At 41.9% G+C, this 269,646-nt stretch overlaps 9 protein-coding genes, 1 non-coding gene and 2 pseudogenes across 36 annotated transcripts in view; 6 read left to right on the top strand and 6 right to left on the bottom strand.

The window, feature by feature from the left end:
• AMBRA1 (autophagy and beclin 1 regulator 1) overlaps positions 1 to 32,459 on the bottom strand; it is a 175,838-nt gene extending 143,379 nt beyond the window's left edge. For 3 of the 10 annotated variants that reach the window (XM_027072772.2, XM_027072774.2, XM_027072776.2), the window contains exons 1-4: positions 32,239 to 32,456; positions 1,119 to 1,372; positions 662 to 720; positions 1 to 162 (exon numbers count right to left, since the gene is read on the bottom strand). The exon at positions 1 to 162 is cut by the window's left edge and continues 22 nt beyond it. In XM_027072772.2, the coding sequence (XP_026928573.1) occupies positions 1 to 162; positions 662 to 720; positions 1,119 to 1,253 (356 nt within the window). In that variant the 5' untranslated portion in view covers positions 1,254 to 1,372; positions 32,239 to 32,456. Of the gene's footprint in view, positions 163 to 661; positions 721 to 1,118; positions 1,373 to 8,413; positions 8,482 to 32,019; positions 32,214 to 32,238 lie in introns of those variants that run through there. The other 7 variants (XM_027072777.2, XM_053203238.1, XM_027072778.2 and 4 more) reach the window with 5 other exon arrangements.
• LOC106978036 (cell division control protein 42 homolog) lies at positions 12,500 to 13,802 on the top strand (annotated as a pseudogene).
• On the top strand, positions 31,766 to 32,546 carry LOC113603347 (sterile alpha motif domain-containing protein 1-like). The gene is made up of 2 exons (XM_027072668.1): positions 31,766 to 31,837; positions 31,980 to 32,546. The coding sequence occupies exons 1-2, from the start codon at positions 31,766 to 31,768 to the stop codon at positions 32,544 to 32,546; spliced, it is 639 nt and encodes a 212-aa protein (XP_026928469.1).
• A 5,520-nt stretch (positions 32,547 to 38,066) lies between these two features.
• On the bottom strand, positions 38,067 to 48,222 carry HARBI1 (harbinger transposase derived 1). Of its 3 annotated transcripts, none has more exons than XM_015075680.3 (3): positions 48,162 to 48,222; positions 46,265 to 47,095; positions 38,067 to 39,818 (listed from the first exon to the last, which is right to left on the bottom strand). In XM_015075680.3, the coding sequence occupies exons 2-3, from the start codon at positions 46,932 to 46,934 to the stop codon at positions 39,439 to 39,441; spliced, it is 1,050 nt and encodes a 349-aa protein (XP_014931166.1). In that variant the 5' UTR covers positions 46,935 to 47,095; positions 48,162 to 48,222; the 3' UTR covers positions 38,067 to 39,438. The 3 variants fall into 3 exon arrangements, with proteins under 3 accessions (XP_014931166.1, XP_014931165.1, XP_053059220.1); XM_015075679.3 differs by having other exon boundaries at positions 48,058 to 48,180; XM_053203245.1 differs by lacking the exon at positions 48,162 to 48,222 and adding an exon at positions 47,213 to 48,031.
• A 235-nt stretch (positions 48,223 to 48,457) lies between these two features.
• ATG13 (autophagy related 13) lies at positions 48,458 to 101,791 on the top strand. Of its 10 annotated transcripts, XM_015075674.3 has the most exons (19): positions 48,463 to 48,813; positions 49,204 to 49,319; positions 75,771 to 75,852; positions 76,818 to 76,898; positions 77,333 to 77,452; positions 80,275 to 80,321; positions 81,475 to 81,615; positions 86,778 to 86,818; positions 87,581 to 87,677; positions 88,022 to 88,120; positions 88,908 to 89,001; positions 92,540 to 92,638; positions 93,611 to 93,721; positions 94,134 to 94,270; positions 95,561 to 95,675; positions 96,231 to 96,308; positions 96,516 to 96,632; positions 97,191 to 97,319; positions 99,398 to 101,791. In XM_015075674.3, the coding sequence occupies exons 3-19, from the start codon at positions 75,784 to 75,786 to the stop codon at positions 99,473 to 99,475; spliced, it is 1,653 nt and encodes a 550-aa protein (XP_014931160.1). In that variant the 5' UTR covers positions 48,463 to 48,813; positions 49,204 to 49,319; positions 75,771 to 75,783; the 3' UTR covers positions 99,476 to 101,791. The 10 variants fall into 10 exon arrangements, with proteins under 10 accessions (XP_014931161.1, XP_053059216.1, XP_014931163.1 ...); XM_015075675.3 differs by lacking the exon at positions 49,204 to 49,319 and having other exon boundaries at positions 48,458 to 48,600; XM_015075677.3 differs by lacking the exon at positions 49,204 to 49,319 and having other exon boundaries at positions 48,461 to 48,813; positions 96,558 to 96,632.
• Positions 101,792 to 104,191: 2,400 nt separating this feature from the next.
• On the bottom strand, positions 104,192 to 124,502 carry ARHGAP1 (Rho GTPase activating protein 1). 4 transcript variants are annotated; one of them, XM_053203243.1, is made up of 15 exons: positions 124,347 to 124,434; positions 124,079 to 124,120; positions 120,630 to 120,799; positions 120,307 to 120,402; positions 118,884 to 118,913; positions 113,071 to 113,158; positions 108,919 to 109,050; positions 108,222 to 108,308; positions 107,921 to 108,019; positions 107,447 to 107,554; positions 107,286 to 107,362; positions 106,996 to 107,073; positions 106,389 to 106,517; positions 106,105 to 106,208; positions 104,192 to 105,964 (listed from the first exon to the last, which is right to left on the bottom strand). In XM_053203243.1, the coding sequence occupies exons 3-15, from the start codon at positions 120,760 to 120,762 to the stop codon at positions 105,776 to 105,778; spliced, it is 1,350 nt and encodes a 449-aa protein (XP_053059218.1). In that variant the 5' UTR covers positions 120,763 to 120,799; positions 124,079 to 124,120; positions 124,347 to 124,434; the 3' UTR covers positions 104,192 to 105,775. The 4 variants fall into 4 exon arrangements, with proteins under 4 accessions (XP_053059218.1, XP_053059217.1, XP_053059219.1 ...); XM_053203242.1 differs by lacking the exon at positions 124,079 to 124,120 and having other exon boundaries at positions 124,347 to 124,502; XM_053203244.1 differs by lacking the exon at positions 118,884 to 118,913 and having other exon boundaries at positions 124,347 to 124,431.
• A 66-nt stretch (positions 124,503 to 124,568) lies between these two features.
• ZNF408 (zinc finger protein 408) lies at positions 124,569 to 133,945 on the top strand. 2 transcript variants are annotated; one of them, XR_008290360.1, is made up of 6 exons: positions 124,569 to 124,903; positions 125,204 to 125,481; positions 126,127 to 126,188; positions 126,435 to 126,670; positions 127,513 to 132,101; positions 133,812 to 133,945. XR_008290360.1 is itself a non-coding variant. In XM_015075670.3 (5 exons), exons 1-5 carry the CDS (start codon positions 124,855 to 124,857, stop codon positions 129,039 to 129,041), a joined length of 2,154 nt encoding a protein of 717 aa, XP_014931156.2. In that variant the 5' UTR covers positions 124,569 to 124,854; the 3' UTR covers positions 129,042 to 133,535. The 2 variants fall into 2 exon arrangements, 1 of the variants encoding a protein (XP_014931156.2); XM_015075670.3 differs by lacking the exon at positions 133,812 to 133,945 and having other exon boundaries at positions 127,513 to 133,535.
• A 1,457-nt stretch (positions 133,946 to 135,402) lies between these two features.
• On the top strand, positions 135,403 to 136,297 carry LOC113603363 (28S ribosomal protein S21, mitochondrial-like; annotated as a pseudogene).
• Positions 136,298 to 139,039: 2,742 nt separating this feature from the next.
• Positions 139,040 to 155,524, top strand: F2 (coagulation factor II, thrombin). The gene is made up of 14 exons (XM_027072768.2): positions 139,040 to 139,198; positions 139,572 to 139,735; positions 140,447 to 140,471; positions 140,721 to 140,771; positions 142,198 to 142,303; positions 142,413 to 142,549; positions 143,928 to 144,242; positions 144,564 to 144,689; positions 144,770 to 144,896; positions 145,550 to 145,717; positions 146,244 to 146,417; positions 146,638 to 146,819; positions 155,054 to 155,124; positions 155,266 to 155,524. The coding sequence occupies exons 1-14, from the start codon at positions 139,120 to 139,122 to the stop codon at positions 155,407 to 155,409; spliced, it is 1,869 nt and encodes a 622-aa protein (XP_026928569.1). The 5' UTR covers positions 139,040 to 139,119; the 3' UTR covers positions 155,410 to 155,524.
• Positions 155,525 to 158,201: 2,677 nt separating this feature from the next.
• Positions 158,202 to 268,773, bottom strand: CKAP5 (cytoskeleton associated protein 5). Of its 3 annotated transcripts, none has more exons than XM_015075665.3 (44): positions 268,663 to 268,773; positions 227,903 to 227,996; positions 227,216 to 227,409; positions 225,588 to 225,794; positions 220,303 to 220,474; positions 219,535 to 219,667; positions 219,202 to 219,302; positions 217,324 to 217,437; positions 210,221 to 210,325; positions 207,639 to 207,728; positions 207,364 to 207,528; positions 206,670 to 206,798; positions 205,932 to 206,114; positions 203,103 to 203,216; positions 202,702 to 202,812; positions 201,640 to 201,732; positions 198,766 to 198,951; positions 197,746 to 197,840; positions 195,237 to 195,294; positions 195,022 to 195,147; positions 194,265 to 194,404; positions 193,904 to 194,078; positions 193,013 to 193,126; positions 191,845 to 191,973; positions 187,525 to 187,719; positions 187,012 to 187,147; positions 185,617 to 185,705; positions 183,039 to 183,164; positions 181,635 to 181,784; positions 181,156 to 181,359; positions 180,809 to 180,944; positions 180,173 to 180,366; positions 178,848 to 179,020; positions 177,485 to 177,658; positions 177,142 to 177,262; positions 165,404 to 165,583; positions 164,735 to 164,922; positions 163,906 to 163,981; positions 163,008 to 163,196; positions 162,782 to 162,919; positions 162,205 to 162,288; positions 161,950 to 162,109; positions 159,018 to 159,169; positions 158,202 to 158,914 (listed from the first exon to the last, which is right to left on the bottom strand). In XM_015075665.3, exons 2-44 carry the CDS (start codon positions 227,957 to 227,959, stop codon positions 158,669 to 158,671), a joined length of 6,102 nt encoding a protein of 2,033 aa, XP_014931151.1. In that variant the 5' UTR covers positions 227,960 to 227,996; positions 268,663 to 268,773; the 3' UTR covers positions 158,202 to 158,668. The 3 variants fall into 3 exon arrangements, with proteins under 3 accessions (XP_014931151.1, XP_053059209.1, XP_053059210.1); XM_053203234.1 differs by lacking the exon at positions 268,663 to 268,773 and adding an exon at positions 243,557 to 244,289; XM_053203235.1 differs by lacking the exon at positions 268,663 to 268,773 and adding an exon at positions 243,298 to 243,447.
• Positions 173,364 to 174,453, bottom strand: LOC113603362 (10 kDa heat shock protein, mitochondrial-like). The gene has a single exon (XM_053203236.1). The coding sequence runs from the start codon at positions 174,403 to 174,405 to the stop codon at positions 174,160 to 174,162; it is 246 nt and encodes an 81-aa protein (XP_053059211.1). The 5' UTR covers positions 174,406 to 174,453; the 3' UTR covers positions 173,364 to 174,159.
• LOC113603536 (small nucleolar RNA SNORD67) lies at positions 180,571 to 180,682 on the bottom strand. The gene has a single exon (XR_003425131.1). It is a non-coding gene; the product is annotated as a small nucleolar RNA SNORD67 (small nucleolar RNA).
• Positions 268,774 to 269,646: the final 873 nt, after the last annotated feature.

Below are 269,646 nucleotides of genomic sequence, written 5' to 3'. Positions count from 1 at the left end.
TCCCCATCCAGGCAGCCAGAAGCAATAAGGCCTGAGATGGTGGGATGAAAAGTGACACACCACGGAGTGCGGCGGTGTCCAATCAGAGAATGAACACACTTGCCAGTCTTCACCTCCGTAATATAGATGTTATGGTTCACGTGGGTGGAGGCCAACAGAGTCCTAGAGAATTGAAGAGTAGGACGTGAATGTGAAGCACACAGGAGGGTAACCAACCTTCTCAGTTCTGGACAATTGGCTTTGGAATATTCTCCACCCTAGCGTGAAAAAACTACACCTCAGGCATTACAAACAACCGAAATATTCTGATCTTTGAAAGCTCTGGCTTCTCCACACATCCCCTTCAGAGAATATTTTTTTCCAGGTAGGAAAATGATCACTCCATCAGTGGCCTATATCACACAGGCAAAGGATTGTAATTGAGAAACTTCCCAAGTTTTGATCCTCAATGTCTGTTGTTTCCTTTGCTTATTCCTATTATTTCTATGGATAGCACAGCTCATCTACCTTCTTTCCCCTTCTGATACACTGGCAAAGCTCTATTCAAGCAATGTTTCAAAGAACCCTTAGGGCTGTAACTTGGAAGACCAAGCTAGACCAAATATACATAAAGCAATGCTATCACAAGTCTTAGGTTAAGTTATAGGTAAGTACTAGGTACCTGTCTGGGCTGAAGGCCAGTAAGAATGTAGAGCGTGGACTATCAGGCAGTTCTACTCTCTGAAAAACAAACCAAAAAAAAAAAAAAAAAATTAAAACACATTATTTATAAACTATGACCCACTCTATCTCAAAAGCACATGAACCACAGTAGATCAGTATTCAGTATAAGCTGAAACACTGGAAACAGTGATCAAAGTCACAAATTGAAAGAGAAATCCAAATTACCTTTAAGAAAAATGTCTAGTTCTAAAGACAAAAGATATTTCTAGCCCATGAATTCTTCCAAATTTATTTTTAAAACTCTGTAGGTTAGATCTATCAATTCTCTCATACAAAATAAATGGTATCCCAACTCTACATAATTAGCCCATTCTAAAACCCCACTCTACTGTCCTAAAAATCTTACCCCATTCTACCCCTAAAAATCTTATGTCAAAAATATCCATTGTTCCCACCTTGCCTTCCCATTTCATCCACCGGGTTTTATCTTCCACCAGCTCCTGCAGAAGCCGCTGAGCTCCAAAGGCCCGAGTGCCCCGTTCTCGCCCCCAGAGTATCCGGACAGCATTCTTCTCTGGAACAACCTTCATGGCGTTCAGTAGCCACTGTCACACCAGGCACAGGAAGTGAAGGAGCAAGCAATAGCTCCGCAAGCTGATGCAGCTAAATTGAGGCCATTCAGGTCCTTGTAAGTTGTCTTCATGGAAATCTAAAGGATGGACATTAAATTAAAGAATATCTATTCTGCAATCAGAGAAGCTTCCCACTGAAAACATGATTCTAGCTCAAAGAGGAAAGTTTTGTGTTTTAATTTAATGACACTTTCTCAGGAAAAGACCCCTCTCCCAGAACTTTTTTTCCAAAAATATTTCATCCTTAAATTCCTTTCATATCATCAATAGATCAGCCTTATATCTAAAGAATAAGCCATTCTCTAAAGCAGTTACTCTGTTATTATTTTATCAGATAAGAACTTTTGTTACACATAAAAATAAATAAGGTCTAAAACCCTGTCAAAAACAAAAAACAAAACACAGCACCTGCCCTCCCCTTCTGGGCCACACTGCCTCCTTAGTCACCAGCTTCTTCCCCCCCCCCCGCCTTATCACTTGGGCAGCCTCCAAACCAAAGAACAGGTAACCAATTCTAAAAGGCTATTTATTACTTGAGGGCTGGTTCTTATGCAGCAGCCTCAACTCATCTCCTCCCTAAAAGCATGTGCATAAGGACTACTTTGGGGGTATCTTTCTCACTCTCCTTTTCTCTTTTCCACAAAAGTTCCAGAGTAGTACAGAGAGGAGGAAACAGAAGAAAAAAATTTCAGTCCCTTTTTCTCATCCACCACAAGCCATAAGGGCATAAAACTATCACCACCAAAAAAAAAAAAAAAAAAAAAAAAGGTCAACTAGCAGCAAAATATATATACACATGCGCAACAAAGAATTGTGGCTCCTCTATACAATGGAATATGCAGTCCAATAAAATGGCATTTCAGAAGAATACATGTAAAATGTTATTCACTGTAGCACTGTTTCTTCAAATGTTATGGAACATTTCAAATGTGCAGAAAAGTTGAAAAAACAGTACAATAAACACAGTATTCACCAGTTAAAACTCAAGAACTGTTAACATTTGGTCACATTTGCTTTATCTGTCTCTATGGACACACTATATATGTGTTGTTTTATTTTTTTCTGCACCATTTCATCAGGCATCAATATGCTTTAACCCTAACTACCTTACTGTGCATCTGCAGGGAATAAGGACGTTTGACTTCATAACCACAATACCATTAGGTACACTGATTATCACCTAATACTCAGTCCTCATTCAAATGTCCCCAACTGTTTAAAAATGTCTTTAATAGTTGCCTTAAAAAAAAAAAAGAAATCCAATCAAAACTCAAGCAATTAGTTTGGATGTTATATCTCCTTAGTTTCTTTTATTCTAGAATGGCCTCCAAATTTTGCTTTGGTTGGTTTTACCTTTACTTATTCACAAGCTTTTTAAAATCCCAGGACAGGTACCTGGAGACTGTCTTACATCCTAGTTTTGTCTGATTGTTTCTTCACAGTGCCATTTAGCTTACCTCTCTATCCCTCACATTTACTATAAATAGAAGGTTAGATCTAAAACACTGATTAGATTTAGGTGAAGTATTTTTGGCTCCTGCTTCACAGGTGATAGTATCTATGTATCACCCTCCCAAGCCCCACCCCCTGCTACAATGAAGCCTATCAGGTGGCACATATCCTCAGACTGTCTGAGTTGGTGGGACTTGGAAAATTATGTGATCATTTGGCAAAATATGACCACTTGGTTGAGTTTGTAACTGCCAGAGCTCTCTTTATAAAGGTACATCCCTCCCCTTTATAATCAGCCATCTGTGGTTAATATTTGGCCTCAACTGAATATCCTGTTCCTTCTCAACTTTTTGCTTAATGATTTAGCAGTCACTAATGATTCCTTCTTGAATTATTTCCTTTAGGAGCTGAAAAAAATGTAGATTCTCAAATTCCATCATTATTTCTACATTTACTAGCTGGCATTGCTTTGGAAAGAACTTTTCCTTAATAACTGAAGCACAGCAAATCCTTTTTATTTTCCCCTTTAATTACTACTTCTGTCTTATTGTTTGTAACAGCAAAAAACTGGGGACAACTAAAGTGTCGATGTAAAAAGGGGACTGGATGACTAATCTACAGTAAGGAAGATTCTCTGGGTACTGATAACAAGAAATCTCCAAAATAAAATATTGCTAATAGGGGTGAAAAAGCAAAGTACAAAACAATATGCATAGCAATGCAACTTTTTGAATAAGAGAAGAAATTAATGGCCACTCGTTAGGGACTAAAGGGAAAGAATGAATGGAGATAAATATGGAAATAAGACTTCTCAAATGTTTTCATTTTGTGTCACTTTTATTTTTGAAATGCATTACCTATTCAAAAAATTTTTAAGTGTATTTATTTATTTTTGAGAGACAGAGAGAAAGAGAGAGAGACAGAGCAGGGGAGGGGCAGAGAGAGAATCCCAAGTAGGCTCTGAGCTGTCAGAGCCCAATGAGGAGCTTGAACTCACAAACTGCGAAATCATGACCTAAACTGAAATCAAGAGTCGGACACTTAACCAACTGACTGAGCCACCCAGGTGCCTCAAAAATCTATTTTTAAAATTCTTTTTCTTAATGTTTATTTATTTTGAGAGAGAGAGAGAGAAAAGAGAGCTCGTGAGCAGGGGAGGGGCAGAGGGAAAAGGGAAGAGAGAATCCCAAGCAAGATCCACACTGTCAGCTCGACCTCACAAACCATGAGATCATGGCCTGAGCCAAAATCAAGAATCAGACACTCAACCAACTGTGCCACCCAGGGGCCTCCAAAATTTATTTTTAAAATATTTAATGACATGAAAAAATACAGTGAAAAAAGCAGAATAGAAAATTACACATATAGTATGATCCCTATTTTGTTAAAAAAAAAAAAAGATCTTGGAGAACAGTGATACAAAAGAAATATATAAAAAAAATACTAACCAGGGCACCTGGGGAGCTCAGTCAGTTGAGCATCTGACTTCAGCTCAGGTCTCACAGCTCAGTTCATGGGTTTAAGCCCCACATCGGGCTTGCTGCTGTCAACACAGAGCCCACTTTGGATCCTCTGTCCCCCTCTCTCTCTGCCCCTCCCCTGTTCATGCACTATCTCTCCTTCTCAAAAATAAATAAACATTAAAAAAAAAAAAAATACTAGGGCGCCTAGGTGGCTCAGTTGGTTAAGCACCCAACTTCCACTCAGGTCGCGATCTCACAGTTGGTGGGTTCGATCCCCGCATCAGGCTCTGTGCTGACAGCCTGGAGCCTGCGTCGGATTCTGTGTCTCCCTCTCTCTGCCCTCCCCTCCTCACACTCTCTCTTTCTCTCTCTCTCTCTCAAAAATAAATAAACATTAAAAAAAAAACAACTAACCATGCTTGTCTTTAGGTGGTGGGACTATAAGTGACTTAGTAACTAGAAGAGGTAATGTTCTCTTCAGTTTTTAAATTTAAAAAGTAATAAATGCTTATTGTAAAAATGAAACAACAATGGGCTTTTTACATTTCACAAATGGCTGCAATATGAAAAGTATACAACTAGACGTATCCAAACACAGACAGAAGGGAAAATATTTATAGCCTGTGCTGAAAGGAGTTTTCTCCCTGGCATATTAAAATGTAAAAAGCCAGAAAGACTCTACAGAAAGACACAACTCCAAGTTCCTAGATGGATACAGCAGAGTTCCCTAAGGAGTGATGAAGGAACAAACTCTAGCTTATATCCTCACGGGACAGCTCTCATCCCTCATTAGTGCACGATATAAATATGTACACACTGAACATGTCAACATTCTGCAGGCCAACCTCCTGAATAAACTAAGGATGAAGTAACTGGAAGAAAATAATCTACCTGGTGACCCTAACAACTCACGGTTTAGTACCAAAAGTCTGGAAGTTAAACCGCCACACAGCTGAATAATTATTAACCAGGAAGGTGCCAGAAATACAGTTCCCATTAGTTCATCTTAATCCTTTACTGAGTCTAATTTTTTTTTTTTTTTTGAGCCTATAATTCTTTTACCTAATACAGAGAAGTTCAGAAGGAATGAATTTTGGGGCACCTGGGTGGTTCAGCTGGTTAAGCATCCAACTTCTGCTCAGGTCCTGATCTCACCATTCATGAGTTTGAGCCCTGCATCAGGCTCTACAATGACAGCTCAGAGCCGAGGGCCTTCTTCGGATTCTGTGTCTCCCTCTCTCTCTGCCTCTCCCCTGCTGGCTCTCTCTCTCTCTCTCTCTCCCTCTCAAAAATAAACATTAAAAAAAAATTTTTAATGAGTTTTGAGGGGCCCTTGTCTTAAGAGTGTGACATAAAACTACTTTCACAGAAATACATTTAAACCATTTATAATCTTGAGGCACCTGTGTGGCTCAGTCAGTTAAGCATCTGACTCTTGATTTCAGCTCAGGTCATGATCTTGCGGGTTAGTGAGATCGAGCCCTGCATTGGGCCCTGCACTGACAGCATGAAGCCTCCTTGGGATTCTCTCTCTCCTTCTTTCTCTCTCTGTCCCTCCCCAACGCACACGCAAACGTTCTCTCTCTCAGAATAAATACACTTTAAAAATTAGATAAGTAAACCATTTACAATCTTATAATGTGGTAAAAATAGCAGCAGTCCAATTCATACCAAAAAAATCTGACCTTCTGAACCTGTGTGACTCAAGAGGAAGAAAATATAGGTCACAAGCATCGTATGATTCAGAAAACTGTGATATGACCTGAAGTTCCTACAGGAATCGGAAGAGGAAAGAGCTACTACAAATACCAGTTATCAAGAAAACTAAAAACTCAAGTCTGAGCTTACCAAAGAGCTTATCTATCAATTCCCAAGGACCCAGACACACTAAAAGTTCAAACAAGAGAAAGCTGGACTGATGCCAGAAGTCAAAGGGCCTGAAACAATTGCACGGTCCCTCTTTTGTCTGAAGAAAAATATTTGCTCTGTTTCTTGAAAAGGATAAGAGACTTCCACTCCTTACAGCTACCTGAGAAGAGACTTTACTTTGTTCTCTATAAGGAACAAAAGGAGCTAAATCAGACTGAAGCCAGACAGGCCCTGTTGCTGAGGAGGAAGTGCCAGTCAAGTGTGTTTTTCATTCCTCTTTTTAAAAAGGAGGAAGAAACAAGTTTCCCAATCTGTCCCTTAAAGCAGGCTGAGACAAAGGGTGCCAAGAATAGTCTTTGTGATGCCATTACACAGTCCCCAGAATCAATTCTCCGTCCCCCAAAGCCTTATGCAAGGAGAACCAGAAGGACACACAGAAATGTGTACAAACCCCACCCCCCATGACATGACTGATCACTCAAAAAAGATGGGAAGATAACCCACCTTTAAAGACTTTCTCTTCTTAAATCTAGGACATAATTGCATTTAACAACTACTGACAAAAATCACCTATAGAGTATGCCACAACCCAGTGGGAACTAAAAGTTAGATTTAAAGGTTCCCCTAGCAATTTGACTAATGCCAGAAACTTTACTCCACCTTCTCCCTAGAGGACTTCAGGTAAGTTACTTAACCTCCCTGAGACTCAGTTTCCTTCTTTGTAAAACAGGAATGGCAATATTTGCTTCATCAGGTTGTGGTGAGGCTCCAACACAGAAAGACTGGTGGAGTGTCAAAACTGTTGCTGTTACTGCTGCCACTAGTACTGAATACTCCTCAGGGTTCACCGTGGTCTCCTTCGCCAAACAATACAGCCAACTAAAACCCCAGAGACCCAAGATGCCACCATTCCCAAGAGTAGCAGATTTTTCTAAGAAATACTTCAAAGGCTATTACCAAACAACAAAGTAAAAAGTACTCAGGAAAATAAAGGATATTTGTGTGGCAAAAATAATTAAATGAGATATGAGCTACCTCTACAAAAGTCAAGTCAATTAAAAAACAACCAGGGATACCTGGGTGGCTAAGTCAATTGAGTGTCTCTCGATTTCGGCTTGGGTCATGATTCCAGAATTGCGGGATCCAGCCCTGTGTTGGGCTCTGTGCTGAGTGTGCAGCCTGCTTAAGATTCTCTCTCTCTTTCCCTCTGCCCCTCTCTCCCACTTGTTCTCTCCTTCTCCCTCTCTCTCTCTCTCTCTTACACACAAACACACACTCACTCTCTCTAATAAAAATAAAAATAAGAACAGAACTAACTCAGAACTGTATCTGCAACCTGGCTAAAAATTCAGACCCAAAATCCTACCTTCCAACAGCATTCCAGGAGTGTGAATCAGAAAACTAACAGACCTCAAAGGGGCTGTTAAAATGAGTCCAATCACCTCATTTCTTGAGTATCTGCATCTCTCTCCACTGCACTAAGTAGGCAGTCTAGGAGTCCAATCAACTGTGTAATACCAACACACATTCCATAACACAGAGGATCCATCCCAAGGTTAATTCTCTCAAGAAAAAAAAAAGTTCTTTAAATACTAAATCTAGGACTACTTGCATAAGTAAAGCTCTCCCAACAACTGGAAAATTAGCAACAGAATGTCAGGCCTTTAATTAGAGGCCTAAAAGTGGCCGAGTACTCTTTAGAAACTCCACGTAGGTGGAAATATACAGTTTTCTACAATTGGCAGCTTTGTTTTCATTAATAGGACTTTTTACAAGACATTTTAGGATACTTCAAATGACACACTATAGGATCCAAATCCAAAATCCAAAATGTGAGTGCCACAGCCAGCAACCAGACTAGAATACTTCCACACAGCCCTGCCTGACTCCTAGACTAGACTGAGCTTAGAGGTGGGCAAGAAAGTTCAGGGAGAGCATCACCAATCTAGAACAGGTAGACACAGGTAACACATTCTGAAGGCAAGCACACCTGGAAGCAGAAAAACTTCATCTATTACCTGAATTGTGTAGTACTATGTATGGACTTCTAAAAGATATCCTAGGGGCAGGGCACCTGGGGTAGCTCAGTCAGTTAAGATCCAACTCTTAATTTCGGCTCAGGTCGTGATCAAGCCCTGAGCAGGGCTCCACACTGAGTGTGGAGCCAACCAGGGATTCTCTCTCTCCCTCTCTCTCTGCCTCTCCCCAGCTTGCATACATATATTGCATGCCTGCTCTCTCAAAATTAATAAACATTAAAACAAAATAAATAAAATACATGAAATAAAATAAAATAGAATAGAATAAAATAGAATAAAGATATCTTAGGGGTACCTGGATAGCTCAGTCAGTTTAAGCATCCGACTCTTGATCTTGGCTCAGGTCTTGATCTCAGGGTCATGGAGCATACTTAAAAATAAATAAATACATAAAATGCATAAATACTAAAAAATAAAAGATACCCTAGAATATGCCAAAGTGATAAATGTGGTTAAATCCAGATAGAGAAATTTTAAGTAATTTTTTAATCCATAATTTCTAAATAAGAGCTGGCCTGGTATAGCGGTATATGGGCCCTGCAATCAGACTGGCCAACTGAATCCCAGCTCTGTCATTTTCTTGGCAAAAGAAGGTTTCTTGAAACAGTTACTGAACCAGCCTATACTTCAGTTTCCTCGTCTATAAAATGTGACCACTGAGAGTAGGTATAATAATAGGGTTACCATGAAGATTAAAAGATTTACCAAATGAAAAGTGCTCACTATTCTAGAATGCCAATGCTTGTACTAGAATGATAATTTCATTCCATAATGAAGAATTAAAATTAAAATAGCAGTAAGAGGGGCACCTGGGTGGCTCAGTCAGTTAAGCGTCCGAGTCTTGATTTTGGCTCAGGTGATGATCTCAGAGTTTGTGAGCTCGAGCCCTGCATAAGGCTCTGTGCTGACAGTGCAGAGCCTGCTTGGGGTTCTGTCTCCCTCTCTCTCTGCCCCTCCCCTGCTTGCTCTCTATCTCTCTCAAAATAAATAAAAGCAAATGTTAAAATAGCAGTAAGAAAAAATTTTTAAATCAGATAAATGAAATTTAATACAAATTCTCTTAGGCAAAATGAAACTGTCCACTGTAGCAGTCTCCAAACCATTTCATATAAAAGATCTGAGTACTGACATCTTTAAAAAAATAAAGCTACAAGGTAATGGTTAAAATAACAATACCCAACACTCTCAGAGTGCTTTTCATGTCCCAGGAACTGTTCTTCGCACTTTACATAAACTAATTTATGATCCTCACAGCCACCCCATCAGGTTCATGAGGTCCCAAGGGAACAAGTCACACTGTCAGTGGTGGATTCAGGATTCAAACCCAAGCAGTCTGGCTCCAGAGTATAAATACTTAATTACTACAGAAAACTCCATAGTGCCTGAGATAGAACTTCCTAGTCAGTCTCTCTTCTAGTCATTTACTAGCCTCTCATGTATTAGCCCCTCAATAATTGTTTTACTGCCTTACAAAATCAATTGGAAATCTGTTTGCTTAATATTTGTAATGTTCATTTCCTCAAAGGAGAAGAAATTAAAGAATGACAGCAAGGAAAATGAAAAAATTCTCACCCCTTCCTTTACATCAATATATGGTTTTTGAGAGAAAAAAGGACTCTAAAGTCTTTGACGAGAAATGACTCTGAATTTGATAAAATACCATATGAGACTATATCATGAAATTCAGCCACTCTGTATTTACCCTACACAACTACCAACTCCATCAAAGTAAAAAAAATTACTTATCAACAGGAAATAGAGATAGATGCCACAGCAAATTTACTTCTGTCTGGCTGCTAGGCCAGAACATACATCTTGAAAACATTAATCAACAGAAGATATGATTCTGCATACTCAGTCAAACCTGTGTATACTCTTTTGTCAAACATGAACTATAACATAAACACATCTGAGAAAAGAAGGGGACTCTTACATGTATGGTGTCATGCCAACCGTTTCTCATCCATGTGGCGGGCAAAGTACTAGTGACCTCCTTGCACTGCCAGAGTTAATTCCAAATCAAGATTCTCTATAACCAACTTAGTTTACCAGCCTGTGCTAGACTCTCTCCAAAGACAGCTGCCATCAAATCCTTCCTACTCTACTCCCATGCTGCCCCACCCATCAAGGGATAACATATTTCTCACCGCCCTCCCCCCCCACCGAATATGGGGCTGAACTTGTGACTTGTTTTGACCACAGAATACGGCTGAAGGGCTGTGTCAGTTCCAGGGCTGGCAGCTTCATATTTGAAAGACAGCATATTCAGAACAAAGTACAGAGGCAGTGGACATTCTGAGAGCAGGGAAGGGAATATGGGATATTATATTTTGGGGGCTTGAAAGTGCCAGATAAAAAGGTGATGTGATTTAATGGGTAAAGATATGACAAAGAATAAGAAGTTTCAATGATGGACTCTTACCACTGAGCTGTTATATAATCTTTTACAAATCACACTGGTGCTGAATTTCATTTTTCTCCAGGTACAAACTGATAGTAATAACACCCTTTTTGTAACTTAAAGGAATCATGTCCTTGGAGTACATTAGAAGAAATGGGTTACAAAAAATTGAAGGCAGAGTTACTACTTTTGGAAGTACAAGCCAAGTTAAGAACTAACAATAAGGACAGTGCACAATAAACAGGAGTTCGTACAAAGAAGTCTGGCACCTTCAGTTATGAGACAGTGCAAAGGAAACTGCAGGAGCCATGAAGCAGAATCAGAGAATACCTTTAATTAATCACCTGACAGATTAGAAGCAAATAATTTGAGAGAATCAAAACCAATGCAATCAAAATTAGACACATTCTTCCTAAGAACCAAAAGCCCAGAGATAAAACGCTAATAGAACCTACACCCCTACTGCAGATATGCACAACATCTATGTTCTGAATTACAAAACTCTTCAATACAATTGTCTCCACCTAGAAAGCCAGGCTAAGACATGATAATGAATTGAGCACCCGGTACAAAGATTGTCAGCCCAAATTTACCAAGAGATAAGCAAGCAATACGACCTCTTTTGTTCTCTTATCCACCATCACCCCCAATGTTTTTTTATATTTATCAACTCAGAATAAGGCACACTTCTACATGGTGTATCACAAATAGGCTAACAGCTTTACAAAATGTTTTGAAGGTACAAAACTAAATAAATTCTAATTACTGTTTTTATAATAAAGACGAGGAAAAAGCACTAGCTTTTCTGCTGCAGAGTTTGCTTACTAGGGCTTCCTAAAGTAAAAATAACATGACCTAATGTCTGAAACACAGCAGAGTTTGTACTCAAAAACAAAGTGTGATCAAAACTGGAAACAGAAAGCCGTAAGTTCCAAATCTGAGACTGACAGTTTTCCTTATTGTCACTTACCTCAGAAGGATAACGAAAAAAGGAATGAAGTGTTATCTGCAAACTATTCTGGGGAAACCGGACTAGGAATACAAGAATCCCTGGAAACTCAAGGAAGAGCAAGGAGGAAACCACTGAACCAACAAGAAAGTGAAGCTCAATTTTTGAGTCCCAAGCTATCAACAGAATCAAGAAGCCAGGAACGTTAGCCTTAAATGCACAAAAATGGCGAGAGACTTTCTATTAGTAAGCAAAGAAAAAAGAGTAGCTTTTGATGAAAGAAATTTCAGAGGCAAAAACAGCTTAACCCCAGAACTGGGAACTGACCCCAACTGCCTCAGGCAAACAGACCTAATGACTTTGGCAACAACATCCCTTTCATCCACCCACAATATTAGGAGGCTGAAGTAAAGCTGATTTCAAATCATGAAGGATCACATCTTTCTGTTTTCTGCACAGTCTTTGGGAAAAAGAAGTGTAACTCTCCTCCCACAGTAACACATTGCCCCCAGGATTCCTGGAAACCCCTAGAGCCATAGCAACAGTATTGTTAAAAGCTTGGAGAACATTAACCAAGAATCCTCATGGAACCCCAGGACAGATGAGATTACTGAGATTATTGAGATGAGATTATTTAAGAAAAATAAAACCTGGAAGAGGTTACGAAATGCATCTAGCTTTGCAAGAGGCATCAGTAGCCAAAGCAGGATTTGAATTCAGGCTTTTTCTTCAGATAGTATCAGAACTTGACTCCCAGTCCTTGGCTCGGCAGATACTGTGTTCAGTGTTCTCCAATGTTAGAGTCAGCCCAGGTCAGGTTCTTGGCTGACCAGAATAGGGAAAGAAAAAATCTCCCTCAAGGCTTCAGGAAAAGAAGTGAAATTAGTAAATGTAGAGCTCTTATGCTAAAAGGTCCAGATGCTCCTCCATCTTGCCAATCACATTTCTCAGCCAATCAAAATAAATCACTGGATTTAAGAACCTGGATTCCATTTCCCCAACTTTCTGCGAATAAAAAAACACTTAAAGAAGGGGAGGAGAAGGGGACACCTTGCTGGCTAAGTCGGTTAAGCGACTGACTCTCAGTTTCGGCTCACGTCATGATCTCACGGTTTCATAAATTCACTGCAGTGCAGAGCCTGCTTGGGATTCAATCTCTCTCTCTCACTCTCTCTCTCTCTTTCCCCCCTCCTACGCTCACTCACAATAAATAAACTTTAAAGATTTTTTAAAAAGGAAGGGGAGGAGAAGGATGCAAAAGCAATGATAGCCAAGAAATGTTTATTGAACATTTACTATGTACTCAGCACTATTCTAGGCACTGAGAATACTTTACTGAACATCCTTGCCCTCAAGACGCTTATGTCATTATGTAATTAAAAATTGGGGCACCTGGGTGGCTCAGTCAGTTGGGTGTCCGACTTTGGTTCAGGTCATGATCTCGTAGTTTGTGGGTTCGGGCCCCGCGTCGGGCTCTGTGCTGACAGCTCAGAGCCTGGAGCCTGTTTCGGACTCTGTGTCTCCCTCTCTTTCTGACCCTCCCCCAATCATGCTCTCTCTGCCTCAAAAATAAATGAACGTTAAAAAAAAAATTAAAAAAAAAAATTGAGGAGTGCTGCCAACACCCCAGCAGAGAAGCTGAGGTCATCAATGAATCTGAAATATTTAAAGTGGATACAAAACTGTCTCAGCAATGCAGACAATTAAGGGTGTTGTTGTGGGCGATGGTGCCGCTGGTAAAACATGCCTCCTGATATCCTACACAACAAACAAATTTCCACTGGAGTAAGTACCGACTGTTTTTGACAGCTATGCAGTCACAGTTATGATTGGTGGAGAGCCATATACCCTTGGACTTTTTGATACCACAGGGCAAGAGGATCATGACAGGTTACGACCACTGAGTTATCCACAAACAGATGTATTTCCAGTCTGTTTTCCAGTGGTCTCTCCATCCTCATTTGAAAATGTGAAGGAGAACTGGGTGCCTCAGATAACTCACCACTGTCCAAAGACTCCTTGCTTCCTTGTTGGGACCCAAATTAATCTCCGCGATGACCCAAGATTGAGAAACTTGCCGAGAACAAACAGAAGCCTGTCACTCCAGAGACTGCTGAAAAGCTGGCTCGCGACCTGAAGGCGGTCAAGTATGTGGAGTGTTCTGCACTCACACAAAAAGGCGTGAAGAATGTATCTGACGAAGCAATATTGGCTGCCCTGGAGCCTCCAGAACCAAAGAAGACCCACAGGTGTGTGATGCTATGGACGTCTCCAGACCCTTTTCTGCACAGCTGGTGTCAGCATCGTACTAAAAGCAATGTTAAATCAAACTAAAGATTAAAAATTAAAATTCGTTTTTGCAAAAAAAAATAAGCAAATAGAGGATACTTTGGTGGCGCCTGGGTGGCTCAGTCGGTTAAGCATCCGGCTTCGGTTCAGGTCATGATCTCACGGTTCGTGAGTTCGAGCCCCGCATTGGGACCCATGCCGACAGCTCTGAGCCTGGAGCCTGTTTCGGTTTCTCTCTCTCTCTCTCTCTCTCTCTCTCTCTCTCTCTCTCTCTCTCTGTCTCTTTCAGCTCTGAGCCTGGAGCCTGTTTTGGTTTCTGTCTCTCTCTCTCTCTCTCTCTCTCTCTCTCTATGCCCCTCCCTGGCTCGCACTATCTCTCTCTCAGAAGTAAATAAATGTTTAAAAAAAAAAAAAATTGAGGATATTTTCAATTACTCAGTACGCTAGGAAGAAAATAAGGATGGGGCGCCTGGGTGGCTCAGTATGTTGAGCTGCAACTTCAGGTGAGTTCGAGCCCTACATCAGGCTCATTGCTGTCAGCGCAGAGCCCACTTCGGATCTTCTGTCCCCCTTTCTTTCTGCCCCTCCCCTGCTTGCGCGCTCTCTTTCTCTCTCAAAAATAAACATTAAAAAAATATGGAAAGGAATGTTTTTGGGGGGGCAGATCAAAGGGAGGAAATCAGTAGCTGAGCATCATTTCCCATTTTTCTGAGTGAGACTGCGAAAATGAGTCAGGAGAAATTTTTTAATATTTTCATGTAACTTAATACTGTAATAAATACAATCCAACATTACTTCCTATTGTTAATTACACATAAGACTAAATTTAAGTAACATTTAAATCATCCTTTACTTCAAAAGTAAACAGTGATCTTAAAGCCTTGTAAGTACACAGCATTAAAATCCGAATATTTATCCAATTATCGCCAATTGATAAACAAAAGTGGCAGAACATAACGTATATTTAAAGCAATACTTTTATCTAACATTCATTGAACATTTGCTACACACCTGGCAGTGCTAAGCACTCTTTCATATCATCTCATTTATTTCTCACAATGACACTACGAAGATAGGTACTATCATTATCCCCATTTCATTTTGCAAATCACAAAACTGAGGCTTGAGGAGTTAAAACGATTGGCCCATGTGGAGGAGAGATTCAAAATCCAAGTAAGTTGCCAAAGTGCATGCTCTGACCACTATACACACTGCTTTTATAGAATCGGCATTAAACCTAAGATCCAGAAAAATTCCTTTTTGTGTCCTCACATCTAGCAGGTCATAATTATAAAGTTGATTCAGAAGAGAGAATGAATAAATTCAAATGAATCTGAGTCAGAACACAGTGACTCATGCTATGTACCCTGACATCCATGCCTCAACCTACCTATCCATAAAAGGGACTACTCTCACCACAGCTAACCATTACTTGCCTCCTGGAGGGTTGTATTAGTTAATATTTGTAATTTTATTTATTTTTTTTAAATGTTTATTTATTTTTTGAGAGAGAGCACAAGTGGGAGAAGGGCAGAGAGAGAGGGAGACATAGAATCTGAAGCAGGCTCCAGGCTCTGAGCTGTCAGCACAGAGCCCAAAAAGGGGCTGGAACTCAGGAACCTCAATATTGTCACCCAAGCCGAATTCGGACGCTTAACAAAGCCACCCAGGCACCCCAATTTCTCCCTTTTCTCTTAATTTAAAGAAGACATACCATAAAACCCAGCAACCACACTCTCAGGCATTTATCCCAGAGAAATGCAAAACTTACACAAAAACTTGTACACAAATGTTCACAGCAGCTCTATTCCTAATAGCCAGGAACTGGAGAAAAATTCAGATGTTCTTCAATGGACAAATGATTAAACAAACTGTGTAACACTCAAAACATGAACTACTACTCAGCAGTTAAAAAGAAAGGAACTATATTGACTGATTCAGGCAACCAAGTTGAATCTCCGGGGAATTAGGCTGCGTGGAAAGGCCAATCTAAAAGGTTACATATGCTCAGGTCATGATGTCATGATCTGTGGGTTTGAGCCCCACTTCGGACTCTGTGCTGGCACCATGGAACCTGCTTGGGATTCTCTCTCCCTGTCCCTACCCTACTCATGCTCATGTTCTCTCTCTCAAAAATAAATAAACTTACAAAAAAAAAAACTTTTTATAACTAACTAAATAGCTACATATGGGGGCACCTGGTTGGCTCAGTCAGTAGGGCATACAATTACATCCTTTTTAAATTGTAGTTGACCTATGTACATAGAATTCTTGAAATAACAAAGACCAAATTAGTCGGGGCGGGAGGGGATGGGGATTACAGATAGGGCAAAGGAAGTAGGAGATGGACCGCCTTCTCCTATGGGTATTTTCCCTTGATTCTCTGCACAAAGCTTTACTGCAACTTTACCCATTGCACTTGCCTGATGATTTATGATTTGGGGATGGGTGTGGCTATAAAAGGGCATCAAGGGAGATCCTTGTAGTGATGGAAATGTTCTGTATCTTGTTTCAATGGAAATATCCTGGTTTTGTAAGATGTTAAAATCAGGAGAAACTGGGTAAAGAGTATGATCTCTCTCTCTCACATTATTTCTTAAAACTGCATGTAAATCTACAATTATCTCAAAATAAAAAGTTTAACTTAAAGAAAAAAAGGTAACATATGCTCCTCAGTAACAAGTGAAAATTAGTCTGATCAATCTCCCTCCCAAACCCTCCCATTTCCACCCTCCTGAGATAACTATGCAAACTCACTGCTTAGACAAACATGTAGGCATCTTATTAGATGTTTTGTGCATCAAAATGAGATTATATATACTACATATTACCCTGCAACCTACCTACTTCACCTATTATCACTGTACCATAAAGAGCTTAAAAAATCTTTTAAGTGCCAAGCAGGATGGCAGGTATAGAATATTTTCTAACTGGTACAAATCTGACAATGTTTATCATGTTAATATACAGTAGCTAAGACAGCATCATTTAGTGAGTGAAAAAGAGAGTACAGTACAATACAGAAGCAGTATTGTAAAGAGATCCACACAAATGCAAGGTCTTCAGCAGCTATTTTAGGATCCCAAATGCCTCCTCCATGGAACTATCCTCGGGGGCCCACAGAGCAAGAAATGCTAAAAGATTTCTTTTCAGCAGAAAACTGCTAGCGGGGATAATTCTCCCACATACTCAAGGCAAACCAAACAAACTTCTCTGAAAATATATTACTCCTTCAAGCAGAAGTGCAAAATGTACAGTTGATAATTTTTAAAACATCCATTTTTGTAATAGCTACTACCACTTCTATTGAGTGCTAATGTTTTATATATTCTATCTCTAAAGCTCCCTCCTACCCCAGTCCCATTTTACAGACAAAAACCTGGCTCAGTGTGAAATTGCTCACCCGTAGTCAAACAGTGAGTACACGGTAAAGTTGGTGTCCAAAGCTATAAAACTTGTGCTTTTCCTACTTTATCCAGTTTTTCTATATTACCACATACCAACAGAAGAGAGTCAATAAATTGAACACTGTTATTTAGTGTAGTTAGGCAGAAGCCATTTTCCACATGTCTGATTTTGATCCAATTTTTTCCCCCATTTAGTATATTTTGGGGACAGTATACTATGTAGCACTATTGTAACAGGGACAGAAAGGTAAACAAAACCTCAAAGAGCTCTCAGTCTGATGGGGAGCCTGCAACTGTTGTATACGGTAACTATATAGCTGCTATACTGAAATGTGGCAAGTACTACCCACAAGGAAGTACAAAGTGCTATGTGTTTGAAGAATCCAGCTATCCACCCAAAAGCAAATGATAATCTCTCACATTAGCTTCCTTACAATTAATTGCTCTTCATTTCAATTCTGCTCTGATATGCAACATCCTTCCATATAAAACACTGCCTTGGTCACATTCAATAAGTACAAATGAAGGCCTGCCAACTCAGGTCGGCATAAAGCTCCTTCTCAAAAAGTAATGATGCAATTTTTTAAAATTTTGGCAATGAAAATGAAGTATCTTTAATCTTTCTGGTCAAACAATGGATGTACGGAATTTAAAGTGACGAAGACATCATTTTGAACATAAGATCTTACAAAGTTAAATTCACCTGTCCATCATTACAAGATTCACTAAGGGTAGCTCTAAGACAAAAGCCCAGGTTTCTCAAGTCATTGTATGGGGTTCCTTTTCACTACTGCTTCTTTCTTTTAAGTTCAATGAAAATGAACTTAATGAAGTTCAGGTTTTCTCCTTTCATCAACAATTAGATGCATCCATGAATAAGTAATCATGCACAGTTCAAAAACTATCAAAAACAAACATGCTGAACACCATAATGAGGTACATATAGAGGTAAAGGACTGCCTATCCTTGGTATGGAAGAAGTTTTTCAGGTATTGGGGGGGGGATGTCAATAGATTCTTAAAAAATTAAAAAAGCCATCAACAACATCATCATCATCTCAGCAACAGCTAGTATTTTAGGGGTATCCACTATGAGCCAGGCAACTTGAAGGTGAAGGTTCTTTCTGATCCTTACAGCCACTCTTGAAAGAGGTGTTTGCACACACTAGGTTTATAGAAATATTCCCAAACTCCACAGCCACCCCAGGGGCTAATTCCAACTCCAGAGTATCTGCTCTTTTCCCACTACCCCACACTCCCTAGGACAGAATAATTGCACTGCATATGTGGCTGGGACATCAAGTCACTAAAAATTTTGACATAATTTCCCGACTGGCAGTTATGTAATTTAGCCACTTTTCAATCTTCACGTTTTTTTAACTAATTTTCTTTCGTGATTCCTCAGTGGCCTTCCAGGTTGCTTTCTTTTCTTTAAGAAGTAGAACCCTTTTTCCAGATGAAATCTTATGTGAAAACACTAACATATAAAAGAGATCAAAGTGAGCTGCTCTGGTTTAAGCAGAGTGGGAGAATCAAACTCTTCCTGACTCTCACGCCACCCCATAGGCACCTCCAAAGAACACACTTAACTCTGGGCACCTGGCTGGCTCAGTTAGTACAGCATGCAACCCTTAGTCTCAGGGTCATAAGACCACAATGGGCATGGAAAGGAAGGAAGGGAGGGAGGGAGGAAGGGAGGGAGGAAGAGAAGTGATAGTATAAAAAAGAAAAGAATAACATTAACTTAAAGACTCTAACTTCTCTATCTCAGGTTTGCCATTCACCATCTGTATAACCTTTGGCAAGAAAATGTTTCACTTTTCCTGTCCTTTATTTCTTTTAAATTTTTTTGAATGTTTATTTATTTTTGAGAGAGAGAGAGAGAGAGAGAGAGACAGAGCATGAGCAGGGGAGGAGCTGAGGGGAGGGGGACACAGAATCCAAAGCAGGCTCCAGGCTCCGAGCTGTCAGCACAGAGCCCGACGCGGGACTCGAACCCACGGACCGTGAGATCATGACCTGAGCCGAAGTCGGACGCTCAACCGACTGAGCCACCCAGGCGCCCCTCCTGTCCTTTAAAATAGAGATACTACCATCCATTTTATAGAGCTTCATTGAGTTGTTATGAATATTACGTGGAGGAACAAATATAAAATTCCCAGTACATGTTAAGTATTCAAAAGTTGGCTCCCCTCTCTTTTATCCTGCAGAGGTAACAGTTGTTGCCAATTCAAGAAAGCTCAATAAGTATATTTGATGATATCTGTAGTAGCAGAGAAGTGAACAAGTAAATGCTCCCACAGCTCAACTGAAAGAGACATAATAAATCCTCCATTAAAGCAACCTACCAATGATAATACCCCCTCCCAGCTTAGCTTCCCAATGACCCATGAACCTCAAAAGGTGTTTTTTACTAATAAACACTTATTATGAGATTCTTTAATGTACACCCTAAAGTGTCAGGTGAATGTGTTAATGTTCTCAGTAATTTAACTTTGGCATTTCCTGAGCTGAGCATTTAAACTGGCAATTTTGGGGCGCCTAGGTGGCTCAGGCAGTCAAGCATCCGACTTCAGCTCAGGTCATAATCTCACGACTCGTGAGTTCGAGCCACACCTCGGGTTCTGTGCTGACAGCTCAAAGCCTGGAGACTGCTTTGGATTCTGTGTCTCCCTCTCTCTCTCTCTGCCCTTCCCCCACTCAAGCTCTGTCTCTCAAAAAGTAAATAAACATTAAAAAAATAATAGTAAATAAACTGGCAATTTAATACTACATTTAATGAGTATTTTTATATTTATGTTCTACAGCATGAACCAATGTTCATTCATTTGCCCATCTTCTGGGCTTCTATTTTTCCAAGCACTACAAAACAAAAATACATCTGTCATGTGCACCTTCCTTAAGCAATTTTAATCTGGCCCTTCTAAACAGTCATTAAGAATCTATTACCTTAGTCTGTTATTGATAATGTGTTCCTATTTCTACATGTGTAACAGGAGACCAAAACAATTTTTACAGGAAAAGATTCTCAGTCCTAATCTAAACCCAGCCAACAACTCTCAAATCACACACACTATGGAAGCTGCATATGTTGGCTTTGATTCCTATGGTTTAGGAAGAATCACAACAATAATACATCACATAGCCATGAAAAGACTCCTTTACGATAAAGAACACATCCCTGAGCGTTGAACATGGGAGCCAAGAAGATTCAGAATGCTAATCTTCCATTTTACTAGGAGACCTTCAGCAATTTACCTAGTCTCCACTGATTATTTCTTCATAAAGAAAATGAAAATATACTCATTACAATGCCAGAGATACTGTTTTGATTAACTACCTGGGGTTTGGTTACCAGGGACCTCAGAAGTCATCTTTCTCATCTCCTTCATTTCTTAACAAGCCCATGCTTGAGTCATCCTACAAAGACAGTTACTGAGTCTTTGAAGAACGTATTTCACAACCTTCCTCAGTAATATCCCAGTATCTTGTTGTCAGGAAGTTCTTTCTAATTTGTAATCTATATCCCTTCTGCTGCAATTAAAACACATTCCCTCTTGTCTTCTGTGGGAAAAGAACATCTGCTTAATACCACCTGAACAATATCCCTTCAAGAGATTATAAAATATAGGAAGCCCATTTTAAACAGCTTCATGTAAATGCAACATGGCTTTAAATGGGTCATCTTAGACAAAGAACATGATTAAGAGTCTTAAATTCCCAGTTCCATCACTGACTTGCTCTGAAGATGATAGGAAGTTAAAACCAAGCAGATGCTGTACCTCAATTACCCCATCAGTAAAATGCAAATGATAAAACCAGTATGTTGGGAGAACTCAGTTCCTCAAAAAACTAAATATAAAGGCAAGAGATTCTCAATCCCAATCTAAGCCCAGCCAACAACTCTCAAATCACTCACTCTGAGGAAGCTGCAGATGTTGGCTTGATCTCTATGGGTTAGGAAGAATCATGACAATAATACATTACCAGATAGCCTTACAATTAATTACACGCCTAGGTAGATACCCAAAACAACTGAAAACAAGGACACGTACATGCATGTTTACAGCAGCGTTATTCAGGATTTCCAAAAAGTGGGAGCAGTCCAAATGTTCTTCAATGGGTAAAGGAACAAATTATGATATATACAATATATATACAATACAATACAATACAATACAATACAATATATACAATAGGTTACATATTGTTATGATTCCTCTTTTATAAGAAATTCAGAATATATCAACCTATAGATACAGAATGCAGACTGCTGATTTCCAGGGGCTGGTGGAAGGAGGGAAATGAAGAGAAACTGTTTTACTTTGGAGTAATCGAAATGTTTTGGAACTAAATAGAGGGTGGTGGTTGCAAAACATTATGAATGTATTAAACACCACTGAACTGTTCACTTTAAAATGGTTAATTCTGGGGCACCTGGCTGGCTCAGTCAGCAGACCATGTGACTCTTGATCTCAGAGTTGTACATTCAAACCCCACATTGGGTTTGCAGAATTACTTAAAAATAAAATTTTTTAAAAACTTTTTTTAATGTTTATTTTTGAGAGAAAGAGACAGAGCATGAGTGGGGGAGGGGCAGAGAGAGGGGAAGACACAGATTCTGAAACAGGCTCCACGCTCCGAGCTGTCAGCACAGAGCCCGACATGGGGCTTTAACTCTGGACCAGTGAGATCATGACCTGAGCCAAAGTCCCAAGCTTAACAGACTGAGCCACCCAGGAACTCCTAAAAATAAAATCTTTTAAGGGACGCCTGGCTGGCCCAGTCAGTATAGCTTGCAACTCTTGATCTCAGGGTCATAAATTCAAGCCCCACATTGGGCATGGAGCCTACTTAAAAAAAAAAAAAAAAGTAAATAAATAGCACCTGGGTGGCTCAGTTGGTTAAGTGTCCATTTTTTTTTTTTTAAGTTTATTTTGAGAGAGACAGAGACAGAGAGTAAGTGAGGGGCAGAGATAAAGGGAAACAGAGAATCCCAAGCAGGCTCCGCACCATCAGCACAGAACCCGATGAGGGGCTTGAACTCACCAACCACAAGATCAGGACCTGAGCTGAAACCAAGAGCTGGACGCTTCACCAACTGAGCCACCTAGGCACCTCTAAGCGTGGGACTCTTAATTTTGGTTCAGGTCTTGATCTCACGGTTCATGAGTTCCAGCCCCACATCAGGCTCTACACTGATAGTGCGGCGCCTGCTTGGGATCCTCTCTCTCTGCCCCTCCCCTGCTCATGCTCTCTCTCAAAATAAATAAATAAAAACTTTAAAAAATAAATAAATAAACAAGGGGTGCCTGGGTGGCTCAGTGGTTAGGCATCTGACTTCTGCTCAGGTCACGACCTAGTGGTTTGTGAGTTCAAGTCCCACATTGGGCTCTGTGCTGACAGCTCAGAGCCTGGAGCCTGCTTCAGATTCTGTGTCTCCTTCTCTCCCTCTGCCCCTTCCCTGCTTGTGCTCTGTCTCTCTCTCTCAAAAATAAAAAAAATATTAAGAAAAAAATTTTAATTAATTAATGGTTAATTTTGCATTGTATGAATTTCACCTGAATAAAAAAAAAGGGGGAGGGGAAGGCTAGAAGAACTAGTGGGGACAATATCCATAAAATGCTTAGCCCTTCCCAGAGAAGTCATCATATAAAATTCTAGGTAGACTGGTAGCCAAAACGTTTAATATTATCTCATTATGGCCTATTAGACTCTAAGCAAAGAATATGTAAATGGGAAACAAAACAGAAACCAAAATAAAGTCTAGAGTCATATTTATACGTACTCTATATGGCAGTAAGAACCAATAAATAAGTGACTGAATAAAGAGATAAAGTAGGGGCGCCTGGGTGGCTCAGTTGGTTAAGCGGCCGACTTCAGCTCAGGTCATGATCTCACAGTCTGGGAGTTCAAGCCCCATGTCTGGCTCTGTGCTGACAGCTCAGAGCCTGGAGCCTGCTTCAGATTCTGTGTCTCCCTCTCTCTCTCTGCCCCTCCCCTGCTCATGCTCTGTCTCTCTCTGTCTCAAAAATAAACACATTTAAAAAAAAATTTTTTTAAGATAAAGTAAATAACCAAGCACATGAGCAAATTGACTATAGCAACAATGACCACAGGAAAGCAATATGAAAAAATAAAAGTAAGGAATAAATTTTAAAAGCCAAAATACAAAGACACATTAAGTAGGGAATTGAAAAGAGAAGCTAATGACAGCAAAACTAAAAAGTACATAAACCCTTAAATTCCACGGCCACATATACAAATCATGAGAATCACTACTCTTTCCATTCTGCAGTTACCCTCATTCCTTGACCTCTTCTCCACCCCCCCACCCCCCGGCTTTTTTTAAACCTCTTTCTCCTTTAATCCAACCTCCTGGCAAGACACCAAGGCTAGGCCACCAAGAAGAAAATAAAAAGGTATCATTCCTATCTTCATGGACCTTATTATATTACTTCTTCTTAAAGTATTACTTCTTCTGGGAAGACAGACATGCTAATTACCCAAATATACAGACCATCTCCACTTCCTCCCGTCTCACTTTTTAAATCCACTTCAGTGGATTTCTGAGGTTTCCTCAAATTCTTTGGATCTTGACTGGGAACACTCTCCTGCTAGTCTATACACACATTCTCTCTAGGTAATCTTACCATGTTCCTTGACTGTAAATACCACCTCTCTACCAAGAGCATCAGATTTACTGCCAGCACCCCTGCCAGCAGCACTCAAAGGCTCCTTGCGGGATGTCTCCACATGTTTTTAACAGAAAGCTCACACTCAGCAGGGCTTAAGTTGAGGTCTTCCTCCTGCTCCCCAACTCGAGTCAAAATCTGCTCCTCCTCAAATGTTTCCATCTCAGAAATGGCAACTTCATCTATCCAGATGCTCATGCCAGAAATCTGAGAATCATACTTGACTTTTCCCTCCTCCCACATATTCAATCCATCATTAAGTCTTGCCTGTCCTAATTCTAAAATATCTATTGGAAAAAAAAATGTATCTATTCAATTTTTCTACTTCCTCCCATCTCCATTGCCTACAGCCTAGTCCAAGCCATGATATGGTCATCTTTTGCCTGGACCACAAAAAGACATCTTTAACTATCATACTTCCCCCACTTCTCTTTCAAATTTTCCAAATTCCAAAATTTTTCCCACAAATTTCCAAAAGTTTCCACAATGTAGCTGGAGCAACCTTTTAAAATCATATATTAGGGTCACAACACTCATACTTAAAACCTTCCAACACTTCCAGTTATATTTAGGAAAAAAGTCCAAAATCCTTAACACAACCCTGCCTACGTCTCTATCCTCTTCCTGTGCCCCGCTCCTTCCTCCCCCACTGCTCACTGTACTCCAGCCACACCAATCTTCTTCCAGCTTCTCAAACTGTGCCACGTTCCTTCCTACCCCAAGGCTTTCATACATGCTATTCCCTTTGCCTTTCCCTTTCAGCCTTCTAATCTCTGCTTAAATATCACATCTTCAGGAAACTTTTCCCAAGGCTCCAATATAATTCAGGGTCCCCTACTATAATCTCTTTTTTACTTCTCCATCATAGGACTTGATACACTTTGCAATTACACATTTATTAGTGTATTTTTTGTTTACCATCTCTCTCCCCTATGGACAACAATCTCTAGAAGAGCATGGACAGAGTCTATTTTTGTCACTCTAGTCTTAGTACAGTGGTAGTAGTTTAGAGAGTTTAGAATTGTTTAAAGTAGTTTAGAATCAGTATAATTTAGGGATTAAGAGCAGGAGACTATGGAGCCAGACTGCTTGGATTCAAATCCTGGTGCTGCCACTAACTAGGCTCTAAGACCCTGGGCAAACTGCTTAACCTCTCTCTGTGCCACAATTTCCACATCTACGAAATGAGGAAAACAAAAGTACCTACACCACAAAACTGTAAGAATGAAAAGAATTAATGACACAAAGCACTTGGTACAGTACCTGGCACAAAGCACTTCAATAAGCACGGTTCTGATCAGCTCTTATTATGGTATTCATAACACCTACCACAGTGGTAGACAACATTTACTGAATGAATGGATGGGTTAATTAATTAAAAAAAAACAAGACTCCACTATCTTCATTAAATAGGTTTTTTAAATGACAGCACAGGAATTTTACACAGACTTCAGAGAGGAAAACAAAAACGGATAGTTAAGGTAAAGACTGAAGTACCCACAATTTATGATGGCATAAAGGGACAAGAGGAATAAAAAACTAACTCTACTGCATTTCTGTACCACTATATGAAATACAAGTTCACTCTTCCAGAAGTTTACCCAAGTTGATTTGGTAACTTTGACTTTTCCCTAAATATCATTCTCTTCCATGCCTTTAGACAACTTCTTCCAAATCGTTCAAGTACTAATCACAGTTCAAATACATGGTAAAATTCAGATGCTAAAATTTTCTACCTGTTTGGCAAAGAAATGTTTTTCTGTTCCTAAAATAGCTCTGGCCTGTTTTACCATACATATTACAGAATCCTCAAAATTCCGTCATGTCTCTTCTACTTGGAATTCTTTCAGACACTGCTGCTTTCTAGGTTTCTCTCTCCCAGTAAAGACATACCCTCTCACTTTAACTTGAAACACACTGAGGAAAAGGAGAAACAAATACACTGCTTGAACTTCCTGTTTGCTGTTTAAGTTTTCTCAGAAGACACTGAACTTCAATCTAAGCATCACTACTGTTTGTTGTCCTTTTGGGGAACATACAATCTTTAAGGTGTTATAATAATAATATTGAAAACAATAACAGGTGGCACATATAGCACTATCTGCTGTTCTAAATGCTTTACATATATTCTCTCATTCATTTCTCACAATCGTATGGTATTCTACACATGAAGAAAGGCACAGAGACGTTAAGTATTTACGTTAAGTTGCAGTTAGTAAATAGTGGTCCTGAGATTTGGACTCAGACTGCCTGGCTCCAAGAATCAGTGCCACTAGGCTGTTATTCAAGAGTCTGGGAAGACATATTTTTCTATCCTGTTTTCACTGGTCAGCTAGGGTGAAATACTCCAAATCTCTCCCCAAGTCAAACAGGCATATTAATCCTCTGCAACCCAGCAAAATTTCAAATGTTTCATTATATCATAAGCATGTACACCTAAAACAAAACAATGTTAACTCATGGGAAACTACACGTTCTATCCTGGGAAGCAGAAATAAACAAATGATGAAATAATGAAATGTGAAATTTGCCTCAGTTAATTCGACAGACAGACATATGATTCCAATAAGCAGCAGTAAAAAAATGCTACAAAACACTTTTAATATCTTGAAAGAAAGGTACTAAACAAGATTATAAGTACATATTATCATATACACATACTCAGCAGCAGCAGCCTACATTTTCCCTCTCTCAATTTCACTATAATCCTTCTAAAGCTTTCCCCTTATATAAGGCTAAGTACTTCAGCTTAGTCTCTGCTACAAATAAATCTGAAGTCATGTATCCAGTGTTTAAATTCACTGAACTCAAATTCCAAAGAATAATTATTTTAGAAAAAATTAACAAATGAAAACTACTTAAATTCAGGTCACATTAGAAGTAAAAATTAAACTCATTAGCCAAGCATGCTGGACATTTCTAAGTCATAGTGATCCTTTATTATGCCAAATCCAGTGTCACCATACACTAACAAATATTACATACAGCAATTTTATCTTTTTTTTTTAATTTATTTTGAGAGAGAGAGAGAGAGAGAGGCATGAGAGCATGCATGTGGAGGAAGGGCAAAAAGAGAGGGAGAGAGAGAGAATCCCAAGCAGGCTCTGCACTGTCAGTGCAGCCCGGTGAAGGGCTCGAACTCACAAAGTGTGAGATCGTGACCTGAGCTGAAATCAAACACTTAATAGACTGAGCCACTCAGGCACCCCACATGTAGCAATTTTAAATGAAGACTTCCACTGTGATGGCAGAAAGAGAACCTTAATTTACTGAATCATGATATGTTGTGATTGCAACTTTTTAATGGGATTAAAGATGCCATGACTGAAGACTCCACTCTCCCCATGAACACCCAGCGCCCTCCTCACTTCTTCATCTTGCTGTCAGCTCTTGTTTCTTTCAGAGCACAGCCTAAATTTCAATATCCATCAGATTCCTGGTCAACTCTGCTCCCCACTGGAATAAACTCCATTAAGAGTAAGAATATTCATGTCTACTTTTGTATACCACCATCTAATGAGCATTCAATAAATATTTGCTAGATGAACAAAAGTCTGAAAAGGAAAGGGTTGAAACACAGAGTCACAATCAAGAAATAGTTCCAGGGCACCTGGGTGGCTCAGGCAGTTAAGCATCAACTCTTGATTTCGGTTTAGGGCATGATCTCACAGTTCATGAGATAGAGCCCCATGTGGGGCTCTGTGCTGACAGTGCAGAAACTGGAATTCTCTCTCTCCCTCTCTCTCTGCCCCTCCCCTGCTCTCACATATGCATGCATGCACTCAACAGTTCTTGCGCGCACACAGTCTCTCTCAAAATAAATATACTTAAAAAAAAAAAAAGAATAGGAGAGACTGGACGGCTCCATTGGTTAAGCATCAGAATCTTGATTTCAGCTCAGGTCATGATCTCATGGTTCGGGAGATCAAGCCCCACATGGGGCTCTGTGCGGACAGCATGGAGCCTGCTTGGGATTCTCTCTCCTCTCCTCTCCTCTCCCCCCTCTCTCTCTCTCTCTCTCTCTCTCTTTCTCTCTGCCCCTCCCCCACTCACATGGCTGCTCTCTGTCTCTCAAAATAAATAAACAAACTTGGAGTACCTGGGTGGCTCAGTTGGTTGAGCATCCGACTCTTGATTTGGGCTCTGGTCATGATCTCATGGTTTGTAAGATCAAACCTCCTTTGTGCTCTGCACTGATGGTGTGGAGCCTGCTTGGGGTTTTCTCTCTCTCCCTCTCTCTCTGCCTCTCCCCCATGCTCTCTCCCTCTCTCTCAAGGTAAATAAACAAACAAACTTAAAAAAAAAAAAAGAAGAAGAAGAAGAAGAAGAAGAGGGGCACCCGGGTGGCTCAGTTGGTTAAGCATCCAACTCTTGATCTCAGCTCAGGTCATGATATCATGGTTCGTGAGTTTAAGCCCTGCATCGGGCTCTGTGCCGAAGCCCTGAAGCCTGCTTAGGATTCTGTTTCCCTCTCTTTCTGTCCCTCCCCTGTTTGCTCTCTATCACTCTCAAAATAAATTTAAAAAAGAAAAAAAGAAAAGAAATAGTTCCAAAAGGTCTGATAGGGATACATGTACCTTAGGAAACAACACAGCACAAGAACAATAGTCAATAAGGAAAGGAAAAAGTTTAGGTGGAGAAGTGGAAATTATCAACCCTAAGAAAAGACAGAGAACAAAATGGAAAAGATACTACATTAATCTATAGACACACAGGCAGGACTAACTGGAAGACAGGGGGTAAATATTCTCAGCCTCACCCCATCTACACATACAGCACTTAAAACTTCTCTTTCACTGGCACTTCCAGGCATTCACTCCTTTCCACACACATATTAGTTAAGCTCCTCCAATGCTGGTTTAATGTTTGTCACCTCTATCCTCCATGACTGTCAGGCATAATGTTGCCTTGAAAGAAACAAGTTGTCCCAAGAACTTAGATGACTGCTCACCATTGCTGTAAGATAGCATAGCAGTTAATATCTAAAGAGCACTTTATCGTTTTAAAGCAGTTTCACATACTTTTTTCTCAATAGAAATATTATGATAAAAGTATTATCTTTCCCATTCTCTAAACACAGGTTCATAAAAGTATTCAAAGCCTTGTTTTTAAATCCCAACTCTGCTACATTCTTGCTGTGTGATCTTGGTCAAATTACGTACTCTGAGTTCAGTATCCACTGGGAAAATAATATCTACCTTAAAGGACTGTTGTATTAAATGAGATAATGCCTGTGAAGAACATGACATAGTAAATGCCCAGTAAAGGGGAGCAACCTTCCCTACAGTCTCCTTAAATAATTTGTAAAGGATTTCTCAGCTATGAAGTATATAAGCCTAGGACTTAAATCCAGGTCTCCTGATTCCTTAATCTGTTTTCTTCACACTACATCATTTTGGCAGACTGCCACATACTACTGGGCACATAAATACATTCTGACAATAACTGATCACAAAATTTTTATCTATCAGTAACTAATTTTAGCTTTGCAAAAAGGGGGAAAGATAGATCTAATTAACTTTGGGGTGGGGGGAGAAGGGGCTTGAAAATATAAAATATAAATCACCCCCAAGCCACAGGACAAGTTGTACCATAGTACTTCTGTACAAACAGAAATTATGACAAGAAACAGAAAGTTCTCTCTGGGTTTATGAGGAACAATTGGAGAAGGAAACAAGAATGACTATGATTAAAGGAACTTAAGGAGTTTTGGGGGCCGGGGGGGGGGGGGTGTTTATTTTGTTCTGTTTGTTGGTTTGGGGGTTTTTTTGGTAAACCAAACCACTGGGCAAAAAGATCTGCATCCCATTCCAAAATAACTCTATCAAGGCTGAGATGTATCTTTAAAAAAAGAGACTTCAGTGTGCTAACAACAAAACTTTTTCTCAAACTGCTTTCAGAGCAGGATAAATGGGAATAGTGAGATACATTGTCAACATTCATGAAGATCCTTGAAGATCATAAATGTATGGACTCAGTATTAATAAGAAGCAGAAAGAAGCATGATCAAAAGAACAAAAGTCTGGCTTGCTTAGCTGGAAGAGCATGCGATTCTTGATCTCAGGACTGTGAGTTCAAGCCCCACACTGGATGTGGAGCTTACTTACAAAAAAAAGAAAAAGAAAAAGAATAAAGTTTCATAAGCTTCCTAACGTGTATTGAAGATAATTTGAAAATTATACAATATAAAACCAAATTATTACAGTTAATAAAAATAACCAGTAGTTTTCAAGTGATACATATAATTAATCTTTTCCAAGGTAGAATATAACTCCTTCCAGGACAAGCTATAGAAGATATTCAAAGAAGTTCACATCTTTAATAATCCTCAAGAACTTTCTCACGAAAAGAGAAGATAGAACAATTAAGTCACATTCTGAACTCATAAATTTCTGAAAGGAAATGCCAGAAGAGAGCCTGATCTGACACTGACAGAACAGCGCAAGATTTAACCAAGAAAGGTAAATTGTGGAGTGAATTTCTATCACAAAGCAGGGTAGAAGCCAATAAGCTCTATCCCTATAACCTCACCACCAGCACCACAACCAAATTTCTTGTCTTCCTCAATTCAACTTAAACCTCTGCTAATTATTTCCTATAGAAACGTAACAAAATGTTGCTAACATTTTTTGTGACACTCCTAGCAAACTCCATCTTTATTTAGCATTCGTTAGGAGTCACTGAGATACTACATTAACTACAAATTCTATGCAGAATCAATTCCCAGGAGATAACGTCACTTCCTTCACTAAATGCTGATATACGTTCTCTTCTACCATAAAAACTTTTTCAGAGAGCACACATTCTTAGCCTAACTTCCCAATCTAGGTTTTCCAGTCTGGTGGCTCTTCTTTAATCCCTTTCTGGAAGTTCTGAGGTCCTGGTAACTAGGAAATCATTGATGACCAAGGACCCCACGCTTAGATATTGCTGACCTCAAAATCAAAAACATTAGAGGAACAATAACCTTTCCACAACTCATATTAGAATTCTAAAATTGTTAAAAACAAAACAAAACAAAACACATACTTGTATAGTTTCCACCCAAGGACTAGAAATTTAATCTGTTCTCTCTTTAAAACCACTGTCCTACTGATTTTACATACTATGGAAATACTTATTCAACCTAAAGCCTGAATATTTTTTTTCAACAAAGAAGCTACACAAATTAGGATCGTGACACTGAATCCAATGAAAATAAAATGAGTAAGAACGCTTAGTCCCCAAAGTTTCTAAGTTGAGAGAGAAAGGAAAACATAATGGAGATGCCAGAATTTTAACTTTAAATTTAAATATTTCAATATTTGAATGAATCCTACACAATGGCTGTTTAGTATACGCACAACTAAACCACTAATCGAATATGATAAAATTGTTCTGGAAACGACTCCTTGGGTTTCCTTTGGATTCTTCCTAGAAAGCAAACTCTTCAGGACAAATACCTGATTTGAAAATCTTCACCAATCCTCCAACCTTGGACATTAACCACTTAACAACATAGTTGGAAGATTTCCATTGAGAACAAGCTGGGGGGGGGGGGGGGGAGAAATAAGTATCAACCAGAAAGCAAACTGGTCAGCAAACAAAATTTTCTATCCAAGAAACAGAATTGCCATTGCTTTTCTCACTAAAATGATACAGACTTTGACAAACAAAACCAGCATGGTCCCTTTACTTCTGAAGTCACCAGTGACAGAATCTGTATTCCCAGGTAGGAGAGATCACAAACGACAAATCGCTGTGTACATAAAGTGACTGGTAAATAGAGAGGGAGGGGGGAAAAAAAACCCGAACCTGCAAATGACCAAAAAACGACTCATAGTACGTTTAAAGACCTATTTGGGACGTGGGGAAAAGTCAAGTCCCAGAACCCTGCCTCAGTTTCCCTATCCCCAAAACGCAAGAACATGACACTTCGCTCAGAGCAGCCAGGGGGCCGTGTTCCACTTGTTTCCACCTACTCGAGGGTCCCTTCCAAGGTCGGACTCCGAGGAGGTCCCCAGCGCAATTGAGTCATGACACCCGGGGCCTTGGGGGCGGGGAGGCGGGAGGGGAGACCGAGGAGGGGCAAGCGCGCAAAGCTCTATCCGTTCCTGGAAGGCGATTTCCCCCCACACTGAGGGTGCCAACACCCGCCCTAGACCCAACATCCCCTCCCTACCTAACCGCGTAAAGCAGCCCCAGCATCTCTCCCTCCTTCCGGCCTCTCCCTCCGCGCCCTGCCGCCTCTCCGACCGCGCCCCCGAACGCAGCCGGGTAGCTCCTCCTCCGGCCGTGTCTCCGCGGCCAAGCCGCCCGCCCACCCGCCGGCGCCAAGGTCTTCTCAACCCGCCAGCGGAAGGATGCCGGGCCGGGCCTCCCAGGCTCCTCCCGGGCCTACCTGCAAGGCGGGCGGAGGCTCCGTCTGCAGCCCAGCGACGGGACCCAACCACCGACAAGAAGAAGAGGCAGGAAGGAAGCAAGGGGTCCGCTCTACCGACCAGCGGAAGAAAGCAGCCTGAGCGCGGGGCCTCGCGGATAAGTCAGCCTTCGACCCGGCGCCGCCACCGCTCAGGAGACATCAAGCAAGAAGACGGCGCAAAAGATCACCGAATACACGAACGGCCCAGACATCATAGGATGAGCGCCCAGCCAATCGTTCAAGGAGATGCAGTCGAGCGCCGAAAAACTGCTCCGCTCCAACCCTAGGTCCGACTCCTGGCCAAGGCATGAATAAACAAACCCAGATCACAAGCGGCGGAGTAAAGTAGCCGGTGCTTCTGCCATTTTCTGTGTTGCTTGCCAGCGAAGTTGTTTAGAGCACCGGAGTTTTTCTTGAGTGTTGGAGATCAAGGCATAGCACAATGACACTTACCAGTTCAGCAACTAAGTTATGGACTCCCAACATTATCCCAACTGAGCAAGCGTGACTCTTAGTTCCCTCACGGACAGTGAGGTACATAAAAATAAACATACATATACATGACAGAGGCACAGAGAGACAATGAGAGAGAATCCAGACTGAGAAACAAAGTGAGTCAACGCTGTTAAAGTTCCACTTTAGGTCCCATAAAACACAGCAAAGAGAAGTTGGAAAAATTCAGGGGTTTGTAGGCTGAACTTAAGGCAGGAAAAAAAAATACACGTATGCTTTTTAAAATTTTCTTTCAAAGGCCTGGAGCTACGGGTGTGCTTCTTACGTGATGATCAAAATTTTCCTTGGGTTCAGAACCTGCAAAAGTTTAAATTTTCATCATCACAGCAATAGTCCCTTTCTGAAGTCTTGTAGTAGACAAATTAATATTCTCAGCACAAGTGTGAATTAATATGTACATCCTAGGTACAATTCAATAAATCACATAGATCACTCCAAATATGGATTACCAAGTGTGAGCAATTATACAGCTACCGTAAGTCCCCCCTAAGGGGAGAGTAAAGGCGTAAAAAAGAAATGATAGTCCAAGCCCTTAAAGAGCTTATAATCTAATCAAAGTGAAAGGTCACATCCTTACAACATTACCTTTATTTATAATTTATTATAATTTTTAAAAATCTCCTTTAAGTCCATGACAATGTTCAAGGGACAACTCATATATATAATGCAGGATAGAATCAGCATCCATAATATGAGGATGAAACACTGGGCTTTTGTTGTCTACTACTGTTTTAGGGGACTTAAAAATAAGGAAACATAGCAACATTTATGAAAGTCTTAAAAAAGAAAGAATTTAATAATCCACTTCCAAAACACAAAGTTTTGGGGTGCCTAGGTGGCTCAGTTGGTTGAGCATCTGACTCTTGATTTGGGTTCAGGTCATGACCTCGTGGTTTGTGGGTTCAAGCCCCTCATCAGGCTCTGTGCTGATAGTGTAGAGTTTGTGTGGGATTGTCTCTCTCCCTCTCTTTCTACCCCTCCCCCACTCTCTCTCTCTCTCAAAATTAATAAACTTAAAAAAAAAACCACCAAGTTTTAATTTGTTCATGCTCCCATGCAGTCCTAAGAAATAGCCTGCATAATGTTTTAAAGTTTAAGCAGAGATACAAGTGTTATTGTTTCCCATTGTATCATTTCCCTATTAAGTCTTTAAGAGTTGTTATTTTTAACAATTGCACAATATTCCATTGAGAGGATATACTGACCTTGCTCCCCATTGTTGGATGTATATGTTGCCTCCAAACATTTTCTGTGTAATAGGCATTGCTGCTCTTGGAAAGAGATAATTGTAACCTTTTTATTTACAATTAGGACCTATTGCACTTAAACAAAAAGAGTGAAGAAGCAAAGTAGAAGTGTATTTCTCCATCATGTAAAAGAAACCCAGAGATACACAGCCTAGGGTAAGGTGTGCCTATTTGGTATCAGGAACCAGGCTTCCATCTTGTTCCTTTGACATCTTCAATAAGTGGCTTTTATCCCAGGTCCAAGGCAGCTGTTCAAATTCTAGCCATCATGTCTACATTCCAACTAGCAGGAAGCTGAAAGAGGAAAGGCATGTCTCCTGCCATAAGGACATATCTTGAAAATAGCGCAGGACATTTCCACTTATATTCCACTGGCCAGAATTTAGTCACATAGCCACACCTAATTGGGAATTAGTCTTTATCCTGGGCAGTTCTCAAAGTCAAGAGCAAAAGGATACTAAGTGTCAACTAAATAAGCAGTCTCTGCCACATTCCTGAAGCCAGATGAGGAGCAACAAATAGACTTTCCTTTGCTGTCATCCAGGACTGAGATTCTATTCCCAGAATACATGTTTTAGAGAAGCTTCCTTCTTAGAAAGGCTTGTGGGGCATAAGCATCTAAAGCTATAGCCCTCATTCAAATTTGACCCAAATAACAACATTATTTTGAAACCTTGATTTCAGTGAGAAAAACTAAAGAAACTAATTTCAAGGCTACAAGAAGTTTTCAGTCTTCAAAAATGGGAGACTTTTATTTTGGGAAAAACACCTGAAGGGTATGCAAATATAAATCTAAAACCATCACCTGAAAATGGAGCTATTTTATAAGTTGAGGCTAAACTGCTCTGTGAAACCATGAGAAAGATGATTTATTCTGCAGGCAGAGTTGCATCTCTATAGATAAATTTCTCTAGAGAACTGTTTCTTTTCAAGGGTGGATTTAGGATTCAGTGTGACGGTAAACTACTGCTGGCTCTTATGGAAAAGCCAAGTTGGACAGAAGAGTAGATCACAAGAGATCAGGAGTTGAAATTCTCAAACCTATAGGAATGTCCTTACATTGAGGGAGACTTAAACCAAGTGGGCAGAGTAAAGATCATACTGGGATATATCACTGATACTTACATATCAGTGTTAAGACTTAATAATTCATTATTATGTTGATTATTGCTTATTGTATTATGGCTTGTATTGGCTTGTATTATGGCTATGTATTGTATTATGGCTCTCCTGGGGGAGCCACCCCCTTGAAGGTAAGATAATGCTTCTCCTGAAGTAGGGTGACCATCTGTCCCAATGAGCTGAGGATTAGGGGGTTTCCCAGTACAGGGAACTTTCAATGCTAACACTGCAATGGCTCTGGGCAAACCAGGACAGTTGGTTACCCTAAGAATGGACATAGCCACTGTCAACCACTTGTAAGGATTGTAAATCCATGTCAATCACATGTAAGGAACTTGTAAAGACTAAGCCAGGAAAAGAGGATTGGCACTTGTAGACATGGAGGATTTGCCTGGGATGAAGGGTGAAAGGAGGGAAAAGGAGAGAAGGGAAGGAAACTTCCTTGTATTGGCTCTGGGCTCTAAAAAACATCTACTACACTCTGCATAATAGAAATCAGGCCTGAGCCTAGGATGAAAGAACCCTGTAGCAGTACCATGAGTCATATTAGGAATTCCAGGAAGAGGAATTGGGACTCGAGCAGCCAAATGACAAGCCAGTTGTAGTTGCAATTCTGTTCTGTTCTTTTGTAGCCTGGTCTTATGGCACTCTGGGGTAATGTACACACTTTGGGCTGGGTGGTAAAGGTAGAAGCAGGGTAATGATATAGGAGCAGCCCAGTGAAGGAGAGAGATCCCAGAACAGCGGGTAAGTCATTCACAGAATTATAGGAGATGTTTCCTTCTTCGGAATTATTTATATAGGATAAGCTTTCAGTGGCACAGTTTATCAATAGATTGAATCATATGAACATGTTAAGACTCTAGAATGACAAATCAGCCCTTTCATAAACATGTTTATGATATATATGTAAGGGTTAAAGTCTCAACAGAATGATAGATCCTTACTGTTTTGTTGAACACACATAGAGATTGCTTTCAATTGGTCTGTTTTTCTTTTCTTTTCTTTTTTTTTTTTTAAATGTTTTCATGTTTATTATTTAGAGAGAGAGAGTGTGCAACTGCGCGAGTTGGGGAGGGGCAGAGAGAGAGGGAGAGCAAGAACCCCAAGCAGGCTCCAGGCTCCATGCTGTTAGCGTGGAGTCTGACGTGGGGCTTGATCCTACAAACAGTGAGATCATGACCTGAGCCAAAATCAATATTTAGATGCTTACCCGACTGAGGCACCCAGGAGCCCCTGGATCTTTTTTCTTTTGAAATGTACTAGCTTCTGATTTCGAGGTTTATTTTCCTTGCTCCTTTCTAGTATCAGAGATCTCATCACTCTCATTTGATTATCACAAAGGGGGTTTAAAGTGTAGTCATGAAAACAATAAAAACTCCTGTGAATTTTATGTGTTAGGGAACTGGAGTGTTCCCAGCATTCAGCTAGTATTTTCTCTTCCTTCTTGCATTGACATTCTCATGATCAACCAACTCTCACTTAACTCTGTTATCTTATTCTCACAATTTCGTAAAATCTGGGTGGGATCTACAGAGCAATATGGGCCCTGAAGACATGTTATGCGTACACACAATGATTAAGTATCCTTGATTTCTTTCTTTCTTTTTTTTTTTTTCCTAACTTGCCTTCCATTGTCAGGGACAGCAACGGCTAAGCTCAGTCTGAGAGCTGTTTTATCATTTCAGGTTGGGATACAATCACAGTGTGTGTTATCTGTCTAGCTTCTATTTTACCCCTCCCGCTTCTTATATGTCTTTACTATATGACCCCGTTAGTCTCAACTTAGATTAACTTGCTAGATATCCTTTACAGTCCAAGGGTCAGGAAAGGAGACCCATCTCTGTTCAGTTCATTTTAAACTAAGAATGTTTGTGGTCTCTCTTGTGTAGAATTTGAAATTGGCAAACCAGTGATGACCCACTATTGTGGTTTTATCTTAATATATCCTGGGACTTTGCTGTCTTGAAACATCTAAGGGCAAATCTGGAAAACTTCTGGGCTGACCAGATGGCATCATCTACAGGAAGATGAAGCTTACATAAGACAGGCATAATCCTTGACTCTTTCCCAAAACTGTACCAGGAAGATACTAAAAATCCACAGTAAGGACCTCAAGAGAAGACTTCTCAGGCACTTATGAAAAGTCCCTATGGGCAAACCCTTGGCAATCGAAATACAGACCCTGATCCCAACCCTAGATCATTTTAGGGAAATTGTAACCAAGGACTGAAAAAATCCTGGCCTGTAAAAATTCAGGTTGAAAGGAGATTAAAGAAATAGATTTGAACAGTTACTCTGTGGAATTATTAGGAAATAAAATGCTCCCAGGGAAAAACACTGCTAGCCAATATTCAGTCACTTCAGCACTTAGAAATTATCTTTGGTGTGCAAGTAATAGACTTAAAATTACTTTTGAAATCTCTCCAAGACTGTCCCTCCCACTCAGGCTTCATGTTACCATCTAGTGAGTTAAGTTGTGAAAAGCCCCAAGTTTCCTTTAATGTAGTTTTTCGGGCTAAAATGCCAGACACTTTCTAAGTTCACATTCCACTTTGGCACTTATGATATGTGGATGTCAAGTAACCCTTTCCTTATGCAATATGCACAACAGAACCAAAACTCTGTAGGGAAAAATACCCATCTCAGGACGCTTGGAAAGACCACAAGAATTAAAATATTGCCTCATGAAGGGGACAAAGCAAGCCTGGTCACAGGTTAGCTTTTACAAAGGAAGAATATGTAACAGGACACCTCTACAGAAAGAGTAGAACTAACATTCTCAGGCACCTCTTTGCGGTCCATTGTCATCTCGATGACATCATTGTACACATCAAGCTCAACCTCCTGCCACATGGACCCACTCTTTATAGAGTAGAATGATGATGGGAAATAGCATTTGGAGTAGAAATAAACAGCAGATAATAATCCATAATTGTTTTTAATCTTGGGGATGAGTCACCCTCAGTTTATTTCCAAATTTCTTCTGTCATCAGCTGTTCATTTCTTTACTTTGAAAATCACCAGATTAACACTGCCAAAGGCAGGTAGGAAATGATCCAAGAGGACAATTCTGAGGTATCACATGGTGAGTTGATGAGACACCAGGAACAAGACAATCCTCAGGAAAGTCTCTTTTTTGTCCCAGCAGAGGCACCAATGTGTGAACCTAATTCACACTTTCTTTATTCCAATTAGGTTGTTTTTATATCAGTGTAATTTTAGAATAAGACTTGGTGGGGATTATTCATTTCCTGGGAAATTCTGTCCATGATTTTGCAAGATATCCAAATAGGTCTAATGCCAAAATTCATTTCACACCAAGAAACTATGTTCTTTTTACTTCACTTTCTTACTACTTTCATGTATCTTTTTATTCTCAAAGTCTTCTTTCTGTACAATGAATTTCAGAGCAGAATGGCCAAACGGATATTCTAACATCATGAACATAAGAAATGTGATCTATTTAGATGTGAGCTGTCAAAACCTGGGTGAATCTCCTCTGTCCATCTATCTACCAGGGTCTTTAGATCTGTAAAGTGTAAACTTGCTATTTTATCTATATTTTACTTGTCTTCTTTGAGCTGATTGGGTTCTTAAACCCATTTATCCTCTAACTCCTCCTCTGGGTTGGAAAGAGGAGATTGGAATCCAGATGTTCTCCCTAGAAACCAACTGCAAGTCACAGTCCAACTACTACAGAAAGATGGAGGTCTCAGACTGTCCCCAGCATCCTCCTAAAAACACAAGGCTGCAAACTCAGATTAGCAGCCACTCACTTATGTCCGAAAACCATTCCCGAACTCACATTTACTCTTTACACTTGTCTCAGATGATGTCTATATAGGCAGCAAAGTAGAAAGTTCCACCTAATAATCCCACCTAATAATTCAGGACAAACACATATAGTTTTCATTTGAAATCTCCACATAATTTAAGAAACAGACAAAAAATATCTGGCTGAGCACCGTTTTCCCCTTTGCTTTGATTTTGTGGGCACAATCATAAATGTCTACTACTAGTGACTTTTCAAATGAGTGGGGCTCAATCTGGAGTTCACTGGATAGCAGGGAACTATTTATTGTCTTGTTTTTGGTTTAGCTAATATATTTGCAAACGTTATCAAGATATCCTGGCATAGCCACAACTCTTCTAAAACACACAGATTAAATGTCGATTTGTGACAAGTGTCCACATACTCATTCATGCTAGATGAGGGGACTCTGTATGGGGCGGTGAGGGAGAAAGTTTGTCCCAACTCCTCCTGGAAAAGTTTCCCTCGCCCCCAGATTTCACATTAGCTAAAATGAGTGAGCATCAGCTCCTGACGTATTCGGTCAGCCTCTAGGTCCAGGGACTCCATGTGCTCATACTCTTCCTCAGGGGGCTGTTCCATGGGTCCTGTCATTGGAGAGGACCAAACATCCATCCCATGCTCCAGGGAGATGTTGTGGAGGACACAACAAGCCAAGATAATGTGGCTGGACTTTTCTGGTGAGTACTGCAGTGCCCCTTTGGATCCATCCAGGCAGCGGAATCGGGAACAGAGGGTTCGGAAGGTCTTCTCAATCACACTGTGAGTAGCAGAATGGGCCATATTATAGCGATATTCCGCTGGAGTTTCAGGAATGTGAAGGGGGGTCATGAGCCAAGTACGGAGAAAGAAGGAATTATCACCTGTGGGGAAGGTCCAAAGAAATAGTAAGTCATTCTAATTGGAATACAAACAGAAAGGAAAATCTAGGAACAAATATAGAGAATGGATGCAACAGACTCTGGAGCCACCATGCCCCAGAAAAACCAAGAGGGAAATGTTGTGGTAAAAAGAAGGCATGCTAGGATCACGAGCAGTAAGACATGGGTCTTGGCTGGAAATATCCTTGGTTTAAACCAACACAGAAAAAGGCTGACAGCTTTAAAAACAAACAACCAACCAAACAGCCAAGTCTGAAAAAAATGTGGGAAGAAGGTGAAGGCACTGAAGGAAATAAAATCCCTGACTTTCTAAACTCAGAGATCTTGTTCTTTAATAAAAGGTTAGGGGGCACCTGGGTGGCTCAGTTGGTTGAAGGTCCGACTTCAGCTCAGGTCATGATCTCGCGGTTCGTGAGTTTGAGCCCCGCGTCAGGCTCTGTGCTGACAGCTCAGAACCTGGAGCCTGCTTCAGATTCTGTGTCTCCCTCTCTCTCTGCCCCTCCCCTGCTCATTCTCTGTCTCTGTCTCTCTTGAAAACAAACATTAAAAAATAATTTTGAAAAAGGTTAGTAAAAACTATCATACAGCAAGCAAACCTTCAAAATCTCCAAAGAAAAAAGTACAAGAGAGAAAGAGAGAGTTCTTCCAGGAAAGCTCCAAACACTTGTGAGGAAAATTTCTAACCTTACCATTACAGTGTCAGGTCTGAAAGCACTACCTACGGATTTCAGAGTGCATATCTCATGGACAATAATCATTCATCCTCCCAGTGCTAAGAACAATAAGATCAAAGTCCCAGCACCTGTGGCAGAGATCAGACCTCAGGTGTTCCTAGATATTACATTCGCTAGAACCGTGCTTTGTAACAGAAACTGGTAGAATTTCACATAAATACAATGATACAAATAGTAACAGCAATAAGGAAATCAGATCATAAGTCAGTTAAAATAATATATGCAAGGCATTTTCCTAAGGTGACTTGCTTATCAAATGATCTCAGGCAATGCTAAGAACAAAATACAATACAAGGCTGGGATGCAATGTCCTGTTACAACAGTACAATGTTTCTATAATGCTTAATTGTCCTGACTCACTACAGCCGGCCTGGGGGATGAAATGTCTCACACAGAGGTACAACCCCTTAGAAATCTGAGACAACTTGAGAGTACCAACTTGCACAATAGCTGTGTTCCTGACCCACTATTAGTTTTGGTATGTAGTCATGGACGGTTCAGAGAGTCGGGGCACTGTCCCAAAACATACACAATTCCTTTCTCTCAGAAGCTTACCTTTTAAAGAACTGGATTAACTTTATTTAAAAAAAATTTTTTAGGGGCACCTGGGTGGCTCAGCCAGTTAAGCATCCGACTCTTGATTTCAGCTCATGGTTCATGAGAGAAAGGAGTTGTGTATGTTTTGGAAGAGTGCCCTGACTCTCTGAACCGTCCGTAACTACATACCAAAACTGATAGTGGGTCAGGAACACAGCTATTGTGCAAGTTGGTACTTCTCTGCATTTGTTTATATTGTATCTGCACTCTCAGTGTGGATTGGGATTCTCTTTCTCTCCCTCTCTCTCTGCCCCTCTCCTGCTTGAGCTCTCTCTCAAAATAAATAAACTTTTAAAAATTTATTTCTTTTATTATTTTTTAAAATATTTTATTTTATTTTTTAATGTTTATTTACTTTTGAGAGAGAGAGAGACAGAGCGAGAGCAGGGGAGGGGCAGAGAGAGAGGGAGACACAGAATCTGAAGCAGGCTCCAGGCTCTGAGCTGTCAGTACAGAGCCTGAAACGGGGCTCAAACCCACCAACCATGAGATCATGACCTGAGCTGAAGTCGGACACTCAACCAACTGAGGCACCCAGGCACCCCTAAAGATTTTATTTTTAAGTAATCTCTACATCTAATATGAAGCTCGAACCCACAACCCCAAGATCAAGAGTTGCACACTCTACCAACTGAGCCAGACAGGTGCCCCACCCCACCAAATTTTTTTTTAATGTTTTTACTTACACATAATTGACATACAACATTGTATTATTTGTAGGTGTACCGGATTAGCTTTAAATATTTAAGAAGCCTCATAACATTTTCAAATTTTACATTCAGTTGACTTCCCCCTTAAGTACAAACTATCTTAGTTGAGCTCCACCTACTAAATACTGAATTTAAGAAACTGATGCTGAAAATAATAATGAAAATAGTATCAGTGACTCATTGAATACCTACTATGTAGCAGGCACCGTGCTGGGCACTTCAAAAGTATTATTCCTTATTATCCAATCCCAACTCTGCCAGGTAAGATATTACTGAACTCATTTTATAAATGAGAAGATCAAAATATATGTCAGCCATCCTCTGATATGCCAGGCAAAGGAAAGAGAAGGAGCTAGTCACTAAACACTAATGTCAGACTCAGAGTCAGGAAAACAATGGTGTAATGCTGTAAAAGAGAGTAAGATAAACATTAAGATGAATGCCAAAGCACAGAGATACTAAATGGTATTTGTTATACATTTCTCTAAGAAATAGTATGAGCATTAGATGTGGAGACATAAAAAACAAGCTACTTAATGCAGACCTTTCATAAAATGCTCCATCGTTATTAACTGGTTATAATCCAAGCACCACTGAAAACCAGACACTCAGGAGGGGATTAGGATCAGAATTGTTAAACAGATTACAATTGCTTACATGATCAGTCATCCACAAGACATTCTGGCAGATCTTACCCAAAGCTGCTTAACAATACTAGGCCAAGAGCTGAAGAAATAAGAACTCAGGCTGAATCGTTTGCAGTACATTTAGAGAAGAGGAATTAGGTAGTGCAGTTCTGAAGGGAGACATGAGAAGGACATGAAGGGATGACACCCATGGTGAAAATATGCTAAACACACACACACACACACACACACACACACACACACACACACACACACACAGGATCTCCCATACACCCCTTTGATGAAAACACTATTCTGAATTTTGTCATTTTTCCCCCATTTGTTTATATTGTATCTAAGCAATATAATATTGCTCTTGGTTTTAAATTTTTATAAAAATGATTTCATACTAAAAAAAAAACATAAAACAAATTAAAAACAACAACAAAAGGAATCTGGTTAATTCTACATTTGGCAAACAGAACTATTCCACAAATCTGATGGCGTTAAGATACAATCAACCTTTTTTTAATATATATATATATATATATATATATATATATATATATATACACACATTTATTTTGAGAGAGAGAGAGCATGAGCAGGGGAGGGGCGAAAAGAGAGAAGAGAGAAGATCCCAAGCAGGCTCCATGCTATCAGTGCAGAACCCGACATGGGGCTTGAATTCATGAACCATGAGATCATGACCTGAGCCAAAACCATGAGTTAGATGCTTAACTGACTGAACCACCCAGGTGCCCCTACAATCAGCCATCTTCTCTTTTTTAACATCTTGCCATTCTTCTAATCCTGCCAATCTTCCCCTAAATTATTACCCCATATTATCCCCACAACTTTTAGATACCAGTGTTTTCTAAATTTATCTATTTGTATGAATCATTTGAGGGATCTATTAAAAAGGAGATCTAGAGGCTTTCTTTGAAGATTCTCACTCCCAAAGTTTGATGTGGCCCCATGATGTGTATTTTTAATATATTCTCCGGATAACTCTTGATTTGGAAAATTTGTGAAATACTGTACTAGTTCAGGGCTCTTCAAACTAGTTTTCTTGTTAGAGTTCATGGAGGCTTTGCAAGGGGTATGTGCTAGAATTGCTAGTATTAAGGGAATCAATTTCCACATGGGTATATTTTTCTCATCCCTAGTGCTTACGTAGCATGTAGCCGGTACCAAAACCGGCTTAATAAACATTTTTTCAATGTTGTTGCCATATCCATCTCTCCCACTTTCACTCTTCCTGTAAAGAAGGGAATCAGAAAAGTAAATAAAAGTTTGTCAGAGTTGGGATGCCTGGATGGTTCATTCATGACGGCATGTGACTGTTGATCTCCGGGTCATGAGATCAAACCCTGTGGGCGTAGAGCCTACTAAAAAAAAAAAAAAAAAAAAGGCAGTTTTTCCTTATTTCCAACTATGTCCTGTAAACACCTCAAAAAACTAAAGCCATATTTCCAACTGAATCTGGGGTCCCAAGGTGTGAAGGAAAAGGGAGTAAGTAATTCCTACATGACCTTGAGGTCCTTAGCAAAGGGAGTATTTGCTGAATAGAGTTAATTCTTCACGTGACCTAGTTTTAAAAGTTAACCACAAGTGGCTTAGATACTCTGCCTTAATTTCCTCATCCACAAAAATGTTGGTAATATTAGTATTTAACTCCTTAAGAGTTTTTATAAGGATTAAGTGAGATAATCTAATGCAAAGTGCTTACAACATTGCCTGACAAATTCTAAGTGCTCAGTATGTTTTAGCTGGCTTTATAGTAGAGGTACCAAAGTGATTTCATAAGAAATGAGCTTGGAACCAAGAAGTCTCACAGCTGCAGAAGTAACTAGATGAGATACTTGCAAAACAGACTTTCTTTCATGTCTTGGTGTGACTTGTTTGAAAAAAAACTTTGAAAGTTCAAAAAAGGCACAAGGTGGGATTAAGATAAAGGTCTGGTAGAGTAAAGAGAAGGTGGTAACTGGGGGCGCCTGGGTGGCGCAGTCGGTTAAGTGTCCGACTTCAGCCAGGTCACGATCTCGCGGTCCGTGAGTTCGAGCCCCGCGTCAGGCTCTGGGCTGACGGCTCAGAGCCTGGAGCCTGTTTCCGATTCTGTGTCTCCCTCTCTCTCTGCCCCTCCCCCGTTCATGCTCTGTCTCTCTCCGTCCCAAAAATAAATAAATGTTGAAAAGAAGGTGGTAACTGAAGATGGTGTGTAGAAGCAAGAACTCAAGAAAATCAGAGTTCCAAGACGTTGCATGTGGTACCCCAGCAGCTCTAAACCAATCAGCGTGACAGCAGTCTCTTCCCACTTGGAACATGGGAGAAATAAAAGGATATCAAAGAGAAATAATTCCTGAGTGCCTATTTCATGTTGAACACTGTTATAAGTACATGCAGTGCAGATATGATCAGTGGTTTTGAAAGAGAGGTCTTCCAATCATTCAGGTTTCTTTTTGTCTCTTACGTAGTATGTTGTATAGAAGATAACCTTTGTCCTATTGCTCATATAAGAGTAGTGCTTTAAAACAAACAAAGAGAACTAAGCTGCCAAGCTCAAGGGTATTATCGCTATTACCCAACCATATTCCTCCCAGCTGTGCAGTCACCTCAGTGTGCACTGCTCAGTTTTGAATGGGTTCGTGTCCTACTTACACCGTTAAGTCAGGCTTCCCAATAGCATTTGGGCAGATCTGTGAAGTCAGTTCCCATAAGAACTGTGTAAGTGCACTGCTATCATTTTCATAGAGACACTACAGTGTCTTATAATACACAAATATCTTTTATTTGTACAATACTTTATAGTGAACTCTCGCATATATCACTTGATCTTAACAAGAGGTATTACTACTGTTGGCATTATTTTTAACATTTTACACATGATAAGAATTCAGGCTCAGTTGTATGGGTGTACTGTATTTAACCAGATCTGTACTGATTAAATATTTTGGCTGTATTTAAGGGGAATGTTTTTGTAGGGTTGTTGTTGCTTTTTTTTCCAACTATAAAACACTGCTGCAATGTTATTTTACTTCACATCACCGCTACTCATATTTATTTATTGAATACACTTTCTTTGTGCTTATTTTATTTTTGAGAGCGAGAGAGAGAAAGAGACAGAATGAACAGGGGAGGGGCAGAGGGAGAGGAGAACAGAGAATCTAAAGCAGACTCTGCACTGACAGCAGAGAGCTGGATGCCGGGCTTGAACTCACGAACTTTGAGATCATGACTTGACCTAAAGTCAACTGCTTAACTGACTGACATACCCAGACATCCCAACTACTGTTCTTATCTATGAAGAAATGCCTCAAGATAAATCCTTAGAAGTGAAGATCTGGGTCAAATGCTATGTTTTAAAATGACGTTTCATGAATGTCTTTTTAAGTGTTGATTAAAAAAAAAAATTAAGGCTCAGAGAGTTCTCACCTGAGGTCTTTTTTTTTTTTTTTCAAGAGAGAGTCCAAGCCCGGGAGAGGAGCAGAGGAAGAGAGAGAATAAGAGAGAATCCCAAGCAGACTCCATGCTCAGCATGGAGTCCAACACTGGGTTTGACACCACGATCCTGGGATCATGACTCAAGCCAAAATCAAGAGTCAGATACTAAACTGATTGAGCCACCCAGGTGCCCCTGACGTCTCATTAAAAAAAGGACAGGACCGAGACTCAGGTCTATAGACTCTCAAATTTCATTCTGCTCTGCTACATAATTTTTCTATAGCTACAAAATGAAGCATTCACACTTGCAGACTTACCAAGCAGCCAGCTATCTTTGTGCATTCCAGCTTCAAACTGACTACTGAGGGAGGATTGCTGCAGCACAGCATAGTCCTGTAGGCTACCTGGCCAGTTGGTCTCCACAGTCATTAATGCCCCTCTGATGTCACACACCATCAGGCAGTTTAAAGAATGCAGACCTTTGCGGTTCACATAGGAGAGATCTTCAGCATTTGGTGCCTTGATTGCCACATGGATACAGTCAACCACCCCTATCACCCCTGGCATCCCTGCCAACCCGTAGAATTCATCCTTCACAGCCTGCATGGAGGCTTCATCAGCTGGAAAGCGAATGAACTGTGTGGCTCTTTCCACAAGTGCTTCAGTGACATTGGCAACACATCGACTCATAGATGCCTGACTGATTCCAATAGCGTCTCCCATCCGAGTCTGGAAGGAACCTGAAGTATAGAAGCCCAGTGCTGCAAGGATTTGTGTCTCTGGGCTAATAGCCCTGGATCTCTGAGTAGGTCTAGAAAGACTCGCCCCTAAGAGTTCCACCAAGTAATAAATGAACTGTCGAGGAAACCCATACATGGACATCAAATATTCATCGGTCACATCATCCAGCTTAAAGCGGTCCAATGTCCGGTGACCTCGGCCATACAACAAGAGATCACAGTCAAGCACTGTTATTGGTATAGCCATGGTACAGGCAAATGTGATCTCTCCTTCCCTTTGCTACTTTTCCTGAATTCCTCCCAGTGAAGATGTTGGTGCAAGAAGCTATTTAAAGAAGTGTCAGCATTCAGCAGCTAAATGGTTCAGCATCCATCAGTTAAATGGTTCTGGCATTTGTAATCTTCTCTCTGTAAAGGTTAGAAGAAAAAAGCATTAGAAACCGACCAAAGGCATCAAAGTGATTCAAAGGCTACAACAGTTCCTTTTCTCAGATTTCCATTCTGTCCAAGCAAAAGGTGCTACACCTGTAACTGGGTTTTTCTCCACTAGCTCATGGCTGCCCAATAGGCTCACTTTGGTTTGAAAGATAATAGGAGTTGTTTCCTATGTAGCAGAGCAGCTCCCTCACTGCTATCTATTGAAAGTCAGCCCTCAATACAAGGGTTTGTAAGAAAGAAAAAAAAGAAAGAAAAAAGAAAAATATAGATAGATCATGGAAGTTGATTTTGGTGGCTCACTTAATGCCTGGCATTTAAACTGGTTAAAGCAAAAGCTTAATGTTGTGGGGCACCTGGCTGGCTTAGTCTGTACAGCCTGCAATGCTTGATCTTCTGGTTTTAAGTTCCAGCTCCAGGTAGAGTGTAGAAATTACTTAAAAATAAGATCTTAAAAAAAAAAAAAATAATGGAGGCGACAGCATAAGTTATCCTTAAGGTAAAAGAGGTCTGCTCCTAACCACACAGGTCACGAACTAGCTGATATAAGTCATAACTATTCAGGGCAGGAATTGGTTCCAGCGGGTTTCATTATCCAAGCCCTCTGGTTCCACCTGTTAAGTACAAGATGGACGTGAGGTGTGCTCAAACCAGTCTAACAAGAGAGGAGGGGCAAAAAACTACCCACAGCCCAGCCTGGTGGACGCAGGTCATATGCTTTAACAACAGGCTTTCCCTTCTCCCCACTAAATCCAAATCTTGAGGCTGAGGACCAGAAAGTAGGGAAGACCACACAGATTGGAAGGTAGGCTCAAAAAGAAGATCCTGGAATAGCTAGAGCTGGGAGGCGACACTGCCGCTTTTAAAAGGCACCTCAGAAACTTAGAAGTCTGATTACGTTGGCCACTCAAAGTCAGCCAAGGCCCATCACCCACCTCTCCGCGACTGCCAGGTTACCAGCATTCCCCACCCACCCACCCAGCCCCGTCCTGCCCTCCTCCGGAACCGGCGGTCTGGCACTAGCCGCCACGGCGCTCACCATAGGCACCGCCCCCCTTGCGTCAGCGTCCTCCCTACGCCACATCTCAACTGCCGTTGCCACCACTACGTGCGGAAAGCCGGCGCACATTCCACCCCCGGCCCAAAAGTTCTCGCCCTTTCAAGGACCCCCCTCTTTACGCCTTATTTCCTTCAGAGACACGTGGGAAAATTGGTGAGAAAGATTTATATGAAAATATAATCAATTTTTTTTGGAATTCGAAGGAAAGAGATGAAATAGGGCGTCCATACCGTAGCGAAAGTGCGGATGAGGTTAGGCAGCTGTATTTCACCCATAGCCCTCTTGCTCCCCCCGCCTTCATCCGACCGGATGAAAACAAACACTGACGATGGCGGCGCCGGGAGGGGACCGGCTGCTGGGCTTAAGGCAGGAGTGATCGCTTGAGCTGTGAGGGCACTCTTGAAGAACGCCGGTCAATGTGAATGCGACAACTCGCGCAATTCTGGGAGTGAAACACCCGGGGTCCACGAGCCACGAGCCTCCTGAGGCGTGTGGTATCTTATCTGCGACCCCTGCTGTCACTGCAGCTCCGGAGCGCCGAGCCCTCAGCCAGGAGGCGCAACTGGCCGGCCCCAGGCCCCGGCCTCCGTAATGAGAGCCTCGAGCCATTCTCTGTGTCGCAGCTTTGCAGGTACTAACTTTAGTGGGAATACCCCCAGATCACTCAGCGCCCCCGGGTGGGAGGCTATGGATCTGCGGCCTTTCCGGTACCTCCTTGTGAAGAAGCAGCTGGGTAGCCGCAGTACAGTCACCAGAGCTTTATTTGGGAAGTAGAGTTGGTGTAGGCCCTGTTGGCTCTTGATGGCTCCTAGTTTTAACAGAAATCCCCAAAGCTTTCGTCTCTACTTTCTCCGCTCTTTGGGTTGTGTTGTAAGGCTTTTTGAGGTAATTGTGGAACCGTAACTCCGGGGTTGGTACCAGTTCGAAGGAGGCAGGTTTCCATTCAATCAAGATTTGTTGAAAGAAAAAAGAAAAAAAAAAAAAGGATTTGCTGAGTGCCAAATATGTACTCCGCGTGTAGGTGAGGGTGACTGTTGACTAGTGAAAAAAGGGACCTAAAGTTCACGACTATCTTCTTACTGTCGTTGGAACGACCTGTGGAAACCTGCGAACCATTCTCATTTAATAAATCTCTGGGTAAGTGGCTAAGCACCTTTTTTGGGTTCATCACTAACTTGTCTACGTTTTCACTTTCCAAGTCAGTTTCCAGTTTGCCTTGTCAATTGAGCGTAGTATTTCACTTTTAGTATCTTCCCCTTAGAGAGAGAAAGCTGGATCATTATACCTAGTTTAAAACTAATCTCCTAAGATAGAATTTATTGAACAGTTTCAGTGGGAAATGTGCAATAATAGGAAAGAACAGACCCTTCCTTTACACTAAATTAATCTGGATTTTTGTGTGTTTCATGAATGTTAGTCCTTTTTATGTGTGGATATTGCAGCTTCAACTAAATTACAATTTTTTTTTTTTGTTTTCAACTCCATTTTTCAGCTAAGCAGATGCCTTATGAATGGTTGTGTAATGGAATCCTGAATTAATATTGTTTAATTTTCATTTTTTAAGTTGTTTTTTTTTTGTTTTTTTGTTTTTTTTTTAGAGAGAGCACAAGCGGGGAAGAGGGAGAGAGAAAGAGAGAGAATCTTAAGTAGGCTCAATGCTGAGCATGGAGCCAGAGTCAGGACTTCATCCCAGGACCCTGGGATGATGACCTGAGCCGAAATTGAGTCTAATGCTCAACTGACTGAGCCCCCCAGGGGCCCCCTGAGTTAATATTTTTAGGGGCACCTGGGTGGCTCAGTCGGTTGAGCATCTGACTTTGGCTCAGGTCATGGTCTCACAGTTTGTGGGTTCAAGCCCCGCATTGGGCTCTGTGCTGACAGCTCAGAGCCTGGAGCCTGCTTAAGATTCTGTGTCTCCGTTTCTCTCTGCCCACCCCTGCTCATGCTCTGCCTGTCTCGCTCTCTCAAAAATAAATAAATATTAAATTTTTTTTTAATGCATAGTGGATGATGAGTAAGTGTTGAAGCAAGTGTCAAATATACTGGTCTGTATAATAAGATGAATGTAGTTAATTCATGCACTCTTTTCAAATTGTATCCCTTTGGATATAAAGTTAAGGGTATGGCAACTTTTGAGATTCACATTACCTAAAAATTGGCAAACCACTGGGTTTTAAACTATTGTACTTAAATTTAACAATTCTTTTTGCGTATTTGTATTTTTTTTCTCAAGAGTGGTTATTAAAATTGAAGCAAAAACTTCAGATCTTCAGCTAGTCAACAGTCTATTATAGTGTTTTACTTAAGGACTAAGAATCAGCTGGACACAGTGGAGCTATGCATTATATGCATAATGGAATTATACTGTATGGATGTGGAGGCAAGAAATGTTTTGTTCTGTTTTTTCCATTGTCTTTCCTGCTCCCATCCACTCTGCATTAGCTTATTAGCTTATGACCTCCATGACTCAGAGTAGGGTGCCAAGAGTCTAAATGCAAAAAGAAGACATTAACTTTTGAGCTTTCAGAGTCCCAAGTCCTACTGTATGAGTAGATAAAGATAATTTTGACTACTCAAAAAAAGTACCCACTGTAGAATTTATTGCACCCACTTGATAAAGTACATCCCCAATACTCTGCATTTATATTTTGCTCAAGTGGGAGTGAAAGGTATTTGTTTTGGAATATTTGTCTGGAGAGAAGTTATTTAACCTTGGCAATACCTGAAAACCCCTGAAACTTCACTTTTAAATATTTCTTTTCTTTTTCTTTTAAAACTTTTTAAATGTTTTTTGAGAGAGAGAGATACAGAGCACAAGCAGGGGAGGGGCAGAGAGAGAGGGAGACACAGAATCTGAAGCAGACTCCAGGTTCTGAGCCATCAGCACAGAGCCGGACGCGGGGCTCAAACCCACGAACCATGAGATCATGACCTGAGCTGAAGTCGGACACGTAACCAACTGCGCCACCCAGGCGCCCCAAATATTTCTTTTCTTTTTAAAACTTTATTATAGAAGAGATGAATAATTGCATTCATAACACTGGTTGGAGAGCTGCTTAGATTAGAGGATGAAGAGTACACCTAAAAAATTCCTCATTGTTATGACCTTTTATTATTTAACGTAGTTTTTTGTTTTTATTTTTTAATGCAGTAAATGTGTAGAGACTCACTAAGAAATGCAACCTGTTAAGCTAATGAATGAGCTCATATTCCTTAAGACTTTTTTCGCTTGTATGCTGACTTGAGAGTCTTCAAATATGTATACATTACTAAAAATTCTTTTTTTTTTTTCTTCTAAAAATTCTTGAACAAAGGTTATCTGGGTTTTATGTGTGGATTACTTGGAAGTAATTCAACACCAATTTGGGGTGTTGAACTGAGTATGACACCATTTTTTCAAGCATGGGTTCAATAGAGGAAAGGGTGTATGAGTTGCTCATCTTTGCTTCCTCTTAGTCAAATTGTGGACACCAGTAAAAACTGCAGGTTGTCCCTGATAGGATAAGGGCAGTGCAGCCAGGAAGAAATGCAAAGGAGGCTATATAGTGCTCTCTGCGCAAGGAGCATCAACAAACTTTTCTTTGAGTTTGGGTTTTAAATTTAAAAGAATTTTAAATCCTTACAGAAATGTAAAATTGGTTTTAAATCTTTAAAATAGATTTTAAATCATTAAACAGGTTTAAAATTAATTTTAAATAATCAGTTGTTTTTAACTGTAGAGTAAACTGTGGGCCAGTTTATTTAAAAAAAATCTTCTAGGGGCGCCTGGGTGGCGCAGTCGGTTAAGCGTCCGACTTCAGCCAGGTCACGATCTCGCGGTCCGTGAGTTCGAGCCCCGCGTCGGGCTCTGGGCTGATGGCTCGGAGCCTGGAGCCTGTTTCCGATTCTGTGTCTCCCTTTCTCTCTGCCCCTCCCCCGTTCATGCTCTGTCTCTCTCTGTCCCAAAAATAAATAAACGTTAAAAAAATCTTCTAAATGCCAGTGTAGGTGTTACAGGAAATTTGTTTGGCCCTAGTGGTGTCACCTATATGTCCTTGGTTACAAGAGAAGGGGACCAATACTTAGAAAAATAGTTCCGTTAACAACACACAGTTGACTATCAGTCAGTAGTAGCTTCTTAGTAAAATAAAGGTAAATAAAGAATTTATAGAAGTGTTAACTTAATATTGTTACTTTGGAAAATGGCTGTTTTCACTTTTGACTTTCGATTCATACAAATGTGAAAAATACAGAGTTAAAAGTCATTTTATGTTCTCTCTAATATTGAGGTTTGTTTGTTCCCTGCCCCCTCCAATTTCTTCTGTATTGCCCACAACTATTAGGTCATTAGGAGAGAGATTATACGGAGAAATACTTATTGAGATTTAGTTGTCCTATTTTAAATATAAGTTTAAGGGTGTTTTTACTCCTGAATCTATTTCTGTTGGAATTTGCAAGAAACCAGATATTTGGCCTTATTTATTCTGTGGTATAAATAATTAATCAAGCATGGCTTTTATCATTATTCCCACCTTTCTTTTCTTTTGGTTTATTTTACTTTTGGTTTCTTAAATTGAATACTTAAATTTAATCTTTTTAATTATACAGTTACTTAATGCTCTACATTTTCTTCTGAATTCTCCTTTTGCTGTATCTCTTTTTTGTCATCAGATATTTTCCATTTTGTTAATTTCTAGGTAATTGTAACGTTGGTTTTTATTTAAGTGTTTATTTGTACATGATTTAATTTATACATGATTAACTTCTTATTGTATATTTCTTTTTTTTTAATGTTTATTTATTTTTGAGAGAGAGAGCACAAGCAGGGGAGGGGTAGAGAGAGAGGGAAACATAGAATCTGAAGCAGGCTCCAGGCTCTGAGCTGTCAGCACAGAGCCCAATACAGGGCTTGAACCCACGAACTGAGAGATCATAACCTGAGCTGAACTCAAATGTTTAACCAACTGAGCCACCCAGGCGCCCCATGTATATTTCTAGTTTTATTGGATTATGGGCAAAAACATCTTGGAAAATTTATTTTGTCAGTCAAAAGCATGATTAATTTATCATGTTCCTTGAACCTGAGAGAATGTGAATGGTTAAGTTAGATAACAAGAGCTTTATTGAGGGTCTCATATGTAGCAAGTACTCTTTATAGGAACTATCTCATTTAATCCTCAACCCTGTGAGGTAGGTATCACTTATTGACATTTTATAAGAAAGAAATATAAGGTACAGAAGGATTGAGTGACTTGCCCTGTATACCAGTACATACATATAGACTTGGTTTTATTATTCGGTTGTTCTACATTTTTGTTTATATCTACTTGAGCTGTCAAAAGTTGAATATTCAGGTACAGTTTTGGTTTTATCAAGCTCTCCTACTATCTCTAAGAACTTTTGCTTTATGTATTTTATTACTATATTGCTTATGTATAAAGGTTTATGGCTGGGGGCGCCTGGGTGGCTCAGTTGGTTGGGCGGCCGACTTCGGCTCAGAGCCTGGAGCCTGTTTCAGAGTCTGTGTTTCCCTCTCTCTCTGACCCTCCCCCGTTCATGCTCTGTCTCTCTCTGTCTCAAAAATAAATAAACATTAAAAAAAAATTTTTTTTAAGGTTTATGGCTGTTATATTTTCAGAGAGTATTTTGTCATTACTCAATATCCCTTTTAATCTTATTTCATCACTTTTGGCCCAGAATCCTGTTATAAATATTATTACTTCTCCTTTCTTTTACTTTTCTTTCTTTCGTCTTCCTCTTTTTTTTTTCTTTTTGTTTAAGCAGAGTATATTTCTGTTTTTTATTTCCAAACTTTCTTTGTAACTCTTTTAGGTAGGAAGACTGTTTCAGTTGTTTAAACCTTTCTGTTCTGTTCATCATTTGTCTGCAAAGAACTTTCTAAATGGAAAAGAGGATCTCTACAATTTAATAATAACTCTAATGCCTGGAAAGTGGGAAGATTACTCTTTTGTTCTGTTTGTACTTGTACTTATCTATTCTTTATTGTTCTTGATTTGCCATCTTGAGCTTTTAAGTCTGAATCCAAAATATTAAAAAACTCCATGTTAAAAACTGGGAAACAGGGGTGACTGGGTGGCTCAGTCAGTTAAGCATCAGGTCATGATCTCACGGTTCATGAGTTCGAGCTTTTGGTAAGTCCAGCTTCTCTCTCTCCCTTTCTGCCCCTAATGGGATTCTTTCTGTCTCCCTCTCTCTCTCTGCCCCTTGCTCACTTGTGCCCCCCCTCTCAAAAACAAGAACAACAACTGGAAAACAGATTATTTTTTTAGTTAATTTTTCCCAATTTTAAGGACGAAAGATATCATCTGGAGTCATATTTATATAATCTCTTGCCAAATTATTCAGTTATTTCTTTGAAATTATTTGCCCTTTTTTTTCTTTTATTGCCTGTATCACCTTAAATCCGATGTTATCACCAACCCCTGTCTGGATTGCTGAAGTAGCTTCCTAGCTGGTCTCATTGCTTTTTGTCCCTTTACTTTATCCCCCACGACTCTGTATTTAGATTAATGTCCCTAAATCTTTATCCAAAGAAAAATCTGCACTGACTTCCTACTAATCTTTTAGAGTCTCTTTTTGCTCATTTTCGTCATTCCCCAATAATCTGGCCAGACCATACCTACCCACTTTATTTTTCCTTACCCCTTTACATGAAAATTCTCAGGGATGCATTTCCTAATTTTGCTTCTTCCCCTTATTCTTTCCCCTCTCCCTCTGGGCCTCCAATTACACATATGTTAGACCTTTCTCTGTGTTCTCAATGTCTCAGATAACCTCATGTCGCATTATGTACCTATTGTCATGGTATGATTAAAAAACACTTTAAATAGTGCCCTTTCACTTTCAAAAATATCCCAAAAGTATATGGTCATTCTGGGCCTGTCATATACTTTTCTTTATTTTCCATCCTTTTGCCTCTCTGTAGTTCATTCCTGATATTTTCTTTTGGCTTATATTCATGTTCACTATTTTTGTCTTCTTCTGGTCTCATCTGTTAGACCCAACCATTGAGTTCTTTTGCTTTGTTTTTTTCAATATTTTATTTTATTTTGTATTAAAATTTTTTTTTTTTTAATTTTAGAGAAAGAGTGTAAGCAGGGGAGAGGGGCAGAGAGAGAGGGAGAGAGAGAGAGAATCTTAAGGAAACTCCACGCTCAATGTGGAGGCCTATGTAGGGCTTGATCCCACAACACTAGGATCATGACCTGAGACAAAATCAAGTCAGGAGGCTCATCCGACTGAGCCACCCAAGTGCCCCTCAAAGATTTTATTTAATTATTTAATTAATTTATTTATTTTAATGTTTTATTTATTTTTGAGACAGAGACACAGAGTATGGGGGGGGTGCAGAGAGGGAGACACAGAATCTGAAGCAGGCTCCAGGCTCTGAGCTGTCAGCACAGAGCCGGATGCGGGGCTCAAACTCACCAACCATGAGATCATGACCTGAGCCGAAGTCAGATGCTTAACCGACTGAGTCACCCCACCAGATTTTATTTTTAAGTAATTTCTACATCCAACCTCAAACTTACAACCTCGAGATCAAAGGTTGTATGCTCTACCAATTGAGCCAGCCAGGTGCCCAAAGACTCAACCACTGAGTCCTTTTTTTAAAAAAAAGAATTTATTGTCAAGTTAGCTAACATATAGTGCATAGTTTACTCTGGGCTTCAGGAGTAGATTCCCGTGATTCATCGCTTACATGCAACACCCAGTAAGTACTCTTCCCAAAAAGTGCCCTCCTCAATGCCCATCACCCATTTTCCCTGCTCCCCACCCCACCCCATCTCCCCACTCCCATTAACCCTCAGTTCTCTGTATTTAAGAGTCTCTGAACGTCACTTAAGAGTCTGTTTGTTCTCTGTATTTAAGAGTCTCTTAAGATCTCTCTCTCTCTCTGCCCCTTTACTGCTCACATTGTGTCTCTGTCTCTCAAAAATAAATAAACATTGAAAAAAATAAGAAAAAAAAAGCATCTCTTAATGGTTTGACTCTTTCTCTGTAACTTATTTCTTCCTTCCCTTCCCCCATGGTCTTCTGTTAAATTTCTCAAATTCCACATAGGAGTGAAAACATATGGTATGTCTTTCTCTGACTGACTTATTTCACTTAGCATAATACACTCCAGTTCCATCCATGTTGTTGCAAATGGCAAGATTTCATTCTTTTTCATCAGTGAGTAGTATTCCAGTGTGTGTGTGTGTGTGTGTGTGTGTGTGTGTGTACACACCACATCTTCATTCATCCTTGATGGACATTTGGGCTCTTTCTATAATTTGGCTATTGTCATAGCACTGCTATAAACATAAGGGTACAGGTGCCCCTGCAAATCAGCACTCCTGTATCCTGTGGATAAATTCCTAGTAACCACTGAGTCCTTAATTTAGTGGGGGCTTTTTCTTTTGTTTTTTAGTTCTAGAATTTCTACTTGGCTCTTTTTTGCAGTATTTCTTTGTCAAAATCCTCAACTTTGTGCTTTATTTAATTGAACATATTAAGCATGGTAATATTTAAGTCTCTGTCTTGATAACTTTGTTAATGTATTTTTAGTGTATTTCTAATGTTGTATCTGTTAGATTTTGGTCATGTGGGTTTATCTCCATGAATGCCCAGTTTATTTTAATATGTGCCAGATATTATATATGAAAAATTGTAGAGACAATTTGTGGGCTAGGGTGACATTATTTTCTTCCAGGGAGAAATTAAATGCGGTTCTGGCAAAGGCTAAGGGCAGACCTTATCCCACATTATTGGAGATAGTGATGTTTAAATTTTTTCACAATAGAAACTTAAAAAATTAGCTTTAAGTCACACAATTTTACATTTAATTGTTTTCTGAGAGAAAAAAATGTCCACTGTTTTTGTAAATTAAAAAAAAAATTAAAACATAGCCAAGCTATGGAGAGAACTCAAATGTCTATTGACTGATGAATGGATAAAGATATGATACACACATACACACACACACACACACACACACACACACACACACCCTGGAATATTACTCAGTCATCAGAAAGAATGAAATCTTGCCATTTGCAACAGTGTGGATGGAGCTACAGTGTATTATGCTAAGTGAAATAAGTCAGTCAGAGAAGGACAAATACCATATGATTTCACTCACGTGGAATTTAACAAACAAAAGAGATGAACGAAAAGGAGGGGGGAAAGTGAGGGAAGTAAACCATGAGAGACTTTTTTCTTTAAGATTTAAAATTTTTTTTTTTAATTTATTTTGAGAGAAAGAGCAAGGGAGCATGTGAGTGTGGGAGGGGAAGACAGAGAGAGGGAGGGAGAGAATCCCAAGCAGGCTCCATGCTGTCAGCGCAGAGCCCGATGTGGGGCTCGATCCCACGAACTGTGAGATCATGACCTGAGCCGAAATCAAGAGTTGGATGCTTAACCAACTGAGCCACCCAAGTGCCCCACCATGAGAGACTCTTAAAGATAGAGAAAAAACTAAGGGGTTAATGGAGAGAGGTGGGTGGGAGATGGGCTAGAAGGATGATGAGGACTAAGGAGGGCATTTGTTAGGATGAACACTGGGTATGTATGTAAGTGAGAAATCACTGAATCTACTCCTGAAATTAATATTGCACTGTATGTCAAGTAACTAGAATTTAAGTAAAAATTTGAAAAAAATAAAGCTCTAGGTCCAAGAAAAAAGAAATTAATACAGCAATAATAAATTTATCTGGGATATATATTATGGGTAAAAATGGAAAGGAGGAACAGATATGGACTGTGAAGAACAAGGAAATACTTGGAGAAAAAGGAAAAGAAGACCTATACGTAATACGTGTTATCTCTGTCCCTTTTGTGCTCGTTCTGTGTGCTGATCCTAAAATTAAACCTATTAAGGGTACCTGAGTGGCTCAGTTGGTTAAGTGTCTGACTTCGGCTCAGATCATGATCTCACAGTTCGAGCTCTGTGTTGGGCTCTTTGCTGTCAGCACGGAGCCCGCTTCTGATCCTCTCCCCCCGCCCCCATCTGTCCCTCCCTTGCTGTCTCTCTCAAAAATAAAGTTAAATTAAAAAAAAATTCAACCTGTTACCTAATGTGAAATGGTATGGCTGCTTTGGAAGACAGTTTGGCAGTTTCTCAAAAAGTTAAATGTTGAATTACCATATGACCCAGTAATTCCCTTTGTAGGTATATATAGAGAATTGAGAACATATGTTAACACAAAAACTTGTACATGAATGTTCTTAGCAGTATTATTTATAATAGCTAAAAAGTAGAGACAGCTCAAATGTTCATCAACTGATGAATCAGCAAACCAAATGTGGTGTAACCATGGAATATTATTCAGTCATTAAAAGGAATGAAATACTGAGACCTTCTACAACATAGATTGAACCTTGAAAACATTATGCTAAGGTGAAAGAAACAAGTCACAAAAGGCCACATATTGTATAATTTCCTTGATATGAAATGTCCAGGATAAGCACGTCCGTAACTACAAAGCACATTAGCGCTCCCTGTCAGCGACTGGGAAGAGGAGGGAGAAGTAGAGAGTGAGTGATAACGGCTACGGGATTTCGTTTTAGTGTCATGAAAATGTGATAGTTGTGCGTCCTTGTGAATATAGTAAAAAGCACTGATTTGTACACTTCAAAATGGTGAATTTTATGGTACATGCAGTACATCTCAATTTTTAAGAAAAACCTTATGAAATAATTTTTTTAACCCACCCAATCGCCTTTCTCAACATCCTAAATCACCCCTGCTTCTCCAGTTCAAAAGCTCCAGGTCTGTGTCCCCGTCCTTCAAAGCTACTCTCCATTCCCAATACTGTACACTCTGTAGTTTTCCAAAACTACGTTTCCTTGCACCTTATACCCAGATCTTTACAACTGTGGTTCTTTCATACCCACACAGACTCCTGATGATTTGGGCCTTAGCGTTCTGTAGCTCCCATAAGCTTTCTCTTTTATGTGTTTACCAAATTCACAAGTAAATGTATTTTCTTTCAACTTGCACACTCTCCTCTTTCAGATATGTAGTTTCTTATATCGTCTTGTTCTTTTGCATTCTTGATGTTTTATTTCCATGTGCAGACTGTAAATTTTTATTTTTTTAATAATTTTTAAAAAGGTGTTTTGTTTTGTTTTGTTTTTTTGTAATCTCTACTCCCAACATGGGGCTTGAACTCACAGCCCCAAGATTAAGAGTCACATACTCTTCCGACTGAGCCAGCTAGGTGCTCCAGTCTTTAAAATTTTTAATTATGAATTCACCTACTAAAAGTTGGGAGGGAGTGTTGTGGCCTGGCAGCAGGCTCTTGATAATCCAAGGTTGTGAAAGCTTCTCCCAGGCTTGCTTCTGCCTGTTCCTAGGGGTTACAATGGTTCTAAACCAGTTTTTAGATGAATTTCTTGGCTTTTTGTTTCCTTACTATGCATGTATAATGCTGGATCTTACGTCCATGTAATTTACTGGCTTATGCTTTTGAAGTTTTGAGAGTGACTTTCCTACCTCTGAGCCTTGCTATGATAGATGACAAACCTCTTTATTGCTTTTTTAGGGTTCTTCTGGCCTCTGTGATCAACGAGCACTTGGCTGTGCAGTTTTGTGCAGGGTACTGGGTTTCTACCTGCCTGTAACATTGAGGTCCTGTCTTCCATGCCCATGCATGTTCCAATACACTCATTAGAAGAACCTGACCTTGCTGCTCATAGGCCTCAGCTCCCTGACATCAGTTTTTCCCCTTACATCTATTGTGTTGACTTACCCTTTTCTGGAACCTGGGATTTCTCAATCTTTCTTATTCAGTTGTATGTCAAAACCTTTATATTGTCATATTTTATCTGCATTTTTATGCGTAGCAGGAGGGAGGACTAACAACATCATTTCAAGCCGCCTTGTTGGATGTTCGCCTGAGAGATTTTAAACTGACATCTATCATGACACAGTGCATTAAACTCTTTGCCTACTTTACTCCAAGGCAAAGATATTCTGTGACAGAATCTTGGAAGTACAGCTAGAGCAGTCTTTCAGATGTTTGAAAAATTGTGTTTGAAATAGGCCCACAAGGAGATAGACCTAATTTTAGAAAATTTTATACTGGGCAAAAGCTAGTTAAATTCTCTGCCCTGTTATAGACCATTTGATGAGAATGGATTTTATTTGTTAATTAAAAAATTTTTTTGAAAACTATCTGATTAATAGAAAAATTATAAGAATTTTGCAGTGAATTCTCATATACTTTTCACATACATTCACGCATTGTTCACTCTTTGCCACATTGCTTTACTTATCATACAGTATATATCTATGTGTCATAAACTGTATGATATAATAGTATATGACACCTTCCTTTTTTTTTTTTTTTTGGCTGGGCCCTGAGAAAAGTTACTTGTATTTCTGAAGAACAAGAGGATTGACCAAAGTGTAATTGTATCAAAGCCAGGAAATTTAACATTGATGCAGTACTGTTACCTAGTATATGGTCAGTATTCACATGTTACCAATTGTTTCAATATTGTTTGTTTATTTATTTATTTATTTATTTGATTTTTAAGGAATCTCTACACTCAAGCTCTACATTTGAACTTAAAATCCTGAGATCAAGAGTGACATGCTCTACCGAGTAAGCCAACCAGGTGCCTCTAATAGAAACTTTTTTAAAAGTCCATAATTGGGGCGCCTGGGTGGCTCAGTTGGTTAAGTGCTGACTTTGCTCAGGTCATGATCTCATGGGTTCATGAGTTCAAGCCCCACATCAGGCTCTGTGCTGACAGCTCAGAGCCTGGGACCTGCTTCGGATTCTGTGTGTGTGTGTCTCTCTCTCTGCTCCTCCCTGGCTCATGCTGCCTCTCTCTGTCTCTCAAAAATAATAAACATTTAAAAAATTAAAAATAAAAAAGTCCATAATCAAACATTGCATTTAGTTGTTAAACCTCTTTAATTGCCTTTAGTCTGAAACAGTTCTTGAGCCTTTTTTTTTATTTTTGTCTTTCATAAGATTGACATTTTTGAAGCTACAAGCCCATTATTTTATAAAATGCCTAAGCTCATCTGATTGCTTCTTCATGCTTACATTCAGGTTACATAGTTTTAGCAGGAAAGCCACCTAGGTAATATGTCCTTCATACTACATCACATCAAGAAAAATGTAATGTCAATTTTTCAATTGTTGGTATGTTTCTTTGATCACTTTGTTAAGATTCTGACTGCCAGACTTCTCTGTAACTAACAAGTAATCTGTGGGAAGATTGTGTAAATATTCCATTTGCCAGCAAACTTTCACCCAGTGATTTTTATCATCCACTAGTGATATTTTGGGTCACTTATTCTATAATAGGTGCAAATGGTGATTTTTGTAATTTTGTTATTTATTATACACTTATTACCTGACAATCTACTGTGAAGAAGTATTTAATCTTTACCCATTTCTTATACATCTGCCTTTGAAACCTTTGTTGAGGAAAATGTGAAAATACTTGCTGTAGAAAAAATGACTGGCAAGAAAAGATTGTCTTTGATCTTTCACTGTTAGCTGGAAAAGTAAATATAAAATTGTGAGTTTTAATTTTAGTGCTCCCCAGACCTACATATTCTTGCATGTAAACATGAGTTTAATTTTTAAACATTCTATTATGTTTTTAAGTTTATTTATTTTGAGAGAGGGAGAGCAGGGGAGGAGGAGAGAGAGAATTCCAGGCAGACTCCACACTGTTAACACGGAGCCCGATGCAGGGCTAGAACTCATGAACCCTGAGATCATGATCTGAGCCGAAATCAAGAGTTGGAGGCTCGGGGCGCCTGGGTGGCTCAGTCGGTTAAGCGGCCGACTTCGGCTCAGGTCATGATCTCACAGTCCGTGAGTTTAAGCCCCGCGTCGGGCTCTGTGCTGATGGCTCAGAGCCTGGAGCCTGTTTCGGATTCTGTGTCTCCCTCTCTCTGACCCTCCCCTGTTCATGCTCTGTCTCTCCCTATAAAAATGTTAAAAAAAAAAATTCTTTTTTAAAAATAAAAAGAGTTGGAGGCTTAACTGACTGAGTTACTCAGGTGCCCCGAGATAATTTTTTTTTTTTTTTTAGTATTTATTTATTTGTGAGAGAGATAGTGTGAGTGGTGTTGGGGCACAGAAGGATGGAGACACAGAATCCAAAGCAGGCTCCAGGCTCTGAGCTGTCAGCACAGAGCCTGACATGGGCGGGGCTTGAACTCATGAACCATGAGATAATGACTGAGCTGGAGTTGGATGGTTCACCAACTGAGCCACCCAGATGCCCCCCGAGAGAGAGAATCTTAAGCAGGCTCCATGCTCAGCACAAAGCTCAATGTGGGGCTCCATTCCAGGACCCTGAAATCGACCTGAGCCAAAATCAAGTCAGTTGCTCAAACCAACTGAGCCACCCAGGTGCCCCAGTAATTTATTTTTTTAATTATAGACAAAATATACTATTATCTCTCTCTCTTTTTTAGTTTATTTGAGAGAGAGCACATGCACGTGTTCATGATCGGGGAGAGGCAGAGAGAGAGATGGAGAGAGAATCCCAAGCAGGCTCTGCACTGTCAGTGTGGAGCCCCATGTGGGGCTCAAACTCATGAACCTCGAGATCATGACTTGAACCGAAATCAGGAGTCGGATATTTGACTGAACCACCCCGGGCCATCCCCCCCCCCCCCCCACCATTACTCTTTAGTAGTTTTTAAGGTTAGGGTGCCTGGGTGGCTCAGTCAGTTAAGCATCTGACTTTGGCTCAGGTCATGATCTCGCAGTTTGTGAGTTTGAGTCCCGCAATCAGGCTTGTTGCTGTCAGTACTGAGCCCGCCTCAGATCCTTTGTCCCCCTTTCTCTCTGCCCCTCCCCTGCTCATGCTCTCTCTCTCAAAAATGAATAAACATTTAAAAAATAGTTTTTGAGGTTACTATTTTGTAATTTATATGAATAGAAATAAGCATTATATAAATATGAAAGCAATATTGTTAGTATGTGAGGAGTCATTACTCAAAACAACTGAATTTGGTTAATAATAGTCATCCTTAAAATAAATCAAGGAAGTGTTAACTGTTCAATATTAGATTAGTTCCATATATAAATTGCTTTTCAAAAAAAAGAACTAAAGTTATCAGAATTAGAAGACAAGACACAGACTAGAATAAAATATTTGCAAAAGACACATCTGATGAAAGACTTATTCAAAATACACAAAGAATTTTTAAATCTCAACAATAAGAAAACAACCCTATTAAAAAAATGGACCAAAGACCTTAAGAGACCTCTCATCAAAGATACACAAATGGCAAAGAATTATATGAGAAGATATTTAGCATTGTATGTCATTCGTGAAATGAGATATACATACAAGGTTACCATATAGATTTATTACAGTATTACTGACTGTATTTCCTATGCTGTACTTTTCATCCCTGTGATTTATTTTATAACTGGAAGTTTGTATCTCTTAATTTCTTTTACCTGTTTCACCCATTCCCCTACCCAAAATTAAACATACGCTTACCATATAAAGAATTGAAAACTTGTCCCCAGCAGGACAAGGGTTCTTAGAAGCTTCTCTGGGGAAAATTCAGTGTCCTCAGAGGGCCAAACCTCTATATACTGACACTTGAGGTTTCTTTCAATTGAAAATATTGGGGGGGGGCAGCTTGTTCCTGATGACCCTCTGTGAGCCCCACCAGTTAACCAACCTCACTCATATACCTGAGTTTCTGCTGTCTTTTTGGTGCTTCATGTTCAAGTGTGAATGGGACAGCCAAGGGATCACCAGTCATTAGATGAAAGCCTCCAACATGGCTGCCAGTGTTTTTCAAGCTAAGTGAAGAAGGGGGCTTCGGAGATGGGAGTGGGAGTGCCTCATATGGATCTGATCCTTGAAGTCCAGCATGCTTTTTTTTTTTTAATTTTTTAATGTTTATTTAGTTTTGAGAGGGAGACAGAGACAGAGTGTGAACAGGGGAGAGGCAGAGAGAGAGGGAGACACAGAATCTGAAGAAGGCTCCAGGTTCTGAGCTGTCAGCACAGAGCCAGATGTGGGGCTTGAACTCACGGACCACGAGATCATGACCTGAGCCGAAGTCAGATGCTTAACTGACTGAGCTACTCAGGCGCCCTGAGCATGCTTTTTTTTTTTTTTTTAATGTTTATTTTTGAGAGAGGCCGAGGGGCAGAGAGAATCAGGCTCTGCACTGTCAGCACAGAGCTTTGTTGAGGGCTCGAACTCACAAACCATGAGATCATGACTCAAGTCGAAAGCAAGAATCAAACGCCTAGCTAAATGAGCCACCCAATCACCCTGAAGTCCAGCATGTTTTCTGATTCATGGTTTCAAAACAATTAATGTCCGGTCCTGTAAAATTAGAGAGGAAGGGCAGTTCTGCCCTGAGTGGGGTTATGAAAGGAGTGTAGGGCTCAGAGTAGGGTCTGACTGCTTCTTCTGTGGGCTCTTAAGATAATCCTCCTGTTTTCAGCCCCATCTGCCATTCTACGTTGAGAGAGTTCTGGTACCTCTCATTCCTTAACCTTTCTTGGGTTCTTTGGTTCAGATGAACTTGCTTTGTTTTGGATTTGCCCTGTGGCTGGCTTGGAATATCAGCTCTGCACTCCTCACTCATGTGTTTCTTCTGCTTTCCATCTTCCAGAACTGTGATGCTGTCATCTCCATGCCTGATATCTCCATGCCACATCTTCTGTGTGTATGCTTTTTAAGCACCCCCCTCCCCCATTCTTTGTTGTTTTGTTTTAGGAGTGAGCAGAAGTAAACATAAGCATGGAAACCTTTATACTTAACCAGTCTGCTTACTTTTTTCCCCAGTGTTTTGTTGATAGCTTTCATTTGTTATTTCCTATAAAAGGAAACATTTATTTACAACCTTTGTAGTTCTGTGTTTTTAACTAGAGATTGGGAAAATAGTTGAGATAAATGTTTATCTGCCTATTTAAGTAGAACAGTTTTTTTTTTAATTAAAATTAGCATTTGTTTGAAAGTAAAAGATCTAGAGAACCTGCCTATCGGATTAAGTGTGCTTTTCCCTTAGTTGATTATATATTTTGCACTGGAGCAGTGATAAAGAATCTTCTGTCTAGTATTTGGAGGTTGATGATTACCTACATCCATTACATAACAATGGGAGAATTAATTTAATGGCATATTTTCTTTTGTTGCTGTTGTGTTGAAATACGAGTAATATAAAATTTACCACCTTAACCATTTTTAAGTGTACAGTTCAGTGGTATTAAATAAATACTTGCACATTGTTATGTAGCCATCCCCACCGTCCAGCCCCATATCTCTTCATCTTGTAAAACTGAAACTCTATACTTGTTAAACACTAACTTCCTGTTCTCTCCTCCTCTCCAGCTCCTGACAACCACTATTACACTTTCTGACCATGATTTTGACCACTCTAAGTGCCTCATAAAAGTGCTATCCTACAGCATTTGTCCTTTTGTGACTGGCTTATTTCACTTAATGTCCTCAAAGTTCATCCATGTTGTAGCATGTGTCAGAATTTCCTTCCTTTTTTTTTTTAACGTTTATTTATTTTTGAGAGAGAGAGAGAGAGAGAAAATACAAGAGGGGGAGGGGCAGAGAGAGAGGGAGACACAGAATCTGAAGCAGGCTCCAGGCTCTAAGCTGTCGTCACAGAGCCCGATGCAGGGCTTGAACCCATGGACTGTGAGATCATGACCTGAACCGAAGTTGGACACTCAACCAACTGAGCCACCCAGGCACCCCAGAATTTCCTTCCTTTTTAAGGCTGAATAATATTCCATGGCATATATACACCACACATTCTGATTTATTATATTTTTGGTACTTGTTTAAAAACAATTTATTATGGTATAAGTCTCTACCTGTTCTAAACACTTTGGGAACCTCAAAGACTTATTTGTTGTTATGAATTTCTATTAATGAAAATGATGTGCAGAGACTGTTGCTAAATTGAAATTGCTATTCAAGGCCCGGTAAATAATTTTTTGTTATTTCTTAAATGTTTTAAATCTTGAACAAAGGCCTTAACTGAGGTTATTTCTCAGGAAGGCAAAGCTGTAAGTGGTGAGTCTGGGGAAAATAGGTGTTGATTAAGCTTGATGGGAAGCAGTAATTGTTGGAGGATTATGATGTGTAAATATATTTTTGACCTAGTTAAGTCATTTTGTAAAAGGTGACACTTGATAAATTTAATCAAATTTATGTTGGTGGGAACCACATAGAATTTTTTGTAAATATCCGAAATTATATACAGTAATTAGGTTATGTCCCTAGGGCGAAAAATTTAATAAAGAGGTAAGGAGCTCTAATTAACTTACATATTCAGCATATTATCAGGAAAGGGATAAGAAATTTAAAAGTCTGCAGCAGAGTTTGCAATGTAATTGAGAGATGAGAATGCTAATTGGTAAAATGGCCTTGACTTGAACTAAGTGATAACATAAAAGCCCTACTTTGCCTCAGTCCTCTAGCAGCTGATGTACTGCCTTAAAACCCACCCTATCAGAGGGCCTCCACCCTTAATGTATTTTGGCAGTTATAACTGTTGGTGACAATAACTAACTTGAGCCATGGTTGGCAGTGTCTTAAAAGAAAGTCGAATACATACATTGTCAAGTGAGAAGGTTCTCTTGGTTCTTGGTGGTCGAATTCCAACTTGCTTGTCCCTGAGGGAGAGAAAGATACATGGACCTCATACTGGGATGATACCAGTTAGCCATCCAACATGATTTTAATTTCGCAAAATTGTCTCCTTTTAGGAGAGGCAGTATGTTGATATCTTGATGCTTCTCTTTCCATCTACTTAGCAATTTTATTTTTCAAATAATTGGATTTGTGGTATATAAGCAGTCTCTTGTAACTGAAGTTGTTCTCAAAACTTCGACTGAACTAACAAAATTAGTTTTCTGAGCATGTACATACAAGGACTAGACATTGGTTCTGGATCACCATTTATTTGGTAGTTTTAGCGACCGAGGTCTTTCCTAAATGTGCCAGTAAGCCTCTGATCACCGTTTCAAAATCACTTCACCTGTTTTTCCTGCTGACTTTGCTTGGGGAATCTTGAAGGTCAGACTGAGGAGTTTGTCAAAATTTCTGGAGCATAGGAGCAATATAATGACATCATGCTTAGACTAGTCTTTTAGCAGTTTGCCTGAGGTTTACAGTGTAACCTAGAACATGTTGGGGAGGAAAAGTTTTCCTATACACTCTTACATTTAGTACTTGGGGGCCTGCAACTTAAACTGACACAAGACTAATTAGCAACCATAGGGGTGCTCAGCGATGAATAACCCAGATGGCTAGAATTTGGGACTTATATACCTAACTGAATAAGAGAAAGGTGCCTAGGAGAAGAGGCTTTTATGGGAAGAGCAAAAAAGGTTTTTTCGAAAAAACAAATGAGTTTTTAGGAGAAGAAATGGGTGATAAGAAAGTTTGTGATGATGTTTGTTTAGGTAGGTGCAAATGGTCTTTCCCTTTTCTTCATGACCATGAAACTTCCCCCAGAGAGAGGATTTATGGTAGGTCTACTCCTGATCTCTCTCTTGGGAATAGATGCCAACCTGAAATGGGAATTTATGGCTGTCCTCATTTCTCAGAAGTTTCTGCTTTTAGTCAGATAAGGGAAGCCCGAGAAGGTTTCTTTCTACATCTGTTGAATCTCAAATGTCTTCAGCTAAAAATAAACTTTTTGCCAAAGTGGTTTATTTTGGGATGGCATATCCTGATCCTCTTCAAATGGAGAGTAACTAACCAAGTGAGTCTCTTCCAGATAAAAAATGAGACCTGGATTAAGGTGGTATCTTTGGAAATGAAAGAGTAGCAAATATAAAGGAGTTTGCAGAAACAAGAGCTTGAAGGATTTAGTAACTGGCTAGTATTAGTAAAGGGCAGAAAAAAGGACAGAATTCAATTGTAGGTCTCTTTTTAATGTTTGTTCCAAATTTCCCCTTTGTATTCCTTGGAACACTCAAGGAATTTTGCAAAAAGTAAGACGTAAGGTAGACTTTGTGTTACATTCCTGTTGTAGCCTGTGAACTAACTGTGTGATAGACAAGGCCTGAGGGAACAACAAACTCTGATGCCTGTGAGATAGATAACTTTTTCCCCAGTCGAGATCTCACCCTTTTGGCTCAGTAACTAACTCTAGCTACATAATCCTTTTAGTGTTACAGTGGTACAAAAAGTCTCAAGAGTCATTGTGCTATTATGTTTGCATTGGTTGAAGTTCTGGTGGTGGGAACACAGTTCCCCACTTCAGTATAAAATAAGGGCAGTGCAATCCTCCAGGACTATTCTTATCTCAGATCTGTTGCTGGGTTGCTTCAGGGCTGTAAGCAGTTTAGCCCTTTAAAAGTTTTTTGGTTTTGTTTTTTTTAATTTTTACCATAACATTTGTTTGTGTTATTTTTAACCACAATTAGGAAGGTCTGAAGGTGGGTGGTATGTTTTAAATGCTGTCAGACATACAAATGGTAGTCTCCAAAAGGTAAGTCCCTTATAATTTGCATCACTTTAGGCTTTAACCTGTCCTTGTTCCCAGTGGACTCTCCTGTGGCTTCTGAGTCCGGGGATTGTTTCTTCTCAGGTATTTTATTTCTCCTTCATTGGTTTCTTCCCCCCACCCCACATAAATTTGCTCAGATAGCCCTGTGCTACAGAGAAAATCCTTTCAACAACACCTTGAGGTCTTTTTCTGTACAACTTCTCAGAAGCCAGTTGAATCACCACCACTCTAAGAACCAATCCTCTCAAAGGTTATTAGCAACATGCCACCAAGTCCAGTGCCCTTTTTCTCACCTCAAGAATAAAGGAAATCAGAATGTGTCACTCCAAAATATGTCTCTTCGATATAAAAATTATTTTGACAGATCAAAATTAAGGCAATTAAGCAGCAAATGGAGGAGAACCTTTCTTTACCTTCTGCTTTTCTGCCTAAAGGTGAGATATAAATTCTTTTCCTGGAGGCAGACTCTTATCAGCTCAGAGAAGGTACCAGTGGAATCTGCCAACACCCCTTACTCCATTAGTTTCCTCCCATATATTTATACCTTCCTACAGTTTGCCACCCTTGGAAGAACTGCTTTCCTTTGTCCCATCATTTCTCTAGAAATTTACCATTCTTTGTTGAAGATCCTATATAAGCAACAGTTCTAAGCCACCATATTGAATTATCTTTCTCTTGAGGTTTCTCTTGTGAGATGTGCACTGCAGGTGTTGATAAATTGTTTTTTTCCTCTTATTAATCTGTCTTTTTGTTAAAGAGGCCCAGCTGAAAACCTACGATGGGTAGAGGTAAAGTTTTGCCTCTTTTATATTATTTGGCCATCGCTTCAATTTTGAAACTTATTTCCTCTCGATTTCAGTAATAACAGCTCAGAAGTCTTTTTGCCTCCTATTTCTCCGATTAGTTCTTGCATTTCTCTTTATGGTTCTTTTGTGCCAATATTTTCTGGTGGCCTTTGTTTTTTTGGGTTTTTTTTTTTTTCTGTTATCTTCCATGGTAATTTTATGTACTGCTATAGTTTTTAAACTATTCCTTCTTTTTGGAGAATGTCTACTTCTTCTACTTCTCCCTTCCTACTTTAACCTCAGTCTTAGTCTTTTCATAAGTTACAAATTGGGCATTTTCAGATAGATCTTCTGGTGTTACTAATTCAATCTATTATATAGTCTGAGCTGATTGGCTAAGACTAAAAATAATGATCCTCAACCCCAAACTTATACTACAAGAAAAATTAATTTATGATGGATCATGAATCTAAACATGAAATGTAAACAATAACATTTTTAGAAGAAAATGTAGAAGATTTTCATGAGTTTGAGATCAGCAAAATTTTTCAACAGAGCACAAAGGAGTGCTGAAAAGAGTTGAGAAATTGGACTTAAAAAGTTTAAGAACCTCTTTTAATCACTTTCAAAGACTCCATAAGAGGATACCACTCAGCAATAAAAAGGGATAAGCTATGAACGTGGAACACAACATGGGTAAACCTCCAAATAATTATGCTAAGTGAAAGAAGCCAAAGAGTACATGCTGTGTGATCTAATTTGTATAAAACTCTAGAAAACACAGATAGGGGTCTATAGTGATAGAAAGCGTGGCAGCGATTGCCTAGGGATGGGGCATTGAGGAGGGGCCGGAAGGAGGCATTACAAAGGAATATGAGGAAAACTTAGGGATAGAGATGTTCACTATTTTGTGGCAGTGGTTTTACAGTTACAAATATATGTCAAAACTTACCATGTCTTACACTTCCAGATATTGTTTATTGCCAGTTATACCTCAGTAAGGCTGCTTTTAATGTAGAAATAAAGAAACGCCACAGATTAAGAACAGGTGAAGGCCATTTAATCAGAGCTTGTCATGGCAGGGGAGTTAGCCACCATCACTTGCACTGGCAGAGACTCACAGGCAGGTAGACCAGTGGAAAAAAGTGGAAAAAAGACAAAGCTTCAGGTATGTCCTGGTTTGGGGTTATTGGCATAGGAACACTGTAGGCAGCCTAACCACAAGTTGGGGCTTGGTTAGGGATGTGGTCGGTTAGGGATGCATATTTGGCCTTCCTAAGTTGGAAGCAGGGACAGAAATTGGGGAAGCTGTCAGTTATTAACCAGGTATCGACTGGGGCTTTTTACAGGGGTTATTCTTCGGCTTCCTGGACTACTTGCTAGAGATAGTCTGCCTTCCTTGACTGGTTACTGTAGGTAGTAGGTTGGCTTCTTGCACTAGGTGGCGGAGATATCAGTTTGGCTTCCTTCCTGGGCTGGTTTCTGCAGGTTGTCAGTCAGAGCTCTGTTTTTATATATGTAGTCTGGCCTTTGTCTGTTAGCATATTCAGATTCTCATGAAAAAGATGTCATAAGAAAGGCAAACCACAAACTGGGAGGAGATATTTACAGTATATATTCAACAAAGTATTTATATCTACTATATATATTTTAGAAACTTCTACAATTCAGTAAGAAAAAGATAACCTAATTTTTTAAATAGGCAAAAGGCTTGAACTAGTACTTCATTAAAGAGGATTTCCAAATGGCTAGTAAACATGAAAAGGTGCTAGTAGGGAAAATTCAGTGGTCATTTAATCACTAATCATTAATCATTTAATACAGATTAAATGAGATACTACCACACCCTTACCAGGATGGCTAAAATTAAAGAATTAGTAGTACCAAGTATTATAGTAGTATAGATGTGGAGCAGCTGGAACTCTCATACACTGCTGGTGAGAGTGTACCTTGGTACAGATTCTAGAAAACTGTCGGTGTCTGTTTAAGTTTATGGGGGTGCCTGGGTGGCTCAGTCGGTTGAATGACTTCAACTCAGGTAATCATCTCCAGTTCATGGGTTTGAGCCCCGCCTCAGGCCTGTTGCATTGTTGCATGCTGTTGCATGCAGGGCCTGCTTTATGCAGGCCTCTGTCCCCCACTCTCTCTGCCCCTCCCCGCTTGCGTTCTCTTTCTCTCTCTCTCTCTCTCTCTCTCTCTCAAAGGTAAACATTTAAAAAAACACTAAATAGGGGCGCCTGGGTAGCTCAGTCGGTTAAGCGTCCGACTTCAGCTCAGGTCATGATCTTGCGGTCTGTGAGTTCAAGCCCCGCGTCGGGCTCTGTGCTGACAGCTCAGAGCCTGGAGCCTGTTTCCGATTCTGTGTCTCCCTCTCTCTCTGACCCTCCCCCATTCATGCTCTGTCTCTCTCTGTCTCAAAAATAAATGTTAAAAAAAAAAATTAAAAAAAACACCAAACACTAAATATGTATACTCTGTGACCCAACATTAACACTCCTGGGTTTCTATCTGATGGCAGTGAGTGTTTACATCCACCAAAAGACTTGTGTAAAAATCTTGCTAAAAACAGGAAGCAACCCAAATGTTTATCAGCCTGGAATTTATAGTTTATGGTATATTCAAGAAGTGGAATGCAACATAGCAGTGAAAAAAGAATAAAGTGCTACATACAACATTATAAACGAATCTCACAGGCATGATTTGAATAAAGGAAGCTACCCACAAAAGAGTTAATATTGTTTGATTCCATTTATATAAATGGAACAATTTGTCAAAATAGATAAGACTGATCTATGATGATAGAGGTAAGCATAATGGTCCCTTTTTGGTGAGTTTATTGACTGAGAGGACACAAAGGAGCCCTCTGGAGTATTGGAAATGTTCTATAACTTGATCTGACTTGTGGTTATATGCATGTATATATACAAAATTATGTATTATGTGTTGAAATAGAAATGAAAACAAAATGTTTTTTGAGCTGTATACCCAAGATTTGTGCATTTCACTACATGTAAGTTATACCTCATCTTTATTTTTATATTTTTTTGTAATTTCAAGTTTTTATTTAAATTCCAGTTAGTTCACATAGAATGTAATATAGCTTCAGGAGTAGAATTTAGTGATTCATCACTTACATGTAACTTCCAGTGCTCATCACTACAAACGCCCTCCTTAATCCCCGTCACCCATTTAACCCATCTCCCCACCCAGCTCCCACCATCAACCCTAAGTTTGTTCTCCATAGTTAAGAGTCTGTTTTATGGCTTGCCTCTTTCTTTTCGTCCCTATGTTCATCTGTTTCATTTCTTAAATTCCACATATTAGTGAAATCATATGATGTTTGTCTTTCTCTGATTTATTTCACTTAACATAAAACACTGTAGCTCCATCCATGTCGCTGCAAATGTCAAGATTCAGTCTTTTTTATGTCTGAGTAATATTCCACTGTATGTATATACCACATCTTCTTTATCCATTCATCAGTCGATGGACATCCATAGTTTGGCTATTGTTGATAATGCAACTATAAATATGGGGATTCATGTATCCCTTTGAATCAGTATTTTTGTGTCCTTTGGGTAAATACCCAGTAGTGCAATTGCTGGATCATAGGGTAATTCTATTTTTAACTTTTGAGGAACCTCTATACTGTTTTCCAGAGTGTCTACACCAGTTTGCATTCCCACCAACAGCGTAAGAGGTTTTCCCCTTCTCTGCATTCTCACCAACATCTCTTATTTCCTGTTGTTAATTTTAGTCAGTCTGACAGGTGTGAGGTGGTATCTTGTCATGGTTTTGATTTGTATTTCCCTGATAAGTGAGGTTGGGCATTTTCTTTTTTTTTTTCTTTTTTTTCTTTTTTTTAACGTTTATTTATTTTTGAGACAGGGAGAGAGAGCATGAACAGGGGAGGGTCAGAGAGAGGGAGACACAGAATCCGAAACAGGCTCCAGGCTCTGAGCGGTCAGCACAGAGCCCGACGCAGGGCTCGAACTCACGGACCGAGAGATCATGACCTGAGCCGAAGTCGGCCGCTTAACTGACTGAGCTACCCAGGTGCCCCAAGGTTGGGCATTTTCTCATGTGTCTGTTAACCACCTGCATGTCTTCTTTGGAAAAATGTCTATTCATGTCTTCTGCCCATTTCTTCACTGGATTATTTGTTTTTGGGGTGTTGAATTTGATAAGTTGTTTATAGATTTTGAATACTAACCCTTTGTCAGATATATCATTTGCAAATATCTTCTCCCATTCCGAAGGTTCCCTTTTAGTTTTGTTGAGTGTTTCCTTTGCTGTGTAGAAGCTTTTTATCTTGATGAAGTCCCAGTAGTTCATGTTTGCTTTTGTTTCCCTTGCCTTTACTGATGTGTCTAGTGAGAAATTGCTCTGGCCAGAGTCCAAGAGGTTACTTCCTGTATTCTCCTCTAGGATTTTGATAGTTTCCTGTCTCACATGTAAGTCTTTCATCCATTTTGAATTTAATTTTGTGTACAGTATTATACCTCAATTTAAAATTTTTCCTGTTTCACCTTTCTTCTTTTGTTTATATTTTTCCTTGAAACTAGCTCTCCTGCTGGCTTCCTTGCTTATTGTTAACTGAAACCAGTTAAATTTTTTGTAGTCAGTCCTTAAATCCTGCCAGCTCTTCCTTTAAAGTATCTCCATCCATACTATTTGAAACCATGTCTGTAGTAGAGTTTTAGCCATGACCACAAGCCTTCATTATTACCAGGGAATTAACGGTTTCCCTGCTTTTCATACTCAAACCTTTTCTACAATATGCCAGCAAAGCTATCTTTCTAAAGCACCATTCAGAGGATGCTAGCACCCTCACTATGTTAATTCCTTCCCTCATAAGTCTTGAGGAGGCTACCATTTCTGGTGTACTAGGTGCACATCAGGCTCTAGCATTGCATTCAGGATTCTCATGATCTGGCCCCAGCCAGCCATACTGCTTCCCTATCCATACACAATTCTTTGGAAAACTGGAATACTTAATCGTTCCAAATCCATTTTGTTCTCTGTCGCTGATAGTCTTCGTTCAAGTTCTTCTCTCCCTAAATGCTTTTTTCCTCATCCCAGCCCCATCTCAAACAATTTCAGCCTGAGGGGGCTATGGTGTGCCCCATGAAATCCAAGAACCCCATGAAATTATATCCAAACATTTCTATATATGTGCATTTTTATGGAGAAAGGCTTGTTTTCAGATTATCAGAAGGGGTCCATAAACCCCCAAAAGTTCAACTGATTTAGTGGCCCTTTGAAGGAATATAAATGATCTCATTTTGTTTTAACAAAGTTTTTATCTCGTTAAAATTTAGTCCTCTGGGCGTCTGGGTGACTCAGTGGGTTAAGTGTACAACTCTTGATTTCAGCTTAGGTCATGATCTCTCAGTTCATAAGATCAAGCCCCTCGTCAGGCTCTGTGCTGACAGTATGGAGCCTGCTTGGGGTTCTCTCTCTCCCTCTCTCTCCCTCTCTTTCTCAGCACCCCCCCAAAATAAACATTAAAAAAAAAATTTTTTTTAATGTTTATTATTGAGAGACCAAGAGAGACAGAGCACACGCGTGGAGGGGCAGAGAGTGGAGGAGACATAGAATCTGAAGCAGCTCCAGGCTCTGAGCTGTCAGCACAGAGCCCGACGCGGGGCTCAAACCGACAAACCACAGAGCATGACCTGAGCCGAAGTCAGATGCCAACTGACTGAGCCACCCAGGAGCCCCAAACATTTTTTTAATATTAAAAAAAAAAAGGCAAAAAAAAACAGTCTTCATGGGGCATCTGGGTGGCTCAGTCAGTTGAACATCTGACTCTTGATTTCAGCCCAGCTCATGATCCCAGGGTCATGGGATTGAGGTCCGTGTTGGATTCCACACTGAGCATGGAACCTGCTTAAAATTCTCTCTCTCCCTTCCTTTTTCCCTCCCTCCCTCTCTCTCTTTTTCTCTCTTCCCCTCCCCGCCCCTCTCCCCTCCTCTCCTTCTCTAAAAATTAAAAATATATTTAATAAATTAAATAAACATCTTCAGTATGCTGGGTACTAGAACTTTTTTTAATCAATAAGTTATATTTCAAGCTTAAAGTTTCAGATGCAGGTAAAATGGCTTGTCTTATTCATTGTGTAGGTCTCTAGATTTATTTCTTTGTGTGGAATTTATTTTCCTCACAAGATAGTATCTTAATACTTTTTACTTTGGTATCTTAGGGGTAGATTTTTTTTCCCCCTCCCACATGATTGTTTGCACAGCTAGACAATACCATCTCTGTATGCTTTGAATTTAAAAGATATTAGTCACATTTTTCAACACTTTTTTTTTCTGTTTTAGATTCCTATAGGCAATGGAAACTGATCTCAATTCCCAGGACAGAAAGGACCTGGACAAGTTTATTAAATTTTTTGCCCTCAAGGTAATATGTCTATTCTCTTGAGCTCAGAACTGTTAGAAATAACTTCCGTGCTTCTCCCTTTTTGGAAATATAGAATAACAGCTTGCAGCTTGCCCATTTTAAGGGATACTTCTGTCTGTTGTAAACCAAACTGTGAAGTTTGGGGGCGGTACTGGGGGTGTAACTAAAAAGTAACTTCCAATTTTCCACAGCTACTTGTTCAAAAAAAATTTTTTTTTGTAAGGCTGTTTGCAGAAATGTCAAACTATTATGCCAGGTTATTGGCACAGTATGTTCCCTTGGGTTGGGAACAAAGACTGTGGACTGGAATGGACATTATTTTGGGCATCTTTCCCAAACCGTCAACTAACTCTGAAATGTCTAACTTCCATTTATTATTTCCTTCTGGATAAATGAGGAATTAAAACTGAATTTTGAATGCTTTAGAAGTTATATTTTCCTAAATCTAAAAATCATTTCCACCTTTATCGCTTCTTCTCACGATTACCATGTAAAAAAACAATCCATGCTGTAGATTCTGGTTGTAAAATTAGTTGGGAGACTTTTGCCATATGGGCCAAATGATATGAATAATTGTGGAATCCTTGGTTTAAATCTACTATGATTACATAAGTGTACGGCAGTGAATATTTAAACCTATGGTTGGACTTGTTTCTTTATGAAAGTCAGAGACACCATGTGCAAATTTCCTTCTGCCATGTGAGAATATTATAGATCCCAAGCCTTGAACTAAAATTCCTCTAGTTGGTTGACGTTATGCCCTCAAGAATATTTGCAGTATTAGTTTTGTATAGTGTTTTTTCTATCTGTCCTTGAATTTTAAAATCCTACCCTTTTCCTACAGTATAGTTATGGTCATTGGCATCTTTTTAACCCTGCATTCAGAGGATGTGAACCCTGATTGTGAGCCAAATCGATTTAAGACTCTTTATCTTTGATTTGGTTGTTTGTTTGCTTTTTTTCAGACTGTCCAAGTGATTGTCCAGGCTCGACTTGGTGAGAAGATTTGTACTCGTTCATCTTCATCCCCGACGGGTTCAGACTGGGTAAAATTCCCGTTTTTTGTTAAGGGATATACTATGGTGTCTGTTACAAGGAATCCTAATGCAGTAGGAATGAATACTATCTATAGTATTACTAAATCATAACATTAAAACAGTAATTCCATTTGATCCATTCACTAGGTCAGATGTTAGTCCTAGGTTTGTTTGGTTCTCGGCTTTCTGCTGCAGTAGGTGAAAAGCTTAGACTTCAGAGAACAAAAATATCTTGTTAACTAATCTTTGTAATAAGTCATTAGCTCTCTCAACCTGAGTTTTAGGGCTTTGATGTAGGATGTCTCTTCTTGGCAAGAGAGAAATGAATGAATGGCTTCAATCACTCAAAGCAATGCATGCATTACCCAACATAACCATCTTACTGCTTTATGTTTCCATAATGTTTTTTGTGAGTGTTTCACACAGTCTCTTTTGTTTTCTAGTTCAATTTAGCAATCAAAGATATCCCAGAGGTTACACATGAAGCAAAAAAGGCCCTGGCAGGACAGCTGCCTGCCGTTGGGAGATCGATGTGTGTGGAGATCTCACTCAAGACTTCTGAGGTAAGGTTATGACCAGGGTGGTGTTTTCACTTGGCACCAGAGGTCTTCACATTCCAGTTTCAACTCAGCCTCATTCCTGCCCCTTCTCTCTCTGAACTTAGCATTCTCTGAGGAGGTCATGCTTTTTTTACTTATTCTCCCAAACACTTGGAGTAGGCTCTTTGTCCTTCATATATATCCTCTATAGATGAAATGTTTTTACTTATCCTTTAAGACTCACATGCTCTTGAAAATCCCCCCAATTCTTGGGGGAGAGATAACTACTTTTTTTAGACTTCCTATGTGTTTTATTTACATTGATCCTAAAGTATAACTTGATGTATTGTGATTTTTCTAGTTTTTTTTTCCTGGTGTGTTGTGATTTTACCTTATTTCACACCAGGATCAAGGCAGATATTGTTACTAGTATGTTTATTCATCTATTTCCACTATAAGATTGTGAAGCTGCATGGTATAATAAAAGGCAATTGGAGTTTAGAGCTACACAGACACAAGTTCAGATCCTAGCTGAGTGACTTTGGCCAAATTACTTAACTCCATCCCCACCAACACCACCAAACTAACATGACACTTCATAGTCTTACAAGACTATGTTATTTTATTTATTTATTTATTTATTTATTTATTTATTTATTTATTTATTTATATTTTGAGAGAGAGAGCGTATGTGCATGTGCATGGGGTAGGGGCAGAGAGAAAGGGAGAGAGAGGATCCCAAGCAGGCTCCATGCTATCAGTGCAGAGTCCAATGAGGGCTCGACCCCACTAACTGTTAGATCATGACTTGAGGCGAAATCAAGAGCAGATGCCTAACCGACTGAGCTACCCAGGTGCCCCTATTTTCTCACTTAATATTTATTTATAAAGTGCCTAACATAAAGTAGGTGATCATTACATGTTCCTGTTCATACTTTACAAACACTTTTATTCTTGAGGTCAGTGGTTATACCACATCTTATTTATCTTTGTAGTTCTTCAAATTGTTTTTTTTTAATGTTTATTTATTTATTTTTAAGAGAGACAGACAGAATGTGAGTGGGGGAGGGGCAGAGAGTGAGGGAGACACAGAACCTGAAGCAGGCTCTAGGCTCCAAGCTGTCAGCACAAAGCCTGATGTGGGGCCTGAACCCATGAACCGTGAGATCATGATCTGAGCTGAAGTCGGACACTTAACTGACTGAGCCACCCAGGTACCCCTTAAATTCTTTTTGAAATGAAGCAGGATGTAACTAAATCATCTCTTACGTATGCCTAGCACAGTGCCTGGGATGGCCCATAGTAGCCTCTCCATGAATTTTGTTGAATGAATGATGTTAATACTTATTCCATGGAAACTTTAGCACCCCACAAAAACAAAACTTCCTATTCTTCGTTGAATTGCCAGTTTGTACTATGAATTATTTTCCTTAGTGATCCATAGTGAGTCCTAAAGGAATCTCTAGAAGAATTATTTTCCTTTCCCGGGTACAATCTGAGTATAAAATGTTCTGATCATCCTAGACAAACTGCATCAACTTGTTTTGGATACTTCCGACTAGTTAGCCATCCCTTGATTTTGGGGAGCAGGGGAATTCAAAATTTATCGTGTCATTTAAAAATGACAGTATGATGAAAAGGATATATTAAGGGTACATATTTCAGTTTGATCTAGAACAAGTTCGCTATTCCACAAACTAACCTAAGCTTACTCCCAAACCTAAAAGAATAGCTCTCTTCCAGTTGATTGGTAATAAGGTTACTTGTCTTCAAAAGTGTGTGACTATTCTTCTCACTGAGTGGCACACAAGAGTGTTACAGGGTTGAGGGATTCTGGCTTTAGTCTGTTTTTCTTTCCCACCCACTAGGCTAAGTCTGTTCAGAGTACCAGAGAAAGACTGAACAGTTTGGCTGAAGACATTACACAGCTAAAAAGATTTTTAAGCAAGCAGCTTGTTAAGGTATTCCTTAACTGTGGGTGTCACCTAAAAATATCCCCTGTAGAATTGGAGGGAAAGGCTGTCTCCATCATTTGAAGTATTGGCCTTTCTGAAGAGCAATTTGGATATACATAACAAAAGTCTTAGAAGCATAAATACTCTTGGGGCACCTGGGTGGCTTAGTTGGTTGAGTGTCCAACTCTTGATTTTGGCTTGTATCATGATCTCACAGTTCAGGGATCAAACCCTGCATCAGGCTGTACACTGGTAACAAGAAGCCTACTTGGGATTCTCTCTCTCTTTCTCTCTGCTCCTCCCCTGCTCACCCTCCCTCTCTCAAAATAAGTAAACATTAAAAACAAAAAAAAGAATACTCTTTAACAGCGCTAATTCTGAAAATTTGCCTTAAGAAACTAATACAGGGTGAGGACAAAGTTTTAGTCTCAAGGATATTTATCACAGTTTTGTCTGTAATAGTAAAAAATTAGAAATAACTTATATGTCCACGTACAGGGGGACTGATTTGATAAAATGATGGTCATATGGTGGAATACTATGCAGCCATTAAAAATGGTGTGGAACTTTTAATTATAGGGACATTTCATGTTACATTTATTAATAAAAATAGCATATATAGTATAATCTCACATTATTTTTTTAAGTTTATTTGTTTAAGTAATTTCTACACCCAAGATCAAGAGCTACATGCTCTTCCAACTGAGCCAGCCAGGAGCCCCTCACATCATTTATTAAAGTAGCTGATTAGATTATAAATTGATTTTTTTTTTTTTGCTTTATTTATATTTTCCACATTTTTATAGTGACTGTATAGTGCTTTGTAATAAGAGTAAATAATTTAAAAAAAACAAATAAAACTGAAATATCTTTCAATTGTCCCATCCACAGGGTGATTCCATGGAGCTAGAAATTTGGTGTCTTGAAATGAATGAAAAGTAAGTACTCTGTTTTAGGGTCCGTGGTTGCGGTAGCTGAGAATAAAACAGATGACATCATGTGAAAAGCAGGGCTTTGTTATCAGTTGTGGAGGGTGTTCTTCCCACTTAACAAAGCCAATAGCTCTTTGCTACAGTTTGCCTCATGCTTGGCTTCCAGCCCAGGCACAGAGATGACCTTCAGAGGGAGGTCAGTCCAGCCAGACTCAGACACCACAGGGAAAGGAGCAGAGCAAAGGCTCAAAAAGATTTGTTGTTTTCCCAGAGTACAGCTAGTTCTCTGATTAAATCCCTTGCGAACTCTTGTAACATGACTGCTCTGTTTTGTCTTTTTTTCTGTGTGGCAGATTTCCCTTCCCTACTCCTTTTTTACACCCTGTGTTGGTCATGGATTGGAAATGCCTGTTATTTTCCTTTTCCATTTTCTTCTTTCAAGGAAGATCAGCTTGCTTCCTGCCTGAAGCTTTAGTTTTCTAGAACAGTATATAGGAAAATTGAGGAAATAGCAACACATCAAAAGAAAAATCTTAATAAGTATGTGGGGTGTGGGCATTATTTTTCTTTCTTAAATAGAAAGCAGTTGACAGGTTATAGTCCAAAATTTCAATACCAAACACACTTTTCTCCAGATTCCTATTAGATGTATAGAGGTAGATAGCTCATAAGATAGCATATTGAAATTGTTTGTACCTTCAATAGTATAATTGCAGTGTTGAATTACTTTTTTTAAGTCTGTAGCTTTATTTCTTAGATAACTGCTTCAAATCGAGAAAGAAATACAGTAGGTGCCTTTTGAGGTCTATCTGCCTAGTTCTAGAGTATGAGAAAGTAAAAACTTTTGCTTACATCAATAATCTGTTGATAAACTGATAGAACTCTAATTGCACTTTTAGTTCAGAACATATTTTAATGATAAATTTCATCTTACACAGTTCCCATGCTTAATTTGCAATTGTCTTTGTTGACTGTAATCTTCTGTGAAAGGTGTATTTGGACTGCAAAGCAGGTTATATTCTGTCAGAATTTATAAATAATACTAGCAGGTTAATCTCAGTCACTAGACAGAACATAACTAACACCTCTGTGTCTGTGCATTTCTTGGTTTTATGTTAGTTGAATAGGTGAATGCTGATAGTGTCTGTGTGTTTCTCAGGTGTGATAAAGAGATTAAAGTTTCCTACACGGTGTACAACAGACTGTCACTGCTGCTGAAGTCCCTCCTTGCCATAACTAGGGTCACACCGGCTTACAGACTCTCCAGAAAACAGGGGCATGAATATGTCATATTGTACAGGTAAACAACGTAGCTGCTCACTTTCTCGATTCACTCATTAGCTTTGTCACTTTGCATATTGTCTGACCAGCATATGGGTATTCTGTGATTAATTTTGAATAGGTGGTTTCTTGGATAGTTGATGCTGTAGCTTTACTATGATTATCTATCCCTCCTCTTTTGTGAAGCTCCGTTTTCTGAAGCTACCAGGTTCTTGGCCCTTTTGTCTGTGCACAGTCATGAGTCCCGTGGAGTAGATTTTGCGGTTCTACTGATGCACATCTCAAAGCTGAAAAAGGAGCTTAAGACTTTAAAACAGGCTATCCTGGGAAGATTCCACAGCCTTCTACATTTCGGAATTAAATTAAATTTTGTCTAACAGCCTGCCAATTCAATTTGGTTTTTTTCAATTTGTTTTTAATTAGTTGTCTGTGGATATAAAGAACTCATCAATAGTTCTGAGAGTATTTCCCTTGGTAGTTCACCTCAACACATATTTATTGAGTGCCTTTTTAATGCAAGCATTGTGCTAGGCCCAAGGAAGAACTATACAGATGCCCTGCCCTATAGGTGTTTCTAATCTAATGGGGAAACAACTTTTCAATAAAAAGCAAGATTGGAAAACTACATAGCAGTATCAGGAAAAAAGTACTAGGAGAACACAAGGAGGGAAAGTTTGTTCCAGGTGGGAGAAACCAGACAGGCTTCCTGGAGAAAGTGGCATTCAAGCTAGACCTTGAAGCAGAGAGAATTGCAGCTGGTAGAACTGAGAGAGAATGATCATTCCAGGTAAGGAGTGCAAAAGATAGCAAGGCATAGAAGTGGGGGATGGGATCTGAGCTGTGCTCAGGTTGTCAGATGGACCTGAGTGGTGGTAAACGGATAAGTAGGAAAGTGTGAGAGCAGAGCATGGAAAGCCAGGAGTTCCCAAATCACCCAAGATTCTTTTGGCATATTAGTAATGAGCCATTTGTAAGCCTTTGGCTTATATGTATAGAGCTGATTGTGAGGAGAAATTAGTATAGCAGGATGGAAGGACTAAGGATTAGAGACTTAACTAGTTACGTTGAAACAATTTACTACCTGAGAATAGTTATCAAGTCATTCTGTAATTTTCTTAGCAGTAATCTAGCAATCTTACATCTAGCAATCTAGCATCTTAAAGATGTTAATGTTTTAACATCTTTAAAATATTTTTGTTGTCTTCTCTGTAGTCTTCCCAAGTTTCAGGTTGAGTATTCCATTTGAAAATTACTGGACTTTTAGTCAAATATAACAGATCACTTTCTAACTCTTACGATAAGCCCTCTTCACTTTGGTTCTTTTGTAAGTAGCCATACTACACTACCAGTTACCAGCTTAGTTAACTAGGACTCCTAGTCCTTTTCATTACCAGTGTTTAAAGTCTTCCTTTAGTCTGTGTCTCTGCAGTAATACAGTATTTATTGCTTACAGTTTATCATTTATGAGTGCGTTTGGATACTGATAACTATAGTTTAAACCATAGAGAAATGGGTGGTCTCAGATGTAGAATTGTCTATTTTTTTCTCCCTTTTTATACTGTTTTTAACAGGGTAGGGGCACCTGGGTGGCTCAGTCAGTTAAGTGTCCAATTTCAGCTCAGGTCATGATCTCACTGTCCATGAGTTTGAGCTCCGCATCAGGCTCTGCTGACAGCTCAGAGCCTGGAGTTGCTTCAGATTCTGTGTCTCCCTCTCTCTCTGCCCCTCCTCTGCTCGTGCTCTGTCTCTCTCTCAAAAATAAATAAACATAAAAAGAATTAAAAAAAAAAACACAGGGTGACAGTATAGTCTTATATCATTAAAGAATAATAGCCTTCTCTTTATTTTAAGCTATATTATCATTTTTTCCCTGGCCCTACAGATTTGATCATGTCAGTGTAGAATTACATCATTATAAGAATTCATTCTGAATTTGTTGTTCATCAAGACTGAATTAAAATAAATTATTGTCTACTATCTGTTTAAAAAAAATTTTTGCTCAGCATCTGAATGGTATAAAGAATATAGCCAAGGGGCATCTGGGTGGCTCAGTCAGTTAAGCATCTGACTGGTGATATCAGCTCAGGTTGTGATCTTGAGGTTGTGAGATTGAGCCCCACCCCACGTCAGGCTCTGTGCTGTGCTGAGTGTGGAGTGGAACCTGCTTGTGATTCTCTCTTCCCCGTGCGTGTGTGTATGTGTGTGTGCGTGTGTGTACACGCATGTGTGTGTACATGCGTGCTCTCTCTCTCTCAAAAATAAATAAACATTAAAAAATAATAGGGGGGGCGCCTGGGTGGCTCAGTCGGTTGAATGTCCCGACTTCAGCTCAGGTCACAATCTCACAGTTCGTGGGTTTGAGCCCCGCGTTGGGCTCTGGGCTGACAGCTCAGAGCCTGGAGCCTGCTTCAGATTCTGTGTCTCTCTCTCTCTCTGCTCCTCCCCTACTCATGCTCTGTCTCTCTCTGCCTCTCAAAAATAAAGAAACATAATAAAAAAAAAAATTAAAAAAAAAGAAAGAAAAAAATAATAGGGGCGGTGGCTCAGTTGGTGCCTCTCTGCCCTCCCCCCAATAAATAAACATTAAAAAATATATAGTCAAGAAAAAGGTTAGATAATTAGGTTACTTAGAACACTGTACCCAATATTCAGATGGGTATTGAGGTGTTTTGGGGGTGTGTGTGTGTATGTGTGTGTGTGGTTTTTTTTAGGGTTTGTTTTGTCTTGTTTTCTTTTGTTTTGTTTTGTTTTTGAGAGAGCCAGAACACAGGCAGGGAGGGGCTAAGGGAGAGGGAGAGAAAGAATTCCAAGCAGCCTCCATGCCCAGCGGGGGAGCTGACATAGGGCGTGACCCCACAACAGTGAGCTCGTGACCTGAGCCAAAATCAAGAATCAGATGCTTAACTGACTGAACCACCCAGGTGACCCCAAATGGGTACTGAATATTTTTTTATTAGAAGGTTACTAGCAAAATATGTTTGCAGCATTCCATTGACATCATTCCTGTATTACTTAATGGCAGGAATCAGCAAACTGTGGGCAGCAGACCATCTGTTTGTTTTTATAGATAAAGTTATTTTATTATTTTTTTTAAGTTTTTTTTTTTTTAATCTCTACAAAAGACTCAATATGGGGCTCGAACTCATGACCCCAAGATTCACCTGAGCCAGCCAGGTACTGCAAAATAAAAGTTATTTTAGAACCCAGCCACCCCTTTCATTTGTGTATTATCAGTGGCTACTTTTGCAGGACAACAGCAAAGCTGAGTAGTCTGCTTCAGACTATATGGCCCACAAGCCTAAAATATATGATCCTTTTAACGAAAGTTTGCTGACCCCTGTTTTATGGTATCTGTCACTTTGGTGCATGTATTGCAGTATTTATATACATTTCTTTTCTCCCATTCCAGATTATAATTTGTGAGCCCTAGGCTTCAGATTTATCCTGAATCTCATCCCTACGTTCTCCTTATCTCATGCCTAACACCTAACCATAGGGCTTTATACATTGTTAGAGCTTAGCGTTTAATTGAACAAACTGCCATGTCTGTGTTTAATTGTTAACATTACTTGAAAAATATAATGTTATGTAGTATAGTTTGTAATGTTTTATAGCTCAGACTTTTAGCTAATATAGATAGGCCTTCCCAGGGCAATTCAAAGAAAGGTTCTGCTGTGCTTCTATCTTTATATTTTCAGAATAGTCTTATGTAATTATTCTACAGTGGAAAAGATTTCCTAATTTTTTTAAGTTTATTTATTTTTGAGAGAGAGAGAGATTGTGTGAGCTGGGGAAGGGCAGAGTGAAAGGAAGACAGAAGATCTGAAGCACTGACAATACAGAGCCCAGTGCGAGGCCTGGACTACCAACCATGAGATCACGGCCTGAGCTGAAATCAAGGGTCGGACACTTAACCGACTGAGGCACCCAGGCACCCCATGGTGTTCTAGTGTGTTCACTTTGGAATGACTTGTGACAAGCATGGAGAACTCCCATTAATTGAAGACCACTCTTGAAAATCTGGTACCTTCTATTGCATATTTGAAAGTTGCTAAGAAAGGAGATCTTCAGTGTTCTCATCACAAGGAAAAAAGCTTCTGTCTGTATGGTGATGGATATTAACTAGACTTACTGTGATAATTTGTAATGTAACTAAATATTTAATCATTATATTTACATCTGATACTAATATAATTTTGTATGTTGAACATACCTAAAAAAAAAAAAAAAAAAGTCTAGTACTTTCTAATAGTAGTTCCAGATCTATTTGCCAACCTTATTTCTATAGTATTTATTTCCCAGTAGTTATACTTTAAAAATACATGGCAGGAAGGGAGCCTGGGTGGCTCAGTTGGTTAAGCATCCGACTTCAGCTCAGGTCATGATCTCACATCTGTGAGTGAGATCTCGGCTCATGCTCTGTCACTCTCTCAAAAATAAAATAAACACTTTAAAATTAAAAAAAAATTTTTTTTTAATCTTTATTTATTTTTGAGAGAGAGACAGCGTGTGAGCAGGGGAGGAGCAGAGAGAGAGGGAGACACAGAATACAAAGCAGGCTCCAGGCTCTGAGCGCTTAGCTCAGAGCCTGATGCGGGGCTCGAACTCACGAACGGTGAGATCATGACCCTAGTGGAAGTCAGACACTCAACCGACTGAGCCACCCAGGCGCCCCAACACTTTAAAATTTTTTAAAAAGTACATTGCAGGAACAGGAAGAAGAAACTGAAATTGCAGACTCAATTTATTATTTTCCTCATTTCTTTTTTTTAAATATTTATTTATTTTTGAGAGAGAGACAGAGCACAAGCAGGAGAGGGGGCAGAGAGAGACGGAGACAGAGAATCTGAAGAAGGATCCAAGCTCTGAGCTGTCAGCACAGAGCCCAACACAGGGCTTGAACCCACGAGCGGAGCTGTGAGATCATGACCTGAGCTGAAGTCAAATGCTTAACTGACTGAGACACCCAGGCGCCCCTATTTTTCTCATTTCTTAACCAGTTCTTTCCGTTTACATTCCTATGCCTGCAGCTTTATTGAAACAGTAATATTATTGCTCCATTAAGAGAGGTGTTCGTGAAAATAAGAAAAGGAGGGTTTGTTCTGTTTGTTTTGTTTCTAGGTGTTCGGGCTATAGAGGCCCTTAGAATAAAGAATCATTTCCTTTTCTTTCTTTCCTAAGGATATATTTTGGGGAAGTTCAGCTGAATGGTTTAGGAGAAGGTATGTATCAAGGGTGAAAAACACTTGTAGTGTTCAGAGCCCTCCTGACTTCAGAGATGGGTTTGGATGCTGCCTGTAATAATACGTAGCTTGTGATTTTAGTATGTGTGATATGAGTAAGGAAAAAACATGTAAGTAGTCCAAAGAGTTGTCAGGGAATGAATGAATGATTTTCCCCCAAGTTCTAGTAACTCAGTATTCTTTCTTACTCTTTATGCTATTGTCTGTTTTCCTAATTTTCTATAAGCATGTTAAATGTTTCTGATGAGCATAAGCAATTTTGAAAAACTGGGAATGAAACCAAGAAAACCAGAAAGCTTTGTTGGAAGTATTGCCTGCAAGTCCCCACCTCTTTTCTGTACTTAGTTCTGGATGGGAACATGAATAGAAGTGCAGTTACTTCTGCACCTACGTAAACTAAGGTGTTTGTGTGACAAACCCTGAGGGCCCTTTACTGTCTCACTGGGCACATGACATATTTGGGCCAGGTTGGTTAGGATTTGCTCAAACTTCAGGACAAACAGTTGTTTTGTCTCTTTGAAGGTAGGTTTATCTGTTAATAGAATGCTGTTTTCCCTTCCAATATTAGGTCAACAAATCAAAAGAAAAAAATATATATGAGAAATTGAGGCAGCTGCACTCATGATACTAAGTAGATAATGCCAGAGATTGTATGATAGGCTGAATGATTCAGGGAAAGACAAACTGGGGACAGTGTCAGTATTCTCTGGCGAAAAGCTAATTATTTCTTTCTTCTCCTAGGTTTCCAGACAGTGCGTGTTGGGACAGTAGGCACCCCTGTGGGCACCATCACTCTTTCTTGTGCTTACAGAATTAACTTGGCATTTATGTCTACCAGGTGAGGAAAGAGCCTTGGAACCCAAAGGAGTCTTCCAAAGATGTTAAAGATATTAAAGCTTGTTTTTCCCCCAAACTCCATGGCTAAGCCTACAGTTCAGCTTTGCCATTGCTAAAATCAGTCCCCTTCTGAAGAATAAAATCAAGAGAGAGCCCAGGTTCCAGATTGGAGAATCTGAGCGTGTCAGAGCCACTAATGTAGAGTTGTGGTTTATATTTAGGGATACAATAGGTAAGGCTCTGATGGTTCCTACCTATAGTTATAAGGTGAGGGGTCCTCTGAAAACTTCAGGGGGGCTGGCAAGGCATTCTAACAAATATTGTGATCTCCTTATTGCATTACAGGCAATTTGAGAGGACCCCACCTATCATGGGGATTATCATTGATCACTTTGTGGACCGTCCGTATCCCAGCTCCTCACCTATGCACCCCTGCAATTACAGGTGAGGAATGTGAAAGGTACTTTCCCAAACTGCAGCTAGGGAGAAGTATTCATCTTGCAGGTACATAGCGCACCTTCATCAGCATTCATTAGTGGGCAGAGGCAGCGATGGAAACCCCGCATGGAGAGAAATGGAGCGGTTAGCTTCCCTTCTTGCTGCTACCTGTAAGGCACATCAAGACTTGGAATATACAGACTATCTCAGAAAAATTCTTGGACATTTTGGATTTTGATGGCAGTGATTTGACTTTCAATTTGATTTTCCTTAGAGACTACAAAAGTGGCAGTAATTAACAGAATATCCTTCACAAATTAAATGGTTTCCTGGTCATCATTGGCACCGTTCAGTTATACATTAGAATCAAATTCTTCAGGCCTACATCCCAGAAAACAGAATTCTATAGAGGTTGAACAGTTGTGTATCAGGAAGGATACTGCCTTTATGTGAAGGACTCTTGAAGTTGGATAAGTTTGTCTTTTGAGTCTAGACTTTTGTTTCACTGCATCTCTGTTGCTAACAATTCTTTGGCCCCACACTGGTCAGGCTTAAGAAAATACTCTCAAATGATATGTCAGGTAAGGTGTTTGGGTTAAAAATAAAAAGCTTGGTCAACCTCTAAATATTTGAAATTATCAAGGACTCAACATTATGGTCTCTCTTGCCAGAGTGAGCTCCGCCTGAAACAGTTCTTGTCACTATTGCATCCATATCTAACCTCCCTTTGTATCCTTTCCGCAATCAACTGCCATCACAATAAAATTCATGATTTATTTCCCCCCTGTCATAGAACTGCTGGTGAGGACACTGGAGGAACATATCCTTCTGTGGAAGATTCTCAAGAAGTGTGTACCACCTCTTTCTCCACCTCCCCTCCTTCCCAGGTAGGGGGAAACAGGTTCGGGGGTAGCTGTAGTTGGTACATATATGGGCCTTATGAAATGGTGTCAGAATTTAGATACAGTCTCTTTTGGTGGTGGTGGTGATTGTTTCTAGAGGATTACTTTGCGAGGTGAGGGAGAGCCTTCTTATCCAGCAGGTAAGATTTTAGTGTTTCTAATCTATAACCATTCTTAACCCGCAAGATAACACGTAACCTTTACTTTCCTGGAGACATCTTAAAATTCCTTAGAAAATTAGTCACAGGATTCCAAATGCACGCCAATACCAGAGAGATATTCTACCCTACACTTGTTAATTTGGTAGCCAGTTCACTTTTGAAGTGGTAAATATGGTTCCTAATAATGGAAAGAGCACAGAAAAAGCCAATAATTATTTAGCATAAAATGCCAGTAAGAAGCCATCAGGTCAGTTTTTGCAACAGTTGACACAAATTTCTGGCTATCTGCATTCTTTATCTGTACATTTGTGGTGTTGTTGTTAAATGTTTATTTTTTTGAGAGAAAGAGCATGAGCATGGTGGAGGGGCAGAGAGAGAGGAAGAAAGAGAATCCCAAGCAGGGTTTTCTTCCATGTCAGTGCAGAGCCCAGTGTGGGGCCTGATCTCACGAACCGTGAAATCATGACTTGAGCCGAGATCAAGAGTCGGACACTTAACAGACTGAGCCACCCAGGTGCCCCCTCTGTGAACATTTTTAACCATTAACTTTTCCACTTGAGTCAAACCCAGTTTCAGTGAAACACAGGCTCCAGTGTTCCCAGCTTCCCAAGTGGACATGCCTGTGTGGCCTTATCGTATAATGTATGTGATACAAGTCTGCTTCAGCCAAGAAGTTGTTTGTTGCCCGATGACTGAACTTCAGGGTGTGTTTCTTCCCTTCCACCCCGACTCATCCGTCTCCCACCTCATGGCTTTGCAACTAGCTGGTCTGCCTGCTCTTCGTCTCTGTCGCTCCTCTCCTCTCTGACTCTCATGTTAGACACTTACTTCTAGACCTAATTCAGTTCTCTGTTCCTCTGAATTAGTCCCAGATTATTTTTTAATTTTACACTTTATTGATTGATATTTTCAGGGGTTTTTTTGTTTGTTTGTTTTTTTAGAGAGAGAGCACACAAGTGGGGGAGAGGTACAGAGGGAGGGAAAGAAAATGTCAAGCAGACTCCATGCTGAGCATGGAGTGCTCATGCATGGCTTGATCCCACAACCGTGAGATCATGACCTGAGCTGAAATCAAGAGTTGGACACTCAACTGACTAAGCCACCCAGGCACCTCTGCCTTTCACCATTTTATTTGGGAAGCCCAACAAATTAATTCACTACCCATACATAAATTTTTATTTTCTGTGGGTTTTTTTGGAAACCATTCTTTTTTTAATGTGTATTTATTTTTGAGAGAGAGAGAAAGCGAGCATGTGAGCCAGGGAGGGGCAGAGAGAGGGAGACAGAGGATTCAAAGTAGGCTCCGTGCTGACAGCACATAGCCTGATGTGAAGCTTGAACTCAGAAACCGTGAGATAGTGACCTGAACTGAAGTCAGATGCTTAACTGACTGAGCCACTCAGGGACCCCCTGTGTTTTTTAATTAAAATATTTAGAAGCACTAGGTGTGGAACCTGCTTAAGATTCTGTCCCTCCCCCTGCCCCTCCTCTGCTCGCCCTCTCTCTCTCTCTCTCAAAAAAAAAAAAAAAAGAAAGAAAATATTTAAATTTATTTCATTCTAAGTTTTTAGGAGATACTGGATTAAAATTATGGTTCTGATCTGTTTCAAAAGCAGAAGTTAGACACAAAAGCTAGATTAATGCCTTTTGTAAAGGAAATTATGAAATCCATGGGTCACTACTATTTCTGCTGTTCCAATTTAGAGCTAAGGAGGTTCTTGTAAAGCTGCCTAGACAGTTAAGTTTGGGGGGGTGAGAACTGTTACTCCCTTCCCCCTCCCCCATAAATGTATGTAGGCATGAGTGTCACCTTTGCTCTGGGAGAGGGTAGCTTCTGGAACACTTACTGACATAGAGCAATACAGACCACAAAAGAGGGGAAGGCCCACTAGAGCACATTAATGGAAGTAGATTATTTTTTAGATAATCAAAATGTGAATATGTCAAGTTTGGTGTTCATTGAAGTTTTATTGTACAAGTGATAAATTCATAAACAGTAAATGAAATTGTGACTTGGGAGATAAGATGGTGAGGTTGGGTCTTAACAAATCAGTTTGTCTTTCTTGGATACAGTGGAAATTTGACCCGACCCCAAAAGTAAGGGGAAGTTAAGTAGTTCCTGATCTCGTGTTTGCACGGTTGGTTGACCTACGTAAGAGGAGCCTATCTTTCTCATGGTATCAGTTGCCTGTTGTGTCTTGTCACAGTTTGAAAGTAGATCATGCCAAGTTCTTATCAACACTGAGCATCCCATGGGTGAGCCCTGTCACTACCTTCTGAGTACCTCTAGTCAAGGCTGGTACGGTTTGGTGCAGCAGTATTCATTTTGAACCTTAATGGTAGAACAGAGAGAGAAAATCCTTTGCCAGCAGGTCTCATTCCTGTAAGTGTTGAAATGGTTTCTTCCTTGATTTAGCCTAGGGAATTGCGTCATTGTTCAACAACTTCTAGCTTTTCGCTAGAGTCCAGTAAATGCATGTTAATGTGGTGTTTGTTTTCCCCACAAAATAAGGACCATTGTGTCATGTGGGCACAGAGTTGAGTCAAGAAATAGTTGTGACCCTGAACCTGCTACTGTGATTTCAGGTCCAACCTCCAGTTCTAAGCACTGACTAGCTAATTGGTAAGACATGGAACAGCAAGACCCGAAATAATCATAATTAGCTTTGAAATCTAAGAGTTTTGAAAGTGCTCCAGCTTTTACTGCATCAAGTTGTCCTTCACCATCTGGGGCTGTAAAACACACACACACACACACACACACACACACACACACACACACGCCTACACCTGTACACACCCCTTTATCCTGTCTGGGATGGTATAGTAAAGTATGCAGGTGGGTTCCTGAGCATCTTCAAGTTCCAGCCAACAAATGTCAGTTGTTTCAACCTGCCCCTGCAGATTCTGGGTCCCCAGCAAAAGGCCTTCAGTCTAGCATTGTAACCTCAACATCTTCATTCATCCTCAGCACGCCTTGCACCTGCTCTTGGGCCCTTCCTGCTGGAGACCACTCTAACACCCTTCCACCTGCTTTTGACTAAGGACACACTAATGCTTGATGCAGGTTTCCCTGTTTTGCCAAGTCAAACCAGCTTGACTCAACTTTGTTTTCCACCTGCCCATCAAGGAGACAAGCATGCAGTGGAGCCCCTTGGGACAAATGTCTCTTCTTCAGACCCTTCCAGGCTGCCCTTTTAGGAAGGCATCCATGCAGCTTTCTCCCCACTTCATTCCTGACTTCCAGTGTGCATTTCAGCCCCTGTTGCTGCCGCCCCTTCTGGAGTTTTTTTCACTTCTTTCTCAAGTCCCTTTTCTTTTTTCTTTTTGTTTCTCCTGTCTCTGTGTGTATCTGTGCACAGTGTGTGTTTACTGTCACAAAGGCACATTTTCAGACCCCTACTCCTGTGGTGACGGACACTCTGAGGGTCCCCATGGCAGGACTGGCCTTTTCCCATCAAGTGAGTCCATACTGGGAGAAGGGGATATAATCAGATGGCATCTTTTTATTTGAAAAAATTTTTAATGTGTATTTATTTTTGACAGAGAGAGTGAGCGCGAGCGGGGGAGGGACAGAGAGAGAGAGGGAGACACAGAATCTGAAGCAGGCTCCAGGCTCTGAGCTGTCAGCACAGAGCCTGACACAGGGCCTGAACTCACAAATCATGAGAGCATGACCTGAGCCAACGTCGGATGCTTAACCGACTGAGCCACCCAGGTGCCTCGGCATCTTTTTATTTAAAAATTATAAATAAAGTACAGGGTATAGTTATGTAAAAGTCCCCAAGTGTTCTGGGGGTTATTTGAGGCTTGGTAATTGATTCTTAACAGGACGCAGCCATAGCACAGCAGCCCAAAATAGGATTTCTCATTTGCCCATCCTCTGCCATTGATGTAAAAAATACATGGAGTTATTTATATCTTATTTCCAAATAAACAATCCAAGAGTGTCATTCTTTCTTTTTCAATATAAATAGGAACCCTCCCATTCCGAGGGGTGATAGAGGGTGTGATTAGAGAAGATGCCTTCTGTTTCAAAGGGACCTCAAGGACAAAGGAGAAAATAGAATGACCTGGGAGAAACCAATGACTGGCTGCAGGTTCTGCCTGGGCTCATATTCCACAATCTGCTGGGCCGGAAACCTACTAAACAGCTGAGTCCCTGGGAAAAGGGAGCAGGGAACTCATTTGAGGCCTTTGAAAGGCTGCAGGCCTGGGAATCTCAATCCCACTGCAAACAAGTCTGTTTTCTTAGCTAAAAAGTGATGGCCTGGTCTATCTTTAACCCTTATGTCAGGCCCCCTGCACTGTGAGGATGTGGGCTGGGATCTATTCCTTACTTCTCCACGATCTTCATCATTAGTCATACTCTAGGATTGCCTCGTTTTTCCTCCTCCTTTCCCCTGCCCCTCTTTGTTTTTTCTCTTGCTTAGCTCTCAAGCTCTCGCCTTTCCTATCAGCCTGCTGCCCTGGGCGTTGGATCAGCTGACCTGGCTTACCCAGTAGTGTTTGCTGCTGGCTTAAACGCCACACACCCTCACCAGGTATTTTTCAAGATGGGGAAGACCCTGGGGGTTCCTGTGCTACCTCCCCTGCCCTGAGGCAGTTGAGGGGCCTCTTGAGACCCCAGTGTTATTCTAAGTGCTCTGAAGCAAAGCTCGTCTGTAACTTTAGAGGACCAGAGGTGACTCCGAGATGAAGGGCCTCCGAGAGTTCCAAAAGGAAAGAAGGGCTTCTAGTGTTTTCTCCCTCTCTTTCCTTTCCTCTGTACTCCTTACCATGCATGTCTCCCCTTAGCGGAGTCCCAGAGAGGACACAGATCCAAGGTTTCCCGCCCACTTGGTGGCAGCATTGGTGGTGGAAAAGCTCAAAAGCAGTTACCATGATGCTAGGACTGGATCCCCTTCTGCCTGACACTGCCATTATTCGCTGTATTTTTCCATTTCCCCCCCAAAGCTCATGGTTCCTGGGAAGGAAGGTGGGGTACCCCTCGCTCCCAACCAGCCTGCACACGGTGCTCAGGCCGACCAGGAGAGATTGGCGACCTACACCCCTTCTGATGGGGCCCGCTGTGCTGCCACACCTTCCAGCAGGTGGGTTCATGTGTTGATTGCTCAGGTCAGCAGGGGCCCATCCCCCCAACACACGTGCTTATCCGTTGTCAGTAAAGAGTAGCTTTCACCATTGCCTCGGGCTTGACATTTATGCCCCAAATGTGGAACTCTTAAAGTTCTCAACATATTGCAGCTGGTATGTAAGGAAGCTGCCCTGGGTTTGCTGTTACAGCCAACAACAGGGGCCTAGTTCTTAGCACCTTCATCCACTGAAGGGACCTTTCAGATATGTTTTTTATTTTACCCCAAGATTTATTCCCTTGGGGTCCACCTTCAGTGTTTCCTGAGGACCAGAGCAGGGTGTTTGCTATAATCCTGACGTTTGGGGCCATACTGTATCTATGGTGGTAGTTAGGATTGATTTTTTTTTTTTTTTCTGTCTGCTATGTTAGTATCTCCTGGAGATTCTTTAGAAATAACTGCTTTCCTCATTAAAATTTTCTTAAAATGTTTGTCTTTTCTGATCACAGAAGTGATTAATTCTATAGATTTCAAATTAAGGAGACATTGGTTAGGTAGAACATGAAAGTTTTCATAATCCCACTCTGCACAAATCACCACTGTTCCTGCTCTTTCAAAGATGAGAGGATCTCAGAGGGTTAAGTAATTTGCCAAAGAGCACTTAGCTCACAAAATGGCTGGGCACAAGCTGAGCTCCTTGTTCCTACACTCCGAGCTCTCCCGTGGGAAGATGAGGCTGTCCTGCCCTGCCCTCCCTTGACCACAAGGCCCCAGAGATGATGATGTGGATTGCCCCACTGCATCCTAAATGAACTTTGGGATAATAGAAAAAAAATTTTGTTCATTCCCACAGTGGAGCAGTGGGAGGGAAATTATTTGAGAAGATATTTTTGTGCCACCATCAGGAAAAATACTTTCATTCCTGGTTTCCCAAACTTCCATCCTTTTATCCCTCCCCCCCGTCAGATAATCAAAGGAAGATCCTGGTAGTCATTTTACACTCTAGTTTTCTGAGCCTTGACTCCTGGGGCATGTCTGGGATAGCTAGAGATAGAGGAACCTATCTCTGTAAGGTGAGGGGTTCTTAATGTTGGTCATCAAAGCTCAGGCCTTTCCTCAGTGCTGGTCTTCCTTGCTGGCTGGTGTCCAAGAGTCCGCTTAGACTGCACAGTTCTCCTCCCCACCTTGAGCTCCTTGCCATTTCCCATGTTGGTGGGCCAGTGGCCAGTCCTATGCTGGACGGTGGGTTTATGGGGAGCCAAGTAGGCTCTGCTGTGCCAGAGTAACAACACTATCTTTCTTCTCCAGCGAGGATACTGAAACTGTATCAAACAGCAGTGAGGGCCGGGCTTCCCCCCATGATGTCTTGGAAACCATCTTTGTCCGAAAAGTGGGGGCTTTTGTCAACAAGCCCATCAACCAGGTGATTTTTCTGACACTGCCACCTGTGAGAATGTCTGAGCTCTTACGGGCAGGGCTCTTAACCTGGGGTCTGTGTGACCCCTAAAATTGTGTGTGTGTGTGTGTGTGAATTTTTTGTGAAGAGGGTTAATAACCTGTGACACCCCTCCAGGAGAAGTTCAGAGCTGTTGTTCTGTGATCTTTTAAGCCTCCCAAAGGAGAAGGAGACTAGGCACCATTTGGTACAGACACATTGCACTGAAGTGTCAGTGCCTCAGCCTTACTCAAAATAGGAAGTTCCACCCCAGCTCTGCCAGTGCACAACCGTTGGTTGTTACTGAGTCACTGTGGGTCAGGCTTTCAAAGTTGCTTCCCGGGGTCTTGGGGAATCCTACCCCTGTTTGTGCTGTGGGTGTATGGTGGGAGGCGGAGGAGATTTGGGGTTCTCCGAAAGGAACCTGAGATCAGCATGGTCAGCGTGGGTGTGCTAATCTACTGAATGTGCAGGCTTCTGGCTGCCTCTGAGGAAGCCTGTAGGCTGGGGCAGGGATGGGCAGTAACGCTTCTGTCTCTTCAGGTGACCCTGACCAGTTTGGACATACCCTTTGCCATGTTTGCTCCCAAGAATTTGGAGTTGGAGGATGCCGATCCCATGGTGAGTCCCCCTTTGATGGTAAGATGGTGTTGTGCTTATCATCTTCCTGGGTGAGTTACTGTTCCTCCACAGACCATCAGCCAGCCATGCTCTTGGTCTTAACACATTTTCAGCCATTGTTGGGTCTCTTACAAAACCCTTGATTATTAACAACAACTTGCACCTGTGCATGGAACCAGCCCCTACCTCCACCTTATTCTGAAACAGGTGAATCCTCCAGATTCCCCAGAGACTGAATCTCCTCTCCAGGGCAGCCTGCACTCTGATGGCTCCAGTGGGGGTAGCAGTGGCAATACCCACGATGACTTTGTTATGATCGACTTCGTAAGTTACCATCACCTTTCTTGACCTTTGCTGCCATAGGGTAGATAAACCTAGAAGCATCCAGGGCCCTTGGACAGGACATCCTTCACAGGGATCAGATGGCCTGGTATAGACAGTGGGGATGGGACAGGTGGGCACTTGGCTGTGCAGTTCATATGGGGAAGCTGCCCTCATATCCTGCTTGGGGACACATTTGAAGGTCCATGAACAAGAAGGCATTTTGTGCCATGTTATTGGTTGAAATTCAACTCTAAATGGGGATTTGCCAGGCGTATCCCTGTAGGTCCTATTCCTGCCTGATTAGATGGCCTTTTGCTAAGGAAAGGAATTTAAGGGAAGGGGACATAAACCTTCCCAGGGGGGAGGGGTGTTATCACCAGAGGTAGGTTTCAGCTGCCCAGAAGAGAAGGGTATAACGATTCCTCTTCCAAAGATGAGCCTGGAGGAACCGTTTCTTTGATGATTACTGGAAGGGAAGAGGGTCATTCATAGCTTCTCTCCCCTGAGTTTCCTTTGTGATCTAAGACAAGCTAAACTGAGTCTGTCTTGTTTTCGAAGAAACCGGCTTTTTCTAAAGATGACATTCTTCCGATGGATTTGGGGACCTTCTATCGTGAATTTCAAAATCCCCCTCAGCTGAGCAGCCTCTCCATAGATATCGGGGCACAGTCCATGGCTGAGGACTTGGTATGAAAACTCCTTCCCCTGCCGTACCTCATCCTCTGACCTCCTCTCCTCTTTTGATGGCCATTCCTGCTCCAAAAGCCTAGAAGTTTCTTCGTGTTACTCCCCCCACTCCCACACCTCCCATCCTCTATGTAACAGGAAAGAGACACTTTAGATCATTATGTTCTGTTGATCACACTCGAGATTTGCATTGTGTCTGGCAGTCATTATGTTGAACTTGTTTGCGCTGACTTCCTTCTCTTCTGTGCATGCGCAGCATTACTTACACATGCCTGCCTTTCGGTGCCTGATGTCTTCTGCTTGCTGCTGCCACTAAGCCATGCGGCTCCAGTAGCTCTTGCATTTGGCTGTTCAGCTTGTCAGGCAGAAGAAACGCAAGGTCCTGAGTATTGGTGAACTCCTTCCTGACTCAGCTAGTGGTTCTTGTGTTTAGCCAGATGTCCTGATACTGGCTGTAATTACCACATCTCTGCTTTGTGTATTTCCTGTGTCCGAAGGGCAGAGGCATGCCTCGGTGCCCTATGCCACTGTTGCCAGTGGACTAGGGAGACCCCTGGCCCCTGATGCCTCCACCGAGCCTGACTCCACTGAGTCACTGGGATGTCGCTGGAGGCTCTTAGTCTTGTTGCAAGAAAAGAATTCAAAGATGGACCAGACACAGTGGTTGAGCAGTGTAAGTGAAGAATTTATTGGAGGACACTCTCCAGATGTGAGAATGAGCGAGTTCAAAGGAGAGCTGTGCACTCCAGGGTTTGGGTCTCTAGCTTTTTTTTTTTTTTTTTTTTTTTTTTTTTAAAGTAGGCTTCAGGCCCAGTGCAGAGCCCAACACAGAGCTTGAACTCATTCCCTGGAGATCAAGACCTGAGCTGAGATCAAGAGTCAGATGTTTAACCACCTGAGCCACCCAGGCACCCCTGAGTCTCTAATCTTACAGCTGTTAACCAGGGATGGAATATTTATTACTTGGAAAGAGGATGTCTTTGGGAGCAGGGTTTCATACCTTTTCTCCCTTGGCCAGGGACTCTGGCCTTCTTTGTATTTGGCCTGTCTGGTTTGACCTGGCTTCTTGTGACTGTTTTTGGAATGCTGCCAGCCAGGATAGGCCTCTGACTCTCCCTCTAGCTGTCTCTCACTCTCCCTTTGCTGGTCTCCAGGTTTCCTGTTAAAACCTAACTAGCCGCTTACTGTAATGCCACAAGATGTCAGGGTCCCTCTGCCTGAGGTGGGAATGTGTTGTGTTGACAGCAGCAAGCCCGACGAGGGTCTCAAACTCACGAACCGTGAGAGCGTGACCTGAGCCAAAGTTAGACGCTTAACCAACTGAGCCACCCAGGCGCTCCTAATGTTAAGCTTTTAACCGCACCTCATGCCTGCCAGGAAATCTCCTGTCTGTGATGATTCCGATCTTCAGATGCAAATTCATCAGTGGAGACAGAGCACCTGATTAGGGTCAAATTTTTATTAATACTTGATACTGGAGGGCAGTTAAACTTAACTCCTCAGGTTCTGTTTTCTTCTCCTGTTACTGTTTTCTCTCAACTCTCTAACTCACCCCTTCCTCAACTGATGTAAAGATACAGATTCATAGGCCTCACCACAGACCTGCTGAGTCAGAATCTCTTGGGAGCCTGATTGGGACTACCTTGTTCATGTGCCCCCAGAGGATTCTGGTGCCCAGCTCAGGCCACGAAGAAACCTCTTGTAAGCTTCAATCTGTAGCATGCTGAGCCTACTGTTTTATTCTGGTATTAGTCTAATCTGTCTGTGCCAAAGATACTTCGCGTCTATTTCTCTGTGTCATCCTGTTGTTGGCATGGTCCTTTTCTAGCTCATTTAGTGTGTGGCCTGCTTGCATTCTCTAGACTGTTCTGCTAAAGCCCCTGACCCCCCACAAACCCTGCTGGACACAAGCCCTCTGTCCAGTGCCTGCCCCACTGTCCTGCATCTCCTGCTCTACCAGCCAGCACTGCTGAGCCGAGCTCTGTGCTGCACCCCTGTCTTCAGCTCAGGTGCCTGGGCTAGCTGCCTCTTCAAGACCCTACCTGAGTAAGCAGCTCTTCTCTCCCCTCCCGGTACAGGACTCACTACCAGAGAAGCTGGCTGTGCACGAGAAGAATGTCCGAGAATTTGATGCCTTTGTAGAAACTCTGCAGTAAAAGTTGGTGTCCTCAAGTACCAGCAGCATCCCCTTTTTGTGGTCCCAGGAGCCAGAGCCTCCCTCTCATCAGCTGCTCCCATCCCTCATCTTGCTCCAGGTGGAGGAAAGGCTGGTTTCCCCCATGGGGACCCAGAAGTCTCTGTTCTTGCACCTCCTGGAGACTCCATGGCGGCAGTCAAGCCCAGTGATAGCATTTGAGAGGACTCACCCCCTGGTCTTGAAGATTGGAAGATGCTTTTTAACAAAAGGGCCCTCGGGGTTGTCTGCTTACACCGCCCATCAGCAACTGCTTCACAAAGGCTGTCATCCCGTTCTTCCTGCCCACCCCTTGCCCTGGGTCCACCCTGCAGCTGGCCCCTTGTCCACCTGCCATTACTGTCAACCACTTGACATTCCAACTGGTGGCCCAGAGCCTGGTGTGGAGGCAGAAAGAAGAAGGAGACAGTACCGGGAGGAAGAAGGAAGGCCTCCTTCAGGCTCTTTTTTTCTTTTCTTTTTTTTTTTTTTTTTTTTTTCGTCCTTTTTGGTTTGGTGTCTTCTCTCCCTCTCTCCGCCCCTGTGCCTATACTTTTGGCAATATGACAGGCCTCCTGCCCAAGGTGGCGAGAACTCCAAAGTCAGCCATTCCCACCCTTGAGGGTTGTGCTAGCCCATCCCTCAGCAGAGGGTCGAGCAGCCCTGGTGGCTGCCTGTGCAGCTCCTCAGCTCCATGGAAACAAGAATCTTGCGTCTCCAGGATTCTGTCATTGGGAGTTACAGCAAAAGTTTTTTCTCTCCTTTTCCCCCCTGTTGCTGCTCCTTGGTTAAAAAACATGGTAAATATTTATTACTTTCAGAGAAATCAGATATTTTATAGAGAAAATATGTTTGAGGTTAGGATGTTTTCACTTGGGGAAGGTGGAGGGCCTCTTCCTGGAGTAGGGCCTCCTCCTGTGGAGGTTCCTCAGGTTCTGGGTTGCTGCTGTGAGGGTCTTACTTCCTATTTACACAAGGTGGGATCCAAGAATAGGACTGGCTGGGGGCGACAGAACCTCCCAGAATTGCTGCACTTGAACTGACGACAGGCTTTACCTTTGACTCCTACATATGCCTGGTGAGGGTCTTGAATCTCTCCCAGCTTCTGCAGAGTAACTGACTCCATTCTGGCAGCCCAGGAAATCTTGGGTGCTAAATGTGTACAACTCTGTGTGTACAACTCGCCAGAGTTGTACCATGCACATACAGTGCATTGTATGTGCCCCGCTGTGGCCACGGGAAGGCTGGAGGGGCCCCTCCTTCTGGGGGCACTTGTTCCTGTTTCTCAGGGCTGGGTTATGGGCCTTTTCCTCCTTCCTCCTGGGCCTGGCCACCACCTTTCTTTAATCCCAGGGTCTGCACAGCTCCCTGAGGTTTCCTGGCTGGATTGGTTCCTTGTTGAGAAACCAAAGCTAGGCATATGATTGACTTAACCTTTTAGGTATCGTTACTTGAGTAAGTCAAGTGCCTAGCCTCACCCACCTACCATCTGTCCTTCTCCCAGCCTAACTGGCAGTCCTGGCCAAGGAAAACAAGGCCCACCCCTTTCCTCCTGGCCCACCTGGGCTATTCATTGGCAGCAGCTGTTCTGCAATGGAGCAGGTGGTCCTTAACTGCTTGTTAGTAAATGCATGTGACACTGGTCCCACCTACAAGACTGAGCTCTGAGGGCTGGAGTGGGCTCTGATGCCGTCTCAGGCAGTTGGAGCCCTTCTGCCCCTGTTGCATGCATTCTGCTGCCACAAAGAAATGTTCCCAGCAGTGGTGTACAAATGGCCCTCCTATCTGGGCCAGTGTGCACCCATGGCCTGCTAAACCAATCCAGACTTACTCCCAAGGCCCCAGTGCTGAGAAGGGTGAAGCCCTGGTAAGCTATCGATTGCCCATGCCCTCAGCCCCATCCTGCCACAATGTCTCAGCCACTGTCCTCCTCCTGAGGCTGAGCACTGAACGGCCTGTTAGCTGTTTTCCTCTTTGGCTCCTAATTGTTGGCCTTTGCAGGCAGCAGCCTTTCCTTTAGGACCCCCATCAGTGAAAGGCCAGGGAAGCTGAGACCTGAGCTGAGCCTGGGAGGAGCAGAGCAACTGTCAAGGCTGGCCCTTGCCCCTCAGCCCCATACAGTGACAGGGATGAGCCCTAGACTGACTCCTGCAGCACCCCCTGGGACAGGGCTGGGACCCGTCACTCATCTCCAGGTGACAGAGTCCCTCCCCCGCCTCCATCCCACCTTGTTTGGAAATATTGAGCTATACTTTAAAATGTATTCAAGAAATTTCCAATAAATTTTTTCTGTACTTTACAGCCTCCTGTCATACAAGTTTTGTAAAAAGATAACCCACCCCATCCCACTTCTGTGAGGATCCTGGTCCCTGACGGGCCCCCTCCATGGAAGTGGGGGAAGAGCAATAGATATGAAGTGCAGAGTGGCTTTGGAGTCAGGCAGGCTGTTTTGTCTTGGGGCTTGGCCACCAAGCAGCTGTGCAACCTTGGGGCCAATCAGGAAACTGCTTGGAGTCTCATTTTCCTTGGCTGTACTGTTCCCATTTTGAGGGCTTATCTGTGAATAGTCAGTGAGGTAACGTGCATGAAGTTGACATGCATATGAAGTGTGGCCATGGCATCATCATCAGCTCTTTCTTGCCCCCTACACAGCCCAGCCCAGCCCAGCACTCAGCCTGGAGGCTCAGAGTGAGAAACAGCTGGCAGGTCTCCGCCATGTTTCCAGTGGAAGCAGACAGGGAATGTGGGGCTTCCCAAGCTGCCCGGTATCTGTTTGCTGATCTAGGAGGAGTTGTGGCTGAGCAAACCAGACAGGGGAAGGGGTTGAATGAAATATAGGGAAGTCAAGGGCCCGTCAAGTTTGTTGAGCTGCTCTGATCTGACAGCTTGAGCGAGGCCCTGTTGTGGTCTCTAAGGAGCCATGACAAGTAGAAGAACCCCGCGGACATTATTCCTGCCTGGCCCCCTGTGTGCTTCTGTAGCACACATCTCAGCCCTGGTAAAGCTGGCTTCTGCCTCCTAACTTGTGACTGCACTGGGGGATGGGAGCGAGAGGTAGAGCCAGTATCGCAGAGGCAGAAATGGTTCTAGAAGCAAGGGACTAACTGCCTGACAGACCTAGGCAACTGTTGTGTGGGTTGCCTCCCTACACCCTTCAGGCTGAAGCCAGGGCAGTAAATGGTTAGAAAATTCTAAATTTAGCGCAAACCTATGGCTGAAAAGAATGAGGCTGCCCACTGCCATCGTTATGGGCCCTCGGAGCCCTAGCTTGTTAGTTAACTGCACATGATACTCGCCATGATGATACCTGACTGTGCAGCCAGTTGGGACAGTCACCGAACCCACATCAGAAATGGTGAAAAGGCTGTCCCTAGTGTCTTTACCTTCAGTTGGGATCCCCCCCAAAAGCAAACTAAAAGCGTTCAGTTGCCCCATGTCTCATGATGGTGTCCTACCCCTTTAAAGCATCTCCCTACACCCTGCCCCCAGAGACCTGCTGTTGCCAAGGCAGCAGTAAACTGGCTTTTGCGTCACTCAGAGGCCCTGCCAGGAGCCCAGCCCAAGTGAACAACTCTCTTGGTCTCTGGCTCCCCTCTCATAGTTTCCCTAGGATACTGTCCCTCTGTTCCAAACAGTCACCCAGCATAGAGCTGAACAGAGCCAGTGAGAGGGGCTGCCAGTGCCTTCCGTTGGACTAACTGGGTGAGGGCCAGTTGTGCAATGGGACTAGCTTCCTGCAGCTCGGTGCCTGTGTTTTTAACCAGCATCTTAACACCACAGCTTGATCCTGCAGTTCTGCCCTGGCTCCCCCAGCCAGAGCAGGCAACGAGGAGAAAAAAGAACAGGCTCAGCTGAGGCCACCATAACCTGATTGCAATCAACAGGCAGGCAGCAGACAGGTGGAACTTGACCTTGACCATCATGCCAAGTGAAATTCTGATCTGCCCTCCAAGTGACAAACCATTATCTTTAACTTGCGGTAAAATACACATAACTTAAATTTTACCATCTTAATCTTTAAAAGCACAGCAAAATCTGCTCAGGAGAGGAAGGGAAAACTGGGTATTTCCTAGCCTCTATAGGATTGGGTGGCAGGTGGAAAGAGCCAAGTCTTTCAGGCCAACAGGAGGGCCAAGAGAAGCAAATGGTCACATGAGGTTTCCAATCCCAGCTGCTCCACAAAATTGGGACCATCTCATTCCTTTGTGAAATGACGGTCATTCTGATCACCACTGAGCACTCACTGTTACATCCTGTGTGCATCATTTCTGATCCTTAGAGAAATAAGGAGACAGTCTCACGTGGGCTGATTATATGGCTGTTACCATTTGGAGCTGGTGGGAGGGGTGATGGGACTAGGACTCAAGACCAGGTCTGATTCTAAAGCCCACACTGCTTTCACCACGGTCCCCTCCATTCTGGGGACAGAAGAGGCCTTGGTCATAGGATACAGCACTTGGTGGCCAGTTGGAATGGTGCACACTTACAACATGGAGTGTGACCATTCACACGTCCAAGCCTGGAAGATGTCAGAAAGCTGGCTTCACACCCACTCCCCAAGGAACAAGACAAGGAAGGAAGGGGTCAGATGGACTGGGGAGGTGACTTCCTGAGGCCCCACCTGCTCATCTTCCACAACCACACCACACTTCCCACCCCTTTCTGAGACTCCAGGCCTACTTCCTAACATTCAGGTGGGTAGTTTTCCATCTCCTTTTTTATTGAAATACAAAAAGTGCAAAGGTGAAATACATGATTGGTGCCAAGGAAGTCATTAAGTGAATGTGAACACTTGATTCACAGTACTCCCGCCTCCCCCCCTTTTCCCCGCAGGTACAGACCAGTGGGACAGGGGACAGGAGAAAGACCAAAGAGATCCACGAGGCTCCCCAGTAAATGGGGCTGTGAGCAACACCTGATATACACAGGAGGGCAGAAAGCGGAAGCCCTGGCTTGGGCTAGAGATGCAGGGACTGTCAGGGAACCAGCAGCCACTCCAGGCCCTGGGAGTCCTGACATGCTAGCATCATGAGGAGAGAGCCCAGCGAGGTCGGGGCTCAGGCTGCACCCCCCTCACAGATGGGGCTGGGCTGGTCAATAAGGCCCCCCACCCCAGTACAGGCTCTGGCCAAGGCTGTGGGGGCAGGGCCACTGTGCATCTAGTATCCTGCTGCCAGGGGACAAGGCTGCAGGAAGTGGGGTCCCCAGGGTTCACCAGGAAGGAGTATCATTCTAAGGGACACAGTTGGAATGAGAAGTACCAATCATTGGGGTCCATATTTTCTGAAAGATGACAGGGCCCTGGGGCTTATAGTCCCTGGGGGAGGTTGCTAGAACTCCCCTGGCAGGGACTGATCTAATTGGCAAAGTCTCTGCTCAGCCCCTCCGGGAGTCCCTACCCACAGATCCTGAGGCACTGAGTCACTTCTGGCCAGAGCAGGGACCAGTGTGACTCCACAACAGACCTGTCCACAAGAGCCCTATACTGAGGATCTGTCCAAGTAGGTAGAGAGAAGAGGCAAGGCATGGGGCAGGGGGGATGAGACTGCTTGTCCCTGGCCCAACCAGACCGCCAAGAGGCTTTGGGGCGGGAATGGGGTGTATATTTCAAATGGATGCTGGGACTCAGCCCTGTCATCCAAGCTGCCAGAACAGGGGGCTAGAACACCCTGGGGGCAGTATCACTTCAGAAAGCCCGACCCAGGATGTGAGGACGAGAAGGAGGCAGAAATAGGAAGCAGACCCCAGCCTTGCCCGTCCTTAGCTGTGTAAAAACACAAGGCTGAACCATTAGAGGAGAGGACAGGAGCAGGTGCTGGCACACAAGGCCTTCACCCAGGGAGATGCCTCAGCAGGCAGGCCCAAGCCAGCATGGCCTCTTATTCCCCAGCAGCCAGGAAAGGGAGGATCAGCCCCAGCTACCAGCCCAGCCGGCAGTGATTGAGGCATCTGCAATTGCCAGGAAAAGAGAGGCAGGAGAAAGTGGGTAAGCAGTTTCTGGGGCCAGTCTTTTTCATACTAGAAGAGCCAAAGGCCGCCAGATCTGCAGAGCCTGGCAAGGAGCCAGGGGTTCAAGGAGGCAGTGAGAAGTATAAGGCGAAGAAAAATGTCTCGTGGTTACAGCGAGGTCTCCAGGGCTGGCCAGGTGGGCTGGACAGAAGGGGAGGAAGAGCTGCCCAACTGGCTGGCTCCAGCTTCCAGCTCCCAGGGCCTCATGGCCCCTTTCCTGGGCAGGAGCCCCAGACTCATAAGGCTGAAGCTGGGAAGGGTGGTGGGGCAGGGCTCAGAGCCCTCCCGAGTCAGGGCTGGGGAACAATTCCCCTTGGTGATCCAGAAGGAACTTGGTGAACGTGTTGATGGGATTAATGGCCTTGAGGGTGATGGCAGCATCCTTGGCCCACAGCAGGTTAGGGCCGAAGACAACAGCCAGGTTAGTGTTGGTCATCTTATTCTGGTCACAGTGGGCAGAAATCTGTGGAGGGAATCAGGGGGCTGCAGCAGGAAGCCAGAGAGCCTGCCTCCCATTCCCAAGAGCTGCAAGGGTGGCAGCTCTCCCCCCCAGCCCCCCTGCCCTCCTCCAGGTGAACAGCAGAAGCTGAGGCCGGGTCTCACCTGCACCAGGAAGGCAGTGAGGAAACGAAGCACCTGGTAATTCTCCTCAGGCAGTGTCCGGAGCACCTGCAGCGTTGCCCCCACTCTCTGGCTCTCATCAATGTCTACAAGGAATTGGGGCCTAGGTCACAGTGGCCCGGGGCTGGGCCGACATGAGGCCAGAAGGGAGACCCCAACCAGACTTTCCTTGGAGGACAGGCCAAATCTACCTGCTCTGAGTGCAGCCCTGACCCCAACCCAGCAGAATAAGCACAGAACTAGGGAGGGAAGACAGGGGCACTCACTGAGGAAGCCCACAACGTGGGGGTAAAGGTCAAAGGTGAGCAAGGGCTCAGGAAGCTCCCGGAGGAAGGTCTTGAGGATGACCGCCGGCAGGTGCAAATCATTGTACTGGTCAAAGTCCACAGGCAGCCCTGGGGGGTGGGGATGGAGAAGGAGCTGGGCCCAGCACGGAGGCCGGCGGCCTATCCAGACGGCCGATCCAGAGGCCGAGCAGACCCCATTGCCTGATCACCCTCAGCCACTGCACAACACCCTCCTCCTACAGAGCCCTTTCACACAGGCCTTCCCCTCCTCCTCTGTGATGAGGGGACCGGGTTGAATGGGGCCCCCCCAGCACACATGACACATGACAGTTCTTCTTCATCTCTGAATCTAAACCCAGGACCCGGAAGCCTGACCGATGAGGCAGCAGGCCTGGGACAGCCAGGCAGGAGTGGGACCCATGTAATCATACCAAACGCCACAGAAACCTCTGACAGGAACAGAACGGAGGGCCCTTGCTTCCCAGGCAGCAGAAGGCAAAGAAGTGCCCTAACAGTGACACCCGTGCCCCATCTCCCCCCCTCCTCCCCTCCCACTGCGGGCCCAGGCACACCCCAGAGCACTCACCCATGTTGTACTTCTGCTGTACTTCCCGCACAACTTGAGTGTTGGCTGATCTCCGGAAAATCCCCTCAGTAGTGAGAGCTGGGAAACAGTGGGGCCTGGTGAGTCTCAGCTCTGGGGCAGTGTGCAGACTCTTCAACCTGTTCTGTCTTGGGGTTCCATTGAGGGTCAGTGTGGGTGCTGATGCTCCCCAAGGGGAGCTGGGAGACTGGGCTGAGGAGGGACCTACAGTTTCGGCTGCAGGGGAAGAAGCAGGTCCTGGAGGTCCTGCGGCCAGTGGCCTTGGCACTCACCGTGAGCCTGCAGGTAGGCAACAGTCTCCCGGAGCACAAGCGGAATGGGCTCCTGCTCTGGGTTCTTCTCCTGGAGGCTGTGGGGACAAGAGCAGTGAGCTGGGTCTGTAAGCCCTTTCCGGTCCCCACGTGCCAGGCCTGCCCACCTTTTGCATACTCACTGCTGCAACGAGACCCCAAACTGCTGGTTGGGCAAAGGGGGCCGTGGTGGCATGGGCTTGGGGGCTGTCGCAGGGCTCTTCTGTGTGGATTTGAGGAAGTCATCATACCTGGGAGAGCAGAGGGGAGGGTCAGGCCCTCGACTTGGCTTTGTCGTCACGTTGGCAACCCTGTGTGTTGGGTACTTCCTGTGCTATTGTACGTGGGTCACTTCATTCAGTCCTTATAGGAGCCCTGCTCTACACATGACAGAGTGGAGACTGAAGAGAATCAGTCACAGAGTTTTTTAAGTGACAGGAATGGGATCTGACCTCACACTCTCTGACCCCATATGCTGTCTCTTACTCATTACCTTCACTTCCTCTGCTTCCTGGGGTTCTCAAGGCTTCCTCTGCCCTTGGCTGGCATGTCCTACCCCACAAACATGACACACAGGCACACCCGTGCCCGGCGGGCACACACGGCCCAGGCCTTACTTGAGCACTTGGCGAGGGATCCCCAGTTGCTCCAGCTTCACATGCTCGCTCAGCTCACTCAGGTAATTCACATAGAAGATCTTCTGCCCAAACTTGAAACTGCCGGCAAAATAACGGGCATGGGTCAGTGGGGGAGGGCCCATTTTGGCAGGCCCCCACCATCCCCTCGGCAGCCCCTCCAAGGTCAAAGGCCAAGCCCAAAAATGGTCTGTCTCCAGGATTCTTGGCCTCCTCAGGTATGTGCTTCAGAGCTGAGAGGGAAGTGTGGGGAAGTCACTGTTCTCCCCCATCAGCTGCTCACCTAATGATGGGCTTAAAGAGGATGAGCAGGGTCTTGATGAACATGGTGGGGTGCACGATGTACAGAGCCTTAATGTTCTTCTTGTACCTGCAGAGACAGAACAGGAAGTCAGCAGTGGGCGTGGTGGAAGAGGCACACAGCTAGGTTCTTCGTGCACATTTTCTGATTTGAGTACTCATGGAAAACCTGAGAGGTAAGTGCCACTGTTGTCCCATTTTACAGATTAGGAAATGGAGACTCAGAGAGGTTAAGTAACAGGGAAGGGCAGGGTGAATAAGTAGAGAAACTGGGGGTTAAACCCAGGACGTTCCAACTTCAGATTCTTTGCTTTTACCCAATGCTGACAGCTCAGAGCCTGGAGCCTGCTTCAGATTCGGTCTCTCTCTGCCCCTCCCCCATTTGTACTCTGTCTCTCTCAAAAATAAACAAACATTAAAAAAATTAAAAGAAAATATTTAGCTTTTAGCGTCTGCCAAGCACATTATCTCCTGCTTTCCTCATAACAATTGGGGCTGGGATTATCCCCTCTTTACAAGTGAGGGCAGGGAGACGCAGAGAGGTCAAGCACTTATCCGAAGTCACACAGCTTGCGGTGGAGCCTGGAGATGAACTGGATATAAGCTCCTGAGCAAGCAGAGGGCAGCCCAGAACCTGGCAGAGCTGTTAGCTCCAGACCTGTCCCCAGGCCCCAACCCACTTGCGGTCAAACTCTCGGTAGGCATCCCGGAGCCAGCTAAGGGAGGGCTTGTTGTCGCTGGTCAGGCCATGGTGCAGGTACAGCAGTGTGTAGTCGCTCTCCACATACTGGTCCAGGGTGTGCTTCAGGTACCTACAAGAGCAAAGCCCATTCAGGCCCATCCTCGACACAGGCGGGGCCCCCTGAGACAGGACTCAGCACCCCAGGAGTCTTCTGCTTGTATCATACACCTCCCCACGAGCCCCTCTCCTGCACTGCCTATTCTGGCTGCATAATCAGTCACCGTGTTGTCGTGGAGGAGATTCAGGCTAGTGGTTGGGCTGCACGGAGGAAGAAGAATGGTAGTAACAGCCCAGGCCAGAAATCAGGAGATCGGGACTGTAACTGAGCCCTCTCACATACCCGCAGTAAAAATGGCAGTAACATTCTCTGCAGGACTGCCCTGAGTCAATAACAATGACGACAGTCACCATTCATCAGCATTTAGCTTTTAGGGGTGCCTGGGTGGCTCGGTCAGTTAAGCGTCCAACTTCGCCTCAGGTCATGATCTCACCACTCAAGAGTTTGAACCCTGCGTCAGGCTCTGTGCTGACAACTCAGAGCGTGGAGCCTGCTTCAGATTCTGTCTGTCTGTCTCTGCCTCTGTCTCTGTCTCTGTCTCTCTCTCTCAAAAATAAACATTAAAAAAATAAAAATATATATATATTTAGCTTTTAGTGTCTGCCAAGCACTTTGTATACAATATCTCCTGCCTTCCTCATAATAATTGGGGCTGAGATTATCTCCTCCTTACAAGTGAGGGCAGTGAAGCTCAGAGAGGTCAAGCACTTATCTAAAGTCACACAGCTTGTGGTGGAGCCTGGAGATGAGCTAACTCCAATGTTTGGTCCTGTTGACTGAAGGGCAGCTTATATACTCAACTTCCCATCATAGTCTATAAAGCACTGTGCCCATGAGAGGGGATTGGGGTGACTAGAGGGTCCCCTCCCCTGCTCTAGTCACTGGGCTTTTCTTGGACCAAAGAGCCACATCTCAAGTTCCCCATGCTCACAACATAGTACCTATCACCCCACACAAGCACATACATGCAGAGGTGTTGAGCACCTAAAGTGGTTAAGTACAAAGGGGACAGATAAGAACTCTAGAATGGGAAAGGAGTCCAGGGAAAGTTCTTTCTGGTTGGCCAACCATGCTCAGACCCCAGCAGAACACCACTCCAGGCTGAGAGGCTGGGCCTACAGGAAGGCTAAGGACTTCTGGGGGGTGGGGGGGAGGGAGGAATGGTGCCGGGGGAGGTATTCAAGGATTTGAGTAAGTGCTCAGATACAGCCTGACCTAACCCAGACACAGTGCCCTATATCATGGCCCAGGGTGCTGGTCTGGCCCACACAGGCAGGCATGTGAAGTGTCTAATGCCGGATTATTACTGTGATTCCAATCCTTATTGCTACATGGTAATTACCCCTTATACACATTGAGCACTTTGCAGTCTGCAAAGAGCTGTCACATATAAAGATGCCATTCTGTAACTATAAAATAGAAAAATTGTGGTGAAAATACAGTCATTCTTTGATGAATGTTATGGCCTTTTTGGAGGGCAGTAAAGTGATGTGTATCAGAAGCTGAAAGATGTTCATACTCTTTGATCCTATAGAAATATACCCAGGAATTTATGCTAAAGAAACAATCAGAAATGAACAGAAGCATTTTTGTAGAAGGCTGTTCATTGCATGTGGCCTGCTTTACAATGGAAAAAAATTTGAGCAGCAAGCTAACTGTCCAAAAACAGGGAACTGGTTAAATAAAATACAGGATATCTATAAATAGAAAACCTTACAAGATGTTTCTGCAGACAGAACCTATCTGTGAAGTTAGGTGTCAGAAGAGCAGTCTCCCATTGGGGTAGTGACTAGAAGAGCAAAGGGAGGTCTGTGGGTGTGGATGACATGGTGTATTCCATTAAAAAAAAAAACTTTTTTTTAATGTTTATTTCTTTTTGAGAGAGATAGGGCATGAGTGGGGGGGTGGGGGGGGAGCAGAGAGAGAGAGAGAGAGAGACACAGAATCCGAAGCAGGCTCCAGGCTCTGAGCTGTCAGCACAGAGCCCGACACGGCACTTGAACTCACGAACCGCGAGATCATGACCTGAGCCGAAGTTGGACACTTAACCAACTAAGCCACCCAGGCGCCCCTGGTGTATTCCATTTTTGGAAATTCTTTATTTTTTAATGTTTATTTATTTTTTAAGAGAGAGAGAGAGCAGGGGAGGGGCAGAGAGAGAGGGAGACACAGAATCTGAAGCAGGCTCCAGGCTCTGAGCTGTCAGCACAGAACCTGATGCGGAGCTTGAACTCACAAACCGCGAGATCATGACCTGAGCCAAAGTTAGATGCTTAACTGACTGAGCCACCCAGGTACCCCTGTGTATTCCATTTTTGAAAATTTATCAAGTAGTATACATAATGTGTTCACTTTTCTCTGCACACATATGCCAATAACATGTTTTTAAAGGATATCTTTGAAGAATGTTTAATGCTCAGAAGATGTTATATAAGATACAGAGGGGACTATACAAACACCTGTATATATTATAGAAAAAAATAAGAAGTGAATACACTAAAATATTGACACTAGTTTTCTCTCTGGGTGGTAGGTTTATGGGAGATTTTATTTATCATTGTATTTTTTCTTTATAGCTACTTACGTTTTCTAAATTCTTGAAATCTGTAATACTTTACAATGATATACAATGACATTTCACGTATATTACCTTTACCTAATGCCCACAACAACCCTATGAGGTGGGCACAATTCTTATTTTTATAGGGTTCAGAAAAGAGCTGCCCCCAAGCACACAGCTAGTAAGGAGTACAGCTGAATCCAAGCTTCGGACATTTTCTATTTCAACCTCCCAGATCTGGCTGGACAGCTGGGAAAGGACAAGGCTGAGATAATGTGATTGATCCCCACTGAAAGTGCTGCCGTGCAGGCTGCATGGGGGCAGGGAGACCCCTTTGGGAAGGGGTGGAGGACAGACAGGATGGATGCAGGGGGCTTCCAGAAATCAGAGGAAGCCTCCTGAGTGGTGGAGCCTCACTCAGCAAGCTTTCTCCTGAAAACTGGGTGCTTTCCCATCTCCTTCCTCTGATTTCCTCCCACTCAGACTATTATCTGGCCAGGAGTCTGTCACCTGCCAAATCAGACGGGCTGTGTTAAACCAGAGGGTAGGGGTGTGACTCAGCTACCCTCAGGCTGAGCTCCCTGGCCTGCTCCTGGCTAAGCCATGTGATGGGCCTGAACAAGGCTCGGCCTGCCTGGCCGAGGGGCGGCAGGAGAAGGGTTCAGGAAGCCAGAGAGGAAACTCACACAAGGCCGGAGAGACTCAGGCCTGGCTCACCAGGACTGCAGATGCTGCACTCAGGCCCTTTCCCATTCTGCAGCCGCACCCTTGGCCTGCCCCAACCCCTCACCACCCCCTACATGCACAGAACCATTCAGGATCCCAAAGAACTGGTATCAGTTTCAGGGAGTCCTTTAGTAGAGATCAGAAGTGCAAGATGGTAAATGGACACACACTAAGGCACCTCAGAAGACCGTTCTGGCCCGGCATCCACGGAGGTCCTGCGCCCAGGACCACATGCCCGGGTCCCCATGGGTCCACATGCCCGGGGCCCAGTGGTGGCTCAGCAGTGAACACTTACCAGGTTTCTAGACCAATCAGAGCTATTACATATATTTGGCTAACAGAATCCAGAGAGGTACAGAAGCCACTGGCACCAAATCTGACACAAAATTCACTGATTATTCATCTAAATGATGAACAACTGCAACCACATCAGAAGCACCACATCATAATAATCAGTCCTCCTGTGTGGATAGTATTTAACTTTTCCAAGCACATCCGCGTGCAGTATCTCCCACAAGGACGGAGGGCTTGATTATGAAAAGAGGCTTGAAGAGATGAAGACACCCTTCTAAGGCTGCAGTTTCCCAGACTAGAAACCAGGTCTGACTCCTAGCGCAGTGCTCTCCCCAAAATGTAAAATAGCTCCCACGGGAGAAGAGGAGAGGCACTGAGGGCAGTGACGGTAAGGAGAACGGCATCAGCCGATACTGGGTGTAGGTCCCTCCACCTTGCCCAGGGGTACTCACCCCAGGAGCTTGCTGTGGTCCAGCTGGTGGCTCGGGGGCATTCGGCAGGCACTAAACACGATGATCTTCCGCCCATACTTGTCGTCTCCTAGGTGTGGAGAAAGATGGAGCACAGTGGGTGGCAGATCAGCCGAGAGAGGCGGGCTGAGGAACTGAAAGGTGCCGGGCCTGGAGACCTGTACCGCATAGTGCAGGGGCCAGAGGGGCTAACGCAGACATACCTCTGGGCAGCTGTCTGCACTCAAGGGTGTGTCACTGAAGAAAGAGGGACGGGTTGCTCGCAGGGCTACTGAGCTGGGGTCTAAAAAAATAACAGCTTTTTAAAAAGTCACACCTGGTGGAAACACCCAAATGCCCATCAACGCATGAACGCATGAAGAAAATGTGGTATATCCATGCAGTGGATATGTCGTTTGGCCATAAAAAGGAACGAAGTACTGATCCATGCTACATTATGAATGAACCTTGAGAACACGATGCTAAGTGAAAGAAGTCAGATGCAAATGCCTCCATATTGTACGACTCCACTTATCTGAGTTATCTAGAATAGGGAAATCCGGGGCGCCTAGGTGGCTCAGTCAATTAAGTGTCCAACTTCGGCTCAGGTTCATGATTCTCACAGCTTGTGGGTTTGAGCCCCGTGTCAGGCTCTGTGCCGACAGCTCAGAGCCTGAAGCCTGCTTTAGATTCTGTGTCTCCCTCTCTGCCCCTCCCCCATTCACACTCTGCGTCTCTCTTTCAAAAATAAATAAAAGGTTAAAAAAAAGATGTTATGCATCCCAATGTTTATAGCAGCACTATCAACAATAGCCAAAGTATGGAAAGAGCCCAAATGTCCATGTCATACTCTCCATAATCCATCGATGGATGGATGAATGGATAAAGAAGACGTAGTATATACATACAATGGAGTATTACTCGGCAATCAAAAAGAATGAAATCTTGCCATTTGCAACTAACTATGTGGATGGAACTAGAGGGTATTATGCTAAGCAAAATTAGTCAATCACAGAAAGATAAATATCAAATGACTTCACTCATATGAGGACTTTAAGACACAGAACAGATGAACATAAGGGAAAGGAAGCAAAAATAATATAAAAACAGGGAGGAGACAAAACATAAGAGACTCTTAAATACAGAGAACAGAGGGTTACTGGAGGGGTTGTGGGAGGGGGGATGGGCTAAATGGGTAAGGGGCATTAAGGAATCTATTCGTGAAATCATTGTTGCACTATATGCTAATTTGGATGTAAATTTAAAAAAAATAAAATAAAAATAAAGTGAGAAAAAAAAGATGTTAGAATAAGTAAATCCACATAAACAAAGCAAACTGGTGGTTGCCAGTTGCTGGGAAGAGGGGAGATTAGGGATTGGCTCTTTATGGTTATAGGATTTAGAATGGGTATGGATGAAATTGTGGGACTAGACAGAGGTGGTGGTTGTACAACATTGTGAATGTGCTCAGCACCACCAACTGTAGGGGCGCCTGAGTGGCTCAGTTGGTTAAGCAACGGACTCTTGATATTGGCTCAGGTCATGATCTTGAGGTTCGTGGGATCAAGTCCCGTGTCAGGCTCTGCACTGATAGCACACAGCCTGCTTGGGATTCTCTCTCTGCCCCTCCCCTGCTCACACTCTCTCAAAATAAGTAAATAAATAAGCATTAAAAAAAAAAACCAATTACATACTTTAAAATGGTTAATTTTGTTATTTAAATGTCACCTTAACTTAAAAAAACTGAAAGTCATGCCCATCAAAGCAACTGCTATCTAGCAAGTTATCTTAAAAGCTGATGCTTATTCCAGAAGTGCCCTCTCTGAGCAGCGTATTTGGAAGACTTCTTGAAACTACCTTCTGAGCAAGTCCAAGGCCACTGAGGAAATGGGTGTGATTACTTAATGGTCCAGTCTCATCTTTGACCACTATCACATTTTCTGATTTTATTACTAGAATTATTAACCACACTTGGCTCTGACTCCTAGACATTCCTAAAAATCATACCCCTTCTCATTAAGGATATTATTTTTTTAACTATTTATTTATTCGGGGGAGAGTGCAAGCAGGGGAGGGACAGAGAGAGAGGAACAGAGGATTTGAAGTGGGCTCTGTGCTGACAGGCTGACAACAGTGAGCCTGATGTGGGGCTCAAACTTACAAACCACGAGATCATGACTTGAGCTGAAGTCAGACGCTTAACCAACTGAGCCACCCACGTGTCCCTCTCATTAAGGATATTCTAAAGAACATGGAGTTCAGAGGAGTTTGAAATGCTTTGCAAGAATGCTCATTTGGCAGTAATCACTGGGGTGTTTGCCCCAAACCGGTCACTATTTGATGGTCTAATCTGGCTTTGTCAAGAAGCTGGGCAGCTTTTGGGGCCTGGGTGGCTTAGTCAGTTGAGCATCCGACTTCAGCTCAGGTCATGATCTTGCAGTTCGTGAGTCCAAGCCCCACGCCAGGCTGTGTGCTGACAGCTCAGAGCCTGGAGCCTGCTTCAGATTCTGTGTCTCTCTCTCTGCCCCTTCCCTGCTCATGCTCTGTTTGTCTCTCTCTCTCTAAGACAAATAAACACTAAAAGAAGCAGCAGCAGAAGGGCAGCTTTTGACACATCTCCTACTGCCCTCCAAGGTGAGATGCTCTTGCAGGGTCAGCACAGCACTCACCCCAAACAAAGCTCAATGAGGACAAGGCCTGGTCCTCACTGCCCCATGTCCCAGGGACCTTCCCTACATCTTTTCCTTCACAACCCTGCAGAGACACCAAACCACAACTGCCTAATCCCCATTGCTTCAGGGGCAAATGAGAAGACTACTTACACAACCCATGAAACACATTGCATCTGTCCTCCACCTACCTCTGAGGATTAAGGAACCCTCCCCCCCCTGCCCCCCGGCCCCATGCCTTGCTGACTGCCCTTCTCCATATTTAGTAAGCCATGATCTTGATGCTTCTTCTCAGTCAGTGACCTAACCCAGGAGTCAGTGCTTTTCCGAAGTGGTTGCCAAGGCTCTGACCCTTTTCTCCAGGGCTGGGGCAAGACTCAGAGGGGCTGAAGGAGGCTTCTGGAATGTGGGCAGCATGGCCCCAGGCCCTGCTGGCTGCATGGCTTGGTGCTTTGGCCTAATTTAGCACCTCACTCCCAGCTGTCTGACTACCATATCCAACTTCTAGATCAGCCCCTTCTTTGGAATGACTCACAGGATTCTCCAGGCTCACACACTTTCAACACAGACATGCTTGCAACTCAGTCCACATCAGGCAGCTTTGGGACACTGCTGTTTCTTTTGCCAGACAGAACTTCCTTGAGACAGTTCCGCTCCCCTCCTCCAGGCTAACTCCTTGGAATCCTTAAGACTCATTCCAGAAGACTTTGTCCTCTCCTCCTTCCCCGAGACAGGTTAGCTGTTCCTCTGCCGTGATACTTTGACTCTTCTGTATAATTGTTTATGTGCTTGTCTCCTCTACTGGCTTGTGAGCAGGAGCCATGGCTCATCCATCTTTGAAACTCCAGTGCTGGTCCAGAGCCCAGCATGTGGCAGATATTCAAGAAACGTTGGAAGCCTGCATAAAGTCATAGGTCAGCATTACGTGGTATGCATGGTTCTATTTTGGAATTTGTTCATGATGATATCTAGGTTACGAGATTGCTTTAGACGGTTTCCTGGACAGAGTTTCTCCAAACTTACAAGCAGAGAGCCCTCTGCAAGCCTGTCTGAGGAGAAGGTGCAGCCTCATCTCACCCAGCAACAGGTCTATTTTGCAAGACCACCTGCTGTCATACCCTAGCCCAGATCCCGAGGTACTGGGTTCCCTGCAGTCCAGTGGGGGCTGGCTCTCAGGCCTGTTCCAATCCCTTCCATAGACTGACAGAAGAAGCAAGAGCAAAGTGGTAGGGCAGGGACAAAGGATCAGCCTGGCTGATCCAGCCTCATCTACAATCTGGAACCTCTGCCATGAGCATGTGAGGGGAGGGACATCTGCCTATTCCCCTCTAAGCAGAGGAAAGGCCTGGAATGTAGAGGAAAATGCAAGGAGGAGCATGGAGGTTCCAAAAGATTCTTTTCATCCTCCACCACCATCCCCCACCCCCCCACTGACGGATGCAGCCCTCATTGGTTGGCAAACATAGGGACTTTGGCGGGAGAGGGACAGGACTTCTGAGCTCACAGGGCTCTGGAATTTAAAGAGATAGTAACTGGTTAAGCAAACAATTGAGGTGAGGGGCCAGGGGCCTGTGGCTCCATCATGGCTGGCCTTGTCAACACCTTGTAAATGGGAAACTTTGGGTTCTCAACGACGGCTCCACCAATGGGCATCTACCAAGGCCAAGATGGGATATGAAAAATATTACAAACACATGCACATGTTCCCTAGGAGAAGAGGTCCACATCACTCATATTCTTAAAGAGGGCTCTGGCCAGTTCTAAGAGCGACTTCACTGGACTGTGTGCTCCTAGAAGGAGGTGATGTGTGTTTTTCCTCACTGAATCCTCAGTGCTGACTACAGGGCTTGTTCCAGAGTAGGTGTTCTACAAATGCATGTTGAATGAAGTCAGAATGGGGATGGGGCAAAAGGGGGATCGGTGAGGGGCTGCAAGGCAAGACTCTCAGACAAGCAAGAATGAGATGTGGGTGACCCCAGGGTCTAGCCCCTGTCCTCCCTTCCCTGGGGTTAAGTCCCATTGCTCAAGCCCTTGGGTGGCTTGGCATTTGCCAGCAGAGAGGGCAACTGCCGCTACAAGAACTTTACTCCTGCTCTCAGAAGAGAACAGACTTCTGCCCTGGAGACTGCAGGGGGAGAAGGAGTCTGGTGTCTCCAGGGCACTGGGGGTGAGGACTCAATGAGAAGACACAGAGACTGGAAAGCACCAGGAAAAGAGGAGCGGCCTGAGAAGGGAGACTCTGCATTCCCCAGATCCCGATCAGGAACGTGCCCAGGCTATCAATCAGCAACAGTGCAGTCCTCTAGCAGGCATTCTGGGAACCGCCAGACCAGCTACCACCCACACGCAACCTGCAGAGCAGGCCAAGGAGATGGGAGGTGGGGGCTGGGGCACTGTGCTGGGGCCGGCTCACAGGTTTGTTAAACTGTTAAATGATGAGGATACTGTAGCCAGTTGACATCATGTTGGTGCTTGAAATCTGCTGTGGTCGAAATTGCAAATGCTACAAATAAATAATAGCCTTCCCCTCCACCCCCACCCCGCCTTCCCAGAGAGCCAACTGATAAACGTTTATCAGCACACCACTGGAAAGAACCACTTGGACGGAGTCAAATTTGACTGTGGAGAATGACAGCTACTACCAGCTCGGAGAACACAGGCTGCAGAGGAGATGGGGACATAATCCATCCTCCGTTCCAACACAGGCTCTTTCTCCAGTTTCTAATGCCAGGAAACTGGCCTCCCAGGACATCATCGTGGTCTCATCAAATGACTCCTGCTCTGGTGGTACCAATCCAAATTCTTCTCAGCAGTTAGAGAGGCACACCCTTGGGGGCACCCCCACCAGAGGGGCCTTGAGCCAGCCCTAAGGCCAGGCCATTGCTCACAGCCAGCCTCCTGCCCCCAGGGACGTGGGCCCTCCCTCCCCAGAAGCCCCTTTCCCTTTGGGCTCCGGATGTATCCCCACATGGCACCACCCTATCAAACCTCCTGTAAACCTTTTGCTATTTCCGGCTCCCAGGTACCGCCAGCTCCCAGCTCCCTGAAGTGGGGCTGCAATTAAGCTGGCCCCCCCTGGCTTCCACCAAGAGCCCTTCTTGATCCACAGCCCAGAGGCCAAGCACAGAGAGCCAGGAACACACCTACCTGGCTGGGCCCCCTCAGGCTCATCACACCCTGGGGAAACAGAAACATGTTGCAGCTCTGTTTTGTAGTGGGAAAGGGGGTCACCAGGTGCCAGGGTGAGGGTGGGAATGGGGGTGGCCCCCCCCCCCCCCGCTCTGTTTTGTGTCTTGGCCACATAGGCCAGGAGGATAGAGACTATGTCACACCACATTAGATACTCCTGATGCCCCAATCAGGTCCATTTCTGGAAGCGAGGAGAGAAAGTTCTGAACCTTTGGGTGACTCTCTTGTGCCCAGGTAAGGACCCGGCCAGGTAAGAACTCTCAGCCTTGCTTCTGCATGGATGAAAGAAGTCATAGCCAAGGCTTCCAACCCAGGCTTGGGTACCAGGCAGGCACCAGGAACACAAATGCCATGGAAACGCCTCTGACATTAGGGGCAACTCTTTTAACTGCCCCATCCCTCTCTGAGCCCAGCATTCAGAGATATGGACCTCCCTATGGCTTCCCTACGGCCAGATGCCTCTAGGGCCCCCTTAAGCCAGCACCACTGGGCTCCAGAGCCATGTGCTGCCTGGCTTCCTTTGCCCACCCCAATGCCTCAGAGCAGAGCCATGCTGCCATGCTAGCTTACAGTTGCCTGTCCTTACCAGTGAGGACGGCCGTTAGGGGAAAGACAAAGAATCCTATCACTCTAATTTCCTCTTCTCATAGTACAACCTTACAGGCAGAAATCAGGTCACCAGCATCCTTGCGACCTCCCCTACTCTGGGTCCGGCGTTAAGAACAGGAAAGTGGGAGCTCACTAAGGCTGAGACCCAAGGCGGGGCTCATACCCACTCTCACGAAGGTAGCACATCTTCCTGGGACCTGATGCTCCAGGGGGTCATGGGCTCCCTAACTTCTGGAAGGACACTCTGCCATTCCAGACTTCGCTGGAGGTAGGGCTTCCCCAACAGGAACTGGCACCTCCCTGGTTCCCCAGTAACTGATGGGATGGAAAGGCTGACATCAGGACAAAGGGAAGGGAGATCAACTGCTGCTCATTCAGGGCCAACTATGTTTCGGCTCCAGGCTAGACCCTGATAGACAGTCACTACTGTAATCCTCTCAGCGACCCTTTGAGGAGGACATGAGTTCACAGAGCAGAGCTGGAAATCAAACCGGGGCTTTCTGACTTCAAAGTCTCCTAAGCCACACCGCCTCCCACATGCCATTGGCCAATAGAGACAACCGGGTCACAGGTCAGGATGTGCTTGCAGGTGAACAGGCCAAGTGGCCATCACAATCAAGTGTGTGAGTTTAAAGAATGGTACGTGTGCTCAGGAGCCCCGGGGTCAGGGGTCAGACCACAGAGTGGGCACCCACCGGTCCCCCAGTCCCTACCCCCTGAGAGGCCGGGGGTGAGACCAGGAGGAAAACGGTGCACTGCTGGCTGTACTCACCTGCCACCTCCACAATCTGGTGCCGGGCGATGTCGTAGTAAGGGTCATCCCACTTCAGGTGTGTCACGGGTTCCGGGGAGCTGCTTTTGGAGTCATCTGAGGAACACGGCAAAGGCAGAGGGTAATCTGGGGGACTGGAAGTGTTCTCCCCAAGACTTGTGTTCTTTGACCCTCCCCATCTCCACCATAGGATTTGTGCTACCGGTCCCACCCTGGAGCTGGTCTCCCTGCCCTCCTCCTGCACTCCTGGGGTCTTCCTCCGACAGGAAGGGAGTCTCCCCTTCTAAGGCATGTATGGCTGCCTGAGATCCGGCAGCACCCACCTGACTTGGGGAAGTCGGGCATCTCGTCTGAGGGCCAGTTCTTCTCATCAATGGAGGCTAGCTTCAGCTGGTTCAGAGCCTGGCTGGTGTCATCCAAGGTCAGGTCATCCTGCAACTCTGAAAGCGGGTCCATGACCAAGCCTGTCCCTCACAGCTTCGCTCCACAGAACCTGAAGAGAAACCGGGGGTGGGGTTAGCAAGTCAGGGGCACCCTCTTTTCCCCTGTGACTTCTACAGCGAGCCCTCCTGATCTCACTCTTTCCTCCCGCAGTGTCCCCTGTTCCTGTTCCTCAACACTTCGCATCCTTGCCAAGAGCTCCATGTAGCCCTGGGTTCTCCACAGGCATGATGCCAGAAAAGGCAGCTGGGGCAGAGGATGGTGCAGCTCAGGGCGTGCCCTCAGGTCCTCCAGTTGGATAAGGGATGAGCCGTGCCAGGGCCCATGCTGCCCACTGCCTATCTGGTTCAGCAATGCAGTCCCAGCTGCAGAGAGTAGAAGTCTATACCCCGTCCTCAGGGGTCATAGAGCACAGAAGCTTCCTAGGTGCCAGCAGTTAGAGGGTAGAGATGTTGCAAGCATCTACGGAGTACAGGGATATTCCACATGAAAAGTTATTTGTGGCCTTGTTAATTCCATCCCTCACTTTTGTCCTGGGAACAGGAGGTGGCCAGAGACCACAGGGTCCCAGAAAAAAGTCAATGGTCAAGGTGCCCAGCTGGGTTTGCCCCAGGACAGAAACAAGAAATGGGATGGAATCTGCCTGCCAGTCAGAGTGGGCAATCTTCAGGCTCTTGGGGGCTCCCAGGCCCACTCTAAACTGCAGGGAGCTCTGAATGCCAGTTTCAAGGTGGGAAAGGTCAACAGACAGCGCCAAGCATTGGAGAGCACAGATGGGAAAGTGGGAATCCCATGGCATTCAGAGTGTTAAGCTACAGGAGTCAAAAAACAGACCAGCAGTCACAGCAGACTGAGAGGGAGAAGAGCCAGCTCGGAAACTGGGCTTGCCCAGGTCTAGGTCTGGCAGCAAGGATGTGGCCCCATGAAGCCTGAGAGCAGTACCTTCTGCCCTCGGCCCTAAACGGAGGCCAATCCCCTTCCGTCCCAAACTCACCCTGTGGGTCAGGGAGGGGATTGAATCCACTCAGTCCAACCCCAGAGAAGAGGCTGCTCTTAAGCACACTACATTCCTAGAGCCCAAAAATGACATATATAGTCAGAGAATCAGCAGGGCAGATACAGTCCAGACAAGAACAGGCACAGGGAGGGAGAAGAGGGGGGAACTGCTAGCTAGGATCCAGACCCCAAACACCTCTGGGCTCTGAGGCAACATGACAACCTCCTGCACACATCACGTCACAGCCGAGGACTCTGGCTGGTAAACCCCGGCTCCCTGTGCCTAGCAACAACTGCCCTGTTGCCAGGGCAACCACACTGATTCAGTGGCAAAAGCTGTTCCAAGCTCCTGAGTCAAAGCCAAGCAGCCAAATAGCCAAACAGCCATAAAACAAAAACCAAAATCCAGAAAGTCTTTCTCCTCCTTTCCTCTGGCCTCTTCTCTGCGACACTTATTCACTACTGCTGATTACCACCAAAATAGAAATCCCTCCCATGAGCACAGAGAAAGATGACCCTCTCTTATCTGGGAATGCACTTCTCTCAGTGAGTGCTGCTGTGCCCCACACCCCTGCTCTCCCATTGCCCTTCAAGCCTCCACTGCAGGCAACTCTAAGTCTTGAGGAATCCACTCCTGATTTATCAACAAACTCCTCCCATTCAACCAGATGGCTGTGAGGATTCCCCGAAAGGGGACTCCACTGGGTAACAGGGACAGAACTCAGCACACAGTAACCCCTGTTAGGCCTGAGTCTTCTCTTCATGCCTTCTCTTCTGTCACTGACCAGGCACCAAGCGCTCCATTAGCCCTGCCCACAGCTATCCCAGAGAAGTCTTTCTGCACAACAGTGGATCTTAACTCAAAAAAAAAAAAAAAAAAAAAAAAGGCATGGGATGAGGGATATGGAGAACTGGATTATAGTCCTGCTGGAGCCAATGAGTTGCAAAGATGCTGGGCAAGTCTTTTCCTAACTAGACTTACATCTCCTTATCTATAAAAGCACAGACTCCTTCCAGAAACATAATTCTCCAGTATTCTAAAATACTCACACTGAAATGAACAGGGTTAGAAGGAACAGCTGCGAGCTGAAGTATGTGTGAGGGAAGGAGAGGGACACCTTCTAAAAGGGAGTTGAACTTGAACTCCACCTCTTTTCCAGTAACTGCTCCTCTGTTTTGTCTGTTCTTCCAAAACTGACCCCTCCCCCACCCCATAGCCTCCTTTTCCAGCATAACTAATCACAGTTGTTTCCACCTCCCAGCCAGACTGGCCACCAACTCACAGCTGCTTTCCCCTGTGAACCCTGAAGTTTAGCTCCCACTCAGTGGGAGGGTGAGGGAAGCTGGCTCAGGGAAATTCTAATATAAAGGGGTGGCCATGAAGTATCCTGGCTGCCTAAGACTCCAGTCACCTACAAGCCCTGTTCCACTCTGTGCAAAATACTCCTTACTCTGAGATTAGTATTTCTCTTCTCCACAGGTAATATCTACTTTTACAAAGATCTTTGAGAATCATTTTAGGCAGAGGTTTTCACCTCTGGACTTCTCTGAAATTCTGACAAAATCTGTGGACTTTTTCCCTAAGAAAAATCAGCACATGCATGAAATCTTCTATGCAATTTTAAGGCCCTCTGAGAATCTAAGAATCCCTGACCTATTCAGCACACAGATGCTGTCATTTGTTGAATGACTGAATGAGTGAATTCGTCTCCTAAATGGAGAAGGGAACCAATATTTGTTGAGAGCCTATATAGTGCTATAAAGTAGACAAATTACCTTTTAACTTCACAACAGCACCATGAGGTTTGCATTACCAGGCCCATTTTACTGCTCGAGGAAAGTCAGGGCCAGAAAAGATAAGCAAACTGTTTAGGCAGGTCATACAGCTGAGTCAAGATTTTAATCTATATCTGTATAAAGTGGTCTCTTGATGCAGGTCAGTCCCTCAACACTTCTTTAAATGACTGTCATTCGTGTGATTCTGAAGGTTCAGAGAGGTGCCATGAAAAAACAAAGTAAAGCCTCTCCCCTAATCTTCACGAAGAACTGAGATAACTTGAAATCGTATTCTCTGGCATTGGGACCGCCCTCCTAGTTGGGGCTCCAAAATTGCGAAAATGCAAATCCCATGATACAACAGCGAGACTTTCGACTACAAATGCATTTGTACAGAGCTTCGTGGTTTACAAAACCCGTAATAGGTGTAATTATCCCATTTCAGAGATTAAGAAATAGAGATGAAAGCGTGGCCTAATTAGTGGCAGGCTGGAATACTTCCCCCAAATTTCTTGCTCTTAGCGCTTCGCCAGTTCGGACCAAAGAGACTTCCCCTTACCGTGGGCTTGCTCGATGACAGGGATCTGACCTAGACTCTGCCCTGGGAAGTGCAGGAGGAAAGCAGCAAAGAAGACAAGTCACCTCGGTGCAGACCCAGGAGGGGGCTGAAACCCGCTGTGGGAAAGCCAGGCCCCATACCACTCCTGCTCCCTTCCTAGGATCCGCTCGAATCATCCCCCTCCTGACCCTATGCCTTAAAGTGACCTGTCTAGTCCCTCCCTTTTCCCCCCCACCACCCAGGAAGACCCCCGCGCTCCGCAGCTCACCGTGGTCGGGCACTGCTCCCTGTGCCACGCCTGTCAAAGCTCGGCAAACATCCGGCTCCGCGGTAGAACGGGAACCGCCCCCTCCGGGGCTCCTCACTCCCCAACCACTTCCGCCACACCTCCAACCCACTTCCGGCTCGCTGCCAGGTCCAAACATGGCTTTCCAGGATCCCCTCCCACTTTCCTGCACGTGCTGGCTTAAATGCCCGCCTGGGAGAGGGACAGCATAAGTGTCCGACCCGTCCCTCCCAAAAGGAGGTGATTGGAACAATTAGTTCCGCTTTCCCTGGAGCTCGAATCCCTAGTGGTCCGCTGGAATCCTTGTGGTTCTTATTGTTGTCAGACGGAGTTTTGCCTCGCCGGTATTCCCCAACTCCCGGTTCTGTGCACCAATGAGTCAGACTCTTCGGATTCTCTCCCGACAGGAAATTTGGAAGCCCATGGTTGTTTCCGGGAGGAGCGGAGAAGAAGACGCTCACTTCCGGCGGAAGGAGGCTTTTCTGGAGGGATGGAGGAGGCAGAGGAGCTGCTCTCCGGGGGCGAGAGACTGCAGTGCGGTTAGTGACCTGCGGCGTCTCTGACCCTCGGCCCCGTCCTTAGATGGACCTGCTGTTCCCTGGTCAACTCTCTACCCCCAGGCCCTTTTCCTCCCTAGCCTGGAATCCTCCGGTGCCCTCAGATGTCTCTGGGGGGTTAAGAGTCCTCGAATACCCTCAAACCTCCTAGGGGCTCCGTTAGAGCTCTAACATCCCTCAGACTACCGAGGCCTAGCTGGACCTGCGGTTTCCCCCCGTATCTGTCCCCACCCTCATGACCCTTTGGACTGGCTCCCTTACTGCCTTCCCATTTCCCTGCAGCCCCCGACCCGCGCCTGGGCCCGGAATTAGGATGGATCCCTTCTGGACAAGGCTTTGCTCGAGGCCTCAAAGATTTCCCGCCCGGGCCGACCCGGGCCTTCCTCGCTCTAAAGAGCCTTCCCCGGGGCTTGGCCCTTGGCCCTTCACTCGCCGAGGAACCGTGTTTAGGGGTCTGGTGTGTCGGGGAGCCCCTGCAGCCGGGACTGCTCTGGGGGCCTCTGGAAGAGGAGTCTGTCTCCAAGCAGAAGGAGGAAGGAGTGAAACTACGGCTGGAGGAGGTATTGAAAGATAGGACGTGTCTCCGTGACAGATCCTGCAAGAGGTTCAGCCATTTGTAAACAGCTCTTCAGTTTGTTAGAAGAAGCAGGGCATTTCAAGAGATAGGAGATGGTTATGCCCCTTCTTTCCAGGACTGCCTCTTCCCCTCACTTGCAGTAGTTAAGGAATCAAGGTGCAAAAAGTGCCGAAAGCTGGATAAAATGGCATGCCTCATTTAACTCATTTGTAAAAGTAAAAAATAGCTGTTTCCTTTTTTCCCCCCAACTTTCCAGGGTTATTTGGAGCAATAGATGAAATAGTGTGGGTAAAGGGTTTCATTGCATAGTAAGTCTTAAAAAGTAAAGAAAAGTTGATGTACCTCTTACAACTTTTTATTGTTTGGCACACTCACTGGAAGGCAGTAATGTATTCAACTTGTGATATTCCACGTATTGGGAGGGAGGTGAGGGGAGAGTCTTTTGGTCTTTACTGAATGAAAAATCAGACAACACAGTCCTGTAGAGGAAGAATCAGAGACCGTTAACCTTCCAGGGGCTTCGTATTAGATCTGTCTCAGGAGAGGTTACATCCCCCCCCCCCCACCCCCGCCCCGGATTCTGGTTCCCCAAACACATGGGAGAAGGACTCTTATTGGTTTATTTCAGGACGTGTCACTAGGCCCATGGGGAGACGTGTGTGCTTGTGAGCAGAGTTCAGGCTGGATCAGGTAAGTTACAGGAGAGTACGTAGTGAAGATGGTCCTTTGAGGCTTTCTGTTATGGCATGAGTTGGAACCAGAAGCCCACTGTAATTCCCCACCCAGCAATTTTTCTTTTTTTTTTTTTTTTTTTTTTTTGCAGTGAGTGTTCCAAAGGCATGGGGTCTTTTAGGACTCAGACTGCCCAGGAGCTGGGGCTTTAGGGAGGGTCACTTGAAGAGGGTCTCCTGAGCTAGCTCTTCCTCTGCTTTGCAGTCTGGTGCAGCAGGGCAGGCTGGAAGGTGAGGGAAACGTAGCCCTGGTGCGGATCAACGAGAAGCTCCATCTGCAGGTGTACCGGGTTGTGCTGCCAGGCTTTGAGTTGCTGCTGTGGCCCCAGCCTCCCTCTGATGGCCTGAGCCCCACCCAGCCCAGGCTAGAAGAAGAGGCAGCCATGGCTGTGGTGACCGAAGTGGACTCCCCTGGGGAGGATGCAGCAGAACCTTGGACAGGTATGTGTCAGATACAACGCTGGCTTCCGAAATTATCGCCAAATCAACCTTGATATGACAAGGCAAAGCTGTGGCTCAGGGAGGTAAAGGAGAGCATCACAGAGTTTTTAATAGTTTCTCTGAGATGGAAGGGCAAAGCCTGGATATTTATTGAAATTTTGAAGTCTGGTAGATCTTTCAGTGTAGATGGGACAGGGCTTGATCAGATTGAATAAGGATCGTGACATAATGGCTTAGGACTTGTAGATACAAGGCTAGAATTTTCAGTAAAAGGCTCAGAGAGTCTTGGGGTGTGACCTATCATTTGATGCTTTTATCGCAGCGTGATTGGGTCTTTTCCTTAGAATGAATAGTATTGATATTTGCAACTTTTATCTTCCTGAGTACGTTTTCTGGAATAGTAAGGTCATGTCGATGAAGACAGCAAGCTCTATATAAGGTTTCCAATTTCTCATGTTTCTTCTATCTGGGGTGGGTGTAGAGGTTCCTTTATTTTCAGATGAACTAAGGCGAGGAGGTGGTGGCCTAATTCGTCCTAAGTGTGCATCTCCAGAGGGAAAATAGGAGCCCCTAGGAGAGCCTTGTTCTAGGACTATCCAGAGGTTTGGGGCACTGGGGTTTCCAAGAGTGCTTCCCCAGGAGGCACTTAAGACTGAACATGAAGATAAACAGAGCACATGGTTCATGTTCCAGGGAAGAGAGTGGTGTCATTGCTCCTGCTGAAGTTCAGGTTCAGGGGCTGAGTACGAGGAGACACATATTCTTAGAATTTCCTAGTGACACCACTGCCACCCCCTGCTACAGTTTCTACTAACCCCAGCGCCCCCACTCTTGCCTTGCAGATCCCGGTCACCAGTCACCCCCCAGCATCCAGGCAGAGAATATGGTAAGCCCCGGACCTAAGCCTCAAACCCAGGATCAACTTCCTGAGGAGAGCCAACCACTTGGCCTGCTCCCTCGGGGTGGCAGCATGGATGAGGAGGATCCACCCCAGACACAGATGTCACCTGAACCTCAGAGCAGCTCCACTACCCAGCAGGGCCCAGAGAGTAGTGAGGCCAGTTCCTCGTCTTCTGCCAGGGCCACCCACCTGCATGCTTACCTGGTCAAGAAGTTATGTGGCCCCAGTGAGCAGTGCCCACCCAGAGCAAAGACCTCGGAGTTCAGGGCCCAGCAGGCTGGGGAGCAGCAACAGGCCGGCCTCCCTGCATGCTTGCGGAGCCCTCCTGGCCCAGGAGGAAGCCCCCCAAAACAGAGACGACGATACCGGTGTGGGGAGTGTGGCAAAGCCTTCCTGCAGCTGTGCCACCTGAAGAAGCATGCGTTCGTGCACACAGGCCACAAACCCTTCCTTTGCACTGAGTGTGGCAAGAGCTATAGCTCAGAGGAGAGCTTCAAAGCCCATATGCTGGGCCACCGCGGAGTGCGACCCTTTCCTTGCCCACAATGCGACAAGGCCTACGGCACCCGGCGAGACCTCAAAGAGCACCAGGTGGTACATTCAGGTGCCAGGCCCTTTGCCTGTGACCAGTGTGGCAAGGCCTTTGCCCGCCGGCCCTCCCTGCGACTGCATCGCAAGACCCACCAGGTGCCGGCGGCCCCTGCCCCGTGCCCGTGCCCTGTGTGTGGGCGCCCCCTGGCCAACCAGGGCTCTCTGCGCAACCACATGCGACTCCACACAGGAGAAAAGCCCTTCCTGTGCCCACACTGTGGCAGGGCGTTCCGCCAGCGGGGCACCCTGCGTGGTCACTTGCGGCTGCACACGGGGGAGCGTCCTTACCGCTGCCCGCACTGTGCCGATGCCTTTCCGCAGCTGCCTGAGCTGCGGCGCCATCTTATCTCTCACACCGGGGAGGCCTACTTGTGCCCTGTGTGTGGGAAGGCCCTCCGAGACCCACATACACTGCGTGCTCATGAGCGTCTGCACTCAGGGGAGAGGCCCTTCCCGTGCCCCCAGTGTGGCCGTGCTTACACACTGGCCACCAAGCTGAGGCGCCACCTCAAGTCCCACCTGGCCGACAAGCCCTATCGCTGTCCCACCTGTGGCATGGGCTACACCCTCCCCCAGAGCCTCAAGCGACACCAGCTCAGTCACCAGCCTGGGGCACCCTCCAGCCCACCCAGTGTGCCACCTGCTGCTTCCGAGCCCACCGTGGTACTGGTGCAGACTGAGCCAGAACTGCTAGATACATGCAGCGAACAGGACGTCTCCCCAGCCCGGGACGTCTTCGAGGTCACCATTTCTGGGAGCCAGGAGAAGTGCTTTGTGGTGCCTGAGGAGCCAGGCCCCGCCTCCAGCCTGGTGCTCATTCATAAGGACATGGGCTTTAGTGCCTGGGCAGAAGTGGTGGAGGTGGAGACGGGCACCTGACCCCCTCACCTCCTTCAGCAGAGTTTTACATAAAGCTAGTGTTTTCTGGCTGCCGGGCGCCTGCGTCTTTCTCTTTGGGTTGCCTGACGGAGTCTAGTCTATTCTGAGAAGCAGGTCGGGGATTTCCCTTCCTGTTTATGGACCACCACATTGTTTCCCAAGACCGTAAGGTAAACCTGTTCTAGATTTAAGAGCTTTTTACTGCCTTCCGGTAGAGCATGTTCTACCTCCTTCACCAGGAACTGCTCAGGGTGCTTGTTCTTTAAACACAACCGGAGTGACCCCACCCAGTGAGGTAGTCAGGGAGCTGGCAGCAGGACTGCCCTGCCCGGGTGCTTAGTGCTGGCATCATCGCTCCCCCCCCCCGAGCTCCCTGAGGGACAGGCACTTTCATCTAGAACTAGACGGAATGATTAGAGGGTTAAAATGCCAGAGGCTGAGTTCAGCTCATAGTTCCCTCTAACTCAGGCTGTAGGTGGTTTTGGCAGACTTTTTCACCATCTAGGGGCTGTGAAGTTGGTTTTCTTTCTGTGCTGATAGACACCAGACTCACTGGAGGCAGCTAGGGCCAGATCTGAACCCTTCTGTGGGCTTGGGCCACCCAAGAAAGAGTCTGCTCACAGACTCACATCCTGATGTGCACAGACCATAAACCAGCACCCTGGGTGCCGGGATACAGCTGTGAGCAAGACTGAGGCGATGCCTTTTACAGATGGGCATCGGGGACAGTGTCCGCAAGGAATAATAATGATTAAATAAACACTCCACCCTGATTGTGGGCCAGTTCTTCGAGTTTATATGATCCTCGTGGCAACCCTGTGCGGTCGGTAGTGGTAGCATTCTGGTCTTACAAGTGAGGAAACAGCTTTAAGTGTCCTACTCAAGGTGGCACGGCTGCTAGGCTGCAGAGCTGAGACTCGGACCCTCCTGGCCCAGTGCTGGAGTAAGGCTGTTAACCCTGGCACTGCTGTGATCTGGTGGATGGGAGGGTGCGAGAGAGAGTGGGGGTGCGGGGAGCTGTGTGTGAAAAAGCCCTGGAGTGAGAGTCCGGTGACGTCAACAACAGACCATCGTGGCTGCAGCAGAGAGGGAAGGGGGCAGGGCCAGGTCACGCAGGCCTTGCTTTAGGAGTTGGGACTTTTTATTCTCAAAACATTGAGAAGCTCTTGGAAGGGTTTTGAGGAGGGGAATGACGTGACTAGATTTATGTTTAAAGAGACCGCTGGAGGAACGGATCAGCTGGCAAGGTGTGGTTGTAGGGAAATCAGGAGGCAGCTGAGGTGGCGGGGAATGGGGTGGTAGCAGTAGAAATTCAGAGAGATGGAATTATTTATCTGACACATACGCGTGCACTTTATGTATACTAGTTAGGGATGTAGTGTAGAAAGAGCCTGCTCTCAGGGTTACATCCTGAGGAGCACAGCAGACAACAAATACATCCCACATGATAGTAAATGCAGTGAAAAAAAGTCACGCGGGAGGAGAGGTTAAAATGGGGAATGTGATTTTACAGAGGGTAGTCAGGGAAGGCTTCTAATAACACGAACAGGAGCAGAAACCTGAACTGCGGAGAGGCGAGAGCGAGCTTGATGTGTGTAGAAGGAGCTGGGTTCCAGGCAGAGGGAACAGTACTGGCAAGGCCCAGTGGGTTCAAGCAAGAGCAAGGAGGAGCAGAGTGGCCAAGGCAGAGGATGGAAAGGGGTGAGGGCAGGCTGGGGACTGTAGGCCGTGGTGAGGACTTTGGGCAGATACATTGCCAGAGAGGGAGAAGGGACAGAATTCATGAACTGAGGGGAGAAGCCAGAGCTGACGCCCCGTTTCTGAGTTAGTATGTTGAGTGGCCCTGGGATGGGAACGAGACAGGATTTTGGTTGGGGAGGCACCAAGTCTAAAGCGCCCGCAGTAGAGCTCACAAACCAGCTGCCAGAAGTCGGCAGAGTCGGGGGACGAAAGTCTTCCGTAGAGGGAATCACAGCAGACTAGTGACAAGGTGGGCATGGAAGCTGTGGGAGTAGCGGGAGCAGAGGGGAGAGGCACCGCCCTCCAGGTTCACTTGCAGGAGAAAGGCTCTGCAGGGGACATGAAATCTGCATCCAACCAGATAGAAAACCCTGCAGACTATGTGTCAGCAGAAGTGGAGAGAAAAGCATTTCACGAAAAAAGTGAGGAAGAATGTCCACTGCTGTTGAGGGGGTTGAGGTTTGCGAGGTCACTGAGGAGCTGAGTGAGGGCAGTGGGAAACCACAGTGGATTGTTCTGAGGTGAGTAGGTGGCAAGAGAGGCAGGAAGAACTTATATTCTTGTTCCCTTCTTCTGTCCTGCAGAATAGGTGTTGTGACCTGTGTCACAGCTGAGGAGAACTAGAGGTTGGAGAGGGTAAGTAGCTGGCCGACATCACACAATCCGTGAACAGCAGAGCCAGGATTGAAACGTTGAGTGTTCTCTGGCTTCCCAGCACTTGACAACAACATCGCAGGCAGCCCCGTGTCTCCTGCTTTGCCACTGGCATTTACCCAGCACCTGCCCAATCTGAATAACTTCTTGATAAAGCCGCATTCTGAAATTATCCACGGGGAGTGAGGATAGCAGGAAATCGAGGCAATCTGTGGAGGGAAAGATCACACGGTCCAAGGGCTTGAAAAGTAGCAGCTAACATTTTAGTTTTGAGTCAGCCAACTCTTTCTTGGAGGCTGAGTGAGGCTTGGTAGTCCTATTTTCCAGCTCCTGCTTCAGGCAGGGTCATGCCAATTCAGGTGACTGCTTAACAGTCAGTGTCAGCCCAGTGTTTTTAGGTATTCTGGGGACCTTCTCATCACTCGATACCAACCTGTGTAGGGAAGGACATACTCATCGCTTCGTAGTGGACTATGTGGGCAAACTGGGCATCGTTTGGGTTGCTGAAGAGGCCTGTCACCCCACACCCCTGGGATGCTTAGGCCAAAACCTGGGATGCTCACACCCCCTACCTACATCCCCCACACAGATGGAGAACTTTTCTCTCCATGAAGCCTGTCTCTAGTGATGCAGAGCAGCGTCAGATCAAAGGCAATACATCCAAAGGTACGTGATGTGGGAACCTCTGCTCTGCCAACACTTGTGGTTAAGAGGAGAGAGGGCATCAGAGAGCTCTGTCTGAGCTCCCATGTTACACATGAGGAAACAGAGGCCTTGAGACAAGTCATTTGTCAAGGCCTGAGACCAGTTTGCAGCAGAACAAGGACAGGGCCCTGGTCTAATTCCTAATTTAGTGCTCTTCCAGTTAAAATGCAGTGACTACTTGAAAAGATTGATCACTGGAATAATGCTCGTTAGGGAAATCTTTTCCCCTGATGTCAAAATAATTCTTGGTAATCCTAATGGTGACATCTCTTTATTCCCTACTTCTTTCCTCCATTTCCAGATAAAGTCACTTTTAAAAAAATAATCTTTTTAAAAAATATTTATTTATTCTGAGAGAGAGAATCCCAAGCAGGCTCCTCACTGTCAGTGCAGAGCCTGATGTGAGGCTCGAACCCGTGAACTGTGAGATCATGACCCAAGCCGAAATCAAGAGTCAGATGCCCAACCAACTGAGCCACCCAGGCACCCCTAGATAAAGTCACTTAACAGTTTGGTGTATATAGTACTGAATTCGAATGCTGCTTCTAGCCAGGTGGGCAAAGGTGCTACAAAAATGTTGCTTGGGCACCTTACACCTGGATGCAAGCTTAACAGTGGGGTCTATAGCTATAGATGCTGAACCAAAATCAAAGGTGCAGGAGATAAAGGATCTTTTATCCCCATTTGCAACTTGAATAGTATGAGAAAATCTTACAGTAGAATAAGATTTGAGTCCTGTTTAGGGACCTGCAAACCATGCAAAGCATCATGGACTGTAAAGAGTTCCATCTCTAGACAGATTCACGTGTGGCTTGTGGCTCTGCTCTTGACTAACTGCATAAACTCAGACAAAGTACTTGACTTTTCTGTGCCTCAGTTTCCTCATCCCTAAAACGGGGATACTTATGGTACCTACCTCATCAGTACTATGTACCCGGCACATGGTGAGCAGTTAATAAATTATAGCTGGTTAGTAATATTGTAATCAGCCTTCCTAGGTTGGAAGACGAGATTAAAGTGCTTGCATGTTTCCCTTAGGTGTTGCTTCTTTGGGGCAGGTCAGCATCACTCACAGTAGTTCTGTACTTTAGGTGCATGTTCAGTGGGCGTGCTTCATAGAACAGTGAGGCTGTACTCTAGCAGAATGTCAAGGGATGAAGGTCATGCAAGGTGAAGAACAGTGGTCTTGAGAGGCAGGGGTTCTGGCTCATCACCAACCCTACAACCTTGATCAATTAGTTTGCCACCTAGGAGACTCCCTTTCCTTACAGTGACCTGGGGAAATTGGACCAGATCAGTGCTTCTTAATCTCGGCTCCAACATTGAGCCCTTTTGCTAGCTTCTTCTATGGACCCAAATTTTAAAGGCTTTTCATTAAATAGAAATTGACTTATTTTTAAACACTGATCAGATTGAGGGGGAAAAAAAAACCAAGGCAATTCGCCACCTCAAAAGACATAATTTCAGCCAAAAAGGAAAAAATATATATATTTTTGTCTTAAGGTAAATTTACAATTTTTGAGGGTTTAAAAAAAAATACACAAAAGGCCAAAGTCACCCTGTAGTATATGCCCAGAGCCCTAGGCTTTAAAACATCTGGATTTAATGGTATCTGACCTTCTTTCCAGCTCTGAAACTCTCTGTCTTGAAACATAATTTTACTGTTTTCAGTGATTACAGAGCTTCACTTTACAACATAGCATTGGCCTTGCCTGTGATTCTGTTTGACGCCAGCTTGTGAGAAACGCAACCCCTCATCATCGCTTTGTGCTTAGAGGGAAACACGATCCCCTTTACATGTGCAGGCATGTGCTTGGGGTGAGAAGCAAGAAGGACCTTCAGATGCATGGTACCCGGGGAGCTGGTAGTGAACCCTGAAGCCTAAGGATGTGCTGGGTCTTTCGGTGCTCACCCGTGGTGGTGCCACCCTGGTCTGGCAGAACTCTCGATCCTTCCAGAGCTGCTTTCCCAGAGGGGATTCTCTCCCTCGATCATCTCTGTAAAATGGAAGGGGTAAGTGTGGTCTTCTCTCACCCAAGAAAACAGAGGCTGCTCTACTGGAACCTACTTAATAATACCAGCCTCCACTTACTAAAGAATTAAGTTGACTTGTCATTGTGAAAATTTTGAAACACAAAAAGTTTAAAAGTTTACAAGAATGATGTACCCAATCCCCTCACCACCCAGATTTAATGATTGCTAACATTTTGCCATGCTTGTTTAATCTGTCGTAAGTTCTTCTGTATAACTGTAAGTCATAGGGATTGAAAGGATATAACCACGTGTCCATATAACACTTACAAATTAGTAACTCTTTCATATCATTGAATACCTAATCTATATTATTATAGTTTGTCCAAGGAAAAGTCATTTTACAGTTCTTTAGTTCAAAAGTCTAAACCAGTCATGGTCCCGCTATTCCTTTTGTGCATTTGGGTGTTAGGTCTCTCCTTGGCTTCTATTATCCTGAACAGTCTCTCCAACCCACCCTATTTATTTCCGTGTCATGAATTTGTCAGAGAAACTGGAGCCATTTGTCCTGGTGAATGTTCGTCATTCCTTGTGGTACTAGATACCACAAGGTACTCCTTTTTATCACCTATATTTCCTATAAACTAGTAATTAAAGCTAGAGGTTCGTTTAATTCAGTTTCACTATTTTAGGAAGAGCCCTTCACAGGCAGCGTCATGTATTTCCTGTACCATCATGTATAACAGTGGCATTTATTGGGCGCTTCCTTTGTGGCAAGCACTGTAATGCTTCACAAACATTATGATGTGCTTTGAAGGGGTAGCTTAGTATCTACTTCACAGTGATAAACTTAACTCTGACTCCAGCTAGATCAGAGGGAGACAAGGGGTATATGGAATCCAAAGAATTGCAGCAATCCAAAGATCACAAGCTCTGAGAGCTGGGGGTGGTTTTGCAGGGACAAAAGGAATGGTGTAGATCAGATCAAACACAAAACCAAATTTTTCAGAATGGCCTAGAGTCTTCTTGCTGGTCTTGTCATTCCTGGACCCAAAGCTCCCATGGCCTTCGTAGTATTCATGCTGTCTTTCTCCTCGCCAAAGAGCCCATGCCTGTCATTCCAACCCATCAATCTTAATCATGCAGATGACAAACTGGGGGCCATTTTGGTTGGGTCCAGCATTTGCCATGACAAGATGTCAGGACTCATACTCTTCAAAATGAAGTTCATGTCCCGGCAGCTGGTTCCGGAGGGCGTGGGATCCTGCAGAGTGAATATTTAAATCCCAAGGTTATGGCAAAACATCTGAAGTTCATTGCCAGGACTGTGATGGTACAGGAAGGAAACGTGGAAGGTGCATGCAGGACCCTAAATGGAATTCTCACCATGGATGGGCTCATTGAGGACATTAAGCTACGGCGGTACTATGAAAAGCTTTGTCGTCGACAAAAGAGGGGAAGCTATGAAACCTGCTGGCGGATCCACAACATGGAAATGGCTCGCAGTAGCAACTTCTTGATGCCTGAAGAATCGGGCACACCCATGGCAGGGCTGCTGAGGCCTGTGGATTGTAGGCCCTCTATGAAAATCCCTCTCCAGCTGTCTCCTTCCTATCTCAACCCCATTTTTTTCTCCCCTTTCTTATAATAATAAACTCAATCACGTATATGCAAGAAAGCCTGCATGTATAGAAGCAATCCCATAGTTACCAATGGACCCTCTCTTTTATTAAGTGAAAGAGAAACTGAGTCAAAAAGTAGTCTAGGAGTAGAATGGTGATTACCAAGGGCTAGTGGGGAGCGGGGAATTATTGTTTAATGGGTACAGAGTTTCAGATGGGGATGCTGAAAAAGTTCCAGAGACAGATGGTGGTGACACACAACAATGTGAATGTACTTAATGCCACTGAACTTACTTAAATGGTTAAAATGGCAAATTTTGTGTATATTTAGCTATAATATTTAAGTAGTCTAGGAGAGGCGAGAAACTTTTCTAAAATATAGCGGAATAGATCTATGATTTCTTACCCAGTTCTTACGAAACCCAAACAAGACCTTATTATTGGAAAAGCACCTGCTACTCTTTACTGAACTGTCCCTCCCCACCAACTGTTAGATAAAAGGAGAGGAAGCATGTATGTATTTGGGATAAATTTTGCTACTGGAACACCCATCAAAAAACAAAATGAAGTTCTCATCAGCAAAGTTCTCCCTGCTAATTGGATTTGCCACTGGTACCGTGGTGTGTGAATTCGTCATCATGACACGTAAACCCAGGCATAAGTCTGGGAAAGCAGGAACCAAATCTAAGCAGAAAGCTTCAGTTATCTTCCCAGTGAGAAGAACCAAGAAAACCTTAGAGAACCACGGTTTTCTGCCTTGGAATATTGTCTGCAAAGAGCCTGAGGAAGATGTGACCCAAGGCTTGTCTGTTAATGGCCATGTCTGCACATGAGCAATCCATAGGTTGAGCAAGTCTTCAAAGAGGCCAGTATGAATTTTTCAGCAACAGGCTTGTGAGGCAAATACTGTTCTTACTCAGATTCTACAGCTGGTGAAACCCAGACCGGGCCTCCTGAACCAGCATTCCCTTCTATCGCTATCGTGCTTGTCTGTCCAGATTCTGCCAGCAAGGGAGCAAGGGAGCGATCAGCAGGCCCCTAGCTCTGAACCCTCAGTGGAAGAGCTGCTATGTGTGGTGTGGTTTGTCCTCCTGGCCAAACACCCTCTCCTCTTGCCTTTTCTCTCTCTCCTGGTTGACTCAGCACTGGCCTCAGCTGATCCTCGGAAGAAAAGAGGATCGCCTGTCTTGAACCAGGAAGGATGAAGCCACACCTGTCTTCTCTTCACTTCTCAAGAGCCCTTCCCTTAATATGTAATTTTTTTTTAATTTTTTTAACGTTTATTTATTTTTGAGACAGAGAGAGACAGAGCATCAACAGGGGAGGGTCGGAGAGAGGGAGACACAGAATCCGAAACAGGCTTCAGGCTCTGAGCTGTCAGCACAGAGCCTGACGCGGGGCTCGAACTCACGGACCGCGAAATCATGACCTGAGCCGAAGTCGGCTGCTTAGCCGACTGAGCCACCCAGGCGCCCCAATATGTAATTTTTTAAGAAATGAGTGAAGTAAGATCTTTTCAGTATTCCACTCAAAAAAAAAAAAAAAAAAGTAGGCTCAACATCCTTAGTCAACAGGGAATCCAAATTAAAGCCACAACGAGACACCTGCACCTCCATCAGGATGGATAATATGAAATGGATGGATAATATAGAGGGTTAGTGAGGATCTGAACGACTGCACCTCTCAGGCATTGCTGGTGGGAGTGCAAACTAGTACCCCCACTCAGGACAACTGTTTGTCATAGCGACTTGGGCAAAACGTATGCCTGCCTTATGACCCAGCAAATCTACTCTTGTGCATGGATGTTTACAGCCACACTATTCATTATAGCCAAAACAGGAAACTAATCCAAATGCCCGTCAACAGGTGAATGGATAAATAAAACGTGCTCTATTCATGCAGTGAGATGCTATGGCAGCTTCACTGATACACACAACATGGATGAATCTGAGAAGCCAGATACATAGAGGTATATGCTGTAGGTTTCCATTTCTGTTAATTTCAAAAATAGGCAAAACTGTTCTAGGGTGATGGTGGTTACAACAGTGACACTTAGGGACAGCATGCAAGAAACTGGGGTTAAAAATGTTGATCTGGTGGTTACACGGGCAGATGCATAAAAATGTGAGCTAAACAGATTTTTTTCTAACATTGCTGCATATAAGTTAAACTTCTATTTAAAAAACAATCAACTGGTGCGTGGGTGGCTGAGTCGGTTAAGCTTCCGACTCTTGATTTCAGCTCAGGTCATGATCTCTCAGTGTGTGTGTGTATGTGTGTGTGTGTGTGTGTGTATACACACACACACACACACACACACACACATATATACGAATAAAACTGATTTGTGGGAGTCCTGACCCCCAGCTCTGTGCCAACTGTCTTTCTGCTCTGCTTGGCACTGGGCCCTGCCCTGTGATCTTCCCAGACTCTACATGATGGCAGTCTAGACCCAAACAGCCAGGCCTGAAGGATGGTAAGACAGGAACCTGTGCTCCCTGTGTTCCTGCTCTTTGTCCTTCTGTCCTCATAGATGCAGGACTAATATTTACCTTGCGGAATGCAAACAGAAAATGGGGGAGGGATGGGAGTGGGGCTGGGCGAGGGGCAGGGTAGGGCCAGCAGTCACTCTAGGCCTGGCCCACGACAGATAGGCAGGAGGAGAGGGAGGGGCCCTGCCGAGGAGTCCCAAGGATTTGGGCTGGTCCCTGTTCTGGGGCCAGCAGCCAGTCCTAGGAGGTGAGAGGAAACAAACCAGAGGCCCAAAGGCCCTGGACCTGGCTCCTCCTCCCAAGCAGCCACTACTGGTGGCCACACCTCCTCAGCTCCCAGGCAGGAAAGTGGTTGAAAGGCTGGGGCAAGGAGGGCAGCTCTCATCTGGCCACACCCTTGTCTCTGGTTTCATTTATCTGTGTGTTGTGATTACATAAACCTCCCACGGGTTTATACATAATGCCTGCTGATTATTAAGCACTTATTACATTTCATGGGCATTACATTCATAATTGCCGTTAGTCCTGTTCTCCTTGTACAGATGCAGACATTGAGGCTCATGGAGATTAAAGCAACCATCACCATGTGTGAGGATTGGAAGGAGCCTCAGGAAGATCTGGTGTGCCCACTAGCCCCAGTTGGCCCATGTCTCCAGGAGGGAGGGGCTGGGCGATGGTGGGCACAATGACGTTTCCTTTGTGACTTCCTCTCAGACCATCTATCCCTGGTCCGAGGAGGGCCTGTCTTCCTGGATGGTAGGGGGTGGACTATCTCCACTAGTCCCATGGCCCTGACTTGGTGACCTCTCCCTCTTGGCTGATTTCTTCATGTTAGTTCAACATTAACCCAGAGGGGTCAGGACAAGCCCTCAGAGTTCCAGGAGCTGACACACTATGGCGCACATCCGAGGCCTGTGGTTACCTGGCTGCCTGGCCCTAGCTGCCCTGTGTAGCCTTGTGCACAGCCAGCATGGTAAGAGGGGCTTGGAGGTGGAACAGGCTGATAGCCTGGGATATCGGCCCGTGGGCCAGGGTCTCCTGCCTTGACCGAGAACACAGGGCCAACCCCAGGTGGGTCTCAGCCTACAGCATACGGCTTAGGGAAGGAGTCAAGTGCTCAGGTCTGGATGTCCAGTGACTGCTCCCCTCCTTCAGGATGGGGAGTGGGGTGTCCAGTGAATGGAGAGGAGCTGGTAGGCTACTGATAGCAGCCTTTTGGGTCCTGCTGCTATCCCAGGCATCCCTTTTGGAAGCCAGCGGGGCAGGCCAGGCTCGCTTCCTGCCACCACAGAGGCCAAGACGGCCTGGCTCGCTGAGGCCGCTGTCCCACGCCCCTCCTCCTGCAGTGTTCCTGGCCCCTCAGCAAGCACTATCGCTGCTCCAGCGGGTCCGACGTGCCAACAGTGGCTTCCTGGAGGAAGTGCGCAAGGGCAACCTGGAGCGAGAGTGTGTGGAGGAGCTGTGCAGCTACGAGGAGGCCTTTGAGGCCCTGGAGTCTTCCTTTGCCACGGTGAAGGCCGGCTACGCGGCAGGGTTGTGGGGGGGCGGACAGGGGCCATCCAGGCGGGCCCAGCTCTGGGACCACAAATGAGGCAGCAAGGGACGTCTCAGCTCTTAAGCTGTTGGTAACTTCAGGTCCTCTTGGGCCCCATTTCACTGGGTTGTGGAGATGAGCGACCTCAGCCTTTCTTGGAGGGCTCGACACCTGGGCTGTGTCAAGATCTGGTGGCCTGGTGAGGCTCCAGATCATCAGGGGCTGCTCTGTCTTCATATGTCTGTCTGCACATGTGCACTGAGGTCTCTGGGGGTCCTGGCCCTGGCTCACATGGCCTCTCAGCTCCAGCTCTTCTGTGGTGGAGCAGTGGCCTGTGGAGTGTGGGACTCTGGTGAGGCCTCGGGGTTCTGGGTGCTTGGTGCAGCCTTTCCCTTCCCCAGGGCTCTGCCTGGGCCCCACGTACCCCCCTTTTCCAGTCTAGCCCACCCATGGTTTTGGTTGGTTGGGGGAGGGACTCCCCTCTCCTCAAATACTCCTCTCCTTAGTGGGCTTGTTTCTGAAAACAAAAATAGGAAAACTACCACAAACCTCCCCAGAGCCTGCCCCCTGTGTGACCAGGGTGAGGGAAAGAAGGTTTAAGGAGAAAATATAAAGTCTATTGAAAAACAAAACGAAACAAAACAAAACAGAATGTGCCACAAACTCATGCCAGCCCTTATTTTTCAGGATGTATTCTGGGCCAAGTACACAGGTGAGCACTGGGAAGGGCTTGCTCTTGGAAGGAAGTCCTGGGGACCCCAGTGAGAGGATGTTCTACTCTGAAGAATCTTCTGGTCATGCACCTATCCGTCCCTCCACCCATGCCTGTTTCCTCCCTCCCTCCCTCCCTTCTTACCATCTGCCTGTCCCTCTCTCTGATTTTGCATTTCATCTCACCCACCCTCTACTTGAGCCCATCCTGTCCCCACCCCAATCCCAAAAGTTTCTGGGTCTTTTCCAGCTTGTGAGTCAGTGAGGAAACCTCGAGACAAGCTCATGGAATGTCTGGAAGGTGAGGAGCTAATGCGCGGGTGGGGGGCAGGATGTGAGCAAGCAGCCTGGGAGAAGAGCGAGGTCGGGTGGGTTAAGGTTTGTGGCCCAGCAGTGGTGGCCTCTAGCACCTGACCTTGCCTTTCTGTTCCTGTGGTCAAGGATGTATCTTTACACCTGGCTCTGTACCCAGCAATGAATTAGATGATTAATGTTGGAGGAACAAATGAATTAGTAGATAATGAATTCATATTTAAGGCCTATTCTCATCTGAGCCTCTGTCCATGCCAGTCCGTCTTCCCCAGGTTCCCAGGGCAGAGCTCTGATGATGTCACATTCATTCTTCAGGACGTTGAGGGGTGCCCATTGCCCCCAGAATAAAGCACAGGCTTGTTAGCCTGGCAAACTTTGCAGGTCTGGCCTTAACCTTCCCTTCCAGCCTTATCTCCCATTGTACCAACCGTAGACCCAGACCCCCAGCTACTCCAACAGCAAGCACTTCTCTGTGCATGCCAAGATGTTTCTACTTCCTGGCCTTTGCTTTCATTGTCATCTTCCCCTGGAGCAACTGTCACCACTTACTGAAAACATGCCTATCCTTCAAGGACTAGTTCAAAGCCATCACCTTGCTAAGCCTGCAAGGAGCCTCCTCCCTCCTCCACAGCATTCTGAATACATCTTTTATATAACAACAGACCCTAGCTCTTAACAATAACTCTTTAACCATTGGCCTTTTATTTGTTAAAGAACTTATTCAACAGACATTTTACTAAGCCTCTGCTATGTACCAGGCACTATGTTGAATGCTTGGGATTTTAAGAGAGCCAAGGATCTCACAGTCTCATAGGGAAACAAAAATACAAAATATCAGTGTGATTGCTGGAAGAGCTCTATTCCGGGTGCCAAGACAATGCCAGGAGAAGGAACATTTAGTTTGCTGGCAGAATCAGGGACAGCCCCCCAGAAGAGGCAGAGTTCCACCTAAATTCGTGGGAAGCACTGATGAACCAACCAAAGAGCATTCCAAGGCAAAGGAAACAGCATGTGCAAAGGCCCTGATACATGAGGAGCTAAGATAACAGGACAGATAGACCAGGGCAAGATTAGAAGGACCTTGTTCACTTTGTCATCCTACTGGCCCTGAGGAGCCACTGATTATAAGCTCCACGAGGGCAGGCACCTACCCTGACTATGTCTTACTATTCACGATGTCCTTAGTACCTGGCACAGTGTCTGTCACATGGGTGTCACATGGTGGGTACTCAGTGAATTTTAGGTGAGTATTGTTAAATAGACTGGTGAACTGCTGGGTACAGAGGAGGTGGCTGAGGAAATGCAGGTTAATGGTTGTGGAGAAGTAGTTTGGAGGAGGTAGACAGACAGAGCTTTGCTAAGTGGGAGAGGGGACAGATCCTTAGGGTAAGAGATGTGGGCTGGGGTCTCTGCAGGTAACTGTGCTGAAGGTCTGGGTATGAATTACCGAGGGAATGTGAACTTCACCCGGTCAGGCATCGAGTGCCAGCTATGGAGGAGTCGTTACCCACATAAGCCTGAGTGAGTGATGGGTAGGCCTGTCGCCAGCGGGGCTGAGCATATGGGGCTAGGAGACATTGGGTGGGGGTGGGGGGGGGCATGGCCTCTGCTGAGCAATTCCCTATTCCAGAATCAACTATACCACCCACCCTGGGGCCGACCTGAAGGAGAATTTCTGCCGCAACCCAGATGGCAGCACCACTGGGCCCTGGTGCTATACTACAGACCCCACCGTGCGGAGGGAAGAGTGCAGCATCCCCATCTGTGGTGAGCTGGGGATGAGTAGGCAGCCCATGGCCAAGGCTCAGGTGCCTAGCAGCCTGGGACAGGAAATGAGAGCCTGGCTACCTTTAGGCATGGGTTAGATATTTATAACATATTTGGGCCTGTGGGTCAGTGAAGTCAGCATACCAGAGAGAGCTGACCTCACCTGCCTCCCCTGTCTTTGCTTCCTTATGACCCAGGCTGTGGCTCATTCCAAATATGCTTCCCTTCCTGCTTGAGGCTCTCTTCCCTTCAGGATGCCCTCCTTAACCATTTCAGTCCATGGGCCCTCTTCTGAGCACTACAGAGTGCTTTACGTCCAGCCTCATACGTCCAGCCCAGAATGATTCTGTTGTTATTCTTTCGCATGATGTGTCAGTTAGCTCTAGCCATAATAATGCTGCAAAAACCCACAAAATCACAACCAACCACAAAAGCTCAGGGGCTTACACCAATAAGCATTTATTTCTTATGTGTCTGAGGGTCAGCTTGGGTGCTGTGCTGATCTCAGCTGTGCTTGCCTGTGTCTGTGGTAGCCACTTATGCAGGCTTGGCTGCTGGTTCGGCTTCAAACATTGGGTCCAGCTGAGCTTGGCTCCTTGGGTGGGTTGGATCCTGGTCTGCTTCACATTGCTCATCCTGGGGCTGAGGCTGAAAGTCACCATCTCCTAAGATGACGGTAGAGGTACAAAACTGAGTAGAAACACACAGTGTGTCTCAGGCCTAGACTCATAGCTGGGGTATCAGTCTGTCACATTCCATTGGCCAGGGTGAGCCACATGATCAAGGCCAAAGTCACCAGGTGGACAAGTACACCTTTGCCTATAAAATCACAGGGCAAAGGATGTGGAGCCAGGCAGGGGTAAAGAATTCGTCCACCAAATATGGATTGGTGTTCTTTGTCTTTCATGCATTCCTGTTGGACCCAATACTTGATCTTGGGACTTACAGCAAATTACTGGTCATGGTAACAAAAGCAGCTACCATTACACAAGCCTGCCCCCCGCCCCCACCTTGCAGGCATCCTCACTCAGCCCAGCTACTTTTCCTGCTGTGCCCCTATAAAAATAGAATCCTTCTTTAAATACTCTAGGCAGCCACTACCAACAGGTGGCAGATAGCCCAGGAGGTGAAACCTAGTTGCTATTTCTGGCCCATGTTGCACCCCACCCTTACAGTATGTATTTTGTTTAAATTTCTCAACACCCCTGCAAGAATGGCATTAGTCACCCCTTTTATGGGCAAGCAAAGTAAAGCTCAGAGAGGTCAAGTGACCTGAGATCACATAGGAAGAAGGTTGGAAGGCAGGGAGTCAAACCCTATGCGTCTGGCTCCACGTGTGGTTCCACCCACCCTGCTCCCCTGCCTCCCCACCCACCAGGCCAGGGGGACGTCACTGTACAGCCGACCCCACGCTCCAGAAACTCCACGGTGAATCTGCCACCTCCATCGGACTCCTGCATCCCTGAGCGTGGCCGGTACTACCAGGGTCGCCTGGCGGTGACCACACATGGGTCCCCCTGCGTGGCCTGGGACAGCAGTCAGGCCAAGGCCCTGAGCAAGAACCAGGACTTCAACCCTTTGGTGCCGCTGGAGGAGAACTTCTGCCGCAACCCGGACGGGGACGAGGAGGGCGTGTGGTGTTATGTGTCCGCGGGGCCTGGTGACTTCGAGTACTGCAACCTGGACTACTGCGGTGAGGCGGGGCCGGGGAGCCTGAGGCTGGGGGCGGAGCCGAGCAGCGCCTCTTCTGACTCAGGGCTGCCCCACCGCTAGGGGGCGCGGTCCGCGGCAGCGCCTCCTCCCGGCGGCAGGGCCGGTCTGGCCCCACGCGCAGCTGAATCTGCTCGGGCCCGACGCAGAGTTCCCGAGGCCGCGGTGTGCTGGGCTCTCAGCGTCTTGCCCAAGGGCCTCCGAGGCCGCCCGGGGAGTGGGGGGGGGGGGGGGGGGGGTTGGGGAGGCTGAAGAGGGGCTGCGCGCAGGCTGGCCCGGCCCCAGCCGCGCCTGCTCTCCGCAGAGGAGCCCTTGGAGGACGTGAGCGACGGGCTGGCCGAGGACCCGGACGCGCCCATCGAGGGACGCACCACGGCCGAGGAGTTCCAGACCTTCTTTAACGAGAAGACCTTCGGCGCCGGGGAGGCAGGTGAGGTGGTGGCGGCGGCGGGGGGAGAGGCGTGGGGCACGGGGCACAGCTCGGTTCCTCACACCGGGCTTGCTGTGCAGACTGTGGGCTGCGGCCTCTGTTCGAGAAGAAGTCGTTGAAGGACAAAACAGAAGAGGAGCTTCTGGATTCCTACATCGACGGGCGCATCGTGGAGGGTTGGGACGCGGAGATTGGCATTGCACCCTGGTGCGTCGTGGGGACAGCCTGGGGGGGTGGGGTACACCCGCCGGGGCACTCTTCCCTCACAGGCCTGGGCTTCCCAGCTCAGGACAGCTGACACTCCTCTGAGATTGGGGGTATTGCTTCTTACACGCAGAGGGTGAAGCTGAGGCTCAGAGAGCTTAAGGGGTCTGCCTACTTCAGTCTGTTTCTCTGACCCCAGAGCTATGCCAGGCTGTGCAAATTCTGGACCTGCAGAAGCTGGGGAGGGTGCAGATAGCAGGAGGCAGCCCCTTGGGGTCATGTGGAGGCTCCAGTTCTCAAGGGCAACCAGATCAAGCTGGGTTCTAGGCCTAGCAGGCAGCTCTGTCCAGTTGTTGTGTGTGTGTGTGTGTGTTTTTAATGTTTATTTTGGAGAGAGAGACAGAGCATGAGTGTGGGAGGGGCAGAGAGAGAGGGAGATACAGAATCCGAAGCAGGCTCCAGGCTCTGAGCTTGAACTCACCAACCTCGAGATCAGGTGCAGAGAGATAATGACCTGAGCCAAAGTCGGACACTTAACTGACTGAGCCACCCAGGCACCCCTGTCCAGTTAGTTCTTAAACCTGGGACTTTTCTACTTTAGGGCAGGTGGAGAGGCAGCCCACCTAGCTCCTAATGCTGCCCACTCCCCCTCCCAGGCAGGTGATGCTTTTCCGGAAGACTCCCCAGGAACTGCTGTGTGGGGCTAGCCTCATTAGTGACCGTTGGGTCCTCACCGCTGCCCACTGCCTCCTGTACCCGCCTTGGGACAAGAACTTCACCGAGAATGACCTTCTGGTGCGCATTGGCAAGCACTCCCGCACCAGGTACAGGATGGGGGCCCATGGATGTCTGCCAGGGCTCAGAGTCCTTCAGAGTGATGGTGAGGGGCTCTGGTGGCTCTGGGGCATGTGGGAAATATCTGTACGTGTCCCACAGTAGAAAACCCAGCAGTCTCTGCTGTGAGGTCCATTTGGCCATGTCTCAGCTGAGGTTTGGAGCTGGGGACAGAGAAACTAAGGCTTTGCAGAGAATGAAATCCTGGCCAGTCTCCAGCTCCCCTCCAGGCACCAGGACAGGGCCCAAGTGTGAGCTGTGAACAGAGACTGTTTGGACCAGGGCCTGCAGCCTGCATTCCTCCCCCACCTGCCTGGACTCTTTGACTCCAAAGCCCTGAGCAGCTTCAGGCCGGAAGATGCTGCCAGGGCAGGAGCCAGTGCTCTCCCTTCACTGGTGGCCTGAGGTTGGCCCCTTTCCTGGACCCCGAGGGCAGGTGGTTTCTCTTCTCAGGGACTGGCTGCCCCCCACCAGGTGGCTTACAGCTTCTCCGTCTCCCTGTTGGGGTTTGCACAGGTACGAACGAAGCATTGAAAAGATCTCCATGCTGGAAAAGATCTACATCCACCCCAGGTACAACTGGAGGGAAAACCTGGACCGCGACATTGCCCTGCTGAAGCTCAAGAAGCCCATCGCCTTCAGCAGCTACATCCACCCCGTGTGCCTGCCTGACAAGGCCACAGTGGCCAGGTGGGGTTCAGGGGCTGGGGGGTCCCCGGGCTGGGTTCTGGGCCTGGGGGACACTGCAGCCTTGCAGAAGTTCCTTCCCCTTCCAGGCCTCGGGGGCTCAGAGTAAACCCAGAAGTTCTTTCTGCGCCGGTGTTTTAGATTCGGGTCTCCAAGGGAGTGTTGAGGCCAGGGGGCTCCTGGAGGGGCCAGTTCTCACAAGGTCCTTCTCCTTTCCCCAAAGACTGATCCAGACTGGATACAAAGGGCGGGTGACAGGCTGGGGCAACCTGAAGGAGACGTGGACGGCCAGTGTTGGTGAGGTGCAGCCCAGTGTCCTGCAGGTGGTGAACTTGCCACTTGTGGAGCAGCCGGTCTGCAGGGCGTCCACCAGGATCCGCATCACGGACAACATGTTCTGTGCTGGCAAGTCCCCCGGGAGCTTCTGGGCCTCAGGGTGGGGGGGACCGAGACATGTGAAGGGCGCAGGCCTATGCCAATCCTGGATCTGGTCACCTACAAGCCAAATGGCTTCGGGCAAAGTTGCGTAACCTCTCGGAGGCTCAGTTTCTTCCTCTGTAAAATGGAGATGAAAGTCTCTATCCTGTAAGGTAGTGTGAGGGTTAGATTAGATTGTGTGTGTGTGTGTGTGTGTGTGTGTGTGTGTGTGTGTGTGTGATATGTATATTATAAACTACTAGGTGTGCTAGTCACTGGTTAAGTTGTTGATAGACGTAAGTCCACACAGCATGAGGCCATGGGTGGAGGAAAAGCCATGTGTTCAGTCATTAAGCAAATATTTATTGAATGCCTATTGTGATCAATATTCTACAGTATACAACAAGGACCCAAGCACAATGCCTGTGTCCTCAGAGAGCTCCCTTCCTAGGAGAGAGTGTCCGTAAACAGATGTAGAATAGCAACCTCTGCTAGGAAGAAAAATCAAGCAGAGTAAGGGAGAGAGAGATGGGGACAGGGTAGGCTAAAGAGAGTGGTTGGTCAAGGCTGGAGAAGGTCTCTCTGAAAAGAGACTAGAAGAAGTGAAGAAGAGCCAGTCTAGGGGAAGTGCGCTTCAGGGTGAGGGGAGAGTAGGTTCAAAGGCCCTGGGGTGGGAGTGTGCTTAGTGTGTCTGAGGAACAACAGGGAGGCTAGTGTGGCTGGAGTGCAGGAAACATAGGCAGGGCAGCAGTAGATGAGGGGAGGGAGGGAGGCAGGCATAGATGGGCACTTCTTTAAGGGCCTTGAAGGACTTTGGCTTTTATTGAGATAGGAAGTTTTGGAGGGTTGGGGACAGGTGAATAGATGGTCTAACTTAATTAAAAATTTTTAGTTTAGGGGTGCTTGGCTGGCTTAGTTGGTGGAGCATGGGACTCTTGATCTCAGGGTCATGAGTTCAAGCCTACATTGGGCACAGAGCTTACTTTAAAAAAAAAATTTTTTTTTTTTTTTAGTGTGATTTCAGACTCATAGAAAAGTCACAAAAATAATTCAAAGAATTCCTGTATACTGTCATCAAGATTCTGTCCCCCACTTTGTGTGTGTATTTATAGACATATAAACACATATACACACACTGTTTGAGAGTAAATTATACATATGCCTTTTTACCCACATAGTTGAATAGATCCAAAAAACAAAGATGTTCTCTAACATAACAAGTACAATTGTTAAAATCAGGAAATTAATAATGATATAATACCATTATTTAATCTGTGCACCTTATTCAAGTGTTTTCCAGTTGTCCTACTTACTAATGTCTTCTAAGGCAAAAGGGGAAAAGGTTTTTCTCATCTGTATCCAATCCAGGGTCACACACCGTCTTTAGTTGTCAGTCTTTCTTCTTTGTCTTCCATGGCTTGGACATATTTGGCAAGTGCAGCCCAGTGAATCTCTAGCTTGGCTCTCAGTTCAGCTTATCTAAGGTTTTGGTTTCCTTGTGATCAGATTCAGGCTAAGCCATGCTGTGTCCTTCTAAGTCTGCTCCGTTAGCAGGCGTGTGACATCAATTTGTCCCATACCTGGTGAGATTAACTCTGACTTCTTGGTTAAGGTAGTGTCTGCATCTGGCCAGTTTCTCACTCTGAGGTTCTGCTAATAACTATCTTGTGAGGAGAAACTTTGACACTATGTATTCTGTTTCTCATCAAACCATTCTTCCAACTCTGGAGGGCTGCCTAATGGTGATTTTCTGTCATTCCTTCTACATTTATTAGTTATTTCATTGTAAGGGACCCCTCTCCTTTCTTTCATTCTGTCAGTGTGGACTCCTGGGTCTTTATTCTAAGGGCTATAATTTGCTACTATCATTATTTATTTTGATTTTCAAATTTGCCAAGTTTGGCCAGTGGGAGTCCCTTCACCCTGGCTTCTGTGACTTTTGATGTCCCTGTCATTCCTGAGTACTTTCTTACATTGGCAGAGCGAGATATTCCAGATTCAACCCACCTTCTTTCTAGTGGAGAACAGTGCTTAGAAACCAATATCTGGGTGCTAGGTGTGCACATTGCTACTGGGATGTCATTGCTTCTATGTCCTCTCAGCAGACAGATCTAGAAAACGTGTGTATTATGCATACACCAACATCTAGATTGATTTTTCTTTCTATCATCTATCAGTTTCTCTATCTGAACCCGCCTACTGCAATCCAGCAGGATTAATTTTAGTTTCTCCCTTCCCATATTTGTAACTCTCTGTTGTAGGGAGAAATTTGACTCCTATTATTCATATGATACTAACTTATTTGATCAATACTAGAATACATTGTTTCAGAATCACCCATCCATCTCACAGCGGAAAAACAATCCTACTAAGGATCAGCATTTCTTCACAGTGTTTCTGTCTTCAGCCTACGGATACATAGTTGAAATGCTGTGTTCAAAAGTAACTTGGGAGGTATCTGGGTGGTTCAGTTGGTTGAATGTCAGACTCTTGATTTTTGGCTCAGGTCAAGATCTCATAGTTTTTGGGATCGAGCCCTGCATTGGGCTCTATGTGGACAGCATGGAGCCTGCTTGGGATTCTCTCCCTCCCCCCCTTTGACTCTCTTCCTCTGCTCATTCTCTCTCTCAAGTAACATGAGTTAGTTTTTTCTTCCCTTCTCTGTGTTTGTATTTAAAATACAGTTAGGCTTAGTTGTTTCTAATTGTATTCAACTTTGTTGAATCCCATCTTTGTCATTTTTATTTTTGGAGTATTAACATGCTTCTGAAACTCAGACAATGACACTCCCCTTTCCCTTCTATCCTTTTACCCCCTTATCCTTTCCACTCCATTGCCATCCAGGCTGTTAGTCACCCAATAGCAGTAGTTTGTGTTTTTGTTTTCTTCCAGTGTTTCTTTTAGCACAAGTGAGCAGACACATATGTATTTTATTCCCCTGCTTTGTTTTAATTAAAAACAATTTTTTTATTGTATATTCATTTTTGAGAGAGAGAGAGCACGAGCAGGGAAGGGATAGAGAGAGAGGGAGACATGGAAACCCAAGCAGGATCCAGGCTCTGAGCTGTTAGCACAGAGCCCGATGTGGAACTCGAACCCACAAACTGAGATCATGACCTGAGCTGAAGTCAGAGGCTCAACTGACTGAGCCACCCAAACACCCCTTTTTAAAATTAAAAAAAAAATGTTTATTTATTTTTGAGAGAGAAAGCGTGAGTGGGGACAGGGGCAGAGAGAGAGGGAGACACAGAATCTGAACCAGGCTTCAGGCTCCGAGCTGTCAGCACAGAGCCCGACGCGGGGCTGGAACTCATGAACTACGAGATCATGACCTGAGCCGGAGTCGGATGCTCAACCAACTAAGCCACCCAGGTGCCCCTTTTATTTCCCTCTTTTTACACACACCGTAGCATGCTGTAGACATTCTTTTGTATTTTGCTTTTTTCACTTTTTACAAAAACTTTAAACAATAAAATTTAAAAAAATTTTTTTATTTTTGAGAGATAGGCAGAGCATGAGCATGGGAGGGGCAGAGAGAGAGGGAGACACAGAATCAAAAGCAAACTCCAGGTGATGTGGGGCTTGAACCCATGAACTGTGAAATCATGACCTGAGCCGAAATCAAGAGTTGGATACTTAACCATTTTGAGAGAGAGAGAGAGAGAGCAGGAGAGGGGGAGGGAGAGAGTGAGAAAGAGAGAATTCCAAGCAGGCTCTGCACTGTCGGTTCAAACCCACAAACCGTGAGATTGTAACCTGAACTGAAATTAGGAGTTGGACGCTTAGCGGACTGAGGCACCCTGGTACCCAGGCACCCTGCTTTTTTCAGTTTATATATCCTGGAAATTCACTCCATATTGGTTATAGACCTTTTTTCCTTATTCCTTTTTTTTTTTTTTTTTTAATGTTTGTTTATTTTTGAGGTGGGGAGGGGCAGAGAGCGAGAGGGAGAGAAATCCCAAACAGGCTCCACACCATCAGCACAGAGCCTGATGCAGGGCTTAAACTCACAAACAATGAGATCGTGACCTGAGTCGAAATCAAGAGTCAGATGCTTAACTGACTGAGCTACCCAGGTGCCCCTTGTTTTCCTTATCCTTGGAAAAAAAAAAAAAAGCCACACCATGTAGTCCATTATGTAGACGTACCATAGCTTATTTAACTGTTTCCTGTGTGGGGGCATTTAGATTGTTGTCAATATTTTGCAATTGAACATCTTTTCAGATGCTTGAAGACCAGTTTTATAGTATTTTTTATGAATTATTCATGGTTTTTTGCCCATTTTTTGTCCCTTTCCCATCAATTGTTGAGAGTTCTTCATGTATTGGCAGTATAGGCCTTTGTTTGTGATATATGTTGCAAATATTTTCTCCCAGTTTGTTCGGTTTTTAACGTTTATAACCTTTTACCATTTCTTTAAAATTTTTTTTTTAATGTTTATTTATTTTTGAGACAGAGAAAGACAGAGCATGAACGGGGGAGGGTCAGAGAGAGGGAGACACAGGCCCCAGGCTCCAAGCTGTCAGCACAGAGCCCGACGCGGGGCTCGAACTCACAGACCGTGAGATCATGACCTGAGCCGAAGTCGGGCGCTTAACCGACTGAGCCACCCAGGCGCCCCAGCCTTTTACCATTTCTAATTAAAAATTTTCTTTAGGTAGCCAAAGGTATTAATATTTTACTGCGTCTGGATTTTGATGGAGTTAGAAAAACTTTCCTTACATCCAGGTCATAGAGAAATTCACTCACGTTTTCTTCTAGTACTTAGTTTCATTTTTCTACACTTGGACCCCTGAGTCATTTGAAGTCTATTCTTGGGTATGATGCAAGGTATGGATCTAACTTCTCTTTGTCCAAATGGCTAACCAGCTGTCCCCACACCATTTATTAAAAATTCTATCTTTGCCCAGTGATTTGATTTTTTTTTTTTTTAAGTAAGCTCTACACCCAGCTTGGGGCTTACACGCACAACCCCAGGACCAGGAGTCATGTGCTCTACCAACTGAGCCAGCCAGGCGCCTCTGCCCCAGTGATTTGAGATGTCACACTTGTCACATACCAGGCTCTATTTGTGTTCACATCTGTTTCTATTCAAAGACATTCTATTTGGTTCTCCTGGTCTGTTGTCTATTCTCTTAAAGTACTGTCTTGTTTTAATTATAGAGACTTTAGCGTATGTTTTAATATGTGGTAGGGTTTCTTGTCTCCTGTTTTTCTTTTCCACTGTTTTCCTGGCAATTCTTGCAGGTTTGTTTTTCTGTATGAACTTTGGTATCAATTTGTCTAGCTCCATTAAAAAAAAAAAGCCTATGGATATTTTTGTTGGGATTGTGTTAAATTTATAAATTATTTAGGGAGAAGTGACATCTTTTTGATGTCATTCTTTTCAAGGACAAGAAATGCCTGCCCATTTGCTCAAGTCTATGTTGTATCCTTCTAGAGTACTGCAATCTATTATGGTTTTTTTTTTTTTTTTACTCCTTAGCACCTTATTTTATATATTGTGTTTTAACAATTTTTTTTAAACGTTTATTTATTATCGAGAGAGAGACACAGAGCGTGAGCAGGGGAGGGCTAGAGAGAGGGGCAGACATAGAATCCGAAGCAGGCTCCAGGCTCTGAGCTGTCAGCACAGAGCCCGACGCGGGGCTTGAACTCACGAACTGAGATCATGACATGAGCTGAAGTCGGATGCTTAACAGACTGAGCCACCCAGGTGCCCCTACATTTTATTTTTAAGTAATCTCTACACCCAGTGTGGGGCTCGAACTCACAACCCCAAGACCAAGGGACACAGATTCTACTGACTAAGCCAGCCAGGTGCCCTCTTATTTAGGTCATTTATATCCTTACTTATTTTCAGTTCACTTGATCTTTTACTGAGTTTGTGTTAAATTCTATTAATGTATTTCTGTCTCGTTGCATTGCTTACAGTCTCTTTATAAATGTGGTTGTTGTGCTGTTTAGCACAGATAGTGGTAATTGTTATTTATTCATTATGAATTGTGGCTTTTAGCATTAAAAGTATACTACTTCCTTAAATTATTTTCAACTTTAGGATCACTGTTTCTTCCTCATTTTTTGTTTCCATTCACTTGATATACCTTTGTCCATCCCTCCAACTTTAGCCTCTATGAATCACTTTGTTTTGTCTCTTATATCTAGCATAGTTAGGTCCTGCTTTGTGAGTCAAATTAAAAATCATTTTTAGGGAGGGGCACCTGGTTGGCTCAGTCTGTTAAATGTCTGACTTGATTTTTTTTTAATGTTTATTTATTTTTGAGACAGAGAGAGACAGAGCATGAATGGGGGAGGGTCAGAGAGAGAGGGAGACACAGAATCTGAAGCAGGCTCCAGGCTCTGAGCTGTCAGCACAGAGACCGATGTGGGGCTCGAACTCATGGACTGCGAGATCATGACCTGAGCTGAAGTTGGATGCTCAACCGACTGAGCCACCCAGGAGCCCCTATCTGTCTGACTTGATTTTGGCTCAGGTCATGATCTCACCATTGTGAGATCGAGCCCCATATCAGGCTCTGTGCAGAGCCTGGAGCCTGCTTGGGATTCTCTCTCTCTCTCTCTCTCTCTCTCTCTCTCTCTGTCCCTCCCCTGCTCACGCTCTTTCTCTCAAAATGAATAAACTTTAAAAAAAAAAAAAAAGAGGAAGAATTAAAAGAAATGTTTTTCTTTTTTAAGTGAGTTAAGCCCATTCACATTTATCGATATGATTGAATTTGTATTTATATTTTGTGATTATCACGTGTATTATGTTTCATTTGCTGTATTTTTTCCCATGTGATCTTTTCTTTGTGTTTTTAAATTTATATATTTACGAAGGTTTGCATTTTTGTTCTAGTGATTATCTTTGGGCTTCTACCTTTTTGAAATGCCTTTTGTTCCTTCTTTTCTTATATGACCTATTAATTCTTAACTCCCACCTGTTGACAACAATCAGTGAGTTTACTCTCCTCTTTCAGGATCTTTGATATTTTTAGCTTCATTTTTCTACTTGTCAGGACAGTTAATCAGCCCTTTTGCTAAAGCATTCATCTCTTGGTTGGATGAAGCAGGTTCTTCAACAACGGTTATGGTGGTAGAATTTCTTGAGTTTGTGTTTGTTAACTGTTTTTCTGTAGTCTTGACACCGGAAGCTCTGATTGGCTGTGTATAAAATCCATAGCTTACGTTTTCCTTCCCTGAATTTTTAAAAGAAGTATAGCTTTGTTGTTGCTTACTTACTTTGTATGTTGGTTTTGAAAATCTGATGCTGGTGTCATTCTTTAGAACTTGTGAGGTATTTGGTCTTTTGTGCTTGGAGGCTTTGAGGGTTTTTTCCTTCATCTTTGAAGTTTTATTGGGATATGTCCCAGAGCTGAGTGTTTCAGGTCATTTTTGCCAGCTACCCCGTGTGGATCCTTTCAATGTATACCTTTAATCTTATTTTATTTCTGTAAATTTTCTTGGATTATATAATAAATATTAGTTTTGTTCCAAGGTCTTATTTTTCTTTTAAGGGACTCCGATTTCTTCTTTGGTCTGAGTTCCACTTCAGTCCCTTTCTTTGTGTTTCTTTCTACTGATTTGTCCATTTATTTAAAATTTTTGGATGTCTGATTCAAGGTATTTTGTTACATCCTACACTTTGCTTGAGGAAATTTCATTCAGTTAGTTTTCCTCTGTTTCGTGGTTGTTTGGGGGGAGAATTTTTATTAGCCAAGGTGCTTTTTATTCTTATTTTTTGTTTCCCTAGTATCTTGGTATGGATCTCTTTAGTTGTCATCCATTCATTTTGTAGATTTGGTGTCATTTACAAGGTTCCAATTCAGTTCTACCCACTTCTTTTATCTAGTAGATATTTACATTCTCCTCTCCACAGAAGTGTTAATATTAGATGCCCATTAAATACACTAAATTGATTTGAAGCTTGGGTGTTTTCCGTATTCCAGTGATGATGATGGTGTGCGTGCGCACGCGTGCATGAGATAGGGAAACTAGTTCAGGGGAGAGATGCCTGTGCTGTGACCAGGGATGGAGGCGGTGAGAACTAGCTGACTGGGATGCGTGCTGAAGACAGAGCCGTGATAAGGACTGGATGTGAGGGGTGAGGAAGTGAGGAGTCAAGGATGACCACAAAGGGTCAAGTGGACACTCGCCAGCTGTCTCTTCCAGAGGAGGGGAGGGAGCACGAGCTCTGCGCCTGAGCTCTACTCTTCTTTCTCAAGGTTACAAGCCCAATGAAGGGAAGCGAGGGGATGCTTGTGAAGGTGACAGCGGGGGACCCTTTGTCATGAAGGTAAGCATCACTGAAGGCCAGGAGCTGGTGGGTGGATCTTCTGAGGGTGCAGGGGGGTAAGGACGGACCCAGTTTTCAGGAGGAGTTGCCTGCCACTGCCTTGGACTTGACTCTGTTGGAATCCCCATGTCTCTTCCCCAGAGCCCCTTTAACAACCGCTGGTACCAAATGGGCATCGTCTCATGGGGCGAAGGCTGTGACAGGGATGGAAAATACGGCTTCTACACACACGTGTTCCGCCTGAAGAAGTGGATACGGAAGGTCATTGATCAGTCTGGAAGTTAGGGGGCCGTTCGCCTTCTAGGCTCCTCGCTGCAAAATCACAGAAACCGAGTCGGAGGAATTATTTTTGTGCTTTGTTCCTAAAAGTATAGTTCTCAATAAAAGTGCCTGTCAACAAGCCTCAGCGCTCCCAGTGCCATTCGTGGGCAGCTCTGGAAGAGCCAGTCCGACTGGATGACAGGACTTAGCGGGTCCCCCAGTCCTAGAAGGGGGGGGGGGGCAGGTGATGGGGAGGTGGTGGCCTGAGAGTAGGAGCACTGAAAATGTTCCGGACCTGGGGCCTTCGTGGGTTAGCTCATTTCATGCTCGTAAGAGGTAGGTGAGGAAATCAACTAGGAGAAGCGTCTTGTCCAAGGTCATGTAGTTAAGAAAGGTCAGAGTTGGACTTGGAGCACAGAAGATACTAAAACCTGTGCTTTCAGTCGCTCTGCTGTCAGGGCCGTAAAGCGATTGTCCCAGGACCAGAGAAGAGGCGGGAGGAAGACTGGAGCGATGAGGGGTGAGTAGGTACACCTCTTTACCTCCCGCTTTCCTTGGAAGTCCCTATGTGCTTCTGCACGTCATTAAAATGACATCAGATTAATGCCCCCAACAGGCTCAGTTATTTGAAGTGCCTTCATCTGAGAGTCTTGTGGGATATGGTGGTTCGGAGTGTGGGCCCCAGCGTCAGACTGTCTGGGTTCAGTGTTCTGGGATAGGAAAGGGAGAACCACGGACAAGGCACTTGACTTCCGTGAGCCTGTTTCCTTACATAGAAGATGTATGCAATGACATTACTTGCCTCAGTAAGGTTGTGAGGAGTAATTTAGGTAACGTGTATGGTGTACTTAGCCAAGTGCCCAGTACCTGGTAAGCTGTGCATAAACCACGGCCGCCTGTATGCTCACTCCTGCCTGGTGTGATCAAAGTTGCTCTGCCACTCTCCTCTCCTCTGGCCCCTGCAAATAGCACGTTGGTGGGGTTGTTGCTTCCTGGGATTTCTACTCACATCATCGGTATCAGACCTGAGCAATTTGTTTCTCTACGAAATGGGACTTAGAGGGTGTATAAGTAGATTCAGAAAGGGTTTGGACGAATGTCTGAGTTCTAAGAGTCACAGCATGTTCTTGAAGGTTGCTCCTGGCAGAGGTCGTTGGTCTGGGATGGAGCACAGCGGACGCACCACTGCCCTTCTGCGCGGCTCCGCCGAGTTTCCGGCTGCACCATGGCCCGCTGCCACTCCTGTTCGCTGCATCTGTGGCTGGGGAGTGAGGCAACACAGCCTGCAACAGGCACAACACTGAGTGTCAGCTGGCGTGAGATGCCGATCACTTGATACTTCTCTGGGGACTGTGCTGTGAAGTCTCATCCCTGAGCTGGTTGGGGGAAGAACATGGATGCCACCATGATCACCATTTGTGACCTAGAATCTTCAACTAAGATCTATAAACCTCATGGTTTAGAGTGGGAAGGGACTGGAGGTAAGTACTTTTGCCCCCTTCCCTCCTCTTTATTTTCCCTTCCCGTTTTTCAATACTTTCAGGAACAGAGAATTGGGACTGAGTTCCTTTGCCCTTGTTTGGTTCTGGTTGACCAGAAAGCAGGGGGAAAACTGGGAATTCAGTGAGTTTGCAGGACCTTGGCGGCCCAGAGCTTTTTTAAAATTTATTTTTTAACGTTTATTCATTTTTGAGAGACGGAGACAGAGCATGAGTGGGGGAGGGGCAGAGAGAGAGGGAGACAGAATCCCAGGCCGGCTCCAGGCTCTGAGCTGTCAGCACCGAGCCTGACGCTGGGCTTGAACTCACGAGCCATGAGATCGTGACCTGAGCCGAAGTCGGACGCTTAACCGACTGAGCCACCCAGGTGCCCCCAGCCCAGAGCTTTTAACCAGATTGGGGAAATGGATTAAGAATTCGAGTATCCCAACTCTGCTTTTGAAACAAGGGTACACATTCTCAAGATCGCTTCCCTTCAACACAGCTGTCAGCATACAAATCGCTGACCCAAGCGCAGCCACTCTTTCCAAATACATTGTCCTAGCACAGCAGCAAACTAACTCCTTGGTCTTCCTTCCAGGGAGCGCCTACTCCCATGTTCCCACTGCGGGGGGCAGAGGCGAGTGTGATTCCAGGCAGCACGGGGGCCACCTGAGAACCACACTAGAAGCAACTTTCCGCCAGCCTTTCATTTCTTGAGCGCCAGCTGAGTGAAAGGTAGTCTAGAAAAAAGTTCCTTGACCCCAATGGCTGCCCAAGAAGTTGCCCGTGTGAATCCAGAGCCTCTTAGTGCTAAAGGGTTTTTCTGACTGTGGAGGGAGGCCCTGGGGAATTTTCCCGGAGGAGACTCCTCCGTTCCCTTTCTGGTCCTCAGACTGAGCATGAAGCAGCTGTGGGTTTAGACTCAGACGCCAGAAACCAGGCAGGAAGCTCCTGAACGTCCCCCCACCTCCTTGAGTCAGATGCTCCCCAATCCAGTCCCCGTGTGAGAGGCACCGCGGCCCGGCCAGAACGGGGCCCATCTTGCGTGCAAAGTGGCAGGAAGCCCGAGAGCTCCTTGGAACCACAGTGCTGGTGGGAGGGAAGTCATGACCAGGACCTCAAAATGGGGAAGGGACTCCTCTGCTCTCCCGGGGGCTACAGGTGGAAAGCAGGAAAGGTGCTCTGCTGCTCCTCCCAAGGGAGCAGAAGCCCAAGCCTGTGCACCCGGCCCCGGCACTGCTCCGTGAGGGGGCCTCCCTAACCGTTCTATGGCTGCCGGCCAGGCCCAAGAACCGATGACAGAGCTGCCCAGATTAGGAGCATCTTGGGAGACAGTTCTAGTTAATGCAAACTTTATTTATAAAAGACTCTTAAATTAGTTGTATCATGCCATGCATTCATACAGAATACAGTGACCCTTCAGGGCTACAGGGAGAAGAGCTCACAAACTCAAAGGAAAAACTATTAAAGTTTCTAATAGTTAAAAGCTAGGAAAGATCAGGACGACTTTACAAATGAGCAGTTAAAAATAAAAGACAAAGGCTATGGAGACTAGTCGGAGCTGAGAGGAGGGCAGCTGTTTACAAGTCTGTACACTAAACTACTACACGGACAGTCTTCTAGAGGCAGGGCGCTGGCGGAGAAGCAGAGTATGTACAACGACTCGCGCCGCGGCGGCTCCTCCCGGACCCGCGGTGTGTGCAGCCGGCCAGTCTGTGTGCTAGGCCTGCCGAGGCCCTTCGACTAGGAGGACTCCGAGTTTAGTGAACTGAAGCTGCGGGGTGCCGGGGGCTGGGGCGGCTTCACTTGCGACTGCTCTTTATTCTCTCCAGTCTCTTTTTCAAGTCGTCAATGTTAGCCGTGGAGGACGAGGACGTGGTCGTGGTTCCTGAAGAGTGAGTCTGGTGAGAATCCAGGTCCAAGTGCTGGTGCTGCTCCCGGGACTCCCGGAGCTGAGAGAGTTTGCTGTGCAGCATGTCTGTGGAAGAGGCAACCGTGGGAACTGCTGGTTTGGAGAGCAGAGAGGTCAGCGGAGGTCGGTCATCTTGCTGTGGAGACAAGGGGAGACATTGGTCAAGCGGGTCAGTGCGCAGCTCTGGAACGGCAGCGGCCACTCCGTCCCCGAGCCACACGGAAGGAAAGGAGCGGTACCTTTGTATTGTCCAGACCACACCGCTGTCGGAGGATTTTGAGTCTTTCCAGGTAGACCGACGGTCCCACCTCCTCTCCGTTTGTGTTACCAATGGAGGACACTGTGCTTGTGGGAGCAGACATACACGTGACCTCCGTCTGAGGGGAGATGCCTAGAGAGGAAGTGTGGAAAGGACACTCAAATGTACCCACGTCCCACTTCTAGACTGGCCTGGTTGATCTGCCACCACAGGGAACGATTTGGGACCTAGATATCGCCATTACAAAGACTGAAAAATCCAGAAGAGTCCATCTGGAATTGGTGATAAAGGGTGCTCTGAAATTCACAAGATAAGCTGAGCGAGAGCTTCAGGAGTCAACAGAGAAGAGCACACTGTCAGTTGGGCCGGCCATCTACATCTGGGATATGAGGGGTTGGATCTTGTGACCCTACGCCGACCTGGGCCATCCAAAAGGCCCACGCCACTGCTGGGGCTACGGGAAGTGTCCAGCCGAGGAACCTAAGGACTTTAAATGTTGGCAATGATTAGACGAGGTCTGGACGAGGTGACACACAGGAGGAAGTGCTTATTCAAACCGGGGGAGAGAGCAGGAGCTGAAGGCTACAGTGTATTCAAGGGGAAGAGGCGGAAACGGAGGTGTCCTACAAACACCCAAAGAAGGGACAGGAACGGGAGCATCTGTCACCCCAGCGTGGAGAGCAATACTCTGGCAGGAGAGGGGGAAAAACCAAAAAAATCTGTCACAGTTCTTAAATTCCCGAGAAGGAACAATAACAAAATGCAGGCATTTAAAACGCCCAAAGATAATGCGTTACACGATGCATTATCTAAACCAAAAAGATAAGGTCCTGGGACGACAAGCTTCCTTACGGTAAACCAAAGAGTCGCACACAAGATTCCTCTAGGAAAATAGGAATCCCTAATGTAAACGTGAGGAGAATGCTCTGACGGAGAGTGAACGAAGAAGGACGTGAGAGTCGGCGGCGAGGGACGTGTGAATGCTTTCCACACAAAACCGCTCAGGCATCACTGGGGACACGCACGTGTGTTGCAAATGTGCTGTTCAGGCCCAAAGTATCAAATGTTGGATGTCACCAGAGAGGACTTTGGGAGTGAGAAAAGGGGGCTCTGCCTCGATCAAGCAAACTATGGTATGTCCACTTACCACTTCCAACACCCCACATAACACAGTATCTACTAGGTTAATTGTTCGGCGTCTGTCTCTACCCTTGTGGATTATTAATTTATTATCTATTATTTATTTGTTAGTTTACGTATTTGAGACAGAGAAGTGGGGCTCATTCGAGGCTCGTGTTTATCCCTAAAGCAGGGCTCGAGCTCACCAACTGTGAGATCAAGACCTGAGCCAAGTCAGATGCTTAACGACTGAGCCACCCGGGCGCCCTACTCTGGTGGATGTGAAATTCTAGCAGAGGCTTCTCTCTGTTTGCTGCCTGGCACACACAACAGTACTTGCCGAGTGATAGGAACGAAAGCTTCTCTGAATGTTAAGCTGAAACATTACTTCCCCACAGTGGGAAAGCCAAGTATCTGCAAATTACTGCTCACAGGATCTAGAGACAAAGGAAGACCTTGAAGGTGTCAGTAACAGAAGAGAGCTGTCAAGGGCCTTATTACACCAAAAGAGAGATCTCTGTCACCATGCAGAGTAGAGCTCTCACATTTGTCCTGCATCTAGTTCTCTGTGAGTTCCGTGAAACTCCTCCTCTAACATTCCCAAATTTGTTTGCCTGAAAAACCGTGTTCCTTTGTGGTTTTCACACTTGATCTTAGCCAAAAGGCTGAGAAGCCATCCTTTGTGGTTTTCAGATTCCAGTCATGTTCTCTCTCACCACATATCTTGCTAGGCTGAAGCTTCAGTTATATATTCTCTGAAATTATTTTTCTCTTCTTCTCAACACCTTAAATTATGCCTCTCCAAGACCTTAAGATGTTTTTTCTTGAAGTGTAATGAGCAGAATGTCTACATATGGACATACCGTGGTTTGCTTGATCAAGGGGTGGGGAGTAGATGACAAATTTTAAGGAAGGTCTGAGACAGTGGTGTCTGGACAAGGAACTGATGGAACAAAGAGAGCCAGTCACAAGACCATCTTGTGGAAGAGCAATCTACATGTAAGAAACGGTTGGTGCAGAGGTCTAAGCAGGTACATAAATGCCTGGTGTGTTCCGGAACAGCAAGGAGGCTGGTGGGGGCTGGAGTATTCGGAATGGGAGTCGGAGTGAGTAGAAGACGCGGCTCTAGTGGTGGCCTTACGTGTAGGGCCTCGTAGATCTCTAGAAGGCCTTTTGCTGAGAAAGGGAGAGCCTTTGGGAAACATTTGAGAAGTACTGTTTTGGTGCTATGCGTGGAAATGGGAAGGCGACAGTGGAGGCAAAGGGTCAGCATGAAGAACAGTGCCATAAACCAGGTGAGCGATGACGACTCTCACACCAGGGCAGTGGCCGTGAAGGTCATGAGAAGAGTGTGTGGATTCTGTACATGGTTTGCAGGCAGAGCCAAAAGGATTTCCCGACAGAGAGGAAGACAAGACTCAAAGGCTCTGGGTCTAAGCAAACTAGAAGGACAAAGTTGCCATCACCTGAGATGGACAAGAAAGGAAACAGCAGGTCTCTTCCTGGCTTGGAGGAATATCTGGAGCTTAGCAGTGACATGTTGAGTTTACAATGCCTACTAGAGACCCAAGTGGAGGCATCATGCAGGATGTACCTGTTGGGATTAGGAAGAAGGTCTGAGCTGGACCCAAAACAACACTGGGCCTCTCTGGCACGTAAACGCCATGTCAACATCGCTGGTGACCATTAAATATTGAGGAGCACAGGCATTAATTTAAATGTGTCAAAGCCTCCAGTTCCTGAGCTGGGAGATATTTTGAACTCATCCCTGAAGCTACTAGAGGAAACCATACCTGTTGATGAGGGAATACGGCCTTTGCCTTCTCTCTCCATCTCAATCACCCGAAGGCCTCTTTCAACATAGCTCTGGAAGAACTGGGAGGAATTTTTCAGAAATGGTTCAATGTCGGCATCTGAATATTTCTTCTTATACTCATATAACTCTGCTAGGCCCTGGTTAATAAGAAAAAGGAAGAGGAGGGAGAAATTAGTCAGTGGCCCTTCTCTATAAAGCAGAAGCCCATTTGGCTAGACCCTTTCCCTTTTACCTCTTTGGTGTTCTCTTTAGAGCCAATCTTCTTAAAAATCTCAGCCAAGAAATCATTCACTTTGGCCTTTGATGATTTTTCATCCTGAAATTGAAAGGCACAAAGGACCGGCTAGACCCAAGTTATTAATTAGGAACCCCCCATGGTTGGATAAGAACTAAAGATATCTCAAAATCCAGACCTTACTGGTATGTTCCTGTGGCTAACAGAAGCACCAATGTCTACAGTGGAAAACACTAACATTCTGAGTTACTGAATGCCTCCAGCTGCAGCTTTTCAACTAAACTTGAGGAGGAAGGACCTTGGCCCATTCCTCCCTAATTAAGTAGAGCTCACAGTGGATTTATTTGGCAACCAAAGCCTTAAGCACAAGTACAGAAACCTTTCTTAGGGACCAAGAGGCACATGGTTAGAACTAGTTCATATTTGAAAACTTAAAGGTGGAAAATGGTTGACACCTCAGCAGGAGAGTGGTCCCATCCCTGAGCCTTAACCTTAGACCCTCAGAAAGATGGGCTCCAGCGTTTACATCTGTGACAGGATCACCACCCTTAGTCTTTCGAGTCAGGACACTTACTATTCGAGATGCTCCCTTTTCTGTTTCCTTATCAGACTTGCTCCCGGTCTGGTCCATGCTGTGCTTCATCATCCGGCAGAGGTGGGCCTCCAGCTCAGATTCGTTCTTGTTGTCAATCATTGTTAGGTGGTCTAGGATCTGTGGGAGACAGACGCACATTGAAATGGCAGCAATGCCGTGATGTTCTCTCAAGCTCCCTCTGGGACCAGCTGCTGTTCTCACATACCTTGGGCCCTTTTAATTTGCATAAAGTGTGCAGCAGCGTCTTTAGGGTCCTTATGGGAAATTCACTTTTGCATTGCTTCAGTTTCTCTTTGGGGAAGACCTTCATGAAAATATGTATGTCCAGAAGAATTCTGTCCAGATTAATGCTGTTGATGGTATCAGGCAAGAGTCGAACCATTCTCCAGAGACACTATTGGAAAAAGAAACAAAGTTAGGAGGAGTGGCTGAAGAATGAGGGTCACTCCTGGTACCATTCACCTGTCCCAAACTCTGTGGTCACTTCCAAAAGATGGTCAGGGATATAAGTGTGGAACACCACCATGCCTTTTGAGTTCAGCTGCTATAACATGAACAATTTCACTCATTTCAAGCACATCACGGCAAGAGTGTGACCAGCCATCCATGTAATCATCCCCACACCTCCTTCACACTCCCTGGAAACGGGGGCCTTGGTGAGAAGGTATGGAGAATCGGGTGTGGAACCCAACAGTACAGCAGTTCATACAGCTTAACCAAACCTGACCCAAGGACACAGACTCAATTACAGTGTAATAACAATGTTATAATGTTGCAGATACGTTCACTTAGGGTTTTCCGTTCAAGAGGCTAAAATATTACAGGACAGGGCTATGCTTACTATTTCCCAAAAAGGTATAACATTTGTCTCATGAAACTAATTGCCTTTTGCTTCTAGGATAATTCGTCTTTCCCTTTTCATTGTTTGAGGCCAAGAACTGTTCAGGCCTGAGCCTGGGGTATAAACTCGAGACCAAGTATATTTTTTTTCAGGTGTTCCTTGGTTGATCTGAGTCTATGTCTTACTTTCAACTCCCCTCTCTGCACACTTTAACAAGTATTGCATTTTGGAAAGAAAAGAGATCAAATTATTTCAACTTTACCTTCATAACAAGCTCTGAGAATTTGGGAGAACTGGCTGTTGCTAGCAGGCTGTCTTGGAGCAAAACAAGTAGGGCACTAGAAAAAAAAAATCCCAACATGGTAACATTAATAAGTTTCAAACGTGCATTCCAATTAAAACCAATAGTTGAAAGGCCAAGTGTAAATATTCTGTATCCATCTAACAAATTGAGAGCCTATGGATCAGGATTGTCTCTGATTACTTGACATTCAGCTATAAAGAAAATAAACATCAATCATTTAAGCTTTCTCAGTTACTACTTGGTAAATGGTAAAGCTTGTCACTATTTTTCATTGTCACTGGTAGCTGAGAAAGAAATGTACCTGAAATGTACGTGGAAGGAGAGGTAATCAACAAACATGCTAGTTCTATTCTAGAAAATTCTTTATAATTTTTTTTTAAAGTTTATTTATTTTGAGAGACAGTGCAAGTGGGGGAGGAACAGAGACAGGGAGACAGAGAATCCCAAGCAGGCTCTGCACCGTCAGCTTGGAGCCCATTGTGGGGCTCAAACTCATGAAACCATGAGATCATGACCTGAGCAGAAACCATGAGTCAGATGCTTAACTGACTGAGCCACCCAGGCGTCCCTATTCTAGAAAAGTCTTGTTGCTGGCTGGCTTACTAAGTTGTTACTAGTTTTAGCTGCTGTCTTGGGTCAGAACACTTTAGGTTCATGAGGAAGGGAAGAGTAATAAACAAACTTATTAGGCAAACCTAAAGTTATAATTGGTCTTAGTGACTTTGGTTTCCATGGGTAGACAAAAGAGAGGCTGTTTCAGGCTCAAATGGTGAGAGCATGGATATACCTCAGGATGTTGGTCTGGTCTGACTTCTCCAGAACCTTCACCACCAAGAGGTTCACAGAGCGGATCACCTGTTGTCCTTCCTCTAGATCTTCAATCCTAGAGTCCAGCATTAAGGTGATGAGGCCATGCATCAGGTCTTTCAGTACTCCAGTGGAGGCCTCCCGGGCAAGGCTTTCTATCTGAAACAGCTATCCAATCATACTTGTGTTAGGTATGAAAGCCAATATATAAAACAAAGAAGATAAATGTGGGTGGCACATTCTAGTAAACAGTTACACTGTATTAAAAAAAAAATGCAGAGTATTAGGGGGAAAAAAACCATCAGACTTCCTCAAATCTCCAGAAATAGCCAAAACTAATTGGAGTGCTTCTTCCTTCCTGTTGTAAAAGTACTTTCTGTGTGAGTAGTTATCTGTGACAATGCAACCAGGGGTCCTACCATGCCTAATGAAGACACTGGCAGGAAGCAGAAATCTAGGTAGTATGTAAGCATTCTATTTTGTGTCCTAACAGTAAGGCACCCAACATCTAATGAAAGTAGTCCGTAGTCTGCAAGTAAAACTCTGTAAGTGATGTAGGATTCAACAGAGCATCTACACAGATTCAGGTTCTAGAACCCAGGTAGGATGAGACTGAAAAGAAGCTCATGTTCTGTAGAGGTGGCCTTACCGAAATCATGTTGCCAATGATACAGCTATAAAGCTTGATGATCTCATCTTTCTCCAATTTCTCATCTGCCATATGTGTGTTGTAGATGAGTCTTAGCTGCATGAACGTGGCTATCAGAAACTGATCAATATGGCCAGACATAGCTTCAGCTTTGTCTTCCTGTCTCAGGACCTCATCAATCTGGTAACAAAAACCCCAAGATATGTTAACTAAAATTAAAAACAAAAACAACAAAACAACCCCCAAGATACAGTCTCCAAGCTTCATACTTAGAAGTAGCAGGAAAATGTTATGTCTATAATATTTATTAGCAAAGTACTTATAATAATATCTAACCTAGAAAAAAAATCCAGTCACTTTACACATAAATAACTAGTCCTTAGGGATTCAAACACTCAGCAGATACTAACTGAGCAAGATACTGTTAGGTAAATTAGTCACAGATCCTATTGTAAAAGGTTCACTATCTAGAAGATTAGGGAATATAATGTTTAAATGTCTCATCTATTAAAGTGAATACCCATCATCTCATTTGATCATTCAACAGCTCTGGAGAATCAGTAAGGTAAGTTAGTAAGATCTCCATTTACTACATGAGAAAAGCAAGGCTCAGAAAGATCAGACTACTTAGTCCAAACTCAAAACTCAAGTTTTCCCACATCCTGATTCTGGTGTTCTTTTTGGTTTGGTACATTGGTTGTCACTAACAGTAAAATGCACTACTGTGGGTAAAACATGTATTTCCCATTCACTACTGTAAAAATACCTTATTTTTATGATTACATAAATACCACCCAGAGACAAACATGTCAATCTTCAATAACCGCCCCCTCCTCCATCTTTTTTAAGAGAGCATGAGAATGGGGGAGAGGGAGAGAGAGAGAGAGAGAGAGAGAGAGAGAGGCATACACACACTGGGAGAGAATCTCAAACAGGCTCCACACTTGGCACAGAGCCCAACTCAGGGCTCCGTCCCAAGACGCTGGAATCATGAGCTGAAATCAAGAGTCGGACACTCAACCGACTGACACGCCCAGGCACCCCTAATGACCCTACTTTCCGGCAGGGTTGTCCTATTGTGCAACTCCAGGGAGCACCATTTTGACAGACTGCAGTGGGAATGGTGCCTGCTGGTGTTGTGGAAGCCAGGAGTCCTACTTTCATTTGCATCTTTGTGTGTGTCATACCTCATTGGCACATACAATTTTATATAACTGGAGCTGTTTAACAACGTTGTGTCAACAAAGACACCATAAAAAATACTTTTTCTCCCCCCAGGGGGAAGCTGACCCTTTTTCTAAAGTAATTAACATTAACAACCTGGTCCACATCCTTTCACATTCACAGAGTCATATACAACCACATGTGCATGCACAAATGGGGTCAAGGTTTAGGTTATTTTAAAGAGGATTATAGTTCGTACATTTCTCTGCATCTAGCTTTTCTAGCACAACAGAAAATTATGAAATTCCCCAAAGGCCACAGGAATAGCTCTATTTTTAAAGACTGCATTAACAGTCTACATATGCATGTGCCAAAGTTTACTCAATTGTTCCCTTACTAACTTTCAATGTGTTTCCGGTTTGGTTATTTTGTTTACTATAAATAAGGTTTCAATAAACATCTTTGTACATGTATCCTAATATACTTGTGTTTTTACTTCTAAAAGAACGATACATTTCAAATGATGGCATAATACATATTACTGTGTGGTTTTCTTTAAAAAGGCACATTGGGGCGCCCGGGTGGCATGCAACGTCCATCCGACTCTTGGTTTCAGCTCAGGTCATGATCCCAGGGTCATGGGATCAAGCTGAGTTGGGCTCTGTGCTGAGAGTGGAGCTTGCTTGGGATTCTCATTCTCTCTCTCTCTCCTTCTGCCCCTCTCCCCTGTTCACACGCAAACTCATGCTTTCTCTCTCTCAAATTAAAAAAAAAGGCACTAACATTGCATTTGCATTTCTACATTTAATGCACAAGTACTGTTTTTCCACAAGCTCTACTGCCTGTATGTTATTACGCTTTTTATTTTTTGCCACTCTGATGGCAAAACATGCTATCTTATTGTTACTTTAGGCTCCACACCCAGTGTGGAGCCCAAAGGAGGGCTTGAACTGATGACCCTGAGATTAAGATCTGAGCTGAGATCAACAATCAGACACTTAACAAACTGAGCCACCCAGGGGTCCCTTATTGTTACTTTAATTTGCATTTTGTAGCAAAGGAGGGCCTGGACCTCTTTTCACATATTTACTGGCCGTTTGGATATCTTGTGTGATTTGCCTATTCACATCCTTCAGTCATTTTTCTATTGGGTTCTCCTTTTCTCAAGAGTTAATAAAAGCTCTGTTTAGTGTAGCTATTAATCCTTTATTGGTCATCTGGGTTGCAAATATATTCCACAATATGTACGCAATATACTACTTGTTTACTGATAGTATATGGTAGATTTCTGCAGATTAAAATCTTAAAATTTTATATGTTCGAATGTGTCTTTTCTTATTCTTCTTAGGTTTCCTTCCTTGTTTTTAAATGTTTTCCCCAAGTCCCCTGGTTATTTCAAAAATTTAGGGGGGGTGATGAATTGTTTAAAATTTTCACAGGGTTACTTTTTTTTTTTTTTTTTTATCTCTTCCACATCTATGGTTGGTTCCTTCCTCATTCCTGATACATATTTTTGTTCTCTAGTCAGTCTATTAAGGAATTTGTTTTGTTTTACAAGAAACAAATTAAGAGTTGTTATTTTAAAAATCCATCTTAGGGGCGCTTGGCTGGCTCAGTCAGATGAGCGTGTGATTGTTGGGTCTTGGGGTTGTGAGTTCGAGTCCCATGTTGGGTATAGACATTATGAATAAACAAACAAACAAAAAATAAACATCCATCTCATGAACTATAGCTTTATTATCTCCTTTCAGATATTTTTTATTTTTTATTTTTCTAACTTCTGATAAGTACTAAGTTACTTCATTTTAGCTTTTTCCTAATAGCAAATGCATTTCGGCAATATATTTTTCATTTTCTTTCTTTTTACTTTTTTTGTGTGTGGATATCCAATTGTCCCCGTATAATTTATTGAAAAGACTTTCCTTTCCTTACTGTTGAACACTTCAGTGACACATTAGTTATAAATCTATTGCGCCTATATGCATGTATTTATTTGTGGGTTTTTAAATTCTGTTCCATTGAGTCTAGTTCATTATTTTTATGTCAATATCACATTGTCTTAATTACTATAGCTATACTATACTTAAAAATTTTTTTTTAAATTTACATCCAAGTTAGTTAGCATATAATGCAACAATGATTTTAGGAGTAGATTCTTTAATGCCCCTTACCTGTTTAGCCCATCCACCCTCCCACAACCTCTCCAATAACCCTTTGTTTGTTCTCCATATTTAAGAGTCTCTTATGTTTTGTCCCCCTTGCTGTTTTTATATTTGCTTCCCTTCCCTTGTGTTCATCTGTTCTGTATCTTAAATTCCTCATATGAGTGAAAGTCATATCTGTCTTTCTCTAATTTCACTTAGCATAACACCCTCCAGTTCCATCCACGTGGTTGCAAATGGCAAGATTTCATTCTTTTTGATTGTTGAGTAATACTCCATTGTATATATATATACTACATCTTTATCCATTCTCCATAGATGGACATGTGGGCTTTTTCTATACCTTGGCTATTGTTGATAGTGCTGCTATGAACTTTGGGGTGCATGTGCCCCTTTGAAACAGCATACCTGTATCCCTTGGATAAATACCTAGTAGTGCAATTGTTGGGTTGTAGGGTAGTTCTATTTTTAATTTTCTGAGGAACCTCCATACTGTTTTCCAGAGTGGCTGCACCAGTTTGCATTCTCACCAGTGGTGCAACAGAGATCCTCTTTCTCCGCATCCTTGCCAACATCTGTCCTTGCCTGAGTTGTTAATGTTAGCCATTCTGACAGGTGTGAGGTGGTATCTCATTGTGGTTCTGATTTGTATTTTCCTGATGATGGGTAATGTTGAGCATTCTTTCATGTGTTGGTTGGCTATCCGGATGTCTTCTTTGGAGAAATGTCTATTCATGTTTTTTGCCCATTTCTTCACTGGATTATTTGTTTTTTGGGTGTTGAGTTAGATAAGTTCTTTATAGATTTTGGATACTAACCCTTTATCTGATAGGTTGTTTGCAAATATCTTCTCCCATTCTTGTCAGTTGCATTTTAGTTTTGCTGATTGTTTCCTGTGGTGTGCAGACGATTTTTATTTTGAGGAGATCCCAATAGTTCATTTTTGCTTTTGTCTCCCTTGCCTCTGGAGACGTGTTGAGTAAGAAGTTGCTGAGGCCAAGATCAAAGAGGTTTTTGCCTGCTTTCTCCTCAAGGACTTTGATGGCTTCCTGTCTTACATTTAGGTCTTTCATCCATTTTGAGTTTCTTTTTGTGTATGATGTACGAAAGTGGTCCAGGTTCATTTTTTTGCATGTCGCTGTCCAGTCTTCCCAGTACCACTTGCTGAAGAGACCATCTTTATTCCATTGGATATTCTTTCCTGCTTTGTCAAAGATTAGTTGGACATACGTTTGTGGGTCCATTTCTGGGTTCTCTATTCTGTTCCATTGATCTGAGTGTCTGTTTTTGTGCCAGCAATATATTTTTCTGAGTTCAGTAGTTTCACTACAGGTTTAGAGGGAAATGCTTTCCTACTATTCACTATTAAGAGTTTTTTGGTTTTTTAATCAAAGGGTTAGTCAGGAGGGTGTTTCATACTTTTTCCAAGTGGCCATTATTTTTTGTGATATTATTTATTAAAAAGTCTGTTGGGTTACCAATAAAGAATTTGGTGAGTATATCTTTTACTACAACAGTTGTTAAGATATAAAAAAATATAGATATTTTCAGAGACTGTAAAATTCTATGTACACATATATTAAGTCCGGTTTACTGTTTACTAATACTATTCTATTAAGGTTTAACAACGTTAATACAATATACAAATCCTAACAGTACATCTTAATGAAATTCTATGCATATGCATCTGTATATCTGCCATGAGAACAAGCTATAGGACATTGGTTGCACCCAAAGCCCTCTTCCTGCCCCTCCAAGCTGGTAAGCTGGTATCCTGCCTTTCACCAGGGGTTACTACTATTCTATCTGGTTTTTCCTTTTTTAAAAAAAAAAACATTCTGAGCTCCAACTGGTTAAGAATTATTTCATTCCCATGTCCTTATCTTTCATCTACTACATCTGTCCCAATTCTCTCAACCTATAACTTGTCTTTTATTTATTTTTTTTAAAGTAGGCTCTACACCCAGCATGGGGCTTGAACTCACAACGCTGAGATCAAGAGTCGTGTGCTCTACTGACTGAGCCAGCCAGGTGCCCTGCTTGGCTTTTCATTTTGTTATAAACAGAGTATCTTGTGATAAACAGATGTTTTCAGAAATTTTAAAGTAGTAAAAGATTTCTATTTTTTCCTTTATGTTTTTTTGTGTCTAGTTTAAAAAGAAATCCTTACATAATGTGAAGTAAAAAAATGTTCTCCTATTAAGTTTTCCTTCTCACATCTAGGTCTTTAATCCATCTGAAATATACTTTGGCGTAGGAAATAGCAATCTAATTATACTGCTGTTCCCGTGGAAGATAACCAGTCCTAGCACCATTTACTGATTAATCCAGCTTTTACCAAGGGATTTTTAATGTCTTTTCTGTTCCTTTTTTTTGGGGTGGGGGAGGAGGGAAGTAGGGGGAGAGAGGGAGGGAGGGAGGGAGGGGGGGAGAGAGGCACAGGGAGAGGGAGAGGGAGAGGGAGAGGGAGAGGGAGAGGGGGAGAGAGAGAGAGAGAGAGAGAGAGAGAAAATGAGTACAACCAGGGGATGGGCAGATGGAGAGAGGGACAGAGGATCTGAAGCAGGCTCACCACTGAAAGCAGAAAGCCTGATGTGGGTCCTGAACCCACGAACCGTGAGATCATGGCCTGAGCTGAAATCGGAGGTTTAACCAACTGAGCAACCCAGGTGCCCCCAATACTGCACAATCTTAATTACAGTGGCTCTGTAGTTACTGTTGATGTATAGTGATAAAGGACCTCTGCACTGTGTTATAATTTTAAAAAACTTTCTTGGGGTGCCTGGGTGGCTCAGTCAGTTGAGCATCCAAGTCTTGATTTCAGCTCAGATCATGATCCCAGCGTTGTGGGATGAACCCTGCAATGAATTCCACACTTAGTGTGGAGCCTGTCTACGATTCTCTCTCTCTCTCTCTCTGCCCCTCTCCCCTGGTTATATGCATGTGCTCTCTCAAAAAAATTTAAAAAAGATATGTAGATTTAAAATTTTTTTTAATTAAAAAACTGTCTTAAAAAACTGACTGCTGGGGTGCTTGGGTGGCTCAGTCAGTTAAGCAACTGACTCGGGCTTGGTCATGATCTCGCTTGTGGTTTGTAGGTTTGAACCCTGCGTGGGTTTCTGTGCCGACAGCTCAGGGCCTGGAGCCTGCTTTGGATTCTGTGTCTCCCTATCTCGCTGACTCTCCCCCACTCACGCTCTCTCTCTCTCAAAAATAAATAAAACTTCAAAAAAAAAAATAAATTTCAGCATCAATTTCATAACTGTAGAACTGTTGAGATTTTGATTAGAATGGCTTTCACTCTATAGGTAAATTTGAGGCAAATTGGCATCTTGATAACCCCAAACCTTGTGAACATATTATATTTCCATTTATTTGGAAATTCTCTAATGTCATTCAATTTCCTCTATAAAGGTTTTACATATAAAATGCTTGATTTATTCCTATGTAAATGTTTTTGTTACTGACGGTTTTCTTTTTTTTAATATTCTCATAAATCTTTATTTATTTATATTTTTAAATGTTTTTATTTCTCTGAGACAGAGACAGAGAGAGAGAGAGAGGGAGAGAGAGAGAACACGAGGGGGAGGGGCAGAGAGCAAGCGGGAGACACAGAATCCGAGGTTGAGCTGTCGTCAGCACAGAACCTGACATAGGGCTTGGACTCAGGAACCGCAAGACTGTGACCTGAGCCAAAGTCAGACATGTAACCAACTGAGCCACCCAGGCACCCCTGTTAATTTTCTTATAATAAAAATATATAAAATTTACCATTTTAACTATCTCTTAAAAAAAATGTTAAGTTTACTTATTTATTTAGAGAGAGAGAGCATGAGCAGGGGAGGAACAGAGAGAGAGAGAATCCCAAGCAGGCTGTGCACTATAGCCTGACTCAAGGCTCAAATACATGAACTATGAGATCATGATCTGAGCCAAAATCACAAACCGGATGCTTAACTGAGCCACCAAGGTGCCCATTTTAACCACTTAAGTATATAATCCAGTGGCATTAAGTACCTTCACAATGTTATATAACCATTACCACTATCTATTTCTAGAACTTTGTTATTCTAATCGGACTCCATACCCATTAAATAATAACTCCAAATTCTGCCGCCCTTCCCTAGCCCTGGTAACCTCTATTCTACTTTCTCTGTGTGTTTGCCTATCCTAGGTACCTCATATATGTGTAATCACACAATAATTGTCCCTTTGTGTCTGATTTATTGTATTTAGCATAAGGTTTCCAAGGTTCATCCATGTTATAGCATGCATCAGAATTTCATTCATCTTTATGGCTGAAAAATATTCCATGGTATGTATATACCACATTTTGTTGATCCATTCACATGCTGATGGACTCTTAAGTTGTTTTCCACCTTTTGTCTGCTGTGAAGAATGCTGCTATAATAAACACTGGTGCACAACTATCTGTGTGGGTCCCTGCTTTCAGGTAGTGGAAATATTGGATCTTACTGTAATTCTTGTTTAACTTTTTGAAGAACCACCAGACTGTGTTTTCCATAAATGGCTGTACCATTTTATGCACACAGGTTCCAGTTTCTCCACATCCTTGCCAATACTATTGACCATTTAAAAACAATTTTTTTTTTAATGTTTTTATTCAAGAGCGAGCGAGAGCAGGGGAAGGGCAGAGACAGAGAGAGAGAGAGAGAGAGAGAGAGAGAGAGAGAGAGAGATCCAAAGCAGGCTCCAGGCTCTGAGCTGTCAGCACAGAGTTAGAGGAGGGGCCCAAACTAGTGAACTGCAAGATCATGACTTGAGTCAAAGTCAGTTGCTTAACCAACTGAGCCACCCAGGTGCCCTATTTCCCATTTTTAGAAAAAAAAGAAAATCCTACTGGGGTATGAAGTGGTATCTCATCGTGGTTTTGATCTGCATTTCCTTAATGACTAAAAGATGGCAAACATCTTTTCACATGCTCACTGGCCATTTGTGTATCTTCTTTGGAGAAATGTTGATTTAAGTCCTTTGCCCATTTTTGAATTTTCTTTCTGTTTGTGTGGTTGAATTGTGGGAATTCTTTATGTGTTCTGGATATTAATCTCTTTTCAGATATATAGTTTGCAAATATTTTCTCTCATTCTGTGGGGTGTCTTTTTACTCTCTCGAGAGTGACCTTTGTTTGATGCACAAAACTTTTATTTGATAAAGTTCAATTTTATTATTTTTTCTTCTGTTGCCATTGCTTTTGGTGTCATATCCAAAAAATCACTGCCAAGTCTAATATCATGAAGATTTCCCCCTATGTTTTATTTGTTTTGTTTGGGATACCATTAGGTTATTATAAAAGAGAGACATGGAAATTATTTACATGATGGAAGATTTCACAACTTTACTAGAATGGGCAGCTTCACATGACGCCATTTCAATAATGATTTATTTTAGCTTACATACTTCCTGAGAATGTCACCAGAAATAATCCTTGTCATCCAGAACTACTTTGGTGCTTCCATATTCTGGGAGAATTTTATCTCCAACTTTCACGCCAACTAGTTGAATCTCTCTCTTTTCTCTAGAGCCCCATCCATACACTTTTCCTTGAGATTTTTCTGGAAGCAAAATGCCTCCTTTGGTTACAGTTTTGGCTATACTCCTTTCAACTAAAACTTGGTCAAAGAGGGGAAGAAACTTTCTAAACGCCTGTCCTGACATGACTGGCTGCTGCAGTTCAACTGTACTTTGCTTTTGAGCTGCCACCACCACAAGGAGAACCCTCCCCCCCACCGCCCTGCCCCTGCCATGTTTTCTTCTAAGAGTTTTAGAGCTTTAGCTATTACATGTACGTCTTTGGTCCATTTTGAGTTAATTTTTGTATATAGTATGAGTCCAACTTCATTCTTTTGCATGTGGATATCCATTTCTCCCAGCATCATTTGTTGAAAAGACTATCCTTTCCCCACTGAATGGTCTTGTCACTGTTGTCATTTAATTTGGTTTCAGCAGTGATCATCCTCTCCTTTCAGTCCATCTACTCAATTTTAAAATTCTAAAACTTTTTTTTTTTTTTTTGCTGGGGAGAATATATGTAATAAATAATCCTCGTTAAGTACTCTTTCCACATACCCCCTCACCCCCAACCCTGTGGTCATCTAGTCCCCTCCAGCAGTTTCAAGTTTCCCTGTACCAGGAAATTCCCATTCTGGTTATTTTGTTTTATTCCTTTTCCCAATTACTGAGTCCCTTACAGTGTGGCTTGTTATCATTCTTTATCTAGTCAGGATTCACTCTTGGGTCTTTTTGGAAATCCTCGATTATGGCAATCTGAGCAGGGGAGACATAGCAGTTTCTGCCCTTCTAAGTCTGTGGTATGCCAGCTGGCAATCTATCAGTCATATGGCACAGCACCAAGAGCGGGCACTTCTGCTCTTCTGTCTCTGAAGGTACAAAAACTAGAGACTTCCCAGCCTCAGACAGTGAATTCAGGCTTTTTGTTCGGCAACTTATAGTTCCTTGGGGGGCCAGGGAGAACACCAGGTCCTCCTATTAATAACACTCATACAGACCACCATTGCCCTTTCTTTAGGGGATATGCTGATCTCCACAAAAAGAGTCTTTCCAGGAATTTTGGTGTTTCAATCTTTTTCCCTGGGCTCTGCACTACTGAACCTCAGGTTTTCCTGAAGGCCTGTATGTGGAAAAGTCTTGTACTTATACAACACAGAGCTTGACATTTATACATACTTCAGACACCACCTACCTGACCTAGCAGCTACTCTGCTCAGAAAAGGCAGATGGGTTTGGATTGAAAGGGATGGAGAAAGGCAAGAGGAATGCATGCATTCAAATCATTGTTTTCCAAAATCCCCTCCAATACCAAAACTGTTAACAGGACACTCTTTGTAGAACAATAGCAAAAACCTTGTGCTAAGATTTCCAATTCCACCATTTCCAACCATCTGTCTTCATGGAGATGTCTAATGAGACAACACTCAAAATCAGAAGTTAGGACGGATGTTACTACCATCTAATCTTCAGGCTCCATTTTCTCCAACTGCCCCGATCACGTTCTTCATAGCTAAAGGCCAGGTCAGAATCATTCACTGTATTTACTCATGTCTCTTAGTCTCTCTTCAGTGTAGACCAATCCTCAGTCTTTCCTTGACTTTCTTGACCTTGACATTTGTAAAATATCCCTTGGTTTGCATTTATTTGAGATTTCCTCATGATTAGATGACATCAGGAATGTGAACAAAGTGATGCTGAATTCTCACTGGATCCTATGAGGTGGCACATGATTTTATCTTCCAGGGTGGTGTGTGCTACGCTTCTGTACTGTCAAATTCTCGAAGTATTTTTTATTTTTTGGCTACTTCTTATGTATTTGTCCTTTGTATTTTGTGGAGAGGTACTATGAAACTGCAAATATCCCATTTCTCTTCAAATTTTTTATTTCTATGGGCATGGACTGTGGTTCCCTATTTTCTTAAGTTTTTTTGAATTTAATAAATTTCCTGAATTTTATTCAGTGTATTAGGTTATACCTCATTACTACCACTATTTACTTTGATGCTCAAACTGTCCCCTTCAAACATAAGGCATCTGTTCCCGTTGGCCCCTGGGTCCTTCTGACATGTCCCTATCATTCTTTGAGACTATCCTTCCTGTCTGGTACAATACGATGTTCCAGGATTGCCCTGTACTTTTTCTAATTCAGCCCTAGAATCTGCTCCTTCTCCAAGGAGCTCTCATTCCCTTTTAGTGGAAAATGGTATTCAGAAGATAAGATTTGGGAGTGCTTACTGCTGTTGGGGTATTGCTGTTCTCAGGTCCTCTCAATGAGACATGTATAAATATATATTATATACACATATAACACACATTTATACCACATATATACATACATATACACTGACAGTGATATTAATTTCTACATCTCTATAATGAAAACCACGAGTTCACACTGACACATCTAATTCCAACACCACAGTTTATTCTATTTCGCTTTCCTTTCATATTTGTAGTGCTTTTCTGACAGTAAGAAATTTGGGTTCTATTTTCCTTGTATTTCTTTGACCAACCTTTTTGCATATAACCAATCTCCCATCTCTGCCACCAGTTCTTCCCTATGCAGATGCCTACTTCAGCTCTGACTCCCAGTTCTGAGCCACCTGTGTACTGGCCTGCCCCCTCCAACATACGTGGATATCCTTACCCTGCTGCTATTTCCAGCCTCTGGCGAATGCATGCAAGTGTAAAATAAAAAGCAAGGCTCTATGACAGCCATATCCTGGGAGGTCAGTGATGACAATGAGGGGTCCCTGTGCACGTTTTCATCAGAGCAGTGCTGAACGCTGCCTGCCTCCGTCAAATCTGCGACCAGAATGCAGCCACCACTCGTACAGCCTCTGCTGATGATGGAATTACCGTCGTGTGTAATACCCCCATTACCTGTGTCAGAGCTTGGATGCTCGTGTTGATGTCACCACTGGCTACTTGGGAGATAATGAAATTGATTGTGGATGCTGTATTACTGTGCATGTCATCAAAGTGTGGAGAAACAGCCCGGATTCTAGAGAGCAGAGCAAAGGGAAAAAATTCAATCTTTGTTAGAAGACCTCTCAGTGAGTTGGGATTATGCAATTCTCTGCTACCTCCAGGTCTTAGTAAAGAACTGCTCCCAGCCATACAGTGATCAGTTCTAAAACATTCTAATTGTACAGAGAGCTCTTTTCACATATGCACTCTTTTGATCATGCACTGCTCACCACTGAAATGAAAGAGATTAACTTACTTGGGTTCAGGAATAAGGACGGGTTCAAAAATGTCATCCAGTTTGTGCTGAACAAGCTCTGGCATTTCACATCGAACTGTACCATTGTCATTCTCAATCTCATCTAGATCCAGCTGGAATTCTCGGCGAACCATCTGGGCTGCCTCAGGATGCCCACTCATGCTTCGGGCTTGGCTAAGGGAAGCAAAAGGAGGTTCTTGAACTAAAAGAAACTTCTGAAACAAAGGACAAGAGTAGCATTGCCAGTTGCCCCAAAGCTTCAAGACAGATGTTCAACTTCTGGTTTCAGCCCCCCTGAATTATTTGAGTCCTTGAGTCTAAGGCAAATGCCTTCAATGGGCCGCAATTCATGTTCATGAATATCCTCAGAGCAGATGGTTTTAACTTGTATTTGTAGTAGCTTCCAAATTATAAGTATTCTCTCCAGTTCACTAAAGCCGACAAACCTTGTGTTGCTATTCCAGAGGGGGCAGAAAATAATTCATAAAATATACTGACTCAAAGGTCTCTACTTGGTCACAAATTTAAGAAAAATCTAGACTGGCTGGTTCTTTTCTGATAAATTATCCTGTGTTAAGTTCTTCTAATCATAAGCACTCATCCATGCAGTGTTCAGTACATTTTAAACTTTGAGGTACAGTCATCTCTTTTTAGGGATATTCACTCTTGATAGGTCAGGGCCAGCATTACATCTAAGCAATAGGTATTTAAAGTTTTCAAATTCAAATTGGTTAAAATTAGACGAACGATACAGCCCAAAATAGAGCTGTCTTTCTTAGAAGGTAGTATTTTGAGTCCCTAAGCCAATTCTGGGTTGCATGCAACTTACTCAGCCTTATCTGAAGAAGAGAATCCTGAATATGACCAAGTATAACACAAGGAAGAAGGTGAACCAATAATTTAGCCACATGACATTGAGTGGCCACTTCTGCTAGCCAGTGGACTTCTGGGGAAGGTTTGACACATGGGATACTTATGGACACCCCTAACCTGTTAAGAGTTATAAACTCTAAATCAATTGCCCTCCAGAGGGGATGAATCCAAGTCAGAAGTTAGAAAGATATAAGAGCCCTGCTAATGAGAAATTAGCAGGCAGTACTTACATCCTATAAGTGCGATACATAATTCTGTCCACGGAAAAGCAGTGAAAGAAGGCACAAGACTATTTAGAAGTGGTTTTGAGACAAAGACAAAGACAATGAAGACTGAAGGATTAAACATTTGGCTACAAGACATTTACCCAGACACTCTGTCATGCATGATAATGGCTACAAGAACTCAAGATTATGTTACAGGATAAGCTCTTAGCACACAAGGCAAAGTCCACTGAGACGTTCTTAGACAATTGTCTCCATCTACATACTTGAGTTTGGAGGACATGTCCTCAGCTGGTCCCTTGCGCAGCATGTTAGCATTGGAGTTTATGCTCTGTGTGCGCTGAGGTCTCTCTTCCACCTGTTTTATTGGTGCAGCAGAAGGCCTCTTTGCTGACCGCTTAATCCTCTCCTCGAGCATGCTCATATCCTTTTCAGAAAGCTGTAAGAAGAAGCCAATTTATTACCACATACTCTACTAGAATATGAGGAGAATTAAAAACCTGGTTGGAAGACTCAAAAGAGTCAATATCCATTCACATATTGAAGCAAACAGAACCTGCTATGTTAGGGTAAATTCATTTTCAAAATACTAGCTACATTTTAAATCAACTATTGTTAAAACCTGCTATCATAAGAGAATACATGAAAGAAGGAAAGGATACAAAAAGAAAGGCCAGTATTAACTCTAAACGAAAAAATCAAAGATTAAATGATGCTTCCTCATGTTTGCTGTGTCACCACTATGTGAACTATAGGTAAGAAGCTTCACCTGTGACCATCTATAAAATTCCCATCTGCTTTATCTCCTTTGCCGACCTGTAGTGAGGATTTAATTAGATTAGTACAGCTAAAAATACATAAACACAGTGTAAATACTAGGAAGTAACTGGAATGAAGGACTGAGGTGCAAGCACAAGCAAATGGCTCAAAGGAAGTAAGGAATCTGAAACAGCACCTGATGTGTCTGCAGAATGTGGCTTATGGCTGTGGGACTCTTTTGATGTGACAGGTACCAGATTCTACATTATACACGAGTACTTGTTCACTACAAAGTAAATGCACTGAAAATTACAGAGCAGATTTCTAGACAGAATATAAATCCCAGACTAGTTCTGGATTTCCTGATTCAAAAATAGCTCTCGGGGCGCCTGGGTGGCTCAGTCAGTTAAGTGTCTGACTCTTGATTTTGGTTCAAGTCATGATCTCATGTTCCATGAGCTTGAGCCCCACATCGGGTTCTGTGCTGACTGCGTGGAGCCCGCTTGGGATTCTCTCCTCTCCCTCTCTCTGTTCCTCCACTGCTCCTGCTCTCCCTCTCTTAACTTTAAAAAAAAAAAAGCTTTCATTTTCTAAAGCAAACTGTATGAGTAGAAGGCTCAGAAAAGAAAATCTGATTTCCTGTAAGGCACATATAAATGTCCTGTAACAGAGACACCCTCAAGGGTTTATCTGGACTCTAAGACACATTGATGGGTTTAGTTTAATAAAAAGTGGTAACAACTTAGCTAGAGTTGAGATGGCATGAAAGCTGAACACCTAAGTGATTCTGCAATTCACAACATGTTAAAAATGTCCACAAAAAGTCACTCACAGTTCCAATCAGTTTGAACACCTGATCCCCGTGTACATTGTACACGGTGACGATGGTATTGAGGGCAGCATTGCGCACAGCGTTGTCACGGTCTCCAATGTGAATTGCTATCTCCTTTAAGGCTTTCCCTGGGGTTGGTTGGCAAACATTCATGCCATAGGACTCGACCAGACACCCCAGTTCTTCCAGGCACTCTGATGGGGGAGGAAGATTAGACTGATGAGACCCAACACACATTTGGCATAGGGACTTATCTTTGCTAGATAAAATTTCCTTGGCATACATAAAAGACTAAAATCTTATACTGGTTCTACCTAGAATTTTTCCTTGTTTATTGCCTTCTGATAAAACACACAATAATGATGTTACAGCAAGTGCTCCTGGAAGAAAGGGATGCCTGTGAGTCAGATGGCCCCTGTGCACTTGATTTTGTCACCAGGGTGGTAACTGAGTGGTGCCTGTGTCACCGGACACTGTGGCACCACCAGTGTGCAACTCATCATTCTCACAGTCCAAATCAGAAGATTGGAATCAATCACTCAGACACTGAAGAATTGTCCTTGTTCATCTACAAACTCTTTCTTTTAGAGGTCACTGCTGCATAGACTCACGCTTTTATTTAAATTGTTGCTTCACCTGCTCTTTGCTTAGAGTTTTTGGATTTGGTTCCTTCCATGATGAAGGGGAACATCTTGCTGGCTGGGTAGACAAGGCACATCCGGTTCAGGATGGCACGGACATCTTTACGAATGACATCCTTTGGTTCTCCAACCTAGTCGACAAGGAAAATAACGACTGAGGCATTTCCTGAGTAGCAAAGGGTCCTCCCATGAGTCACTACCTTTTGGAAGAATAGGGGCACAGGAGTAAGTGGTAGAAGGGTATCTTCACAGAATAAATGAAAAAGGGCGAGGGCATAAAGGATAGGAACTGAGGTCAGCCGGGAACTTGGGCAGTCTTCCAGAGTGAGAACAACGCATTACCTTGAGGATGAGATAAGGGATGAAGGAAGATGCTTCGTTCTCAGTCAGATGATATTCCTCCTCACTTAGCAGTGTGAAGAGCAATTTTAAATATTCTAGGGCTTTCATTAGGACGCTTGTATTGGTGTCAAAAAACCGCAGGGTAAGCCACTTTAAGATGAGATCCAGGCAACCAATTACACCCTCTTTTTCACTCTCCAAGTGCTTAAAACAAAAGACAAATAAGACTGTATAAAAATGTAAGTTCTATTAGGTAAGTCCTTTATAAATTTTACTAGAGTCCAAGAAGAAAATAATAGCTTTTTGAGCTATTTAGGACCTAAAATTATAGACATTTATTCTATCAAACAATAAAACAGCTCTAAAAACAGAGAACATGTTGTATTCTAGTTCCCTCTCAAGTCATGTGAATTTCTGGGTATTCACAAGGCTCAGTATTTTCATGGGTCTGAGATACTATTTATCTCTTGCAAACCTACATCAACCATGACAGCAAGGGCTTTATTATGATGCTGAAAGTCTGAGTGAAACATCTCATCTTGTAGCCACTTAGCCACGCAGCTAGACATCTGAGTCTTTAGTTGCTCAATGTATTCATCCCGTGGAGTAGTAAAATTCCACTTCAGCACCTGAAAAAAAAAACAACACAGTGAAAAGGGACTGTAAGATGTTCAACTGAAATGAGGCAGAGAAGAACTCCATTTAAAAGCAGCTGCAGAAATCAATTAAATAAGATATTTTAAAATTCAACAAGATTAATTTGTAATTAAATATGAGTGCAAAATGTATTCTTGAGCTGTCATACATCGGGAAGCTTAACTCTTAAAATCTAGGAATAGAATAACATTCAGCAGTTCTCACTACAAAGACCGATGCTCTATTATTGTATAACATGGTAGACACTATTGGTACAATTTCAATAAGGGGAAAATTTGAAATAGCTATCAAAATTTAAAAAATACACACCATTCTAGGAGGAGTTTAATAAAGATATATTCACACATGTGCACAAATGCCTACATTCAAAGATGCTTATGACAGTGTAGCTTATAACACTGAAAGACTAGAAGCAACCTAAATGTTTACATTGTAAGTTGGGGATAAAGAAAGGTACATACATATGACGTACCAATAAAAAGAATGAATGCATATAAACACGCAGATATGAATAGCCTTTAAGATATTTCAAACATCATTAAAAGAAAAGAATAAAACACAGAACAAAGAATATGGCATGTTCCCCTGTGCATAAAAGGCAGGCCATATATTTATACATATGTGATCGTATTGCATGAAATACTGACACTTCTGGAGTAACAGACAAGAGCACTGGTAACAATGTCCTTCCTATGGAGGAGGACTAGAAGGGATGACATGCTTCTCACACTACTCTCTGCACATTTCATACTGCTTGAATTAAGAAAAAACAACAACATGTATATATTGTAACAAAAAAAATTTAACTGCCTGATAATACTAAAACAAATCAAAAGAGAAATGACTGAACTAAGCAGATACAGTCACCAAATCTGGCTTTTATGATATCAGGCACAAGAAGGATTAAACGAGTGGCCTATTACCTATGTGTAGTTGACAAAAATCAATGAATACTTCCCATTCTTCAATTATAAAAATTAAAACAACTTTTATTTCTTTCCATTCGGAGGAAGAATAGGCAGTAGCTCCATTCCATAGTTCTTTTTGTAGGAACTAATGCTCCCATAGAGCCGTCTTAGAGAAATAAGCCATAATTTATAAGCAAAAGATTTAGTTCATTGTTAGATAGTTCACAATGAAATGAATTCCAGACAGCAAAGCTATTCTTGATTACAAAGCAAAACAAAAAAGCAAAAACCTACTGAGGACTCTTATCCCTTTCTTACCTTTAATCCTTTTTCATCTTTCATTCTTTGCTCCTTTCCATTTGGAACAACAATGAAGATAGGACCAGATTTGTCTTCATCTTCCTTTAAGCTGGTTTTGCTGGGCACTTTCTTTCCTTGTGCACTCTACAGCCAAGGTTCAGGGAATACTGGTTAGGAATGTGATGTTGCTGCACAGTAAGAGCGCACTATAAAAACCATACACTCTCCACACTGTATTCTCCATGATAGAAACAGATAAGTCACAGAATTATGCACGTTATGTTTTTGTACAGGTTTTTCAGAAATGTTTCTAATAGCATTCTCAGGTAACTATTGGTTAGTCCTTAGACTGGCACGCAACATAGCTGGAAAAACTCTATTACCTGTCATTGGTTTGGGTCACAGCCTTTGTTTATTGGACAGTTCTTTCTTGAAATCTTCAACACCATTTATGGTTTTCCATATTAATGACTTCCATATTAATGACATTTTGAATGACATTCACACACTTCACATCATTTAGTTGAGAAAGCTTTTCTGTTTCTCTGCATATAAAATATATCTCTAGGGGCACCTGGGTGGCTCAGTCGGTTAAGCGTCCTGGACTTCGGCTCAGGTCATGATCTCATGGTTTGTGAGTTCTAACCCTGCACTGAGCTCTGCACTGACAGTACAGAAGCTGCCTGGGATTCTCTCTCTCTGCTCCTCCCCCCCGCCCAATGCTCTCTCCCTCTCCCTCAAAATATATAAATAAACTTAAAAAAATAAAAGTAAATATATCTCTGTCATATAGCTATACCTGAGAGTCTCTGAACTTGATTCTAGGGAAACTTGCTAGAAACATTTTAAGTTATTAAAGTGGTTTTGAAAAATAATCCAAGAGTTTGAATTTTTGTATCAGATGGAAAAGAAAATAGTGAACCTCACTACGTATGTTTAATTTTAAAACAGGAACCATTATTAACAAAAATGTAGGAAGAGTCCAGTATTTCTAGTAGGCCAGAATTTCTTTCTAGTTCAAACAATGAAGTCATTCAGTCAAAACAAGTATGAGATCATTTATGTGAAACTGTAAACTGCAAAAGACTTGTGGGGGGGGGGGCAGTATAGCATTAAGAACAGAGTCAAAAATACTTCAAAGCACATGTCACCAAAATACTAAAATAAGCACTTGTTAAATTTGGGATGAGGACAGTGGGGGAGGACAGGAAAAGAACAGCTTCATCGGACAGCTTAGAAGATAATTACCTATTTAACTCATTGAGTTAAAGGACCATGCATATGGAAAAATAACTGTAATATTCAGATGAATAGCCAGAGTGCCCACTGTATCTGGCATATAATAATAAACGCACTAGGTAATAAAACGGTTCTTAGTCTGGCATTTTTTTCATTAGTTACATGTAATTGATTAGATGGTTTTCTCTATGTATATTTGCTATTATATTTACTACCAACCGTACAGTTCTGCAATTTTCTTATATAAGTTTTAATCAATACCCTGAATACAGTGATAGGTTCTGAATCTTGGTATAGAAACTGATGACAATTTGCTGTGATTCAAAAACTTAATGAAATAAAAAGATTCCCAGGAGATTTCTGCCCTTTGCCCCCTCCCCGAAATATTTAAAGTTAAGCATTCGAACATATTTCTTTATTTTATTTTTAATTTTATGTTTGTTTATTTTTGAGAGCGAGAGAGACTGAGCATGAGTGGGAGAGAGAGAGAGGGAGATACAGAATCTGAAGCAGGCTCCATGCTCTGAGCCGTCAGCACAGAGACCGATGCAGGGCTTGAACTCACAGACCACGAGATCATGACCTGAGCCGAAGTTGGCCACCCAACCGACTGAGCCACCAGGTGCCCCTATCTTTTTAATTTTTTTTTTTTATGTTTATTTATGTTTGAGAAAGAGGAGACAGAGTGCTAGTAGAGAAGGGGCAGAGAGAGAGAGAGAGACAGGGAGAGAGACAGATCTCAAAGCAGGCTTCAGGCTCCATACTGTCAGCACAGAGCCTGACGTGGGGCTCAAACTGATGAATTGTGAGATCATGACCTGAGCCAAGTCAGATGCCTAACCGAATGAGCCACCCATGTGCCCCTGAACATATATTTCTTTAAATGTCCAACTCTGCATGGATGCTAAAGGGACTGGTGATTCATCAAAATAAGTCCCACTGGTGCAGGGACAGACGGTATTTCCTTGTAGACTCATTAGGATACCTTCTAGCACGATGACTTAACTGTGCCAAGTTTGAAGGAAGCTGATCACTACCTTCCTTTTCTTAAATCAGACTCAGCCTAAGTGATTCTGCCAGAGCTACACAGGACTTCTTTCTTCACTACTGCAAATCTTCCCCAAAGGTCTGCATGACAAAACCCATGACAGCACCTCTTGAGAGCAGGATGTCTCTGTTTTGGGGCCTTATTTAAAACAAGCCACAGAAACAGGCATAAATAATTAACTTTATAATTTGATAATATCAAGAGTGGTAATGTTTTTCATGCATAATATGATCTTTCCTAATAGAACGACATTGTGCATAAAACACACTTAAAAGCAATTCTACATCTAAGTATGCAGAGTTAACATACCTTTGCTTTAGAGGAAACTCCTAGAGCTTTGGCCTTTTTTGGATCAGGCTTGGGTTCTACAGTGCTGGAAACAGAATCTTCAACAGGTGCTTTGAGAAAAAAAGGGATCTACTATAAATATAAACTCTAGTATCACTTTGTTCTGAGCAGGTTAAATATATAATGACGAGAAGGCCTACAGTTTTAAATGTGTCAATTTAGCAAGCATTTTCAGTTAGATTTTTTTTCCTAATCTTTTTTCAGCCTGACTTCTTTTTAAGCATAACCCTATGAAATTAACTCAATAAATCTACATCTGCTTTGCCAACATTTAAGCTGAAGTTTTTTTTTAAATTTTTTTAATTAATGTTTTTATTTATTTGTGAAGGAGAGAGAGAGAGAGAGACAGAGCATGAGTGGGGGAGGAACAGAGAGAGGGGGAAACACAGAATTTGAAGCAGGCTCCAGGCTCTAAGCTGTCATCACAGAGCCCGATGGGGGGCTTGAACCCATGAACTGTGAGATCATAACCTGAGCCGAAGTCGGATGCTTAACCGACTGAGCCACCCAGGCACCCCTAAGCTGAAGTTTTAAAACTATTTTCTAAATAGCAGTTAAGAAACCTTTTCCCTAGATTGATATATCCTTAAGGACAGGGCCTGTCATCTTTGATACTCAGTATTTATCATATAGCAAGATTCCAACAAATGGTGTAATTGAATACATACTTTGATACCAACAGTTTTACACATGTAAGATTTCTAACTCTGTAGCATCAACAGTTTCTACCCCCCTAAACAGAATAATATTATTTTATTTAATAATAAAATAGTAGAGAAGGGGTTAAAGAGTAGAGTTTTATTTATACACAATGGAATTTTAACATCAGGGTGAAGAAACCAAGAATTTTCTCTAAATGATTAGTAAATGTTAGAATAGATCAACAAATGGGCAGTGCAGTGGAAGGAGGACCCATTTGGGAATGAGAAACAGGAATTCTATGCTGGTGAATTCAGGCACTGACTGGTCGTCCCTGTACCCGTCACTTGATCTTCTGGGTTTCTACATCTGTTAATAAAGGGGATTAAACTAGATGGTCCCAGTTCCCCCTCTAACTATAATATCCAATAGCAGAAAACAGTATAGAAACCTTAAAAATAAGGAGCACTTGCTTTCTGGAGTATTTCAATACATTATTCCAAACTCCTTTTTTGGACTTGGAAACCAAATTAATCATCTTCATACCTTCAGCATAGTTCATAGCATAAAACTTCTCAAGTGTTTGTGGTAGGAGGGTAAAGGGGGCGGGCGGAAGGGCAGGCCTATGATCTAAGCTGTTAGGGAAAATGGTAAAAAATGAAAGCTTGATTTCTTTTTCGAGTTCCCTTGGGCTTAACCCTCTCAAAACACCATTACCTGAAGGTGGCTGGGATTTGGCTGGAGCTGACCCTCCCATCGGTTTGGAAGCTGCTTTAGCAGATGCAGCAGGCTTGGCTGGCATGTTAGCTTTGGCTTTCTCTAGCATGGCCAGTACCTGATCTTTAGAAGTTGGCTAGGGAGACAATGTAACAGGAGAGGTGAGAGGTCACATACATGATACACTCATACTATGCTTACTAACAGAGCTGCTGTCAAACACATCCTTGAGCTCCTACTTTTGAAATACCAATGAAATAAGGCAGGCGGCACACAGTGCAAGAGAAATAACACACATTATGAAGTCACACTAAATTAGCTACCATTCTAGAAGGTCACAATTTTCTGCAGAGTAAGGTTCTTTGAGTTCTACACACTGTTAAATATTATATTTTTGCTGCATTGGGATTTCAAGTGAAACTCTTAGGAGGTAATATGATCTCCTGCCGATATCAATTCATGTTCAATATTTTTCTAATGGCTTTTAACAGCAGCAACAACAGGAAGCAGTACCTTTAGTTTCCCAGTGGCCTTGGCCATTTTCTCATATCCCAAATGCATCATGAAGAATGGCAAGGCATCTTGGGCCTTCTTCCGCACATCTCCATTACGGTCCTCCAGGCAGGAGTAGAGATGAGGAACACAAAGGATGAGGTCTGTGGGGGTGGAACGAAGACTTGGCAGTTTCTCAGCCAACCAGCCCAGAAGCTGCCAAAGGAAAGAAAGACCAGTGACACACTTCAAGTGGGAAAGTATCACTTACGATCTTAGGCTTAATGATTCCATCAGTACGAAACACTGAATGAGTTCTTACACTACAACTTTCCAAAATAAAATCAGTAATTTTTATTGTTCAAGAAATTTACTATACTTAAATAATAGACACAAAGAAGATAATCTTCCTACAGATAAAAACATGGTTCCCTGGACCGTACTTGGGCATTAGATTATAAAGCTTTAATAGTTCTTAATGCATTTTAAAGATGAAAAACTTTCACTTCACTTCTTTAAAATTTCTAAGAATTATTCAGTAGAGAAGATGCAGAACACTGATTTGATCAGAAGAGGACAAATTCTACTACAACTTCTATTTCAGCCTTACATCGACAGTGTCTCTCTATTCCTTTAAAATAATTCATATCTGTATGTATTTTTAAGTCTTTATTAATTTTTTTTAAATTTATTTTGAGAGAGAGAGAGAGAGAGAGAGAGTGCACATAAGCGGGAGAGGGGCAGAGAGAAAGGGAGATAGAATCCCAAGCAGGTTCTGCACTGGCAATGCAAGAGCCCGACATGGGGCTCAAACCTACGAGCTACGAGAGAACGACCTGAGCCAAAACCAAGAATTGGACGCTTAATCAACTGAGCCACCCAGGCGCCCCTGTATTTATTTTTTAACTGAAGTTTTTATTGAAATGATTATAGTCACATGGAGTTATAAGAAGTAATACAGAGATCCCATGCACATTTTGCTCAGTTTCCACTAACAGTAGCTGTATACAAAATTATATTATAGTATAACTAGCGGGATACTGACACTGATACAATCCACTGATCTTGTTCAGACATCCCCAGCTTTACTATTCTCATTTGTGACTGTGTGTACATTTAGTTCTGTACACTTTTATCACACGTTAGTACATCTGCCACCACAGTCAAGATTTTATTTTTTTTAAGGACATATTTTTTATTTAATTTGAGAGAGAGCACAAGTGGGGGAGAGACAAAGAGAGAGAGGGAGAAAGAATCTCAAGCAGCCTCCACACTATCCACAAAGAGCTCAATGTGGGGCTCGAACACTCCAACTGAGAGATCATAACTTGAGCTGAGATCAGAGTTGGGAGCTTAACCAACTGCGCCACTCAGGCACCCCCATAAATTTTCATTTTTACAGAATAAATGTATAAGATCAAAATCACTGGGTCATATAGTAACTACATATTTAGTTTTATAAAAAGCTAAACTCTTTTCCCAGAGTGGCTGTACCATTTTACATTTCCTCTAACAGAATGTTCAAATTTCTCTACATCCTTGCCAGCATCTGGTATTATTACTTTATTTTAGTAATTCTGATAGTTGTATAGGGATGTGTCACTGTAGTTTTAATTTGCATTTCCCTTATTGCTAATACTACTGAACAACTTTCATGGGCTTATTTGCCAGCTGCATATCCTCTTCTGTAAAACATCTGTTCATGTCTTTTGCCCATTTCCTTTCCTTTTTTTTTAAAGTAGGCTCTACATCCAATATGGGGCTTGAACTCATGACCCTGAGATCAAAAGTTGCATGCTCTCTGACTGAACAAGCCAGATGCCCCATCTTTTGCCCATTTTCTGTTTTCTTCTTCTTTTTTTTAAGTAGGCTTCATGCCCATCGTGAAGCCCAACGTGGGGCTCAAATTCATGACCTGAGCTGAGATCAAGTCGGATGCTCAACCGACTGAGCCACCCAGGCCCCCCTTGCTCATTTTCTGATTTTTTTTTTTTTTTTTTTACTGTTTTGAGAATTCTTTACATACATATTCTAAGTAATGGTCCTTTATTGGATGTAAAGTTTATAAATATTGTCTCCGGCTCTGTAGCTGACTTTCATCATCTTCACACGGTCTTTTGCACAGTAAAAGTTCTTAATTTTTACTGAGGTCCAACTTACCAAGTTCTCCCTTTGATGGGATTGTGGCTTTGGTGTCAAGTCTAAGAATTCTTTGCCTGAAGCATTTCTGTATTCTGAAGGTTTTCACTGATGTTATCTTTAAAAGTTCTACAGTTTTATGTTCTACATTTAAGTCCATGATCCATTTTGAGTTAATTTTTGTGTTAAATGAAAGGTTTAGGTTGAGGTTTATTGTTCTATCTATAGATGTCAAAGGGTCTAGAATCACTTGTTGAAAAGGCCAGCCTTCCCTGCACTAAATTACTTTGGCAACTTAGTCAAAAATTAGTTGATCAGATTTGTGTGCGTCTATTTCTTGGTTTCCTCTTCAGTTCTATTGACCTGTGTCTGTCCTCTCCTCCCCCAACCACCCATACCAGTTTCTTGATTATGTTAACAATATGTGAGTCTTAATATATGGTAGAGTGATTATTTCCATGTTTTTCTTCTTTGTCAAGATTGTTTTAGCTAGAATATAAATTTTAGGATAAACCTGTCTCTATAAAAAAACTTGCTGCAAGTTTGGTGGGAATTACATTAAACCTATAGATCAATCTGAGGAGAACTGACATCCCTGCTACATTGAGTCTTCCCATCTATGAACATGGCATGTCTTTCCATCTATTTACGTCTTCCCAAATAGATGAATTCTTTCAACAGTATTCTGTAATTTTCAGTATACACACTCACTCTGTAGTTGTTTTGCTAAGTGTACATGTAAGGATTTCATTTTCTTTGGAGTGATTGTAAATGGTCCTCTTTCATTTCAGTTTCTGTATACACACTGTATTATAAAGAAATGTGATTGATTTTTGTGTGTTAATTTTGTATCCTGCAGTCTTACTGAACTCATTTATTAGCTCTAGGAGTTTACTTGTAGATTCCTTAGGATTTTCTATGTAGACAGTTATCTGCAATTAAGGATAGTTTCACTTATTTTTTTTCCAACCTGTCTTTCATCTTTTTTTTAAATTCTTTTTTCCTTTTTTGGGGAGAGAGGGGGCAGAGATACAGAGGAAGAGGGGGAAAGAGAGAGGATCTCAAACAGGCTCCATACTCAGTGTTCAGCGTGAAGCCCAAAGCAGGGCTCGATCCCATGACCCTGGAAACATGACCTGAGCCAAAATCAAGAGTGTATGCTCAACCGACTGAGCCACCCAGGCGCCCCCTGTCTTCCATTTCTTTTTCTTGCATCGCTGCAGTGCCCAGAACTTGCCAGACTACGCTGATTAACAGTAGTGAAAACATATCATTTCTACTCGTAGGAGGAAAGCATTCAGTCTTTCACCATTAAGTATGACATTACCTATATAAGTTTTTTGTAGATGCGCTTTAGCAAGAAGAGGTAGTTCTCTTCTATCACTAACTTGCTCAGAGTTTTTGTCATGAATAGATGCTGGATTTTCTCAAATCCTTTTTTTGTGTCAACTGATACAATTATATGATTTTTCTTCTTTGGCCTGTTGGTACTGATGGATTTTTGAATGTTGAATTCTATTTTTATGTTCTAATTAAAACCTCTTGAACCTTGAACTTCAGAGTTCAAGAAAAGAGAAAATTTCACAAAAAGGCTAGTCCTTTAAAAAATTCTATTTTTAGGGTGCCTGGGTGGCTCAGTCGTTAAGCATCTGACTTTGGCTCAGGTCATGATCTTACAGTTTGTGAGTTTGAGTCCCACATGAGGTGAGTTTGAGCCCCACTTTGGGTAAAACACAAGTTCTGGTAAACCCCTCTTCTCTCTCTCAACCCTTTACTCACTTGTGTCCTCTCTCTCAAAAAATAATTTTTATTGTTAAAAAAGTATATGAGGTGCGCCTGGGTAGCTCTGTCAGTTAAGCATCTGACTTCTGGCTCAGGTCATGATCTTGCAATACGTGAGTTCAAGCCCCGCATCAGGCTCTGTGCTGACAGCTTGGAGCCTGGAGCTTGCTTTGGAATCTGTGTCTCCTCTCTCTCTCAAAACTAAATAAATTTAAAAAAAAAAAATTTTTTTTTTTTTTAAAGTATATGAAAGGGGGGAAAAAGAGGTACATGAGTATAAAAGCTCCAGGAATTTGGTTTCATTTTATTAACTGTTTCATAATGAAACTCAATTCTACCTCTACATGCATATTTATTAGACAGGTCCACACCTAAGAAGGTAAAAGACATTAGTAAACACATTGTATATGTAGTACTTACCTCTTGCCTCAAGAAAGGATTTTCCTTTTTGAGTTCTTCAGAAAGATCTTCTCCCTCCAGCCATTCCTTCATGCCTGTCTGTTCTGCCCAAGCATTCACAGTCGCTAGGGCAGCCGCCCGAACATTGTTCTGAAGGGAGGAGAAAATTAGTAAAGATAGTATCAGTTATGGTTTGGAGATAGGGAGTGAAAAAGGTTGTTACTTTGGGGATATGAACAATGGAGGTTTCTCTAAGGTCCACATGAACATACTTGGAATCAACTTCTCTGACACAGAATCTAGTTCTATGGTTGTACTGAAAATCTAAAGTAGAAACAGAAGACTCCATTGTAAAGATGCTGTCGGTTAAATCAGACAAAAACAGTCACCTGGGTATAACATATCATGTAAGAGGAATTAACTCAGAGGTTCTGTTCCCTGAATCTCTGGGGCTGTTATATCCATGGTTATCTGCTAAAGAATGTAATTCCACATGGTAGAAAACTCAAGAGTTAGAATCAAATTACTAACAATTTGCCCAAACACTTACGTTTTCCTATTAATTTGCATTCGTAGCATGAGGACTTACTGACATGAAAAATATTAAAATATCCCAATTCTTCACATTAAATGAATTGCACAAAAATAAAGACACATTCAAATATTCAATCTAGGGCTAAATATAAGAGGCTTGCTACTTTCAAGGAGACTGATTCTAGGACTGTGAAACTGCAAGCACTGGAAGATTCTGCTCCAGTGGTCCAGAACAAGGTGGAAAATAAAGGACCCCCAAATTCATAAACTTATTCACTCTTTTTAACAGCACTTATAACAATGATGTCATAATCCTAATAGCCAACATTTTTTGAGTGCACACTACACGAGACACTAATAGGTATCTTAGGTACAGATTATTTAGTTCTATAGGAATAAAATTTCATAGATAACAACACTGAACCTCAAAGAAGATAAATAACTTATCTAAGGGTCACAAAGCTAGTGACCTATCTGTTCACCTTCATATTTCCTGGAGGTAAAGATGTTTACTATTTTCCTTCTAATGTTCTCTTCCCTGCAAAGTTTATAGACTGTGTATGTGTACTCTTACATGTACATCTAAGAATTATTCTTAGCCCACGAACATGTCTGGCCTATTCCAAAAAGGAGTGAGGTCAGGAGTCAGGCTTACCTTGCTGTCTCCAAGGACTGTGATGATAGGGATGCCTAAGTTCTTCACATGTTGCTTGATATTTGGGCCCATTGCTACGGCCAGCTGCTGGAGGATATTCAATGTTTGTTGCACCTAAGTGGGAAAGAGCCAACATTTGAAACCATGAGCAGGCTATGTTCAAAGTTTTTTAAGTTTGCTGCTAAGTAGTCATTGCAGTAGGAAGTTTTGGGCCTATTTAAGAGACAGGGAAGTCAGTTTGTTATGATGCTATTCGAATTAGCTTATGGTTAACTTTTAGGTGGTGGCCTTTCATCATCAGTTCATAAAGCCTGAGTATGAGAATTTTAGACCAGGGGCATCCGAGTGGCTCAGTCAGTTGAGTGTCTGACTTTGGCTTAGGTCATGATCTCACAGTTTCTGGGTTCAAGCCCCACGTCAGGCTTTGTGCTGACAGCGCAGAGCCTGATTTGGATTCTCTCTCTCAAAAATAAACAAAAAAAAAAAAAAGAAGGAAAGAATTTTACAAGAGAGAGGATAATTTTATAATTATAATTTTATAATTTTAAAGGTAAAGCCTAGCTTAAGAAAATTCTCACATAAAAACCCAAATTTAAAAATTAGAAATTAAGCATGTTTATATGTATTACAAGCAGTTTCATATAAAGATATTTAATATTAGAGTCCTATAAAAAGCAAATCTGAGATTCATGAAAATTTGATTAATAAACCTGCTGTCTACCAACCTATCTGGAGGCACACTTAAGAGATTAAAGGAAGCTATTTCTAGTTCAAAGAAAATAAAGTGACCACCCATTTTTTCTTTGCAGATGAAGGTTAGTATTTAAAAGGGACTTCCTTCAGAGAAGAGGGGAGGGAGAGAAAAAGAACAGGTATATATGTTCTACGTACCAAGATTTTATTTGAATCATTGAGTCGACCCTTCAAGGCAGTTGGCAGTTCACCTATATTCGGTTGGATAAATTTGGCTTCATTGATAATACCTGCCACTTCATCTAGACCTTCTTTCCTGATCTTCCAATTCTTGTCACCAATCTTAGACACCAACTCTGAGGTGATTTTATCACTGAAAAAGCAAGGATGGAATCTTTAATTCCAGACTCCTAAAGAAATAATTATGTCACAGAAGTACTCTTGACTGAGAAAGAGAAGGTACCATTAGGAATTCACTAAAATAAAACAAAAAACAAAACAAAACAAACAAACAAAAAACTGCTACAAAAATCCAATAAACCATTTGCAACAAACCTACCTGATTTCTGTCCTCGGCAAAAGATCCACAACATCATTGCCCCCCTCATCTGGTTCATCTCCATCTTCTCCTTCATCTGTACCACTTATGCTGTGTTTGGAAATCCCTCTGGTTGGAGCAGGTGGGCTCTGTCCCTGCATCTACACACAAACAAATCAGTGAGTCCAATGAACTTGATGAAGGGCATGAGAGCAAACAAAAGTTAGAGAATGGGACTATGTCAAACTTTCCTACTCTTTCATACTACTTAATATTTACACAGTATGTATTTTAATTCCTAGATTCCAAATTTGAGACTATATAGCCAAAGGCATTTTTATACAAACCTATTAGAATCTGACTTTTCAATCATAAAGCTGTCTTTTGACTTGTAAGCCCAAGAAATACAGAGCAAGTCTGCCCAAACTCAGCAATTTCAATTAAAAAGTTTATTCAAGGAAGGTCAAATTTCTTTTATTTAAAATTATTTTAAATGTTAATTAGTATGCTTTCTGAATAGGCAGCATATTCAAAATGTTTGATACCCAAAGGTACAAAAGACCTAAAGAGGAAAATCTCCCCTCCTGTACCACAGCTATCCAGTTGGCTGCCTCACAGACAAAGCCATCAATTTCTTATGAACTCTTCCCAGGGTATTTTATGCATATAAAAATAAATACATATATATTCTTCATTCCAAAGGGTTAAAAGCTTACACTTAACTAATATGAGCATTCTCATGTCTACCAATGGATTGTATCATTTCTGGAAACTTTACCTTCTCAAATTCTGCATCTATCTGGGATAGGAGGGCAGGCTTCTCATCTTCAAAGAACATTCGCAAAGAGGGGCCAACATACAGATACATCACACCAAGTAGGGTGATGGCGGAAGTCCTCACAGCCTGGCAGACAGAACAAAAAGAACTTTCTAAATGAGAACAGAACCACAGGGATGGCTGCAATGTTCCTACATATGCTGGTATGTACTCACTGGGTTTGTTGCAGCAAGAGCTGTCTTCACATTGCTAATGAAAGCTTTCACATTCAGCCTAGAACAAATAACATTTAGAATTAACAAATGAAACCCTCAAAATACACAACAGAATTTTATTTTTATTTATTTATTATTATTTATTTTGAAAGAGAGAGAGAGAGAGAGAGAGAGAGAGAGAGAAAGGCGTATGCGCATGCGCACAAGCAGGAGAGGGGCAGAAAGAGAAGGAGAAAGAGAATCCCAAGCAGGCTCCTCACTGTCAGCACAGATTCTGATGCAGGCCTCGAACTCACAAACCATGAGACCATGACCTGAGCCAAGATCAAGAGTTGGAGGCTTAACCAACTGAGCCACCCAGGCACCACTACTCAACAGTTTTATAAAGCCAAGACTCTAGGACTGGCTCCCTTTGGCTATGTCCCCAAGTCTCACTTATTCTGTTTCTAGACTCATTTAAAGTGAGGATTAAATACTGTCTGTATGCTCATTGCTCCTAAATCCCATTGATGACCTCTCTCCTGAACTCCATTCATATATCCATGTAGCCTTTGTAACATTTTCCTTAGAATGTCTAGTAGGTGTCACACATCTCTCAAGGTCAAAACTCCTGTCCACACCCTAAACCCAAATCCTATTCTTCCCACGGTCTTCCCTACTTCAGCAAAGAACTACATCATTCCTCCATTTGCTCAGGCCATCCTTGACTCCTCTCTCTCCTATACCCATTTTCCTGTTCAGTTCTCTCAAATATATTCTGACTCCTAAGGCTTCCATCTCTACAAACTATGCCTAAGCCACTATTATTTTCTTGAAAGGATTATTCCGATAGCTTACTAATTAGTCTCCTTGAGTCTCACTATCTGTTCTCTCTGACTAGAGTCCAAATGATCCTACTACTCTTTTGCTCAAAACCATCTAGTGGTTTCGAACTTACTCAAAGCTTTGAGGCTCTAAGTGACCTGGCCCTGTTCTTTCTTGCATCTTGTCTCCTCCTCCTCCCTACCACCCAACTCATTCCCCTTCAGCTACATACTGAAAAACAATCACTCCTTGCTATTTTTAAATACATCACACATGCTCCTACTACAGGGCTTTTGCAATTGCTGTTTCCTTGGCCTAGAATGATCTTTTCCCAGATTGTCACAGCTAGCCACCTCAGGTCCTAATGGTCTCTGCTCAAATGTCATTTTCTCAGGAAGGACCATCCCAACCACTCCTAGGTAATACTACCTAACTTCTTATCCTTTATTTTTATTCCATTGTCCCTGTACCTCCGGATATTCTTTTCACTGCATATCATCATCTGCTCTTACTGAAATAATGAGTCTTATGAAAGCAAGAATTTAATCTTGTCTATAATGTATTCCTAGGGACTAGAACAAATGACTGAAACACCATAAAGTGCTCAATATGTAGTTGTTGAATAAATGAAACATCATGGACAAATTAAAAAGAGGAAAACATTCACCTGGCTTTTATGCCATGCCAGGAAATTAGTTTTACACCAAAAATTACACAATTTTGAAGGGATTTTAACAATACCCTCAACTATAAATACAGACACACAAGTCTTTGCTTGAATGACACCTGAATAACTTTGAGAGTAGTAACTCTTCATTTGGTAGAACATAGAAAACTATTTTACAAGACATTAAGAGGTGTGTTGTAACAAGCAGCATGGCACATAGTAGAAAGGCTGCACAGTATAGCAGTTATGGTATTCTCTCTTGGACAGAATGCCTGGATTCAAATCTTGGCTTTGCCACTTCTGAACTGTGACTTGGACAGATTACTTCAGCTTCCTGTGCCCCAATTTCCACACTTATAAAATGGGAATAACAATACCTCACGTAGGTAGTTTTTATGAGAATGAAATTAAAGGAATTATTATTTAGAAAGTGACTGGCATAAGGGCACCTGGGTGGCTCAGTCAGTTAAATGTCCAACTCTTGATTTTGGCCCAGGTCATGATCTCAGTTTGGGGGATGGGGCCCTGCATCTGGCTCCTCACTGACAGCACAGAACCTGCTTAGGATTCTCTCTCTCCCCTCCCTGACGCCCTGCCCCCCTCTCCCTGCTCGTGCTCTCTCTCAAAATAAATAAATAAAACATTAAAAAAAAGAAGAAGAAGAAGAAAGCGCCTGGCATAAAGAAAGCTCATAAAATTTTGTTAAACAAGTATGTTCAAATGCAAATAAGTTAGATAAGCTTCTCTGCTGCCTGACCTTGAGAGCCCTTAATTCACCAAGGTGCATGATAGTTCTCTAAACAAATGTGATTACATGTAAGAATTTCCAAATGCATTTGACTAGGTCTTCTCAGAACTGGCTTTTCTGTGGGACAATTGTTAACACTTAAGGAAAAACAACTTAGAGAACTCTAAAGTTAGTGGATATGAAAAGCTCTGGCTTCTCAGAAATAGCAGAGATAGGTGAACAAACAGAATCACCAGTTAGAGATTAGCAAAATATTTAATTATTTTGTACCTGATTTCTTTCTGACTTACCCAGAAAAACCAAATTCTTTTATTGCATTTGATAGCCAATTCAGAGTTTCTGATTGATTCTTGGGATTCTTCTGTGAGAAAGCCATTGACATGACCTGGAGTGAAAAAGGGAAAAAACAAAAACAAATATGTGCTTTTTCTCATATTTCTCACAGAAATGTGGTATGGCATTAAGGCAGAAGTGGATTAGGAGTGGCTTTTCCAATGCCGATAGAACTACAAGAATGCCTTACGAATGAAATATTTAACTCACACAAGAAAATGACGTAAGTGACATCTTTTTTTTTTTTTTTTTTTTTTTTTTTGAGAGCAAGAGGGAGGGAGAGTGTGCGTGAGCAGGGGAGGGGCAGAGGGACGGAGGGAGGGGAAGGAGGGAGAGAGAGAGTCTTAAGGAGGATCCATGATGTGGGGCTCTATCTCATAACCGTGAGATCATGATCTGAGCCAAAATAAAGAGTTGGATGCTTAACTGACTGAGCCACCCAGGCTCCCTTGTGACAGGAGTATTAAAAGCATTCTTGACTTTACAACTTTTCCTTAGTGATCACTCTGGATTATAATGTCTTAGGAGAAAATTATTCTCATCTTTTTTTATTTTAGTTCTTAATGTTTATTTACTTGAGAAAGAGTGAGAGCAAGAGAGTGCGCATGCACAAATGGGGTAGGGGCAGAGACAGAGAGGGAGGCACAGAATCTGAAACAGGCTCCAGGCTCTGAACTGTCAGCACAGAGCCCGATGTGGTGCTGGAACTCAGAACAGTGAGATCATGACCTGAGCCGAAGTCTCAGGCTCAACCGATTGAGCCACCCAGGTGCCCCTCTCATTTTTAAACAGAATATCTTGGCCAAAATAAATTCTAATTATCAGACAACAGTATATTATTAAAGGTAAGGATAAAAATGCAGAATATAAAAATGGTTTGACTTGAGAAGAAAAGGACTACCATTTAACTAGTAACCTTAAATTAACATTTGGGAAAAATCTGGGAAAAGTTGGGGAAAGAGAGCTCTGTTACTAACCTGTTCAGCTGTCCACGGTAACATGCAAGCTTCGGCTATTGCTGTCATAGCTTCTTTTGCATTGTTCCCACACTTTACATCTCCAATCTTGTCCACAAGGCCATCCAAGACAATCTGAGCTGAAGTTTTGGAAAAATTCCCTTTCTGGGCAATCAAAGCAACTATGTGAAGCTTCATCTGCATCACCTGAACAAAGGATAAGCACCATAAAGTTATGAGTAAGCCAAAGACATCGATTTACTTATTTTTATAGTAGCCTGAAGATGTAATACAGGAACAACTAAGAACATGACCAAACTAAAAATGACAAATACATTTATTTATTTATTTATTTATTTATTTATTTATTTATTTAATTTATTTTTAAAATATTTTTTATTGTTTTTTAAATTTACTTTTTGAGAGACAGACAGAGAGCAAGTTGGTGAGGGGCAGAGAAAGAGAGAGAGGGAGACACAGAATCTGAAGCAGGCTCCAGGTTTCAAGCTGTTAGCACAGAGCCTGATGCAGGGCTTGAACTCCTGAACTGTGAGATCATGACCTGAGCTGAAGTCGGACGCTTAATCAACTGAGCCACCCAGGTGCCCCTATTTAATTTATTTTTCAAGTAATCTCTGTGTCCAAAATGCGGCTCAAACTCATGATCAAGAGTCTCATGCTCTTGACTGAGCCAGCTGAGTGCCGCTAAAAATAACAATTTTAAACAAAGAAACAAAATTATTTCTATCCTTGTTACCAATTAAAGTAGCTGGGGCACCTGGGTGGCTCAGTTGGCTGGACATCCGACTCTTGATTTCAGCTCAGGTCATGAACTCACAGTTTGTGAGTTCGAGCCCCCAGTCAACTGCACTGACAGGGGATTCTGTCTCTCCCTCTCTCTGCCCCTTCCTCACTCATGCTCTTTCTCTCTCAAAATAAATAAATAAAATATACATTAAAAAAAATTAAAGTAGCTAATTGACAGCTAAGAGAGAAAAAAACCAAATACTCAATGTTTCAAAATAATGACAATGTTAGCACATTAAAAGTTTATGACTTTAAAAAATTAATTTCTCTATTCTCCTCTCACGGTTATTTGCAATAGTACTGAACACACATCTTGAAATACATAATAAATGATCATACTAACCGTATAACTCAGCATTCCCACTAGTGTTATCTGCAAAAAACTACAACCCTCATGCACACACCACACACAACAGAACTTGAGAGACTTAAACAACGTGTATACTTTTAAGTGGAAGAATGAAGAAGCTGTGAAAACAATTTAAAGATGTTAATGTGAAGATGCTAGATGTATGGCGCTTGAGACGCCTTTGCCCATAAGTATCTCCCTCTGTCCTGTTTGAATATTTAAATAACAGGAGTTGGTGAGGATGTATAGAAATTAGAATTCTCTTGCATTGCTGGTACGAATGCAAAATGGCGAAGTCACATTGGAAAAGTTAGGCAGTTCTTTAAAAAGTTAAACACAGTTACCATATGACCCAGCAATTCTACTTCTAGGTATATATCCAAGAGAATGAAAAACATGTTCACACAAACACTTGTACATGCAATGTTCACAGAGATGGTCAAAATATGTAGCAACACAAACGGGTAAATAAAATGTTCTATATCCATACAATGGAATATTACTCAGCCATAAAAAAGAATGTAGAGTTGATACATGCTACCATATGGGCAAACCTTGAAAAGACTAAGTAAAAGACACTTCATTCTATGAAATGTCCATGAGAAGTAATGTATAGAGACAGAAAGCAGAGTAATACTTGCCAGGGACTGTGGGTGGTGAGGGGGATTTGGGGAGAAGGGAGAGTGACTGCCGATGGGTATGGGGTTTCTTGCTGGAGTGATGAAAACATTCTAAAGTTACAGAGTGGTAGGAGTTGCAGAACTATGCAAATATCCTAAGAACTGCTGCACTGTACACTTTAAAAGGGTGAGCTTTATACTCCCTCGATAAAATTGTCATAAAGAAAAATACATACATAACATTATCCTTTGTTACGGATCTAACACATAGGGAGGTATAAGCTCAAATCAAGGATGCTTCTTTCACCGATCTTAGAAGCTGCATAAAGAGGGGTTTTCAACATGGTGTGTGGGGGAGGAGGCCAGCATGAGAACCTCTTGGCAGAAGAAGGCTTTGTGGTACTGGACGGTATGGCTGAGGTGCTGTAACAGTGCTAAGGGAACTCAGTGTGTGAAGGAGCCAAGGATCCTACAGAGGGACCAAGAGGTGGCAGAATAGAAGCAAAAAAGAGACTAGCGGGATGCCAAAAATAAACCTGATATATTTCAAACTTTTGTTTCCCACAAGGTCTATGAATATCTGAAGAGGACAAGGAAACTTTTCTCCTTTTCCTTCCTACATCACTTTCCTAAACCTCCCTTTGCACAGACGTTTTAGACTAAATAACAGCACTACAAAATTTCATCTCTATTACCAGTTAATGCATTAAATTATGTGGCAATTTTTCACTGGTAATTTAAAGACCATTTATCTTTTATCCAAACAAGTAAGAAACCTGTCTCACTGTTTATCCCTCCCTTGCATATGTGAAGATTAGGGGGATTCCAGGCCTAACTAATGAGGAGAAAAAAATATATATACATAAATTACACAAACAATATAGATAATACTTCCATATATATAAACTCCCAATCACACAAAGGTATAGTTCTATGTTTAATCAAAATGCACATACTCCATTGTTCACATTTAAAGTTAGATGACATACTGGCTGAGTGATTTAAAAAAAAAAAAAAAGCTAAAAATCATTACCAAAATTATCTCTCTTTCTTACTCCATAGATGATATGATAGAAATTACTTGAATAAAAGATACTAAAATCTCCAATTAAAAATTACCTGAAAATTGGTTTCCTTCCATCCAGGTTTCTTGGCCAGCATCCTCACTAATGCCTGGCATGGCATTTCAGTTCGATCCATTAGTTCAACAGCCTTGAAGTAAAATAAGAGAATCAGAATTAAGGGTTTAATGATTAGTGAGGGAAACAGCACATACTGAAGTAGGTGACTTGAAGGAGAGAGAAGAATGGAAGTAAGGAGGGTTATAGAGAGAGCTTAGATAGCTTGTTATAGTGCTTTTTAAGTTGGATATCTGATGTACAGTTCTTATAGTAATACCAGTGATACTCTTTTCCCTCCACATTTCAGGTTTCACAAAGAATTTGGTCCAAGGAATGTAACAGTAAGTTTTCATTTGCCTAGTTTGAGGCAGAAACTGCTTATACATATTTTGACTTATCTGATTTTCCTAAAAACATAGAGCAAAGTAGAACAGATTAGAAGTGGTTAAGTATTAAATTTCAAAGATGTGCAAACTCAGGTCTAAACCTGATGCATGGCACATGCAGGCCTGGAAGCGAGGTCTCCTGCCTCAAGTCCCAGTGCTCTTGTGGTTCCTCCACATCCTCCTCATTAGAATCATAGAGTATATGCCGAAAGGAACTTCCATGCTCCCTTCCAACACAGATTTCTGAAAGGAGCCTCTCACACCACGGAATAGTATCTGTTCTTCCAAGAATCAAGACAACAAAGAGGAAAGCAGAGAAAGGGAAGAGGGGTGGTTTAAGTGGAGTTATATGTTTGCCTAGTAAGTTTAATGATTAAATACCATAATACTAAAATTCATCTAAACCTTGTAATTCAGAATAAACCTAACTTTCTTGAGTAAGTACTAAGTTATGAGCTTACAGAAGCCACAGAAAGCAGATGTTAAAAGATATACACTATGCAGCTAAAAAACCAGTCCCTCCCCATCCCCTCACCCCCCGCTCATCAGAGTTAACACTCTGAAACATGGTCACTGTTTATAAAATACAGCAAGTAGGACAAGTACTTTGTTGATGTCATCACTTCTCTGTAATGTAATGTTCTTTCACACTCAACTCATCCCCATGCACCTACCTTCTGGAACTCCTCCATACAAGCCAGCCTTTCCTTCCAGTTACTGCTGTCTAGAAGCTGTATACAGGTAGCAGGAAGGACAGCTGAAGCTTTTTCTTCACATACTTCTATCTGTAAGGTGCAAAAACATTAAAATTAAGAATTGCTTAAGGAAACAGATGACAAGAATGTAAAAATGCTGCAGGCCGAACTACATGAACACTCCCATAGGTATCCTATAGTACCCGAGGTTTCTACTCTACTACCATAAAGGGGAAGGAAGGTCGTCCAAGGCACAGTTTCACTAAGTGAAAAATACCAATTAACTCTATGTTGTAGAACTCAGCAAAGAACTCAAGTCTTCTCCCAGGAATTGACTTTCCGTGGTTTTCTGAGTTTGAGGCATCCTGTAGAATACTGACCGAAAGCTCAGGCTCCACGATTTCTTTGGTTTCCAGTCCTTTCTTATTCTTGGTTCCAGTGCCCCCTGCACCTCCTGACGCAGCTGGCTTCCCCTTCTTAGGTGGCCCACCAGCCTAAAAGCAATTTAAAAGAAAGTTAAACCACTTAAGGATTTAGAACAGTGGTTCTTAAGCATTTTTGGGCCAGAGACTCCCTAAAAATTTGATTAAAATGAGGGACCACTCAACCAACCAAAAACCCCTGTGTTTTTGGTGCCCACAGAACTTAACACTTCCAAGGGCAGACAGATCTCCTGAAGACCATTCATGGGGAAATCTGCAGACCCCCACTATTAAGAACCTTCAATTCAGAATGAGCTAATGAGGTAAATGAAATGAAAATGGACTGGAATTATATGACATTTTATTTGAGAATTAACATTTGATGCCTTTAAATGCCTCTAAATCTTTCCTGCATTAGTAAAGGACAGTTTCTAACTTCTAACATTTACCCCATACTTCACCACAAGGACCCCAATAACAGAAAAATACATTAACTCACTGTAGAAACATGTAATTTTGAAGGAATAAAGTGGTTGTTATGGCAATGGCAGTAAGTGGCTTAACCATGTTGAAGATGGCCACCTTACTGGCTCTTTTTATTATTGTTTGACCTACTTGTATTTCCCAAGTATATGATCATATGATCTGCAAAAATTATAACTGTGCCTTTTCCTTCCTTATATTAGCATTGGTCTTACTTTATTTCTTTATTTAATTGTATAAAGTTATTAAACAATAACGGTACCAGCAGGCATTTTTTGCTTTACTCCTCACTTTAACAGTAATGCTTCTAGTATTTCATCACTATGAAGCATGATGCTGACTTTTGGTTTGCGAGGTCTACTGCTATCTATAGATCTATTTCTAGATATTTAGTCATGTCAAAGAATCCATCTATTTCTATGTATTAAGAATTTTTATCATGAAGATATGTTGAATTTACTATATTCCTTTTTCAATGTCTGAAGTTAGATTTCTTTTGATCTCTAAATGTAAGTTTTTTAACATTAATATTGAACCATCCTTATAATCCTGGAATAAACTTCAGTTGGTCACACTTTGTATTATACCCACTGGTTTCTATCTGCTAATACTGTGCTTAAACATCTCAATTATTTTACTCCAGTTTTGAAAGGTCAGAAGAAAATAGCAGTTTATCACAAGACACACAACCGACAGTAACATTAACATGGTAACACATATCACTGTTCACATCATTCCTTCTATCTATTTTGGTATTTGTTAAACAATGCCCCAAACCAGAAAGAAAAAATAAAATGAGAGAAGGCCAGACTGTCTTCAACATCCAGACTTCTTCTGAAACTAATGTCATCTTGAACATAATCTGAGCTTTTAAGGTGTAGTTAGCAAAACTAAGATGCTGGTTTTTTAATGAAATGAAAACCTCTAATACTTGCTGGTTCGTATCAGAAGTATGATTCTGTTGGTTCATAATAACAACCCGTTAGAAACTGAATTGTTTTCTGGCCGACAAAATAGAAAATTCTATACTTTTTGACTAACCAGAACACTTCTTCTGGATCCTTTTCTATAATAAATAGCACTCTCTGTATAGAGAGGTACCTCAATTAACAAATCTCCTACTTATCTTTTTTTTTTCTTTCACAGACATATATGTTTATTGGCTTAGTAGGTGTATTGGTAATACTGTCCTACTTATCTATTAAAGAGAAAAATGAAGCAGGTTGCTCCCCACTTACTTATTTTAAAGAATTCTTCATAAGAGAAAGTCGACCAGATAAGAAAAGGCCTTAAGGTACTGTGCCCAGGTCATTATCCAGAGAGGCAACAGCTGGTGAGACAGAAGAGACTAGCTGCTAACCCCCCATTAGAAAGCTGAAGAGACAGCAGAAGATGAACTAAAGTACAAAGACTATAGTTAAAAGCACCTGGGTCCAAATACCAGTTCTGCAACTCTGGCCATTCACCAAATGTGTGCCCAGTTCCTGCTGTCTGCCAGAAACTCCGCTATGCATGGGGGAGTGAGCAGTGACAAGATCTTTACCCTTTAAAGTTTACAGTATGGTGGGGTTGGGGGTGTCAGAGTAAACAAACAAATGAACAACATAGGTATCAGAGTTGTTAGAGCATGTGTAGAATACTTAACCTTGCTGAGCCTCCATTTCCCTTTCTGGAAAAATAGGGATCTCAAAATAGTTATTTCAAGGGTTGTTTGATGATTACATGAGATTATTTAGGTAAAATGCTTCCCAAATGATGCTTTATTAAATACCAGTTCTCTCCCCTGACTTCATGCTGGTGTTCCGGGTGAGAAAAGAGAATAAACTTTCTACATCCATGGTAGATAATTTCATGCTTAAGAGAGTCCACAGGACAAATGTTCTCTAAAAGAATGCCACATTTGCCTCTAGGCATTTCCCTTCCACACTGTATAAAAGTAACAAGACCTTGACTGGTATGTAGACTTGGTGATGCAACTCAACGGCATTATCAGCAAAATGACCAAAGTGATGTTATTAACGTTAAATGCTTTGCGATTTTATTTCTTTATTTAATAATACTTTAAGATCACTCAAAATGCACTCCTGTACCTTCATTACCATTTTTAGCTTTATTAAAGTTTACATAACCAAACGTATTGTTGGAACACTCTTTGTTGATGGATGTTCTGCTATATTTTAAATGTGGTAATGCGTTCATTTCTCAAATGAAATCATATTGGAAGGATGACCATGAATCCGAGACTCCAATCCTGTGTTACTAAATTCTAACTTTTGAACCATATTTCCCAAGTCATCTATTAACCTTAGTAGCAGGTGCCTTTTTTGAGGGTCCTGGTTTGGGTGCTGAAATGTCCTTTGTGTCCTTATCTCCTGCAGCCCCCGAGGCAGCAGTCCTTCCAGGAGCAGGCTTGAATTCCTTCTTGTCTGCTGCAAGTCCAGCTTTCTTACCATGTACCAGCTCTACTTTTTCTGAACATTCTTTGATCTAGAGAAAGAAATTGAAATGAACATCATTAAGCCCAACTTTGAAATATAATCACTACATTATTACTTAATAAGTTATCTAAACCACAACTATATGAGAATTCAGTTTGCTTAAGCAAAAATAAACAATCTACTTTGTTACATTTTATTTCTACACAAATTAGAATTATAGTAAACATTCAACAACCACATTGTTGATAGAAAACATTCATATTTAGAAAAGTAACTTTTTAGGTATTAGAAACAAATTTATCTTAAAATATCCTTTTCACTTCCTCTAGGGACAGATCACTCAGCTTTCTTTTCTTTGTGTTTTTATAATTTGAAAGCCATCTCTACAAATATCACCACTGCAGCTTAAGATCAAATTTACATCCTCAAAAGCTATCTTTTCAACACTCCAGATCTGAACCACCAGTGGCAAATTAAATAAATTTCACAAGCTGATATCATCATTTTTATCTTCATGAAATAGAACGAATGAAATCAAAACAAAGTCATAATGCACAGAGATAAGATTGTTGTCCAATTGCATTATAATCTGTCACTAACCTACCTTATCAAGCTTGAGTTTGTCCACATCAGCTAAGAATGGATTTACTGCTTTCTCACCCACCACTTTCAAAGCAGTGCCCAGTGCTTCAAATGCAGCATCTCTGACTTCAGGAGCAGAATCATTGATGTGCTGTGGTCCGGAAGTAAGCAAAATGGTCTTAATGTAAGATATTTTAGGTATTACTGATTTTAATTCAGATTGATGACTGTTGGATAAAGAATTTGCTTTTTACAGTTCACTGAAGCTAAGTGTAGTTTTCCTCTTGCCAACCAACAGTTACTCTTTCACAAATTCTTTTTGGGTCAAGGAAACCTTTGGTAATCCATTCAGCAAATAAGTGCTTCCTTTTCCTCCTACCCTCTATTTAAAATGCCGCACATGCAAATGATGTTCAAAGACTCCAAATTGTATGCCTGTGCTTGGCCAGATCCAGCTGAACACCAGTATATGGGCCAAATAAGAAACAACATGTTTAGCAGTTAGTGGAATCATAAAGCTAACTTGTGCTCTTCTTTGAGAACAGGAACACAAAGAGTACAAGAATTTGGATTCAGTTTCCAAAGCCACAGAGGGTCTGCTCCTCAAAAGAGCATAATCTACAGTCTGAAAGTCAAGTAGTCATTGTACATAATTAATATGGGAAAAATCTTCCATAGGCATAAAAATTTCCCCCAGTTCCAAAGAGAGTCTATACCTTAAGTAGAGCAGCACAAAAGGGCTTTAGCAAGCTCTTTGGGAGGGTAGAAGCAGTGCAGTGGCGGAAGCTTCTGGCAATGAAAAGAGATGTCTGCTGCTTGATGGTTGGATTTTTATTATCCATTACTGCTAAAACATCCTCACTGATGTTCTGTAGTGTGGTCTTTAAAAAGAAAACATGGTCAATGAGCTTTTCTCAACTATAAGAACAATCAAAATATTACAGACAAAATTTACTTTAGACAAAAGTGCAAACTCATGCTGTCCACTTACAGTAAGGAAGATTGCATCAATTGCCTCCTGCAGGGCTTGCACCACCTGAGGCTTCTTCTCTTTGAATTTTTCCAAAATGGTTGGCACAACCTATGAAAGTGAACAGCTGGAATATTATTTTGCTGGCAACAAAAATGAATGAGGTACTGACATGACACATGAATGAACCTTGAAAATATGCCAAGTCAAAGAAGCTAGTCATAAAGGCTTATGTATGATCCATTTAAATGATGCCATGAAATGTCAAATCCATAGAGACAGAAGTGGATTAGTGGCTGCCAGTGAGAAATGACTGCTAGTGGGCATAAAGGTTTTTGGGGGAAGATGAAAATGTTCTGGAATTAAATAGTCATGATAGTTACACAACCTTGTGAATATATTAAAACCATTCAACTATACACTTTAAGAGGGTGAATTTTACAGTATTTAAGTTATATCTCAGTACAGCCATTACTAAAGCAATGTTTGGTGCTACCAAAACAAAGTGAGCGTCTAAGTTGAATAAAAAGTCATTTTATTTCTTAAGGGCACAAGAACCTTATGCTGGAACAATTAAGGGTTCCCATTCTGTGCCACTGTAGCAGTGCTTCTCAACCCATTTTCTGCATCTACACCTTAATGCAACCATATAGTCATTTTTATCAGAGCACCATCTCTTATTAGACAAAAAGATTCTCAACTAGGTGGATTTAGGATACGGGAATAGACAGAGTGTATAATTTCTCTTCCCCTCTAAGATTTCGATATACTTCACCAGACTGAGATGTCTCCCACCCCTTCACCACACTAAAGACAAAGAAATGGTAACTGAAATTACAGCAATTTTGATCAGAAGGATGTACTAAGTTTAGATCAATAAAGTTGGAATTTTTATAATTATCTTATAAACTATCACTAATTTATTAAATATTTATTGAATACTTAATATCTATTGAGTGCCAGGCACTGTGCTAACAGGCAAATTAAAGTTGTCTTTTGAGGTCAAAAAGATATAGCAAAGTTCAAAGGCATTCAAAAAATATTTTTTAAGATTTCACAGAAGTGATAGAGACCAGAAGGAATTCAGTTTCCATGGAGAAATATAAAAGACTTTTTAATACTAGGAGTTAGTTATAAACTACTGAAAATCAAAATGTTTTAATGGTTATAAAGCTCAAGCATGCTTTTATATATATATTATTTTTTACCAAAAAAAAAAAAAATAGCTTATAAATAGCTAAAGAAAGTAAACATGAACTATTAACATGTTTGATATCAAACACTATATATGATCTACTTTTGAGGGGGGGAAAATACTCCGAACTATAAGCTTTATAACTTTAAGCTGCATAACAAAATGTCACAAAGCCAGAATCAGAATTCAAACCAGGCTAGGTAATCATTCAACTAGGATTTAGTAAATTAAAATGTATCTTAAAAATAGTTTTCTAGGTTAAAAGTTATTATTAAGACAAAAGTATGTTCTTTTTTAAATATTCTAGTAAGTAGCACAAAACTGGACCAAAAGCTAATTAACACACTATCACATAAGCACACAAGTATTGCATAATAAATACTACTGATTGCTAGAAAATGTTGCTTATCATTTTATTCCAATTCATGAATTGCATGTTTTACATGTTACATGATTTTACATGGGTTACATGTTAAGGGTTTTATGGACCCATATTTTTATTTCCCTGGTAACAAGCTAGTCATGATTTATTTTTATTTAGTAGAGTCCTTTTTTTTTCTTCCAGTTAAGTTCTCTGAAATTATGTTCAATGCTATGAGTAAGCAAGCTCCAAATGCCATAACTGAGGTTAGACATTAGCTTCACAACATAAATACAAACTATAAGGAGTCTCTAAAAAGTCAATCTAGGGAATCAAATGATCAAGTGGCTAGCAAGTTCAACCCTAAAGTTCAGTATGATCAATTTTCAGGATGCTGAACCACTCTAAGTAATTCAGACCAGATTTAGACGCCAACTGACAAATGCCACAGTTAAAGAAAACATCTCAGTTTATTAAAACTGTTATCAAACTTGAGTGCTTCTAAATTTACACAAAGACAGTATATTCAACAAACGTTTTCAGTCAGGTTTCTTAGAATAAATTAAACTGATACACTACCAAGACTCTAATCTATAGAAAATGTCTCAAGTATGTAAGTAGATTATTATTTTTCAAATAGGAAAATGCTATAAAATACATTTTATATATTCATCTCACTTCTGGCTTTATACTGCCTTTCCTACTTTCATTTTTACTCTGTGTTAGTTATCACCAGTTTCATTTAATCCTGTTATACTACACATAATCTTATAAGAACAAAGCAGGATATTAATAAGTAAATAATAAGCAAATCAACTCAACTAAATATTTAGGTCATATGCCCAATTTTCTATATAAAGCTAATGAATTTAGTTATAACTGACATCTTTATTGAAATGTTTTGAGGAATTATGCTCAATTTTAATAAAACTTAATGAAAAATTCACTTTGCCCAATATATAAAGACCTATTTTAAATCCTAAAGCAAACTAGCCTGCCATTCTTGTTAATGTTGTTGATTTGTATCTAAAAAGGAGTGTTACTCACATGTCCTGCATATTGTCCAAATTTCTTCCTTAGTCCAACAGCTAGGCCAGTAAGACATTTTGCTGCCAAAGCCACCAACATGACATTGGTGTCCTTTCCAACAACCTACAAAGGGAGGAAAAAAAAGAAAACAAAATAGTCACAACTCAGGAGAAGGGGACTGAAAATTTATTCTTAAAAGAACTCTGTACCGTGTTACGCTAATGGACAGCCAATTTTGTTTCCTGCAAAAGAGGAAAAAGTCTTCCTTGACAATACCAAATTTGGGGGCTTCCCTTCATTCTGTTTAGTCTCTTACCTTACAAGTTCTACCAATAACACACATTAAACCACAACTTCAAATAGTTAACTCTCCATTAGTGGTCATCTGGGCTGTCAGCATTGCACAACTGTGTAGGAGGGGACTCCAACACTAGCAGAGAAGCTGGAGGCTTGCTGACTTTGCTCTGGGGCAGGAAAAGCCAAAAGACAGTGTATCTCAGAGGAAAGACACCACAAGGCGGCAGCTCCAACATTTATACTAAAGGAGCACTGGTAGAAACTGCTCTCAGTACCTTCCAGAAGTCCGTGGGGGCTCTAAATTGCAAATGCCATTGCAACCATTCCTCTGAGGGAGCTTCTGGCTTTGCAGCTGCCATTTTAAAGTTTATTTATTTATTCTGAGAGCGCGCACGCACGAGAGAGAGAGAAAAAGAGAGAGAGAGGGCAAGAGAAAGTTAGGGAATGGGCAGAGAGCGAGGGAAAGAGAGAATCCCAAGAAGGATAATGCTGTCACAAACCGAGAGGTCATGCATAACCTGTGCTGAAATCAAGAGTCGGATACTTAACTGAATGAGCCACCCAGGAGCCCCCTTGCAGCTGCCATATTACCTGATGATCATCAAGTGTGCATTTACAGTCTCTTAACAGAGTCTCCTCCAGCATTATTTATACTACCATCCCCCTACGCTATGCCCCACAAAACCCAGCATTATCAAAGCTCAGAGGTAGTAGCTGCACCTGTGTCAATTAAGCAAGACAGTGACTATGCCTGGGTACCTTCCTGCTAAGATTTTACCGCGGTATACTGCTCAAGTCAGTTGGATGTTAAAAAGCTACTTTATTTTATTTTTTAAATGTTTACCTATTTTTGAAGGGGGGGGGCAGAGAGAGAGAGACAGACAGGATCCTAAGTGGGCTCTGTGCTGACAGCAGAGAGCTGTCACCAACTCAGCCACCCAGGTGCCCCCAAAAGCTGTTTTATTCTGACATGTCTCCGATCCTTGTTTTTTTCACTCTTCACTTTTTTCCCAAGTAGAAGTAATGCTTCCATTCCATTTTGGATTTTATTTAGTTTCTAAGATCTGATATTCCATAAGTAGAATGCTTCCTTCCAGATTCCCTGAATTAAACAACCCCTAGGCTAGCATGCCAGGAAGTTCTAGATGGCATTTAGCTGCACTCCCTAAGTGCTGAGGAGTAAGGATGAAGAGTTAAGATTAACATTTATTAAAAACAAATTAGATGTTATAATTTTATAGGTGCTTTATAATCCGTATTTAATTTTTCACCCAAAACCCTGTAGATAATATTAGCAAATTTTATAGATTTCAAAAATTAAATATAGATTAATTTGCTTGAGGTAAGAACTAGCAAATGTGATATGATGTGATTTAAATCCAGTTCTACTCCAAAGCTTTTGCTTTCTTTGCTAAAGCATATTCATGCTGTAAACTCATGCTGTGGCAAATTCATTTTCCTTATGAGAAAGTGAGATCAGGGTCCTAATAAACATTTTGTTAAATCCCTAACTACTGTAAATCCATGGAGAAAAAAATTCCCTTCAGTTTTTTTTTTTTAATTAAAAAAAATTTTTTTTAATGCTTTTATTTATTTTTGAGACAGAGAGAGACAGAGCATGAGCAGGGGAGGGACAGAGAGAGGGGGAGAGACACAGAATCTGAAGCGGAGTCCAGGCTCTGAGCTGTCAGCACAGAGACCGACGCAGGGCTTGAACTCACAGACCGTGAGATCGTGACCTGAGCTGAAGTCGGATGCTTAACCGACTGAGCCACCCAGGCACCCCTCCCTTCGGTTCTGTATTAAATTCACTATTGGCCTTTGTGGGGCACCTGGGTGGCTCAGCTGGTTAAGTGTCTGACTTCAGCTCAGGCCACGATCTCACAGTTAGTGAGTTCAAGCCCCACGTCGGGCTCTGTGCTGACGGCTCAGAGCCTGGAGCCTGCTTCAGATTCTGTGTCTCCCTCTCTCTCTGCCCTGTCCCTGCTCGCACTCTGTCTCTCTCTCTCTCTCTCAAAAATAAATAAACATTAAAATAAAAATAAATTCACTATTGACATTTGTAAATGTTTGGATTACCCCCCCCCCTTTTTTTTTTTTAACCAAAAGAACTCTCAGGTATTATTTAGGTGCTAGGCTTCAGATTTAACATCTACATGTATATTCTAGGAATGGTCATCAAAAACATGCCAGACCCCATTCCAAGAAATCTTAGTTCAATGAATCTGGGATGGGATTTGGAGCCAGTATTTTAACATCGTTCAGAAGCAGATGGCCATCGATCAATCCCATTCTTAGGAGAAGAGTTCTCCTTATCCACCATTAGAGCAGTAACCAGTGGAAGCTGAATCCTAGACACTGATGGTCCTAGGAAAGTTTTGAAGAGGATGTTGTAAACCTACTATAATTCAAGATGGTAAAGGATTGAATGAACTTATAGGTGAATAATGGATCAGGCCTATTTGCCTATCAACACATGTCAAACATGTCAAACATCCCAGTTTGACTAAAGTTGTTCTAAACTGGGAAATGGGAGTGAGGAAGGCGGAGAAGTGTTTATTTTTAAGACAAATAGAATATGCAGGGAAGGACTCCATTCCAGATTTGAAAACACTCTGTGACTCTGTTGTAGACTATAGGAAGGAAGCTTTAGCTCACAATGTTAATTTAACCTAAATAATGGGAAATATTCTATAATTAAAAGTGCTGTCACTTCTCCCTTTAAGCTAGGCCTACAGTAAGATTTTAAGTACAGATGATCCTTGAACAACATGAGGGTTAGGGGCACTGATCCCCCATGCAGTCAAAATCCACATATAACTTTTGACTCCCCCCAAACTTAATTACTGATAGCCTACTACTGACCAGAAGCCTTTCTGATAACATAAACCATTGATTAGCACATATTTTGTGTATGTATTATATTCTATATTCTTGTAATAAAGTAAGCTAGAGAAGTTATTTTAAAAAATCACAAGGAAAATACATTTACACTACTATGCTATATTCATTGAAAAAAACCCATGTGTAAGTAGGTAGACCCATGCAGTTCAAACCTATATTGTTCATCAAGGGTCAACTCTAGTAACCATCTAGCATTTATCTTTAACTAGCAATGTAAGCTACTGGTTAACAGTAACCAGAACAAAAACATTCTGCTGACAAAGAGAGAAGTCAATGAAATTCACCATGATTATTGTGTTTAGAAAACTATGATGGGGCCACCTGGGGGGGCTCAGTCAGTTAAGCATCCGACTTAGGCTCAGGTCATGAACTCAAGGTTTGTGGGTTCGAGCCCCACATCGGGCTCTGTGCTGAGCCTGAGCTCCAGCTCAGAGCCTGGAGCCTGCTTCAGATTCTGTCTCCCTCTCTCTGCCCCTCCCCCACTCTCACTGTCTCTCTCTCTCTCTCTCTCTCTGTCTCAAAAATAAACAAACATTTAAAAAATTAAAAAAAAAAACTATGATGAATGTAAGCAATAAGGGGGGAAATATAGAAAAACCAAGTGAAAAAAGTCTAATAACACATAAGTCTGTAGAGTATATAATAAAAACACCTTGAAAACCCAAATCTTAATCTAAAGATATCAACCAACATCCATAGGTAATTGACAAGCAAAGAAGATGGGAGGTGGGAGTAAGGGGCAGGGGAGAAGGTATCTTTATAAATGAAGGAACCTATAACTTGTGAGAACAGGAAAGTCCATAAAATATGCTAAGTCAGATGACAGCTTGAAAGAAGACAGTTTAAGAAATAATTTCAGGAATACCATAAGGAATTTCAAATGAGTAGTTCTTTACTACTTGTATTAAAGGCAAAAAATAGGGAAATTACTGGGATTACTCAATATAGACAATAGAGAGAAAAGACTATGGAGGGAAGAGTGATTGGTCTGTAGCCTACTCAATTTCATTCTCTTATTTCACCATTTCCACGTTTTTGATAGGTCTCTCTTAAGTCAATATAATATGAATGCGAAGTTTGTGTTTACATGTAAGTAAAATCACACACAAAAAATTTTAATGCCTTGTTTCAGGTTAATTTATACAATTGAAGTTAACTTTTCATTGTTTTAAATATTTTAACCACAAAATTAAATTTCTTTTCACTTGTTTGTAGCCTTTGATCGCCCCCCCCCACTTTACCATGTGAAGAGGGAGAAGTTTCTCACAGAAATCTATTGTCTCTATGTCTACCTAAATATAAAATCCATGATCCTATCTGCAAATCAGCAAAAGATTATATTTATATTCATAATGCCAATGGAAATCACAGAACACTATTTGAAAAGCTAATATCCTAAGGAAATCCATGTGGAAAGTATCAACTAATATTTGTACCATTAGATAAGAAAAAATAAGAGCTTCTATCTGAGGCATTGAGAATTCAGGGCCAAGTACTAAGATTCCTGATAAAAATTATACGCTGGAATTCACAGAGAATCTGAAGTTCTCAAGGCCATTAGAATTCCATTTCCTTCTCTTAGTGCCTTTTTACCCCTCCTCTTTCCTCCCAAGCTCCAGGTTGGTGAAATCTTTTCCCCCTGGGCAACTCCCTTCTCACTAATCTTGCCTGGGTCTGGGTTCTTCAGGATTGGAAGATGGAAGACTAAAAGATTGTGACAAATCATATCTCTGCTTCCAAATCTCACTTGGAAGAAAGTGTGGGAGGCTGAGAATGAGAAAACATAGTCCGTTCTCATTATTCACGGGTTTCATATTTGCGAATTCACCTACTCGTTAACGTTTATTTATAACCCCCAAAATCAATTCTCGCAGCACTCTCCTGGTCATTCAGACAAGCAAAGAGCTGTGGAAAATCTGAGTTGCCTGGTGTGCACATTCCCAGCTGAGAATGAACAAAGCAACACTCTGACTTCTTTCAGCTCTCATACTGTAAACAGTATCTTTTTCATGGTCTGTTTAGTGCCACATTTCTTTTTCTTTTTTTTTTTTCATTTTTGTGATTTTCGTTGCTGCTTTCACTGTTTAAAATGGCCCCCAAGGGCAGTGAAGTGCTGTCTCGTGATCCTAAGCACAAAAAGGCCGTGATATGCCTCACGCAGAAATTATGTGTGTTAAATAAGCTTTATGCAAGGCATGAGTTATAGTGCTGCTGGCCCTGAGTTCACCGTTAATGCATCAATAATATATATTAAATGAGACATCTTCAAACAGAATAAAATAAGTTATGTATTGACTGGTTGATGAAATGTTGAGACCAAAGAGTCACAGGACCCTAGCCCTGTGCCCTGTGTTCCCTTAGGAGCAATGGTTTGGTATTTGCTATTCAGTGTTTTGGTGACTTTACAGAACATAAGTACCACAAATAATGAGAATAACTATACTTACATGTGCATATAATTAAAAATTAACCTCCTCTCTCACCATTCTAGTCCTTTGTAATTTCAGGCTGAAGAAGCAAATGAAACAAAGTTTTCTATATTTAAGAACATGTCTTCTCAGAGTTTGTTCTTAAGCTCTACACCTATGTCCACAGTGTTTGATCTATATTTTCAGATTTTATGGAAAGCCACTACATATAAATTTATCCACCAACAGCATTCAACTTGGTTAAACCTAAGCGACACCAAACCAAAACACCAAAGTGTTTTCTAAAAACATTTCTTTCTTATTTAGCACTTACCTGCTTTATAATGACCACATTTCCCTACATCCTTTACTTTGCACGCAGATATACAAGGTGGCATCATTAGCTATCTAATGGAAAAATATGCCTCATATTTAGTATTCGTCCCATTAAATAGAGCCAATTTAAATAGTTCATCCTACAGGGGCGCCTGGGTGGCTCAGTCACTTAAGCATCGGACTTTGGCTCAGGTCATGATCTCATGGTTTGTAAGTTTGAGCCCTGCGTTGGGATCTGTGCTCACAGCTCGAAGCCTGGAGCCTGCTTCAAATTATGTATCTCCCTCTCTCTCTGCCCCTCCCCCACTTGCTCTCTCTCTCTCTCTCTCTCTCAAAAGTAAATAAACATTAAAAAATAAATTAAAAAAATAATAGGGGAGCCTGGGTGGCTCAGTTGGTTAAGCATCTGACTTTGGCTCAGGTCATGATCTCACAGTCTGTGAGTTCAAGCCCCAAGTCTGGCTCTATGCTGACAGCTCAGAGCCTAGAGCCTGCTTCAGACTCTGTGTCTCCCTCTCTCTCTGCCCCTCCCCTGATCATGCTCTGTCTCTCTGTGTCTCAAAAATAAATAAACATTAAAAAAAAAAATAAAATAAATAGTTCATCCTATGGAATTATAAAACTGGAATATTTGGTTCTATGTTAGCAAGATCCTCTTTTTCTTGAGGTCTGTATATGCTATCAGACAGCATACTTAGAGTAAGTGATAATAAACAAAGAATAAAAACCAATCCCTCCACACTAACTTAGGACACAATCCCTCCACACTAACATAGGACAATCACTTTAAACAATCCTTTAAAAGGGCATGCCTGGGGCACCTGGGGTGGCTTTGTCAGTTAAGCGTCTGACTTTGGCTCAAGTCATGATCTCATGGTTTGTGGGTTTGAGCCCCACATTGGGCTCTGTGCGGACAGCTCAGAGCCTGGAGCCTGCTTTGGATTCTGTGTCTCCCTCTCTCTTTCCGCCCCTCCCCCGCTCATGCTCTGTCTCTCTCAAAAAAAAAAAATCATAATTAAAAAAAAAAAGGGTATGCCTATAATTAGAAAACCATCAATAGTGTTCCTTAAATGGCAATGTAGTTGTGATAAAAACAATGACAGATGATGAGAAATTCAAAGGCCTGGTCTGTTGTTGAGATACCAATGTACCAATGTTGACACTCTTCATGTTTACCTTCTTTAATGCTTTTACTAAATCTGCATAATCGCCTGCTTCCAGTTTGGGGTTTTTCACTAGTACTTCTACAGCCTCCAGGGCTTCTTTTCTCTCTTGCCATTTTTTTGCCTCCTGCAAGACATAGTATGAGTCACTTATAGAACAGAAAATAAGGCAAAATAAGAAAATAAAAGTCTATTTCTTGCATGCTCCTAATTCAAAGATACACAATTATCTTTTGTTTTCAGAAATTTTTTTCTAAAGCTGGTTAAAAAATAAAATTGCAAAGTTGTGCGGCAAATCAGAATGATTTGCTCATATATACGTATAAAATTTTGTTCATACATAGTAAGTATTTTCATAACATTTCATAACCCTAAAAGTTCTACAAGTAAAAGAATGGGATACCACAGACTTTTCCTTCTCATTTTCTAGGCAAATGTGAGTAAACAAGTATTAAACAGAAAACACTGCTAGAAAGCATTTCTAGCATATCTCACAGGTGAAAGGAATGTCCATACTAACAACATTAAAAAGATTAGAAAAAGACCATCATACAACCAACAGCCAAAACTGTTCTAATATTGGAGATCAGTTTTATACATTGGTGCTACAATGCTAATCCTTTTGTTTGATAACCATAAAGCAGAAAATACTTCACTAGAGATCAATTAATCATTCAATAATTTTGAATACCCACTATTTGAAAGAACTGGGGATATAAAGAAGATGACAAACTTGTCACCCTGGAGGAGATTACAGTGGAATTCAATTTACCAAATATTTGTTAATCAGAAGTTAATGGGGGACTGAAGGAGCTGATGGCAGAGCTAGGAAGGTCTTCAATAAATAAATAAATCCTAGGTCAGGACCACTATGAAAAGAGAAGTACAAGCTGCTTTGGTGTTACAGCAAGAGGATTTAATCTACTTCAGGCTAACAGGTAGGATCTCCCCTAAAAAGTGATTCTTAAGGTAAGACCTAGAAGATCAAGAAGTATTATGGGGTGAATCGGGGAGAATGCTATAGGCAGAAAGAACAGCATATATTAAGGTCCAGAGTTTAGTGGGGAAAGTGTGGCATATCTGATACCGGGAGGAGTTCAGTACGATGGGAGCACAATAATTAGACGGTAATTAGAGAAGTGGCTGGAAGATAAGCAGGGGCCTCAAATGTGTCATAGTTTGCCTCAATGGCCATAGGATGATTTCAGACATTAGTGAGGCAATGATATGGGAAGATTTTTATTTTCAAAAATGACAGCTTTGATTACATTGGAAAATATGATGGAAGGAGGCAAGAGCAGAGACAGGTAGTCTTATAAGAAGACTACTGCAGCACGTGGGGCAAGAGATGGTGGTGGTGGTTGGGATAAGACTCTCGGTTGGGAGTAATTGTGTCTCTTGGGGTACATTTAGTAAAGTCTGGAGACATTGCGATTGACTTGAGTAATGGTATTATTGATATTAGGTGGGTAACTGCCAGAGATGCTGCCAAACACCCCACAATACACAGGACGGCCCCCCAAAACCAAGAATTACCTGGCAAAAAATGTCAACAGTACCAAGGTCAAGGAACTCTGGGGTAAATTACTGGCAGTGGGATGGAGAAAAGGAGATGAATTTGAGAGATATTTAAAGGTAAAACCAGAAAGACAATGAGGAAAAATGAGAAGTCAAAAATAATGTTCTGGTTTTTGGCAAGACAAGTAAAAGAAAGTGCTACAGTAGGTATGTATACAAAGTAGTATGGGAACAAAGAAGCAACTGATTCATTCTCCTAGGGGAGATATGGGGTGGAAGGGGGTATACCGGGCAAGGGCTCCATAGAACACTCTAATTATAATCAAGTAACTGTTTAACATGAAATAAATGAAAGAAGGTTACCGTTACTTACAATTTTATCATAAAAGTCTTTGGGAAGTTTGGAAAGAATTTCTACTGCCTCCAATAGCTCATAAGCATCTATCTGTGGCACCTCATCACCATCATCACCACCTTCCAGAAGAAAAACAAAACAAACCTTAAAAACAGATGGAATGTTTCTACTTATCAAATAGTTATCACTCCTTTCACAACCTGATGAAATCGCTATATAGACAGAATCCGTTATTAATGCTATAAACAACTTCTATTGTATTAAATGGCAGTCCTACAAAACGTGCCTATGTCCTTGGGGTAGGGCCTGTTCTTATTTTCAGAGAAACCGGTGTTTTAAAAACTGGCTTACCTCCCTCAGCATCGCCACCAGCAGACTGTTGCTGTTCCAATTTCGCTTCTAGTTCTTGCTGGGAACGCAGAAATCGACTTGGTTTAGGAGCACCTGTTGGCAATTTGACCCATTCTTCTTCTAGTTCTTTCAACTACAAATATCATAAAATATTTTTAAAATATGCCTACATCCTCACCACTACAGAACATTTACTAACATCAGAACCCAATTTCTTATTTATGTAGTTCTAACAAGGCAAACAAGAAACGATATACATTTAAAGTGTATATATTTGGTATATACCAAATACGTGTTTGACATAAGTCAAACTGACATATTTACTACCTAAGATGTAGGACTAAGCACTTAGAAAAAAATCTACTTTTTAGAACACTCATTAGTTCATGAATTCAGATATACTTGTATTAGATAATGTCTCTAAAACTAACTGTAATAAAAAAGAGATAAAATGCACTTTGTCCAAAAAACAGATAAAATGCATTTTGTCCAAATAGACATTAAGTCCTGCTACCCAACAGCATGATAAAGGGATCTTTTAAACTGCTATAGACTCAACACTGACATACTAGAATCACTGAATGCATGGTATTTAACTTGAGAAGACAAAATAACATCAGAAACAGTTATCTGAGAGAAAAAAAAAGGATTTCAAAATTAAAAATGAAAAAATAATTATTTGTAAGGACAGAATATCAGCAACAGGAAGGAAATATCTTCATATTAACCTTATGCAAAGACAACCAAAAAAATTTTTTTGTGTCTCACCTGGACAGAGTTTATATTTTGTAATGGGGGTCTCAGAGCGTCCCGAATCCATCTGTAAATCTCCACAGCAATTAGTTTTGCTTCATCTCGAACAGCCTTTTCTCGAGACTCAAAGAGTTTTGGCAACACTTTGATAATTGGCTTAAGCAAGATGATTTTGGAACCAAATTCACTAGATGTAAAAATTGTAAAAAAAAAAAAAAAAACTTGTCAGCCTGCAATCTACTTGGGTAGTATTTCTTTTGTATAGACGTTTCATTTTTTTCTAATTTTTTGTTGCCATTATACTTAAATTATAAAGAGCTATTTATACTTTTTTTTTTGATGTTTATTCACTTTGAGAGAGAGTGCAAGCGAGGGAGGGGCAGAGAGAGAATCTCAAGCAGGCAGGAGAGAGACAGAGAGGGAGAGAGAATCCTAAGCAGGCTCTGCACTGCTAGCACAGAGCCCAATGTGAGGATCAAACTCAAAATCGTGAGATCATGATCTGAGCAAAAATCAAGAGTCAGACACTTAACTGACTGAACCACCCATACACTGCTCAAACACAGTTTTGTACTTATTATATATATTTTTTTTTTATTTAAAAAAAAATTTTTTTAACATTTATTTATTTTTGAGACAGAGAGAGACAGAGCATGAACGGGGTAGGGTCAGAGAGAGAGGGAGACACAGAATCCGAAACAGGCTCCAGGCTCTGAGCTGTCAGCACAGAGCCCGACGCGGGGCTCGAACTCACGGACCGCGAGATCATGCCCTGAGCTGAAGTCGGACCCTTAACCGACTAAGCCACCCAGGCGCCCCTGTACTTATTATATATTAACAGAGTTACACAGGTTGAGATATTTTAAAATGGCCAAGAAAAAAAAAAGAGAAGAAAAAGGAACCTCATAACCATATATTTTTTTTAATTTTTAAAAATATTTATTTATTTTTGAGAGAGAAAGAGACAGAGTGAGAGCAGGGTAGGGCAGAGAGGAGACACAGAATCTGAAGCAGACTCCAGGCTCTGAGCTGTCAGCACAGAGTCCAATGAGGGGCTTGAACCCACAAACTGTAAGATCGTGACCTGAGCCGAAGACAGATGCTTAACCGACTGAGCCACCCAGCCTCCCCCATTTGTTTTTTGTTTTTGTTTTTTAATTTGAATCCAAGTTAGTTAAAATATAGTATAATGTTTTAGGGGTAGAATTTAGTGATTCATCACTTACATTTAACACCCAGTGCTCATCCCAACAAGTGCCCTCTTTAACTCCCATCGCCCATCTCCCCACTCAGCACCCCGCCAGCAACCCTGTTTTGTCCTCTGTATTTAAGAGTCTTTTATGGTCTGCCTCCTATTTTTATCTTATTTTTCCTTCCCTTCCCCTATGTTCATCTGTTTTATTTCTTAAATTTCACATATGAGTGAAATCATATATTTATCTTTCTCTAATTTCACTTAGCATAATACATTCTAGTTCCACCCACGTTGTTGCAAACAGCAAGATTTCATTCTTTTTCATCGCCAAGTAATATTTCATTGTGAGTGTGTGTACATATATACACACACACACACACACATATATATATGTACACACACACATACACCACATCTTCTGTATCCATTTGTCAGTTGATGGACATTTGGGTTTTTCCCATACTTTGGCTATTGTTGATAGTGTTGCTGTAAACATTGGGGTGCATGTGCCCTTTCAAATCAGCATTTTTGTATCCTTTGGATAAATACCTAGTAGTGCAATTGCTGGCTCGTAGGGTAGTTCTATTTTTAATTTTCTGAGGAACCTCCATACTGTTTTCCACAGTAGCTGCACCAGTCTGCATTCCCACCAGCAGTGCAAAAGAGATCCTCTTTCTCTGCATCCTTGCCAACATCTGTTGTTGGCTGAGTTGTTAATTTTAGCCATTCTGACAGGTATGAGGTGATATCTCATTATGGTTTTGATTTGTATTTCCCTGATGATGAGTGATGTTGAGCATCTTTTCATGTGTCTGTTAGCTCTGGATGTCTTCTCTGGAAGAGTGACTATTCATGTCTTTTGCCCATTTCCTCACTGGATTATTTGTTTTCTGGGTATTGAATTCAATAAGTTCTTTATGGATTTTGGATACTAACCCTTTATCTGCTATGTCATTTGCAAATATCTTGTCCCATTCCCTCAGTTGCCTTTCAGTTTTGTTGATTGTTTCCTTCGCTGTGCGGAAATATTTTATCTTGATGAGGGCCCAAGAGTTCATTTTTGCTTTTGTTTCCCTTGCCATATCTATGTTTAGATGTCACTCTTCCAAGAGTATTATGTAATGTCTAGGGTCCAGAATAATATAAAAATTTTAAACTAACCTTCTAGGTAACCATATTGGGGATAATTCAAATCTATAAAGGACCAGATGTGTAATGTCTTAAATATATATGTGTATACATATAAAAGCTTAAAAACATAAACAAATCACTTTATACATATTTAGATGAGTGAAATCTACTTTCGATAAAGTTTTAATAGTTCTTATGATTAAGGTAGTTCACTCAAAATTGACAGCTTACTAATCCTGGCAGCGTATTTCACTCCTGACTTCGAAGCTATCACCCTGTAACTCCAGGCAACCTAAATCTCTCTTTGCTTAGTTTTTCACGCAGAAAAGTTGCATTCTGACTTCTTTTAAAAAGGTAGCACATTTAACCTTATATATCTGTCACATTTTATATTTTTAAGTTCCTAACTGGCCAAATTTAGCTTTCTGAGTCATTGCTAACATTTCTGCATAGCAAATTCTGGAGCAAGAGGGATTTAGTTATGAAAGAACACTGACATTCTATAGTAGAACTCATATACAGTTGAACCTTGAACATAGGTTTGAATTGTGCGGCTCCACTCATACATGGAATTTTTATAGTACAATATTGTAAATGTATTTTCTCTTCCTTATGAGTTTCTTAAAAACATCTTCTTTTCTCTAGCTTACTTTATTTTAAAAATACAGTATATAATACAGATAACATACAAAATATATGTTAATTGACTGTTTATGTTACTGGTAAGGCTTCCAGTCAATAGTAAGCTATTAGTAGTTAAGTTTTGGGGGAGTCAAAAGTTATACACGGATTTTTGACTGCATGGGGTTAGCACCCCTAGCCCCTGTGTTGTTCAAGGATCAACTTATTTATCTATTATTTATTTTATCTTCTATACACAAATGCAACAAAAATTTTCAGTATAGCTACTGACATATTCCAACAGGTTGGAGAAGATGGCAAATACTCTACTTCAGAAATTATATTTAAAGAGATTATGTAAATAACCTGGTATATCAACCACAGCATGGTTATGTAAATAGTTTAAATATAGATATAACATGAAAATAAACTAGATCTCCAAGATTTCCTTTAAAATCCCCTTTATTTTAATAGAAAAGAACATTTTAACTTCAGCTAACCTTTAAGACTAAAGGAAAAATAAGAACTTAGGGTCATGAAATAATCATCACCACGCCTGAAGAACCTAACATTTGGGATCTCTGAGTCTTCCTTTACATTACTATGGTTTCATCTGCATTTTTTTTTTTGTTTCACTCTCCTGGCCTACTGAAATATGTAAGAAAAGCCTATGGAAGAGGTCTACATGGAAAACAGATACCTTAACAAACAAAACCTAACCTTGATACTAAATATATTACTACAGAAAACCAGCTAGGGTGGGGCACCTGGGTGCCTCAGTGGGTTGAGTGTCTGACTTTGGCTTGGGTCATGATCTCGCAGTTTGTGGGTTCAAGCCTTGCATGGGGCTCTGTGCTGACAGCGCAGAGCCTGGAGCCTGTTTCAGATCCTGTGTCTCCCTCTCTCTCTCTGCTCTCCCTCCTTTGCTCGCGCTGTCTCTCTCACTCTCAGGAATGAATAAACATTAAAAACAACAACAACAACAACAACAACGGAACAAAACCCAGGATTGAACAGTTTGGCCTTTTTAAGGTCCCAGAGAGCTATCTAATTTTACTATAGATTCTGAGATGCATTAAGACAAATAAAGAACTACACAGGGATGGAACTAAACTACATCTGTAAGGAAAACCTAAGAAGATATACCTAACTTGCTCTTTTTCTACACTTATTCTGCCAGTCAGTTTAAAAGTAAAATAACCAGAATTTACAGCATTTTCGATTCGAATCTTTTGTTTAAAGGTAGATTATAGCACAATATATATCTTTATTAAGAGATCCATTACTAAGGACCACAACATATTTACTGAGATAAGCGCAGTTTTGATAACCAAGTCAATTCACTAAATTTCTAAAATGATAAAAATGAGCACACTATCTATTAGTCATAAAAACATACCTACTATATACTATACTAGGCTTGAAATGAGGAAAAATTTATCACACAAAAATCTAAGTGAAAGTCTAACTTTACAAAAGAACATTATGAACCAAGTGAAAGACAACGTAAAATTTAAGACTTTTAAATTGAGGATCATTTAACAAAATTTAAGAATTTTGATATTTCCATGTAAGATAAACACCAAAAGAAGCATTTTCTCCAAGAAGTAGGTCATACACAAAATCACAAGTGAGCTAACTTGGGATGATCTTTACTCCCATAGGTCACACATTCAGGATTTCACTATAACTGAACTTTCTAAAGCTTCTCATGTGGACAGCATTGGAGACAGGATGTCAGATTGGAAGGATTGCCAAATCAGAACAAACTAGTGTTCAGATTTCCATAGCAAATTATAGCCACTTGTTCCTGAAAGAGATCTCATTCATGAAAAACTTCATTCTAGTGTTGAAAATAACTTATTACATAAGGGTAAAAGTTATTTTCTATTTGTTATTGCTGTGCTTCTGTTTAAAGGCATATAGCATTTCCTTCTACTTTACTAAAAAGGCATCTGAACAAAGTTTGCTTTGGCTAATAAACTGTCTTTAGCCAATATTCCAAAGTACATAAATATATGCTTGGGGATAACAAAAGAAGAGCTGCTTAAACATTCTAAGGAGTTTTTCCTCAAAAAGGCCAACTCATAATTGGAGAACAGGTCAGAAACATTCCCTGTTCATCTTCATTAGAAGGGGATTTAGATAAAATGACTATGCAACACCACTTGAAGGCTAAAACTACTGAATAGAAAGCACCACACTTGAGGAATGACTTTAGCTTTCCCAGGTCAATTTTCCTGGCTGGTGTGCCATGCCAAGTCAAGTCCAGCAGTTTTCATTTCCGTTTAAGCCAGGAACTCAAACGCAATTGAGATATTCTAGTTAACAGAACCAAAGCAAAACATCTTACCTTAAGGCTTTCCTCAGTGTCTCTATGCAGGCCACTACAATCTTGGGGTTCTTGTTGTCCAGGCCTTTTAGGAGCTCTTCTTGCACAGCCTCTCCTTTCTCAATCTCTATGTACATCAGACAAATCTCAATGCCTAGCTCCTTGGCTTTGGCTTTGGGCTGGTTGAACACTTTACTTACGACACCTGACACAACTTCTCCTGTGGTTCTGTAATACAGAATACAAAACACCACCACCATCACACACACAAAAACACACTTCAGTAGAAAGAGCTGGAAAAGATCATGGGGGTGGGGGGCAATGACAGATACTTTTTAAGATGTTTAGAAACAAAGTAAATGAGTTTCTAATTTTTAAATGTATGTTTAAGAACATGAAAGATAAACTGAATGCAAATCATAAAAGTTTAAGATGTATCACACCAGGCAATGACACAGAACCATAGTTTCTGTTTATAAATACAGGAAAAGTCGAACAAGAAAGCAAAAATCCCTTGAAATCCCATTACCCAGAGAAAACTACTTCCAGCTATTTGGTATCCATCCTTCCAGATCTATCCCTCTATATGCATAGAAAATAGATAGACAGAGAGACAGACAGACAGATAGATAGATAATATATATATACAGATATATTTCACAAAAATAGGATTACAGAGTTGTTGCTTTTTTGAAAAATTTTTAAAAGGTCATTTTAAACATTTCTTAGAACAAGAGAATTTCTTCACGGAGGGAATGGATATGTACCTTTAAACAAAAGGCTGCTCCTAACTCCTTGGCAAGACTTTATAGTAACTTAACTGCTGTGTGTCTCTTCTAAATTAAATAAAACCTAGACCACTGAAAATCAAAACTAAAGTAAAAAAAAGGAATGGTCCCACTAATGGCAAGGGAAACACAGTGATGCTGGTAACAAAACTGTCAGATCGATGGTGTATCATCTTTGAAGTCAAGTATATATTTCTTGTGCACTTAAGTAGAGGGTTCCCCCCTCCTTTTTCTTGTACGGAGGGCTCCTTTCAATGACATCAAGATACCATTAGAAAACCAGGTCTATGAGGTATGAGAGAGTGGGTGATCAGAAACCTCTATCATCTACAACTCAAGTCAAATGGGCCAGGAGCCATGGAAGTTTAGTTAGCACCACCTCTCCGAAAAGAGAAAAATGCCTAATGACCACAGAAAGAAAGGTGTGTTTCTAAGATCACCTAGCCGGGAAGCTTTGTATAAAGAAATTTTTGTAATGCCCAAATGTTTTCAGTGAAATTCTGGTAATTCCTTTCCTAACACCTTCCAGTTTCTTCTACAAGTTACTTGAGATTTTCTCTCTAGTTTAAAGTAATTCCCATTACAAAAGGCTCAAAAGGAAATTCACTTGTTCATCAAACCTTAAGATAAAAAACTCAAGACTTCTAATTTGCTCCTCTTTAGAGATCTCATGTACTATTTAGATTTCTGAGAGCAGATAAAACCCGAATGAAAAACAAGTATCAAGGAGCTATGAAGTAAGAAAATGATTATCTTCCAAAAGTGCTAATAGCGAAGGACAATGACCCACAAATATACATAACTTAACCCACATAGTACCAGACAAGGGTTTTTACCAGAAGAGTTGGAAAAACTACTTACTTTCCTGCTACATGGGCATTTTCAACATACACAAGTGCAGCTTCTAACCCTTTCAGCTGAACCACTGCATTGGAATCAGTCACAAATTTTTTGATCAGTCCTAAAAATTTGGACCATTCTGGGCTCTTTTCATCCTTTATTTTCTGGAAGATCTTCAGGGCTTCTTCATATCCACTTAACCTTGCTTTCCAGAGCTAAGAGAAAAGTATTTTGAAACAAAATACAATTTAATGAGATTATCTACTGTTAATTGGAGAAGTTGGGGGGCGGGGAATGACTACCCTATACCAAGTAATTTGAACAAAGGACCCCATGATTAGAAACAAAAAAGGAGTTTAAGAAATTCAGAGTTTTCAAAGAGAATTAGCTAATAAACTCTTTCTTATAAGTGTTTAATATTTGCAATATTCTTCCAAGGCCATCCAGAATTCCTAACAGGCCACTATAAGTCTATCTCACTTTGTATCCAAGTGTTAGTTTTTACTTCCGTGTAATATGTAATTTGTAATTAAAGATGTAACAATTCAAAAATGAAAAATCACCCTGCTGAAACTGCCTAATCTCCAAAGCATGTTGTTTCTCGGTTGTATTGTGTAATCATTAGGCAGCTCTATACTATACTGTAACGTGGGAGTGCTCACAAAACAAGCCAATGACACTAAAATCTGAGTTCTAGAAAAGTCTTACCTTGTGTTCACATTTCTGATCAACCGGCAGTTTCATCCACTCACTGTCATCTCCCATTGTGCTTCCAGTTTCTCCTCAGAATTAAGAGTAATTCCTAGTCAGACAAAAATCAGTACCTAGTTAAATCTAACCATCAAGCAGTCTTGTAAGACAAAATGATTTTTCTGAGACTATTATTTTATCATGCAAGCACCAATAAGAGTAAAAAACCTCATTTTTTGGTCAAATGCCCATTTAATTCCATTAACAGAATCTTTAAAAAGTGAAAGAAAAAAGTTACTAGAAAAAAAATCTACACAAAGGGGCGCCTGGGTGGCTCAGTTGGTTAAGTGTCTGACTTTGGCTCAGGTCATGATCTCGTGGTTCTTGGGTTGGAGCCCCGCGTCGGGCTCTGTGCTGACAGCTCAGAGTCTCAAGCCTGCTTCAGATTCTTTGTCTCCCTCTCTCTCTGTTCCTCTCCTGCTCACAGACTCTCTCCCTCAAAAATAAATAAAAGATTTTTAAAAATTAAAAAAAAAAACCTACATATGGGCACTTGGCTAGTTCAGAGGGTAGAGCACACAACTCCTGATCTCAGGGTCATGAGTTTAAGCCTCACATTGGGTGTAGAGCTTGCTTTTTTTTTTTTAGTTTATTCATTTGAGAGAGAGACAATGGGGGAGGGGCAGAAAAAGAGAATCCCAAGCAGGCTCTGCATTGTCAGTGCAGAGCCCAATGCTACACTCGAACTCATGAACCATGAGATCATGACCCAATCTGAAGTCGGATGGTCAACTGACTGAGCCACCCAGGCGCTAGGAGGGACAAGCTTACTTAAAACAAGCAAACAAACTAAATCAAAACTGAAAAAAAAAAATCTAAATGAATCTAGAAAGGATGGATAGGTGTTTTAAAAACAAATGATTATATATTTTCCCAAATGGGAAATTCCTAGATATATAACAAAGCCAGAATAAAACTGAAGAGCTACTTGGCCTTTAAAATGCGAGAAAAGAGTTTCAAAGAAAGTCATACTTATAACTATTAACCTAAAATTCTTTCAGACAATAGTCATTATGAAAAAATCTCAATGTTACCCAGCTCTCTACGTAACTCTAGACAATATGATTATATAAAATAGTAAAAATTAGGGTTGCCTGGGTGGCTTAGTCAGTTAAGTGTCTGCCTTTGGCTCAGGTCATGAACTCATGGCTCCTGAGTTTGAGCTCTGTGTCAGGCTCTGTACTGACAGCTCAGAGACTGCAGGCTGCTTCCAATTCTGTGTCTCCGTCTCTCTCTGCCCCTGCCCTGCTTGCACTCTGTCTCTCTCTCTCAAAAATAAACATTAAAAAAAAATTAAATCCCTGAATGAACTATATTTTTATAAACTTTATATCCCTTTTTAGTTAGGTTTATATGCAACATTCCTGTAAAAGCTTTATGCTATTCATTTAGATAACACCTTTTTTTCTCTTTTTTTTTTTATTCTAGAGAGAATGTGTGTATGTGCATGTGGGGGAGGGGCAGAGAGAGGGCGAGAGAGAATCCCAAGCAGGCTTCATGCTGTCAGAGCAGTGCCCAACCAGAGGCTCAATCCCACAAACCATGAGATCATGATTTGAGCTGAAATCGAGTCAGACACTAAACCAACTGAGCCACCCAAGTGCCCTGATAACAACTTTTTTTCTGATTATAAAAGTAATATATGTCAACTGTAGAAAATCTGGAAAGTACAGAAACTACATAAGGAAGAAAAGTATTAAAACACAACTTTAGGGGCACCTGAATGGCTCAGTTGGTTAAGGGTCTGATCCTTGGTTTCAGCTCAGGTCATGATCTCGCAGTTTCATGAGTTCAAGCCGAGTCGTGTTTTGTGCTAGCAGCGCAAAGCCTGCTTAGGATTCTCTCTCTCTTTCTCTCTCTGCCCCTCCCCCACTCATGCTACCTCTGTCTCTCTAAAAATAAACAAACTAAAAAAATTTTTTTAATAAAAAAAATAAAAAAATAAAACACAATTTTAGGTTTACCAGGGTGGCTCAGTTAAGCATCTGACTCTTGATTTTGGCTCAGGTCATGATCTCATGCTTCATGGAATCAAGCCCTGAGCTGGGCTCTGTGCTGACAGTGCGGAGCCTGCTTGGGATTCTCTCCTTCTCTTTCTCTGCCTCTCCCTTGCTTGTGCATGCATGTGCTCTCTAAATAAACATTTAAAAAACTCCACAATTCTACCACCAATTATTAACCATGATGAGCACTGAAATGTACATCCACTTGAATTCTTTCAGAGTTTTTTCAACAAACATGCAATGTATAAATTATATGAAAAAGACAAGTATAATCCTCTTGGAATCTTTTTCTCATATAGCCACGAACATTTTCCCATGTTTGAGAACATGATGTTTAAAAAAATTTTTTTTTAATGTTTATCTTTGAGAAAGAGCAGGAGAAGGGGAGAGGCACAGAGACACACACACACAGAATCCAAAGCAGGCTCCAGGCTCTGAGCTGTCAGCACAGAGCCTGGTGCAGGGTTCCAACCCACGAGCCTTGAGATCATGACCTGAGCCAAAGTCGGACGCTCAAAAAACTGAACCACCCAGGTGCCCCGAGAACGTGATGTTTAAAGGTTGTATAGCATGCCAGTTTATAAATGTACCAAAATTACCAATCTTGACGGTGGACATTTGTTTCCAATTTTTCAGCATTTTATATAATGTATAAGGATATTGTTTATCTCTCCATCCCCAGTCCCAGTCTGACATAAAATATACCTTCAATAAATATTTGTTTAATGTATACCTTGACGGTGTCTGCTATGAATTGGGTACTGTGTGAAGTATTTTTTAAACATGTTGACTCACTTTGTACTAACAACAACTACATGAAAGAAAGACATTCTCTCTGTTACACACTAGGCTCATAAAGTTTAAATAATTTGCCTAAAACAACAGAACTGGATCACATTAAAAATTCAAAATCTACGCCTCTTTACAACTTGTTCCCTCCCATAAAAAAGTAGGGAATATCCCAGTGAAAGCTGTATACTCAAAGACTTAAGTTTATTAGAGTACATGGAACTTTTATTAAGACTTCTCTCCAAAACCCCCAGAACCCTGAGAAACAATAGCAGTGTGCTTTGGAGTAGGAGTCAAACCTTAACAGCAATTCTGCAGCAATGGTGGGAGATAATGTAGTACAGCAGTTTGTAAAGTAGTATGGCATTACCTAAGTTGAAGATGCACGTATTCTACTTCATTCCTAGGTATATATACCCTAGAAATTGATGCCCCCTGCACTAGAAGATCTATACAAGATATTCATAGCAATGTTGTTCATAAAAGCCAAAAGTTGAAAACACTTCACAGGTTCATCAAAAAGAGAATGAATAATAGTGGAATATTCACTGAGTGCAATATTATATGGCAATGAAAAAGAATGAACTATGCCATGCTTCTCAAACTCTTTAATGACAATCTTTTTAAAACTTTCAAGCAATCCCTATCAAAATAACATCAGCATTCTTCACAGAGCTAGAACAAACAATCCTAAAATTTGGATGGAACCACTAAAGACCCCGAACAGCCAAAGCAATCTTGAAAAAGAAAACCAAAGGCATCACAATCCTGGACTTTAAGCTGTATTACAAACCTGTAATCAAGACAGTATGGTACTGGCACAAAAACAGACACTCAGATCAATGGAACAGAAAAGAGAACCCAGAAATGACCCCCAAACGTATAGCCAACTAATCTTTGACAAAGCAGGAAAGACTATCCAATGGAATAAAGATAGTGTCTTCAGCAAATGGTGCTGGGAAAACTGGACAGTGACATGCAGAAGAATGAACCTGGACCACTTTCTTATACCATACAAAAAAATAAACTCAAAATGGATGAAAGACCTAAACCTAAGACAGGAAGCATCAAAATCCTACAGGAGAAAGCAGGCAAAAACCTCTTTGACCTCGGCCGCACCAACTTCTTACTCAACACGTCTCCAGAGGCAAGGGAAACAAAAGCCAAAAGGAACTACTGGGACCTCATCAAAATAAAAAGCTTCTGCACAGTGAAGGAAACAATCAGCAAAACTAAAAGGCAACCGATAGAATGGGAGAAGATGTTTGCAAGCGACATATCAGATAAAGGGTTAGTATCTAAAATCTATAAAGAACTTATCAAACTCAACACCCAAAAAACAAAGAATCCAGTGAAGAAATGGGCAAAAGACATGAATAGACACTTCTCCAAAGAAGACATCCAGATAGCCAACCAACACATGAAAGAATGCTCAACATCACTCATCATCAGGGAAATACAAATCAAAACCACAATGATACCACCAGATGAGGAGAAAGAGGATCTCTTTTGCACCACTGGTGGGAATGCAAACTGGTGCAGCTACTGTGGAAAACAGTACGGAGGTTCCTCAAAAAATTAAAAATATAACTACCCTATGCCCCAGCAACTGCACTACTAAGTATTTATCCAAGGGATACAGGCATGCTGTTTCAAAGGGGCACATGCACCCCAATGTTTATAGCAGCGCTATGGACAACAGCCAAAGTATGGAAACAGCCCAAATGTCCATCAACGGATGAATGGATAAAGATGATGTGGTGTGTATATATATATATATATGGTGGAGCATTACTCAGCAATCAAAAAGAATGAAATCTTGCCATTTGTAACTACGTGGATGGAACTAGAGGGTATTATGCTAAGTGAAATTAGAGAAAGACAAAGATCATACGACTTCACTCATAATGAGGAATTTAAGGGGCGCCTGGGTGGCGCAGTCGGTTAGGCGTCCGACTTCAGCCAGGTCACGATCTCGCGGTCCATGAGTTCGAGCCCCGCGTCGGGCTCTGGGCTGATGGCTCAGAGCCTGGATCCTGTTTCCGATTCTGTGTCTCCCTCTCTCTCTGCCCCTCCCCCGTTCATGCTCTCTCTCTGTCCGAAAAATAAACAAACGTTGAAAAAAAAAATTATAATGAGGAATTTAAGATACAAAACAGATGAACATAAGGGAAGGGAAACAAAAATAGTATAAACACAGGGAGGGGGACAAAACATAAGAGACTCTTAAATATAGAGAACGGAGGGTTGCTGGGGGGTTGTGGGAGGGGGATGGGCTAAATGGGTAAGGGGCATTAAGGAATCTACTCCTCAAATCATTGTTGCACTATATGCTAAGTAACTTGGATGTAAATTTAAAAATAAATAAATTATTTTAACATTTTTAAGTAATTATACACAAATATGTTTGTAAAATACAATAAAAATTATTAGATCTGTGTATTTTTAGAGTTCCCCAAGGGAACAGAAAATCGTACAAGCACCAAGTAAAACAAAACATTTGGTAGTTCTGTAAAGTTAAACATAGAACTATCATGTGGCTCTGCAATTCTACTCCTGGGTATATACCCAAAGAATTGAAAACAGGTATTCCAACAAGTACATGTACGTGCATATTCATAGCAGTACTAGTGACCTGGGCCAATAAACAGCCCAAATGTCCATCAATGGATGAATAAACAAATTCTGGTGTGTAAGTACAATGATTATTCACCCATAAAAGGGAATGAAGTACTGACACAGGCTACCACATGGCTGAACTTCACAAACATGATGCTAAGTGAAAGAAACCAAACACAAAGATCCCATATTGTAGAATTCCACTTATATGAAATGTCTATAGTAGATTAATCCTTAGAGACAGAATGCAGACTATGGGGTACCAGGGGTTGGAGAAAGAGCAGGAATAGGAAGAAACTGCTTAATGGGTAAGGAGTTTTACTGTGGTGTGATGGAAATGTTTTGAAACTAGAAAGAGATGGTGCTGACACAACACTGTGAGTATTCAAAATGCAACTGAATTGTTCACTTTAAGAGAGTTAATTTTATGTAATGTGAATTTCATCTCAATAAAAAAAATTTGTAAGTTCTCAGGTGATTTTAATGTGCAGCCTGGGTTAAAAACTTCTGAAGTTATTTTCTTGGCATAAGTTTGAGCTGCAAAAGCAATCTCTCCTATCTGACTTTTTAAAAAGAGAAACACTCAATGAAAGCTTTCAACACATTTTCTAACCAAGAGAATGTGAACTGTCAGTATCTTTCAGTATTCTGTAAGTTTACTGCAATACTTTTTCTTTTTTTCTTGTTGGTTGCTTTTTAGAAACCTTTAAGAAAAAGAATATCTAACCCAACTGCCTCATGTAAAATTTAGATGCCATTGTGTTATATATTCTGAAATGGCTTCTACTACTTTATTGCCTGAGTTTTTAAAAGTTGGTGTTTATGGTTTTGCTTTCTATTAAAAAGAAAGGCGTGCTTCATACACAAACTTCCCCAGCCATTGAAATAACAGATATAGTGTTATGTATGTGGCACTGGGGACTCCTGCTCTTCGTGTTGGTCTTCTTGCAGGATTGATATATTAAGAAAAAAAAAAGGCCTTATCCGCTAGTTTTCTTCCCTAATTATTTTCATTTTAAAATTAACTTTAGAATTTAATTTTTTACATCTATAAGAAAATCTATACAGTTTGTGAGTTAGGAAGCATTACAATAAAATTGACCCATTGACCTAACACCCAATCTAAAAATTAGAACACTACCATTATTGGGGTGCCTGGGTGGCTAAGTTGGTTAAGTGTCTGACTCTTGATTTCAGCTCAGGTTGTGATCTCGTGGTTCGTGGGTTTGAGCCTATGTTGGGCTCTGCGTTGACTGCGCAGAGCCTGCTTGTGATACTCTCTCTCCCTCTCTCTCTGCTCCTCCCCTGCTTGTGCTCTCTCAAAATAAATAAATAAACTTAAAAAAAACCGAAACAGAACACTACCATTATTATTACTTCACCTGGGCATTTCTTTCCTACTCCATCCTTCTCCCACAGAAGCATTTTCCTGGAGTTCATTTAGTTCTACGCCATAGTCACAGTCACACATCCCTAAACAACAAAATTAACTGCTTGTTTGTTAGCTTTAGAAAAATATTATCTGTGTGTTGTCTTCCATGACTTACTTTTCTCATTCAATATTTCATTTGTAAAATTCATCCGTGTGTGTGTACTATAGTTCAAAACTACTCAAAATGTGGTACAAAGGACTGTACTGGATCACAAACGTATCATTCAGAGACAAGTACAGAAATGGAGATAGTGGTTTAGAAACTGCCATAGCACCTAACTTCTTTTATTATGGTGGTTTGAGGATCTGAACAAAGTTCAGCAAGGCTAAAGTATAAAATGCAACACAGAAAGTAAAAGGATATAAAGTCAGGCTAGAAAGTAAGTCAAGATCAGACCCTGGAAGATCTTGTGAGCAATGTTAAGGAATTTGGACTTTATCCTAAATGTAAAACGAAACTTTGAAGAATTCTAAATAGGAAATATTACATATGCTATCGAACTTGCATTTTTTTGAACATTTTAAAAAATGTTTTATTTATTTTGAAGGGGGCAGGGGCAGAGAGAGAGGAAGACAGAGAATCCCAAGCAGGCTCCGTGACATCAGTGCAGAGCCTGATGCAGGGCTCGATCTCATGAAGCATGAGATCATGATCTGAGCTAAAATCAAAAGTTGGATGCTTCACCAACTGAGCCATCCAGGTGCCCCCAAACTTACATTTTTTGAAGACCATATGTTGTACATGTAAAAAGCAATGTAAAGAATGCTTTGGAAGGCAGTAACAATGGAGAGAAACCAGTTAGAATACAGTGATCTAAATCAAAGATGATGGTGGCCTGCACCTGAGGATGGCAAGACTATCCATCTTTCCTTCTTAAAGGTAAAATGGAATTAATACATATACATGCCACTTTGTCTTAAGAATGTACAAAAGCGGGGGGAGGAGGCCCTGGGTGGCTCAGTCGGATGAGCATCTGACTTTGGCTCAGGTCATGATCTCACGGCTCGTGAGTTTGAGCCCTGCATCGGACTCTGTGCTGACAGCTCAGAGCCCAGAGCCCCTGGTTTGGATTCTGTGTCTCCCTCTCTCTCTGCCCCTCCCCTGCTCATGCTCTGTCTCTCTCTCAAAAGTAAAATAAAAACATTAAAAATAATAGCGTACAAAAGGGGTTCTTTTTTGTGCCATAGGCCTCTGGTAAAGTCACAGACACCTTCTTCAGAATATTTTTTAATGCATAAAATAAAATATGTAAGATTATGTCAAAGAATTTTGAAACATAATTGTTAATTACATTTTATCAAAATATTTACTTTAAAATGTGAATGACATTTTAAATGAACTTCTCCATACATTAAATAAAATGTAGCAGCAGGTGTATTACTATAATTACTATAATTTTGAAGTTATATTGGACAAAAATATTTTGATATACTATATCACATAATGTGATTATGAAAATTACTTCTATTGGTAACAAATACACAAGTCATTCTAACATTATTGTGGCTTATGGCCTACATTCTTCACTGAAGAAAATGCTAAAATTTCAGTTAGATGGTTAGTAAGAATAAAGATGCAATTATTTTTCCTTCCAAGTTCATAGAGTCCCTGAATTTCAACCCCAGGTTAAAATCTCTTGGTCTACACAACCTTCTAAATCTTATGGTCACATGAAAGCTCTTTACTTTCAAAGACTTTAGGGCACTGTTTACAACAGTCCCAAAGTCTCTACCTAAAACAGTTACCACCAATCTATATTTCAATAATACTTTATATTTTACAAGTATTTTTACAATAATTTTCTTATGTGAGGATCTAGTGAGGAAGATATTTAATTGCTTCTATGCATTTCACAATGTAAATGCAAGCACACTGTTTTATTACCTTATTGGGTTTTCTTTCTTTTTTCTATTATTCTAAGTTATGAGCTCTTTCTTCCTAACCTGTAAGATTCTCTTGAGCAAGAACTTTTTGTCTTAATAATCTCTATCCTCACAATGCTCAAAGAACAACATGGGATAAAGCGAATATAACTATCCTCTTTTTACATATATGGAAATAAAGGTTCAATGTCTTACCCAGGTCACTTAAGTAGGAGAGACTGGCCTAGAAGAGATTTCTTGAATGCTAGTTTGGTGAATTTCTTAAAATTTATCTACATATGGTTTCTAGACGATCTATAGTGAAAACTATTCAACCTTTATAAATAATATGATTTATTTTGGTGATTACCTAACCCAGTTCTTTTTTTTTTTTTTTTTTAATATTTTTATTTATTTTTGAGAGAAAGAAAGAGGGTGAGCGGGGAGGGGCAGAAAGGAGACACAGAATCCAAAGCAGGCTCTAGGCTCTGAGCTGTCAGCACAGAGCCTGATGGGGGACTCGAACCCATGAACTGCAAGGTCATGACCCAAGCTGAAGTCTGACGCTTAACCAACTGAGCCACCAAGCACCCCTTACCTAATTCAGTTAAGATATAAAGACAAAAAAGAAAGAAAGAAAGAAAGAAAAGAAAGAAAGAAAGAAAGAAAGAAAGAAAGAAAGAAAGAAAGAAAGAAAATATAAGAGTAAATGAGCATAATGTGAAAAACAAGTTTATTTGACTCTTTCAAAAGGACATAGGTAACTTAGAGAAATTTAAAATACAGTTAGCTGGTAAGGGGGAAATCATCCCTAATCAGCAGCTGCCTCTAATAATCAAGCCTACCTACCCAATTGGGCCTTAAAACACTGTTAACCTGCCTTTGGATAAGAAAGGAATGACTACAGTTTTAATTGTAATTTGGGATTATTCATGCAGTCCAACCCTTACCCCTGAAAGCTCTTATTCCATTGAGAGATGGCTCTACTAACTGATCAAAAAACAAAACAAAACAAAACAAAACAAAAAAACTTTCCTTGAGATTAATAAAAAACAAAAGGATGCTAGACTACAATGGCTATAGTTCATATTCATTCTAAATTTCTATACTTCTAGAACATTTGGGGAAGTAGACTTTAAAGTGACCACTGCTTGAAAGCTGAACTCTGCAAATTTTAACTAGTCATTGTCACAAAGGAAAATAAAAACCTTGGGAACATCCAGAACATATACAGGAAGTAATGAAGAGGAACCTCAGAGTCAGTATAAAATAGAACACATGTAAAATTAAACGTAATGATTTCATGAAAAGTCACATAAGTTAAAGGCCTGAATGATTTCTTTAGAGGAATGTAGTACTGTTTTCAATATACACAGCAAACTGAAACCAAACTAACATTCACAATAGCCAAAGAATGGGAGCCATCCAAATGTCCATCCATTGATGAATATGGAAAATCCACACAATGAAATATTATTCAATAATAAAAAAAAATGAAGTACTATAAAGAACTCCTAAAACTCAACAACAAACAACCCAATTAAAAAATGGGCAAAGGGGACACTTGGGTGGCTCAGTCAGTCAGGAGTCTGACTCGATTTTGGTTCCGGTCATGATCTCACAGTTCCTGAGATGGAGCCCCATGTGGAGCCCCACACCTGCTTGGGATTCTCTCCCTCTCTCTGCCCCTCCCCTGCTTGCTTGCACACACGCACGTACATGCTATCAAAAGAAATTAATAAACTTAAAAAAAAATTTTTAATGGGCAAAGGACTTGACTAGACACTTCTCCAAAGAAGATCTACAAATGGCTAATAGGCACATGAGAAGATGCTTAACATTACTAATCATTAGGGAAATGTAAATCAAAATTTTAAGATTCCACCTCACATCTATTAGGATGGCTACTATCAAAACAAAACAAAACAAAAAGACAATTGTTGGCAAGGATGTGGAGCAACTGAAACCTCTGTACACTGTTGTTAAGAATATAAAATGGGGGGGCACCTGGGTGGCTCAGTTGGTTGGGTGTCCGACTTCGGCTCAGGTCATGATCTCACAGTTCGAAGAGTTCGAGCCCCATATCAGGCTCTGTGCTAACAGCTCAGAGCCTGGAAACTGCTTCAGATTCTGTGTCTCCCACTCTCCCTGACCCTCCCCAGCTCACATTCTGTCTCTCTCTCTCAAAAATAAATAAACATTTAAAAAAAAAAAAAGAATGTAAAATGGTATAGCTGCTGTGGAAAACACTATGGCACTTTTTCAAAAAATTAAAAACAGAATTACCACATGTTCCAGCAATTCTACTTCTGGGTATATATGCCCAAAAGAACTGAAAGCAGGGTCTCAAAGACATATTTTGTACACCCATGTTCATTTCATAGCAGCATTATGCACAATAGCTAAAATGTGGAAGCAACTCAAGTGTTCATTACTGGGTGAGTGGACAAGCAAAATGTGGTTTACACATACAATGGAATATTATTTAGCCTTAAAAAAGAAATAATTCTGACATATGCTATAACCTGGATGACCCCTGAGGCCATTATGCTAAAGTGAAATAAACCAGCCACAAAGATCATTCCACTTAAATGAAACAGTCAAAATCAGAGAGACAGAAAGCAGAAGGGTTTTTGCCAGTGAACAGATGGATTGGGATATGTTCAATGGGTGTAAAGTTTCAGTTTTCCAAATGAAAAAAATTATGGAAATGGATGGTGGTGATGGTTGAACAACATAATCTGATATGGAATCTGATACCAGTGAACTGCATACTTAAAAATGGTTAAGATGGTAAATTTTATGGTATATGTATTTTATCACCTTGAAAACATTATACTAAAAAAAGTCAGTTTCAAAGAACCACATATTGTATGATTCCATTTACATGAAATGTCCAGAATAGGCAAGTCTATAGAAGTAAAAAGTAGATCAGTGGTTGCCTACGAGTGAGGTGTTTGGGGCTATCAAAAGGGTAATGGCTAAAGAGTGTGGGATTTCTTTTATTTATTTATTTATTTATTTATTTATTTATTTATTTATTTATTTATTTCTGAGACAGAGATAGAGCATGAGCAGGGGAGGGACAGAGAGAGAGGGAGACACAGAATCAGAAGCAGGCTTCAGGCTCTGAGCTGTCAGCACAGAGCCCAACGCGGGGCTCGAACTCACAAACTCTGAGATCATGACCTGAGCCGAAGTCAGTCGCTCAACCGACTGAGCCACCCAGGCGCCCCAAGAGTGTGGGATTTCTTTTTGGGGCAATGAAAATGTTCTAAAACTGTGGTGATGACTGCACAAATCTAGAAATATACTAAAAGCCACCGAATTGTACACTTCAAAATGGGTGAGTGATATGCAAATTATATTTCATTAAAACTGTTTAAAAAAAAAAAAAGAAACTAACAAAGTTTACTAACAGAAGTCCTTAGGAGATAAGAATGATTTGTTGGGGTGCCTGGGTGGCTCAGTCGGTTAAGTGTCTGACTCTTGGTTTCAGCTCAGGTCATGATCTCATGAATCATGAGTTCAAGCCCCACATCGGGCTCCACGCTGATAGTGTGGAATCTGCTTGGGATTCTGTCTGCCCCTCTCCTACTCACGCTCTCGCTCTCTCTCGCTTGCTCCCTCTCTCCAAATAAATACATAAACTTTAAAAAAATGATACGTTAAAGCTACTGATCATTTTACATGTGCATATGTTGGCTGCAGAGGTTAAGAGTCCTTTCTAATAATAAGGAATTAGTCTATTCCAATTTTACCTAAAGCATTCACATTCACTGAATTTTCCTATGGGTGCCTAAGTTCACAGGAGTACAAGTAAGAAGTTTAAACAAATAATCATAATACAAAATATATTATGTGTGGAAACTGCTTTAAGCAAGGGATAAATAAGGATTATGGGAGTTCTAAGACAGGATTAAAAAAAAAATTTTTTTTTAACGTTTATTCATTTTTGAGGGAGAGAACAGAGCATGAGCCAGGGAGGGGCAGAGAGAGAGGGAGACAGAATCCGAAGCAGGCTCCAGGCTCTGAGCTGTCAGCACAGAGCCTGATGCAGGGCTCGAATTGACTGTGAGATCATAACCTGAGCCGAAGTCAGATGCTCAACCGACTGAGCCACCCAGGCCTCCCTAAGACAGGATTAACCACCAGTAAGTGAGGTATGGTCAGCGAAAATCTCACAGAAAGGATGGTATCTGAACTCAGTGATTAATGAACGGTGGGATTTCCAAAAAAACAGACAAACAAACAGAAGTAGAAGAGGAGATATTCTAGGCTGAGAAAATAAGAAAGGGAAAGTCTTAGAGACAGAAAAGTACAGAACATGTTCAAAGAACAATGAATGGCTCCATTTACCATAGTCTAAGACCAGAGAGGTAGACGAGGGTCAGGTCATGTAGAATCTTGAATATTAAGCTAAGCAGCAGATGCTGATGACTGCAGCAGGGCAATGACATAATCCTATCTACTTCAGAAAGATAAATCTATGTAGAATGGATTGGAAGGGAGAGAAAATAGACTCTTGCTAGAAAATTATCACAGTACTCCAGGACAAAGATAAATAGGAGCCAGAATTAGGGGTCTTAGGACTGGAAAGGATGGGCAGGGGAGACTGAAGGGAGTTACATTAAAGAAGGAGAATCCGTAAGCCTTAGCAAATAAGGATGTGGGAGCAGTTAGAGACTAGTAGGAGGATCCAGTCTAGGTGACTGGGAGAACAGTAGTGTCAATGACATAAAAATGTCAGGAGTTCTGTATTGTTTATTTTTGGGGAATGGAGAAGAGGTGAGGAATATGATGAGTTTAGTTTTAGACTTGAGAAATATGATCTTCAAGTGACTGAAAATGTGGCACCAGGATTAAACAGAGGATTCTGGATTTTATAAACACAGACATAGGAAACCGAGTTGTCATTGCATAACAAGGTTTGATGCTTTAAGAGTAAATAAAACTGCCAACAAAGAGAAGCATTAATAAAATTAATTTGAACTATATATGATGCTTGCTATGGCTCATTCAATCTAGTCATACTACAAACGTTCATAACTTTCAATTATTCAGAGCTCTCAGGAGCCTTTACAACTAGCATGAAACAGAAGCAAAGGCAAGGAGGCCAGCTAAAATAAGTCTATTCCACGGTAATATTATAATCTTACATATTACTGTATCTAAAACATCTTCCAAAGAGCTCAAATACCACATAATCCACACTGCTGCTGAAAAGGTTTAGATGTAATTGTTTATTTTTAGACTAGAGATTAAGAAATGTTTCCAAGGTCATATTAAAGGTAGAACTTAGAATAAATTTTGAACCGATTTTTCAGTTTAGTATTCAATTAAATAACAAATTACCTATTAAGTATATATTATTATAACGTATAGACTCAAGCAATCTGCATTTTCTCATTCATCAATCAGCTAAAAGTAAGGCACCAAGAGATCAAGTCATGAGTAATGTTAGAGCTGGGCCTACAACCTAGATCTCCTTTCTCTCAGTCCACCAACTTGGCCGTACCATTCATGGGTCCAACTGGAGTATCCTTTTAAGTTCCTCTAACTTGACAGTCTATAAGAATGATCATAAAGCTACTAAACAGGCTGTTTCAGCTTTCTACTTGGGAAGAAGCCATGGCAGTGAAACCATTTTATGGCTAATTCCCAAGCTCTTGACCTACAAAAGCTCTTCGCTATCACAATACACGAGATCTGGATCTGATTACCATTCCTGGACTCTCACTTCTGGTTAAGGAAATGCTACTACAGAAGCATAGAATAAGTGTGAGGGAAATTTGAAGAAAATGTCCACTCCAAAAGCAACTCCTTTGAATGACCAATGAAGTATGATAATAGACTCAAACAAAAAAAAAAAACAAACAAAAAAAGAAAGAAAAGAAAAGAACTATAAAACAGGGAAATAGGGATAAAACAGAATACACAGGCAAGCCCAGAGAGCTTTACTCAAACCTTATATAGAAAGGACAAATGGATTAAACAAGCATAACAATTATGTAACTGTCATAGAAAAGTTAAGATTTTTATTACTTGGCCAACCCAGACAAAAGCTCATCTCTAAGTACCAGTAACAAAAAGACAAACCCTTCCCCCTAAATTTAAAAACCTCACTGCCCTCAGGTAATTCCCATTAACAAGGACAAGTGTTACCCTCTTGCTGGAGTATTCTCCAGAAATCTGAACTGCTTCACTAGCAGTTATCTCAGGAAACTTGGGTGTGCTTGCTGTCCTAGTCCTGGGATGGTGGCCTCTCATAAATTCCTTCTGAAGGGGAAGGATAAAGAGCTGTCTCTGAGCGATCTCTTACACATCCTGCTATTCATATCAGCAGGACAGAAGATTAACTGAACTCTCCGGAGCAGATGATCACTGTTAATGTCTCCAAAAGAGGGACCCACAGCAACACAGGCCTCTGGGGAGTTGGAAAGCTAAAACCTGGCTGTGAATTAGGTCAACTTGGAGAGTTACTGCTCAACTCTACCAAGGTACCTGAAAATCTAATGCTTACTCATCCCTAAACTACCCAGGTCTCCAAATCCCAGGCGAAGGACCCAAGGCCCAGGACACTAGATCCAGCTCCACCCATCCAGCTCAATGGGGTTACACTCGAGTAAAAGCAAACCTCTCCTCACCGCAAGAGGAACCAGGCTGGGGCAAAGCCGGGTCGTGGACACAGCTCAACCACTGCATATCCAAACAAGCACCCTAGGGCCGCTGTCACCACCCAGAAGTAGAGCAGATGCCCCAGGCTTTAGCTCACTGCAGCCGGCATTGTTTACGCTCTTTCGCCACCTAAGCCTCTGATAGGCCAGGAAAGTCCCCTGCACTGTCCACCAGGACTTCCGGCACGGGCACGGGATGCTTGACCCCCGCCCGCAGTTTGACACTTACGCTCCCTGGGCAGGGAGAGGTCTGGGGGCCCTATGGTCCGAGCAGAATCAGCAGGAATACCCGGCGGGCCGTGGCGGCATTGGTGCGGAGGGCTGCTGAGAAACGCCTCCTCCAGGGGCGGGGCCCAGAGCTCTCTGTCAGAGTGCCCGCCCTACCTCGGTGCCCCTCCCAACACCCACTGAAGGCTTAAAGGAGCCGCATCTTAGTCCAGAGGTCTGCAGGACTCAGGGTGCTGCTTCTAGCCCACAGGGTTTTCAAGGCATGAGGCAAAAGAAGGACCAACTAGAAAGACTCCTCCCCGGTTGGGTGGGCCTCTTTTTTTGTCGGCAACACAGGCAACGTTCCCGAAACAAAGGAGGTGACCAGTTCTTATTATCACAATCCTAATCCCTCCTCCAGGGATGGAAAAAAAAAATTGCTGCAGGCAACAGCCAAAGTATCTGGGTAAATATATAGCCCCCATTATGTAAGATGCTTATTCCATTAATTTGAGCAGTTAGTGTTCTTCAAATGGCAATTGAAAGAACCAGAAAGGAATTTGGGCAGCCTGCACTGATTCACCACCTCACCCTTTCTCTACCACAGGGGAAATCCCAGACAATGATAGAAGATGGGTAGGAAGGCAATAGGAGGAGAAATGGAAAACATTCTCCGTCTCGTGAGCAAAATGTGCCAAGAACTGGCACAAGAATTCAAAAACTGACCAAGAATTCATCACATGTCCACGTAGATGAAGAAATCTTGCACACAAATACAATTGTGATGTGCAGCCATGCAATTTAATATGAAGAGTTCTTGAGAAAACTGTAGTAGAAACTGGATTAATATCTCTGGAGTTAAGTAATGGTCTCTGAGCCCTCCATAGGTTATCAGTGGGTTTTAACTTTCTTTTCATAGGAGGAATTTTTCCTCAATCTCAGTTTACAAGGTTCGACTGCATTTTGTGTCTCATACTGTCAGGAATATATTAAGCCTATATTAGCTGAATAAACACACCTTATTAAAGCCTTAAACCACCACCAGACAAGTATGGGAATCAACTTAGTGAGGCAAAAGACCATTTTTTAAGTGCCCTAATAACATCCTCCATTTCAAACATGGGTTCAAGTGAAAATATAGATTCCAAAGGACAGGCAAGACTGCTCTGCTTACTAGGGAACGGACAGGTTACTTCTATTCTGAAGGTCTCTGAAGGTCTTAGAGAATTCTAGGATCAGGCTGCCAGTAAGAGAAATGGATTCAGATTAGAATAGTCTGATTTTCAACTGCCAAGAAAATCTCACTTTAAAGTGCATTTAACTGTGAATGATACTTTTGAATTAGGTAATTAAGACCGTTCATTCTATCCCCAGGAAGCATATCACACTATTCTGAGGGTAATGGTTTGCAGATCAGCCTCCCCATTAGATTGTGAGCAACTCAAGGGCAAGGGCTAGAATGTATCATAATCACCCTTTTCTCCCAGTGTGATACAAAATGAATATTCAATAAATATTTATCACAAAAATTATGACCAACACTTTCTTTGATACAGGAGTCCAGACAACCGTCAATAAGCATAGCACAGTGAATACAGGTGTGCATGCACACACACAAATGGCTAACACCCAGTGCTATGCGTGTTAGTGAATTAAAAATTTAGAGAGAAAAGAAATCCACTGACTGTACAGCTCGATCTCAGACATGAGAGCTCATTATTATTATACAGATTTATATCTGTCTCAAATACACATTTTATATAAATATTCCTGAATAATTCTTAGATATTTTACCAAATATAGTCTAAATATAGGCCATCTTATTTTGGTTACTGCTTTTTTCTTTACTATACCATGAAGAGAGTAAACTGGACATGTAAAACCTTTACAATTCAACTACCAGTTAGTAGTCTTCTCCATAACATGGGAATGTGAAACTGTTTAGGAAATGATTTGGTAAAAATTATATATAGAACATAGGAAAATGATAACAATTCATGATTTAGGAAGGTCGAGTGCGGGCGGGGGGGGGGGGGGCGCCTGGGTGGCTCAGTCAGTTAAGCGACCGACTTTGGCTCAGGTCATGTCTCACTGTGTGAGTTTGAGCCCTGTGTGGGGCTCGTGCTGACTGTGTGGAGCCTGCTTGGGATTCTCTCTCTCTCTGTACCTCCCAACTTGTGCATGTGCTCTCTCTCTCTCAAAATAAATAAATAAACTTAAAAAAAACTTCAATCCACAAGCATAATTTAAAAAAAACAAAAGGAAGGTGGGATTTCTTGTGCTTTTAAAATATCTTTTTTCATCCCAGGGTTTGGGGATTGAGCCCAACCTCTGGCTCCATGATGAACATGGAGCTTGCTTTAAGATTCTCTCTCTGCTCCCCTCTCCCCTGCCCCCATACTCTCTCTAAAATAAAAAAGTATATCTCTTTTTTCACTGTAACGTTTTTTTCTCTGTAACACATTAACATAGAAAAGAAAACTATTTAATGTGTGATAACCATCAACGCAAAAGGGTTGTTTGTTTTTAAAGTTTTATTTATTTAAGTATCTCTACACCCAACATGGGGCTCGAACTCACGACTCTGAGATCAAGAGTTGCATACTTTTCTGACTGAGCCAGCCAGGCACCCCAGGAAAAGGAAGTTTTAAGCATTAACTGGAAATTTTCATTAGATCATATTTAATGAAAGAAAGAAGCCAAGTTAGTGACTAAGAGTATGGACTCTGGAGATAGAATGCTAGTTCAAATCCTAGTTGGAACCATTTATTAGCTGTGTGGCTTTAGACAAGCTGCTACCTTTCTGTGCTTCTGTTTTCTATATGTAAAATGGGAAAAATAATAATATCTACCTCATTAAGTCATTAGGAGAATTAAACCAGTTAAGTTTATCATATGTATAAAGCACCTAGGACAGTGCCTATAATAAAGTGCTATATAGAAGTATTTGAGAAATAAAAAATATAATGTTCAACAAATACTGTCTACCTTTCCTGTCACATTCCTTTTAAAACTAAAAAGCAAATGCATACCATCAACTGCTCCCAGCTCTCTGTGTTCCCAGCTGTCAGAAAGAGATAATAACTCAGTTTTAGAGAGGGAGGAGAGATTCCCCAAGCTGAGAGCTTTCAAGTAAGGTTTATTAAGGTATAACTTACATACAATAAAATTCACTCTTTTTAGTACATAGTTCTAGTTTTGGCAGTCACAGAGTATCACCACAATCAAGAACATCTCCCCTAGCCCAAAATATTTCCCGGTGCCCCCTTTGTAGTCAACCCCTCTCCCCTAGGCAACCACTGATCAGTATGCTGTTCTACAGTTTTGCCTTCTGCACGATGCCATATTAAAAAAAAAAAAAATCATACAGTGTGTAGTCTTTTGAGTATGGCTTTTTTCATAATACAATTGAGATCATCCATGTTGTTGCACAGATCAGCAATTTGTTTCTTTTTTATTGCTGAGTAATATTCCCTTGTATGATCTAACACATTTTGCTCATCAATTTTACCAGTTACCAACATGTGGTTTGTGTCTAGCTTTTAGCAATTGTGAAAGACTACTACAGATTTTTATACAGACGTAAGTTTTCAGTTCTGTTGGGCAAAAACCTAGAAGTGGGAAAGTTGAGTGGTATGGTAAATGTATGTTTAATTTTATAAGTGCCAAAATGTTTTCCAAAGCGGCTATATGAACCACTCTGCAATCTTCCTCCACCAGCAATGTCTGAGAGTTCAAGTGTAACTGTATTATTACTTAGTACTAATTTCTAGTATGGCTCCATATTTTTATACCTATGAATTAAAGCCAGTTTTTTCTGCAATTTAGTTTTAATGGTTTGTAATGTCCTCTTCCATTTACAAACCAGTCATTGATCATTTGGTATGAATCTTAGATGCTACTTTATTAATACTTTCAAAGGGGTAGATCAATGAAAATTAGTCTTTCAAATCCCATCCAAAAGCAGTCAAATTTGGTCATTTTATCTGGATCAACAAGCTACAAGGCTAAACAAATAGTACTCCTAGTAAGCAGAACAAACCAAAGCATATATTATATACCTGTCAGTTTAACTGGTTTTCCAACATTCAGATGGGCTTATCCATAGCCTAAGTAAAATTCCTCAACAATCTTATTACATAACAAGTCATATTAAACATGTTTATCAAAATATAATTCTCTTGAGTAGGAAACAAAAAGAAGCTTCAAGAAAATATTTTAAAACTTACCATAAATACTTGTCCACTATTTCAAAAAAAATGCTTTAAAAAGGAGGTGTGGAATTTTTTTGTAATTGTTGGTGAGCATGGAGAAACTGGTACATCCGTTTTGGAAAATATTTGTATTAACAACCCATTCCCAAGAGAACTGAGAGCACTACGTCCACACAAAAACTGGTTCATAAATGTTAATATCAACATTATTCATAATAGCCCCAAAGTGGAAACAACCCCCAAATCCACCAATTTATGAAAGGATAAACAAAATGTGGAATATCCTATCCATACAATGGAATATCATGCAGCCATAAAAAGGAAATAGTATTATATGCTATTAACATAAGTTAACCTTGAACACATTATGCTAAGTGAAAGAAGCAAGGCACAAATGGCCGTATGTTGTATGATTCCTTTGGTATAAAATGCACACAACAGGCAAATCCACAGGGACAGAAAGTAGAATGGTGGTTGCCAGGGGCTGGGGTGGGTAGAATGAGAAAGAGGGAATGGGGAATGGCTGCTAATGGGTATGAAGTCTCTTTTTGGAGTGATGAAAATGTGCTGGAATTAGATACTGGTGATGGTTGCACAACCATGTGAATATGTTAAAAAGCCACTGAATTGTATGTACACATTAAAAGGATAAATTTTATGGTATGTGAATTATATCTCAATTAAAAAACTCATTGACAAGAGAATGGATAAACAAGCTGTGGTATATTCAGAAAAGATATTATACAGTAGTGAAAACAAATGAAGACAACTATTAGCAAAAACCTGCATGAATTTCACAAACCATAGCTAGTACTAGAGAGCATACAGTATGATTACACAAACCCAAACAATATACTGCTTAGGAATGTATACATTTTTTTTTTAATTTAAAAGAAAAGTATAAGGAGGATAATGCTGAAAACTTAGCATAGTGAAAAAAGCAGGGAATTAAACCCAGGATGCAATCCAGGAGGACTGCACAGGATATTGGTAATGATCTATTTCTTAAACTGGGTGGTAGGATGATGGGCGTTTCTTTTTCAAATTTACAACATAAATAATATATTATATTTAAAATATATTAAATACTCCAGGAGTTTAAAAATGAAAGAAAAAAAAAGCTCTGCCTCTTGTTAGTAGGATTTTATAATTTAAAAAGTTACATTCCATAATGTTCAGGTAGAAGTGTAAGAAGGCACTTTTTTTTTTTTTTTTTTCCAATATGAGAGGAGCACTGGGCTGGAAAGAAGAAAATTTATATTCCCAAATCCCTGTTCTACCATAAGTTTCTACCATAAAGCTGTGAAACTTTAGGAAGGTCATTGAATCTTTGGAGGCTTCAGTGTTGTCATGCATAAGACAAGGAGTTTGTATTAACAGCTCTCCCACCTCTAAACTTTTGAGACCATGCTCCACAACCACTATTTGTATATGATAAACAACATGCTTGCAATTCCAAGTTCTTCAGTAGTAAGATATCTGCAGCTAATGTTAAATGTTTGGAGAGTGCTTCTACTTCAGTGGTAAAATCTCATAGCCTCATTCTCTTTGGCCCTTGGTTAAATTACTACAAAGGGATGGTAACGGTTGTACTGATAATCCAAAACCACAGTTTGCATACATGTGGATTCTACCATCATTTTCCCTTTCCAGGCAATCTCACCCTGGTAGAATAGATTTTGTCCCCAGGCCAAAAAGAAGGGATTCACACAAGCCACTCAAAAAGCACAATTTTAATCATCAGTCTCTCATGCCTGGCAAAGAAAGTAATGTGGTAAAAGATAAAAACACTGATTCAAGAAGTCAGGAATATGAACTATATTTCCTTCTGCATATACAGAGTACTGGGAAGGACAGTTTCTGAGTCATCTAGTCACATCTAGCACAATTTGTGGCACCAAGAAGTCAGTATCACTTTCAGAGCAGGCCTTCCCTCCTATGGCTTCTACTCAGGGCACCACACCCAGTTAAACATTCTACTATCAACCATCACTCAAAGGGGATTTAAAAGTGATACATTAAAAGCCCAGGAGAGATGGCTTCACTGGAGAATTCTATAAAACATTTAAAGAAGAATTAACACCAATCCTGAAACTCTTCCAAAAATTTGAAGAGGAGAGAACATTTTCAAACTCATTCTATGAGGCCAGAATTACCCTGAAATGAAAGCCAGACAAAGACACTGCAAGCAAACTACAGACCAATATTGTTGATAAAATACTGATGCAAAAATCCTCAAAATACTAGCAAACTGAGTCCAACAGCACATTAAAAACATTATACACCATGCCCCAGTGGAATTTATTCCTGGAATGCAAGAATAGTTCAACATACCAAAATCAATCAACATAATACACCATAACTCGTTAAAGAATGAAGGACAAAACCCACATGATCATCTCAATTGATGCAATAAAAAGCATTTGACAAGATTTAACACCCTCAATGATGAAAACACTCAAACAAGGAATATAAGGAGACTACCTCAACATAATAAAGGGCATTTATGAAAAGCCCATAGCTAACATCATACTCGGTGGTGAAAGACTGAAAGCTTTTCCTATAAGATCAGGATACCTATTGTAGCCATTCCTATTCAATACAGTACTGGAAGTCTTAGCCAAAAGAGTTAGGCAAGAAAAAGAAATAAAAGGCATCTAAATTGGAAAGGAAGAAGTAAAATTATGTTTGCAGATGACATACTTTTATATGTAGAAAGCCCTAGAGACTCCACAAAAGAAAATCTGAGAATAAATGTATTCAGCAAACTTGCAGGATACAAAATCAACACACAAAAACACATTGTGTTTGTATACACTAACAATGAACAATCTGCAAAGGACATTAAGAACACAACCCCACTTAAAATAGCATCAAAAAGAATACAATGCTTTTGGTTAGGAATAAACCTAACCCAGGAGGTGAAACTGAAATTAAAGAAAATACAAATAAATGGAAAGACATCTCACATCCATGGATTGAAAAACTTAGTTACTAAGATGTCCATACTCCTGATAGACTCAACACAATTCCTATCAACCCCAACAGCATTTTTTTGCAGAAATAGAAAAATTCATCTTAAAATTCATATGGAATCTCAAAGGACCCCGAATAGCCAAAATAATTTTGAAAAAGAAAAACACTGGAGGACTCATACTTCCTGATTTCAAAACATTACAAAGCTACAGTAATCAAAACAGTGTGGTACTAGTATACAGACAAATAGACCAATAGAACAGAAAACCCAGAAATAAACCCTCATGTGTAGGGTCAAGTGATCTTTGAGAAGGGTGCAAAGGCCACTCAATGGGGACAAAGCAGACTCCTTATGTGTCTGTGAAAAAAATGGATATCCACATGCAAAAGAACAAAGTTGGGACTCTTATCTCATACTATATACAAAAATTAATTTGAAATGATTAAAGCCCTAAGTGTAAGATCTGTAACTATAAAATTTCTAGAAGAAAAACATAGAGGAAAAGCTTCATTACACTGAAATGGGCAATGATTTCTTAGATGTGATACCAAAAGCACAAGCAACAAAAGCAAAAAAGACAGTTGGGACATCAAACTTAAAAACTTTTGTGTATCAAAGGACACAACAGAGTAAAAAAGCAACTTACAGAATGGAAGAAAATATCTCCGAATCATATATCTGATAAGGGGTTAATATCCAGAAGACAGAAAGACCTCCTACAACAACAAAAACCCAAATACCCCACCTAAAAAAAAATGGGCAAAAGAACTGAATAGTCAGTTCTCCAAGTATGATATACAAATGGCCAATGGCATATGAAAAGATGCTCAACATCACTAATCATCAGAAAAATACAAATCAAAACCACCATGAGATAAACTTACACCCATTAGGATGATTACTATATTAAATAATAATAATAATTGGCAAGAATGTAGAGAAATAGGAACCTTTGCACACCATTGGTAGGACTGTAAAATGGTTCAATTGCTATGGAACATGGTAGAGGTTGCTCAAAACATTAAAAATTGGATACCGTATTACTATATGATTCAGCAATCCCATTTCTGAATGTGTATATATATGTGTGTATATATATGTGTGTGTATATATATATATATATCCAAAAGAATTAAAAGTTGGGTCTCAACATGATTTGTACACCCATGTTCAAAGCAGCACTATTCACAATAGCCAAGAAGTAGAAGCAACACAGATGTCCACTGGAGAAGGAATGGATAAACAAAATGTAAAATATATACATACAGTGGAATACAAGACTTAAAAAGGAAGGAAACCCTGTTACACACTACAGTGTGAATGAACGGAGAACATTACACTAAGGGAAATAAACCAGTCACAAAAAAGACAAATACTGTATAATTCCACTTACATGAGGTATCTAAACTAGTAAAATTCATAGACATAAAGTAGAAGGACGGTTATCAGGGGCTGGGGGAAGAGGGAAAGAGAATGTATAGATTCAGATTTACAAGATGGGAAAAAAATTCTGGAGATATGTTTCACAACAATGTGGATGTACTTAATTTAAAATGTACTTAGGGGCAGCTGGGTGGCTCAGCTGGTTAAGCCTCCAGCTTCGGCTCAGGTCATGATCTCGTGGTTCATGGGTTCTAGCCCTGAGAAGGGCTCTGCACTGGTGGTCTGCTTGGGATTCTCTCTCCTCCTCCTCCTCCTCCCCACCCTCCTCCTCCTCCTCCTCCTCCTCCTTCTCCTCCTCCCCCCTGCTCTCTCTGTCGCTCTCTCAAAATAAATAAAAAAATTTTTAAAAAGTGTACTTAATTATGGGGTGCCTGGGTGGCTCAGTTGGTTAAGCATCAGACGACTCTTGATCTCAGCTCATGATCTCAGGATCGTACGTTTGAGCCCTTTGTTGGACTCTGTATTCAGGGCTCTGTGCTGGGCATAGAGCCTACTAAAATAAAATAAAATAAAATGTACTTAATTAAAAATGGTAGTTTTTGTGTGTTGCATGTTTTTATAACTTTTAAAAAGTGAGACACTCATGCATTCAATAAAATGCTCTGCAACTATTAAAAAAAGATGAAGACTAAATAAATATTCATGTGGAAGAAATACATTAAATTTTTAAAAGAAAATTGGAAGGCTGTATATGAAGTCATTTTTGCATTTAGTAAAACCATATAGAGGGCTGTACACATTGGTAGTAGGCTGATAACGACCCCCCAAAATACTAGATTTTAATCCCTAGATTTTGTAAATGTCACTTCATTTGGTAACAGTGTCTTTGCAGCTGTGATGAAATTAAGGATCATGAGATAGGGAGGTTATCCTGAATTATCTGAATGGGCCCTAAATGCAATCACATACATCCTTGTAACAGGGAAGTAGGGAAATTTGACACACACGTAGGAGAAGGCCACATAAAGGCAGAGAAGAGCAAGATTAGAAAAGGCTGAAGTGATATGACACGAATTAGGGAATACCAACAGCCAACCCAAGAGCAAGGAAGGGATTCTCCCAGAGAGCCTCTGGAGGAACATGGCCCTGCCTTAGTTTTAGCCCCCAGAAGACTCATCCTAAATTGTGTTGGACTTCTGGGCTCCAGAACAGTGAGAGAAAAAATTTTTGTTGTTTTAAGCCACCACATTTGTGATAATCTGTTACAGCAGCCATACAAAACAAATGCAACATTGTACATGTTTGAAATCACATACACATTTTTTGTAAGGATCCACAGAAAATTGTTAAAACAATGGCTACTTCTAAGCAGCACATCTATGGGGCTGGCTGAAGAACTTTTACTTTTCACTTTCATACCTAGCCATTTCTTTTTAAAACAAAAACAAGCTTCAATGTTTTTAAAAGCTCTAAAACTTTAAAATTCCGCGTGGAACCTTGAAGCTGGTTCTATCTCTACTCATCCCATAAGCTAAGCCTCACTTCTCCCCCTTAACATTTTTTGGGCATTGTATCTCCTTTGAAAGAAGCAACCAAATTTTGTTTATTACCCTACATCTAGCAGAGTGCTTGGCACTCTAACATAACTCTTAAAATGGCATCATTTCATCAAACCACAGAAGTCTTAAATATATAATAAATGTGTTCCTTGAGTTATTTATAAATAGAATTTTGTATGTTGAATGTGTATTTCAAATGTCAGGAAAACAATATATTTAATGGAATTCTGAAGTAAACTTTTTCAAAGTGAGAAATCACTCAGCGATAAATTTTGAAATTTTATGAGTTTTGCCACTGTTTTCTTGGTTACCCTTTTTTTTTTTATTATAAAATCCATTAAAAGAGGGTAATTTTAATTTTAGAATCTTTCACTTTGGCAAAGCCAGGGCAGAAGAACAGTTGTTTGCAATAAATCTAATTGTACAGAGCTCCAGTCTCTAAACCTGTCATGTTGGGCTCTGAAGTTAGATCTGAATTCTAAAACTTGCTTTGTCACACATTAGCTGAGTCTCAGTTTCATCATCTGTCCTAACAGTACCACTTTCATGTGGTTCCTTATTTAATACACACTTCTGGAGCATTCACCATGGGCCAGGCACTATTCTAAGCATTTAAATTACTGACTCATTTAAATTGTTAGAACTCTGAACCTGATACTATTATCCCCATTTTACAGACAAAGAAACTGAGGTAAAGAGATTAAGCAAATTTGCCTAAGGTAATCCAACTAAATGTAAAAATTAAATGAAATTTGGCCTTATACATGTTAAGAATCCTCCTTTAATATCCACATTATTCCCCTGCTCCACAAGTACACGTGCTTGGCAGATCAGGTGAGGTTACTGTTAGGCACTCAGCTAATGTGCTGGCTGAATACAGGTAGTACAATACAGTAGCCCAGGGGCCAGCTACTATGAGGGTGTAACAGAGGCACCTAATCTACACTGAGGGGTCAGGGAGGGCCTCCCTGAAAAAGTGATACAGGCATACCTCACCTTACTGCACTTTCCAGATACTGTGGTTTTTACAAATTGAAGGTTTGTGGCAACTCCGCATCAAACAAGTCTATCAGCACCATTTTTCCAATAGCATTTACATCACCCCATATCTATGTCACATTTTGGTCATTCTCACAATGCTTCAAACTTTTCCATTTTTATTATTATATTTGTTACAGTGATCTGTGATCAGTAATCTGGTTTTTTGTTTTGTTTTTTTTTGATCAGTGATTTTTATTTATTTATTTTTTAACGTTTATTTTTGAGACAGAGAGAGATAGAGCATGTATGGGGGAGGGTCAGAGAGAGAGAGGGAGACACAGAATTTGAAACAGGCTCCAGGCTCTGAGCTGTCAGCACAGAGCCCGACGCGGGGCTCGAACCCACGAACTGCGAGATCGTGACCTGAGCTGAAGTCAGACGCTTAGCCGACTGAGCCACCCAGGCGCCCCTGGATCAGTGATTTTTGATGTTACTATTGTAATTGTTTTGGGGCACCACGAACCACACCCATACAAGACAGCAATCTTACTTAATTGATAAATGCTGTTTGTTTGTTTCTTTCTTTCTTTCTCTCTCTCTCTCTCTCTTTCTTTCTTTCTTTCTTATTTTTTGAGAAAGAGAGAGAGAGAGGGAAAATGAGCGAGCAGAGGAAAGGCAGAGAGAGTATCTAGAGCAGGCTCCATTTCCAGCGCAGAGCCCAACGCAGAGCTAGGTCTCACAACTGTGAAATCATGACCTGAGCCAAAATCAAGAGTTGGGTGCTTGGGACGCCTAGGTGGCTCAGTTGGTTGAGCGTCTGACTTTGACTCAGGTCATTCTGACTTCGACTCAGGTCATGATCTCACAGTCTGTGGGTTCGAGCCCCACGCTGGGGTCTGTGCTGACAGCTGGGAGCCTGAAGCCTGATTCAGATTCTGTGTCTCCCTCTCTCTCTACCCCTCTCCCAGTTGCGTTCTCTCTCAAAAATAAACAAACATTAAAAAAAATTAAAAAAAAAAAAAAGAGTTGGATGCTGAACCTACTGAGCCACCCAAGCACCCCAATGTTGTTGTGTTCTGACTGCTCCACCAACTGGCCTCTCTTAGAACCTCCCTATTCTCACTCTCTCCTCAGGCCTCCCTATTCTCTGAGACACAACAATACTGGAATTAGGCCAATTAATAACCCTACAATGACTTCTAAGTATTTAAGTGAAAGGAAGACTTGCATGTTTCTCACTTTAATACATTTATCCATCCATCCATCCATTTTTTTTTAAGTAAACTCTACACCCAACATGTGACTTGAACCCTGAGATCAAGTGTCACATGTTCTGCCGACTGAACCAGTCAGGCGCCCTGCATGTTTCTCACTTTAAATCAAAAGCTAGAGGGGCGCCTGGGTGGCTTGGTCGGTTAAGCGTCCGACTTCAGCTCAGGTTACGATCTCGCGGTCGGTGGGTGGTCGGTGGGTTCGAGCCCCGCGTCGGGCTCTGTGCTGACAGCTCAGAGCCTGGAGCCTGTTTCAGATTCTGTGTCTCCCTCTCTCTGTGACCCTCCCCCGTTCATGCTCTGTCTCTTTCTGTCTCAAAAATAAATAAACGTTAAAAAAAAATTTTTTTTAAATAAATAAATAAATCAATCAAAAGCTAGAAATGATTAAGCTTAGTGTGGAAGGCACATCCAAAGCCAAGATAAGCCAAAAGCTAGACCTCTTACGCCAGTTAGCCAAATTGTGAATGCAAAGAGAAAATTCTTGAAAAAACATTAGAAGTGCTACTCTAGTGAATACACATACGATGAGAAAGCAGAACAGCCTTACTGCTGATATGGAGAAAGTTTTAGTTGTCTGGATAGAAGATCACACCAGCTACAACATTCTCTTAAGCCAAAGCCTAATCAAGAGCAAGTCCTGACTCTCTTCAATTCTATGAAGGCTGAGAGAGGTAAAGCTGTAGAAGTCTAAAGCTAGCAGAGATTGGTTCATGAGGTTTAAGGAGAGTCATCTCCATAACACCAAAGGACAAAGTAAAGCAGCAAGTGCTGACAGAGAAACTGCAGAGAGTTATCCACAAGTTCTAGCTACTAATGAAGGTAGCTACACTAAACAACAGATTTTCAGTGTGGATGAAACAGCCTTCTATTGAAAGAAGACGTCATCTAGGACTTTCATAGCTAGAGAGGAGAAGTCAATGCCTGGCTCCAAAACTTCAAATGACAGGCTGACTCCTGATAGGGGTCAATGTAGCTGGTGACTTTAAGTTAAAGCCAATGTTCATTTACCATTCTGAAAATGCTAGGCCCCTCAAGAACTATACTAAATCTATTCTGCCTGTGCTTTACAAATTGAAAAACAAAGCCTAGATGACAACATCTGTTTACAACATGGTTTACCAAACATTTTAAGCCCACTGTTGAGACCTACTACTCAGAAAAAAAGATTCCTTTCAAAATACTACTGCTCATTGGCAATGCACCTAGTCATTCAAGAGCTCTGATGGAGATATACAAGATTAATGTTTTCATGCCTGCTAACACAATATCCATTCTGCAGTCCATGGATCAAGCAGTATCTTTGACTTTGAAATCTTGTTATTTATCAAATACATTTCATAAGGCTGTAGCTGCCATAAGATTCCTCTGATGGACCCAGGCAAAGTAAATAGAAAATGAAAACCTTCTGGTAAGGATTCAGCATTGTAGATGCCATTAAGAACATTCGTGATTTGGGGTGTTTGGGTGGCTCGGTTGGTTAACCGTCTGACTCTTGATCTCGGCTCAAGTCACGATCTCACAGTTTGTGAGATCAAGCCCTGTATTGGGGTTCTGCGCTGACAGTACAGAGCTTGCTTGGGATTCTCTCTCTCCCTTTCTCTCTCAAAATAAACAAACTTAGGAAAAAAAAAAAAGAACATTCATCATTCATGGGAAGAGGTCAAAATACCAACATTAACAAGAGTTTGGAAGAAGTTGATTCCAACTCTCATGGAGGACTCTGAGGGGTTCAAGACTTCAGTGGAGGAAGTAACTGCAGATGTGGTAGAAAGAACAAGAGAAATAGAATCAGAAGTGGAGCCTGAAGATGTGACTGAATTGCTGCAATCTCATGATAAAACTTTAATGGATGAGGAATTGCTTATGAGTGAGCAAAGAAAGTGGTTTCTTGAGATAGAATCTACCCGTTGAAGATGCTGTGAAAGTGTTGAAATGACAACAAAGAATTTGAAATATCACATAAACTTAATTGATAAAGCAGCAGCAGGGTTTGAGAGGACGACTCCCAATTTTGAAAGAAGTTCTACTGTGGGTAAATGTTATCAATAAGCATCACATGCTACAGAGAAATTGTTTATGAAGGAAAAGTCAATCAATGCAGAAAACTTCATTGTTGTCTTATTTTAAGAAACTGCCAAAGCCACTCCAGCCTTCAGCAGCCAGCACCCTGATCAGTCATCAGCTATCAACATTGAGGTAAGACCCTCTACCAGTGAAAAGATTACAGACTGTCGAAAGCTCAGGTGCTGGTTAGCATTGTTTAGCAACATATTTTAATTAAGGTATGTATGCACATTGTTTTTTTAGATATTAACATTGCACACTTAACGGACTATAGTGCAGTATAAACATAACTTTTATATGTGCTGGGAAACCAAAAACTTCATGACTTACTTTATTGTGATATTCACTTTATTGCAGTGGTCTGGAACTGAACCTGCAGTCTCTCTGAGGTATGCCTGTCATTAAGGCTGAGAACTAAAGGAAATCAATAGGAGTTAGCCAGGCAAAGCCATAACATACAGGGATAATAGAGAATGTTACAGGCATGTGTGTGAAAGCCCAAAAGAGATGAACAAAAGAACAGAAGTGTAACTCAAATGACCAAATGGTCTAAAAAGGGCCATATTATACAAACCCAGTGACTTATGCAAGGAAGACTATTAACAAAATGCCTGGCAAATACTAAACACTCAAGAAATGGTAGCTACCAGGGGCGCCTGGGTGGCTCAGTCAGTTGAGCGTTCGACTTCGGCTCAGGTCATGATCTCATGGTTCGTGGGTTCAAGTCCCATGTAGGGCTTTATGCTGACAGCTCAGAGCCTGGAGCCTGCTTCAGATTCTGCGTCTCCCTCTCTGCCCCTCTCCTGTGCACACTCTGTCCCTCTCTCTCTTTCTCAAAAATAAACAAACATCAGGGGCACTAGGGTGGCTCAGCCAGTTGAGTGTCCGACTTCAGCTCAGGTCATTATCTCACGGTCCATGGGTTCGAGCCCCACATTGGGCTCTGTGCTGACAGCTCAGAGCCTGGAGCCTGCTTTGGATTCTGTGTCTCCCTTTCTCTCTGCCCTCTCCAGCTAGTGCTCTGTCTCTGTCTCTCAAAAATAAATAAACAGAAAGAAAGAAAGAAAGAAAGAAAGAAAGAAAGAAAGAAAGAAAGAAAGTAAGAAAGAAAGAAAGAAAGAACAAAAGAAAGAAAGAAAGAAAGAAACGGTAGCTACCATTATTGTGTTGTTATAAGTGTATCCCAGTCATTCAGAGATTTTAGTTTCTGTTCAGACTTAACCCCATATTTCAGCCTTCTGGTCCAAGAAAGACCTAAGTTAGCAAAGAACTCTTAGGACCAAGAAACATTAAGTTTCTGTTTTAAAACAAACTGCTTCTTTCAGTATGCAAGTAATCTATTCCTTTTTATCCTATAGAAAACAGATTTACCATTAATTAAAAAGTAAATGCCATTTTATAATACTCAAAGGGACTGTCCATATTTTGCTTGGGCAGATTTCCCATATTAAACATTGCTCAAAACAAGCAGGCAGTCCTCTAAAATGTAAAAAATGATTTTATTTACTGCACAGAGATTTCTGATAGGAGATTTAGTCTTTACTACTAAATGAAGCACTCATGCTAGTTCTAGACAAGAGGTTTTCATGAGACCTTAAAAAAAAAAAAAAAAGTGTGGGGGCCGCCTGTGTGGCTCAGTCAGTTAAGCATCAGACTCTTGATTTCGGCTCAAGTCAAGATCTCACCGTTAGAGCCCCGTGTCAGGCTATTGGCTATCAGAGACTATTTGGGATTCCTTCTCTTCCTCTCTCTGCCCCTCCCCTGCTCTCTCTCTCTCTCTCTCTCTCTCTCTCTCAAAAATAAAAAAAATTAAAAAAATAAAAAAAAAAAAGAAGGGTGCTATTACAGTACTGAAAAAAATTTTTTAACTTTTTTTTAAATGTTTCTTTATTTTTGAGAGAGAGAGAGAGAGAGAGAAACAGAGTGTGAGTTGGGGGGAGGAGGGCAGCAGGGAAGAGGGGAAGACAAAGAATCCAAAGCAGGCTCCAGGCCCTGAGCTGTCAGCACAGAGCCCACCATGGGGTTCAAACCCATGAACCATGAAATCATGACCTGAGCCCAAGTCAGATGCTTAACCGACTGAGCCACCCAGCCACCCCGAAAAAAAATTCTTAAAATCTATAAATGAGAGACTTCATACTACAAGTAGATAAGGACACAAAATGATTTTTAAAAAACACTGTGGAGGGGTGCCTGGGTGGCTCAGTCGGTTGAGCATCTGACTTCGGCTTGGTCATGATCTCGTTGTCCATGAGTTCGAGCCCCACATCGGGCTCAGTGCTGACAGCTCAGAGCCTGGATGGAGCCTGCTTCAGATTCTGCGTCTCCCTCTCTCTCTGCCCCTCCCCTCCTCATGCTCGCGCTCTCTCTCTCTCTCTCTCTGCAAAAATATACTTAAAAAAAAAAAAAAGAATGCATTTTAAAAAAACACTGTGGAATAAAACGAAAAATAAAACTTAAAACAACAAAACTGATTAGGGAGTGAGTGTTCTAGACAGCCAAGGTGGCCAGACAGGAAAGGTCTATCCCTGAAACAACTACTTTGTGTAACTTTTTTTCATATAAATCGGAGAAAACACCTAAGCTTCCCAGTCTTTTTAAAGTATACTAACAATCATTTAAACTTTTCAGGAGAATCCACTACTGCCACAGAGATATGAAGGACTCTTACACCAAATCTAAATGGTTCCAATGTCTTTTTTGAATTTTTACATTTTGTAGATTTCCTTCCTCAACCCTTTTAATCAAGCTAACACTTCTAGTTAGCTTGTAGCAGTGCTGCCTTTTTAATTTTAGCTCTTGATTTAAAGAACCAAGTAGGCTGAAACTGCATAAGAGGGAGCAGGATCTACCTGAGGGAAGTCAATAAAATTTGAGATACCTACTTAGGCTGCTGAAAAGACTTTTGTGGTTTATTTCCTGGTAGTTGACTTTCGGATAAATAAAATGCTACTTTAAGTCTTATGACTGAAAAACGAAAAAAAGAAGTCACCCACATTAAACAAATAAATTTCAATACTCGAAACTATTCATTTTTTCTCATATTTTTATAAATTTTTTTAATGTTTATTTATTTTTGAGAGAGAGAGAGACAAAGCATGAGCAGGGGAGGGGCAGAGAGAGAGGGAGACAGAGATCTGAAGCAGGATCCAGGCTCTGAACTGTCAGCACAGAGCATGACGCAGGGCTCAACCCATGAACCACAGGATCATGACTCGAGCCAAAGTCTGATGCACCCAGGTGCCCCATTTTTTTTCTCATCTTTATAGAAAGGATCTAAAAATCACTTTTATTTAATAACAAATCCGTAAGAAATATAACTAAAAGATCAAAGAAGTAGGGCTCTCATTTCTAAATAAAATAACGAAAATCATGCTTGAAGAGACCAGGTCAAGAGACAGGAGGTCACCATGGTTTATCTGACACCATATCGATGCCAAAAACATATGACCATTCTAACTAAGTCAGAATTTATGCTTTGAATGCATTTCCAAACAAAGATCATATCCCAGGTCAAACAACTGCTATTACCAGGTCATGAAAAATAATGTTTTCCATAGCACTTAAAAAGTGTTAATCAGGGAGGAAAAGTTAGATCTCAGTAAAAAGCCAATTATAAAGAGGACATTTGTTTGGGACATAAGTTTCCTCTAAAAGTTGGCGAGAACTGTAGGTATTCATGCTTAGCCTAATATAAATACAGATAGAAAGATACAGAAACAATTATATGTGTGTACATATACATAAGTTAGCAAACATCCATATATTACCTAGCTCTGTCCATTGAGAGGGTCTAGGAATAATGATACCCCAGTAATGAGCACATGGAGCACCCAGATGTTGGTTTCTATAAATCACTGTCCAATGACAGGAACCAAGGCTCCTTGGAGAAATTGCTGATTCTGGGTCTAGAGCAGGGAAAATATAAGATGAACCTGGGACATTCTGTAGTACTAGAAGGTAAGGAAATGCTCAAAATGAAAAAAAGGATGGAGGCATATCAAAGGGACACAGGAGCCAACCTGAAAGACTTCCCAATGGCCAAAGCTGGAAAACTGAGCAAAAAACTAAAAAATACAGAATCAGATTATAACTAAAGCACAAAACAGATACACTGATACTGACAAATGGTTGAATAAAGAAATAAATGGGGGAGAAGAGACAAATCTTCAATATTCCAAATAATAAATGTAGATATTCTTCCCTCCAGGAAGTGTAACTTAAGTCCTCCACCCACTTTGAGGGTGGGCTAGACTTAGTGATCTACTTCCAAAGAATTCAGTATAGAAAAGGAAAAATAGTTGGGGCATCTGGGTAGCTCAGTCACGTTTGAGTGTCTGACTTTGGCTCAGGTCATGATCTCACAGTTCATGAGTTCGAGCCCCACATCGGGCTGTCTGCTGTCAGCATGGAGCCTGCTTTGGATCCTCAGTCTCTCTCTCTCTGCCCCTCCTCCACTGGTCCTCTCTCTCAAAATAAGTAAATAAACTTAGGGGGGAAAAAATAAACTTAAAAAAATAAGGGAAAATATATTTAAAAAAAAAAGAAAGGGAAAAACAGTAACCTCACATATTAACATGGCAAACACTACCTTAACCAACTGATCAGTCATCATTAGTGATTATCATATGGATGTCACATATCCCGATATGAAATGATGGTATTCTGTGGCATTCTTTCCAAAAACATACAACTCTTGTCTAGTAATGAGAACAATATCAGACAAGCTCAAAAGGAGGGCCAGTAAAATAACTGGCCAGTATTCCCCAAAACTGTCAAAGTCATGAAGACAAGAAAAGACTGAAAGACAAAAACTACATGCAATGGGCTACCCTGGACTGGACCAGAAGCAGAAAGGAGATACAAATGGAAAAACTGTAGAAATTCAAACAAAATCTGGAGTTTAGCAAAAAGTAATATATCAGTTGTTGGTTTCTTAGTTTTAACAAATGTGCCATGTGAGATATTAACAATAGGGAACTGAGTGAGAGGTATATAGGAATTCTATGTATCATCTTTGTAACTTTTTTGAGTATCTAAAATTATTACAAAACAAAAAGTTTATTTAAGTTAATTCCTCTAAAAGACTCTATAATTTTCTCTTCAAAAAAGTCAGTATCATGGGGCATCTGGGTGGCTCAGTCGGTTAAGCGTCTGACTTTGTCTCAGGTCATAATCTCACAGCTGATGGGTTGGAGCCCCACCTCAGGCTCTGTGCTGACAGCTCAGAGCCTTGGAGCCGGCTTCAGATTCTGTATCTGTATCCCTCTCTCTCTGCCCCTCTCCTGATTGCACTCTGTCTCAAAAATAAATAAACATTAAAAAAAAATATTAAAAAAGTCAATGTCATGAAAAAACAAAATTTTCTAAAAGTGAGAGCACTACACACCTATTAGAATGGCAAAAAACAAACAAACAAACAAACCCATATCTGATAAAACTAAATGCTGACAAAGATGTAGAACAAAAATTCTCATTCATTGCTGGTGAAAAGCAAAAGTGATACAGCCACTTTGGAAGTCAGTTTGGTAGTTCTTAACAAGGTAAACACTGATTACCCTATGATCCTACAATCGCACCTCTAGGTATTTACTCAGTTGAATTGAAAATGAGTATCTACACAAAATCTGCACACAAATGTTTACAGCAGCTTTGTCCATAATTGTCAAAAACTAGAAATGACCATTCAACAGGTGAATGGATAAACAAACTGTGACACAACCACACAATGGTTGTGAGCTATCAAGCCACAGAAAGACATGGAAGAACCTTAAATTGATACTGCTAAGTGAAAGAAGCCAGTCTGAAAGGGGTACATATTGTATGATCCCAATTATATAACATTCTGGAAGAAAGCAAAACTATGGAGACAGTAAAAAGATCAGCAGTTGCCCAGGGATGGGAGAATGAGGAAAAACGAACAGGTAAAGTACAGGGGATTTTTTTAGGGCAGTGAAACTATTCTTACAATGATGGATAAGTAACATTATGCATTTGTCAAAACCTAAAGAACTTTACAACATTAAGAGTGAACTTTAATGTATGCTAATTTTAAAAAGTCATTTAGAGGCTCCTGGGTGGCTTAGTCAGTTAAACATCCAACTCTTGACTCAGGCCAGGTCATGATCTCACGGTTTGGCTGGTGAAATCTGAGCCCCACATCAGGCTCTGCACTGACAGCGCAGAGCCTGCTTGGGATTCTCTCCCCACACCCCGTCTCTCTCAAAATAAGCAAGTAAAACTTAAAAACAAAAAGTCATTTAAGACATCGGGGAATCAGAGAAGAATGCAGTCTGTGACAAGAGAATCTGACTGTATTACAAACGTGTTAAAACAACCTCACTGAAGGGGATAGGGAGAAGGTGCTGACCTAGGCAACCTCGGAAATTAATGGAATCTTTAAGACTGAATGCAAAAGGAACTATACATATGTACTGTAGTTTATAAAGTTGTTTCCCGTGAGAGTGTGGGTGAACAATTCTGATACTGCTATACATGTTTATTGGAATTGACCAATTAAGTAAATGGATGGTGGAAGCAAGGTTTCTACTGTTGATGTGGAAATTCACAGAACAGCAAACAGAGAAGGCTAGAATGGTCTATGTGATAATGGATTCGAACTGGAGATATCAGTAAGAACTCATGTTTAACTTAATATAGTTACAGATGATTACACACAGAAATATTTTACTGACATGTTTATATACAAGAGTTAGCATAAAACTAACTCTTTGCTCTGTTAGCTGAGAGGGCCTAAAAGAAACAAAACCCTGGCAGCAATGATAATACTTAGTGTCCACATCTTGGTTTCTCAGACCATTCTTCAATAAAAGAACTAGAACTCCATGGGGAAATAGCTGATTTTAGCACTGTGACAAGAAATATGCAAGATGAGCCTAGAGCATCTTGTAGTGCCAGAAAGTGAGTGAGTGTTAAAAAATAATTACATAAAAATATATATACACACACTGATGTCAGTATGTTAAAGGGGCACAGTACAGGAGCCAACTGAATAAGCTCCCAATGGACAAAGCTGGAATAATGTGAGCAGTAAAGTAGTATTGGAATATAACTCAAAGTATAAGATAGAGATCCTTCATTCCACAATGACAGAAATAAATACTTGCCTAAATTAATAAATGAGGAAACAGAGGCAAATTTCCCATGCAGAAGACTTCCAAATAAATTATGTAGGTACTCTACCCCAAAGAACAGGGAGCATAACTCTTCATTCCTTAAATGTAGGCAGCACAGTTACTTTCTTCCAAAGAGGACAGTACGGAATGGGGAGAAAAGTAACTTTATAGTGGAGTAACCTGACAAATATTACCTTAGCCAGGCGATCACGGTCAATACCACCAGTTATAAATCACGTTGATAGTATGAACCTTTAATATGATGAAAATGGCACTTCCTCTCTGTGATCACACCTATAACCCCAATCTAATCATAACAAAAACATCAGATAAATTCCAGTAGAGGGACATCCTAAAATATACTTGACCAATACCCCTAAAAACTTTCACAGAAAAAATTTTAAATTAAAAATAAATAAATAACAATGGGGGGGGAACCGTCAGTCAGTAGAGCATGTGACTCTTGATCTCAGGACCATGAGTTTAATCCTCACGTTGGATGTGGAGCCTACTTAAAAAATAAATAAATAAAATCTTAAATAATAATAGTAACAACAACAACAAAGGCAGGAGTGGAGAAGTCAAACCTTCCTTTCCCCCCAGTTGACACAAACATAAAACTATCATTTTTCCAGTTTTCTTAGTTGAAGACTTTCCAAATTAGTCTGCTGAAATACTGCTCACATCCAAAGACACAGTAACACAGCCAGCTTTAGTTATATACTGTCTTTATCACTTTATCACATAGAGAAGACTATGACAGTTTTGGCCAATTTTATTCAACAAGTATTTTTTGACTACCTTTTTTGTTCCAACTATTGTTCGAGGCTTTGTGGTAACCTCAAAAATAGAAGAAGAAAAAAAATCTGTGCTCTGCTTTCATTTCTGAGGAAGTCAGACAACACACAAACAAACAATAAATGACCCATCAGCCAGCAATAAATGCTGTGAGGTGAATAAAAAATGAAAGTGAGGCAAAAATGACCAAGACAGCTACTCTAATTGGAGCTTGGAAAATGCCTCTTTAAGGAGATGACATTTGAGTTGAGACCTCAGTGCAGCCAGTATACAAAGAGGACAGCAAATGCAAAAGCCAAAAAGAATAAGCTTAATGTGTCTGAGACATCTCAAGTAAACAGGGCAACTGCCCTGATAGGAATGAGCGAACATATTCTGAACTCCAGAGGTAAAAATACAAACCTCATTTAGGCATCTCAAACCATTCCAACACTAACCACTGGGAAACTATCAATGATAATTAGCTCAAGATCTCAATTTTACGCTCTCCCAGAGTCTCCCCCAAAGTCACAGTTGTCCAGTAAATACTGTCTTTTGGACTTCCCCATGTTCCCTCTAAAAACTACCATGCTTATCGCTCATATTTAATCATGGCTCTGCTAGAAGTAGTTTAAAAAAAGGAGGTGGGTATTCTACCCAGAAATTGCTCCTGAATTCTCCCTAACAGATCTCATTACTTCATAAAGCACAACCATAGGTTGGTTAAAAGCAAAGGCTCTGGAGACAGAATGACTTGGGTTCAAACTCAGATTCTATCAGCTGTATGATCTTGAACAAGTTGCATAGCTTTTCTAAGACTCAGTTTCCTCATCTATAAAAAGCTGTGAGGATTAAAAAAGACAAAATGGGGCACCCAGTGACTATTCACTAAATGTTAGCTACTGCTAATAAAAGTATTTGAGTATTTATTTTGCTCAATGTTCAGAGTTGGGCCAGAGGGATTACAGAAAACACAATTTGCTACAGCAAATTGTTTCAGAGATAAAACTGTCAAACTCCCTTAGGTCAGGAGCTTTGTCTTTTTCTGGTTCACTAGTGTATTCCCAGAATCCAGAACAGTGTTTAACACACAGTAGGCATCTATCTCAATATGTGTTGAATCAATCAATGAGACTCCATTAAGTCAAAGGAGCATACGAGAGCCTGGCTTTACTTCAAAATAAAGGAAAGTTTTCATTCCACATCAAGATTAACAATATCCTAAGGCCTTGTTAAAGATGGTTTATTATTTCTAATTGCCTCCCCAAAGTCTAGAACAGCTTCATAATATTAACGGACCCAAATTTATTGCAATTAAAAAGCTCTGCTGCTAACATTAAGCTGTCAATCGAAGGCTATACTACTGTTCATAATTCAAACTTGATCAAAATGTTAAAAGTAATAATAAAGTATAAGGTATATTAATTGTTATGGAATACTTTGCTGCCATTACTCCATAGAACAGACTTTAAAAACTTGTGTAAAAAAATTTTCTCACGAGTTGACCAAGTTTCATTTATGCTGGCAAAACAAAATGATTTCACCTTTCTCTGTATCATTAAATTTTATAAAAACATTATGGTTTGTTCAATCACCAAAAAAAAAGTTCAAATCTTTTGGACTTCTTAAAAGTTGCAAAGGATTGTTAGCTTAATATATTGGCTCTTTAGGTCAAAGAAGGACTTTTCAGGGTGATGAAAATGGAGAAAGAAGGAGTTCACCTCTCTAAAAATGAGTTTTCAATTACTATAATTATGCATAAAATAAGACAGGCAGCATTTCTGGGCCAAGATTTGATGCCTTAGTTCCCCGTGAGAATTAGAGCCAAGCATAAATTTGGGGCAAGTTCTGCAAAAACCACTTTACCCTCTATTGATGCTGAATGAAAAACTCATTGTTAGGATCCATCAACACGAATATATTTTCTAACACACAGTAGCCACTCTGGCAACATCGCTTTCATCGTTTTCTATCCGAGAAACAAAACAGGATGCATTTAAATCCTGCCTGACAGTTACCACCACTGCAGGGTAGCTCTCTCGGCAGCTTAAGAGTGGTAAGGGCTGAAAAGTAAGAATCGAGTTTACCGAGCCCCCCACCGTAAAGTAGCAGGGCCTGCTTAAGCTAACCTACACTGGTTGGCTATTGTATAGGTCCGCCAAACCTTCAGAGCTAGAAAGATACCTGAACTCTACTGACACCTTTTGAGAGAGAAAGCCAGGCGTGCGGGCGGAGCGGTATGATCGGAATTGTTAAAACCGCAGCAAGCCAGCAGGGACACAGGTGCGCGGGCAGGCCCCGGTACCGCAGTCCTTGTCACGCTCCAGACGACGGAGCCCGTCACAACCACGACAACCCTCCTAGACTCTTTTTCACTCATTCATTCATTTGACAATTACGCGAGGGGCACTGTAGCAGGGCCGGCTCGCAGGGCCCCCGCCCCAGTCCCGGAACACCCTCGGCCGCCAGGCGCGGCCCTGAGCCGCTCCCATTTCCCGGACGCTGCCGCCCGCACTCCGCCACGGCGCGCTCGGGTCACCCGGATCCCGGCCTCGGCCCCACGCGAGCGCCCACGCCCCCCGCCTTGCCAGCCGCAGGTCCCCCGGCCTCCGCCCCGCTTCGCCGTCTCAGACCGCCGGGTTCGTGCGGCGAGGGAGGGGCGCGTCCGCGGAGATCCCCCGCTCGGGGTTCAAGATCCCTCGGCGCGCGCGACGCCCGGACCCGAGGGCCTACGCGGGTGGGTCGGGCCCACCGGCCACTCACCTCCGCCGGGTCAGAACCGAGGGGCCTGCTCTAAGCCGTTTGAAACCGCTTGGGCCGCCGCACACCCCGCAGTGTCCTCGTTGTTTATTGGTCCTCGGCGGACCGCCCATCGCGCGTTTATTGGTCCATTTGAAAGGACTGTGTGCACGCGCCGCCCGCAGCTTTAAAGGGGCCGCGCGCGGCCGTGTTTCTTTCGGAACCGGCGTTGCCTGGTCGGGTGGGGAGAAAGAAGGTCGCCAGAGCAAAAGCTACCGGCGACCCCCCACACCCACACTCGAAAGAAAGGCGATAGATGTGTGGAGAACTGTGCATCCCCGGCCATCAGCATGTTTGCTTTATTTAATTTTGGCTATTCAAGCGACTGTCAACACCTGCAATTTTTTAAAAAGTCCTCTCATTCAGCAAATATTGATTGTGCAGCTAAGTGCGTGGGGGAAAAGAGAGGCTCTGGGATATAGTGGAAGGAGCAGCGAATGGAGCCAGGATACTGGATTCTGGTCTTGGACCTGTTCTAAGTAAACCACTTTTCCCAGTAAATTATTTGTAGCTTAGTTTCCTCAAAACGAGATAACAATGTTTCCCTTACAAGCTTAATGTGAGGATATAATATAGCTAATTGAATGTCTAGGAAAGGCCTTTGAACAGTAAGCATTCTGCAAAAGCTTTATACTTCTATTATTTATAGAAACGACAGGCTTGGTTAATATGATTTCTAAAAGTCTTGTTTAGCTCTAAAAATAAAATCCTAAAAAAAAAAAAAAAGGGGGGGGGGTGGCTACACCACTCGGGGCAGAGTACAACTCTTGATCTCAGAGTTGTTTGTCCCAGCCTCAAGTTGCGTGTAGAGCTTACTTAAAAATAAAATCTTAAAAATAAATCTTGCTTATCTCTAAATTCTATGTTTCTATGAATAAGATAAGGGCCTTACGCCCAAGAAATTTACAAACTGCTTTGGTCAGAGAAATAAAACATATAGGCTAGTCA

The sequence above is a fragment of the Acinonyx jubatus genome, chromosome D1, assembly GCF_027475565.1.
Source record: "Acinonyx jubatus isolate Ajub_Pintada_27869175 chromosome D1, VMU_Ajub_asm_v1.0, whole genome shotgun sequence".
Classification (NCBI taxonomy): Eukaryota; Metazoa; Chordata; class Mammalia; order Carnivora; family Felidae; genus Acinonyx; species Acinonyx jubatus.
The sequence above is the reverse complement of the archived record's forward strand: the minus strand, read 5'-3'. Positions and strand labels throughout refer to the sequence as shown.

What these genes read in the sequence shown, in the direction of transcription:
- ATG13 (XM_015075675.3), top strand. Translation starts at nt 75,784, where the DNA reads ATGGAAACTGATCTCAATTCCCAGGACAGAAAGGACCTGGACAAGTTT. An exon ending in GCTGCCACACCTTCCAGCAG is followed by an intron (nt 94,271 to 95,560) that starts GTGGGTTCATGT and finishes TTTCTTCTCCAG; the next exon opens with CGAGGATACTGAAACTGTAT. An exon ending in AGTCCATGGCTGAGGACTTG is followed by an intron (nt 97,320 to 99,397) that starts GTATGAAAACTC and finishes CTCCCGGTACAG; the next exon opens with GACTCACTACCAGAGAAGCT.
- ARHGAP1 (XM_053203242.1), bottom strand. Translation starts at nt 120,762, where the DNA reads ATGGACCCGCTTTCAGAGTTGCAGGATGACCTGACCTTGGATGACACC. An exon ending in CCACGTTGTGGGCTTCCTCA is followed by an intron (nt 106,209 to 106,388) that starts GTGAGTGCCCCT and finishes AATTCCTTGTAG; the next exon opens with ACATTGATGAGAGCCAGAGA. An exon ending in TCACTGCCTTCCTGGTGCAG is followed by an intron (nt 105,965 to 106,104) that starts GTGAGACCCGGC and finishes TTCCCTCCACAG; the next exon opens with ATTTCTGCCCACTGTGACCA.
- CKAP5 (XM_015075665.3), bottom strand. Translation starts at nt 227,959, where the DNA reads ATGGGAGATGACAGTGAGTGGATGAAACTGCCGGTTGATCAGAAATGT. An exon ending in AATGCCCATGTAGCAGGAAA is followed by an intron (nt 225,795 to 227,215) that starts GTAAGTAGTTTT and finishes TCTGTATTACAG; the next exon opens with AACCACAGGAGAAGTTGTGT. An exon ending in GAGTTTCCTCTAAAGCAAAG is followed by an intron (nt 183,165 to 185,616) that starts GTATGTTAACTC and finishes CCTTGGCTGTAG; the next exon opens with AGTGCACAAGGAAAGAAAGT.
- ZNF408 (XM_015075670.3), top strand. Translation starts at nt 124,855, where the DNA reads ATGGAGGAGGCAGAGGAGCTGCTCTCCGGGGGCGAGAGACTGCAGTGC. An exon ending in GGGCGAGAGACTGCAGTGCG is followed by an intron (nt 124,904 to 125,203) that starts GTTAGTGACCTG and finishes ATTTCCCTGCAG; the next exon opens with CCCCCGACCCGCGCCTGGGC. An exon ending in TGCAGCAGAACCTTGGACAG is followed by an intron (nt 126,671 to 127,512) that starts GTATGTGTCAGA and finishes CTTGCCTTGCAG; the next exon opens with ATCCCGGTCACCAGTCACCC.
- F2 (XM_027072768.2), top strand. Translation starts at nt 139,120, where the DNA reads ATGGCGCACATCCGAGGCCTGTGGTTACCTGGCTGCCTGGCCCTAGCT. An exon ending in CGTTACCCACATAAGCCTGA is followed by an intron (nt 142,304 to 142,412) that starts GTGAGTGATGGG and finishes TCCCTATTCCAG; the next exon opens with AATCAACTATACCACCCACC. An exon ending in GACAAGGCCACAGTGGCCAG is followed by an intron (nt 146,418 to 146,637) that starts GTGGGGTTCAGG and finishes CTTTCCCCAAAG; the next exon opens with ACTGATCCAGACTGGATACA.
- HARBI1 (XM_015075680.3), bottom strand. Translation starts at nt 46,934, where the DNA reads ATGGCTATACCAATAACAGTGCTTGACTGTGATCTCTTGTTGTATGGC. An exon ending in CAAAGATAGCTGGCTGCTTG is followed by an intron (nt 39,819 to 46,264) that starts GTAAGTCTGCAA and finishes CCTTCCCCACAG; the next exon opens with GTGATAATTCCTTCTTTCTC.
- LOC113603362 (XM_053203236.1), bottom strand. Translation starts at nt 174,405, where the DNA reads ATGTCAGGACAGGCGTTTAGAAAGTTTCTTCCCCTCTTTGACCAAGTT.
- LOC113603347 (XM_027072668.1), top strand. Translation starts at nt 31,766, where the DNA reads ATGACACTTCGCTCAGAGCAGCCAGGGGGCCGTGTTCCACTTGTTTCC. An exon ending in ACTCGAGGGTCCCTTCCAAG is followed by an intron (nt 31,838 to 31,979) that starts GTCGGACTCCGA and finishes CCCCACACTGAG; the next exon opens with GGTGCCAACACCCGCCCTAG.